This window comes from Bactrocera oleae, chromosome 4 (assembly GCF_042242935.1).
Source record: "Bactrocera oleae isolate idBacOlea1 chromosome 4, idBacOlea1, whole genome shotgun sequence".
Classification (NCBI taxonomy): Eukaryota; Metazoa; Arthropoda; class Insecta; order Diptera; family Tephritidae; genus Bactrocera; species Bactrocera oleae.
This window is the reverse complement of record NC_091538.1, coordinates 22,527,400-22,812,531: the sequence shown is the minus strand read 5'-3', so window position 1 is coordinate 22,812,531 and position 285,132 is coordinate 22,527,400. Positions and strand designations below refer to the sequence as shown.

The 285,132-nt window shown below is 35.1% G+C and overlaps 4 long non-coding RNA genes and 2 pseudogenes across 4 annotated transcripts; 4 read left to right on the top strand and 2 right to left on the bottom strand.

Moving 5' to 3' along the window:
- Nucleotides 1–19,658: 19,658 nt before the first annotated feature.
- On the top strand, nt 19,659–24,305 carry LOC138857230 (uncharacterized). Its single transcript, XR_011396295.1, has 2 exons — nt 19,659–19,911; nt 24,052–24,305. It is a non-coding gene; the product is annotated as an uncharacterized lncRNA (long non-coding RNA).
- Nucleotides 24,306–155,701: 131,396 nt separating this feature from the next.
- LOC118682130 (E3 SUMO-protein ligase ZBED1-like) lies at nt 155,702–278,739 on the top strand (annotated as a pseudogene).
- LOC138856923 (uncharacterized) lies at nt 161,695–171,133 on the bottom strand (annotated as a pseudogene).
- On the top strand, nt 182,340–183,649 carry LOC138857132 (uncharacterized). Its single transcript, XR_011396117.1, has 3 exons — nt 182,340–182,559; nt 182,651–182,909; nt 183,006–183,649. It is a non-coding gene; the product is annotated as an uncharacterized lncRNA (long non-coding RNA).
- LOC118682131 (uncharacterized) lies at nt 205,214–211,256 on the bottom strand. Its single transcript, XR_004977796.2, has 2 exons — nt 211,089–211,256; nt 205,214–205,523 (listed from the first exon to the last, which is right to left on the bottom strand). It is a non-coding gene; the product is annotated as an uncharacterized lncRNA (long non-coding RNA).
- LOC138857018 (uncharacterized) lies at nt 218,108–220,369 on the top strand. Its single transcript, XR_011396013.1, has 2 exons — nt 218,108–219,925; nt 219,970–220,369. It is a non-coding gene; the product is annotated as an uncharacterized lncRNA (long non-coding RNA).
- Nucleotides 278,740–285,132: the final 6,393 nt, after the last annotated feature.

Sequence of the window (285,132 nt, the reverse complement as noted above, 5' to 3'; positions counted from 1 at the left end):
AATTAGTTTAAGGTGATAAAAACAACCGTTAGGTGAACAAAACTATTGTATTATACTCTGTAGCAACAGTTACTAGAGTATAAAATTTGTAATAATTAACACCACCAACGTTTAGTCCTCTCTGCTAAGATAAAGATGTTGTGTTTCTTTTTTTGGTGAAATGATGCGAACGTAAGTTCCATCCATACAACCAACCACTCCTGGGAATCCACTCCTTGCGTGGAATGAAATCTTTGAACCGTCATTTAGAATTTATTCATAATATTTAGAATTTCTTAAACGACTACAGATATCGTAGGTTGCGATAGGCCAATTTTAAAATCATTTGCACTTTATTTTTGACAAGGACACGAAGAGTTGCGCAAAATTTCAGTATAGGAAGTATCTGCACTTTCTCGCACACGTTTGAGGAAGTGCTCATTCATCTCATTTAGAAGAAAACAAACTGCTTCCTGATTTAAACGAAATTACTTGTGAATCTGCAACAAACATTGTTTATATTATAAATAATGTTCCAATGGATTCCAGCGGCACATCAGTTTTGCCCCCCACATTTTCATCATCGTAATATAAATCAAAAGTAATGTCCATTCTAATAATTTTGCAGATTTTACAAACAAAACCTGAATTGAATTTTCTGATATTTCGTTTAAAAATTTTCAGCTGATTAATTATTTGTCAGATCTTCATTTTTGAGGTTGACAACACTTGTGAAATTCCGACTGAAAATACCTGAAGCTCATAATAACAAAAAATAATTGAGTTGATCTGAAGTTGAATTGCTTTAACTTCAATTCAACTGAGTGGGGTTGAAAACCGTAATAGGGGTATTACTCACTTGATTATTGAAGTTTAGGTGAATACAAAAAATATGCTACTACGTCCATGAATTGTTTTTTAGAGTAGTTACAAAATAAAATTATCAAATCGAAACATTTATAGTTGGTTAAATCTAATTACGTGATTAATTTAGTTCGCCAATTCGTTCTGTAAGAGGGCCAGTTAAGAATTAATGGTTAACGCTGTTCTTCATTTAGCCGATGTTGTATGTGAAAATATATATTCCTTTAAAGTACAATAGTACTTACCAGACAATAAAAGAACAACTTTCCATCGAAATATCAAAAACATTTATATATCAAGATCCGATATTTATGATTTAATTCGTGCTTTTGAATAAAGTGACGGATTCACAACCTCACACTTTCCACTTCTAACAGAATACAAACGCATTTTATTTGAAAGTAGTATGTTGAAAACAAACTACATTTCATTATATTCATATATAATATTATATTATATCTTTTTTGCAAATGCTATCACCGCTAACGCACAGAAAAGGAACTCGCGTTGAAAATATAAAGTTGACTGCTAATGATATGTATTGTATTGTATGTATGTATGTATCGCCTTGGATTGACCTGAAGTTTAGACTCCAACATTCGTTTCATATCCGCATATTACGACTTGTTTATTGTTTTCGGTTGTCCTATTTTCCATTACTTTCAGGCAGCTGCATGGTTTCGTTTCACGAATTTGTTTCTTAGCTTATAAATTAGTTTAACCCAAATCTGAACACATAAATATTTATATATGTATTAAATAATAATGTAAACGTGTATTTGTGTAGAACACAAAGTGAATTGCAAAACAGTAAGGATTCGTAAAATACAACGGGCTATTCCGTACCGTGTATGCACTCTTACAGAACTCGTGCACAACTGACCGCTGTGGGCCTGAATAAAAGCGTCACCCAATGCCGTATCCTCACTGAAAACACGACCCCCTCCCCCTTTTGGTTACGTCATTTAACCTCATCATTGTAACGAATATTATTTTTTGTTGTTGTTGTGGAAGTAGTACTCAGTGCAATTACATTGTTACTCAATGCTCTCTTGTTTTGCAAACATTTTGTCTTTTATGTTTCAAAGGAAAGTCTTGGAGCAGTCAGAACTGCTTAGCAAAGGGCTTAGCCAAGTACGCAGTGATGTGATACCAACCGACTCCCTACTGTTTTGCACGCTACACCCTTCCCTAAATGTAAAAAATCCCACAACAATATTTATAGGTGTGAGTTTCCGGCTTCATTAGCACGAATTTTACTTTGCTTTTCACTCGCACTAGGATCTAAACTTATTCAGCTTGCCATACACTCTCAAGGTACGTGTGTTACACACATACACATCCAGTACATAATATGAATATATTTAAGTTGTGATTCCCCAACCTTCCATAACTACCATATATTCATAAACCAGGGAAGATAGTTTTTGAAAGCAAAAAAAAAATCATAGGAGGATGCAACCTGCTGAACACGAAAGATAATATAACACAACATAAAGAAAAAATAAGGGGAAGGGCGTGGTTGAATTTTTAAAGGTTAAAAACGGTTTTTATCGATTTCTGTTAAAACTACGAGTCCTATAAAAAAATGGCATATATGTATGTAAGTTATGAAAAGATCAACACATGTTTCGCATATCCTCTTTCTTTATGTGAAGAAATTAAATATCCAAGTTTTGGTTTTGTTATTTTTCTGTTGTACGAAATTTTGTGTAAACTAACTTTCTTATGTCCCAAACCCACTGTATTTTTTTAAGTTTAAAATATTATATTAAGGAGAAAACCTTATTTCGATTAAAAATCGAAAAAAAACGCTAACTTTCAATCAAAAATTCTCACGTCAAAATATCTTAATACATTTTCCTTGTACCGTCGCCGAACTCCTCAATTATGAACATCATGAACATATTTATGAGTGAACAATTCTACCAGAATATTTAATTAAAATTATTTTGAAATTATCGTAAAGTTACAAAAAGAGATTTAATTCGGTTTGTGATCGTGGAGTAAAAAATATGAGAAGAAAATTTTATATACAAGGAGGCATCTTTATCATAAAACGTATTAATAATTGCTTGATGTCAAAAAGCAAAAATTACTAATTATGATAATTACACATACATAACTGACAATAAGTAAGAAGGAAAAACCGATTTCATTCATGTAAAGGACAAATTCTTTCGTGCAGCCTAGCAAGATTTAGAGAATCTCCATAATATAAAGTCAACAGGAAAGTTCTGAGTGCATTTAACTTTATAAATGTATAGTGTGTTTGATGGTGGTTAATAAAATTGTGTTCTATGGGAAAAAGGTGGGTTTTCACTTTCACCCATTCTCAAACCGATAAAGATATCAAGATAATATTAAACAACAAACTAGGATTATACTGGTTAAGTAATTTATGATACATAGAATTTCACCTAAAGGTAGGTGGTTCCACGCTAATTGTCCATTTTTTTAACCGATTCACTTGCACCCCTCCGTACCAAATTGTTTCAGGCATTTAATGCTTCTGACGAGTTCCTTTAGCGAGTTAAGTGCCAAGTGTTGTAGCTTAATTTGTGGCTTAGTTATGGCACTTTGCATTGTTCCGATTAATGTCATACCTGGAATAAGGAAAACGAAGAAGAAGCGTCCACTCAAAGTACGCAAGAAGAAGGGAGACTGTTTAAAAGAACGAAAGAGAATTGTAGCGTTTTGCCATGCTCTTGTTGACACTTTTGTTGAGTTATATCGCATGGGCATCTCAATAAATTAAGAGAGATTATTTCAATTACAATTGTGTCATTCCATAGTAAAAATTTCTGTTCCTTTCTGTTTCCTTCTCACAATACAAATATGATGAGTCCCTATACTCATTTGTGTCAGTGAGGTTGATTTACAAAATTCTGTCTTTGACATGAAGAAAAATGCATTAATGAAATTAGTCTATAATCTAAAGTATTATAGGATAATAAGATATCAAATATCGATATCTCAGATGCTTTTGAGTTTCCTTCTAAAATTGCCTTGCCTTTTGAAATGTAATCGCTCAGGTCGATGAGTTTATTTCTAAACCTTTTTTTCTCGAAATAACATTTTTCGAATTTGCTTGAGTGCTTACTCGGAGACAAATGATTTGATTACTATACATTTAAAATTAGGTTCCGTTTTTATGTAGTTCTTAATACAATGACCTACCTGATCAATATCGAAACAAAAATAGCTAAAATTTTAAGTAAAAACGCCACCATTATATCAATTCTTAATTTTTTTCGAATGTGAGTCATTGGCCGGTCAATATATTCTAGTTAGAACGTTTTTGAGGGTTTATCCACGGAGAAGGCCGAAATTACTGCAGCAGTTGTTTTTTAGCTCTTACAGGCGGATAAATATTAAATTTTTTTCAAAAAGTACATATAAATTAAAAACTTCAAAAAGTTAAATACGATGGAGTTATAACTTGCTTTGGGGTGTCGGAAGGGACCATGATGATAGGTAAAATGTGGATTTTTTCTTCAATACGAAGTCCCTCCACTAAGTTTCAACATAACTGATGTAAAATTAGTGAAAAATTGTTTAGTGTAAAGTGCAGTAAGAAGAAACAAGAACTCATATCAAATGTACAAAAGAACTTAAACAAGAATTGCAACAAAATGTACGAAATATACGTCGAAAAGAAACACACAACTTAAAGCAAACTATCATAAGTAACGCAAATAAGATTATTATAAAATCACAAAAAAAAAAAAAAAATAGAAAACAAAACAAAACAAGTACAGAAGTGCTAAGTGCGGATGTAAGCGAACATTTTATACTATCGCAAAGCAAATGGTATACTCGTTTGATATTTCTTTGTGGATTGACCGATATTTTCGGTAGAAGGTCAACTATAGGCACTGGGGTCCACATATTCAGTACTTAGGCGCTTGAACAGTTTTGGTTAGATTTAGACAATTTTTGGTCACTAGGTGGCATACTTTAAACGTATTATTCATGCAAAGTTTTACCGCGATATAATCATTGTTGCTTGATATGCATAGTGGAAAGTGAAAGAATCAGATGGAATTGAAAATGGTGTTATATGGGAAATAGGCGTGGTTGTAGTCCGATTTCTCCCATTTTCGCACTATAATGTAGAAATATGAAAATAACGTTATGTAACGAATTTTGTTGAAATCGGTTAAGCAGATCCCAAGATATGGGTTTTCACATAAAAGTGGGCGGTGCCACGCCCACTGACTTATTCTGAGCGCGGTTCCTATAAAGTCATCTCATACCATCCCAGAGATAAAATTTAATGTCTCTGGCGTGTTTAGTGCTTGGTTTATAGCGCTTTTAGTATTTTTTAACAGTACCGTTATATGGGGAGTGTCACCCGACTTCTCCCATTTTCACACCGTCAATAGAAGTGCTAAAAACATTTGCTTCCAGTGAATTTGGTTATTATAGCATTAGCGGTTTAGGATATATGCGCATTAAACTTATTAGAGGCGGGACCACGCCTACTTTTTAAAAAAAATTTTAACTGCAGATGCCTCTCCCTAATGTAATCCTGTGTACTAAATAACAGTCTTGTATCTTATTGCGGAGTTTAGTTATGGCAATTTATTTGTTTTTGATTAATGGCGTTTTGTGGGCGTGGCAGTGGTACCAAGAAACATGTCTACCAAGTTTCATTAAAAATTTTTCTCAATTTTTACTCAAGTTAGAGCTTGCACGGAGGGACGGACGGACAGACAGTCACCCGGATTTTAACTCGTCTCTTCATCCTGATCATTTATATATACATAATCCTGTATCTAACTCGATTAGTTTTAGGTGATACAAACAACCGTTAGGTGAACAAAACTATTATACTCTGTAGCAACAGGTTGCGAGAGTATAAAAACGTTAACTGCGGCTGCACCTAAACTCTAACACGATTCATAGGTGCATTTCTTATAGTATAAGAGGGAATAAAAACATTTTAATTTCTCTGATTATGCTTTCTCGCTTATCTTTCATATACAAATGTACATATGTATACATTTTACTTTATAGGGTCTTCGACGTTTAATTTCGGGTGTTGAAAACATCGTGCCAAACTTAATATACCCTGTTCAGTAACTACTATTTCCGTTATTTAGCTCAACAAATTTTCTCTACAACATTAAAAATGAGACGATCGACGATGAACAGTATTATTGCAAAAAGACTTAATGTTTTGTGGAATGAGCTCTACAACATTTATTTATCATGAGTGGAAACGAATTCCTAAAGACCAACTGTGCTGTACAAACGCTTATCACGGGCTCGCCGTGTCTTTGAAAATGCTTTCGGGATCACTACGGCATTTTAGAGAATTTTGTTGTCTCCGCTGCATATGCATCCAACATCAGCAGAGAAGTTTTACTGCATAATTTCGTTCAAACAAACGCATAATTTCACAACAAACTAAATATATCATCATCTATTTCCACAATTGCCATGGAAATTAATATAGGCTTTAAAATTACTTTGAGATCAACGTATATACCTCTAAGTCAAAGTTTTAACTCTAACGAAATTGTTGCAATATTAAGAAATATTTCCATTGATTTGAACTCATGGAGCCCTCTCTGGGTTCTACCACAGACAATCAAAGAGGAAATATAATAGAAGACGTGATCTTAACGTCAAATTTGGTAGTCCTCAATGATGGCTCACTTACCCATTTCTCAACTCACCAAAGTTTCACAAATGTGGACATTTTGTGTAACACAGACAAAGCGGATTGGCTTCAATTTCAAGCTAGCGCGATGTCATGTTTTCGCAAACCCCTACCTCTGAAAATATAAACAAAGAAGCAGCAAGTATAAAAAGAAAAAAAATCTTTCGTTTGGCATCTCATCTATACCCTAAGCAAAAAACTTTACCCGTAAACCAAATGTACCTTCGTGGAATAAGAACATTTTACTACTTAGGAGCAAGCAGCAGCAGGCTTGGGCGGGATTCATAAAACACCACACCGAAAGCAACTTGATGATTTACAAAAAAGCAATAGCTTTCTTTAGGTATCATTCCAAACAATATAAAAGAGAGTGTTTTAGGCAAATAACCAACGCCATTAACCCTTCCTCGTCTCCAAGGCAAATTTGGCATAACATAAGATTACTAACAGGAACAGCCAAGCAAAGTTACATTTTAGCTATGAATACTGATCGAGGCACCATATGAAATATCAAAGTATTTTTCCTCCACTTGGTCAGAATACTCAAAAGATTCTAATTTTGAATAGGCATTCATCTCTGAAAAGAACACAATGAACAGAAAAGTATATAGCCCATATTATATCTCATCTGCTTCATCAGCGATTAAAAAGCCTATCACCTCCATTGAGAAGCCTTGTATAGCTCAACAGGAAAAACTCCTGGTTTTGACAGAATTTCTTATCAAATTATAAAATATTGTTCACATGGCACTGCCAATAGATTACTAAACTTATATAATAATATTTTTGAGCAGGGAATATTTTCACAATTCTGGAAAAATGCTGACATCGTTCCAATTTTAAAGCCCGGTAAACTTCACGCCGATATTCAAGGGTATCGTCCTCAGCCACATCAACGCAGCCTATATACCATCTTGCCAAGCATGCAATTGTCCTCTGACAATCAACCTCATCCTTGATGAATGCGGAAAGTACTCAAAAGCGAGGAACAGCATATTCCAGTTCAAAACACCATCAGATCTGCTGACAGAATTTTCTTTAGATAATTTAAGAGATTTTCTTAAGTTTATATACCAAATTGGAGTACTATTTAAGTAAAATTTAGCGTACTGACAGACAACTTGTGACTCAAGGACTCCTTTTAGATTTTTATTCTTTTTTACCTAGTTAATTACTGTAATATAATTATTTATAATTATCTTTCCGTTAAATAAATAAATAAATATAACTCATACACTGATTGACGTATTCGGCATAAAGTTTATTAGATTAACGAAAATCATTGTATGTATTGTAGTATGAAATAATTGCACATATTTGCGGTTCGCACAACAGACACCGCTCTACACGAAGTGATAAATGTTATTGAAAAATCACTACATCACGAACAATACACAAATGCTGGCTTTCTTAAACAATAAAGAAATAAGCACGATTATTGATTCTCTGTCACATGGCAGCACAGATGACATGGTGTGCAGATGAAGACGAGCAATGCTTATGAACAGAATGATGTTTCCTCCCACAATCAGTGAGATTGCGGAAAGAGCCCTACGAAGGTTACACCCATGGGCCGCGAACAACGGACTAGGTGTTAACCCTAGTAAAACGGAAATGATGCTTTTCTAAAATAGAACCAAAATACCTCAATTTAATCTTCCTTCACTTGGTGGTACATCTATTTCTCTGTCCACAAACGGAATTGGAAAATTAACATTAAAAAATGCAAATAAAGCGAATACGGCCTACTACACCTGCGAAAGAACACTTAGCAGGTATTGGGGCCTTAAACCAAATATAGTTATGTGGATGTACTACAATACATAGGTATAGGTATATGGCCATCATCAAGCCAATTCTAACATACGGATCACTGGTTTGATGGCCAGCATTGAAGAAACACTATAATATCAAGAAACTTGCTAGAGTACAGAGATGATGCGCACAATATGCTGCATCAGCTACCTAAAGACATTGCAAGTTGTCAACCGTTTTTTGAGAATAAAAAATCAATTCGGGATGTGCGACTACTAATAACCACTAATTTCCTGTGCCCTTTATAATTTCAATTCTTCAATCTTTAATATTACAATTTTTGTTTGGTATTTTAATTAATTTATTGTAATAAGAAAGAAAAGAAAGAAAGTAGAAGAAAGCTCTGCTATAATAATACAGTAATTAGGAGGTTGGAAAAGGAAAGATAATGGACATTGAGCAATCATGAACCAACTAAACATTAGTAAATCAGACTATATCCTCGCAAGGTTAAATTTCAATAGCCATTTCCGGGTGAGGCTACCCTCGTGAAAGGAGAAGAGATTTTATAGGAGAGGATGATGCAGGACTGCGGTGTAGGGGTGGGTGTATACTCCGATGATCTCGAAATATCTCTCTACATCCGACTACCAAACTCAGCCAGCATCTTCCAAGCAGAAGTAATAGGTTTGGCGACGGCCTGTGCTATGGAATAACTACGGAAGGAGCCTCTTTAGGTGAATCCGAAGCGGAGTTAATGCCATGTCCGTTGGTAACGATCAGACGGAATCAATAGCCAACTGCAATATAACTAAGCAGATATGCCTAGGTATGATAAAACTAGAACCAATTTCTCTGTGAATGCCCAGCTCTAACAAAAACTAAATACAGAATACGTGAAACACATCAAGCACCAAATCTTGAATGGCAGCGCTCTTGTCTACCTATGCACCTATCTTTAGTGAAAATGTAACATACTTATAGTTTTGCTCATTTATATTTATTCTCCAGTTGGAAAGACATTCATCGACAGAAGCATATAAGGGCATTAGACCTAGCACACTGTCTTTAGGTACACCAGCTGTTATCGGTTCATCAGATGTGAAATTATTTACTTTAACAGTAAATTTACTATTTTTATACTCTTGCAACATGTTGCTACAGAATATAATAGTTTCGTTCACTTAAGGGTTGTTTGTATCACCTAAAACTAATCGATATAGATATGTCAGGATGTCAGATATATCAGGAAGACGAGATGAGTTGAAATCCGGGTGAGTAAAAACTGATATATCTTGATGAAACTTAGTACACATGTTCCTTTGTAACCAAGGAGGGTTGATATTGCAGATGGGTGTAGTCGGACCACTTCCACGCCTACAAAACGAAATTAATCGAAAATCTATAATATGCCATAACTAAGCCGCAAATTAAGATACAAAACTGTAGCAAGGCACAAAGAATCGTAATACCGAGGGGTACCTGTGGTTTGAAAATGTTTAAAAAGGGGACGTGGCTCCACCTTCTAATAGGTTTAATGTATATATCTCCCAAGCTATTCAATCTCTTTCCTCCACATTTGCACAGGACAAATTATTTCAAATTATTAATTCACTGGAAGCAAATGTTTTTAGCACTTCTATTGACGTTCTGAAAATAGTTGAAATCGGGTGGCAACTCCGCCCACTCCCCATATAACGGTACTGTTAAAAGCTACTAAAAGCGCGATAAATCAAGCACTAAACATGCCAGAGACATTAAATTTTATCTCTGGGATGGTATGAGATGACTTTATAGGAACCGGGTTCAAAATTAGACGGTGAGCGTGGCACAGCCCACTTTTAGGTGAAAACCCATATCTTGAGATCTGCTTAACCAATTTCAACAAAATTCGTTACATAACGTTATTTTCATATTTCTACATTATAGTGCGAAAATGGGCGAAATCGGACTATAACCACGCCTATTTCCCATATAACACCATTTTCAATTCCATCTGATTCTTTCACTTTCCACTATGCATATCAAGCAACAATGATTATATCGGGGTAAAACTTTGCGTGAATAATACGTTTAAAGTATGCCACCTTGTGACCGAAAATTGTCTAAATCGAACCAAAACTGTTCAAGCCCCTAAGTACTAAATATGTGGACCCCAGTGCCTATAGTTGACCTTCTACCGAAAATATCAGTCAATCCACAAAGAAATCTCAAACGAGTATACCATTTGACTTTGCGATACTATAAAATGTTCGGTTACATCCGAACTTAGCCCTTCCTTACTTGTTTAATATAAAGTTTTGCCAACATCTGAAGGTATTCCCCCGGCTTTGATCCTTGCAAGTTGCAAGATTATGAAATGTACGGCTACACCCAAACTTAGACCTTCCTTTCTTGTTTTAATCAAGCTTCAATGTTTTATAAAACTCGAAAAGTAATATTGTTTTAATTTCATATAAAAGGCTAGATATGAAGGCCTTATAAAATAGCTGAGGTACATTAAAGAAGATTGCTTAACAGTACAGAATGCTGGACTGATTTCGTTGGTAATTCTTTTTATTTGCTCCACAGTACCATGTTTTGTTCGAAATTGGTGGATTCGAGCCCAATTACCTTTTACTTCTCTTAAAAGCATGTTCGAATCTACTGATGGCTTTCTACTGTAGAGAGTTTCAGTGTGGTATTATCCACTTTTGCACTTTTCTTTAATGACGTACGGAAGACTTTAGTTGTAGCTGAGTGAAATATAAATTATAATTTTTTAATATTTACTCGTATGTCAAGTGATTGAAAGTGCATACGCAAAAGTTTAAATAAATTGTACGAGTAATAGCAATAATTTTGGCATCCTAACCACAAGTGGGAACACTAAACTGCTTAGAGGAACCTTTAATTATTTATAAATTAAATACAATCGCAAACATACAATATAATCACATTCCTGAAAAGAGAATAATAGTCTTGCGACTAAGATTCAATTTCTTCAATTATATAACTTTACTTCCTGATCACAACTGCTAAGGTGTAACATTCCCTAATGACGATGATATTTATGTTTAGCAAGCATTTCTGTACACCTACTAACATTTGATTGTACAATTGCTGTATACAGGTTGGTTGAAAAGTTTCTGCGCTCGAAGTGAAAAAACACTGTTTTTGGTACGAAATATAATTTTTTATTTAATATAATCTCACTTAACTTCAATACACTTATTCCAATGATCCTCCAATAATTTTATGCCATCCCTATATTGATTTACCGGCAGCTCTGCAAACTATCTGTCTACGGTTAAAATAGCTTCTTCAATCGACAAAAAACGCTTTCCACGAAGGAATTGTTTCAGGTTTTTGAAGAGGTAGCAAACGCTAGGAGCCAAATCTGTTGAATACGGTGGATGTTCAAGCAATTCGAACTTTAAATCGTTGAATTTTTTCATTGTTAAAATACCTTTGTGAGCAGGTGCATTGCCTTGATGAAAAAGTATTTTTTGTGCTGCAAACCAGGTCTTTTTTCATGAATTTTTCATCCAGGTGATCCAAAAAGCTGCAATAACATTCAGAGTTGATTGTTTTACCTTTCTACAGATAAACAAACAACAAATTTCCTTTTACATCCCAAAAAACGAATGCCATCACTTTATTTGCTGATCGTTGTGACTTCACCTGCTTTGGAACTGAACAACCAGCTACAGTCCACAAGAAATCGGTTTTATTCGGCTTAAAACACTCCAAATTATGCTGAGAATTTTGTTTTCGATCCAGTTTTTGTTGAATTGTTAACATGTGCGGCACTAACTTTCCATGTAAAATATGAAGTACTAATTCGTCTGAGATGCCTATGGTATTAGCAATTTCACGCTTAGTCAAACTTGGATCATTACTAATAATATTGTGAACTTGCTTAATGATTTCTGGTGTGGTAGCGGTTTTTGGCCGTCCTTCGCCTAGTACGATCACGTTAAAATTCACCAGCCCAAAATTCAACGGTGCGTTTTGAAGGTGGGGACTCCTTATACACTTCTACCAATTGTTCATACACGTCAACTTCAAATGACTTGTAAACATAGAATTAATTAACAGAATGACAGAATAACTTCGTATACAACGCATCTACTTTTGCGATTTGGAAATATCGATTTTTTTGCATATTTGTAATATAGCAATAATTGAAAACATACTCTATGAAGGATTTGATCGAAAGTGCTATGGGATATCGAGCCCCAAGCCCTAATTCATAAAATATATCGCTATGCTTAGACATGAGTTTTGTACTCCTGAAACATGTTGCTAGAGAGTATAATAGTTTTATTCACCTAACGGTTGTTTGTATCACCTAAAAATAATCGAGATAGATATAGGGGTTGCAATTGAGATATCCAAATGAAACTCGCTAAACGTGTTAATCGGCAAAAAAGTAAGTTCGAGGTGTAGATGGGCGTAATCGGACCACAGTCACACCCACAAAACGCCATTAATCGAAAACCTATAAAATGCCCTAACTAAGCACTTAATTAAGATGTAAATCTGTTATTTGGTACAGGAGATTATCGTAGCTAGGGGCACCTGTGAACTAAAAATTTTGAAAAAATAGGCGTGGTAGAGGGCGGGTGCACTAAGTTTAATGTACATATCTCCTAAGCCACTAAAGCTGTAATAACCAAATTCGCATAGAACAAGCCCTACGGATAGTACGAAAATGGATAAAATCGGATTATAACTCCACCCTCTCCCCATATAACGGTTTTGTTAAAACTATTTAAAACGCAATAAATAAATAACCACAGTCGCCAGAGACATTAAGTATTACATCCAAGGTGATACAAGAGTGCCAGGGTCAAAATTTGGCGATGAGCGAGACATCGCCCACATTTAGGTAAAATCCCATTCCACCGGACCTACTCGACCAATTGCAACCAAGTTCGGTATATAACATAATCCGGACGATCCTTTGTCAAAATTGGCGGAATTGGACTACAATCACGCCTAATTCCCATATAGCACAATTTTAAATTCCATATGATTCTATCACTTTTTAATTGTACACAAATCAAGCACCAAAGGATATATTTGGATAAAACTTTGCACAAATAGTGCCTTTGAGGTATCCAGAGTACGAAATGTTTGTTAACACCCGAACTTAGCCCTCACTTTCTTGTTTTTTTTTTGTTTTTTAAATTTTTATAGTTTTTGTTAATATTTACTCTCTTTTAAATCGCTTTAATTTTGTTAGTTTTTCAAATATTCAAAAAAGCTTATGTGTAGACGTATCTGAGGTTATTTTTTTACATCCAAGTTTCACCGTCCGATGGCGCCACTATCGCAAGACAAATTTTGACCGGCTGTGAATGTGGGCCTCTCTGCGGAGATAGCTGAGACAGCATGCATCTTAAAAGACTATATCTAACATGTATCCACTGGTTGTTAAATTATTCTACGAACTGCTGTTTTATTCACTGTGTGACTTCTTTTTGTTTCTGTACATGAATAAGTGACTCGACGGGACGAAATTTAAGTCGCATAAAGAGGTATCGCTGACACGGAGCCTTCTTCGTAGATCTCTCTAAAAAACATATTTTTCTAACGGGTTAAAGAAGTTAGAGTTTGGTTGGGTGGGATTAAATGTAATAGCAGATTATGCTGACAAATAAATCGCCTTGTTAATGTTTAAATATATACATACATAAGTATGCGTTTATAATGAAAGTTTTATTCAACAATTTCAGGTTTTTAAAAACCCTTATCAAAATTGGAACGCGGTATATAGTATACATAAATCTAGCAAATAATCCATTAAGTTGCTTTGGATTTACAATACACTATTTTTTATTACTGCATTATAGCTAGCTGGGAATTTTATTAGGATTTAATTTATAGCCACTAATCTCTCCACTACTATTCAACATTATTATCTTCACCCACACATTAGAGCTATAACGGAAAATTGTATGCTATTTAATATGCTTAAAGGGGCATCTCGACAGGCAATTCAAGATTTCAAAAAATCTAAATTGCTAGCAATATTGCCAATGGAGACTACACATTGCGAATGTTTAGCAATTGATGTCTAAATTTATTTCATGGCATACAATGCTAGCAATGATCTTTCATTGTGGTGGTTTGACAGAGATTTAAAGAGGTAACACGTACATGCATAGCTTTGGTCGCATGATGCCTTATATAATATTAAGTTTTCTCTTTTCATGCTATTTATTTATGTTAGTTATTATAGAGCTGCGAAACAATCGATGGTAATATCGATAGTTTTATTTTCGTCTCACTATCGATAGTTTATTTTGACTATCGATGGTTTATGCCTTAGCTAACTTACCAATAATTTTCATAAAATTTGAAAATTTCACTAATATATTTAACGACATAATGATATATTCTGGTAATACCAAAAGTGAGGTCTAATTTTAGACATGGTAGTTTTAAAACATCTTTTCATTCTTGGCTTGGTTGCTTGGACGGGTTTTAAATTAGGTGTTGGATGCTAGGGATGATAAGGAATATTACGAAATCATTTACAATTAGGAGAGAATTTCTATTGATCTGAAACTCCGGCTGCACATCACTTATTCACATGTACAGTATTGAAAAAAATAATAGGGACAAAGGGATATTTTAAGAATTTTCAATTATATGCTTTAATTAAACGATATACAATAAAATAACTCAAATATTATCGTTTTTTTAGATAATTAATTAAAAGTTGAGTAGCTATTTAAGGTTTATTTGATTTTACAAAGTGAAACTGGAAATAAAAACAGGGGCAAACATTAATTAATTTTTTTGTGTTATTTTATTTAACTATTAGGTTTCTTCTATTTAAATGTAATATTTTTTTTTGATGCTCCTTTCATTTTAATCACCTCCTACATCCTCGCGGCATGGAACTGACAAGGTTAGTGCAAGTCGTGGTCGGTATTGAATACCTTGCTTCTTGGAATTTTCTTTATAATTCGTGCTTATTTTTTCATTTCTGCATAAACTATAAATAACTAAATTTGTAACTACTTTTTTTTCCGGCTCATATGTAGCACGTACATTGAAATCATAATTTTTGGTCGCAATGCAAATACTATTACAATATAACGGGTGTTTAATTAAAGTACTGTTTCATAGCATTAGTTTAAAGTTAACTTCAATACTGTGGGACGAATATATGCAAATTTGTGCTATAAATCCCTATTATTTTTTCCAACACCGTATATGCAGCCACAATTCAGAATTTTTGACGCCACGGTTTTCCAGTATTTTAATAAGCATTAAGAAACGTGAAAAAAATGTAAGAAAACTCCATTTTTTAAGTACTTCCTGTTTTGAATATTAAAATTATGAAATTGAAATATCCTATGTGAAAATTCCGTTGTACCCGATTTTCACAATACATACAGTGCGCATACTCATACATACCTAGTGATGTTCTGATACCACTATGTACTCGATGCTAGTACTAATTTTAAAGTATGGGAGATAGTACTCGATGCTATGGAAAGTACTATAGGATGATAGAGAAAGTTATAATTTAATATACAATAAAAATTAATAATTATACATAATATTTTATTTTATGTAGGAGTGAGTTATATTATATTTATTTTTCACTGCCTCGTTCAGACTACTGTTGAATGGATTTTGTTTATGAAATAGCTAGTTAAAAAATCAGCTTCGGACATACCGTTTACAAAAAGAAGTTTTTTAATGTATTCAGGTGCAAGGCGATATCTTTTTTGAGAAATGTGTGGCAATCACAAATGCAACTCTGCAAGAGTTATTTATGTAGCAGATATCTGCTTCGTTCCAGAGAACATATATACGTAATATACGTTCTCTGTTCGTTCAACCTAGACTATCTGTCATCCTGACGTACCTCCATCTTACTTTTTCATCACGCATCGTCCAGCTGTAAGCACGTCATCACTACCTGATTATGTAATCACATTATATCATTTTATGGAAAGTAAATAAATCGAACATTACTTGTATTGTGGACATCCCACAAATGCTTTGGAAAATAGACGCTGACAAGGAACTGACGTTGTCATTAAGCAAAATGAATTTCGCGCTTCCTTATAAAGTGACGGATAGTAGACTTTTAAGTCTTCCCACTCTAAAATAGGGGTTTGCTTTTAAGAGTGGAAAGAGGAGTTGCTAAAAAAATTAGAAACTTTGTCTATATTTTCGCTTTGCTTCTTTTGTTCTAAAACAAGTTCGCGGTGGTGTTTCCAAAAATCATCAAATACCTCAGTATCTTCATCCGAACCACTACTACTTTTTGATTCCCTTTTTACAAGCTCCCTCAGGCTTTGAAAAATCTTAGCACATGCCAGTTGCATATGGATCAAGTATGGTAGCCATTGCAATACCACTAGGGTGCTCAACTTGACCAAAACGTTTTTGTATACCTGAAGTACGTGTTGCTATCATAGCTGAAATATTTAGTATTGAACTTTACCTTACCTTAATTTAGAATTTATACAATTAAGAGTTGGAATGATTTTTGACAACGTAACATACTTTCAATAGAAGTTTCCTGAGTTGCAAATTTGAAAGGAATAACTATTATTTGTTTAGTTACCTCAATCTCACCACCTAAAAGCATTTCGGGTCCATTCGAGGTATACAAAATCATCTGAGAGCTAATTGAGACTATTTCTAAAAATCTTTGTAACATATAGTAGGTACAGTTCCTCCGGGTTTTGATGTCCAGCTTAAGTTTTTTTGTTGCATCTGCAGCAACGCCTGCTTCGATCTGTGAACGTCGAAATCTATCCGAATTGTTGACACTATTTCTTATACATAAAACAATAGCCATTACTTTTGAAATTACATCTTTAACTAAATTTAATTTTAAACAATTTTCCACTATTAAGTTTAGAGTGTGAGAAAAACATGGTAATTGGCCAGATTTTCCAACCAAAGAAACTGCAGCATTTACAATGTTTTGCTAATGATCAGTCACATCACAGCGTGTTATGTTTTTTTTACATCCCAACTTACAAAAATCGAATTTAATACATCTACAATGTTGTCTGCGGTGTGCCACAATTTTAAAACCTTTATTTTAAAAAATGTAATGTTACACCTATGTAACTTCTCATAGTATCTATCATAAGTCTATAAAAACTTTCCCCTTCATAAAATAATAAGATATGCAAATAATTGTCAGATTTTGATAAGAATTTCAATTATTTTCAATGTTTATTTGATTTAATTAATTAATTTTTTTAAAATACTTTTAAAAGTCTTTCTTCTTTTGTTCTATGTACATATATAATGTGATAAGTTACACGTTCGCTCGAATCTGTTTTTATATGGAAGAAAATGACAAGGACCATCACCAAAAAAATTGTCCAATATCAACAGTAGCCATGTTTGGCTAAATTAGTTAGGCTTCCCGCCCCCGAAAAATACAACACACCACTCACAAGACAACACTGGCTCACACCCCACACCTGGAAACAGCAACACATACAAATGCATTACACTACTAGAAGCAGCCACATACACACACACAGTAGGATCTCTACACAACACACAGGACGAAACATCTGTCCTCGAAGCGGATAGCCTTTTCTCTCAGACTGTCGAGCAACAACCAACGTAGTTTCTTTTGGCGCGCGAGTCACCACATTTTTTTCATCGATCATTTTAACATACATTTTTATTACCTCTCCACTGGTATGCGACCAGGGAGAGAATGCGTTGAGATGATCTTTTTTATAAATTATTGAAAATCAAATAAATTGTGTGAACTTTTTGAAAAAAAAACAAAAACCATTTATTCCGGATACTAATTAAATCTCAGTGGTGAAAGTGTCAAGTAAGTGCTGGTGTTAACATTGGTCCTTCGAGTAATTCAGAATGGCACTATTGTGAAAAACAAAAAAAAATTATAATAAAAATAAAGGTGGAAAAAAAAACTTAAAAATGTTTTATGCAAAAAAAATCAAGTGGCAAACAAATACAAAAATATAAAAAGTGCTCAAAAGTGGTTTAATAGTGTATACAAACATATATGCATAGGTATATATAAACAAGTAAGGATGGGCTAAGTTCGGATGTAACCGAACATTTTATACTCTCGCAAAGTCAAATGGTATACTCGTTTGAGATTTCTTTGTGGATTGACTGATATTTTCGGTAGAAGGTCAACTATAGGCACCGGGGTCCACATATTCAGTACCTAGGGGCTTGAACAGTTTTGGTTCGATTTAGACATTTTTGGTCACAAGGTGGCATACTTTAAACGTATTATTCACGCAAAGTTTAACGCCGATATAATCATTGTTGCTTGATTTGCATAGTGGAAAGTGAAAGAATCAAGTGGTATTTAAAATGGTGTCATATGGAAAATAGGCGTGGTTGTAATCCGATTTCGCCCATTTTCGCACTATAACATAGAAAGATGAAAAGAACGTAACGCACCGAATTTGGTTGAAATCGGTTAAGCAGATCTCAAGATATGGGGTTTCACCTAAAAGTGGGCTGTGCCACGCCCACTGTCTAATTTTGAACGCGGTTCCTATAAAGTCATCTTATACCATCTCAAAGATAAAATTTAATGTCTCTGGCGTGTTTAGTGATTGATTTATCGCGCTTTTAGTAGTTTTTAACAGTACCGTTATATGGGGAGTGGACGGAGTTGCCACCCGATTTCAACTATTTTCACACCGTCAATAGAAGTGCTAAAAACATTTGCTTCTAGTGAATTTTGTTATTATAGCATTAGCGGTTTAAGAGATATGCACATTAAACCTATTAGAGGCGGGACCACGCCCACTTTTTAAAAAAAGTTTTAACTGCAGATGCCCCTCCCTAAAATCCTGTGTACCAAATAACAGTCTTGTATCTTATTGCGGAGCTTAGTTATGGCAAGTTATTTGTTTTTGATTACTGGCGTTTTGTGGGCGTGGCAGTGGTCCGATTACGCCCATCTGCAATACCAACCGTCTCACGGTACCAAGAAACATGTCTACCAAGTTTCATAAAGATATCTCAATTTTTACTCAAGTTAGAGCTTGCACGGACGGACGGACGGACGGACAGACAGTCACCCGGATTTCAACTCGTCTCTTCATCCTGATCATTTATATATGTATAACCCTGTATCTAACTCGATTAGTTTTAGGTGATACAAACAACCGTTAGGTGAACAAAACTATTATACTCTGTAGCAACAGGTTGCGAGAGTATAAAAACGGTAAATTGAAGAAATAAAAAACATAAAACCATACTTGTGTGCTGGCGAGAAACCCAAAGCCAACAAAGTGTACTGCAAAAAAAAGAAGCAGAAGACAAAAAGTGCAGTGACCATAACCAAAAAAAAAATTTTTATATATATATATAATATATATATGTACATTTGTTTTTGGTGCAGAATTAACAGTGCAGTGACTAAAAGAAGCAATATTTATACAAAAACAAAACGGGCGCGTAAAAAAAAAAAATACAATCTAATCAAAACGGGCGCGAATTAAAATCCATAGATATGTATATATACATTTTAACACATAAAACAGGCGCGAAATTAATACAACAAAAAACAACCAAAAACCCCTAGGAACATCCCAGGAAAGGATTTGGATGCATCTAGAGGAAGTCCACATATATACAAGCTATATATAGCGGATATTCAAGTGAGTTGTATCTATTCCGTTTTGTATTTCATTACTGCAGGGTATATGTATATTTATTACATTTTATATTTAATTTCAAGCCGGTTTGAATAACAAAAAAAAAAAAGCCAAACGGTTTAATTTTTTCGGTAAAAACCGAAATACCGCAAATACAACAGTTTGGCATAATACATATAATACGCATATATATACATATATATATTATATATATATATATCTAAATATATACATATTTTTATTGCCTATGAAAGCTTACCTTCGTGTACTTAAACACAAAATATTCCAAATACTAAAAACAAATATATGATACACATATATATAAAGTTCAAGTAATAAGCAGGATTGCCTAAAACAAGTAAGCAAAGGCAAAACAAAAAAACAAAACAAAAAAAACATATACATATACATATACCCATAGCAAAATATAACGAATAAAAGATAGAAAGGACAATATTCTCAAAAAAACGAAAAAATATAAAAGAACTTTTTACCTATATGCCAAATCTCTCATTATATACATATTTACATATTTTGCACATAACATATACCTAAATAGTTAGAAACTCATAATTTTGAGCGCATGCAAATATAATATATATTCTTAATATTCTTAACATATTTTACCGAGCGCTTATGCGCTGTTTCTTAACTGAGAAACAACGTCTGCTCGCTTACATACGTACTTATACAAGTACGGGACATATTATTATACCCTACTTGGGTACCACTAAAAGTTAAAGAATTTCTAAAAGCGCATTCGAAAAAGAAAAAAAAAAATTTTAAACGGTTCGGTAATAAAAAACAAAAAAAAAAAAACGAATTCTTAAAAAAAAAATGTATACTTATAAATAAATAAATAACAATAACAAAAAATTGTGAACAATATTAAATATATTGCTTTCTATACAATTTAATTTTATATATTCCAAAGTCCAAATTGGCACATATTCGGCAATACCCCCTGTTGTTTGGCAAACAAAAACAAGCAGGATTGCGTACAAAAATACAATTCTATAATATTATTTATATTCAAAGACCACATAGGCACAAATCCGGCAATACCCCTTGTTTCTTGGCAACCAAAAAGCAGTAGGTTTGCATACATATATATAAAGTGCGTTGAGCTCTTATACGAGCTCTCATTGACAGCGACTAATTCGCTTGTAGGTATACCCTATAACGCATACGAACTCAAAAAAGATTAAAAAATAAATATTGCAAATTTTTGAATAATTATTGAAATAAACAATACAATAGAGAAAAATAATAAATAAATACCGTAACGCTATCTTATTTAATCCGATTTAAAAAAAACTAAGGCGATTTACTAATTTTCTTATTTATATTAAAGAGATTACGCGTTACAATTACGAATTTCGCTTAAATTTAATCAGTTTACACTGAAAGAAATCATTTCATTAATTGAACTTGTTTAAATGAACGCAGCTTCTAAAGATTCTAAATCTACACAACTATTAAAAGTACCAAAAATTATTTCGGACGAAAAAAGTCCATGTACACCTGCAGAAGCTACACGCTCAAAGGAAGGTGCTACAAAACAAAAAAGGGGGAAAGACATTACATACAGTAAATTCATTGCTCAGAGTGACAGTTTAATAAGATACTGCATTCGATTTTCATCTTCTCCGATTCAAGACAATTCTGAATCGGCACTAAAAATCAAAATCTCAAATCTGTCAAAGCTTCATATGATAGCCATAGTAGAATCTGACGACTCAGATCTACCAGAAAATTTTAAGTCCTCGGCTTACGCCAAATATGAAAACTGCTTAGACCAGTTCGAAGAAACTAAAGCAATGATTTAAAGAATTGTAATCACCTCCGATACAAAACAAGAGGTCAAGCAGGCGTAATAGTCAAACAGTTCGCACTAAATGACGATAATTTCAATTTGGCTTGGAAAGCTTTTAAATTCAGATATGAAAACGAAAGAATAGTGGTCGATAAACAAGTAACGACACTAATTAACTTGCTTAAAATTCAAAAAGAAACTAGTGAAGAATTTATTACACTACAATCCACCGTTTCAATTGTTTGTCGGTTTTATCGACACATAAAATATTTCCACAGACAGCTGGGACCTTATACTGGTAAACATATGCACCGCCGCTTTACCAGAAAAATCGTTACTTTTGTGGGAGCAATCGCTCTTATCTCGAAAAAAATGCCCAACGTGGCAACAAATGAAAGATTTCTTAACTACCCAATACGAAATCGCAGAAAGAGTAGATAAAAAAAATGGTCAGAACGAAAACCGTTCAACACGACCTAAATAGAAGCTTCCACAGACCCCAAGCCAGTAGCAACAACAATTTAAATAGAAGCTTCTTCAGAAATCAAACGTTCACATCCGAACAGTACAAACAAACGTCATGCGAACTATGTACAGGGGGGCATAAGCTCAAATCTTGCGAGAGATTCAAAAAATTGAATATTATCGACCGAAACAATTTTGTAAAAACAAAAAGACTTTGTACAAACTGCTTGTCACACGCGCATACACTTAAAGAGTGCGAAAGCAAATTTAATTGCGTCACCTCCAAACATCGCAAATATGAAAAGAGTCACGGGTTTATTTGCAACAGCAAATCCCGAAAATTGCTATGGTGCTTTTTGGCTGCTCAAAGGTATTAAAAACTCAAACGCTACACAGCGAAAACCAAAGTAGGGTACTACTACCCACAGCAGTCGTCTCCATCGAACACTGAGGAGAACTGTTTAAACTTAGAGCCTTAATAGACCAAGGATCACAACGATCTTTCATAGCGTCTAGGGCACAAAATAGGTTACAACTGCCAACAAAACAAGCCAACTTTGAAATTACAGGAATGGGCGGAAGAGTAGTTCAAAACTCTAATAAAATCTTCCCCATTACCCTAATTTCCCCCCAAGCGGATAAGATAATTAAAGCAGAGCTATAGTCTTATCGCAACTTATTAACATGCTTCCAATAAACATGCTAAATAGCATATTTAGCAATAATAAATATACTATAATAAGATCTGGAAAAACTTCCATATTTTCGCTTGAGGTACTTATATTTAAATTGTTTAAGCCAATGTTATAGTGCTGCATACTTATGCAAGTTTGAGGTATTACCGTAAAACTTTATCACACATTTGCAATGAATCCACATGGCATCCTTTTTGTTCATGTTTTCGAAACGTTCCCAAATTTTTGATATGAGCACCATTGTCTCAAACATTTTCTGCACATTTTTCTAAAAATCACATTTTATTGCACTCTATCGAACGTTTCTTACAAAAACTACGAAATTGTGAAATACATATTTATACTTGTACAAGTATCAGATACGATAATGGCACTAAAGACTAAAAACGTCAAGAAATTATTAATTTTAAGAAATAAATAGTGGATTATTTAGGAGTAGATTTCAACGGAAAATGTATCAATATTATTTTTTAAACTATCGAAAGTATCGAGTGGTCCGACTATCGAATGTTTTTCAGCTCTAAGTTTAGAATTTTTATAACTTGAAGTACAAAATAGTAAGTAAATGTATTCTTTTGTCTGAATCGCATGATTAAAGAAAACTATTTCCAAATTTTCTCGAGATTAACGTTTGCTTTGTGTAATGTTAAACAATATGCTATTAATAATATATTACAATATTAATATACGAAAATAGAAATGTGTTTCAAGAACACGGACATATGTATCTTTAATCAGTATTAACTAAAAAAAACAGGCCCTAAAATTCTCAAAGTATAAGTTAATTGCCCGATATTAATACGAAAATATATACTTGTATTTCAAGGATACTCATAATTCCCCATATCTATAATCATCATTAACTAACAAGAGAAATAACAGACCCTACAATTTCCAAAGTAGTAGTTAATTGCCCGTTTATCAAAAACAAACGAAATTTCCACCGAAATACCCATGATTTGATGATACTTATCATACATACATATAAAAAATGAAAACAAAAAACATAATAAAAAATAAACATTTTATTTCGCAGTTCTATTTTATTTTCATCCAATGGAATGGAACATCTCCACCACTAATACAATATTTAGAAATATTATGCTTGATTTATACAAAATTTTAATTTTCTTCATAATATTCACGAAGTTTCTTCAAATTTTTCAGCGCTTCTATACTCGTACATGCTTGCTCGACATCATATTGCGAATGCACACACAAAAACATTGCCAACCTCAAAACAAATTTACCATATTTGGCAGAAGGTAAGCAATGTACTTTACCTGTGGAGATGCGGCGTTAGGATTAAGGGAACTATGTGTGTCTAAATTATTATTATTATTATTTATTTATTGAAAAGGATAATATAACATATTGTAATTACAACTTTGCAGTAATAAAATATCAGCTTCAGCGACTAAGGCCATTAGCTTCATAACTTAATAAGAAAATTACATACTAAAACTAATTTGTTTATATAATTACACTTTAAAATAGATGTTTAATTTACAGATAAATTTTATAAATTTGCTTACAATTCTCTTAAGTTAAAGTTGTTTAGTTCTAAGCGTACGTACTCCAATGTTGGACAGTCTTCGATTAGGTGTTGACTTGTTAGATTCGCCATGTTGCAATGTGGACAAACTGGCTGTTGGTTTTTTTCCAATATGAGTTTATGTGTTATTCTGGTGTGCCCAAGTCGAAAGCGTATATATATCATATCACTGTCTCCTGGTTATATTTGTAGGAAACATTGGAGGACATCGGTAGTAGTGCGAATATCTGGTCCAGCTTTCTTTTTCGGCTTTACCGTAACATTTTTTGGCTAGATTTTTGCTGTCATTTTTGTTAATCTTATTTATGAGTTTTAAGGGAGATGTAGTTGCTAGTTTGGCTTCGGAGTCGGCTAGAGTATTCCCTTGTATGCCGATATGGCTGGGTATCCATGACAGTTTTATTTTTCTTACATTGAAGTTGAGGATATCTCTGATTTGGCAAATCGTTTGGTCAGTAAAATTTATGTTTAAGATAGCTTTGAGCGGTGGTAAGGAGTCACTGAATATTATGTTTTTGTCTCTACCCTTTTTTGCTATTTGGCAAATTTTGCGTAAAGAATGGCTGTTTCTTCTGCCGTAAAAACTGAGGCGAATGATGGTAGAATTGCAGACATTATTGGTGCATTGTTACTAACCACGCTGAAGGCAAGAATGTTATTGTGGTTTGAGCCCTCAGTGTAGAGAGTTTTCCAATTCGTGTGTTTGGTTAATATTTCCAAAAAAAGTTGCAAGTAAACGTTTGGTGGTGTGTATTTGACCAAATCCAAAATAAAGCAAGATTTGTTATGAGTCTAGGAGGGGGCGAGAAGGCGAGGCATTGCAGGAATAGTAACAGGAACGTCCATTACCTTTGCGGCGTCGATTAGCATTTGTAAAGCTGACACTTTTTTTTGACTTACGCTTTCTGTTAAAAATATTTTTTATATCAGCTTTGATAGGTGAGCAGCTTTTCTAGGTAATTCTGCTTCAGCTAAAATGTTTGCTATTGGAGTAGTCCGAAAAGTACCAATGGCCAGTCGGGTCAGTTACGGTTTACAGACTTAATTTTTGCCAATTTCTTTTTGAAGTTTACTAAATATTGGGAATCGATAATAAATTTGGGACAAAATTGCTGATTTTACTATATAAATAAGTGAGTTAGTATTGCTTTCTAGCTTTATATTACTGTTACATGTAATAATATAATATTTAATCTACAAGTATTTTGAAGCGATAAACAAAGTTGTGAGAGATCCTTCCATGTATACTTATGATTAAAGATTAGGCCTAGTATTTTAAGATTATTTACATTTTTTATATTACTGCTATTGAGTCTTAATGGAATGCTATTACAATCACGTTTATTACATAAGTATGGGAAGATGTTTAGATGGAAGAAAGTGGCACCAGCTTAAAATAGAGTTTAGAAGTCTGTTAATTTGGTTAGCAAAATTATTTGGGTTTCTAACAGTACTGAAGATGTAAAGATCATCGGCTTACAATAAATGGTTAATGTATTTTTGTTCGTTTGTTAGGCGACTTAACCGATCAAATGGTATAAGGAAGAGTGTAACGGATAATGGAGATCCTTGCGGAATACCATTCTCTATTGAAAATGGTTCGCTTGTAATTCCATTAACTTTTACGCGAATTTTTCGATTAAGAAGATAATGTCGTATATAATTGATAATTTTTGGACCAAGTAACCATAAGGTTAGCTGTGTTATAATCGTATGTAGACCAACACGGTCGAAAGCTTTTTCCATGTCAATCGATAGAATGGAGAAGGGGTTTTTACAGGAAATGGAGTTTTAAATATACTCATCTAGGGTGAGCAGGGCGTCAATTGTACCAATATCAGGTTTAAATGCTGTTTGTTGGTTTGATAGTAAATTTTTGTTTAAGAGGTACCACATTAGTCTCCTGGCTACCATTTTTGCAATTACTTTTGAGAGACAAGAAGTTAGTGATATTGGGCGATAGCCTACGATAGTATTTTATTATTTTTAGGTTTACTGGGTTTTGGATGGGGATACTTTCCAATGTTGAGGAATTATGCTATTATTTAATATTATATAGTTGGCATAGTTTATTTTTACTAATGGGAGGAAGATTTTTTAAAAGTAATAAATTACCATAACTAAGCTCCGCAATAAGATATAAGACTGTTATTTAATACACAGGATCACATTTGGGAGGGGCATCTGCAGTTAAAATTTTTTTTTAAAAGTAGGCGTGGTCCCGCCTCTATTAGGTTTAATGTGCATATCTCCTAAACCGCTATTGTTATAATAACAAAATTCACTATAAGCAAATTTTTTTAGCACTTCTACTGACAGTGTGAAAATAGTTGAAATCAGGTGGCAACTCCGCCCACTCCCTATATAACGGTACTGTTAAAATCTACTAAAAGCGCGATAAATCAAGCACTAAACACGCCAGAGACATTAAATTTTATCTCTGGGGTGATATGAGATGACATTATAGGAACCGCGTTCAAAATTAGACAGTGGGCATGGCACAGCCCACTTTTAGGGGAAAACCCATATCTTGAGATCTGCTTAAGCGATCTCAACCAAATTCGGTACTTAACATTCTTCTCATATTTCTATGTTATAGTGCGAAAATGGGCGAAATCAGACTACAACCACGCCTACTTCCCATATAACACCATTTTAAATTCCATCTGATTCTTCCACTTTCCACTATGCATATCAAGCAACAATGATTATATCGGGGTAAAACTTTGAGTGAAAAATACGTTTAAAGTATGCCACCTTGTGACCAAAAATTGTCTAAATCGAACCAAAACTGTTCAAGATCCTAAGTACTAAATATGTGGACCCCAGTGCCTATAGTTGACCTTCTACCGAAAATATCAGCCAATCCACAAAGAAATCTCAAACGAGTATACCTTTTGACTTTGCGAGAGTATAAAATATTCGGTTACATCCGAACTTAGCCCTTCCTTACTTGTTGAAGTCTAAGTTCGTTGCACCAATAAGTAGAGCGTGTCCGGATATTGGGTTTGGTGAGCGGTATAGCCGAGTGTGCGGCTTGTTTTATTTTTTTAACATAATTGCTGCAGATTGGTTGCTATCATCAGGGTTAAGAGTTAAGGAGTTGATTTGCCTCTCTAATGATTTAAAGTAGGACGCCCAATCCGCTAGTTTTAGGTGATACCTACTTTGGCAGTTTGGATTCTGTCTCCAGTTGTGTCCAAATATCGATATGGAAATGAAGAGATGATCGATACCGTGTGGTTCATCGAATGTTTCCAATGTGGTTGCGATGTTAAGAGGTGGATTGCAAATGCTTAAATGTATGTGCGTTTGTGTAGAACGAGTTGAGAAATGTGTAGGGGATTTAACATTAAGTACAATTAGATTATTATTTTGTACACAATCGGTAAATTTTTCCCCTCTTATTAAAGTGTGGTGAGCCCCATAAAGGACTACATCCGTTAAAATCCCCAAGTAGTAGATTAGGATAAGTTGAATTATTAAAAAAAGTATTCGGAAGTAAGAGTTATTTATAATTCTACTAGCTTTTCCCGCTCCGCTCCATTGAATCCCTTAAATAATTATTAAGGATTATTAACAAAGAAAAAAACTAAACATTTAGTATGTACACGAATACCACACCGCGATTATCAACTTGGTGGTGGTGGTATTTCTGCATTTTTGTTTTCTTACATTTTAAAATTTTGCGATCATATCAGCCAAACTTATTTTTTTTCAAAATTCAAAATTTTAAACTTATTTCACAAACAGATATGATCCTCCAAAATAATTTTTTTAACAATCCGTAAAAAATTTATATATTTTTTAATAAAAAGTATCATATGTTCATTCTGACACCTCTAAGAGTATGTGTACCAAGTTTCATGATGATCGGTTAAGTAGTTTTTGCGTGAAAGCGTAACAAAAAACGGACTTTCGTTTTTATAATATTAGTAGGAGATGTCATGATGCATTTCTGAGCAAAGAGAGTCAGTTGGGAATGCGAGTAGTGCATTTTGTATTGCTGTGCTGTCATCAATGTTTTGTTGTACTGTTGGATTATTCAAGAGTTGGGTTAGAAGAGTGTGTTTATTGAGAAGTGAGGTTGGATATTGTTATTGTATGGTATTGAGTGATTAGAAGATGATGTCTTTTCTGTGTGCTTATTTGGTTCCGTATAAGATTAATTTGTTGTGAATTTTGTTTGTAAGGCTTATTGCTTGTAGTAGCCGTGGGAGAGACCATGGCATTGTTTGTGTTGATTTCTTTGAAAGAGGGATTCGCAGGTGGAAATTTGTTGTTGTTGAGGTTAGTGATGTTTTTTTGTTACCTGTACATTCTGTTTTCGGTTTTTTTTTTGTTTTTTGCTTCTTCAAGGTTTTCAGTTGGGGTTGGGTATTGTTTGTGTTTCTTTTTTATTTTTTCGGAAGCTTTCTTATAGCTACACTTGTTTATTGTTTTGTATGTAAGAATATATTTTCTTTTAAGTAGAGTTGGACATTGTTTGTGGTCTGACCTGTGATTTTGCCTGCAATTAATGCATTCCACTTTAATGCAGAGAGAGGGATCGTGGGTTGAAGAGGAACAAATATTGCACTTTGAGTCAGATTTACAATGTTTTGCACTTTTTACACTGCATTGGCGATGGGATGTGGGGCTCAACCTAGACTTTGAGCCATGCAATGTTAACTTCTTTAGGTAGTTCGTAGGCACTGAAGCAAATAATGTGAAGAAAAATAACACCTTTACCGATAATTATTTTATTAATTTTTTTGCATTCTGTTGCTCCCTGTTGACGTAGACCATCTACTATTTCACTTTCGGTTAGATTCGTGAGACAACTTGCATATATGACTATTTTGACAGTGTTTAGTGTTGGGTGTAAATTCACAGATATTTCATTAGGTTTGATAGTTTTGTTGCTTTTAGGAATTTGGTTGTTTGTTGGTTGATTTTTGTAAGAATGAGAAGGTCACCATTTCTGATAAACGAGTCAGAACTGGGTGGAAAAATATAATGTATGATTTTAATGGTGTTTGGGTGTCTTTATTTTTAATTATGAGAAATTTTGAAAAAAATTTAAAATTAATTTAGTCACTTGATTTATGTCTGCACACTCTTGACAAGATTTCAATCTTGACGGAAAGTCACTGTCTTTCGAAAATTATAACAACACAACAACAATACTGTGTGTCTAAATTGTGTTCACTTACAGTACTTACAAGAGTCCTAAATGGTGTTTTCTTTTTTCTCAATGACACTGGTTTGGTTGAAATGGACCCAATTCTTTTCGGTTTATAGAATACAAAGACTGTATGCATACATATGATTTAATTTGTGTAATTTTTAAGAAATTTTGTCTGTGATTGTGAAAATAAATTCTGAGTAACCAATTCAATTTATACGTTGAAATGTGACCAACTATTTACTTGAAGTATTTATAAAAATAGTTTCTTAGAAGTAAAATTTGTATACATAAGATAGAAACATTGATATCTAAGTATACTCGTATTATACATAAATTAAAACCAGAAAGTTTTCGAAAATTGTAAATAAAATATAAAATTTTTAATATTCATCAATATTTATTTTGTGGCCTACAAAATATGCTCCTTCTGAAGCGATACACATATGCCATCTCCCTCATCGAAACATACCTTGTTGGTCCGGGTCCGGGGTCGTCTTCAGTTACCTCTGCGAATTTTCTTTTACGGCCTCAATTGAGTCAAAACGGGTGAAACGGAGTAAAAACTTGAGATTTGGAAATCAAAATAAAAGTGGCATGGGGTCAAATCCAGCGAATACGGTGGTTGATCGGTATTGAACGAGTTTTTGGTCTTCAAATCGTTCATTATACTCTGTAGCAACATGTTGTACCATAAAACCAGAAAGTTTCCGGAAATTGTTATTTTTTTATTCGCTGTTTGGTTCATCATGAATTCGTTCCAACGGGACAGACGGATTCAACCGACTTGCCATAAAGTTCTTTTCTACAAATTAAAGCAGTGATACCTGTTCTGGCTAGTTCATCTGCTCTGCAGTTACCAGAGATATCACTATTTCCTGGAACCCATTGCAGGTTTATCGTGAAGTAGGATGTTAGATCCTCTAATAGATCAAGACATTCTTTCCCTATTGTTGATGGGACCATAGGAGACTTGAGTGATTTCAAGGCCGCTTGGCTATCCGTATATATTATATGTATATATACATACATATGCTCCTTGTTGTGAGCACACTTTTTGTCAATACCATAAAGCTTTCTTTGATTGGTGCGATCTTCGTCTGGAAAACACTGCAGTGGTCTGGTAAGATGAAGGCGATTTTGGTGTCTAAATTTGCAGAGTAGACACTACCTCCCACTCGATTATCTAGTTTGGATCCATCCATGTAGATGCTAATTCCCCCTCTGGATCGAATTTAGCTTCAATTCTATTGATATATATAATATAATAAACCGCTAAGATAAATATAGACGTTTTCACAAAACGGTATCAAGTTTAAAATATCATGTTTCATGTCTGAACAAGCATTAAGCATTGTCGAACGGATAGCGCTTTGCAAGTCTGTACACGAAATTGTACGTAATATCGAATATGCTAGTTTGGACAAGTAACAGTCGCTTGCCTTATTAAAATATTATCTGCTTAGTTAGGTACTTAAAACAATGTAGCCTTATAAAAACTATGCTTACATTTTTGCTCTTTACTATCAAAAGCAGATACATTTTCGAGGACCCCCATTAACATCTTATGGACCGCCATTTTTTGTTCACGCCTACGTACCACTGGGGGTCCACCTAGACTACTCTGGGAATCATTAACCTAAACCATATCCTAATATTTAACACTTCTATAGAAGAGCATGTAACAAGCATAAACAAAGTTTTCGAAAGGTTGAGAAAACATAATTTTATATTACGAATAGATAAAAATAACTTCGGGCCATTCAAAAACGCCAGTTACCAAAATCACAGAGGCAAATAAAATCGTTTTTGTTTCTTATCACGGGATATTTTAGGAAATTCGTGCTTGACTAGATATCTAAAGAAAGACATCAGAATAAATTTGAAAGATCTACAATTCGTTGACTGTTAAAACCTTCTAGTAAACCCACCAATATTAAAATACCTAGATTGCCATAAAAAGTTTAAAATTTCCACCGACGCAAGTAATCATGGTATCGGAGCTGTCTTACTCCAGGATAATCATCCAGTCAGTTTCGCTAGTAGAACACTGAATGAGCATGAAAAAAGATATGCCACCATAGAAAAAGAACTCCTAGCAATAGTTTGGGCAGTAAATAACTTTAAGCCTTTCGTTTATGGCAGAAAATTCGAATTAGAAACAGATCATCAGCCGATAGTTTGGCTTAAGTTCAAATACAATGCCAAAGACATGAATACGAGACTCCAGAGATGGCTTCTAAAATTGGGTGAGTATGACTTTAATATAAGTAATGTCTAAGGAAGACAAAATAAAGTAACACATTTTAAGAGTAGTATAGATGTAAATACTGGCGAAATCAGTGCAATATCTGATAACACAACTCATAACAATACCAATCCTGGTCCCTCAATAGAAGAAGACAACATCAGTACCAATGCTACTATACATTCGCAAGTCGAGGAACAAAACGACCATATGCCCATCCCAGACAATAATACTTACGCAACACAAAAGTCAGGAAATAACAAGTAAGGAAGGGCTAAGTTCGGATGTAACCGAAAATTTTATACTCTCGCAAAGTCAACTATAGGCACTGGGGTCCACATATTTAATACTTAGGGGCTTGAACAGTTTTGGTTCGATTAAGACATTTTTTGGTCACAAGGTGGAATACTTTAAACGTTTTATTCATGCAAAGTTTTACCCCGACATAATCATTGTTGCTTGATATGCATAGTGGAAAGTGAAAGAATCATATGGAATTGAAAATGGTGTTATATGGGAAGTAGGCGTGGTTGTAGTCCGATTTCGCCCATTTTCGCACTATAACATAGAAATATGAGAAGAATATTACGTACCGAATTTGGTTGAGATCGCTTAAGCAGATCTCAAGATATGGGTTTTCCCCTAAAAGTGGGCTGTGCCATGCCCACTGTCTAATTTTGAAAGCGGTTCCTATTAAGTCATCTCATACCATCCCAGAGATAGAATTTAATGTCTCTGGCGTGTTTAGTGCTTGATTTATCGCGCTTTTAGTAGTTTTTAACAGTACCGTTATATAGGGAGTGGGCGGAGTTGCCACCTGATTTCAACTATTTTCACACTGTGGGTATAGGTTCTAAAAAAATTTGCTTCGAGTGAATTTTGTTATTATAACATTAGCGGTTTAGGAGATATGCATATTAAACCTCTTAGAGGCGAGACCACGCCTACTTTTTAAAAAAAATTTAACTGCAGATGCCCCTCCCTAATGTGATCCTGTATACTAAATAACAGTCTTATATCTTATTGCGGAGCTTAGTTATGGTAATTTATTTGTTTTTGATTAATGACGTTTTGTGGGCGTGGCATTGGTCCGATTACGCCCATCTGCAATACCAACCGTCTCACGGTACCCAGAAATATGTCTACCATGTTTCATAAAGATATCTCAATTTTTACTCAAGTTACAGCTTGCACGGGTGGACAGACGGACAGACGGACGGACAGACAGTCACCCGGATTTCAACTCGTCTCTTCATCCTGATCATTTATATATACATAACCCTATATCTAACTCGATTAGTTTTAGGTGACACAAACAACCGTTAGGTGAACAAAACTATTATACTCTGTAGCAACAGGTTCCGAGAGTATAAAAATAAAAATCGTAAATTTAAATAGCAACATTTTCTTAACTCTAGAAGATATAGATGGAAATAATATAGCAGATATATTTAGTAGATTACTTAAAAATGGAAAATTAGGCATTTTTTTCAGAATTACCAGATAGCGACAACAACAAGATTCAGCAGAAATTACTAGAACTCTTTCCAGCAAGCATAAAATTTTACAATTGTTCGAACCGCGCTTTAGACTTAGAAACCGTGAAGGCTGAAGTGAACAAAATACTATAATGATCTGAAGAAACTGATTCAAAAATATATTAACAACTGTGATAAATGACAGAAAGCCGATTAAACCAAAATTTAAGTATACAGAGACTCCAAGTGAATGCAATCAGATAGTTCACGCAGAAATTTATATTAACAAAAAACACAGTTCCCTAACGTTCTTTGACAAATTTTCTAAACACGCTACTTGTATAATACACGAAATCATATCACCATAATAGAAAAACTACGGCTAAATTTTTCACTAAAGGAAAAGTCAAGAAAGTTTATAATGGACAACGAATTCAACTCAGTAAAAATTACACTAATGCTTTCCATACTAATGACATCAACACAGACAACGTAGTACGATTGTAGAAAAAATCGATCTTGCATTTGGAAAACATAAATTTAGTTTGTAATTACAACACAATATTACACATCTTAGACCTATTCGAAATAAAAAATATCATAAACACATTAGAATCAAATATTGAAATTTTAACACACAACGAAAACTACGACTATCTGGTTATATGGCACAATCGATGACCAGGATAGAATGGAGATAGAGGTACATCCTAAAATAATCTATATCAATATCATTTCTAACTTAAATAGAAATATAGAAATAAATAACTTTTTCAATAAAACATTTACAAACATTAAAAAGACAATAAAAGACGAGAGAAAAAAATTGAGGCTAGTATAAACGGACTAGGCACAGAAAATAGACACTTGGAGAAACAATTCATTTATTTCAATTTACTGTTAAAAGTAAAAAAGATAAAAAAAGATCTTAAAAGATAAAATTGATCAATTGCAAAATAATATTGCCGCTCTATTATATATAATATGAAAATATTCTAACAAAAGAAGAAATACTAAAAAAATACGATATAGACATGTTCAAATTACAAAATATAAAGTTATACACGCAGTATAAAAATAGTAAAATAATTTTTGTTATTCAAATAAAAATACTTAATGTTAAAAAATCAATGTTTACACCACTTCCTAATAATAATTCACAAGAGATAGTGTTCAGTACAGGAGAAGTTTTAAAAATAAATAATACATACTAACTCTCTTGCATTTCAAGAAAATATAAATGTAAAGAAACTAAAAGAAAAGAACTTATGTATGCTAAGGAACAATTGCGAAAGTATAAAAAATAATAAAACAGAGGTAATTACAATAAAAGACGGATTATTGTTATGAAAAAATGATGGAAAAATATTTATTAATAGTATATGTGACCAAAGAACTCTGCACATATCAGGCCACAATTGCAATGGAAAAATTAATGAAAATGTTTTTGAAAATTCGAGAATTCAATTGGAGGAACATTTTATAATATCTACTAATTTCAAAGTAAATAACGTAAAAACAAAACTGGCATTCGAAGAATTAATGGTGCAACAAATTGAAAATATATACAAAATAAAAGAATTGGAATATCACAGAAATACGCATAATTTACTTCTACATTTTTAACAATCGTAGAGTTTCAGACATTAATATACTTGTGGAAATTCAGGAGATTGCACCAATAATTTCGACTTGAATGACTACTAATGCATTTTTGGCAAAGTAAACACAAAGTGTCAGCGACCCGTATTTTCTAATGTCACTGACACAACCTCAATATATGTATTCTCAACTTTCAAATTCCTTTGCATTACCAATTCGCATATTTAGCTAAGTAATCATTATTGTTGAATATTAGCGAATAATTGTAATAACAAAATGGAAGAATGTAAAATATAGTATGACCATTAACAACAAACGAATAATTGCTTTTTTTTTTTTGTTGGTTCCCACCGGTACATCGACCTTATTCGAGCGGCTCATTTTAGAATTCTTGAGCCAAACGAACCTCACGTTAATGATAAGTGGCATGAAAAATACATACCAAAAAGAAAATAAAGATTCTAAAATAGACCTAATGTTTGCTAATGACGCACTGAATATACATATTAAGAAGGATGTTTCAGACATGTATAGAAATAATGGTCAACGGCTAAATTGTTCGCTACTGATGTTTGCACCAGGCACCAGTCGAAAACGCTATCTACTGGGTATCTGCAGAGCGGAAAGAACTGGGCGTAGCATGCGACACAACTATGCATAGGACAAAACTCCATAATAAACGAAGGCCAGTATATTGATGGAACGAGAAAATAGCCACGCTTAGAAAACTTTCTCACTGAGCTAGACGTCGCCTGCAGCCTTATCAGAGTAGCGCTAACCAAATTGGCCTTTTAATTGCAACGGTAATGAGATCAGTTATTTTATATGCTAGACCAATAAATGCAGTTTACGCAGGATTTCTGCAATTAGAGTAATAAGTGCTTGCCGAAAGATATCAAGTGATTCTGTTCGAGTTCGAGCGACTACGCCAGCTATCAGAGCCGTCTACAGAAGAAAAAAAAAGGCGAGAGTAGCAATAGCCTTATAATGTGGCAGCAACCTCATCTAAAGGATGGTGCACCCACAGATGCAAAGAACACAAAAAGAATTATCACAACAACTTGAAAACAATTATTGCAACAAAAAATGCAACCACAATAATTAATGTATCAACAACATCAAGGGACAGAGATTTACTAATTCAAAATGACACCAAAGATTATTACAGAGCAGTTAAGACGATTAAAGCCATTAGACGATCATCATAATAGTATATAAACATTATGTTTCAAAAAATCGATGCGCCTTTAAGAGTTTATATTAGGAAGTAGGAAAACTTATAGATCTTATGAAAATAATAGATTCTTACCAGATAGTAAACAGATACAGTCTTTTTATGCCGACAATCTGCCCTATGGACAACAAAATAGGAGCAATATACGTATTCAATAGTGGTTATGAGTACAAAAATTCAACAAGTAGAAACGTGCCAAATTCATCACGCCATACAAGAAGTTCACACATGAATGTATACATAAGCCATAACCAAAGTTTAGGCCACTTATGTAACAATTTAATTCTAATGGTTATAAAAATTAAGTAAATTTTTGAACACCTCCTCAATGCCTCAACTCCCAATAATCATATCTCACATATTGACCGGTATTTTCGGCAAAATGTCAACCATACGCATTGGGATCCACATATTCGGTTTTTGGAGGCTTGAATGGTCCGATTGACAATTTTGGTCATCGTGTGGCCTTTTTTTATTTAAGCGCACTATTCGGGCAAAGTTCTATGCCGATACATTAATTGGTGCTTGATTTGCATACTGGAAAGTGAAAGAATCAGATGGAATTTAAAATTGTGTTAGTGAGAAATAGACTTGGTTGTAGTCCGATCGCCCTTTTACGCACTCAAACAGAGGCATGTCAAGATAATATTACGAACCAGATTGGGTCGATATTGGTCAAGCAGGTCTCCAGATATGGGTTTTTACATAAATGTGAGCAGTACCACGCCCATCATCTTAGTTTGACCCCGGCCCCTGCAAAGCCGTCTCGTGCCATCTCGAGTGTAAAATTTAATGTACCTGGCGTAGTTATATATTGATTTATCGCGCTTTAAAACGTATTTAACAGAACCATTGGGGTGTATGCGGAGTTACCATCCCATTTTATCCATTTTTACAGTGTCAGTAGGGGAGATTAGGACATTTGCTATTATAGATTGAATGAAACATTTTATAGTTTTCGATTAACGGCAGTGGTCCGATTACGCCCATCTACGAACTCGTCAAGGAACACGAAATTAAATAGATAAAATAACAAGTAAAGAAGTTCTTAGTTCGGGCGTAACCGAATATTTTATATTCTCGCAACTTGCAAGGATCAAAGTCCGGGAAATTACTTCAGGTGTTGGCAAAATTTTATATTAAAGGAAGTATTGATCCGATCAAAATCAATACTGAATGATACAAAAACATACTGTTATCGAGAGTTTAATATATTTATTTCGTTATATGAATTTCACTTATATATCTTACACATTGACCGATATTTTTGGTAAAAAGTCAACTATAGGTAGTGGGGTCCACATATTCAGTACCTAGGGTCTTGAACAGTTTCAGATGGAATTTAAAATGATGTTATATGGGAAATAGACGTGGTTGTAATCCGTATCAGAAGAAGAATGTTATGTATCAAATTTGGTTGATATGAGTTTTTACCTAAAAGTGGCGGTGCTACGCCCACTGTCTAATTTTGAACGCGGTTCCTATAAAGTCATCTCATACCATCTCAGAGATACAATTTAATCTCTCTGGTGTGTTTAGTGCTTGATTTATCGCGCTTTAAGTAGGTTTTACCAGTACCGTTATATGGGGAGTGTGCCACCCGATTTCATACATTTTCATACCATGGATAGAGAACCTTAGCGATGGAGGAGATATGCACATTAAACCTATGAGGGCGCGGGACCACGCCCACTTTAAACAAAATTTAAACTGGCATTTTGTGGGTATGGCAGTAATCCGATTACGCCCATCTGTAATACCAACCGTCGTACGGTACCAAGAAACATGTGTAGCATGTTTCACAAAGATATATCAATTTTTACTCAAGTTACAGTTTGCACAGACGAACGGACGGACAGACAGTCATGGATTCCAAATCATCTCTTCATCCTGATAATTTATATATCATAACGCTATATCTAACTCGATTAGTTTAGGGTGACACAAGCAACCGTTAGGTGAACAAAACTATTATACTATGTAGCAACAGGTTGCGAGATTATAATAAATGATATTTATTTGTGGATGCATACGAACGCAGTGCGGGTCCTATCGATGATGCGGTAGCGCGAGGGAACTGTTATAATTGATAAAGTAAATCGAATATTATGATGTAGCGCTCAAGCCCATTGGCGAAAGGAATGTGTTTTTGCGAATGATGATCCAATTCCTTTTGTATAGTTGGTGAGGTCGGATGTCATCCACTTGGTGTTCTTAAATTTTGAGTGTGGCGGTGTCGTCGTTTGTGAGGAGATCCTGTGGGTGTTCTCAGGTTTGTTCCCAGGTGTTGTAAATGGTGGTTTATATTAGGCCGTGCTATTAGTTTCCCGGATGGAACGGTATATTTGGAGGAGGGAGTTCTATCTCAATTAAACAAAAACTATTATTCTCTGTAGCAACATGTTGCAAGAGTATAACTACTAAGGAGAGGCTAAGTTGGGGTGGAACTGAACGTTTTAGAGATTGCCATAACTAAGCTCCAAAATAAGATACAAGACTGTTATTTGGCATTTACAGTTTACATTTTTCACTGAGAACAAATGTTTCCAGCACTTCTATCGGCAGTGGGGTGGGTTGGGCTCGCGTTCAAAATTAGACAGTGGGCGTGGCACCGCCACTTTTAGGTAAAAACTCATATCAACCAAATTTTGATATTGACGAGTTCGTAGATGGGCGTAATCGGACCACTGCCGTTAATCGAAAACTATAAAATGTTTCATTCAATCTATAATAGCAAATGTCCTAATCTCCCCTACTGACACTGTAAAAATGGATAAAATGTGATGGTAACTCCGCCCACTCCCCATATAACGGTACTGTTAAAAACTACTAAAAGCGCGATAAATCAAGCACTAAACACGCCAGAGACATTAAATTTTATCTCTGGGATGGTATAAGATGACTTAATAGGAACCGCGTTCAAAATTAGACAGTGGGCGTGGCACAGCCCACTTTTAGGTGAAAACCCATATCTTGAGATATGCTTAAGCGATCTCAACCAAATTCGGTACGTAACATTCTTCTCATATTTCTATGTTATAGTGCGAAATCGGACTACAACCACGCCTACTTCCCATATAACACCATTTTAAATTCCATCTGATTCTTTCACTTTCCACTATGCATATCAAGCAACAATGATTATATCGGGGTAAAACTTTGCGTGAATAATACGTTTAAAGTATGCCACCTTGTGACTAAAAATGTCTAAATCGAACCAAAACTGTTCTAGCCCCAAAGTATTAAATATGTGGACCCTAGTGCCTATAGTTGACCTTCTACCGAAAATATCAGCCAATCCACAAAGAAATCTCAAACGAGTATACCATTTGACTTTGCGATAGTATAAAATGTTCGGTTACATCCGAACTTAGCCCTTCCTTACTTGTTATTTCCTGACTTTTGTGTTGCGTAAGTATTATTTGTTTGCGGAGACGGTTTACTACTGTGTCTGGGATGGGCATATGGTCGTTTTGTTCCTCGACTTGCGAATGTATAGTAGCATTGGTACTGATGTTGTCTTCTTCTATTGAGGGACCAGGATTGGTATTGTTATGAGTTGTGTTATCAGATATTGCACTGATTTCGCCAGTATTTACATCTATACTACTCTTAAAATGTGTTACTTTATTTTGTCTTCCTTAGACATTACTTATATTAAAGTCATACTCACCCAATTTTAGAAGCCATCTCTGGAGTCTCGTATTCATGTCTTTGGCATTGTATTTGAACTTAAGCCAAACTATCGGCTGATGATCTGTTTCTAATTCGAATTTTCTGCCATAAACGAAAGGCTTAAAGTTATTTACTGCCCAAACTATTGCTAGGAGTTCTTTTTCTATGGTGGCATATCTTTTTTCATGCTCATTCAGTGTTCTACTAGCAAAACTGACTGGATGATTATCCTGGAGTAAGACAGCTCCGATAGCATGATTACCTGCGTCGGTGGAAATTTTAAACTTTTTATGGAAATCTAGGTATTTTAATATTAGTGGGTTTACTAGAAGGGTTTTAACAGTCAACGAATTGTGGATCTTCCAAATTTATTCTGATGTCTTTCTTTAGATATCTAGTCAAGCACGAATTTCCTAAAATATCCCGTGATAAGAAACAGAAACGATTTTATTTGCCTCTGTGTTTTTGGTAACTGGCGTTTTTGAATGGCCCGTATTTTTGCTGTGCTTGATTTAACTCCCTCTGTAGTCAATACGTGCCCTAAATACTCTGTTGTTTTAGCGAGGAAGTTATTTTTATCTATTCGTAATATAAAATTATGTTTTCTCAACCTTTCGAAAGCTTTATTTATGCTTGTTACATGCTCTTCTATAGAAGTGTTAAATATTAGGATATGGTTTAGGTTAATGATTCCCAGAGTAGTCCAGGTGGACCCCCAGTGGTACGTAGGCGTGAACAAAAAATGGCGGTCCATAAGATGTTAATGGGGGTCCTCGAAAATGTATCTGCTTTTGATAGTAAAGAGCAAAAATGTAAGCATAGTTTTTATAAGGCTACCTTGTTTTAAGTACCTAACTAAGCAGATAATATTTTAATAAGGCAAGCGACTGTTACTTGTCCAAACTAGCGTATTCGATATTACGTACAATTTCGTGTACAGACTTGCAAAGCGCTATCCGTTCGACAATGCTTAATGCTTGTTCAGACATGAAACATGATATTTTAAACTTGATACCGTTTTGTGAAAACGTCTGTATTAATCTTAGCGGTTTATTATATATATAGCAAAGCGGCCTTAAAATCACTCAAGTCTCCTATGGTCCCATCAAAGATAGTGAAAGAATGTCTTGATCTATTAGAGGATCTAACATTCTACTTCAAGATAAACCTGCAATGGGTTCCAGGGCATAGTGATATCCCTGGTAACTGCGAAGCAGATGAACTAGCCAGAACAGGTATCACTGCTTTAATTTGTAGAAAACAACTTTGTGGCAAGGCGGTTGAATACTCAACACGCTCAAAAAATACTCTTTATTGACCGTCTGTCCCGTTGGAACGAATTCATGATGAACCAAACAGCGAATAAAAAAATAACAATTTCCGGAAACTTTCTGGTTTTATGGTACAACATGTTGCTACAGAGTATAATGAACGATTTGAAGACCAAAAACTCGTTCAATACCGATCAACCACCGTATTCGCCGGATTTGACCCCATGCCACTTTTATTTTGATTTCCAAATCTCAAGTTTTTACTCCGTTTCACCCGTTTTGACTCAATTGAGGCCGTAAAAGAAAATTCGCAGAGGGAACTGAAGACGATCCCGGACCCGGACCAACAAGGTATGTTTCGATGAGGGAGATGGCATATGTGTATCGCTTCAGAAGGAGCATATTTTGTAGGCCACAAAATAAATATTGATGAATATTAAAAATTTTATATATTATTTACAATTTTCGAAAACTTTCTCGTTTTAATTTATGTATATTACGAGTATACTTAGATATCAATGTTTCTATCTTATGTATACAAATTTTACTTCTAAGAAACTATTTTTATAAATACTTCAAGTAAATAGTCGGTCACATTTCAACGTATAAATTGAATTGGTTACTCAGAATTTATTTTCACAATCACAGACAAAATTTCTTAAAAATTACACAAATTAAATCATATGTATGCATATAGTCTTGGTATTCTATAAACCGAAAAGAATTGGGTCCATTTCAACCAAACCAGTGTCATTGAGAGAAAGTAAACACCATTTAGGACTCTTGTAAGTACTGTAAGTGAACACAATTTAGACACACAGTATTGTTGTTGTGTTGTTATAATTTTCGAAAGACAGTGACTTTCCGTCAAGAATTAAATCTTGTCAAGAGTGTGCAGACATAAATCAAGTAACTAAATTAATATTAATTTTTTTTCAAAATTTCTCATAATTAAAAATAAAGACACCCAAAAACCATTAAAATCATACATCATATTTTTCAACCCAGTTCTGACTCATTTATCAGAAATGGTGACCTTCTCATTCTTACAAAAATCAACCAACAAACAACCAAATTCCTAAAAGCAGCAATACTATCAAACCTAATGAAATATCTGTGAATTTACACCCAACACTAAACACTATCAAAATAGTCATATATGCAAGTTGTCTCACAAATCTAACCGAAAGTGAAATAGTAGATGGTCTACGTTAACAGGGAGCAACAGAGTGCAAAAAAATTAATAAAATAATTATCGGTAAAGGTGTTAACATTTTTCTTCCCATCATTTGCTTCAGTGCCTACGAACTACCTAAAGAAGTTAACATTGCATGCAAAGTCTAAGTTGAGCCCCACATCCCATCGCCAATGCAGTGTAAAAAGTACAAAACATTGTAAATCTGACTCAAAGTGCAATATTTGTTCCTCTTCAACCCACGATCCCTCTCTCTGCATTAAAGTGGAATGCATTAATTGCAGGCAAAATCACAGGTCAGACCACAAACAATGTCCAACTCTACTTAAAAGAAAATATATTCTTACATACAAAACAATAAACCAGTGTAGCTATAAGAAAGCTTCCGAAAAAATAAAAAAGAAACACAAACAATACCCAACCCCAACTGAAAACCTTGAAGAAGCAAAAAACAAAAAAAAAAAAACCGAAAACAGAATGAACAGGTAACAAAAAAACATCACTAACCTCAACAGCAACAAATTTCCACCTGCGAATCCCTTTCAAAGAAATCAACACAAACAATGCCATGGTCTCTCCCACGGCTACTACAAGCAATAAGCCTTACAAACAAAATTCACAACAAATTAATCTTATACGGAACCAAATAAGCACACAGAAAAGACATCATCTTCTAATCACTCAATAACATACAATAACAATATCCAACCTCTCTTCTCAATACACACACTCTTCTAACCCAACTCTTGAATAATCCAACAGTACAACAAAACATTGATGACAGCACAGCAATACAAAATGCACTACTCGCATTCCCAACTGACTCTCTTTGCTCAGAAATGCATCATGACATCCCCTACTAATATTATAAAAACGAAAGTCCGTTTTTTGTTACGCTTTCACGCAAAAACTACTTAACCGATCATCATGAAACTTGGTACACATACTCTTGGAGGTGTCAGAATGAACATATGATACTTTTTATTAAAAAATATATAAATTTTTTACGGATTGTTAAAAAAATTATTTTGGAGGATCATATCTGTTTGTGAAATAAGTTTAAAATTTTGAATTTTGAAAAAAATAAGTTTGGCAGATATGATCGCAAAATTTTAAAATGTAAGAAAACAAAAATGCAGAAATACCACCACCACCAAGTTGATAATCGCGGTGTGGTATTCGTGTACATACTAAATGTTTAGTTTTTTTCTTTGTTAATAATCCTTAATAATTATTTAAAGGATTCAATGGAGCGGAGCGGGAAAAGCTAGTAGAATTATAAATAACTCTTACTTCCGAATACTTTTTTTAATAATTCAACTTATCCTAATCTACTACTTGGGGATTTTAACGGATGTAGTCCTTTATGGGGCTCACCACACTTTAATAAGAGGGAAAAAATCTTTACCGATTGTGTACAAAATAACAATCTAATTGTACTTAATGTTAAATCCCCTACACATTTCTCAACTCGTTCTACACAAACGCACATACATTTAAGCATTTGCAATCCACCTCTTAACATCGCAACCACATTGGAAACATTCGATGAACCACACGGTAGCGATCATCTCTTCATTTCCATATCGATATTTGGACACAACTGGAGACAGAATCCAAACTGCCAAAGTAGGTATCACCTAAAACTAGCGGATTGGGCGTCCTACTTTAAATCATTAGAGAGGCAAATCAACTCCTTAACTCTTAACCCTGATGATAGCAACCAATCTGCAGCAATTATGTTAAAAAAATAAAACAAGCCGCACACTCGGCTATACCGCTCACCAAACCCAATATCCGGACACGCTCTACTTATTGGTGCAACGAACTTAGACTTCTAAAAGTTAATTTTTAGAAAATTGCCAAACGTTGCCCCACAAAAGAAAACATCTTGCAATACAAAAAAACCGATGCAATATTTAAAAGAGAGGTTAAGATTTCAAAACGCAACGCATTTATAGAATTTACCAAAGGCATCAACTATTAAACCACATCAGAAATTCTCCGGAGTAAAGTAAATAGGCATGGGCACTTCTCTATAAGAAATATACACGAAATCCAAAATTCCTATAATATCAACGTTTCCTCTCCTGCAGAAATTGGGAAAGTATTGGCCAAAATCTGGTCGGAATATTAAAAAAATAGTAATTTAAGCTCTGAATACGTAAACAACAAAAATCGGGACGTTAATCTAGTTTGTCGAAATTATAACATAAACCAAGAAGCAAAATCAATAGAACTACCAATCTCAAACTTCTTCAATTTTACTGAAGACATTCAAATTCAATTTCATTCATTTTTATTTTCGCAATTAGGAATTCTATATGAAAACCAAATGTGGTTTACCAGGCGCACGGAAAAAAGAGCGCGACGCAGAGTTATGAACGAACGCACTTTGCTTTGAAGCAGACGCACGTTCCTTATGAATGAATTTGTTGTCGTTGTAATATGAAATACTTAGAAAATAAGCCGCGAGTTCGCTTGAATATTATTGGCCGATGATGGAGTTAACGTTTTTTGTCACTTGCGCGAATGTTTGATTTTTTGCGAAAGACATATTAAGGGACATACATATGTACATATGTGTACATATATGCAAATATATTTGGACATGCGAATGAAGGAAGGCAATTTCAAGAATATTCACATATAGACATATGAACATTTAAAGCAATAAACAACAATAGTTGTTTGAGTTCACAAATTAGACAAAGTGGCTTAAATATTGTCTGTGGTGTTGCTTGTATAGCAGACTTGTTTATTTCAACGTGAAATATTTTGCCTAAGTTTAAATAATATCATATTTTTATATACTATTTTATTATTTTTATAACCCTTTTTTATCGAATGATATTTGAATTCTATTTTCATATTATTTCCCTCATTATTAATATTTTCCTGTTAGAAATCAGTTACTTTCGTTTTTATTATTTCAATTTTTGTTTATGCGCATATCAAAGAACATCTGTGCATATGTATGTGTATACATTTTGCTTATAGAGTGGTGTAGTTCGTTGCGTACCCTGAAAGGTGTGGTGACATTTTATTTTCGAACTTGCGCGTTTTCGATGTTCCGTCATCGTAATTAACATTTTAGTACAGCTAAAATTTGCTCCTTCTCTATTCATTGACGTTCTATGGTTTTATCTTTAAATTTTTTTAAGATATTGCTTGTTAATATAATTATTTTCATCAGTCGCAATATAATGAAATGTAAACCCAAAACTTAACGTAAAATTTAGTTTTTGAAACAAGGCGTGTTTTTTTATGTAGTGTTTGAATCCACGAAATGTATTATAGAAATAAATGTAGAAACGAAAATACTTTCTTTACTTCTAACACAATTCGTAGTTTCATTCCGTAAGTTAACGCCACCGCTCACACATAGCACTTAACTGTAAAGTAAACATAATAGTTTAATTGAAAAGTAACTCTAAGCAATAGCAAAATATCGCCAATCACTATTTGTAAACAGATTTCGGTATTAAATTCTCAATAATAACAAAATCGCAATCCAATAGACTCAAGGTTAAAGAATTTCATCAAATGATGAAATTCATATTAAATAAACAATAATGAATAGTATAAATAGGCTTAAGTGTAAAATAAGTCAGACTCTTTTCTGTAAGAAGGCGTTCTGGAAAGATGACAGAATAAAGTTGAAGCAACAGCTTAATTTGTTTTTTTAAAAACATTTCGCGGCTGGGCTAAAAAATAAGTGGCGATCCTGCCAGGAGATGTAAAAAAATCTCTTGAACTCAAATAAAAAATTGTTTGGCAACTAAAAAAGGAGACAAAAATCTCCAGTTGTCCAAAATAAAGAAACAAGTATCGTAATAAATACGAGAAAAGTAAAACAAAAACCGAAAAAACTGAGTAACAAATAAAGGAGACAAAAATCTCCAGTTGCTTAATTACAAGAAATAAGTATCGTGAATAAAATAATACGAGAAAAATATAAAAAAAAAAAATAAAAAAACTTTTGAAAGTGAAGGAGATATAACAAATAATTATTAACGGTGGTAGTGACCAGGCATCAACAAGGAGATATAACAAATAATTATTAACGGTGATAGTGACCAGGCATCAACAAGGAGATATAACAAATAATTATTAACGGTGGTAGTGACCAGGCAGCAACCAGGAATAAATATAGTTAAGTATAAGTTCATGTATTTAAAATACTAATGGGAAATAGTCCCTCTAAGTTAGGATACCAAACACTATATTGGTGTGATAAGTGTAGGGACACTCACAATCATTCCAAGTGCCCAAGGAAAAAATAATAATAAATAAATAAATAAAAAAATTTGTTTTTAAATAAAAAAAAAAATGCAAGAAGTAACAAAAAAGTTTTCCGTAATGGCCTTGGCAAATAACGGTAATAATTCGATGAATATGGATGTGGTGTCTAGGTTAATAGCAGCTAGTACTGCTTCATTGCGAACAGAATTGGAGCAAGTTAGGCTCCACCTTAGGAATTTAAGCTCTAATAACAATGTAACTGAATATTCGGTTGAGAGTATCGACTCGACCATTCATTGTGATGAAAGTTTAGATGTCATAAAATCTCTTCCCGAATTTAAGGGAAAAATAAATAATTACGTTAGCTGGCGTGAAGCCGCCAATAACTCTATGTCGCTTTATACCAGGGGGAGTAAAAAATACTTCGCAGCTTTAACAATACTGCGTAATAAATTAACGCAGAATGCCAATGACATCTTGACAAACCACGGCACTGTCCTTAACTTCGACGCTATTTTGAGTCGATTGGACTTCGCATATGCCGATAAGAGACCCTGTCATATAATAGAGCAGGGATGAGTATACTAAGACAAGCTTCTAGGACCTTAATAGAATTTTATAACGAGGTAAATAAAAAATTAACGTTATTAACTAACAAAACAATTATGACTCATGGCACGAATTCTGCCATAACAAGGAATTTAATATTAAAAATAGGGATACAGCCCTACGTACTTTTATAACGGGACTTAATCCCCCATTGGATCAAATTCTGTTTACGCTGGCACCAAAAGGTTTGCCAAACGCTCTTGCTAAGGCGCAAGAATTATATTCAAATCAAATGCGAGCACAATTTGCTTTGCATTTTTCAAGAAATAGTCACATGATAAATTCAAGGGGTCCTTCACAGGAAAATCAGAGGGCTCACAATTTTCAAAATAATTTAAGGTATCCAATAAGGACGCCACAGATAAATGAAGTTACACAAAATCGTCCGGAACCGATGGTGGATCAGTCTTTCCAAATATTAAATAGGCCTAGCCCAAGGCGAACAAACCAGTCGCAGGTAAGGGTAAATAGGGGTAATTATCAGACAAATTACCAACCAAATAACGTACCAAAAAGGGGAAATGATAGTGTTCAAATCAGCTCTCAACCTCAGCAGAAGGTACAAAGGATTAATAATTTAAACGAAAATCATTTTTTAGAGTAAATCTCGATTTGCCCTATATTATTAAATCGGATAAAAAAACGGGGCAAATATTTAGAATATTAATAGATACGGGGGCAACCAGTTCATATATACGGGCGGGAATATATACTAATAAAAATATTTTAGCAATTAAGAAGAGGGTAAGGACCATTAATGGTTCGACCATCATACAATATTACCACAACGTCAATCTGTTTGGGTTTCAGGAACGGTTTTATGAAATTGATAATTTAGAGAGTGATCTCTTAATTGGAATAAATTTCTTAAATAAAATCAGGGCCAAAATTGATATTCCAAATCGAGTATTGTTATATGGTGATCGCCAAATAGAAAAAATACATTTTCTGGATAATTTAAACAATTTAAACTCCTTGGGATTCGAAAATCCTAAGGCGCCTGCCGATGTAAAAACCGGCCACGGAAAAGAAAAATGTGAAAATAAAAGTAAAAGAAATAAAATTTTAAACCCCTTGGGATTCAAAAATCTTAAACAAAACGCTTACTAAAAGCTGATTTTGGGAAAAAAATAAACCAAAAAGAAATTGGGCATGTTTCCGAAAGCGGACATGTGTTACATAATTTATTGATTAACAACCCCGATCAAGTTTCAAAGATCGGAGGACCATCAGCATTGAATGATGAAAGAAAAATGATAAAAACATTGCAAAATTAAGCAATTGAGGAAATTTTGGAAATACATAGGAATGTAAACTTAGATCTGCCCTTTCGTACTGATGTAAAGGCGGAAATACGAATAACTGAGGATAGACCAATTTGGTCAAAGCAATATCCTTATCCAATGTCAGTGAATAGATTTGTTAATGAGGAAATTAAAAATTTGTTGCAAAAGGGAATAATCAGGGAAAGTAAAAGCCCATACAACTCTCCAGTATGGGTAGTTCCAAAGAAAGGAATGAATGACGACGGAAGTCCAAAATTGAGATTGGTGATCGATTTCAAAAAAATTAACGAAAAAACAATATCGGATAGGTACCCGTTGCCAAACCCTGAAGTAATACTGACAAATTTAGGAAAGTCAAAATACTTTTCCACAATTGATTTGGAGTCTGGATTTTACTAGATATTAATGAAAGAAAACGATATAGAAAAAACGGCATTCTCGGTTAATAATGGAAAATACGAGTTTTTACGAATGCCGTTCGGATTGAAGAATGCGCCGAGCATTTTTCAACGAGCTATGGATAATGTGTTGAGAGAATATATAGGGAAGTTCTGTCATGTGTATATTGATGACGTTATAATTTTTTCAAAAAGTTTAAAAGAACACAAAAAACATTTGAATTTGATAATTGAAATGTTAAGGGGGGCAAACATGAAAATATCGTCTGAAAAATCAAAGTTTTATCAAATGGAAGTTGAATTTTTGGGATATGTAGTAGCTAAGGATATTATTAAAACAGATCCAAAAAAATTGAAACTATTCAAAATTACCCAGTACCAAGAACATACGACAGTTGAGAGGATTTTTGGGATTAACGGTACTATAGGAAATTTATAGAAAATTATGCGGCAATATCGAAGCCATTAACTAAATATTTACAGGGAGAAAATGGAAAGATTTCTCAATACTTGTCAAAGAAGAAAAGTGTTGATCTTGATCAGAGTGGCATAACTGCTTGTGAAAGATTGAAAAATTTATTGTCTCAACAGGTGCAATTAACGCAACCTAATTATAATATGAAGTTCGTTCTAACTACTGATGCGTCGAATGTGGCTTTGGGAGCTGTGTTATCACAGGAGGGTAAGCCCATTATATTTATATCAAAAACATTAAATTCTACAGAAATGAATTATGCAACAAATGAAAAGGAATTATTTGCCATAGTGTGTTCACTAAAAACATTAAGAAATTATCTATACGGTGTTAGTGATTTGGAAATTCAACCTTTGTCATTTGCGGTTTCTGAAAGGAATCCAAATATTAAAATTAAAAGATGGAGATCGTTTATTGAAGAATTTTCACCAAAAATTATTTATAAGCCAGGGGCAACAAATGTCGTTGCTGATGCAAGTCAAGACAGATACTAAATAACATAACTAGCCCTGAGGAGTCAGATCGTTCAGGTGATTCAGTAACGAATACTCAACATTCAGCAGAAAGTAGTGATGAGTATCACATTCATGAAACAAAGAAACCATTAAATCATTTTAAAGAGCAAATATTGATTAATGATGGAGCAAGAATAACAGTCTTGGAGACGATTTCTTATTTTAATAATAAGCGATTTTTATTCGAGTACGACATACCACAAAATATAATTGGTGTTTTGAAAGAATATATAAATCCAAAAATAGTTACGGGAATACACTGCACATCTCAAGTGCTTTATGAAATAAAAAATCTGTTAAGGGAAGCATTTCCAGCGATAAAATTTTTTTATACAAAGTTATTCGCTATTGATGTGTCTAATAGAGAGGATCAGGGGGCAATTATTAAACAAACGCATAATAGAGCACATAGAAATGATAGAGAAAATATGGCTCAAATTAGGCAAGAATATTATTGGCCGTTAATGGTAAAACAATTGAAGCAATATGCGAAAAATTGTAATATATGTAATAGTAATAAGTATGAAAGGCATCCGAAATTAATTCCAATAGGTGAAGCACATGGAAATATGAGAGAAATATTAAAAAATGCTCAGGAAAAAATGTTGAAGTACCATAATAAAAAACGGATTCAAAAAAGTTATCATAGAGGGGAAGTTATATATGAAAAAATATATGGGGAAAGAAATAAATTAAAACCCAAATATAAAAAACAAATAGTAATAGAGGATTTAGGAAATAGGGTTAAAATACAAAGCAGAAACAGAATTATTCATAAGGATAATATTAAAGTGTAATTTTATAATTTTATAGAAACAATGGGAACACATAAACAAATTTTATTGTTGATGTTGTATGCTACAATTATCACATCAGATATAATTGATTATACAAGGGAACACTATATACTAATAGAGGAGGAAAATGCAGCAATTTTTGAAAATTATGGATCACTGTATCATTTGACTAATTTATCGCTATTTGCGAACATTATAAAAAACTATAGAATCGATGAGAAAATAGTATTATTTGAAGATTTGAATATGGATTTTGAAATACAAATGATAGAAACGTTATTAGAAAAATTAAAAATTGATAATAGATCAAAAAGAGGTATTAATGAGCTTGGGACAGTTTGGAAATGGATTACAGGTACACCTGACCATGATGAATTATGCAAATAACAAATAAAGTAAATGATTTAATAGAAAATAATAATAAAAAATTTACAACTAATTCACAGTTATTTAAGACCATTACGGAATTAACTCAAATATTAAAACAATTACAAGGTAGCTCTAATGAAAAAACTGTTTTAAGACAAAGGAATAAACTAATAATAAATGAACTTGAAAACACAGTAGAAACAATTGCATTGTCAAAAGTAGGCATATTAAATCCATTAATTTTAGATATGGCAGAAATAATAAACGAAGAAAAAGTTAATGTATCAATATCAGATCTTATGGATGTATCCGATTTCAAAATTGCACAAAAAAACAATTTAATAGTTATTTACATTAAATATCCAAAAGTAAAAAACATATGTAAATTATTTAAAGCAATAGCTGTCGCACAAAGCGATGGAAAATTATATATTGAAAATGAAATAATAAAATGTCCAGATAAATTTTATTCCGTAAAATTTTGTAAAAATGAATTGAATAATGCATTTTGTATGATAAAAGCAAATAATACATGTTTGTCTGATATGTTAAATAATAAGCATGCTAATTGTAGAAAAATTAATGAAAAAAATGAGTCTATAAAAATTATTAAAGATGGAGCGATAGTAGTATCTGGAAAACATAAAGTTAATAATCACATAATAAATGGAGTTTATTTGGTAACTTTTCAAGTTAATGTAACAATTGATAGTAAAATATATGAAAACCCAACAGGAAAAATCATTAATCATTTAAAAGAAGGAAAATTTAAAACATTTTTTATAAAAGAATATATTGAAACAAAAAATGTAGATTTGAGATTAAAAAACTTCAATATACTTACACCATTAAAACAGGAAATAAACAATAATCCCATTTGGTGGTCAATTACTATTATAGCGTTAATGACATTATTGGTTTATTTTGTTTATAAATTTTTTATATACATTACTTCTCAAATTCAATTAAAAAATTCTAAAGAAAAAGAAGAAAATTTATTGAGGTTGTCAAATCAAATCAACCACTTAACAGCATTATATTCGAAGACGGGACGCTTCGACTTAGAGGTGGGGGAGTTAACGCCACCGCTCACACATAGCACTTAACTGTAAAGTAAACATAATAGTTTAATTGAAAAGTATCTCTAAGCAATAGCAAAATATCGCCAATCACTATTTGTAAACAGATTTCGGTATTAAATTCTCAATAATAACAAAATCGCAATCCAATAGACTCAAGGTTAAAGAATTTCATCAAATGATGAAATTCATATTAAATAAACAATAATGAATAGTATAAATAGGCTTAAGTGTAAAATAAGTCAGACTCTTTTCTGTAAGAAGGCGTTCTGGAAAGATGACAGAATAAAGTTGAAGCAACAGCTTAATTTGTTTTTTTAAAAACATTTCGCGGCTGGGCTAAAAAATAAGTCGTATTAGTATTGTGTGTAGTACATATATATAAGTACATAAGTATATACCTACATCCCTACAAGAACAGTGACAGTCATCTGACTGGTTATAACACAGTCACTGCTGAAAAAATGTTATCAGCGCGCAGAACAAAATTTCTATCATTTTCTTAAGAGCCTTGTGCAAAAACTGATGAAAGCAAACGTATGTGTGTGAGTTTGCATCTCTCTTATACGCATGGGTATTCGGAATTCATTCACTTTATATCTATACTGCTCACTTTCATGTCTTTTTCTGAGTCATTGCTGACCATAAATCCATCATAGCTGAAAATTGTCAGTTATGACTGAAACGCGATCATAGCTGCAATTTGTCAGTTATGACTGTAAATCTATCACAATTGAAAAATTCTTTTGCGCAGTAGATAATAAAGCTTTTCTTTCTTTAATAAATTCAAAACTTTTAATTAAAATTGGTTATAATATAATATACATAATTGAAATATAAAAAAAGAGCGTAACAAAAATATAAATAAGTAATAAATTATAAAAAGAAATTTTCACTTGTTTCCATGCTTGCTTCTCTCAAAAGCTCTTTTTTACGTGTTTCTACAGTTCATGAATATTTCGAAATATTCAAAACTGCCTAAATAAAAGTGAAAATTAACTAAAAATATAATTTTACTTGAAACTTAATAATAACTTACGTATATTATATTTGAAAACTCTTTTATTTATTTATTTTTTTAACACAGAACCAGTTGTTGCACAGGAGCACGCAACACTTTTGAATTGTAGCACAGCTACAATACATAGGTATTTCATAACTTCTCGAAACTTCTATGGAAATGTATGCTGTATCTTTTCGACGTATACAGAATTTGATTTTGGAAAAATTGTAATCTTTGACAGTCATTTTACTGTTTGTATGACTGTCAGTACTGAAATAATGTACCTATGTGAGTGTAGGGATATGTACAAATCCTTGTTAGTCGACACATTTTAAAGTTCCATAAATAGCTCACTTGAGTGCCGCACTTGAAATACATAGGTATGTAGGACGATCCGTGCTTAGTACTTGTGCATTCAATTTCAATATCTTATTCTCGTTTTTGTGTACAAATCCTTCTATGAATAAGTGCCGGTTCACACACAGACTCTCTTGTCGCTTAAACCGGTTTTTTGTGTGCGAGGAGACGACGAGGAAAGACAAAGGGACGGTGCCACTCGTGTTCGGGTGATCGCTTTAAGCTCTTTTTCGCTCGGTTTCATATCAATATATAGGATATGTTCGGAAATTTCAAATTTATTATCTTTTTTTTGGTATGTAATATGGAAATATACATAGTATAATAGAAATATTTTGGAAAATGGTGAATAAGGATAAAACATAAGACGTCCAAAAATATGTAATTTTAAACTTAAATTACATTATTATAATAATAGTATTAATTGTAATAATATATATTTGTAAATGAATTTTAATAAAAATGGAGTTAGTACTTTTATATTTTATATTTACAGAAAAATATTAAGATGAGTTCATCCCAAAAACTGAGGGACTAGTACGTGTATATGCATACGGACAAATGGACATGGATAAATCGACTCAGCTCGTCATGCTGATCATTTACATACATATACATATATAGAATTTGAGAATGTGATATGAAAGAAAATATACCATATTACATATATACAAAATAAAATAAACAATTTTTATACTCTCGCAACCTGTTGCTACAGAGTATAATAGTTTTGTTCACCTAACGGTTGTTTGTATCACCTAAAACTAATCGAGTTAGATATAGGGTTATATATATATAAATGATCAGGATGAAGGAACGAGTTGAAATCCGGGTGACTGTCTGTCCGTCCGTCCGTCCGTCTGTCCATCCGTCCGTTCGTGCAAGCTCTAACTTGAGTAAAAATTGAGATATATTTATGAAACTTGGTAGACATGTTTCCTGGTACCGTGAGACGGTTGGTATTGCAGATGGGCGTAATCGGACCACTGCCACGCCCACAAAACGCCATTAATCAAAAACAAATAACTTGCCATAACTAAGCTCCGCAATAAGATACAAGACTGTTATTTGGTACACAGGATCACATTAGGGAGGGGCATCTGCAGTTAAAATTTTTTTTTTAAAGTAGGCGTGGTCCCGCCCCTAATAGGTTTAATGTGCATATCTCCTAAGCTGCTAATGCTATAATAACAAAATTCACTGGAAGAAAATGTTTTTAGAACCTCTACCTGTGTGTGAAAATGGGTGAAATCGGGTGGCAACTCCGCTCACTCCCCATATAAGGGTACTGTTAAAAACTACTAAAAGCGCGATAAATCAAACACTAAACACGCCAGAGACATTAAATTTTATCTCTAGGATGGTATGAGATGACTTTATAGGAACCGCGTCCAAAATTAGTCAGTGGGCGTGGCACAGCCCACTTTTAGGTGAAACCCATATCTTGAGATCTGCTTAACCGATTTCAACGATATTCGGTGCATAACGTTCTTTTCATATTTCTTTGTCATAGTGCGAAAATCGGCGAAATCGGACTACAACCACGCCTACTTCCCATATAACACCATTTTCAATTCCATCTGATTCTTTCACTTTCCACTATGCAAATCAGGCAACAATGACTGTATCGGGAAAAGTATGCCACCTTGTGGCCAAAAATTTTCTAAATCGAACCAAAACTGTTCAAGCCCCTAAGTACTAAATATGTGGACCCCAGTGCCTATAGTTGACTTTCTACCGAAAATATCAGTCAATCCACAAAGAAATCTCAAACGAGTATACCATTTGACTTTGCGAGAATATAAAATGTGCGGTTACATCCAAACTTAGCTCTTCTTTACTTGTTGAAATTATTTCTTATTTTATTTAAATAAAATAAAACAAATAAATAAAATGTGCAAAACCAATATGCTAAAATGCAGCCCTAAAATTATTGCGCCCTAGGCAATTGCCTAGCTTGCCTAAATGGACGGGCCGGCCCTACCTCACTACAGCGACTAATCAAACGGAAGTCTCCAATAAAAATCTCAAATGTTGTCGGAAAGTTATTTGTATAACACACCTTACAATTTAATTCCAGCTATTTATTTAGCTAAATTTCTCATAAAAAATTCAATTTGGTGAATATTGAGTTGCCCTTTTCCGAATTCATATTTTAATCTGTGGAGTTAAAATTGTAAAACATCATTAAGAAACATGCATTCTGATTTATGTAAAAGTTTGCAGTATCTAAGTTTACTGTCTTAATATATGTAAGTCTTTTACCATAATTAGTGTTACTTTGGATCGAAAGATCCAATATGGAAGAACGGTCCTACCTAAAAGTAAAAATACTTAAAACATGTAAAAAAGGGCTAAGTTAGGGTGTAACCGAACATTTCATACTCTTGCAACTTGCACAAAATTGAAGTAACAGCTTCAGGTTTTGGCAAAACTTTATATCAAACTTAGGAAAGTGTCGCCTTGATTTCATCCATTTAAGGAAAGAGTATCTCTGTTATTAGAAAAAGATTCTTTCTAAATTTCAGTAAGATTTCTTACATATTGACGATAGATATGGTAATGAACCGGTGGTTCGAAAATATTTATGTTAGGTATTTGCGGTCAAGAAAAGTGTTGACCTGCTTTAACCCATTGGTTCTAGTGTGATTTAGAAAATTTTTGGACGTAAGATGAAGTATCTTGAGGGCAGTATGTGTACAAGGTTTATTCTAATAAAGTTTATTGATGTTTGATTTGTATACAGTAAAGTGAAAGAATCATCGGAATTTAAATATTTGTTATATGGAAATTAGTAGTTTTCAGCATAAGCGTTATATGGGGAGAAGGCGCGGTTAATATTCGATTTTAGCTATTTTCATGGAATTTAAAGAGATGTAAAATTAATTCTTCTTAGCTAGCTTGACTAATATATCTTAAGCGATTTGGAAGATATGTACAATAGCCATTTAGGGGGCGGAGCCACGCCCACTATTAAAAAATGTTTAGTCCCCAGGTGGCCCCTGCTACTGCGATCTCCTGTACCTATTTACAGTTTTGTATCTTAATTTTCGGCTTAGTTATGGCACTTGATATATGTATATATAACCCTATATCTATCTTGATTAGTGCTAGGAGGATATACCATTAAAAATATATATTATATTTTTATACTCTTGCAACATGTTGCTACAGAGTATACTAATTTTGTTCACCTAACGGTTGTTTTGTATTACTTAAAACTAATCGAGATAGATATAGGTTATGTACGAGTATATATAAAAAATCACGATGAAGAGACAAGTTGAAGTCTAGATGTCTGTCTGTCTGTCCTTTTGTCCGTCCAAAGTAAGGACGAGTTCATACATGGTCGTAATCGGAAAACTGCCACGCCCACAAAACGCCATTAATCGAAAACGTTTAAAGTGCTATAACTAAGCCGTTTATTAAGATACAAAACTCAAGTTTGGCACAACGAATCGAATTCTGAAAAAGTAGGTGTGGCCCCGCCCCCTAATAAGTTTAATGTATATATCTATATCTATATATCACCCTAATTTGCACAAAACAAATATTTTCAACCCTTCTTACGATAGTGTAAAGGTGGCTAAATCGGTGTGGGAAAATAAATTAACTCGCTCACTCTCCAAATACGGGTTATGTTAAAAACTATCAAAATTGTGATAAATTAAAAACCAAATGCAGCAGAGACAATAAATTATAAACCCAGGATGGCACAAGAGGGCTTTATAGGAGGAGGTATTAAAATTAGATGATAGACGTAGCCCGCCCACGTTTAGGTGAAATCACATATCCCGGGACCTACTTGACCGATTTTAACCAAACTTATTACATAGCATTTCTACATTTATAGGTTACAGTGCCCCTACTTCTCACATAACACAATTTTAAATTCCATCTCTTTCTTTCACATTCCGGGATAAAACGCATAATCCCTCTAAAGTGTGCCACGTTATGACCAAAAAATGTCCAAATCGAATCAAAACTGATCAATCCTCTAGTACCGAATATGTGGATCCCGGTGCTAAAAGTTGACTTTTTACCGAAAATATCGGTCAATGCGTGAGATATATAATTGAAATCCAATATATGAGTTATCTCAATAAAAATGAGAGTGCTTATTTTCCTATGACAGTGTATCTATGTGCTAAAATAAGTAAAATCTGGTGAAAACTTGCTTTAACCCCCATACAACTAATCACAGAATTTTCAAACGTCCAGTCGATTTTACTCCACATATGTTGGGGATGGTATGTGAGGTACATTAATGAAACTCAGGGAGCATTTTATTCTGTGATTAGTATGTTGTATTGCCAAAAATAGATAAAATCGGGTCAATACTACCCCTATCTCTCATATACCTAACATAAGATTTTCAAACTTTCGGTTGGCATTATGCCATATACTTGTATATCAGTCAATATGTAAGCTATCTTAGCAAAAATAACTGATTAATATTGGATATACTATAGTTCAACGTATAATATTGGATATACTATAGTTTAAAGAAGGAAATATGTGAATTGAGTCTACGAATTACCCCAACTCCCAAATACTACATTTATTGATTTTCGTTATTTTATCAAACCTTATGATTAATATGCCATTCAATGTGTGAGTTATATATCTATAAATTTGCTTGAAAATATGATGTCAAATATACTTCAGCAATGTCAAAATTAACTCAATTATCCCACCCCTTGCTCTGTCCTACTAAAACCAAATGTAAATGTAAGTTTTCTTAAAAATTGTGTGAGCATTTGATTGAAATTGGCCTAGACATTGATCTAAACCTTATAATATTAAGGTAATGAGTTGCGGTCTTCTGGTTGACGTTTTCACATCAACTCATTATAGATATGATGATCAATACGAGTGATAAGATTAAAAAAAAAAAAAAATTAAAAAAAAACTTTAACTTCGGTGCCTTAGAAGAACTTGATTCCGATCATTCACCTTGTATGACAGCTATATGCTAAAGTGATTCGATCTGAACAATTTCTTCAGATATGCTTTTTTGGCCTTAGATAATGATTCGTTCCAAATTTCGTGAAGATATCTCGTTAAATTAAATAGTTTTCAATGCAAGCACTTGATTCCGATCGTTTGTATGGCAGCTATATACTATAGAGGTCCGATATCGGACATTCCGGCAAATGAGCAACTTCTTGGTTAGAAAAGGTTATGTGCTAAATTTAAGATCTATATTTCAAAAATTGAGAGACTAGTTCGCCTATATACAGACGGACGGACGGACAGACAAACGGACACGGCTAAATCAACTCAGCTCATCATGCTGATCATTGATGTATATATTTTTTAGGGTCTAAGACTTTTCTTCTGGGTGTTACAAATTTCGTGGCAACCTTAATAAACCCTGTTCAGGGTATAAAACACACTAATTGTTATGGAAATTAAAATTTTTTTATTTAGTGTGAAGTACATTCGATACATTTAAGTTCTAAATATAAAATTATTCAAATGACCTCCACGGCTTCTTTTGCAAGAACGAATTCGATGAACCCAATTTTTGAGTACTTTTCCCACTAAATCAAATCATATGTCATAAATAGCACGTTCAATATTGACTTCTAAAGCTTTAAGAGAGTCTGGTTTTTTGCTAAAGACCAATGACTTCAAATATCCAAACAAGAAGTAGTCTAATGGTCACAACTTCTTGGATGCCATTCAATGTCACAATCTTTTATAATTATCGGATTTCCAAACTTTTCTCGCAATAATTCGTGTATATATAAATTATGGTATATATGGGATCATAAAAAATTTATATTAGCTTTAAGGAGGTCTCGTGGGAAATATAGTACTCCTTTCATATTCCAGTAATAGAGAAGAAGAGATTCAGAACATGTACCCTCTGATCAAACTACAAGTATAACATCACCTGAGCAACCCAAAAAACGTAAGTCGTCTTCTGATTTACTAATAATGTTGAACCAGGATACTGTTGCCATGTGTGTTACAGGAAATCCAGAGTTCGAGGAACAGATAGCCACCTCCCGCCTTCCGGACTTTGATAACATTCCTATCCAAGACGCACTAAAATGCTTGGCTATTCAGATAGTAGGAATGAGAAAAGAGAACCAGAACCAGTTAAAAGGGTTGGACAACAAAGTCTCTGCATGGAAAAGACAGGGGAGAGACTTACATCACTCGAGAGCTCCGTGTTGACGATGGAGGGATGATTAAAAATACAGTACAACAGTCCAGTACAGAAACTCCAGGTAGCAACAAAAAGATAGAAGACAAATTAATTAAAATTACGGCGATGGGGGAAGCCCATAAGAGCCTAGTGAAGCAAAAAAATATAGTGATAAAAGAACCTAGTACCCGCAATGTAAGGGTGCACGAAGTGGTAAAATCTTTCCTAGAAGACACCTTAAAAATATCGGTACCTGTGTCACACGTCAGAACAACAGGAAAAGAAAAAAACATCTTCATAGTTGAGCTGGGTAACATGGAAACCAAAATGCAGATAATGAAGATAAAAAGAATAAGTTTAAAAGGTTCATCAGTATATATCGACAACGAATTAACTCCTTGGAACTTACAGAAAGTAAAAGAAATACCCATGGGTACCCAACACTCTATGGATTCTTCAAAAAGCTAAACAACGACAAGAACGATAATCTGAGGATCGTATTCTGGAACTGTCACGGTCACCAGAACAAACAGAAACTTGATATAAAAGAAGACATTATTTTCTTAGACATCAGCAAAACCTTGCTAGTTCAAAGTCTACAGCAGAATGCAGTATGGTCGTATGGGTATAACTGCACGTGGGCACCAGCACTCAAGAATATTAATGTAACTAAAGGAAGTGGAAGAATAGCGTGTTTAACAAAAAATAGTATAAAAACTGAGACAATCTCTATACACTCAAACTGGATAATCACTAAGATAAGCACAAAAGAGAACCAGTTGATAATCGTATCCCTTTATTTTAAGCCAGATCGTAATCTAAAAGAACTATTGGATGAGCTACAATTAGCATTAGAATAATTCATACAAATTCGAATGCCAATAATAATAGGCGGATACTTTAACTCCAGAATAGGCAGTGTGGATGATCGAGTCCAAAGCGATTACCTAAGTGGCACCAAGCTATACTTGCAAAGAAACTTGAAAGACAGAATAACAACAAAAAATGGGCAGCTTCTCGTACAGTTCATGCAAGAAAATGGGTTTATATTAGTGAACGAAAGATCTTCTGGCGATGCACAGGGAGATTACACTTTCTTCAACGCAAACGGTGCATGTACAGTGGATCTCATCTGGGTCAACTATCAGGTTGCTACCAAAGTTCAGTGCCTGGTTGTTGATGAAGAAACGTGTGATTCAGACCACTTCCCCTGTAATCTATGGGTAAAAAGTCGTACAGTAATTCCTAACATGACGAACGGTACTACAAAAAGAAAATGGTCATCAAGAAAAGCAGATTCATACATAGAAGAAATGAGATTCTCACCGAAAATAAGCTGCCAATTCCATAACCTAAACTCTGATCAATTATATGACAACTTCAAAGAAGCGATTTGGCTCACGGCGACTAAGACGAAGATGGTAACTAACACAAAAATGTCACACAAAAAACCATGTAGACCATGGGTTGACCAGGAACTAGCAGACCTAAAACGCACAGAGATACGAAACCCCAAAAACTGCAAGAAAAGCAGTTTTATGGAGCCTTATATGACTAAATACTTTGAAGCAAAAAGAAATTACAACAAACTGGAAAAAAAGAAAATAAAGTCGTATCAACTGAAAATAAGAGACAAGTTTGATAATCATAAAGATCCAAAGGAATTTTGGCAAGCGGTTAAAATATTTAGATCCCCATAGCTACAATAAAATAGCATTTTAATAGCCAACTGGGAATCGTTCTACAATAACATGTAGAAAGCAGGTAATTTCAAACACACTCAATATACCGATGCAAGACACCTAGACCGAGAAATATCACTGGCAGAAATCGAATCAGCCATGGAACAAGCAAAGCTGAATAAATCTCCGGGTCCAGATCAGATCAGCAACGATTTTATTAAAAATCTTTCATCGAATTGGGTTCTGTACTTGGCTGCACTCTTAATTTCTAATTTTTCTTCGGAGATTACATTGTTGCCTCAAATAATAATCTATGCCATCGTCAAATGAAAGAGTTTTCCAAACACTTGATTCCGATTGTTCACTTTGTATGGCAGCTATATGCTATAGTGGTCCGATATCAGCCGTTCCGACAATGAGCAGCTTATTTGTTAGAAAAGGACAGGTGCAAAATTTCAGATCGATATCTCAAAAACTGAGGGACTAGTTCGCGTATGTACAGACGGACAAACCGACGGACAGACAGACGGACATGGCTAAATCAACTCAGCTCGTCACGGTGATCATTTATATATATAATTTATATGGTCTCCGACGTTTCCTTCTGGATGTTACAAACTTCGTGGCAAAATTAATATACCCTGTTCAGGGTATAATAAAAGCAGGTGAGAAATTCACAAAAGAATTCAATGTCTCAGAAGGAGTGTTGCAGGGAGATAAGTTCAGTCCAGTAGCATTCATTGCATATATCCATGATATAATAACCTTGCTGAAAACTAGAGGTTTCTACGCCATTAGTATCAATGATAAGGACCTACTAGCATTACTCTTTGCTGATGATATTATCATATTTTTACGTACTTTAATAGAAACTCAACGGCTACTACTTTCACTGCAGGAATACTTTAAAAGTAACGGATTAAAGGTCAATGTGGAGAAATCAGCTATTCTGGTATGCACACCATCAGAAAGAATCAAGAACATTGAAAAAAAATGCCTTTATGATTGAGGTTAAGCCAATTAAAACGGTCAACCAAATTAAATATATGGGAACAATAATCAGGAACAACGCTTTGACAGACCTTGCCACAGCCAACGCAGTTAACAATGCCAGACAAGCTCTCGGTGCAACTAAATATGTGCTATACAAAGCGAAAGTAGACTCCTGGTTTGTTGTAGACAGGCTTTTTAACAGCTTGGTTGCCCCCACCCTGCTATACAGTGTTCAAACCTTGGGTCCTGGAAATTTCCAGGAAATTGATCAAGTACAAGCAGATTATTTTAAGCAAATCTTCAACCTGCCTAGGAATATGCCTGGATACATTATTAGACTGGAATTGGGACTAACAAGACTATCTACTCGTGAACTAAGCCTAATATGGACTTGGATAATTAAAGTGCTAAATATGAGAGAATCTTACTGGCCTAAAATATATATAAAGAAATTAATATCAATAACCCTGAACCAGGGAGATAAGAAATTGGATTGCTACACTTACCAAGATTTTTGCAGATCAAGGACTCGGGCACATGTTCAAGGACCCCAAATCTTGGGAGAAAAATAAAGACATATCCTTAGCCAACTATGAAAAACACTCTAAGAGAAGCTGATTACTTCCAATACCACAGATCGACCTCACTACAAGTCCAATCTAACAGATCTCTCAACTTATCTACTATCAAATATTTAAGATTGAGAGTTCCTCTGGAACTACCCAATTTAAAACTTAAACTGGCGAATAAATATTATTGCGTCATAACGTGCAATGGCATAAGCTATAAACTCAATACTAATAGTCCATGTGAAGCGTGTGGGCAACAAAGCACAGAAACAATACTACACTTATTAATTGAGTGCCAAAAATATGAGCAAACTAGAAAAAAGTACTTTCAGGACCTACTGGCAGAGTTCCACGGACCTACTCTTATCTTGGCGATGCTGAATATCCAAAATAAAGCTAATCTAATGAGAATCTACAACTACGTGAAGGATGCCCTCGCACTGAGAAATATGAATTAATACGGATTCGCTCACCAGACTAAAATTAAAAAATTATCTATCATTCTTGTCGTTAAGTTAATTATATTAAGTTAAATTATATGAAACTAAAGTTAAAACAAGTAAGGAAGGGCTAAGTTCGGATGTAACCGAACATTTTATACTCTCGCAAAGTCAAATGGTATACTCGTTTGAGATTTCTTTGTGGATTGACTGATATTTTCGGTAGAAGGTCAACTATAGGCACTGGGGTCCACATATTTAGTACTTAGGGGTTTGAACAGTTTTGGTTCGATTTAGACAATTTTTGGCCGCAAGGTGGCATACTTTAATTGCATTATTCACGCAAAGTTTTACCCCGATATAATCATTGTTACCGGATTTGCATAGTGGAAAGTGAAAGAATCAGATGGAATTGAAAATGGTGTTACATGGGAAGTAAGCGTGGTTGTAGTCCGATTTCGCCCATTTTCACACTATGAAATAGAAACATGAAAAGAACGTTATGCACCGAATTTGGTTGAAATCGGTTGAGCAGATCTCAAGATATGGGTTTTCACCTAAAAGTGGGCTGTGCCACGCCCACTGACTAATTTTGAACGCGGTTCCTATAGAGCCAATTTATACCATCTCAGAGATAAAATTTAATGTCTCTGGCGTGTTTAGTGCTTGATTTATCGCGCTTTTAGTAGTTTTTAACAGTACCGTTATATGGGGAGTGGGCGGAGTTGCCACCCGATTTCAACTATTTTCACACCGTCAATAGAAGTGCTAAAAACATTTGCTTCTAGTGAATCGTGTTATTATAGCATTAGCGGTTTAGGAGATATGCACATGAAACTTATTAGAGGCGGGACCACGCCCACTTTTTAAAAAAAAGTTTTAACTGCAGATGCCCCTCCCTAATGTGATCCTGTGTACCAAATAATGGTCTTGTATCTTATTGCGGAGCTTAGTTATGGCAAGTTATTTGTTTTTGATTAATGGCGTTTTGTGGGCGTGGCAGTGGTCCGATTACGCCCATCTGCAATACCAACCCTCTCACGGTACCAAGAAACATGTCTACCAAGTTTCATAAAGATATCTCAATTTTTACTCAAGTTAGAGCTTGCACGGACGGATGGACGGACGGACGGACAGACAGTCACCCGGATTTCAACTCGTCTCTTCATCCTGATCATTTATATATATATAACCCTATATCTAACTCGATTAGTTTTAGGTGATACAAACAACCGTTAGGTGAACAAAACTATTATACTCTGTAGCAACACGTTGCGAGAGTATAAAAATCAAAAAATAATAATAATAATTTTTGTGTATAACCTCTTGCTATGAGGAAGTAACGTACTCAATAAAATTTCAGTAATATTAGATATCTTTTGTGGCTAAAGTTGTTGTTGCATTTTTACCCTTACTGCGTGCAAATTCGCTGTGATTAAGGACGAGTTCATTGTTACTAATAACAGTGACGAAAATCTCTCTGATCTTTCATGCATCTTTCGTACATCAGTACGAATGCTAAGCTCTAGATGCTAGAAAGTGGCGATTAATATGTTATCCAAATAAATTTCTTCTTCAATGAGCATATGAAGTTATTAATCTCTTTTTTGTTAAAGAAAAAACATACTTGTATTTTAATTATTTATTAGCTCATTTATTATTATTTAGGTTTTTTCCGGGGAAGGATGAGAAAAATTCTTTCCGCATCATCATTGTGTCATCACAGCAATGGTATTTGCCACTTGTAGGTCACTGAAAAACCCTGGGAGCTTTCACACCGTAAAATGTTTTCTATGCAATTCTTCACGTTCTTCAGCGTGTGTTCAGCGTCGTCCTCGATTGCGTCGTTGTATATACCATACATAACGGCTCTCCCGCTTTTGCCATTTTATATACACTAGCCTTCATAAGTATACGCTTCTCTGCAATATAAATTTACTTTTTAAATTCTTGCAACATGCTGCTACAGAGCATAACAGTTTTGTTCACCTAACGGTTATTTGTATCACCTAAAACTAATCGAGATAGATATCGAGTTATATATGGTATACATATATAAATGACCAGGATGACGAAACGAATAGAATTCCAGTTGACTGTCTGTCTGCCCATATATCGATTTTGTTGAAAACTGCTTAAAGTGCGATAAATCAATAACTAGACGCGCCAGACACATTATAGTGCCGGAGTCAAAATTCGACGATGGGAGTGGCATCCCCCTGACTTAGTTGAAATCACATATCTCCGGATCTACGCAACCAATTTCAACCACATTAGGTACATAACAATAATCTGACGATGCTATGTTATGTTGTAAAAATGAGCACAATTACTCCTACTTTCCATATAGCATAGTTAAAAATTCCCTATGATTTATTGACTCTTCAGTACCATTTCCTCTTCAGTACCCATATACTTTATACCACTTACTCGTATATCAGCCAATGTGCGAGTTATTATGTAAAATTGAGAGAGTGTCTTTTTCTAATAACAGTGTATCTTTGCGCCTAAAATGGATAAAATCGGGCGAAAAATTGCAATCAGCCCTTTTATTTCTCTGCTCCCAATATACCCTATATAATAATCTCCGACTTTCCACCTGACTTTAAACTGTTTAAGTTGGTGAAAATTTGCGATATTTTATTAAAACTAAATAGACAGGTTTTTTAAAAGTTATAAAATTATATTAATGGTTTGGCGCTCAATACAAACGAAATTGGTTTTTTAATATTGCAATACCTGAAGTTGTTTCCCCGGCTTTGATCGTTGCAAGTTGCAGGAGTATCAAATGTTCGGTTACAACCGAACTTAGCTCTTCCTTACGTGTTTAATATAAGTTTTTCCAACACCTGAAGGTATTTTTCCGGATATGATTTTTGCTTGATCAGGTCGTACAATTATCTAAAGCTTTGCAAAAGGAATAATAATCACTTCAAAGAGTGGACGTCTTCCTAAGCTGACGTAAGGAGAATTGAGGAGTATTTATTCGATTCTAATTTAAAAGATAAATAATTTTTAGAGCTAATAAATGTATTTATAAAATCGCAATGCACTGAACGGGTAATTAAAATTTATTAAATAATAAAACACAAAAGTAAAATAATAAATAAAGTTTGTGTGTTTTATTCAGATGTTTAATCAAACTAGTGGTACAGTTATGCAATTTCAGCTGCTTTGCACACCGGCCATTAGATCCATTATTATACTCTCGCAACCTGTTGCTACAGAGTATAATAGTTTTGTTCACCTAACGGTTGTTTGTATCACCTAAAACTAATCGAGTTAGATATAGGGTTATATATATATAAATGATCAGGATGAAGAGACGAGTTGAAATCCGGGTGACTGTCTGTCCGTCCGTCTGTCCGTCCGTGCAAGCTCTAACTTGAGTAAAAATTGAGATATCTTTATGAAATTTGGTAGACATGTTTCTTGGTACGGTGAGACGGTTGGTATTGCGGATGGGCGTAATCGGACCACTGCCACGCCCACAAAACGCCATTAATCAAAAACAAATAAATTGACATAACTAAGCTCCGCAATAAGATACAAGACTATTATTTGGTACACGGGATCACATTAGGGAGGGGCATCTGCAGTTAAAACTTTTTTTAAAAAGTGGGCGTGGTCCCGCCTCTAATAGGTTTAATGTGCATATCTCTTAAACCGCTAATGCTATAATAACAAAATTCACTAGAAGCAAATGTTTTTAGCACTTCTATTGACGGTGTGAAAATAGTTGAAATCGGGTGGCAACTCCGCCCACTCCCCATGTAACGGTACTGTTAAAAACTACTAAAAGCGCGATAAATCAAGCACTAAACACGCCAGAGACATTAAATTTTATCTCTGAGATGTTATAAATTGGCTTTATAGGAACTGCGTTCAAAATTAGTCAGTGGGCGTGGCACAGCCCACTTTTAGGTGAAAACCCATATCTTGAGATCTGCTCAACCGATTTCAACCAAATTCGGTGCATAACGTTCTTTTTATATTTCTATGTCATAGTGCGAAAATGGACGAAATCGTACTACAACCACGCCTATTTCCCATTTAACACCATTTTAAATTCTATTTGATTCTTTCACTTTCCAGTATGCAAATCAAGCAACAATGATTGTATCGGGGTAAAACTTTGCGTGAATAATACGTTTAAAGTATGCCACCTTGTGACCAAAAATGTCTAAATCGAACCAAAACTGTTCAAACCCCTAAGTACTAAATATGTGAACCCCAGTGCCTATAGTTGACCTTCTACCGAAAATATCAATCAATCCACAAAGAAATCTCAAACGAGTATACCATTTGGCTTTGCGAGAGTATAAAATGTTCGGTTACATTCGAACTTAGCCCTTCCTTACTTGTTTACTTTTTTAAAATAAATCCATACGGCGCTACTCGCAATTTTAATAAATATGTATATTGAAAAAATAATAATACTTAGTTGTAAATATATACATAATAAGTACTGGAAATAAATAAATATAGGTATATTTGTATGACCTTCTACCACATGGTATTAGTATGTAGAATATGAAACTAGTCACCTAACCGTATGTTAAAAGGGAATATCCAGAATCGATTCTTGATCGATTTCGGAAGGAAAGGGCCGACTCCGAAAAATCGATTATTCTATGAGAAAAATCAATCCTCGAGTAGAATCGGAATCATGTTTCCATCTCAAGTGTACGATACAATAAATAAAACTGAAACGAGATGAGCGTACACTTTTGACGCATGTACAAAGTGTACGTGTGTGGCATCGCCTGTCTGCGTGGCCTAATTAGTAGCGTTAGCATCTTAGCTAGTAGAATAATAGTATACTTATATATATAACAAGTAAAGAAGGACTAAGTTCAGGTGTAAGTGAATATTTAATACTCTTGCAACGTCTAAGGATACCTCAAATGCACTATTTGTGCAAAGTTTTATCAAAATATGTTCATTGGTGCTTGATTTGTATACTTGAAAGTGAAAGAATCATATGGTACCTAAAATTGTGCTACATGGGAAGTAAGCGTGATTGTAGTCGGATTCTGCCGGATCGATTATGTTACATACCGAATTGGGTTAAAATTGGTGGAGTAAGTCCGGATACATGTGATGTCACCTGTAGTCCGATTTCGCACTATAACATAGAAATATGAAAAGAACGTTATGCACCGAATTTGGTTGAAATCGGTTAAGCAGATCCCAAGATATGGGGTGCCACGCCCACTGACTAATTTTGAATGCGGTTCTTATAAAGTCATCTCATACCATCCTAGAGATAAAATTTAATGTCTCTGCTTGTTTAGTGCTTGGTTTATCGCGCTTTTAGTATTTTTTAACAGTACCATTATATGGGGAGTGTGCGGCGTTGCCACCCGATTTTTAAACTATTTTCACACTGTAGGTAGAAGTTCTAAAAACATTTACTTCCAGTGAATTTGGTATTATAGCATTAGCGGTTTAGGAGATATACACATTTAACCTATTAGGGGCGCGACCACGCCCACTTAAAAAAAATTTTAACTGCAGATGCTCCTCCCTAATGTGATCGTATGTACCAAATCACAGTCTTGTATCTTATTGCGGAGCTTAGTTATGTCAATTTATTTGATTTCGATTAATGGCGTTTTGTGGGCGTTACATATTTATTATACTATCAGACAGATACTGTTTAAAATAATTTAAATTAGAAATGTCTTCTATAGTAAGATTTGAATTTAAAACCTTTTGAACTTTGGACAAGTTTTTCTGTTGTCTTTTTAAATTTTTGAATTGTTTCTACAGAAACTATCTTACAAGAGGTAACAGTATTTGCGTTGAATGCATTGGTGGATATGGTGTACCAAAACGACAAAACTGTTGTCCTCTTATTTCCCTAGTACAAGAACGACTGCGGTTATGTATTTGATAACTCAAATAATTTTATAAGTGGCTGACCGAAAGTGGCTGATAGAAATATAATTGTCAATAAAACTAATGACATAAGGGAATGTCTGAGGATCTTGAAGGTTGATACATGCGGGCAACCTTTCTGTTAAAACTCTACTCTCCAGTAGAAGTTTCTAACAAAATGATCCCCAAAAATGCCGACATTATCTGATGTGTCGTTTGTTATCTTCAATTATGTCTAATGGTCCTTGCCCATCACCTGGCGCTATAACTAAACGGTTATAGTTAAAGTTTTCTTCAGGAATATTGTCCAAAGGCGTTTATTGACCGCCTGGATTTAACTCTGAAGGTACAGGTGGTATAGGAATACGGTTGCTTGAAAGGTTAATGTTGGAAGTCTGTTCCGTATGAAAGAATTCTCTGGCAGGAAGAATCTGGCATCCTCGGCAGATGCAACAAAATAAACTTCTTCTTTGTTATTAAATTCTAAAATTCAGTTCTCATTAATATGTATTTTGCGTTCACTATATAGAGGGGTATTCACTAAAAGTTGCGAAGCTTCTATATCGCGTTACGTATGGTACCAGTCATATAATCATTAATGTATTTCAAACACCTTTTTAAGTGAATTTATATCACATGAGCTTAATCGAAGACCTCGGTAGAGATGTTACAATATTGTTAACCGGAATAGGTGTATTAACAATACCACCTTTAAGCAAACTCTGACCATGATAGCCCAAAGGACGGCTTTTCATAAAAGGCAATCTAGCCATTATAAGGCTTTCTTCAATTAGGGTTGAATCTTTTACATAAATTGGTATTTCAGGAAAATTAAGACCAGTTTTTAAGCATATCTTTTGAATGATTTTTTTGGCAATTGCAATTTTGCATGTGGAACAAAAAATTGTAGTTTCCATCTTCAGAAGGAAATTTTTGCATTATAAAGGGTGACTTTAAGCAACAGTTTCGAAATTCAACTTGGAGTGAAAACCATAATCCCCTCAGCAAATACATATTTCGGTCGGAGCCTTCTTTATATTTTGAAAATAAATTTTTGTGAAATCTGTTAAATTGTCAGCATAATCAGACTCTACAAAATTATTTTTTCTCCTTAATCTAATTCGTTGGGACTGTCTTTCGTTTTCAATTTGCTTATTGACTAAGTTATTTCTACAAAGTCGAATGTGACTTTGTCATTTAATAATTCTTCCCTGGCACCCCTCCTGATAAGTTGTCGACGTTGTATTTCTCTCTGACGTCCCTCTCTCCGTATTCCAGGATTTCTTCTCGCATGCTCTCTATGTACAATTTTTGATCACGCATGCGCTCTAAGTTCCTTTACTTAGGATTTTAGTTCTCTGCGTTCCCTAGTGTTCCTCCTTTCCTCTTCAAAAGGGTTTGATGATTTTTTCGCTTAGTTCTGTGTTGAACAGTATTTATATTTTGACCGTACGTCGATATTTTGACGCCTAGTGCTATGCTGAACAGTATTTTGACTCTGTTCAATAGACCCAACCTCGGGATTTTCGCGTTGAAAACTATGTGCTCAAGTATCCGTTCTTTGCTGTTCTGAGAGAATTTTTTGGATTTTGACGGCTAGTCCCATGCTGAATTAGTAATTATATCTAGTTCAGCAGACTGTACGTTGATATTTTACCGCCTAGCCCTATGATGAATAGTATTTAAACTGTGCTCAGAAGTGCACACTTCAAGATTTTGACGCCGACTTCTATGTTGAAGAGTATCGTTAGTATGATCGGACAGACGTATCTCGGCTTCTAATCTGCGATTTGCGCGATTTTTTGGCTTTGTGTTTGTTCATTATTTCTATAAATATTGCAAGTATTTGCATTCGTCTTCTACTTTCGAAAAGACTTAGTATAATCGAACTTTTATATCATCTACGCATATTTAATTAATACTGTTATAACATATGCATATAAGTTAACACATAATAAATTACCTATCATTTTGCCTTTGCTTTAAAATTACATACTTACATATTTTCGGCAATCGCCACAATAATTTGCTTACCTTTTGTTTCCGCTGAAATATAACAAATTACATATTTACATTCTTACTCCGCAATAAAAATTCCCACAGGTGAAATTTTAATTGCTGACTAATATTATTTCACATTTCCTGTTTTTCAATCGAAGTTGCACTAATTCAAAGAATTAGCGCAACAGCTAAATTATTGGTTACCAACCAACTGCACGCGCATCCGGTAGAATGCTAAGTGCTGATGTCAGCGTCTAGAACAATAGTAAGAGGCAAGTTGTTGTTGCCTTCTGCATCTAAATTCAAGTTATATTAATTTAATATTTCAATTAGAAAATTCAGTCTCATTTCTGCCGTGAAATCGGTTCGGTTGCGCGTAATTACAAAAATTACAAATTACGCTATTTGGCGCCCGATCAAAAAGAAATTACCTGTTTAATAAAATTTAAGTCTAAAAAAGTGCTACTACAAGAATAATAGTGCCACAAAGTTACTAAAATTTAAGTCTAAAAAAGTGGTACTACAAGAATAATAGTGCCACAAAATTAATAAAACTTAAGTCTAAAAAAGTGTCACTACAAAAATAATAGTGCCACAAAATTAATAAAACTTAAGTCTAAAAAAAGTGCCACTATAAATAATAGTGCTACAAATAATTAAAAATCAACTCTAAAAAGTGCCACTATATAAATAATAGTGCCACAAATAACTAAAAATCAACTCTAAAAAGTGCCACTATAAACAATAGTGCTACAAATAACTAAAAATCGACTCTAAAAAGTGCCACTATATAAATAATAAAAGTGCCACAAATAACTAAAAATCGACTCTAAAAAGTGCCACTATATAAATAAAAGTGCCACAAATAACTAAAAATCAACTCTAAAAAGTGCCACTATATAAATAATAAAAGTGCCACAAATAACTAAAAATCGACTCTAAAAAGTGCCACTATATAAATAATAGTGCTACAAATAACTAAAAATCAACTCTAAAAAGTGCCACTATATAAACAAAAGTGCCACAGAAAAATTCAACAATCAACTCCAAAAAATTCACCAACCGAGGAACGAAACATCCCAGGAAGAGGCCTAAGTAGCAGCGGCGAAAAGGAACTACACTCACAGGATAAAAGCAGGATGCAGACTCACATAGTAACGTAAGGCTAATTAGATTAATATAATAATAATAAAAATTAAAGGAAATAAAAATTTTAAACTAAAATTTTTTTTTTTTTTTGAAAAATTGTAATAGATTATAATTGTAAAAGAAAATAGAAGTTTCCTTTCTTTTAGACCTTCATAAAAAAAAAAATAAATAAAAAAAAAAATAAAAATAAAAATAAAAATATATATATAATTCAATATGGCGAACCCCAACAACCTCATAAGGCCATCTGTATTAGGGAATTCAGACCAAAACCCACAGCCAGGCGCAAGCCCTGCCCTACAACCCACACCCGAACTGCAGAATCTAGTAAAGAACCTAGTGACGCAGATACTTAATACCGACGGACGTACTATAATTCAAAATATAGTAGGGACAGATGCCAACTCAATACCAGTTACAGACCAAATAATAGACGAACGGCATAGGAACAATCTCACAGAAATTGACAAGATCCCTGACGTAGTTAGGTCACTGAGGAAATTCTCTGGGAAACCAGCCGAATTCAACTCTTGGAAGAAAAGCGTAGAAAGGATTCTCCACATTTACGAACACACAAGAGGAACACCAAGATACTTCGGAATATTAAACGTTATAAGAAATAAGATTGTAGGTAGCGCTGACATCGCGCTTGAATCATACAATACGCCACTAGATTGGAGGGCAATTTCAATGTGTCTCACAACACATTACGCGGACAAAAGAGACCTAGGTACATTAGAATACCAAATGACAGGTCTGATTCAGGGCAGAAACTCAGTTCAGGACTTTTACCAAAAAGTATATTCCCACCTTTCATTAATCTTAAACAAAATCGGATGCATGGAAGTGAGCCAGGAATCCATTAGACTCCTTACGGAAACGTACAGGATAAAAGCCCTAGACACATTTGTTCGAGGCCTTAACGGCGACCTACCACGTTTATTAGGAATGAGGGAACCCAAGGACCTTTCAGAGGCGCTTCATTTGTGCTTAAAATTGGAAAACCAAAAATTTAGGAGTGCTCACGCTAACCAACAGAACGGATTCAACAATTACAACTTTAGACCACCACTGCCACCTCGAAATTATCCGAAAGCACCACAGTTCTATCCGGAACTTGCACATTTACCACAACCTCAACAACGATTGATGTCTTACCAAGTAGCTCAAAGACCACAACTACACCCTCAAAGACCAAATATTTTCAACAGACCACAATACCAACATGGACCGAACCAACCAACAGGATTATACCAATACCCACAGGGATACCACAATTATAATCAGCAGCAGACACAGAGAAATCAATACTATAACCCACCTCCTAGGCCTATAGCCCAGAAGCCACAACAAAAACCGGAGCCGATGGACATTGACCCTAGCATTAGGACAAATGCCATCAACTATGCAAATAGACCCAACTTCAAATACGCTGGGAAAAGACAACCCGATTCAAACCTAACAAACCCGCCTATGAAAGCCCAAAGAAATTTCCATTTAAGCGCTAGTCCAGAAGAAGCCGAAACTTCGTTCGACAATAAAGATAATACTCCACCTATCACCTACGAACAATACGAAGTCGAAAATCCCAATTATTATCCCTATAACTACGAAAATGCAGATTTTACTGACATCCATTTTTTAGAATAAGAAACTCTTCGTTACCCTATTTTAACTGCAGGACGAAGAGTGGACAAATTTTAAAAATTTTGGTCGACACTGGGTCAAACAAAAACTACATACAGCCCCAACTAGCAAAGAAGAAAATTCAAAATAACAACATTTTTTTTGCAAATTCAGTAGGGGGAAAAATAGAAATTACCCACCATACGTATGTAAATCTTTTTAACTTGCCAAATATCAACGTAAAATTCTATCTTTTGCCATCCCTCGTCTCATTCCATGCAATACTAGGTAATGACAGTTTGAAGGAATTGTCTGCAGTGATTCACACGAAAGAAAATTTTATGACCATCAACGATTCATTTAAAATACGCCTTAGGCAACTATTTTCACAGGATGTCAGCCATGTGCCCATACGAAACGAACAATTAGGACGAACTCAAACGAACCAGTTTACACAAAATATTACCCTTATCCCATGTCCTTAAAAGGAGAAGTCGAAAAACAAATTCAGAAATTATTAGACGATGGCATAATAAGACCTTCACGGTCCCCGTATAACTCACCCATATGGATAGTCCCAAAAAAACAAGATGCTTCCCTCGAAAAAAAATACAGACTGGTAATAGATTACAGGAAACTTAACTCAACCACAATAGCCGACCGTTACCCAATCCCCGACATAAACGAAGTCCTATCCCAACTAGGTAAAAACAGCCTATTTTCAGTTATAGATCTGAAAAGCGGTTTCCATCAGATTCCGCTGAAAGAATCTGACATCGAGAAAACTGCTTTCTCAGTGAAAAATGGCAAATACGAATTTACACGTTTGCCTTTCGGTCTCAAAAACGCTCCCGCAATTTTTCAAAGAACTTTAGATGATATCCTAAGAAAACTTATAGGAAAGATCTGTTATGTTTATATAGACGATATAAACATATTCAGCAAGGATGAGGAAACACACGCCCAGAACATCCGTGAAGTTTTTGAAACCTTAAGGGAAGCTAACATGAAAGTACAAATAGACAAGTGCGAATTTTTCAAAAAAGAAATAGAATTTCTAGGATTCCTAGTTTCATTCGAAGGTATTACCACAAATCCCACAAAAGTTCAAGCAATAGTAGACTTTCCAAGCCCAAAAACACTAAAAGATTTGAGATCATTTCTTGGTCTCTCTGGTTATTACAGAATATTCATAAAAGATTATGCCAAAATAACCAAACCCCTCACTAATCTCCTGAGAGGAGAAGCAGGAAGAATTTCTAAAAACCAATCAAAAAATAGGCTCATCCAATTGAACAAGGAAGCCATCGAAGCTTTCAATCAAGTAAAAAATTCACTGATATCAAGAGAAGTGATATTAACTTACCCAAATTACCAAAAAGAATTTCATTTGACCACAGACGCTTCAAAACATGCTATCGGTGCAGTTTTGGAACAGGATGGTAAGCCAATCACTTTCATTTCAAGGACCCTAACAAAGACAGAAGAACATTACGCAAGGAACGAAAAAGAGATGCTCGCCATCTTCTGGGCATTAAAATCTCTAAGAAACTACTTATATGGGACTGCCAAAATAAAATTATTCACAGACCACCAGCCCTTGACCTACGCCCCCAGCAATAAAAACAACAACTCAAAACTGAAAAGATGGAAGGCAATTTTAGAAGAATATGACCACGAACTCAAATATAAGCCAGGTAGAACTAACGTTGTAGCCGACACTCTTTCCCGACCACCAGAACTCAATACAGTAACAATAGCGACTCATTCAGACGAAAGCTCAGGACACAACTTAATACCAACAACGGAAGCCCCGATCAACGTCTTCAAAAATCAAATTTGGATAATGGTTGGCCAAGAAAATTCAAAAGACTTCAAAATTCCCTTTCCAACATACCACAGACATACAATTACCAGACCACAGTACTCCATGGACGATCTACAAGACTTACTCAAACAGCATATAAATCCCTCTGTCATCAACGGCTTATTTACCTCTGAAAAAATAATGGGTCAAATCCAAGAACTATACCCTATTCACTTTAGCAATTTCAAAATTAGATTCACACAGTCACAAGTCAAGGACTTAAACACAATCGAACAACAGGAACATCAAATTTTAGTCGAACATAAAAGAGCACATAGGAACGCAATAGAGAACAAAAAACAAATTATTCAAAAATTTTATTTCCCACAAATGCAGTCAAAAATTAACAAAATCGTGAAACAGTGTAAAATTTGTGCAGAAAATAAATACGATAGGCACCCTAATAAACCAGAAATACGAAAAACACCTATTCCAGAGTACCCAGGACAAATCGTCCACATTGACATTTTCATAGCAGAAAAAAATCTAGTGCTAACAGCCATAGATAAATATTCAAAATACGCACAAGCGAGAGTTATTAAATCAAAATCAAGAGAAAACATTCGTGAACCACTAAGGCAAATTCTCTTTACATTTGGAATACCCCAAATGATTATAATTGACAACGAAAAATCCCTCAATTCGCACTCAATAGCTTTCTTGGTCGAGGACCAGTTAAGAATAAAAATTTACAAAACCCCACCACACACTCATACTGCAAATGGACAGGTTGAACGCTTCCATTCAACCCTTGCAGAAATTCTAAGATGTTTAAAAAACGAAAAAATAGACAGGACCTTTGAGGAATTGCTTGACAGAGCCGTTTATGAATACAACTTCTCAATCCACTCTACAACTGGACTGAAACCAATAGAGAACTTTTTTGGACGCAAAGTCTACATTAACCCCGAACAGTATAAAGCAGCTAGACAAAATAATATACAAAGACTAAAACTGAAGCAGGAAAAAGACTTAGAACACCATAACAAAAACAAGACAATGTGTAAGAACTACAAATCTGGACAGACCATCTACGTAAAAATTAACAAGAGATATGGAACAAAGCTTACACCTCGCTAAAAAGAAATAGTCAAAGAAAATAACTCATCAACAGTCCTAACAGAATCGGGTAAAGTGGTTCACAAAAGCCTAATAAAATAAAAAAATTAACAAAAGAAAAAAAAAAAAAGAAAAAAATAATAACAATAATTTTTGATTCCATTTTTTAAAACAATTCAACATTTTTTTTTTCCATTTTTCCTTTCGAAGCAAAAAAGGGGAAAAGAAATATTGAATAAGCATAACGTAGAAAGTAAGAAAAAAAAAGACATAAAATAAGAAAAAATGGTCAAAATAATGAATATTGCACATTATTGTATTATTTTTACTATGAAATTTTTAGATTGATTGCGATCATAACGATAACCTCAGCAAACGTACAACTTCTAGACTACTCATCATCCCAACTCGTGACAATTGATTCAGGACAAGCAAAACTACAAATAGGAAATTTTAAAATCATACATATAATAGAATTAGAAGACTATGATAATACTATCAGACGCTTAGAGACGACAATTAACGAACAGCTCCGAAATCATCCCTTAAAACCCATCCTTCTATCCCTCGTCAATCAATCAAAAAATTATCTACTTAGAGTTAGTGTAAACAAAGCACATAGCAAAAGATCATTAGATTTTATAGGATCCGCATGGAAATGGATCGCGGGAAATCCGGACCATAGCGACTTTAATATAATAGTCGAGAAAATAAATAACGTTTTAGAGAATAATAATAGGCAAGTAATAATAAATAAATTAACCAATGAAAAAATTAATGAGGTAATAGAGAATACTAATAAAATATCTAAACTAGTTCAAGAAAAGAAAGAAATTGATAATGAATTACTACTAGAAACAATAAAAGAAGAATTAATAAACATTGTTTATGCCATTCATTGGGCAAAATCAAACATAATAAATTCGTATATTCTATCTGATAAAGAAATGGAAATAACAAGGAAATTCTTAGAAGATGAAAATATTGCTTTTATAAATATTGACGAAGCACTAGAATTCGCCGATATAAAAATCGCCTCTAATAAAGAGAGCTTAATTTACATAATAAACTTACCCAAAAAAGAATAGAAGATTGCAAATCATTAGAAATTAGGCCAATAAAGAAAGGAAAATTCATAAATAAAATCGAATATGAATCTATACTAGTATGTAAGAACGAAGTATATGGAAAAACTAAAAATTGTAAATCATATAATAATTTATCAATATGTTCAAAAGATTCAGTAGAAAATATTACAAACGGCACATGCATAGCACATCTGCTTAAAAGTAAATTAGATAATTGTACAAAAATAAATAATCAGCATATAAAAACTATAGAAGAAATGTCAAATGATTTAATCTTTTTAAACCAATACCAAGGTTTTGTTAAATTCGAAAATGAAAGCATAGAAATTAATGGAACATACTTAATAAAACATGTTAATACAACTATAGAAGTAGGTAATAAGTTTTACTTTTCTAAAGACATAACAGGGAAAAAACCCTTGCCTGCTATTTTACAGCCTATGGCCGAACATAAGAAAATTGAAGAAATGTTATCATTAAAGTCAATTAAAGAGTTGCAAACAAATGAACTAAGAGAACTAGGAATATTAAAAAACCGTAATCAATTATATTTCGCTATTAATGTAATCTCCATAGGAATTATTATAGTAGTTATTATTAATTATTATTAGAAAATTCAGTCTCATTTCTGCCGTGAAATCGGTTCGGTTGCGCGTAATTACAAAAATTACAAATTACGCTATTTTATATAATACTAGTAATCTTACCAAAACAGTTAAAATAATTGCTTAAATGTCATGAATGGATAAATTTAATTAATGAAATCCTATCATCCCAGTATTTTCTGCACTCCTGTGATTCCCTGTTATTGTAACACTTTGAAATGAAAAAGTGTTTAACTTTTCACGAATACTATTTATGTACATATGTATGTATGTACACAAAATACGTACTCTTGTATATATTACGTAGATATATCTACAATAGCGTAAAAATATATAACATTTAAGACATCTATTATTTGAAAATATTAATTTGTTTAATTATCTTGAAAGTATTTTCAGAGAAAACCCTCCATGAATTGCTTTCCGAAACAAAACGTGTTTACCAACCTCAAAAGTTCCTTCATAAAGGCAAAAGCCGGTGCAAAATTGGTAGAAACACATAAAATATTTAGGTAGAAAATTTGCAGAAGGTAAACCCCGTAGGGTTTAAAAACCATGCAACAAAATCTGCGGAGCGGATGTAATAAAAAATTTGTATTAAATATACCTTATATTCAAGCTCTAGGCATTCTGGCTCGAGTATGAGCTACAATTTTGTTATATGTATGTATGTGGCACCCGTACTTTTATAAATAGTTATTCCCTCAACCGGAACAACTGGAAATTGATTTATTTCAATTGAAATTTGTTCATTTCTTTTATACTAAAAGATTTCAGAACTTTTTCAATTGGTGTCTAGGAACTTTCTAGAGGATGAGGTTTTTTTGATCGTGCTATCAAACCAACAGAAAGTTCGTAAAATTTAATCCACAGAGTTACCCCATTAACTAAGCCATCACACGTGTTATATTAACTTTAAAGATATATTTGGCGGTGGTTTTTAGTGTCAATTCATAGGGCAATCCCTGCGTTTCACAAGTTTTTAAAAGTTTAATTCTTCCAAAAATATTCTCATTTTCCCATACACCTATTCCCTTAACTGAGTCTTTAGCATTTGAAAGAATAGCCTCAGTTGGAATTCGACTAAGCTTAAATGCATTAAACTTATTCGTCTTTCCTAAATGTATTGCATGATCGGGAATTTCTTTGGATCTAACTACTCGAGTTTCAATTAGTGATACATGTATGTCATAATTTGGCATAGTATCATTATTTCTGATGATTCAAAGTATTTGAATAACTCCCACAAAGGTGAACCAACTAAAGTGCTATATGCATTATTAGGATATTTGGATATATAAACTTTGAACTATAGAAAATAATTCCTCAGCTGGAATTAAAGAGGGTAGCTTATTTAGTCTAATATTGCAGTCAGATTCAGTGCCATTTTTGTTGAATCTTCTCCACGCAAGTCCAACAAATTAATATTTGGGTTTATTTCCGTAAGTGTCAATACCCTGAACTCACACAATAGTCAGTTCATTTTGTGCACCTTCCTTTAGGACATCATAAAGACTTTCTAATACTGTTTCAAGTTCTCTTTGCACAAAAACATCATATTTTCTTTAGGTGTCCTCAATCAGAATATGATGTATTGTGCAAGTTCGCTCCTTATCATTTTCAATAACATCTTTTTGTTCATTCTGCCACGGATAGTAAAGCATTACCATTTCGACTTGACTCTAGCCACATCTGGGCTTAATCTTCTATACAGGATTATACTTAGTTTGGTACGTTTTTTTACGAAACCGCTACTATCTCTAAGGGACATAACAGCCCCTATTTTTGGTAAATTATCAGCTTCCCCGTTATCTTCCTCATGATCACTGTCTTGTGCTGTTCTAGTGGATTTAAAAAATGTGTACATTGATGCAAAATCAGTTAAGAAAAGAGTTTCTAACTGATTGGGTCGCTGCACATAACAGTCTAAAATACGAAAATATCTGTCGAACCTGAAGGAAGGTTCTGAAGTTCCGCTCTAGGTTTAACCATTCGAACACGTTCCTCAGGTCGGGAGGTATTTATAATTATTTCTACATTACTTGCTTCCGAAAAATGCAGCCCAATGTAGCAATATACTGCTTCTTGTGCAGATATTTCATTTACCTCTGATATAGCTTCGTTTAAAAACCTAGAAATGCCTCTGTTAAGTTTGTTAATATAAGTTATTATATATGAACAGCAAGCCATATTTGCTCTATAGAGTTCCAAAATCATTATATAGCATCATTATAAGTATTTATGAAACAATCCTCTTTTTCTTTTAAGAAAAATTTTGGGTTTGGATAAGCTTGACCTCAGAACTAACAAATAGTCATCAAATTCTACCATCAGACAAGAAATTTTAAAAATCATTTAAATTACAAATGTCTTTTGTAGTAAGAGTAGAATTTTAAACATTGTGATATTTAGAAAAGTTTTCCTTCTGACTTTCTAAGTTTTGAAGTGTTTCTTAAAGACTTACCAATATTTGTGTTAAAAGCATTGGTAGATATGGTATCCCAAAACGACAAAATAGTTGTCCTCTTATTTCCCTAGTACAATACCGACTATGGTCATGCGTTTGGTAACCTAAATATATTTCTAAGTGGCTGACCAAAGCACCTGTAGAAATATAATTGGCTATGAAATTAATGATATCAGGGAATGTCTTACGATCACGAAGGTTGATCCTGGGAGCACGCCATGTACGTGGGGAGAACCTCTCTGTTGAAACTCTCCAGTAATTTTTTTTAACAAAATTCTCTTGCTTTAACAAAAACCTTCTTGCGAGGTGCGCAAAAATTGTAATATTTTATCTTCAGATGGAAATGTTTGCATTAAAAAGTAGATGGATTTCTTCCCCTGCACCCCTCCTGCTTTACTGCCGACGTTGTGTTTCCCTATAACGTACTTCTCTCTTTACTTCGGGACTTCTTCTTGCATGCTCTCCTTGTATTTGATCACGTATGCGCTCTAAATTCCTATACTCAGGTTGTCTTACGCGAAGTTCTCTATGTTTCTTAGTGTTCCTATTTCATTCTTCACATTACGTCGATGTTATGATAATAGATCAAATCGAGTCTCCCTACTTTGATTTTCTGAGCGAATTTCTGGATTTTGACGTCTAGTCCTCAGTTAAACAGTATTTACACTGTGTTCAGCAGACCTACGTACTCACTACTTTGCTCTTCTGAACAAATTTCTGGATTTTGATGTCTGGTCTTATGTATACTTTGTTCAGCAAGGTGCACTTCAGGATTTTGACGTCTGTGACCTTCTGTATTTTGGATTTTATTCATTGTTTCTATAAGCATTGTTTACCCGAAACATTTGCATATGTTTTCTATTTTCTAGACGGCTAAGTGCAATTGATCTTTTACCTATACTTTTGGTGTACAGCTTCCTTCGACATGTGTGTATACTGGTGTATGTATGTTTGCGTGATGATATATACCACAATATAGTTGTACTTAACTTAAACTGAAAGTATAAACATTGTGTACTCATAATTATGGATACATTAGCATATAAAATATTATATTTCTTACAAATTAGTAATTTGTAAAGTAGTCTCAAACATATTCAGCATTAATGCCCCCTATTAGCTTTGGTTTAATACTTTCCTAAACTTATCTTTTTACTTACTGCAAATGACTGCTCATTACGGTTAAATTGGGTAGCAATTAGTTGGTGGAATACGACGTGTTCAAAGGAAAAAGTGAATTTTGATTTTTCTCGGGCTATGTACATTCGATTATAGATATTTTGTTTTTGTCATAATCGGACATATATGTTTATCATGTGCGTGCATTAGGAGCTAATTTCGATTAGTAGTTGGTTTTGACAACAAAAAAGCTTAGTCACGTTTTTCTGTGCTCTTCGATTTTTGACTTTGGAAAGAGATGGATCAAAGAATATGTATTAAATTTGCTCCAAGGCACTTGAAGTGTTTATTATGGCATTCAGTAAGTCCATTTTGTCTCAAAGAAGTGTTTCTAAGTGGTACAACCGCTTTACAGAAGGCCGAGAAGATGTTGATGACGATGAACACCGTGGAGGTGCGACCACGTCAACAAGCAAAGAAAACGTCGAAACAATGAAAACAATTGTTCTTGAAAATCGTCGAATCACTATTAGAGAAGATAGAGAGGATGTTGGCATATCAATCGGCTCATGTCATTCAATTTTCTCAATTGTTTTGGGCATGAAATGGTTTGTTCCGATATTGCTAAATTTTGAGTAAAAGCAATGTCGCATTAGTATCGCTCAGGAGGCCAAAAACAAAAACGTTATCATGCCTCAACCACCGTATTCACCAGATTTGGCTTCCTGCGACTTTTTCCTATTCCCAAAACTGAAGAAACCAAAGAGAGCGAAGAGAGAAAAAGCGTTGTGTCACAATTGATGAGATCAAGTCAGAATCGAAGAAAGAGCTCCGTGGAGGATTACTTTGAAGGGAGCAAAATAGATATTGATAAATAAATAAGTACTTTTCAAAAAAATTCAAAACTCAACTTTTCCTTTGAACACACCTTATATATGTTTATACATAGGTAGGAAATGTGGTATCAATGAGTTTGCGGTTACCTACTCCTCTTGTTTTAAAAAGCATTCGCCAAAATTTGTGAAGGGTTTTTTCCGGGTATATAATTTAATGACAATAAAAAAGAACCTACTTATAATACATATACATGGTTCATACTATATATGTATTTGGTTGTCATAACCATATTACCATGTTCTATCCAACTTGTATAGAAGTGATACAAAAATCTGTATTTATATTTATATCTGTTTACATGTACGTGATCATTACCTTCAGTTGAGATGGATATTTATTCTCCAGGTCATTGGCGGTTGTATTTTAAGCAGTTTCTTAAAATGTTGTCTATTTTTATACTCCTGCAACATGTTGCTACAGAGTATAATAGTTTTGTTCACCTAACGGTTGTTTGTATTACCTAAAAAAACTAATCGAGATAGATATGGAGTTACATACAAGTATATATAAATGATTAGATGAATGTCTGTCCTTTTGTCTGTCCGCGCAAGCAATAACTAGAGTAAAAATTGAGATACCTTGATGAAAGTTGGTACAGGTTGGTTGGGCGTGGTCTTGTCGTCTAAATGATGAAATATGAGTATCTTTTATCTTCCAAACCACTAAACTTGCTGGGAAGAAGAATGTTTAGCATTTCTTAATGCACTGTGAAAATGGGTAAAATCGGATAATAACCACACCTTTGTGTTGAAAATGGGTAATATCGGGTCAATGCATTCCTTAGTTCCCATATACATAATATACAGATTTTCGAACATCTGGTTGACTTTATACCTGCTCTATTGGTGATATGTAAGAAATCATAATAAAATTCAGAAAGAATCTCTTTCTAATAATGGTGTCTCTTGCTGCCTTTGATTGTAAACTATGGATGACATCCTTCTTCGTTTAATTAAAATATGTTTTATACGAAAATCCCGTATATCACCTAACCTTGCGAGAGTATAAAATGTTCGGTTACACCCGGACTAGGACCTTCCTTGCTTCTTTTGCAGATAACGGTATCAACTCTTATTGGCGAGATTTACGTAAGGAGACAATGTTTTTTCGAATCGGAACGTCGGTGAAGGTTCGTTGATGGTGTGGGGCGCTTTCAGTTCCAGTGGACCTTAGGACTCCACTTTTTACCAAATCGGGTGAACAGCCTGGATATCTGGTACTTTGCCGCCTTATCTTGTGGTTTAAGGACCACAATATGGAATTGCTTGACTGGTTAGCACGTTCTCCTGATCTAAATGTTATAGAACTAATGTGCACTGCTAGTACGCCAGGTGTTTGTCGAAAATAAACAGTATGATTAATTGAAGAACTAAAAGTGGCAATATGAAGCATTTGCTCTGACGTTCCGCAAAACCTTATGAATTCCATGTCCAACAGAGTTTATAAAAGAAATGAAAATAATGAAAATTGCATAAGAGTCATTTCATGTCAAATTGAATAGTAGGACGCGACCCCCACCGATTTGAATTAATTTCTGCCAAAGAAAAAAAATTTTAAAAAATATGAATTTTTCAGTTTTGGCTAAATAGTTGTTTTCTATTTTTTCAACTTGAAGCAAAAAAGAACACCCCTCTGAAATTTTCTAAATTTTTTTTTATACCTCTAAGTGTTTTCTGAAAACGAACCAGCGTTCTTTATTTAATATACAGTAGTTTCTGAAATACTAAATAAATAGCTTCATAAGAATGGAAAAATAGTGAAATTTTCAATTTTGTTTAGGAAACTTAGGAAACATTTTTTTAAATCTTTTCCTTTGGCATAACTTCGTTTTATGATTAGACAAAACTTTCCACAAAAATTCTTTCGATTCGGTGGGGGTCGCGTCCAACTATTTGTCGATTTGACATGGAATGACCCATAAATTAAAAATGTTACAATTTGAATCAAATGTTCGTTTCCAAAATTACTGACCTTATCATTTTGTCGAGTTAAAAAAGATTAAAATTTACAAGCGCTAGGAAAAAAACTATTACATCTTGTACGGTATATGGTATATGAGACAACTTCAACCCATTTTCATTCTATTATATTAATTTTACTTATCATATCACAGGTTACGGTAACATGTTCAGTTATGTTTAATAAGATATATATAAAGCTAATAAAAAACACGAAACCCATGCTACATTTATGTACTGTAAATTGTAAAAATCAGAAAGAATTTAAAACTGTGAAGTAAAAAATCTTTATATAAGATATATCGGTGCTAGGGAAAATATTGACCCGATTTCACATATTTTTCACACAAGGGCGTATTATTATAAGGAAATGATTGACCGATATATCGGTGAAAGGTCTGCCATAGCCACTGTGGTACACATATTGGTATCAGGGGCCTTAAAAAAGTTACGGTCCGATATCGACTACTTTTGGATGTGAAATAACATACCTTACCTATACTGTGTGCAAAGTTTTATTTCGATAACGCCATTGCCACTCGATTTATATGGTGTCAAGTGAGAGAATCATATGGAAACAATTTACAATCTTAAACATAAACTTTCATAGAGATTCTTGTATATATATCCAAATTATATTTCTTTCCTTTAATTAATTTAATAATTTATTAATTTATATCATATATTTATACAATAATGTCTTATATAATAACAAATTATACATATCATTTAAAATTCCTTAATTAGATTATTTACATATTTTTCTTAAAATTGCCTTAAAATCTACTGTCAAAATTCCTATACCATTCTAATTCGAAAAAACAAATTAAGAACTATTGCACTAAGTCTGAAAACTTTAGTTCAAAATAGAAACACAAATACAATCAAAAGTAATTGCATTAACATGGGAATGGAGTAAATTCTTGTATATCAAAACTTTTACAAGGATAACGCCAAGTTCTCCAAAATATAAAATATCTGAAGATAGCATCAAAAATATTATATAATTAATATGAGCGTGAAGACTCTGAACATTATGGAATAAAATTTGATGTCCTGATGTTCGGGAAATCATAAAATTGAAACTTGTTGCAAGAGTTTTATTTGTGTTCAATTCCCTCAATTCCATAATCCGATTCAGAAAACTTTTTAGGAGGAATAAAATTTCCTTTGATGAATAGACCTTCTGCAGAAGTAGGTCGACTACAAGCGACATATATTGAAGCTCTAGGTATACTGGGACGAATATGAACTACAACTTTATTATACTTGTATGTGGCGCCTTTTATGAATAGTTATTTCTTCAGCCGAAACAACTGAAAACTGATTTCTTTCAATTGAAAATTGTTCATTTCTTTTATATTGAAAAGAATTTAAAACTTTTTCAATAGGTGTCCAAAAATTTTCTAGAGGATGAGGCTTTTTTGATCGTGCTATCAAACCAACAGAGGGATCCCAAAATTTAATCCCAGAATGGTTGGAAAAGGACAATGGAAATCAATTTGTAAAAGTTGTCCAGGTGCCCCATTAACCAAGCCATCTCACGTGTTTATATTCACTGTAATCATATATATGGCGGAGGTTTTTAGTGTCAATTTATAAGGCAGTCCCTGCGTTACAAAAGTTTTGAAAAGTTTAACCCTTTCCAAAATATTTTCATTTTCACTTATACCAATTCCTTTAACTGAGTCTTTAGCAGTTGAAAGAATAGCTTCAATTGGGATACGACTGAGCTTAAGGGCGTTGAAATTATTTGTCTCTTCATTGGACCAAAATAAATGTATGGCATCATCGGGAACTTCCTCGAAATTAACTATTCGAGTTTAAATGAGTGATATGTCCTCATTTGTCATAGTACCAGATGCCATATGATTTAATGCAATTGCAGAGGCCTGCTCCTCCCGTTGTCTCATTATTTTTGTTAATTCAAAGTATTTAAATAACTCCCATAAAGGGGAACCAACTAAAGTGCTGTATGCATCATTGGGATAAGGAGAGAATATCCACCTATCTCCAACAGGGAGAGTTGCTTCAAATCACCAAACACTATGATACCACCGAAGGGGCTGTCTGCTTTGAAAATTTGTTTTAATCTCGCATCAACGCTAAACACCTACCATTGATATCTCATCAATTATGATTTATTTTAAATCGATAAGTCTGGAATACAATGAATTAACTGTGCCATTGGTAAGTGGCCTCAACTCTCTATTCAACTGATTAACAGGTAAAGAGAGTATTGAATGTAGGGTCATTCCCCCTATTCCGAATGCTGCTTTACCGTAGGTGTGCAAAGAAAAACTTTTAAGGGACTTGGATTGGATCCAGGTGTAAAACTGTAACAATGGTTAAGTTCTTGATACTTGTATATTGCAGATATCAAACGACTCTTTCCTACACCTGCACCGCCGCCAATGAACTCATAAAATGGGCGATTTGTTTTTAGCTGGTGCGTCAAATAGGTTCTTTGCTTAGTATTTAGACTTTTAACTAATGAAAATAATTCCTCAGCTGAAATTAAAGGGGGTAGTTTAATAAGTCTGATATTGCAATCAGATTCAGTGCCATTATCTGTTGAATCTTCACCATGCAAGTCCAGCAAATTTATATTTGGGTTTATTTCTGGAAGTTCCAACACGCTGAACTCGTTTTTCCCGATAGGTAATTGATTTTGAGCACCTTCCTCTAAGTCTATTTCATCATAAAGACTTTCTAGAACATTTTCAAGTTCTCTTTGCTCAAAAATATTGTTATGCAAGTCTGCTCATTATCGTTGAGTAAAAACACGTCAAGTTTTTTTGCGGATTTCGTTACTTTAATGTTTATTGTAAAATACTAAAAAAATTGTTTTTAATTTTTTGAGGGAGAAGTTTTTAAAATTTTCATTTCTTAACTTAAAAGTTAATTAACAATTTGAAAAAAAAAATTATTTAAATTCATACATATTTTCTCAAAGTACAATTTTTGAACTATAACTCCTGAAAATTTCATTAAAAAATAACTAATAGTTTTCTAGTTATTAATTTTTTAACTAAAAGTAGTAAAAATTTTCAATTAAAAAAAAATTGTTTTAAAATTAAAAAACTGAGCGGGGGATTACGTGCTCATGATGACTTCTTTACGAAAAAATACTCATATTCAAATTTGATGATCAAGTGGAAAATGGGGGGTCCACTTGACGTGTTTTTACTCTGTTTTCAATAAGATCTTGCTGTACATTCCGCCATGAATAGTATAACATTACTATTTCGCGGAAATACTCAACTCTGGTCAAATCTGGGTTAATCCTTCTATACCAAATTATACAAGGTTTAGTACGTCTTTTTTAATAAAACCGCTACCGTCTTTAAGAGGAATGCCACCCCCGATCTGGTAAATTATCGTCTGCCCTCTCTTCTTCTTTATGATCACTGATTTGTGCTCTTCTACTAGATTAAAAATAGTTATACCCAGATGCAAAATCAGCTAAACAAAGAGTTTCTAACTGATCAGATCTTTGAACATAACGGCCTAAAATTCCGGCTACGAATATTTCAGTCGAACCTGAAGGAAGGTTCTGAAGTTCCGCTCTAGGTTTAACCATTCGAACACGTTCCTCAGGTCGGGAGGTATTTATAATTATTTCTACATTACTTGCTTCCGAAAAATGCAGCCCAATGTAGCAATATACTGCTTCTTGTGCAGATATTTCTGTGCCTGACACAAATTTGTGACCTATATGTTTAAGTTTTTGCTTAACAGTATAATTTTCAGCATTTACCTCTGATATAGCTTCATTTAAGAGCCTAGAAACTCCCCTGTAAGACTCGTTAATATAACTAATTATATATGAATAGCAAGCATATGCTTCCAGTATATATTAGATATCCACATTTGCTCTATGGAGTTTCAAAGTCAGAGGATTATAAGCGTTTATAAAACGATCCTATAATTTTCTTTTAAGAAAAATTTGGGTTTTGTTAAACTTGATCTAAGGGCTAACAAATAGTCATCAAAAAACCGTATTTATTCTAATATCAGACAGGAAATGCTCAAAATCGTTTAAATAAGAAATGTCTTCTGTAGTCATATTTGTATTTAAAACGTTTTGAATTTTGAAAAAGTTTTCCGTGTGTCTTTCTGAATTTTGACTTGTTTCTGTAAGAGGTAACAGTATTTGCGTTGAAGGTATTGGTGGATATGGTATACTAAAACGACAAAACTGTTGTCCTCTTATTTCCTAGTACAAGAACTACTGTGATTATGCTTTTGATAACCCAAATAATTTTCTAAGTGGCTGACCGAACCATCTGTAGAAATATAATTATCAATAAAACTAATGACATCAGGTAATGTCTGAGGATCTTGAAGTCTGATCCTGGGAGCATTATTAAGCCAATAAATGCCATGTACATGCGAGGAACCTCTCTGTTGAAACTCCACTCTCCAGTAGAAATTTGTAACAAAATGCTCTCCAAAAATGCCGGCGTTATCTTTAAAAAGCTTAAGAATTTGTGGCGGTAGTCAAAATATCTAGCACAAGTAACCGCGTCTGACCGAATTAAGCGATACCTATCTTGGGTTGTTAAACTGTTGGCTTCCTCTTCCGAAATATCTTTAGAATCAACAGTTTTAGAGAGGACGACCAAAAGCTCAACCCACTGAGATTCTGCAGCCGATAAAGTGATAAAGAAGGTTAAAAGCCGAAATTGACGAATCATAGCGATTGCCTTTTTCTTCTCAGCTTCCCAGTGCGCAGGTGAGGATATAATGCCTTTCAAAACCTTGTAACTATCATCGTGTTGAATCAAATGTAGAACAAAGTTTTCGTTTAATAGATTTTGGGCCGTAACTCGGTTGCGACCTGAAAACTTTCTAAGGCAAATAATGTACTATTCTTAATTTGTAGCAGTTCTAATTTTTTGTAATCATAGAACAACTTTGGAATGGTACACGCTCTTCTGTCAAAACGGCGAATTTCAGAATGTATTATCTTGCTATATATTTCAGAGCATGTACGTTTCTGCCCAACGTATATTGTTCCAAATGACAACTCTTCTGAATTTGTTATCTTGAATTATGCCAATTGGTCTTTGGCCTTCACCTGGCACTATACCTAAACGGTTATAGTTCAAGTTTTCTGTAGGAATATTGTCCAAAAGAGTTTCTTGACCGCCTGGATTTAGCTCTGAAGGTAAAACCCCGTGGGAATATTATTAACTGAGGTTTCATGAGAAGTTTGTTCCGCGTGAAAAGATTGAACCAATCGGGAATCCTCTGCAGATGCCAACAGCGGAACTTCTTCTTGTTTATTAAATTCTGAAATCCAGTTCTCATTAATATGTATATTGTGCTCACGATACAGAGGGGTATTCACTAAGAATTGCAAAGCTCCCATAATCTCTGCGGGGCGCATGGTATCGATCATGTAATCATGATTGCATTCCAAACGCCTTCTGAAGTGAATTTGTATCACATGAGCTTCATCAAAGGACCTTGGTAGAGATGTCACAATATTGTTAACAGAAATTGGTATATTAACAACAGTACCTTTGAGCAAACTCTGACCTTGATATCCTAACGAACGGATTGTCATAAAAGGTAATCTAGGCATTATGAGACGTTCTTCAATTGGGGTTAAATCTTTCAAACAATCCGGTATTTCAGGAAAGTGTAGACCGTTAGCTTAACATATTTTTGGAACATTCTTTTTAACAATCGCATTTTTGCAAGTAGCACAAAAATTGTAATTTCCATCTTCTGAAGGAAATTTTTGCATTTAAAAGAAGGCGGATGCAGCATTCGGGTGACCTTGCGCAATAGTTTCGAAATTTAATTTGCGAACTTGGAGTGAAAATCAAAATCCACCGCAGCAAATACATATTTCAGTAGGGCCCTTATTTATATTTTGGAAATCTGTGTTTCTCTATCACGCTCCTCTCTCCTTATTTCAGGATTTCTTCTAGCATGTTCCCACTCAGGATTTCATGCGCGAAGTTCTCTATGATCCCTAGTGTTCCTACTTTGTTCATCATAACGTACCTCAGGATTTTCTCGACGAGATCTATGACCTCGAGTATTTCTTATTTGCTCTTCAGAGCGAATTTGTGGATCTTGCCGCCTTGTTCTATGTTGAACAGTATTTGCAATTCGCTCAACATATCGAACCTCGGGGTCTTCACGCCGAGATCTATGGTCTCGAGTATTTCTTATTTGCTTTTCAGAGCGAATTTGGGGATCTTGCCGCCTTGTTCTATGTTGAACAGTATTTGCAACTTGCTCAACAGATCGAACCTCGGGGTCTTCACGCCGAGACCTGTGACCTTGAGTATCTTTTATTTGCTCTTCAGAGCGAATTTGCGGATCTTGCCGACTTGTTCTATGTTGAACAGTATTTAAATTTTGTTCAAAAGACCGTATCTCGAGATTTTCCCGCCTGGTTCTATGTTGATTTGTATTGATAATTTGTTCGGACAGTCGTACATCGAAATCTAATCTACGATAAGCGTGACTTACAGTATTTTGTGACTGCTCACTATCTCCATATAAAGAGTTTGCACGAAGAACTCTCATACGTCTTCTATTCTGAAGACGACTTAGTAATATAGATTTTCTACTTAATCTAGGCGTAATTAATTAATAATAAATGGATTAATATATAAAATACTTATAGATAATACTTATATAATTCAGTCCGTCCGGGTGTTAAAAGTTAGATCCTAGGTGCTGCTCTCTTTCACTGTAATTCCTTGTAAGTCCTTGCTATGACTCCTTTCCGGTTCCGTGTATAGGTACTATGGTATACTGGTGCACAGATGTATATGTGTTTGCTCGCCACTGTATATAATACGGTTTTGCTCGTCACTGTATATAATAATACTTTAAACACTATATAACTAATACACTAAAATTAGTTGGAATAAAGCACTTTGCTGGTAAAGACATCTAGTGAAACTGAAACTACAAGCACAGTGTACCGATATTTATTATACCCTTTCAACATGTTGGTACAGCTTACGTGCTTTTGTATACCTATATATTACTTAGCTATTCACTAATATAATAATACATAATATTTAGTTATATTTATATTTTAGAAATTATTTTCAGTTTATTTCATTGTATTGAAATTAAGTTCGCGGAAAACCCCTCCGTAAATTACTTTTGTTAAACGCTTTCTAAAACAGGGGGATCTATGGTACCTATTTTGAAGGGTCTACCTAACTTACATATAAGAAGGTATATGTAGAACAGGTATGTAGATTTTCTTCTTTCTGTCTTAATATTTAAGCCTTTCATAAGCTGCCAATGGCGCTAGGTTCACCTCATGACCTTCATATTAAAATGTGTCGCAAACTGAAATAATAGACAGTAGCATGTAAACCGATGGGGTCGCAGTTTATCTATAACCACATAAAAAGGGTCTTTAGCCCTTTTGATACTACATTACTAATATTTATTTCATGCAATTTTTTCTAGAAAGATTTTTTTGCTCTATACAAAGTCCAGCACTCTAAGAAACTTTTTTAGCATTGTTGTCTGGTATATTTTATAATAAGTTCAACATGATGGCTGATAAAATATACCTAACCACTGATTATCACCAAATATTAGACGAAATATATGTATATAGAAATCTATATCTATCACTTTAGGTGATGCAAACAACTCTTTGGTGAACAAAACTATACTCTGTTGCAACATGTTGCGAAAGTATAAAAATGTTGCGAAAGAATTCAACATTCATTACTCGATTATTATTTGGTATCTTATTAACTTATGTTATTGATCAGAGATTTATTTTGTGTCAATACTATTTTTTTCTCCGGAATGTTAACTTTTATAAAAAGAAGCTATTTAACTCAAACATGGTATATGTGATATAAACTAAACCAAAGGGGTTAGATTAAATATGTTTAGTATATGAGGTTGCTGTTGTACCAGAGGAGCGGAAATCAGTATATTAGGGTTATAAGGTTTAAATAAAGTCTAAACCAATTTCATTCATATGCAGCGATATACATTATTTTTAAGAAAAACTGTCCATTTAATTTCATTAAATTATCAAATTGACGAAAATAATTATACCATAAGTAGTACATGTGAGCTGGGAACATTAAAGACCAGAAAATTCCTCCAAACCGTATATTAAAAAATGTTGAATTAAACATCCATTATTAAATGATATCGTGATTAAATTACAATCAAATTTGGTATCTTCTTGACTTATATTAAAGGCCATAAACTTAGTCTCAGTTTTATTGCTTGAAGTGAGATATACATAAGTATGAATGTGATATTAACTCCACCAAAGTGGCTAAATTTTATATTATAAGCTTAGGTGGTAAACGTCAACCAGAGAATCGGAATTCATTATATGAAGGTGTGAGGTTTAGACTTGGTATATACTAATTTCATTCTAATTCAGCGTCAAACCACATATTTTTAAGAAATCTTTTCCACTTAATTTCGTTAAAATATTACGTTGATCAACCGGAACGGTGTAAAGTCAGGTGGAAAGACGGAAATCAAATATATATTGGGAATAGAGAATAATATTACTTTTCACATTGCTCAGCTATACTCGAGAACATATTTTGAAGCAATTTTATATATAAAAAAAAATATTAACACTCACTGACCGACATATTCGGCATAAAACTGGTTAGAATAACGAAAATCATTATAAGTAGTATATGGAATTTGAGGGTAGTATTAACCCGATTTTATTAATTTTTTCCAATACCACATACTACTAACATGCCACTGACTAATAAAATGCTCTCACTGTTTCATTAAGGTACCTCACATACCATCATTAATCAAATGGAGTAAAGTCAGACGAATGTTCGAAAATCCTGATATTAGTTACATGGGGGCTAAGGAAAATTTTCACCCGATTTGATCTTGTTATGAGTAAAACACGCTCTCTCATTTTCATTGAGATAACTCACATATACGGTAAAGTCACGCGGAAGTTCAAAAATATTTATATTAGATATATGAGGGCTACAAGAACTATTGATCCGATTCAACCCATTTTTGAAACAAAGACATACTATTGTCGATAGTTTCATTTATTTATTCTATTATATGGATTTCAATTATATATCTTACACATTGACCGATACTTTTGGTAAAAATCAACTATAGGCACTGGGATCCACATGTCCAGTACATAGGGGCTTGTACAATTTTGGTTCGATTTACACTATATGTGTTCACAAGGTGGCAAACTTTAAACGCATTATTCACGCAAAGTTTAATTCCGATACAATGATTGTTGCTTGATTTGCATACTGGGAAGTAAAAAAATCAGATGGAATGATGTTATATGAGAAATAGGCGTGGTTGCAATCCGATTTCGCCCATTTTCATACCATAATATGGAAATATGAGAAGAATATTATGTACCGAATTTGGTTGAAATCGGTTAAGCACATCCTAAGATATGGGTTTTCTCCTAAAAGTGGGCGGTGTCTCTGGCTTGTTTAGTGCTTGATTTATCGCGCTTTTAGTAGTTTTTAACAGTGGACAGTTATATGGAAAGTGATCAGGGTTGTCACCCGATTTCACCCGTTTTCACACCGTCGATAGAGATGCTAAAAACATTTGTTCCCAGTGAATTTTGTTATTTTACCTTAAGTGGTATAAGATATATGCGCATTAAACTTATTAGGAAACGGGACCACGCCCACTTTGAAAAAAAAATTTTTAACTGCAGATGCCCCTTCCTAATGTGATACTGTATACCAAAGAAGACTCTTGTATCTTGTTGTGGAGCTTAGTTATGGCAATTTATTTGTTTTTGATTAATGGCGTTTTGTGGGCGTGGCAGTGGTCCGATTACGCCCATCAGCAATACCAACCGTCTCCCGATACCAAGAAACATGTCTACCAAGTTTCATAAAGCTATCTCAATTTTTACTCAAGTTAGAGCTTGCACGGACGGACGGACGGACAGACAGTCACCCGCATTTCAACTTGTCTCTTAATCCTGATCATTTATATATGTATAACCCTATATCTAACTCGATTAGTTTTAGGTTATACAAACAACCGTTAGGTGAACAAAACTATTATGCTCTGTAGCAACAAGTTGCGAGGGTATAAAAATCTTTGCATTTAAATTTTTGAGAATAAATTTGCTAATGAGCCATTCACAATGGTTTAACTGGTATGATGTAGGCGAAACAAAACTTGGTAGCTTTATAAAAAACGGGCAAACCACGTTAATGAGGTATTCGTACGAATTCAACTCGATACGTTTGTTGTTAATTTTACATGTAATATTTTTGATAAGAGACCAGCGGTCAAAGATGTCGGGGAGAGAAATGGCAGATCGAAGACTATTATTGCATTCATGTAAATCGTTGTTGTTGCTAACGGCACAAGATTTGCATTTAAATTAGGGAGTCAAAACACTCGCAATTTAATATACAAAGGACATGTACTACGCAGTCAGTAGAGAAGTGGACAGGTACTGACATTTGTGCGCTCATACACATATATGTAAACACCATACTATGTACATATGCATCTGCAAACAGACACACAAATGAATTTGGATACCAAGTCCTTACCTAGTACTATTTAGTCCTTGCCACTATATTTGCGCACTTTATAAACAGTTTGTGCGTTTAGTTGAATGTGTGTGTGTGTGCATTGTATAGAACGCGTACACGCGTAATGCAATTACGTGAATTTCAATTGATATTGACTCCGAAATTAAGCAGGAAAGGGAGGAGCTAGACGAAAAACAATAGCAGTATTACATAAAACCATCCAAAGTGAGAAAATAACTACTACAGTTTTCCCTTCTAACATATACATTAATACATGCACAATGCCAGACTTTTTGGCTTGGGGCACAAAGTTAAATCCTTATTAATAAAAATCTAGGACCAATCCAGAAGACGAAAGGTGTTAATTCGTGAATTACTAAGATGCGGGACAATCGAGAAGAGTTTATATACATCTGTGGATAACTGTTTCTTGCCCTAGCTATATTGAATATTTGTTTTTTTTATACTCTTGCAACATGTTGCTACAGACTATAATAGTTTTGTTCACCTAAAGATTGTTTATATCACCTAAAACTATTCGAGATAGATGTAGGGTTGTATGTATATACATATATAACTGATCCCGATAAAGAGACCAAATAAAATCCGTATGACTGTCTGTCCTTTTATACGTCTGTCTTCGCAAGCTATAACTTGAGTAAAAATTGAGATACCGTAATGAAATTTTGTACTCGGCAAAAAAGGGACGACAACTGCCATGCCCACAAACCCCATTAATCGAAAACCTATAAAGTGCCATAATTGGGCTAGAAATAAAGCTACAAGGCTGTAATTTGGTACGAGTGATTGCAGTAGCAAAGGGCACCTGTGGTTTAAAAAAATGTATAAAGTGGGCCTGGCTCCGCCCAGTAATAGGTTTAATATATATATCTCCATCCCCTACCGATAAACTGCTAAAAGTGCGATAAATCAATAAATAAATGCTAAATTTTCCACCCGAGATCATAGGAGAGGCTTTATAGGAATTGCTATCAAAAATGCACGATAGGCGTGGAAACATATTTAGGTGAAATCACATATCTCCGGACCTCCTTGACCAATTTCAACTAAATTCGTTACGTAATATTATCCTGAAGATTATATATCTCAATTTTTTCTCGTTTTTTTATACTCTCGCAACCTGTTGCTACAGAGTATAATAGTTTTGTTCACCTAACGGTTGTTTGTATCACCTAAAACTAATCGAGTTAGATATAGGGTTATACATATATAAATGATCAGGATGAAGAGACAAGTTGAAATGCGGGTGACTGTCTGTCCGTCCGTCCGTCCGTGCAAGCTCTAACTTGAGTAAAAATTTAGATATCTTTATGAAACTTGGTAGACATGTTTCTTGGTATCGGGAGACGGTTGGTATAGCAGATGGGCGTAATCGGACCACTGCCACGCCCACGAAACGCCATTAATCAAAAAAAAATAAATTGCCATAACTAAGCTCCGCAATAAGATACAAGACTGTTATTTGGTACACAGGATCACATTAGGGAGGGGCATCTGCAGTTAAATTTTTTTTTTAAGTGGGCGTGGTCCCGCCCCTAATAGGTTTAATGTGCATATCTCTTAAAACGCTAAAGTTATAATAACAAAATTCACTGGAAGCAAATGTTTTTAGAAAATCTACCTACTAAAATAGTTGAAATCAGGGAGCAACTCCGCCCACTCCCCATATAACGGTACTGTTATAAACTACTAAGAGAGCGATAAGTCAAGCACGAAACACCCCAGAGACATTAAATTTTATATCTAGGATGGTATGAGATGACTTTATAGGAACCGTGTTCAAAATTAGTCAGTGGGCGTGGCACCGCCCACTTTTAGGTGAAAACTCATATCTTGCAATGCGCTTAACCGATTTCAACCAAATTCGGTACATAACATTTTTTCATATTTCTATGTTATAGAGCGAAAATGGGCGAAATCGGACTACAACCACGCCTATTTCCCATATAACACCATTTTCAATTCCATCTGATTTTTTCACTTTCCACTATGCATATCAAGCAACAATGATTATATCGGGGTAAAACTTTGCGTGAATAATACGTTTAAAGTATGCCACCTTGTGACCAAAAATTGTCTAAATCGAACCAAAACTGTTCAAGCCCCTAAGTACTAAATATGTGGACTCCAGTGCCTATAGCTGACCTTCTACCAAAAATATCAGTCAATCCACAAAGAAATCTCAAACGAGTATACCATTTGACTTTGCGAGAGTATTAAATGTTCGGTTACATCCGAACTTAGCCCTTCCTTACTTGTTTTTGTTTGTATTTTCGTTGATAGGCATTGATGTTTGACGATGAAGATCTCGTAATTGCTTACCTTAAGAAAAAAATTATATAGCCCATTTTTGTGAAGAAAATTTCCTAAAAGTCTGAGCTGTGCAGTTTAAAATTATTTGCTTTCATTGAGTTACATATATAAATAGTCAAACTGCAACCGTTACTATCTTTTAAATGGTTAGATTTACGAAAAAACCGTAAGAGTTCTGCTCCGTTGGGCGGAGGAAATTCTTCTTACAATTAAGAGCTAATACTTGGATTTTTCAGAGTACAGAGCATAAAAAATATTGCTTTTTTGACCCACCCTAGAATTTATGTTTATATTACATTATTATAAGCTTTCTTGAAAATAAATTCTTAAGTATACCTGAAAAATGTCAAAAATGAATAATCAGCCGAGACCTTTGCTGCCCCAAATAAATAAATAAAAAATTTAAGTGAACAAGCTTTCTAAAAAATTATGTAATTATATAATGTATTATAATAAGATACAAATTTGATTATAACGCGGAAATATAGTAATACAACTGAGTCTAAGTTCATGGCCTTCAATATAAGTCAAAAAGATACCAAATTTGAGTGTAATTTATTCAAGATTTGATAGAATAATGTATGTTTAATTTTTTTACAACATTTTTTAATATAAAGTTTACCATCATATGGAGGAGTTTCCCGGACTTTGATTCGTGTCGCAAGAGTATAACATAGAACATAGCCCTTCCTTACTTGTTGTTAACAGATTTTCACTACTGAATTTGTTGGCTTTACAGTAAAAAGCCGTATCTAAATCTCTATGACGATATTGACGATGGAAGATGGCTTGAATCAAATTCTAATTGACTATTGATGAGTACTAATAAATAAATGAATTAATAAATGATGGAATTATAAAGTGATTGTGCAGATGGAATCTAAAAAGCCATATGTCCGACTTGATACATACATACACATGTAAAAGTTTATACATACAAATATAATATATTAACGAAGCTCTTTTCACAGAGAAAGTAAGCAATATACAGTCAGTTTTAAACCTCATGAATTGCACTAAAAATTAATTATTTCGTCTCGTGTACGCTTAATTGTCAATCAATACGAACTACAACGTACCATAAAATAGTATTCACAAGTCATTACAACAACAGGGGCAAATAGAACATGGGTATATAATTATCAGTATGCATTCCTGTCTGGATACATTTAGATATCCTCATAATCTTTTATCTATACTTACATAGGTATGTGCCTTATAAGATCTATAAACTAAAATAATAAACACTAAAAGTATATAATCAATGTAGAATAACTATATACATTCAGTGTTTATTAGTTTAGTTTCTTCTAGAGAATGACTATATATTAGCGTGTCCGTTATTTCCCAAATTGATTTTTGACTCTGCAGCGCCCCTAAAATTAAAATCCCTTAAAAAAAATAGTGAAACCCATTTGAGCTCTTAATATTGATAATAACCCGTGCCGCAAAGACGATTCATTTTCCATTTAAATAACATAGGGTTTTCGTACTTTTGCAATTAATTTTTTTCTATGCCAAGCAAGTTAATACATTGCTGCGGCATCTAATTATTTTTATAGGGAATTGAACGCTCTACAAAAATTTTTTGCCACATTTTTCGAAAACATCATTTGCGTCAAAGTTATTCAAGGCCTAAGTTGACCTAAAAAGTTTACTGTATTCATATGGTACATCATGTCGTATTAGTAACATAGAATTTATGAGGAACTTGCAGTATAACTTCAACTTAATATAACGAAAGATTTTATGAAAAAAAAAATTATAGAGCAATAAATTTGGTATTAAAATATCACTTTTTTAAAGCTGTAAATTAAATTTCTTAATGCAAAATATCAAGAAATCGCATGTTATATACATGAGAAAAAAATAATAATTTAGGCACCGTCTAAATTAAAAATAAAGAGCTTGTTTACGTTGCACCCATATTTTTAGGACTGAAACTATAACTTCAGGGGACGTTTGCAAAAAAACAATTAACTTGAGAAATAACGGACACCCTACTATATATATTCAGTGTTTATTAGGTTAGTTTCTTCTGTAGGAAATCAAATCGAGTAATCCTAATAACATAAAATTTTCTGACCTGATAAGTATTCTGATAAGAATTTTCTTTATTTTCAGCGACTAATGTAAGGATTTCTTCCTGCAACAACGGGATCGTCACGTAAGAAGAACATTAACTGTTTGTATGAGCATGAAAAACAGGAAAGCCATAAAGTTAGCTCCTTACGACATTATTATACATTTACGTTGTCCGCAGCTCAGCAGGCGCCACTTGTTGTTGCTTGATGAACTTAGTCGTCGAGTTGGAAATGCATGGATGAGCGGTTGCAGAAAATATTGGATGCTGTAAGGGTGGTTTTTCATTTGACACAGTCCCGTTATAGTGGCGCCGTAACAACTAGCTCTTTCTTTTTAATGCTCCAGTTTCTTTGCGATGACGTTAAGTAATTTACGTACAGTCACTTTACTGTAAGGAAAAGTGTCAGCGCGCTTGGTGGTCATTTCCGTCAACACCATCACCAATTTATTGATTTAATGAATATTTCCACTTAAGACTCGATTGCATGGTAGTTGGAGAGTAGCTACCGCAATGTATCAGTGGGTGTCCTTTCGAGTCACCAAGACAGATGGAAATCAAGAACAAAGAATAAACAGCGAGCTAATAGTATTAAGTTTAATATGCCACCTAACAGCTATTATTTAGTGAGTTCGCATTAACCCAAAGTTACCCGTGGATTCCTTATATTTTTGGAGCTTCAAAGTAAACACCAATTCTCTACTCAATGCCGAAATATATGAAATGCTATTGCTCTACACATGGTAGAGAATAAAAGTAGGGGGTGGGGAGTCCGAAGTATTGGTACACTACACATAATCGCCAGGCACATCTCAAAGCGAATTGCAAATCTACTGCAGATACGGGACACGGTGGTTTAGTTTAAAGAAAATGCGGTAAAGTATGCCTGTTCACAATGGACATTTATTAACATTATTTATCGATTCAATAATTAACAATATGAAAATACAAAGATTTAATATAGTGATAGCAGAAGCAAATATATTCACGAGAGCTAGTGATAAGTATGTACCATATATACATATGTATGTAGGTATAAGCATGTACAATATTAAACTCTTTCAACGACTTGAATTATGCTACAAAAACAAACCGTAATAACTACTTTTTTAATCAATGCATTACATTTATTGTTTTATTGTATAGCAAATTTTATTTTATTTTAAATAATTAAATATTTTTAAAAATTATGGACCGTAAATGACCTCTATGTTCATCCACGCATACTCGTATGCGACACCTAATTAGAAAATTATTCATTGTTGCCTGAAGGGATGAAATAGGGATTGCCTCAATTATCGATTTAATGGACTGCTTCAATTCAGTCAGATTTCTGGGTTTTGTTTTGTACACCTCTTGCTTGACATAACCCTATAGTCTGGTGCAGTCAGATCAGGAGATCTTGGGGGCCAGCGGAAAGTGCAGTTTCTTGGTATTAATTTGTTTTCATATCGTTGGAGCCCCGCAATAACCGGTATGGCTATGTGTGCAGTTGCTCCATCTTGTTGAAACCAAACGCTAATGTCTTTGTCTTCGGCACAGTTCTGGGTAAAAAAACTCATTCAACATCTTTAAATAACCGTGCCCATTGACAATTACTGTTACACCGTTCTCTTCAAAGAAGTATGGCCCGACAATACCTCTTGGTGAAACTGCGCATAACACAGTGACTCGTTCTGGGTGAAGTTCCGTTTTGTAGATTATATTTGTTTACATTTCCGTTCAGATCAAAATGGGCCTCATCAGACATAAACAGGCAATTTATCAAGTTATTGTCTTCTTCGGCCATTTCGGACAGGTTTAAGTCATCATGAATTATTCGTTGTAATGACCGTCTGCTAACTCCAAGTTGCGCCGATGAGTGCGAGTCGAAACTCTTAGATTTTCCTGAATTAACGATGCTAAAGCCGCGATTGTATCTTGAACATGAACATACGAATCTCTATGCTACGGTCTTCTTGCGATATCATAATGGTCCATCTACGGTGTAGTGCCGCCAAAATCCAGTCTGAATTCCCTTTGGACGGAATTACGGACTGCAAAGCATAGTACCGCTGCACTATCCAAACGCTCTCTTTGGTATCCGAAGCAGTCGTTTTTAAAAAACATAAATAATAACCTACCAAATAAAAAAAAAGACACTTGTAAGTCGATTACTTACACATAAAAAAGCTATTACGGTTTATTTTTGTAGCACGATTCGTGGGTCACCCCGTATAAGATCTCGCCAAAAATAAAATATTGTCTTTGGGTACTAACTTTAACTAAAATAATTTAATTTCAATAAATTTTTATAAACCTATATTGTTAAGAGTTATTTTATACATTATCAAGTGTTACTTCATTTCCCTACATTTTTCCCAAGTTTTCGGGTAGTGACCTATTCAATTGTAGAGCTTTATCAAGGATCTCTCGAATATTGCAATATTTGAAAAGTACTTCACTTGACTACGACAGCAGTATCGCTCATTGAACTGCAAATTAATAGATGGGACTAACGATAGTTTTTTAGTATTAAGTTTTCGTCTCACTAGCGTTAGTTGTTTATTTTGACTATCGATGGGTTATGCCTTAACTAAACTTACCAACAATTTTCATAAAATTAAAGAATTTTACTTAATAACGTTACATAATGATCTGGTAATACCATATGTGACGTCTAATTTTGTATAACATCCCAGCAAGTCACGACAACAAAAACTCCAATATATTGAAGGAATTAGCGGAAACTAACACATATACATTTTGCAACTCATAATCCCAATGCCAAAGAAAGAGATGAACGATCACACATACACAAGAGTTTCGGATAGAATTGTAAATTGAGATTTAAGAAACTTGAACAAAAATCACTGATAGCCCTGTTGTGTAATTTACCGCAGGATGGTAGCCTCAAAATAATTTTTTCATTCTCTTAAGTACAGTAAATTTTTAAAATAATGAAGCGGAAATATTTACAATTAGTTAAGAATTTATAATGTTCTGATATGCCGAGTGCACCTAACCCTAGTTATTCATACATGCAGCTGTACTTGTAACTCAAAATTTTTGACGCCACGGTTTTTCAGTAATAATAAAAACTGTTAAGAATCCTCCAAATTATTTATTACTGTACTAAAAGTGAAGAAGCAACTTGAGCGAAATCCACGACGAAGTGCCAATCAATTAGCTAAAGAATTGAAATATACAAGTTCCAAAAGGCTCATGATCTCATACCGAAGCAGCAACAAGTTAGACTAGAGAGAGCGAAGTAGTTACTTCGCTTGGCCGAAAGCGGTCAACTTCCGAACATCGTTCCGGCAATACCCGCCACAAGTAATGGTTTGGGCCGCTGTAACCGCAGATGGGGTTCTTTAATCGTTTTCATTGAGCCTGGTTTCAAAGTAAATGCGGCATATTACCGGGAAAGTATTGGAGGCTGCTTTGAATCCGTGGGCAGACAAGTAATTTCGGTCGCAGACCATGAACGTTCCAACAAGACTCGGCACCATGTCACAAAGCGCGAGTGAACCAATAATGGTTGAGAACCAACGTTCCGGATTTTATTTTCGACCACACAATGGCTCTCGAATTCACCAGAAGCGAATCCAATGGATTATTCTCTCTAGGCCATTTTTGAGAGCAAGGACCGAAGTAAAAAATACACCAGCCTCGAGACATTAAAAAAATCCATTGTCCTTGAGTGAGCCCAAATACTGGCAAGGGGTTTTTGATCGTCTCAAGACCATAGTAAATGTAAAAGATGTTTATATCGAATTAATGGCTTTTTTGATGTGTTACACTTCGAGTACCGGACCAGAAGCATTCGTCTGCCTACAGTGCATATAAATGAATATAACGTTAATTAATTTTGACAACAGAGTCGGAGAGAATGTTTCGTCAGGCTGGATTGCTAATATCAGATAGGAGAACAACACTAAAGGCTAAGAACATCAGCAAATGACTATTTTTAAACGAAAACAAGTAGATTATTGAGGAAAAAAGTACTCTACCGAAACGTATTTTAAGTATAAATTTCTTGATCTCATATTATGTTTCACTAGTAAATGTATAAAAAATTTATCTTTTTATAACTCGTCAGCTCTCAGGTACTCTATAAACTACTCTTCGTTTTATAGTTACATGAAAAATTTTGTATGTATCTTTATTAATTATTTTTGTGATTTCAGTTATTGTTCATGCTTTGTTTTATAAATAAATCCAAAAATCATCATAAAAATGAAGTATACAAAGCAGTGGTCTTTTAATTTGAACCAGCGAAAAGTAAGAAGATTTTAAGGGGAAAAACAGTTGATACTATCGATTCTATTTTTTTAAACTATCGAGTGGTAGGACAATCGCTAGTTTTGCAGTTCTAATCGATCATATGAGTGCATCCCTTCATTTAAAAATTACAGTGTGATAAATATTTCAAGTGGAGGAATGTATTAAAATTATAGTTTTCTTATTTTGGGTGGTTTTAGAACTTGCTTTGGCGTTTTAAAATATGCACACTTGACTTTAAATTAATAGTTTGGAATTGTAAGAAAATCTCTGTCTTATAAGAGCACATAGATTTATTACCATAGTACAGATATAATACACTGAGAGCAGTAAAATGAATGTTTCTCTTACGACTGCTAATTATTGTAGAAAATTGTATTTGGATTCTACCAATTACATACATCCCAGTAATCAAATCAATGTAGTTATGCGAATTTTAACTTAATCCCTTCTGCATTTAGTTTCCTATTCACAGCTATGCAGTCGTTGATTTTATAGTGATTTTCAGTCCATCTGCATGCATTTTTCGTTTTGATAGCCGCATTGATTGCTATTTTCCACGTTAACGCGTCTACGCTTTGTCATGTTCAAATCAACAATGTTAATATCGTAGCAACGGTAAAGAAAATTAAAGATTTGAAAAGTCCATGTAGTTATGGATGTATGAGTGAGCCCTGTTTTAAGTCTTTTCTACTTGAATTTAAACAGCTTCATTGTCCGAGGATAATCATTTTTCAGGCTAATTTTCTTTTAATTTTAGTTCTTCCTTGCCATTCAATTTGTGTTTTATATAAATACTTTATTAAATTTTTAATTCAAAATCCCACCGGGCGGATATTGCACTTTTGCAGGGATCAACGCCTCAGCTCATCAACGCGTACACTGGCGTGTACGTATGGCTTGAATAATTTACTCACTGCTCTGGATGCATAGTTGGGCGCCCACTGAGTGGTGTGGCGTTGTTTGCGCAAACAAGTGTAACTAACACAGCAAAGCTATTTCCGCTTCCTGCTGTGTATTGCCGACGAGCAAATGGCATGTAACCGTCTTTGCTTTGTGCAATTGCTTTCCGCACTCAACTTAGCATAAGCAAATGCTGCCCATAGTTAAATCTTTAATGTTCAATGCAAGTGGCTTGGGAAGTCATTATTTCACATGCAATGAGGACACAGTCAAAATTATTATGTAAAACTATCAAAAACAAAAAAGGAGTAATAGATGTGCAAAAGAGTTGTAACTCAAAATATGAGTACTAAAATTATTGAATTCAAATGATGAATAAAGTGAGAATTGAAGGTTAGAAATTATAGACAACTTTGATCCTAATTTAACACTTTCGTATATATTTACTGATATATGTATTTTGTAGATATATATGGCATTCATTATATTACCAAAAGATTAGATATAACAAAAAGAGTCGTGGAGGTAAATAAGTTTAATAATACTGAAAATATGACAAAATCTGAGAAACACAATCTAAAGTTGCATTCAAAGTTTGCTATTCGTACACATGTTCCATAATTTTAAGTAAAACTTTCTAAGACTATTCGAAGAAATTGACTGTACCTAAGCTTTTCGCAAAACTGTTCCTCACAATGTTATACAAGATTCGATTATTAAATTTTGCTTTGCTAAGAGTGGTTAAGAAGCCACCAAATTAAAGAGTATTACTTCCGATCTAGAAACCCAATCTCCAACCCAAGGGCCAAAGTTTTACCGCACTACACTTTAGTGTAGAGAGTATTGGGCTTTTTCGCCCGATGGATCGGGAAGTGCGCAATTGGGTGTGCCGAAAGTGGTGTTTTGCGAGAAATTTATTGAAATTGAATGACATTGCTTTGTTGCTAAGTTTTACTTGAATACTTGGTGTCAAGCGTGTGAGCCATCCAGCGGCTATCATTAAGTTTAATGCACTTCCTGGTGCTTTGCGCTTTAGCGCTGCCAAATGTTGGCAAAAAGCGAAAACACACATACAATAGGTGCAGGATTTTAAACAAACCGTGACGACAACTTAAATGTAGTACCTGTTCCGACCTCCATGGTGGCCACTTAGTTTCAGAACAGTGTCGAAACTGCATTTCGCCGATTGTAGGGCGTAACAACATTCATTATACGACAAAACCGTAAATTTATAAAAACCTCAACATTTCTTTCATAGTTTAGATATATAGATGATCCGAGTTTGAACTAAAAGCTAAGTGTTGATTGAGTTATGATTATATTGTTATACGTCGGGTATAGAAGTCTGCTGGAAACTTGAGCTTGTGTCTATATAATAGTTTTGACTTCTCTGAATTTGTATTTAGGTTCAATGAACATTATACCAAGTGCAACAAGTTGCGCTCACGTACTAAATACATTCTATGTTACTAATTTATTCACGTATTCACATTTCCTCATTGTTCGTCTTTCGAGATTTGACTCTGCTGGTGCGTGCTATTAATTAAAACTTTTTAACTCCAGTGTTTGAAAATTTTATCTGCGAAATTAAGTTTTATGCAAGAAAATATGAAAGAATATTAGCAACTAGCATTCTAGTTTTTATTTCTATGGTTGGTTTCTTTATATCTCGGTTTTAAGTATAACCATTCACAACAAAACCGAAAAATGTGATAAGTTCTCTCAGTAAAACAGGCAAAGTGTAAAAAACTTGGTATATTGTTCCAGAGTAGAGAAGAGTCTCCTCGGAAATCAAAAGACTTGCAATCTCATGTGCCAACAACTGACCCAAAGTTGTAACTACAAAATCAGCAATACTACGAAGAGTGGGAAACCACACCTGTAAATAAGATGGACAGCATTTACCACTAAATTCTAATTATTCCAAATCAGTTCAGTTTCAGTGGTGCCAGAGTCGACAGCAAAATCAAGACACTCACAATCTTGTCTCTTCTATTCATTTGGATTTGATCTCGCAGACACACAAACAACCATGTCATAACTTTTTCAGTAGTATCATTTTTGTGTTCACTGTTCATATATGGCTCGCCAGGCGAAAAATACTCTTCGTTTCGTTTTGATTGCTTATTTTTACATTCAACTGGCAAAAGATCAAATGTGGCGGTTTTGAAGCTTTATTGGGAAAAATTTTGTAATTATATAAAATGAATTGTTTTATTATAGCTAACATTTATTCAATACTTGCTTCAATCTCCCGCCTTGCCAGTTATAGTCTGACATTTTGATGACAATATGCAACTAAATTTTTCGCATATTCCACAGGAACATATCTACAGACATGTTGGAGTAGTTGAATGAAATTGTTTTTGACGTTAAAAGTTTTCTTGATATTTTGGCCTTCATTAAAGCTCTAACATTCTCTATTGGATTGGAGTCTGATGACAGTGATTGCCAATCTAAAGTAACAAGTTCTTATTTTCATTGAGTACAGAGTCGCTCTTATGTCTCGGATCATTGTCTGCTGGCAGTATCCAATAATGGTTATTTTTACCATAAAACATGTCAGCTGACCTCAGTAAACACTTTTTTTTTTACAATTTTATCACTTTGAAGTAGTTCAGGTTTTCAGTGAAGCACCCTAAAACCCAAACCCATGAGCAGAGAAGTAAATATTTATAAACGTGCACCTTTTGGAGGTGCCTAACACTCCTTTGAATAAATTTTTGTCATTTTCTTGATGCGTTTGATGCCAGGATGGGGTGTCAGGTGTTTGCATTATTTCCAAACTTTACTACTACTTTAAAAAGATTTCCGTCGATCTCTGGTTTTGCTCATTGTTAATAATATGATGACTTATGAAACATAATTATATAAATATAGGGGGGAGCATAAAAAGTTAATCATTAGTTACAGCGAAGTGCTACAAAAAATGGATCAAATGATGTCGTTCCACAGAGAACAAGATGCGTTATGTATATACAGTAAGCCTATAAAATGCTATAACTAAGCCGCAATTAAAGACACACAACTTTTATTAAGTAGAGAGCATAGAAGTAGGTACCCCATCCTCGGCTAAGATAGATTTTTTACAAGCCACTAAAGTTAAATTGACCAAACTTACTGAATACATTTCTTTTTTAAATCTCCTCATATTTTGTGAAATGGAGCAGAAGTGTTAAATTTCACACCCGAGATGGTACGAAAGGGGTGCTAGGACCCAGTGTACCAATTAGACAGTGACCGCAGTACCACCGACTTTTGGATGAAGTTTCATGTTCCGAGAATTATCTTCATAACCACGGAACCGCCGTTAAGCGTTACATCGTCAAGCTTAGCCATTCGGCTCATCAGTCACGCCTTTCTGCTCTACTCCTCTTTCTATTCTTCTCTGCTCTTGCAGAGCTATAGCACACCACGCATCATCATGTGTGATCTTAACTATATGTACATAGGTTTGATTTGCAATTTAGATAACTTTTAAGCCACCAGTGGGAACTCTTGGAACTTCGATATTAACATATGAAGATATGAAAATATATATTGTCTCTCGCTCTCATCTCAATTTCTAAAAAAGTTGTGTATTTACGGATCTCAATCCTCAAAATGTATTATAGAATGAAATGGATATAAGAAAAAAATTCTTTATTTTTCATTGACTTCGTAGTGCCATTGCATATTAGTATTATGTGTACATAACATAAGTCGGTATATATCCTCCTGCTATTCGGCACTTCTTAAAGTCACACAAAGCGTACCTTTAGAAGTGCTGAGAATTTGTGCATTTAAATGTCAATTGTTGTCCTCATAAAGTGGAGCTTTAAGATTCCGATAAAAAAAAAAAAAAAATTTGGAAAACGGTTGGCCTCAAGGGCCATCCCTGCAACTTCCCGCTAATTTCATACGCTAACGTTCAAATTTCGCTTTTTTCACTGCTTTTGAGCTCTTCGAAATTTTTCGTTTTCGATATCTCGCAAGTAAATCAACCGATTTTGACCCGGCAAACGATGTGTTTTTTCAAGGTTTAGAACTGATTAGTTTTTGGTGTCGATCGGTCAAGTCGTTTGGAAGAAATTCGAAAAAAACGATTTTTCAAAATTTTTATTTTTGAGATTTCTCAAAATCTACTGGTCCGATTGGGTCCAAACTCACACGAAATTCAAGTGCAATGAAACCCTTTGGAATGCCGTTTAGTTGAGCCGTTTAAAAGTTATAAGAGGGTCACATACATCCACACACACACACATACATCCACCCATACATACAGACATACGGACATCATCGTAGAAATGTTCGGGGAAGCTTCCTCGACCCTCAAAACGTCGAGATCTGTTGAGAACTCGATTTTTGCAAAATGGGGTGAAACCAATATCTTCCCGATTTTTAGAAAATTTTAAATTTTCTTAGCGGGAAGTTAAAAAAATTATAATGGTGAGGATGCCTGGAACAACAGTTGATTGACAGCTCCCTCAATCAACCTTCCGCGCAAGCTTTGACGCATCCGCAGAAAAGAAAACGATCCCTCTAATCCAATGACTGCTTCTCACCTATACCTCTATGAGAAATCTGAAATTATAATCTGTAATAAATGTCCAAAAGCTATTTGTGCAACAAACCTCGACCTATAATAGGTTAATTGTGATATCTCACAAACCACTAAAGCTATTTCAACCAAACTTGCTGAAAGGAAGTCCATCTAACACTTCTTTGTGGTATGTGCAAATAGATCAAGTTATACGATAACTCACTCTTCACATAACGCTTATGCTCAAAACTACTAAAAGGATGATAACTCAATAATTAAATGGCAATAGCTGATTTTCCGAAAATATCGGTCAAAAAAATCTGAGGTATGTATATCTATGAATTTAAGGTGCCCTTGAGTCAAAACAGGATGAAACGCATTATCTGCCACGTGCGTCCATCTCCATATTGCGTTATCTTATTGAAATTGAAAAAGCTTGTTTTTCAATAACAGTGTATCTTTGTGCTTAAAATAGATAAAATCGTACCGTACATATCTGTCAATTTGTAAGATATCGTATGAAAATGAAGTAACCAATAGCACTGGATATACTATAGCTTAAGGCTGAAAATGTGCGACAGCGGTCCACGAATTACCTCAGCTACCGTATACTAGATATAACGATTTTAATTTAGCAGACTTGCTATTTCGGTCTGGTCGGGATGGACTTTCAATAGCCCCAGCATACCCGATATATTGATTTTCGGCTTTCCAATTTCCTTGATTTTTGGCTTTCAACCGCCTATATTGGGCAAAATGTGTGATATTTTAGTGTACAAGCTTTCTTAAAAATTTTGTGGTTTAGCACTGAATTTGATAGAAAAGTAAATTGGTCTTGATCTTGGTTTAAACCTGACCTAATATAATTAATTCCGATCCTCTGGTCACTATTTCCCACAACGATCCAACATATTATATTAAATGTACATAACTCCAGTTCAGTTTAATCGTATACATACATATATCTCACTTGATTATTAACACGCTTTAATTAGCTTGACGTGTAAGTCTGTCTGTCAGTTTGGAACTCTCCTTTACAAATAAATTGCCAAAACTAAGCTCCGCAATAAGATACAACGGTTGAAATCGGGTAACAACCCCGCCCACTCCCCACATAAGGGTACTGTAAAAAATACTAAAAGCGCGATAAACCAAGCACTAAACAAGTCAGAAACATTAAATTTTATCTCTAGGATGGTATGTGATGACTTTATAAGAACCGCGTTCAAAATTAGTCAGTCCCCACTTTTAGGGGAAAACTCATATTTTGGGAACTGCTTAACCGATTTCAACCAAATTCATTACACTATCTGCATCAATATTACTTTTCACAAGTTTGCCCTAATTTTCGTATATCGGCCGACGCTTTTCCTCAATTATCTCGCAACCTGTTGCTACAGAGTATAAAAGTTTTGTTCACCTAACAGTTGCTTGTATCACCTAAAACTAATTGAGTTAGATATAGGGTTATATATATATAAAAATGATCAGGATGAAGAGACGAGTTGAAGTCCGGATGACTGTCTGTCCCTAAGCCCTAACTTGAGTAAAAATTGAGATATCTTTATGAAACTTGGTAGACATGTTTTTTTGGTACCGGGAAACGGTTGGTATAGCAGATGGGCGTAATCGAACCACTGCCACGCCCACAAAACGCCATTAATCAAAAACAAATAAATTGCCATAACTAAGCTCCGCAATAAGATACAAGACTGTTATTTGGTACACAGAATCACATTAGGGAGAGGCATCTGCAGTTAAAGTTTTTTTTAAAAGTGGGCGTGGTCCCGCCCCTAATAGGTTTAATGTGCATATCTCCTAAACCGCTAATGCTATAGTAACTAAATTCACTGAAAGCAAATGCTTTTAGAACTTCTAAATACAGTGTGAAAATAGTTAAAATCGGTTGGCAACTCCGCCCACTCCCCATATAACGGTACTGTTATATACTACTAAAAGCGCGCTAAATCAAGCTTTAAACACGCCAGAGACATTAAATTTTATATCTAGTATGGTATGAGATTACTTTAAAGGAACCGTGTTCAAAATTAGTCAGTGGGCGTGCCACCGCCCACTTTTAGGTGAAAACCCATATCTTGCAATGCGCTTAACCGATTTCAACCAAATTCGATACATAACATTTTTTTCATATTTCTGTTATAGAGCGAAAATGGGCGAAATCGGACTACAACCACGCCTATTTCCCATATAACACCATTTTCAATTCCATCTGATTCTTTCACTTTCCACTATGCATAACAAGCAACAATGAATATATCGGGGTAAAACTTTGTGTGAATAATACGTTTAAAGTATGCCACCTTGTGACCAACAATTGTCTAAATCGAACCAAAACTGCTTAAGCCCCTAAGTACTAAATATGTGGACTCCAGTGCCTATAGTTGACCTTCTACCGAAAATATCAGTCAATCCACAAAGAAATCTCAAACGAGTATACCATTTGACTTTGCGAGAGTATAAAATGTTCGGTTTTATCCGAACTTAGAACTTGTTTTTAAATTAATTTTTAAAATTATTTTCAACTTTTTAGTTCGATATTCTTTAAAAGCGTGTGTCTTTAGTTTGTTTTTAATTACATTTATTTAATATAAGTATTGCTGAAACGAAGTAATTAAAAAGAAGCATATGTAATGTATAATATAAGTAAATAAGATAAAGTTCACCTAACGGTAACGTATGGAATTATGTATAAATATACATAAGTATGTACATAAATGATCATGATGTGGGGGCGAGTTGAATTCTAAGTAACTGTCTGTATGTTCATCCGTCCGTGCAAGTGGTAACTTTAGTAAAAATTGAGTCCTTGGTACCTAAAAAGGGTTGGTATTGCGAAGGACGGAATGGGACGATTGCCACAGCCGCAAAACACCGTTTATCGAAAACCTATAAAGGGCCATAAGCAAGGTCCACAATAAGATATAAGGCTGTTTTGTTTGGGCGTGACCTCTCTGTCTAATAAATTTAATTAACATATCTCCTTCGACGTTTAAGCCATAATAACAAAATTCTCTGAAGGCAAATATTTTTGGCATTCTTACTCACCCTATAAAATGGGTGAATTCGGATGTATAACCCCGTCCACTCCTTATATAACAGTTTTGTTAAAAACTACTAAAAATGCGATAAATATATAAATAAACGTGTCCTAGAAATAAAATTTTACACCCGATATGGTACAAACACGCTTTATAGGAACTGGTGTCAAATTCGGACGATAGGCGTGGCACCGCACACATTTAGGTGAAACCCCTAAAACAGTGCGAAAATCAGACAAAACCACGACTACTTCCCATACAACCCAAATTTAATTTCCGTCCGGCTCTTTCATTTTCCAGTATACAAATTAATTACAACTCAATGTATCCAAATAAGTACTTGCACGAATAATGTCTTTGAAGAGTGCAACCTAATGACCAAACTATTCAAGCTCCCAGATATCCAATATGTAGACCCCAGTTCCTATTCCAAACTTTTTATCGAAAATATCAGTCAATCTGTAAGATATATTGTACAAATTCAGAGAGAATCCTAATAATATGGCTGTATGTAAAAAAAATTAGTCGGATTAATAATTCTCTTTGCCCCATATACCTAATAGAAAGATTTTCGGACATCCAGCTGACTTTATGCCGCATATATCAGCAAATATACTTGTAGGAGTTATCTTATAAAAATTGAGAGAGAATATCACGGTGTATCTTTGTGCCTAAAATGGATAAAATTGGATGAAAACTTGCCCTAGACCCAATATAATTAATATCATTTTTGTCAAACATCACTTCACTTTATTCCTTATACCATATATTGGTGTTGGTATGTGAGTTACCTTAATGGAACTCAGAAAGCATCTTCTTCTGTTAATAATATGTAGTAATGCCACAAAAAATAATACCATATACCTAATAAAAGATTTTCAAACTTTCGGTTGGCTTTATGCCGTACTTGTATATATTGGTCAACAAGTAAGACATCTTAGCAAAATGAACTAAACGTATAATGTTGGATATACTTTAGTTTAATGCCGAAAATATGTGAAATTATATTATACTACTTGTGCATATACATAATAATTTCCGCTATTCTAACAAACCTCATTAAATTAATGGTGTGGCAGACCATGAATGGAGTTGGTCTAGACCTTGGCCTTTTGGTTGACGTTTTGCACATAAAATTTTAAATGTAGCCTCTCCCGTTAAGTTTATCTTATTTGAAGATAATTTTAATATAATTTTCGATGGCCAGAAGTAAAATATAGTTTTCAAACTAATTGGAAATGTGGTTACTTAATTAAATTCTATCGCAATAATTTACTAATTTTTGAAAATTACTCGCCACAATTAAATGTACCGACTTTGACGGTAATGTTAATAATATCAGTGATGATATCATTTAATGTAAGTATTTAATAATAATAAAATATGTATACTATGAGTTAGATTTCAGAATAGAATATATTTCATATACTAACTGCAACCAAATACGAAATGCCCTAAACTTCTACCAATTTCAGCACTATTGTACACGGACAAAATTAATTAATTGCCCTATTTCCCCAGTCGCACAAAATAATTATTTAATTCATAACTGGCTCGGTAATCGAGCTATATAGACAGAAAAAATGCTGAAATTAGTTTTGATAAAAACATTTTACTAAATTAAACTGCTTACTCAATATAATTTAATTATACCTTAGCCACAGCAAGGCGTGACCGGGGTCTTCTCGTATAACTTAATAAAATAATAAATTTGATCGTAATTCATTCACGATTTCGTCGAATAATAAATGTTCAATTCTTTTGCAACATGTTTTATAATGAAGGTATTTCCCCTGCTTTGCTCATTATAAGTTGCAAGAGTATAAAATGTTCGGTTAGACCCGACCTTACCCCTTCCGTAATTGTTTAATATGAACATTGCCAACACCTGGAGGTATTTCCCCGGATTGGATCCTGGCAAGTGGCTAGAGTATGAAATGTTAACTATTCCTTACTTGTTTAGTTTCGGAACATCGTGGCTTAAGTACACACAAATTATTCACAGAATGCGCTTATCCGTTCGACTTTCCGTCAAATGTGTTTGGTATGCACTCTCAGATGGCGCATATTGCTTTAACCTACTTTGCCACATTCTTCGTTAGATTGTGGTTGGTCACTGCACTGTCAATGACATCATCAAGATTTAGACATTGCTAGATAGTGTAGCGAATGTTAACTGCTGACTGTGTTGTAGGGGCTTGTATGTCGAAGAGAAGGTACTCGTTAAATTTTGCGATAGCAATGGGGAAAACAACTTAATTGCAATGGCAAGAGTTGAGGGAGTGCCCTGGTAAAATGCAGCAAGTAGCTTCTGGCATTGACACACCATTATGATTTTGCTTACAAAAAGGATAATATCAGCGCCCTCATAAGCAAGGGGTTGATGTGTTGACTAACTAGATGTGCGCAATTCGGAATCAAAGTCGCCGTGTGGGTTGAAGAAGTAACTCGTTATTTGTTATTGTATATGGCCTTTACATTTTTTACATTACAATAATATCACTATATATTTCTTTGCTTTCACATAGTGGCATATCGCTTGTCAGCGGATGCCCGGTGACTCACACCGATGATAGAGCACTCACAAGCTACAACAGTACTATTTGCAAGCTCTAAACGATGACAGGTAAATACATACATGTGTATATATAACAATATAGCATTTAAATACATTATAATTGTGAGAGAAATCGCATTCTTTGTAAGCAGAAAAGTCAATTACCCGATTTGTATAAAAATATAGTACACGAAATAGGTATTTTTTCCCTTGCATATCGTGAAAATATTGTCCGATATGACGAAAAAAAATTCTGGTAAAGTTTGAGCTCTTAATATTAATATATGCATGATTTTCTATTTCCCATATAAATAACACAAGAATCATTTCCTTTTTTATTTGAATGTTTAATCAAATTGAACAATTTATTGTATAGCGAAATTTATATATGCATTCATTTATATCATAAGATAATAACTTCTCGCTCAGTAAACAAGGTTGCAGAAACTTGGTGTAACCTTAAGTTATATTTTCATATAAATAATATCGTAGTTGTGGCTCTAAAATTGAAAAGAGTAAGTGTAAGAGAAACAAGTTCTTCCTTAAGGGCTAGGTTCGGGTATAACTGAACATTTTTTACTCTTGTAATTTGCAAAGGTCAAAGGCGGGTAGTATTTTTAGGTATTGCAAAACCTAATATTAGGAAAACGTGTCTACTTCATTGTATCAAAATATCACACATTTTTACCAACCTAAACGGTTTAAAGTCAGTGGAAAGTGGAAAATCATTATATAGGATATGTTGGAGGCTAAGAAATGAAGAGGTTGATTGCATTATTTTTTGACATTGCTCACGTATACTTGAAAACTTATTTTCAAGCAATTTTATAAATATATAGATATAAAAATAAATCTGTATACATGGAGTAAAGTCAGCCAGACGTTTCAAAATCCTGAATATAAGTTATATGAAAGCTAAGGTAAGTTTTCGCCCGATTTTATCCTTTTTATTAAGAAAGACTCACTGTTATTACGAAAAAATGTACTCTGAATTTCAATAATATAACACCCACGTCGGCTAATATATGTGGAATAAAGTCAATTGGAAGTTCGAAAATCTTTATATTAGGTATTTGAGGGCTAAGGGAAGTATTGACCCGTTTCAAACTATTTTGGCACAAGGGTATATTACTATCAAAGAAACGTTTCCCCGAATTTCAATAACATATCTCACAGATTGACCGATATTTTCGGCAAAAAGTCAGCCATACGCTCTGGGGTCCACATATTCGGTATGTACAGGCTTGAACATTTATGGTCCGTAAGTTATATAACCAAAGTTTGGTAACCTTATAAAGACATCTTGAAACAATACAAAAAATCAATCAGAAAACCAAAAGCGGACTCATGGTAATCTTTCTGCACATCGATAGAAAGCTGCAAAGAATCCGCCAGACTAAATAAAATATTTTCTAAGGAATATTTCAATATATCTTACATAAAGACGAAGGACGGTGCGTGGACGTCCTTTTCTTCTTACCATTTTAAACGTCAGGCCAGGATTATTCCCATAATGATGTAGAAGCTAAAATAACCAATGGTTCTAAAACTAGAAAAGATATTAAAGGCCAGCATCCAAATGTCTTACATACCAAGAAGCTGGAAAAGAGTTAAAGAGTCCCTACCAAAACCGGGAAGAAGAACACATAATAACGCAAAAGAGTTTTGACCTATAAGTCTCACATCCTTCATGCGGAAAGTTCTAGAAAGGCTAATGGAAATACAACTAAGAGCAAGCCTGGGGGATACCTTATCGAATGCACAACATGTATACCCAAAGTGTCGATCAACCGAAACTTCACCACACGAAGTGATCAATGTAATCGATCACAAGGATTATACAATGGTGGTCTTTTTGACGTAGAAGAGGCCTTCAACAAATTAGAAATAAGCACGATTATTGATTCTCTGTCGCATGGCAGAATAGACGACATGGTTTAAAAGTAGTATATATTATAGCATCATACGGCTCAGCGATACGAACAAGCTACGTAAGCAGAGGCACCTCTCAAGGAGGTGTAATTTCCCCGTTTTAATAGTAGGTGGCTCTTAATGAAATACCCCTTCAACTTAATGGAGGAGGAGTGAAGGCAATAGCATTCGTAGGCAAAATAGTGTTGATGTCATCAGGGATGTTTCCTTCCACACTCAGTGAGATTATGGAAAGAGCCTTCCGAAGGCTGCACTTACAGGCCGCGAAAAACGGACTAGAGGTTAACCCTAGTAAAACGGAACTGATGCACTTCCCGAGTAAAACAAAAATACCACGATTCAATCTTCCAGCACTCAGTGGTACAACAATTCCTCTGTCCACGGCAAAATACCTGGGGGTGGTAATCGATACCAAACTGAATTGGAAGATTAACGTTGAAATACGAATAAAGCGTATGGATGATGGAGCCGGAAAGATACAGGACATAGCCCCATTCTAAACCAACTAAATATTATATAAGCAAATCAGAAAATCCTCCCAAGGCTAAATTTTATAGACACTTTCAGGTGAGGATTCCCTCTAGACGTGAATGGAGATGCGGTATAGTAAGGGAGGAGGATGCTACCTCAATCTATACCGACAGGTCCAAAATAGACTGCGGGTATACTCCAATGATCTCGACACCTCCATTACCAACCTCAGCCAGCATCTTCCAAGCAGAAGTACTTGGTATAGAGAAGGCTTGTGGAGTTCTATTGAATAACTACGGGAGGATACAGAAAGCAACCATATACACGGACAACGACTGCAGGAAGGCTTGACGCTCACTGGCAGGTCAACTCTACTTGTCAATAGTTTGGGTTCCCGGCACAACCGATAAGGCAGACGAGTTGGCACAGCTAGAAGCCTCTTTAGACGAATCCGAAGCGGAGTCAATACTATGTCCGCTGGGAATGATCAAAAGAGAGCTTAATATGTATTTTGACCAAATCGCGCCATACAGGAATACGACAACATGTTGCAGGATAACAAAGCAGACATGGCCCAACTGGACAGAAATAGAACAAGGCACCTACTTTCAAGGTCCAGAAAAAGCATATACAGACTTACAGCCACTATAACGGAGCACTGGCGTTTTGGGGAGCATGCGCTAAAAGTGGGCCTGTCTTATAACAATAGTCGCTGCAGCTGCAAGCAAGAAGGGATAACGGAAACAGTCTTTTCCTCTCTCTGCGAATTCCCAGCTCCATCACAAACCCGATATAAAATACTTGGAACCCATCAGATACCAAACCTTGAATGGTTCTCCACTAAAAGCATAACGGATATAAGTAGTTTCATTGAGAGAACCAATTGGTTTGAGCGGAACAATGAAACGGAATAGCAAGACTATAAGGTAATACGATAGTGCATAAAAATGTCACACCCAGCGATAATTGAGCCCATGGTGGCAACTCTCCTTTCCCATATTGCAGAACGGTAAATATTGAAAATATGAACACTTCTACCATTCTAGGTTAGATTTTTTAGCCATTATTTACATACAAGAGTAAATTTAATTTATTTGTGTGTGATGGAAGACATAAGCCAAACCAAGAACTTGATGCCAAAAATATAAGGAAAACAGGGACGTACGGTGGTGGCTCAGTGATGGTCTGGGAGTATTTGACAGCTTCAGGAGTAGGAAATTTACATTTTTTGAATGGCGTAATGAATAAAGCTATATATTTGTTAATTTTGACAAACAATTTGATAGAAAGCGTGATTCGGCGCTTGATGTAAGAAGTTGTTATTGTATAACTGCCCAAATATTATTAAAAATCTTCACAAAGTCCCGACTTTAATGTAATTAAACATTTGCGGGATGAATTAGAAGGCAGGATACAGAACAGGATGTGCACATCGAAGGACCAGTTGAAGAATGCATTATAAGAGGAGTGGAACAAAATAAGACCAAATGTATGCAAAACTCTGAATGAATCAATGCCGAAAAGACTGCAAGCAGTAGAAAATCAAAAGGGTGTTGTGACAAAATACTAAAAATTTTTTTTTTGTTTGTATACTTTTAAATACTTATATTTTTTACACCTTGCCCGACTTTCAATGAAAGGCGAAAAAGTAGTCTTAGCTCAGTTTTTGTTTCATGCGCTTAATTTTACGTTACTTTAAATATATAATATATTGTAACGGATTTCTCGATAAATCGTCTACCTTGTAACTCACTCTTGAGTTCGATCACTGGATTGTTAAATAAAAGTTCCAATTTAATGGCTATACACTTATCTTTATTTCTAATTCTAACAACTTAACACTTATAGCTCGTTATTCGAGCTTACAACTTCTTGCTCAATTGCTCTTAACACGACAACACTCTAACTAGAACTTATATACTTGTAGTAAATCTTTAACAAAAGTTCACATGCCGATGAAATTGAACAACAATCTCGCCCACTTCTCTTATAACACAAATTTTAATTCTAACTGATTCTTTCACCTTTTAGTACACAAATTAAGCAGTAATGAATATATTCGGATAAAACTATGCAAAAAAAGTGCCTTTGAGGTACGCCAATTCGAGCCAAAAATCGTCGAAATCGGACCGTAACTGTTCAAGCCTCTACATACCGAATATGTGGACCCCAGAGCTTATGGTTGAATTTTTACCGAAAATATCTGTCAACATGTGAGATGTATTATTGAAATTAGGAAAAAATGTTTCTTTGCTAGTAATATACCATGTCAAAAATGGGTTGAATGGGGTCAATACTTCTCTAAGCCCTCATATACCTAATCTAAAGATTTTCAAATTTCCAGTTGAATTGATACCACATATATCGGTCAATGTGGGTGTTATTTTAATGAAATTGAGAAAGCGTTTTTTTCTAATAACGTGTATCTTCGTGCCTAAAATGGGTAAAATTGGGCGAACACATGCTTTAGTCCCTATATAACCGATATTCAAGATTTTGAAACGTTCGGCTGATTTTAGTCGACATAAATGTTTATATGTATTTATGGTATTTATTTATAAAAACTTCAAAATAAGTCCCAAAGTATACCTGAGCAATGTCCAAAATTAATGCCATCATGCCTTCCATTTCTATGTCCCCAATGATTTTAGTATAATTTTCGCTCGTAATATAGTAATAAAACTAAGAGGGTCTATGACCTTCTAAATAAGTTTTTACAATACCAAATTCGATTGTAATCTGATTTTTAATTCTTTTGCAACATTTTTTAATATAAAGTTTTGCCAGCACTTAAAGGAATTTTTCGGGCTTTAATTCTTGCAAGAGTATAAAATGTTCGGCCACATTAGAACTTAGCCCTTCCTTACTTGTTAATCTTAGTGATTTCTTGTTTATACTTCCAAATCTGTCAAAATTTTATGGAATAATAGGATTAGACCTGCTTAATGAAGTAAGGACAACGTTGGATTTTAAAAATATAACATTACAAACTGCATCTGGTTGAAAAATAATTCAGTTTTTAAAATGTGCTGAAATCAATTTTACGGAGGTCGAAAGCTTAGAAATTCCCAAACAATTCCAGCAAAAATTAATTATAAAAAGAACAGGCGTAATTTCTGATCCTAATGAAACACTTCCTTATAATACTACAATAACATTGTGGCTACTATCCGAACAGAAGATGAAAAAGCGGTATACTCTAACATAGATTGTACCCTTACCCAATGGGAGTTTCTGACTTCGTAAATAACAAGTAAGTAAACAAGTAATAATGTAATTAGGTCATTTAGAGCATGCCCTCATTATAATTCAGTATGGGTGGTAGTTAAAAAACCAGTAGACGAACAAGGAAACAAGAAAAACCGAATAGTTATAAACTTTATGAAACTGAACTCCAAAACAGTCGATGATAAATATCATATTTCAAATATAGATGTAATTCTATCAAACCTCGGTAAAGCCAAGTACGCTAGATTTGAAATCTGGATTTCACTACTTTTTTTATAGCGAATGAGAAGTTTGAATTTTGCAGATTTCTTTTTAGTTTGAAAAATGCACCCAGTAATAGGTAGTATCTGAGATTCGTGGCCTCTTGAGGAGGCATTACAATAAACCTCAGGAAAAAAGAAGCCATTAGCAAATTTAAACAACACTGTTTCTAATTAGATAACTTTTGAGTATGGTAATTTACTATATGTGCTTTATCAAAGACTTTGCATCTATAGCCAAACCCCTAACGGAAATACTGAAGATTGGAAACGGTGAAGTGAGTGGCGGTCAATCAAAAAAGATACCAGTGAGCCTTAATGAAAAGCAGCGATTAACTTTCAAAAGATTAAAAAATATTCTAGTTTCGAATGACGTCATGTTACTCTACCCTGACTACCAAAAACCCTTTGACCTAAGGGCAGATGCCTCATCTTTTGCCTTAGGAGCAGTTCTCTCCCAATCTGGGAAATCAATCACTTTGATTTCTAGACCCTTAGAGATAACGAACAGAATTTCGCAAACGAACGTGAGCTACTTGCGATAGTGTGGGCATTAAAAAACTTAAGAAATTATCTGTACGGCGTAAAAATTGCCTCAAGACATTTAAAGGATTGACATATTTAAATAAGTCAAATCCGTTTTCGTGGCGCCCGCGCATTGTTAATAAAAAAGAAATATGAAAATGGATTTCTACACATTTTTTTTAAGATCAAGTGCTTTTCAAGGGCTCTTCAAGGGCTTTACATTTTGCAAAAATCGCTTTTAAAAATTGGAAACGAAGATGAAGTGTGGGTTGTTGTTAGCAAAGATATGGACTAATATCGTGTGAGTGTTATGAATGTTATGAAGAAATTTTAATATCAAAATTTCGCACAATTTTATCAAACTTAAGGCGAAGGAGATTAATATAATGTCAAATTTTGGATAATGAAACTATTTTTGTATCTAAAAAAAAAAACAGTAATATAACTAATGATTTTCTTTCAAATTCGTTCCACTGTAAGCATGACGATGTTGGTTTACGGTTGTATTCTATGATCGTTGAGGCTAGGCAACAAAGTTATGCCTGTGTAAGAAGAAGCTATAATAAAAGAATAGACTTGGGAACAGCGGTTCTAATAAAAGGGAGAGAGGTCCATAAGTACAATATAAAATATGTTTATTCACATTCGGTTCGGTGATGGAATTGCAATTATCTCGCATAACGTTAATTATCTCAGACACTCATCCAATTTAACCATGTATTCAGAAAAATCTAATGAACCAAGATTAGTTATGAACGACGTCCCCAGTCTCCAGCACATGCAAAAATTTTTAGGATCTGATATCCTATGGATCATATCGAAACACTATTAGAAACAGTTAACATTCGCCATAAACAAGAAAAGAATATTAATATTCTGGGACCGCTTTGAAAATAGTTGCTGGTACTCCCGATTTCAAAGATTTTGAAAAACTAAAGTTCAATCAACAAAGGCTAATTGAGTCAATATATAGACAAGCACACTTCGATGGCACGGCGCATTGCAGTACCCGCCGCAGCCACCTCACTAGTACGGCCACCTGTATCAAATCATAGTTTTATATCCTAATTTGGAGCTTAGTTAAAGCACTTTGTAGGTTTTCGTTTAAAGCCATTTTGTAGGCGCGGCAATAATCCGATTCCTGCCATATGCCCATTTTTATGTATGTATATAACACCATATCTATCTTACATAGTTTTGGTGATACAAACAACCGTTAGGATAAAAAACTATTATACTATATAGAAAATATCTGCATGTGATAAAGTATAAGTAATATCTGCATAGATGATAAGTAATGGATAATGTAGTAAGCCAAATACAAGAAAATTATTCCACAATTAAGATGTAGGAATAAAAGTTATATGTGTTTCAGAATTACTTCTTTAAGGGGCACACCTGGTGTGAAAGTAAAAACCTAAACTTTTGTTCCATATTTCGATAGTTTATACCTTTAAAAATAACATATTTAAATTTCAAATGATATCTGTTTTTTATTAACCACCATATAAAGGGGGGATTGATGTTCTCTCCGAGAAGGGACATTTTTCGAAGTGCTATGTATCGGATTTCAGTCATCAATGTTTCATTCTGCAATTACTTAGCTTCGTTTTGTTACTTGTGAGGGCACAGCTAATATTGAATCTGCAATTTCATTTATCATCATTTTATGTGTTCTAGAAACACTATTTTTTGGTGTAAAAATGCTACTAACACCAAAAACTTTATTGGTATATCCGCATTTTATTGGTATATTAGCAGTGTGTGGGGCTGTTCGATAGTGATAAACCTAGTCAGCTAGAAAAGGTATTGCATCCATATTTTGGGACTGGCTCCGAATAATTTTCATCGACAATTTGAAAATGGAAAAAACCATAAGATTTTATATTATGCTTTAGGAACAGTTCATGAAATAAATCGCGTACTAAGGCCGTCATTTCAGGAAAAAGAATGTAAAGTTTCATGGTGATATTGCATGATGTCTCAAATCATGAATAGAGAAAAGTGATTGCAGCAATAACATTTATCGAAAGTTAAATTCATATTTCAGTCATATACATAAATATAAACATACAAACTAATACTTGGTTAAAGAGATAAAATCCAAGCTAATTGAAGATGTTTGGTTTTTTACTTTACTTATATACATGTACAAGTATGTATGTATCTGCGCCCTACACATTAAATATTTATACGGACGTCTCGAAGCAGGACAGCAGTGGAGAATGTTGCCAGGAATAAAAGACTTTACTTCTACTGGGTGCCAAACCACAAAGCCATCGATGGCAATAAGACAGGGACGAGGTTGCCAAGGCTTTCATCTGAAAACTTGACCGAAATTGGTAAACCCATGGTAAGAAAGGTTAAAACGCGATCGCTTAGGACCAAACTGGTTTATGCATGGCTCATTAGCCAAACAGATTAACCTAACCTAAACTATTTCCCAACGATATAAAGAAATCACCGTTATATGAACAGCCATGGAAATGTACTGCCCTTAGTCAGCTCGGGAAAACATATATATTATCATGTATGTAGGGTGTGATCCAACACTTCAACATTCTTACCGTCTTTGCTAGCAACAACTCACCATTCAATCGGCTCGACCCACACGTTAGCGTGTTTTCGCAAAAGATATCGCTCATAAAAAACCTTTCTATTAGCACTTTTTGTGTACGCGTGCGTTGTAAAGTCATGTCAGTGAAATAAAAAAAAAGATGTTAACCGGATCTCTGCTGTAAACATCGTCCTCTCTTATTTTTTTGTAAGAAAGTACCACAATTTTTGCAATATGAGCATGTTTAAGTTGAAAAATGTTTTGCCTTCTTCTAACAAAAAAGTATGGACATACATATGTACCGTAATATTAGTGCACTTGTGTACCTTATTCATATGTATATTTTTGTTATACTTGTAGGTATTGCATTGTTTTACAATACTTTACCTATATCGTTGAATGTTGCTCTCATATTTTTCTTTCCTTCGTGTTACTGCGGCCACATATTTGAAATCCACGCACTTGAATCGATGAAGAAAAGGTATATAACGTATGGTATGTATTGTGTAGGATATTGTATGGTTCTTAATGTAATTAATATGTTCAGGAAGTGGTGAACACTAAGTGTCAAAGCAAAAAGGTATATTCTTTTAAAAATCGACAACATAAGAATGCATGCTTTTATGTGGTCTGGCATTTTTAGCGATCATCTTTTTGCTTCTTTTTAGTCAATCTACAGCGGCTGATTTAGCTCTGATTAATTCAAATTTAAACTTCTATCTTTGCGTCATTATTGTTTCGTAATCGATAATTAATATTCACCTTTTTGCTAAGGCCACAAAGAAGGTATGTAATTATTAACAAAATAAGTAGTTAGTGTAGTTTTGGACATCGTAAAAGAAATTCCATGCGATCCGTTGGTACCTGCAGCCAAAATCAGCAATTCAATGTATGCATCACCAAAAACGAACTAACGAACTTTAAGTTAATATACATATTTCATAAACACCTAATGTGAAGTCAAACAAAATTTGCTCAGAAAAAGTTTTTTCATTATCCCTTCGGACACTGTGAAAATTGGATTATTACCCCGCCCACTCCTCATATAACGGTTTTGTTAAAAAAAAATTAACTAAATGCGATAGAGACATCTACAGGCATGGTACAAGAGAACTTTCTAGGAGCTGCTGCCAAATTGGACGAGAGGCGGTACTAATCACCTTTAGCTTAAATCACATCTCTTCGGACTTACTAAACCAATTTCAACCAAATTTAGTAGTTAAATAGTTCTGACATGTTTATATCACAGTGTGAAAATGGGCGAAAGTGGACTACAACCGTATATAAGACAACTTTAAGTTTCCCTTTCTTATTTCTCTTTCCTCTATACAAATTAAGCACCAACGAACGTATCAAGTCTAAAATTGTTAAAACTGTACCATACATTTTAGAGCCCGCAGATATCCAAGATGTGGAGCCCCGTGCCTATGACTGGATTTTTAAGGAAAATATTATTCAAAGTGTGTGATACATAATTAGAACTCGGAGAGAATCTTTTTTGATAGTGGTTTTGGTGTATTTTAAAATACAATCGGGTCAATACTTCTTTTAGCCCCCATATACCTAATATAAAGATTTTCTAATTTTCGGCTGACTTTATACCACATATATCGGCAAATATGTGAATTATTTTAAATTGAATGAGCGTGTTTTCTAACAACGGTGCATCGTTGTGCCTAAAATGGATAAAATCGGGTGAAGACTTGCCCTAGCCCCATATAGCTAATAACAGGATTTTCAAACATCCGATTGACTTTACTCCTTATATATAGGTGATGGTATGTGAGGTACCTTAATGAAACTCAGAGGGCTTTTTTTTCTGTTCATAATATGTGGTAATGCCAAAAATAGATAAAAGCGGTTCAAGACTGCCTCTACCTCTCATATTAGTTTTCAAACTTCCGGTTGGATTTATACCGTATATATCGGTTGATATGTAAGATATCCTAATAAAATTATCTGAACATATAATATTGGATATATTATAGTTTAATGCCTAATGATTTTCGTTATTCTAAATCTTACGTTAGGAATAGTACAAGAGAACTTTATAAGAGTCTTTAGGTGAAATCACATATCTCCGGACTCGCTCCACCCTAGTAAACATATTACTCATTTCATATTCCACTAATATTAAATAATTTTTTATGATAAAGGTTGTTACGTTTTTTTCCCTTTACGACGTGCAAATTCGTTATGATCATGGACGAGTTCATTGTTAAAAATAAAAGTGATAATCAATCTCACTGACATGATTCTACATACACACATGAGAGTTTACAATTTGTCTATAAAATGAACCCAAATAAATTTGCTCAGCTAGAATTTTTCTCGTACTTATTTCTTATTTCAAGCATATTGTATATTGGTATATTTTTTATAGCTGCAAGCGGGCGGCACCCATACCCCGTCCCCTGTAGCTGCAGTATGCGATCAAACCCACAAACGCTGCAAAAAAATGCAGAAATTCCAATATTTTACTATCAAAAATGTTATTGCTGCTTCATAGAAAAGATTTTACTATTATATTATTATTATCTTGCACCTTTAGACACATATACACGCTTATATTCATGTATGTATATTTGCAAATGCTCAGTGAAAGTATCCATACAAGATCAGTGGCAATCATTCGACTCGGTCATTTAATAGTCATACACGTGTCAACATCTAGAACAAAGTTAATGTCATTGGCTTAAAAGCAGTGTGCCAAAACTGATACTGAACCAACGTTTACGTGTGAGTTTGCATCTTTCTCTCACTTCGTCACTTGGAATTGATTAACTATATATTGTACATATTGTTCAGATTTGTGAACAGTTGTAATTGTACATAAGATCTTTTTGTAAGCTATGCATAAAAATATATCATATTACAAATATTTATGTGTCTTATCGCCAACCAATGTATTTATTCTTAAGCTACATACCTATGCTCAATTACCCATTTCAATCAACACTTGAAATTATAACACAGTTCGGGTATTAATAGGTATTATGAAAATATCCAACCATTACAGTGGAGAAGAGGACGTATTTAAATCATAATTTTAAGTGAAAATGGCAAATGTAGAATGTTAGACGTAAGGTCCGTAATGTTTGTCCTTTTTCTACTGAAGAAAAAAAATGGTATTGAAGCAATAGAGAGAGGTGATAATACAATGTTGCGGTCGACTCGAATTAAAAACAAAAATCTTATGCTCTTATTATTAATTTTCATTACTTATATTTTTTGCAGACAGTGATCCTTTCGAATTTAGCCATACAGCCACCACACAGCCAAAGTTACTAAAGATTTTATATTGTTTTTACTCTTGCAGCATGTTGCCACAGAGTATAGTAGTTTTGTTCACCTAAATATAATTGAGTTAGATATAGAGTTATATATTTGTATATAAATGATCAGGATGACAAGACGCGTTTAAATCCGAGTGACTATCCGTGCAAGCCCAAATCACTTAAGCTTAACTTTAGCAATAACCAAATTCGTCCAGAATAAATCCTTGAAGCACCCCTACCTGTAATGTAAAAATGGATGAAATCGGATTATAACCGCGCCGTCTCCCCATATATCGGTTTTGTTAAAAACGACTTTAAGAGCCAAAGACATTCAATTTTACACTCAGGTCGAAACAAGAGAGATTTATAGGAGCCGCTTTCAAAACTAGACAAAATGCGTGCCGCCGCCCATATTTACGTGAAAACCCATATCTAGGCATCTGTTCGACCGATTTTAACTAAACTTGAATATTCGGTTAAATCTTTGCACAAATAGTGCCTTTGAAGTGTACCATCACGGGTGTAAAAATCGACAAAATCGAACCATAAGCCTTCACATAACGAATATGATAACCGCAGTGCGTACAACTGACTTTTTGTCGAAAATATCGGTCACACTTTGAGATATATTATTCAAGTTATGGGAAAACGTTTATTTTATAATAATACACTCTTTGGTCGAAAATGGGATGAATCGGGTCAATACTTTCCAGTTGACTTTATACCACATGTATCGGCCAATGTGGGAGTTATTTTAATAAAATTGAGGGAGCGTATTTTTTGCGAATGTAAAGCTCTGTATAGAAAAAGAATCGCAACCATCTGTCGATTGTCTCTTGACGATATTTCGGAGGTTAAGATAAAACTTTTTCTACCGATTACCTTTATCAGAAGCACGGGGTGGTTCGGAGCGAAGACAATAGACTAAGTAAATTTTAGTAACGGTACTTTCACAATGGGTCTACTAAAGGTCTAGGTGTCGAAATGATTTACCCTGTGCAAACTTGGGTGATAGATATTGAATGGTTTGGGAGATATATGCATTAAACCAATTATGGAGGGGGCCACGTCCACATTTTAAAAAATTTCACACAATAGGTGCACTCGTTATGGTGATTCGTTGTTTCTTAAATTGCGGCTTAGTTATGGCAGTTTATAAGTTTTCGATTAATGACGTTTTTTCGTCGTCCTTTCGTTTGGACCACGGAACACAACTTTCATCTATATATATCAATTTTTACACAAGTTACTTACTCAGCTTGCACGGACCAGCATGAGACCCAGCATTTATTATCGGATAATATTCGACCGAACAGACCACGTTTAGCACGCAGTGAAGAAAATATATCGGCCGTAGTTGAGAGTGTACACGAAGATCGTGGAGAGTCGATTCGGCGCCGTTCGAAGCAACTCGGACTGACGTATGAAACGACTTGGCGTATTTACGTCGAGGTATTAAAGTGCAAGTTTATATCGGATTCGCTCCTTAACATTAATTAAACTATCAATATCACAATACACACAAATAAAGCTATATTGTCGGTTTGTAATATTAAAATATTCGCTTTTTACTAAATGCATTTCGATGTAAGTATACACGGTACACATCTGTCTGATTGCACCGGCTAATCTCTGAAACAGCTGGATTGAAACAAGCCGATTTTTTTGAGATTTATACTACAAGTATATATTATATATTACTAGGCGCCCTCCGCTGTACTCCGGGACGCTCGCTTCGCTCGCTCGCCTACGTCCGCCCCCCGCCGAGCGCGAGCTAGCTCGCTTTTATGTTAGTTGATTCTCGACAGCAGCAGAAAACTTTTATATATAATAGAGAGATATAGCTGATGTAATGGGGAGTAATTTCGATTTCTTTGAATCTAGAAATTTTATTTATTTTTATTAATATAATCTGGACGAAGTCGCGGACACAAATATTTTAATAAATAATTGTTTTATGGTTAAGCTTTTGTCTAGATCAGTTTCAAAATCATCCCTGTGCAACTAATGTGGCAAGTTTATATCGGATTCGCTCCTTAACATTAATAAAACTATTATTCTTGAAAATAACGACTTATCTTAGTTTATACTGCATTACTTTCGGGCCCTTTCAAAATGAATAAAGTAAACACAACACTTTTTGTTGTTATCTCAATTATTGAATATTTGTAACTCTAAAATGTACTGGTGTTTAAGATGAAGGCGCGGTATTGTTGAATTTTACTCATTATAGCCAACTCCATTAATATATTGTCAATGAAAATTTAATATTATCGTAGATTATAGAGATATAAAAAATGAAATACAAGTATTTCGGAAGCTTACCCATTTCTAGAATAAAATATTTACATATAAAGCTTTTTTGAAGTGCTTTCTGAACCCCTCTATTTAATGCGCACTCACAACTTTTTTGAAATATAGTTAATTTGTGACGACTCGTTGCCAAAATCCCCCTACGCATAAAAAAAAGTAAGTTACTTTTATTAGCGTATCGTAGACATATTTTTGCAGAGAACGTATGATGCTTCATTGTACAGTTCTTCTTAATTTGCAATATTGCATTTGATGTATCTTTAAATAATGCATTTTGTACAAATAGCTCTGAGCTGAGCTGCAAAATAACAAAGCAGATTTGGCCTAAATATGACAGAAATAGAACAAAGGACCTACTATTCAGGTTCAGAAAAAGCATATACAGACTTACAGCCACTATAACGTGGTATAACAATATTTGCCGCAGCTGCAAGCTATAAGCGAATAGGTAACTTTCTCTGTGAATGCCCAGCTCTATCACAAACGCGACACAAAGCACTTGGAATCCATCAGGCACCAAGCCGTGAATGTTTGTCTATAAAAGGACAACGAACATAAGTAGTTTCATTGAGAGAACGAAATGGTTTATGCGCAACGATGGGACGGAATAGCAAGTATAAGATCTTACGATAGTGAATCAAAATGGCAATTTGTTTAGAAACACGAACATTGACTAAGAGCAAACACAAATAAAAATACTTTAAATTTCTTTAACGGTTGATTTCGGGTATAATATTGTGATATTCGGAATAAAAAAGTCTGCCGGCAAAATCATAACTTTGGCACATTCATGGAAGGTTCAAGAAAAAGGCCAATAAAAAGAGGCGATTCGGTTCGAAAATCGGTTGGGTTTAAAACCGGTTTGCAGGCCTGGATTTTATTATATGGAAATATTCAACATATACTCGTATGTGTGTTTTTAATGTTTTGGAGAGTAACGGTGAAAACGATATAACCCGTTGTCATCAGTGGATCGCTGGTGATAAAGTGGATAACCATTATTTGCACTAACTAGTTTGTGCTACCAATTGTCTAAGAAAGCGTTTTGTACATCCATTTAATCATTATCGGAAGTTTACGAATATATCTTATCCTCCATTTCACTCGATTTAATCCTGTCTACCGAACAAATGAGACTGAATAGATCCAACAGTGCATTTTACCAAATACACAATGCTTAAAATCAAATCCATGTGTGATGTTTACCTTCTCTTGAGCATCCTTGCGGTAATGTTGTAGCGATCAATGGATGGTCCAAAAGTAATTATTGTAAAATTTCTGTACACAATGACGTAACACAAGGGCTACAAATAACCGGGCCTCACACATGGATGGCGCTAGTTGGAGAAAAAATACCATTCAAGCGAAGCAATGAAAAGTGTGATGGCGATTCAGCACCATCAGAAACCACAATAAAAATCTGACTTCAAACATGGTCGTAGAGACACCAATGATGTAAAACACAGTGGGTGTCCAAATGAGGCTGTAACATCAGAAAACATCAAAAAACCACAAAATTGTTCTGAATGATCGGAAAGTGAAGTTGGGTGATATAGCTGACATCGCAAGGACTTCAAAAGAACGGGTTGACTTTATATTGCTGAGCATTTGTCTATGAGAAAGTTCTGTTCTAAGTGGGTGCTGCGTTTGCTGACTGTTGACCAAAAACAGCAACGTGTTGATGAGGCCATGTTCAAAAGTAACAAACCTTAATTTTTTTGTTTTGCTCCCAGCCAGTATTGCTCGTTCGCAGACTTCAAAAAAATGTCATTAACGAAACTGGAGGACTTTCCCCTAGACAACACGGCTTTAGACCCGGCAGGTCAACTTTAGGAGCTATCAGATGCGTCATTGAAAGTGTAGAAGCTGCACAGCGTAGATGCCATAAGTACAAAAGAGTAGTTTTGCTGGCGACTCTAGACGTCCGAAATGTCTTTAACAGCGTTAGATGGGAGGACATGATCGACGCTCTCGAAAAAAGCTTTAGAATCACCGACTACCTCAGAGCTGTGACATTGCAGCAGTAATTACTGTCCGAGATACAGAAGAAGTGCGAAGGAAAGTTAAACCAGGTCACGATATGGACGCAAGCATGGCTTGACTCATACTACCTCCAGCTTGCTACGGAAAAAAACAGATCTACTTCTGCTAATAAATAAGCACATACCTCGAGAAATACATAAGTATGCAAACGACTACGGCGACGTTTTCCTAGAGGGGGATTTTTAGTGACCTGCAAGTGGCACATACCGTTGCTGATAATGCGGAAGAAGAATACAAATAACAAAAAAATATCTGAACATGTATTTATGTATATCAGAGTTGCGAATTTTTTCATTCAAAAATTTTGCGAAAAAGTGTTAATTCTAAAACTTATTTTTGTTTTTTTAATTCTAAATTATTAGCTCTAGATTAAAAGTTTTCTTTTTTATTTGGGACTAAAAATGAAAAATATTTTTCTTTCCGGTATGTGGGATTAAGGTTTTTTTTGTTTTTTAACCTGGTATGCGGGATTAAATCATTTTTTTAAATCCCGTATTTGAGATTATATTTTAAAAAAATAATTCTAAATAAATTTTAATTTAATTGTTATTTTAAATCATTAATTGCAAACCTAATGTATACTTATGTATCACTGCATAACGCTTTAAGGTAGCATGTTCATGCACACTGACGTATTGTTTGTGCAGCTTGTCCTGCTAGCACCGATGATTTTATGTGGTATTGTGGCTGCGAGTTTGCATTTCAATCATTTTACAACCATTGTTATTGTCTACTTCATTGCACCGGAGTGCAGTTAATTTGTTGACCTTTTTGTTTTGTTTTCAATTGTATTGATATTATAATTATATATGAGCATTTAAGTAAAAAGTGATTCTACAAAATATAAAAACAACGTAAACGGAATTATAATAAAGTAAACAGTAATGTGTAACAAAGGTTTTTAATTCGATTTAGTTACGTGATTACTCTTGCAATATATTTTCACATCAATCTAAAAAGGGTATTATTTATTGAAAATATAAATAATATGAGTTTGGTAACTATATAATTGTACAAAGCTTTAACAATTAAACACAAAAAAATTTATAATAGCAAACCACATTTAGGAATCGCTTAAATTGTTGAATAGTAACATACTCCCGATTTCCGAACAGTTACTAGATGTAACATAATAACTAGACTTAAACCTGTAACTGTGCAATACATAGTTGCTTGATGTAGAACTGAAAAGGCAGAGCAGTTGGATTATATCGGATTGCGTTGTATCGGATCGTTCGTGGCCTTATTAATTTTGATCTAGGTATACAAATGAGCCATGAAAATGTGTGCTGTCATTTAATATCCGCAATTCAATCATAACTAAAATAAATTTTTACAGAGTAATATAGGCTAAAGCACAGAAATTTATAGATTATTGGTACATACAGCTGCGAGCAATGAAATAGTAGTGGGCATTCGTTAAATAAATTTTGAAATATATTTCGAACTACCTAAGATATTGATTGGTATGCTTTGGATGGTATACTTTTGAAATAATATTCTGTAATATGTAACGCAATTGTATGCAAATGTATAGCAATTAATTTGAAAATGTAAGGTGAATATTGTTATTCCGTAAAACAAATAGCGTTGGATTGTTTGTAATTGTCGGCGAGCAATAAAATAGTAGTGAGCAAAAATATTGGTAAAAAATTTGATTTCACGTTAAGGTAATAATTTTTTTAAACGGAGAATAAAACAATATTGCGTTTGTATACTGTAATGGGACGCACGAAACATTGCAGTTGGGAAAAGCGCAAATTGATTAGAAAACTTATACAGAGCGGCAAAACCTTAAAAAAAGTGGAAAAATTGGTCGGGTATTCGGTGCAATGATCCTCACTACAATAACATGGAGAATACATGGAGACAAGAATTTAATTAATAACATTAAACCTTGCGTAAAGATCTTAGCAAAAAAAGCTATAAACTATATTGAAGCAAATGACGAAGAGAAGGGTAAAATTAACAGTGCAATGATTGTAAAACCCTGATGAAAACAAGTCAATAAATAAGACTGAGAGCATAATTGATAGCACCAACTTATGCTCATGTATTAACATAACTAATATATTTGTAACTAGTTTGAAAAGTTTTACCTTTTATAACGCAGAAAGAGACAATTTTGGTAAGGTTTACACCCAATTTAGATTAAAAGTGATGGAATAATTTATGAGATATGAATTTGCATAATAAAGGATTAAAGCTTAGAGGAAGTTCGGAAGGGAATATATTAAATGGCACTCTCCAAAAACTTATGTTTAGATTTCCACTGAAGCATGCTTCAATTAATTTTGTCCGCCACTAAGATAGTAGTACATATAAAGCTCCAGGGTGCAGGCCAAAAGTTTTGAGTGAATTCACTAAAAATTCGTTCGAGATTAATTAAGGTGTGTTATCTTTATTATTAATTCCATCAAGCTACTTAAGTCGACAAGTTTGTAGGGGAAGGTATTTACTCAAAAACATTAGACTGCGAAGGAGTCGAAGTACCGTTATCTTCTTTTGATATACTGGGACTCAGGTGAACTTGCAGTGGTGAATCACTCACTATTGTCACTATTTCTGCTGTCACAAGATCTTTATACCACGAGGAAAATGGTAAGTGATATAATGTTCACCTTACTGTAAATAACGTTCGTTGTACGGTTCTTCGTTGTTTAATCAGGGTCTATACGGGAAAGGTAAAAATAATTTCCCATTCTAGTTTTCAAAGTTGTCTGCTGGACTTATCCCAACACAAAAGTAAAAAATCTAAAATGTAAATATACGTCTTCTATATCATAATGAAGTCGTCTTAGGGCACTCCTTCATACATATGTTGTATATGGTAACTAGAACTTTTTACGAAATATACATAATGTAACGGATTTCTCGATAAATCTTGTAACTCACTCTTGAGTTCGATCAATGGAATGTTAAATTAAAGTCCCAATATAATGCTATACACCTATCTTTATTTATGATTCCGACATTTTAACACTTATTCCTCGTTATTAAAGTTTACAACTTATTGCTTATAGTTTAATCGCTCTTAACACGACAGTACTCTAACTAGAACTGTCTTTGCTGCACAATCCGGCAGCCCTTATATAGTAAATCTTTAACAAAAGTTCGCTACTAGAACATTCTGGAGACAACAAATTAGCTGTCTAGTTGCTTCCGGCAGTTTATCGTCAATTCTGATTTGTTCTGGTATTCGTGTTCGCCACACTGCCCTCCACCTAAGTCTGATTTTACAGATCATGACATATTAGAAATGGCCGAAACGACACTTAAAAATCGCATTGGAAAACCCATTATATATATTATATAAATGATTAGCGTGACGGTTCGATTTAAGCATCCCCGTCTATCTGTCCATTTGTAAATACGCCAACTGGTCTCTCAGTTTTTAAGCTATCGGTCTGAAATTTTCCACCTGTCCTTTCCTCACTAAGAATCTGCTCATGTGTCTGAACGGCCGATATCGGACTACTATAGCATATAGCTGCTATACAAACTGAACGATCGGAATCAAGTCGTTAAGTATAGACTTGTATGGAAAAATGTTTCATTTGACGAGGCATCTTCAAGAAATTCAGCAGAGATTATTATCCAAGGCATTGCAATTTCCGAATAAATTATTCAGTTGAACTACTATAGCATAATGGTGCCATACAACCGACCGATGAAACTCAAGTATTTTGAACGAAAAATTCTTTTATTTGTCAAGGTAAATTTAAGAAATTTAGGGCAGATCAGATCGGAAAATATAGCATATTGCTGTCATACGAGCTGAGCGATCTGAATAAAGTGCTTGTATGGAAAACATTTTCATTTGACGATGTATCTTTAAGAAATTTGACAGAGATTATAATTTCAGACATCGCTACAACCTTTAAACATATTGTTCTGACCGGACCACTGCAGCTTATAGATGCCATACAAACTGACCGATCAAAATCAGAATAAAGATCTTTTTATACCTTCTTGTGTTATTAAAAATGCCCCTATGAAGAGTATACAATATACATACTTTCACACAACACAAGCTCTTTACATTTTATTCTACAAGTGACATTATCGGTAATGCTGGCCAATAATTTGGAGTCATCTGTGAGATAACGAATACATAGATAAAAGTGCGTAGAATAGACGATTTTGTAATTATCCCCATGATAGATCGAATACATACATACCTTACGTATTAAGGTAGTTCAGTAATTTACAAACTAGTACAGAAGAAGTAATGTTGAAGAAAAGAAGAGCATATAACAGATGCAATGTAGCGGAAAAATCATCTAGATCTAGTCCCATTAAGTTAAATTTAATTGCAAATAATATATACGTTTTTTTTGGTAAGAGCTTTTCGCTTTGAATACACTGCGTTTGTATGTACATATATGAAGATATTTGGGCAATTAACAAGCTTCGTCTTATGTCTTATGTCGTATTTCAGCTGGTTGTGAAAAATTAAGAATACACAAATGTCATAAGAAAGTGACAAAAATAAAATTAAAGCTTCTTTATGTTGAGCCGCCGGCATTTTGTTTTCCATTGCAACCACAATATTTCATATTTCTTCAACTTAATTTACCTAAATATCGTGGCTTCCTTCCATATTATTCAAGAAAGTGATGAAATTTATTTAATTTATCAATTTTAGACACCCAAACGTCAACAATAAAAAAAGTAAACAGATACGGCTGATGGAATAGAACACTCAAAAAACATAAGTCGCCGTGTTGTATTTGTCGTATTTTTATTTTGCATGGGAAACAACAACAGTGTTGATATGACGATATGACAGTCATAAAATAATAAGACAATATGAGGATATGACATATATATAAAATGATCTACTTTGACAGCAATATATGCATTTGCCATACTCCACCGATGGAATTTTTAATGTCCTTTGAGCCCACTGTCTTGGTTCCTTTAAACGTAAGCCGATAATCCAGCACCTGTTATTTAAGCTCGACTGATGAAGTTAAGCAAATGCGTGACATTGCGGTAGAATATTTAAATATTTTTTAATCAAAAATGTACTCTTAATGAAATTTTATTCCCACATCATAACATTACATATTTTGTGATTGACCCAGAATGCCGAGCGTCAAATATTATTCAAAGTATTCAGCTTCTCTTCACCAGTCCATGCCTATATAACAATAAATAGAAATGAACGCAATAACCATATCCTATGCAACGAATCTGAGGGAAGTATTATATATGGTTGCCGTATTTGAGCAGAGTAATATTTGCATGAAAAATCCTGATGATGTGCTGACAGATATCAAATTGCAAAGTCAAGGTGCATACGTACCAACCAACAATTTCTCGTCTGAAAACGTAGTGATCCAAAAGCGATAAAAGCACTCGCGTGGGTTCCTGAGGCAGCCTAAGGAAGAACATTTAGCGTTGTTGAGAACACTTAGCCAACAATGGAGCAGCAGCCAAGAGAGGCTGGTTTACCCGCAATAAATAGCAGTGGTAGTCAATGAATTTACCTGACAAGAAGGCAAGTTGGTTCGTTCATCGTCAGAATGTACCACACGCCACCAGCATGTACAGTACGTTTCGATGCGTAGAAATCGGTTCGGTCGACTTGCAACTTCGTAGCTTTATTCACTGTTTAGGTATTTTTCGGTGCGCTCCGAATAATTTACTTGTTGCGCCGCAATTGATAATTTGTTTTCGCCAACAGCCTGCAACGCGTCGTTTTTGTTATATAGAATACTCAACGCTTAGATTCAAAAGTTTCTAATTAAGCTTTGCATTGTAAAAGTTTTGTGAAATTAAATGTTAAATTAGATTTTCTTATCACGGGGTCACTAAACTCTCATTTTCCACGCATAACTTCAAATATAAACAAAATTCCACAAACAGATAATCTCTATCCATGCCTCAAAAGAACTCGCGTATGGCATTATTCACGATTTTTTACTAAAATATTTTTTTTAAATTCATTCCAGCTTGTTTTGCTAATTGTAGAATTAACATTATTAACTAATTCCACTGTGTTCGACAGATTTGGTCCGAAGCGACTATTTATTTCTTCCCACATTTAAAAACTGGATCACTGGAAAATTATTGTAATGAAATGAGAATGTGAAGATGGCAAAAACGCCCCGCAATCGAACCCTCATTTAAATTTTGAAGACCGGGATACAAAATCCAATACTCTAGATGCAGGTTATGTCGAGGAATACTATATATTATATTATATAATATATCGGGTGTATGTTTTCCCTAGCCTAAATATACCTTATGAAGTGCGGGTTGTTAACGGAAACAGTGAGTCTATGACCTTTAATAAACAGCGACAGCGAAAATAGGTAAAAGTATGATTACCAGGCCTATTGAAAAATCAATAACTAAATGCGTCAAACTCATAAAATTTTACATCCAGGATGATACAAGAGACTTTTATTACAGCCGATGTAAAAATTGGGTGATGGATGTGGCACCGCCCTCCTTTAGGTCCAATGTCAATCAAATTCGGTACATAACATTATTCTGACAGATTATCGGATTACCACCACGCCAACTCTTTATATAAACCAATTTTAAATTCCATCTGATTTTTTCACTTTTCGGTATGTAAATTACAGTTATAACAAGTAAGGAAGAGCTAAGTTCGGATGTAACCGAACATTTATACTCTCGCAAAGTCAAATGGTATACTCGTTTTAGATTTCTTTGTGGATCTTGCCGCCTTGTTCTATGTTGACCGATATTTTCGGTAAAAAGTCAACCATATGCACTGGGGTCCACATATTCAGTACCTAGGGGCTTGAACAGTTTTGGTTCAATTTACATAATTTTTGGTCACAAGATGGCATACTTTAATCGTATTATTCACACGAAGTTTTACGCCGATATAATCATTGTTGCTTGATTTGCATACTGGAAAGTGAAAATATCAGATGGAATTTAAAATGATGTTATATGGGAAATAGGCGTGGTTGTAACCTGATTTCTCCCGTTTTCATATTATAACATAGAAATATGAGTAGAATATTAAGTACCGAATTTGGTTGAAATCGGTTAAGCACATCGCAATTAATGGGTTTTCACCTAAAAGTGGACGGTGCCACGCCCACTATATAATTTTGAACGTGGTTCCTATAAAATCATCTTATACCATCCCAGAGATAAATTTAATGTCTCTGGCTTGTTTAGTGCTTTATTTATCGCGCTTTTAGTAGTTTTTAACAGTACCGTTATATGGGTAGTAGGCGGGGTTGTCACCCGATTTCACCCATTTTCACACCGTCCATAGAAATGCTAAAACCATTTGCTCCTAGTGAATTTTGTTATTATAGCTTCAGTGGTATAGGAGCTATGCACATTAAACTTATTAGGGGGCGGCACCACGCCCACTTAAAAAAAATTTAAACTGCAGATGTACCAAGTTTCATAAAGATATATCAATTTTTACGGAAGTGACAGGTTGCACAGGTGGACGGACAGACGGACGGACGAACGGACAGACAGTCACCCGGATTTCCACTCGTCTCTTATACATAACCCTATATCTAACTCGATTAGTTTTAGGTGATAACCGTTAGGTGAACAAAACTATAATACTCTGTAGCAACAAGTGGCGAGAGTATAAAAATATATCGGGATACAACTTTGTAGAAATTGTGCCTCTAAAATTGTCAAAATCGGACTGAATGGGGGGAGACGAATATGTGATGGGGTTCACTGCGTACTTTTGGTGAAAATATTGGTCGAATCGGCGAGAATGTTTCTTTGATAAAAATATACCCTTGTGTTAAAAATGTGTTGAATCGGGTAAATACAATATTTCTGTTAGCTCACATATAAATAATATAACGTTTTCGAACATTCAGTTGACTTTGTACCATACATTATATGTGAGTTATGAGTGCGTGTTTTGCTAATAACGGTAAATCTTTGTGCATAAAATTGATAAAATAAAATCGGGTGAAAACTTACTTCAGACCCCATATAACTAATATCAGGAGTTTCAAACATCTAGTTGACTTCACTCCTTATATATTGGTGATGGTATGTGAAATACCTTAATGAATCTTAGAAAACATCTTCTTTTGTTAGTAATACATGTACAGGTCTGCACCAGAAATGTTATCTGGATCTCTTTAACTGATTTATATGTGTACCTAAGCGCTCTAAAAACTAAAAAAAAAATAAAAAATTTCCAGGACGACAGTTATTTTGCAAGACGCAAAATTCTATTAACCAGTAAGTAAAGGCTAAGTTCGGGTGTAACTAAACATTTAATACTGTTGCAACTTACAAGGAACAAAGGTGGAGGAACACCTTCAGGTTTTGGCAAAACTTTATATCAAACTAATACTACTATTATATGATACTTTCCCCGTGATTTCACTCATTTAAGGAAAGAGAATGCACTGTTATTAGAAAGAGACTATTTCTGAATTTCATTAAGATTTCTTACATATTGACCGTAAGATGCGGTATAAAGTGAACCTGAGGTTCGAAAATAGTTACGTTAGGTAATTGGGGCCTAAGGGAAGTGTTGCCCTGTTTTTACCCATTTTTCACACAAGTAAAAGTGCGATTTCGACTATTTCTGGACGTAAGATTAAACTTTAAATACCACTATTTGTGAAAATTTTTATTCTGATAACTTTATTAATGTGTTATTTGTATACCATAAAGTGAAAGAATCAGGCGGAATTTAAAAGTTTGTTAAATGGGAAGTAGGCGTGGTTGTTATCCAATTTCGCAGTGTCTAAAGGAAATGTAAGGGTAATTTCACACACCAAACTTAGTTGAATTCGTTTGAGTAGTTTCTGAGGTATAGGATTTCACACCAGATCCTAAAACGCCCTTCTCTACCATCCTGGTAGTGAAGTTTAAAGCTTGTAGCTCATTTATTCAGTGAATTATAGTGCTTTTAGTGGTTTTCAACATAACCGTTCTAGGAGTGGGCGTGGATCTGATTTTACTAATTTTCGCAGAGTTTAAAGAGGTGATAAAATGACTATTTCTCAGCAAGTAAGGTTGATATATCTTAAGCGGTTTGGAAGATATGTACATTAAACCCTTTAGGCGGAACCACGCCTACTTTAAAATAATTTTTTGGCCCACAGGTGTTCCTGTACAAATTACAGTTCTGCATCTTAATTTGCGGTTTAGTTATGGCACTTCAAAAGTTTTCGTTTAATGGCGTTTTATGGGCGTGGCTAAGGTCCAATTTCCCCCATTTGCAATACCAACATCCCTTGGGTGCCAGGGAATATGTGTACAAAGCTTCATTAAGATATCTCAAACTTTATTCGAGTAATCGCTTTCACGGACAGACAGTCATCCGGATTTCAAGTCTATTCGTCATCCTGATCATTTATATACCATATAAATATTTTAGGTGAGGCAAAATACCGTTAGGTGAACAAAACTATTATACTCTGTTGCAACATATTGTATCAAAGCAAGGCGTTATTGGGCGAACTTGAAGGCATAAATAAATAGGTACATTTTTATTTTGTGGGTCCTTCCATGTCAAATCGACAAATAGTTGGACGCGACCCTCATTGATTCGAATGAATTTGGTGCAAAGTTTTGTCTTATCATAAAACGAAGTTCTGGCAATGAAAAAATTTTTGAAACATTTTTCAGTTCAGGTCCAATTATTTGTCGATTTGAAATTTATTTACACATGAATTAATTTTCTTAAATGTATAAAGTAATAATAGTTATGGCCCGCTATTATTACTTTCAAAATAAAGAAGTGAGCTAAATTAACCAACATAAACCTGAACGGGCGCGCTTCGATAATGTTGAAAGTAGCGCGGTATAACTACCTGTTAACTCGTCGTTTCTGCGGAAGTGTATCCAAAGGCAAACATGTTATTTGCTCGGATAGTAAATCGGCAGTAGAAACACTACAAAATATAAAAAAAAACCATTAACCTTTGATCCAAAGAATACGTGAGAAATTAATAGAACAAAGCTCCAAAATAAAAATAATGTGGACCCCTGGCCACTGTGGAATTTCTGGTAATGTATATGCTGATCTAGCAGGCAAACAAACTTGCCTTTCCCCAAGTGAAACTGTCGCCACCTATGTTAGATCAGGCATTTGAAAATCTGTCGAAAACTAGTCAACATATATGCACGCTTACACAGTGGCTAAATGACCACTCAATCCCCTCTCACCGTAAGACACTGTCACACTACACCAATTCACACCACACATTCCACACCTACTTACCATACATTCCACATCACTACACCATGCACCAACACGCACACAAATACAACTTAACACCGATCACACCACCATGAAGACATCAGCCGATATATAAGGGACTGACAGAAGGATCCCACCCGCTTTTTAGCATTTCGATTTCGCTAGCGAACCGAGCACCCGTATCAATCGACTCCCTTTTTTTTCTTCACTACTTGTGCCAACGCGATCAGTTCTCCGAGCACCCGTAGCAATCGACTCCGACTTTTTTTTCTTCAATAATTGTGACCAAGGTAAGATGGTAAAATTAACTTATTAATTCGTTTAAATATGGTCCTTCGAGCCCTAGTGGACGGCACTAGGGGAAATTAAACATAAAAAGAAACAAAAAAAAAAAAAAACAAACAGGTGCAGTGCCAAAAAGTGAACAAAAACGAAATAGGTGATGTGCCAAAAAGTGAACAAAAACGAAAAAAGTTAAGTGACAAAAAGTGAACAAAAACGAAAAAGATGATGTGACAGAAATTGAACAAAAAAAAAAAAAAGAAAAATATATGTATATATTTCAATAAAAACAACAAAAACCAAAAAGGTGCAGTGACAAAGGTGTGGTGCCAAGAAGTGAACAAAAAAAAAAAAAAAAAAATTTAAAAAAATTAAAAAAAAAATTTCAAATGTGAACATAAGCGAAGTGCAGTGTACCGTACAAAAAGAAATATTTGTACATATATACATACATACATACATATGTATAAATAGATTAGTGAAGTTGAGTGACCGAACATATGTTCGTACATACGTACATATACACATATGAAAAAAAAAAAAGTGGAAAAGAGGCTAAACATATTAACTGTGCTACAAAAACATAAAAGCAAAAATTACTTCAACACAAAAACAAACGGGCGCGAAACCAAAAAACAAAAAAACTAAACGCGGCGCGAAACCCGAAAATATACAACAAAAAAACAAAAAAATATTAATCTAAAACGGGCGCGATACTAAAACAAAATATATAGCAGCCAACAACAACAAAACACAGGAAGAGAGCTGCACAATAGGCATCAGGACAGCTGGAGTGAAGGAAGTTGGGAAATAAGGAACCCAAAAAACCCTCTAAATTAAACCGCTTACATTCTCCCCAAAACCCCCTTGAGGCGAGACAAAGTGAGTGTATCGTTTTCATTTTTCTTATTAATTATATATGTATGTTTGTATTTAAATCCTGTATACCCTTAAAACTAGGAAAATCCGTTGTAACAGTTTGAACCCACGGGAAACGTTAACGGAAAGTATATATAAAAAAAAAAAAAAACGGAACTAAAAATTTAAGTACTATATACTTATAAATTTTCCTAACGTTAACGGAAAATTTCAAAAAACCGATACATAAAAAACAAAAAATTGGGTTAATACACTGATATACATATATACTTATATTTACACATATATGTATATATGTATTATATTAACAAATTATTGATTGCCTAAACTTATGTGCTTACATTTGTATATATATATACACACAACAACCACAAAATAAAAAATAAAAATTCAAGTATTTACTTGCGAAGAATTCCGGCAGTACCCCTTAGGCTTAATAAAGCAATAAGCAGGACTGTGTAACGATAAGTAAGCTAAAGGCACAATAACAATTACAGCAAAGAGACAAACATACAAACATACATATATATACATTCAATCGGCAAACAATATGCAAATTGCATTTGCCGATAAATCTTATAACTAAACACTCACTTATATTTTTACATATATATTATATCAGAATAAAGTAACATAAGCGCAGTCGGCAAAATACCTGCGTATTAAAATTTTTACTTTTCTCCACATTCTTTTCTCACCGCGAGAAATATGACGCGTGCACAGTCGTACACATACGCACTTGTACATACGGCATCCGATCTGCCTATGCACATAACCCACATACAGTGGGTACAAATACATATTTTTAATTCATTTAATTATTTAAATATCGATTATTTTAAAACTGATTAAACAGCGCGGTTAAATAGCAACAAATAATTAATAATTAAAAAAAAAAAAAATCAAATAAAATTTTTTTTTTTTGGTAAAAGAAAGCTAAACACAATATACAAAATTCTCAACTAAAAATTGCTTCAAAGTCCATTTTGACAAATATCCCGCAATACTCCTTGTTCTTTGGCAAACAAACACAAGCAGGATTGCGCACAAACATTTCAGCACAATAATTCGTGTACAAAGTGCATTGATCTCTTCAACGAGCTCTCAATTGCTCAAGTACATAAATACATATCTACAAGTCCACGCATTAGGGTGTACCTACATACCCCTACATAAGGACATAAAAACATGAAATAAATATAAGTTCGATAATTAATAAAATAAAAACAAATACGACCAGTAATTATAAAAAAAATTCGCGTATTTAGGAAACTTTATTCGAATTAAACACTCTTATTAACTAAAAGAGTTTGCGGTTATACACATATACGAAAGCTAAAATTAATTTTGTAAAAAAAAAAAACAAAAAAAACTCTATTTACCTAAAAGAGTTTAGTTACATACAAGCATATAGCTTGAATTCCATCGGTAGACACTGAGGAATTTTAAATTTATTTCTTTATTTTCTAAATGAGTTCAGATTCAAAAGAATCCAAATCAACACAGTCGCTAAAAGTACCTAAAATGATTTCTGAAGAAAAGAGTCCATGTACACCTGCAGAAGCTACACGCTCAAAGCAAGGTGCTACAAAACAAAAACGGGTGAAAGATATTTCATACACCAAATTTATCTCTGAGAGTGACAGTCTAATACGATACTGCACTCGATTTTCATCTTCGCCGATTCAGGACAATTCTGAATCGGTATTAGAAATCAAAAAGGAAAATCTTGATAATTTCTGGACACGTCTCCAAGCTGCATATGACGCAATAGTAGAATCTGACGACTCAGATCTACCTGAAAATTTTAAATCCTCGGCTTACGCCAAGTACGAAAACTGCTTAGACCAGTTTGAAGAAACAAAAGCAATGATTTCGGATCAATTAAAATTAATTAAAGCCATAGCACCTGCTCCACATCCGAGAGTAGAGCTGCCACAAATTCAATGTCAAGAGTCAAATTCAGGCATCCATCTCAAGGTGCCCACATGTGATACCGAAATCTTTCATGGTGGTTATGAACAATGGCCGTCCTTCCGGGACATGTTTACAGCCGTTTACATAAACCACCCAAAATTAACAAATGCACAAAAATTGTATCACCTCCGATACAAAACAAAAGTCAAGCAGGCGTCATAGTCAAACAGTTCGCACTAAATGACGATAATTTCAATCTGGCTTGGGAAGCTCTAAAAGCGAGATACGAAAATGAAAGAATATTGGTCGATAAGCAAGTAACGATACTAATGAACTTGCCTAAAATTCAGAAAGAAACAAGTGAGGAATTTATTAGACTACAATCCACTGTTTCTAATTGTTTGTCGGTTTTATCGACACAAAATATTCCCACAGACAGCTGGGACCCTATTCTGGTAAATATATGCACCGCGGCATTACCAGAAAAATCGTTACTTTTGTGGGAGCAATCGCTCTCATCTCGGAAAAAATGCCCAACGTTGCAGCAAATGAAAGAATTTCTAACTACCCAATATAAAATAGCAGAAAGGGTAGACAAAAAACTAGTTAGAGCTAAAAACGTTCAAAACGACCTCAATAGAAGCTTTAATAGACCCCAAACCAGTAGCCATAACAATTTAAATAGAAGTTTTTTTAAAAATCAATCGTTCACATCCGAACAGTATAAACAAACGTCATGCGAAGTGTGTACAGGAGGGCATAAACTTAAATCTTGCGATAAATTCAAAAAATTAAATATTGTCGATAGGAACAATTTTGTGAGAACAAAAAGACTTTGTACAAATTGCCTATCACATGCACATACTCTTAAAGAGTGCGAAAGCAAATTTAATTGCGTTTATTGTCATAAACGACATCATTCAATGCTGCATTACAGCACATTTTCCAGCTCACACCCAAACAGCGCAAATATGAAAAGAGCCACCGGTTTAGTTGCAACAGCAAATCCCGAATTGCGAAATCCCGAAAATTGCCAAGAAGCACCATGCTGCTCAAAGGCATTAAAAACCCAAACGCTACACAGCGAAATTCAAAGTAGAGTACTACTACCCACAGCAGTCGTCTCCATCGAACACCGAGGAGAACTGTTTAAACTTAGAGCCTTAATAGACCAAGGATCACAACGATCTTTCATAGCGTCTAGGGCTCAAAATAGGCTACAACTGCCGACAAAACTAGCCAATTTTGAAATCACGGGAATGGGCGGAAGAGTAGTCCAAAACTCAAATAAAATCTGCCCCATTACCCTAATTTCCCCCCAAGCGGATAAACACATACAAGCAGAAGCTATAGTCTTACCGCAACTTACAAATATGCTTCCAAGCTATCACATAAATAGCAAGCATTGGCAAAAGGTTTCACACCTAAAGCTGGCAGATCCCAACTGCAACACTCCCGCTCAAATAGACCTTCTATTAGGCAGCCATCTCATACCACAGATAATACTCGAAGGTATTGAGAAAATTTCAAATACACTTCTGGCACAAAATACTATTTTCGGTTGGATCCTAAGTGGACTAGTTCCGGAACCAGTTACAACCATGACTACTCAGGTTGAGGAAATCTCAAACGAATACCTCAATTCACAATTAAAGAAATTTTGGGAGTTAGAAGAGCTCCCCCCTATATCAATTACAACCCCAGAAGATCAGTATTGTGAAGACTTTTACAAAGCCACAACTACTAGATCAGATAATGGTCGGTACGTCGTACGACTACCACTAAAACAACAATTTCCCAACACAATCGCCTTAGGTCACTCTCGCACCTCTGCAATACAGCAGTTTCAAAGTATGGAAAAAAACCTACTTAAAAAAGGCGAACTCAAACCAGTATATGATGGTGTGTTGGAAGAATATCTCCATTTAGACCACATGGAGGAAATAAGCCCATGCGAAAAAATCATCAACGGCAAATACTACTCATTTTATTTGCCGCACCATGCAGTAGTAAAGCCAGACAAAAAAACAACTAAAGTAAGAGTTGTCTTTAATGCATCAAGATCCACTAGCTCGGGGAATTCCCTAAATGATATTCTATTTACGGGACCCACGCTCCAACCAGATTTAATGCTCCTCATATTAAATTGGCGTATATTCAAATACGTATTTAACGGAGACGTCGAAAAAATGTATAGACAAATAGTCGTACATAAAGACGATCAAGATTTTCAGCGAATTATTTTCCGAAAATCTCCCAATAGTCCACTCCGCGACTATAAATTAAAAACAGTTACCTTTGGCGTCAACTGTGCTCCATATTTAGCCATTCGAACACTGCACGAATTGGCAGAAAGCACCAAGTCAGAATTTCCTCTGGCAACCCAGGTGTTAAAAACACAAACGTATGTAGACGATATCTTGTCTGGAAGTCACAGTCTTCCACAAGCATACGAGTCACTATCACAAGTGATACAAGCCCTCAAAACCGCAGGGTTTCCGTTGAAAAAGATAACGGCGAACCACCCTAATATTCTAAAAAATATACCACATGAAAATTTGTTAGATACTAATTTCCTTAAATTCGAAAAGGAAAGTACAACAAAAACTCTGGGGATCCAATGGAATGCGATATCTGACCAGTTTTCATACACTACAGAGTCAATATCTGCATTATCTGCCATAACAAAGCGGCAAATTCTATCCTCTGTGGCGAAACTTTTCGACCCCGCAGGATGGCTTTCGCCAGTTATGATACAAGCCGAAATTCTAATACAAGAATTATGGTTAGATGGTACCGACTGGGACGAACAAGTAAAACCACTGCGTTTAGAAAAGTGGTCCCAGTTTGGGAGCAATCTACATGATATCTCACAGATACAAATCCCACGATGGGTAAATTATGCCCCAGAGCACAAAGTCGAACTACACGGCTTCTGTGACGCTTCTGAAAAGGCATATTGCGCAACTATATATGTTCGCACACAAAGCGACATTGCGACCACAAGCCACTTACTAGTAGCAAAAGTAGCTCCGTTAAAAACAATAAGTCTGCCACGACTTGAACTGTGTGGAGCGCTACTACTAGCCAAACTAGTATCCATGGTGCGAATGCATTTAAACATGGCAAAATACAAACTATATCTGTGGTCCGATTCTGAAATCGTACTCGCCTGGTTAGAAAAACCACCACATGCATGGAAGACGTATATTTCCAATCGAACGTCTCAAATCCTTGACCTAGTAGGATCAGCCACGTGGCGACATGTAGCCAGTGCTGACAATCCGGCTGATCTAGGTACAAGAGGATGCAAACCCCTGCATCTTGCCACCCCCACCCTCTGGTGGAATGGCCCCCGTTGGTTAACAGAATCTCCCGATTCTTGGCCACAATCGCCCATGAGCAATATAATTGCCCCAGAAAGTCGAAAAATCGACTCTTTTCACACAACAGTGGATGATACTGACATTCTCGAACGATTTTCATCGTTCCCACGAGCCCTCAGAGTAATCGCTTATATGCTCAAGTTCGTAGAGCGACTCAAAATTAAACTTAAAGGAGTAACTTCAGTACACTCCCAATGCGATACAGTGACGCACCTAGACTTACAAAAAGCAAAGGTCGCTCTTATCGCATCTACGCAAGCGCGCTACTTCAGCCGCGATATATCACTTTTGAGAGAATCAAAACCTATTGACAAGAGAAGTCCCCTCTTCCTCCGGAACGCTGCAACTTTGCTCTCCCTTTCTCCACCGGTGTCGATTTTGCTGGGCCTTTTCAAATAAAGGCGTCCATGTTAAGGTCTCCCACTCTGATGAAAGGCTATGTGGCTGTTTTTGTCTGTTTTACGACAAAAGCAGTGCACCTTGAGCTTTGTACTAATCTGACGAAGGAGGCTTTCCTTGCGGCATTTGCACGCTTCGTCGGTCGACGCGGCTTTCCATCGAAGATCATGAGCGATAATGGTAAAACATTTATCGGTGCTCAAAGAGCCACCGAAAAACAATTTGTGGACTTTATCAAACAAGTCTCACCTGAGATTGTACAAAAGTACGCGCCCCAAGGCATTAATTGGCAATTCATCCCCCCAAGCGCTCCTCATATGGGTGGTTTATGGGAATCAGCTGTAAAAAGCTTCAAATCCCACTTCAAAAAAGTAGCTGGAAATTACAAATTCAATTACGAAGAATTCACGACATTATTAATTCGAATTGAAGCCGTTCTCAATTCGCGGCCTCTTACAATCCTTTCGCAAGATCCCTCCGATTTCACAGCCTTAACTCCAGGGCACTTTCTCAAAGGAACACCCATTCTGGCCATACCTGAGCCAGGCGTGGAGTCGCTATCCTTACTAAATCGCTGGGAAAGAATTAAAATTCTCCATCACGATTTCAGCCGTCGATGGAAAGAAGAATACATAAAGGATCTCCATAAACGATACCGTTGGAAGACTCCTGAACAAGCACCAAAGCTTGGAGATTGTGTCATTATCCATGATGATTGTCTACCTCCTACCGAATGGCGGCTTGGGCGCATAGAAAAGCTACATTACGGCTCCGACGGTCACATACGAGTGGTTGATCTTCGTACACAAAGCGGAATGCTAACCAGACCGCTCGTGAAGCTATGCTTTCTCCCAACCGCCGATAATAGTGACACAGCAAATCGCACACAATCAACCGATACTACCGCAATTCAATAAAATAACCAAATCAATAAGCAAAAAACTGAAAAACTCGTTAATAACCGTTTAAATAACAAATACCTAATAAAAAGATGGTCGATCAATACGATGACCCATTCATGCCACATAACGTGGCACGATCATCCATATCCTTTCTATGACAAGTCTGCATTATTAAACAACTTTTTCATACAGATTAACATGGATGTGGAAACGCCAACTACTCCCACGCCAACTGTGCGGTCGGCTACCAACGTGCCACGCACGGGGCCTACCCCAACGCCCCAATCTGCAGCTGCAACTGCCCCTGCAAGCGCACCTGCAACGACACCTAGGTCAGCACCAGTTCCTCGCGGTGGCACGCGACCTTCACCGACGCTATCATCGCCGCCTTCAGAGGCACATCGTATACGATGTCCCATTTGTCGGCGCCCACATCGTCTGCAACATTGTGGGATTTTCAGGAGTATGCGACCGTTGCAACGACAACAAGTTGCCCAGGCACATGGGCACTGTCTAAATTGCCTATCGCATACGCATGGGACTCAAGAGTGTGTGTCCACGGGTCTGTGCCAAATTTGCAGCAGACCACATCACACACTCCTTCATCGCACCTCGAGGCGCGACGTTGGTCGGCCACCTACTCTGCGAATCCGCGCAACAGGACCTCGACCCTCCACTCGTGCGGTACACCCGCGGAATGTAACCCCACGGCGTCGACAGCCTAGACCGCAACCACGTCGTTCCAATGGACTGAGCAGCGTTGTGGAAACGTTACAACAGCTGCAGCGACTACTAGGCTAATAATTTGCCTAGGGGGGCCGGGATGGCTAAATGACCACTCAATCCCCACTCACCGTAAGACACTGTCACACTAAACCAATTCACACCACACATTCCACAGCTACTTACCATACATTCCACATCACTACACCATGCACCAACACGCACACAAATACAACTTAACACCGATCACACCACCATGAAGACATCAGCCGATATATAAGGGACTGACAGAAGGATCCCACCCGTTTTTTAGCATTTCGATTTCGCTAGCGAACCGAGCACCCGTATCAATCGACTCCCTTTTTTTTCTTCACTACTTGTGCCAACGCGATCAGTTCTCCGAGCACCCGTAGCAATCGACTCCGACTTTTTTTTCTTCAATAATTGTGACCAAGGTAAGATGGTAAAATTAACTTATTAATTCGTTTAAATACACCGTTATTAACAAATACGGCATCGCACCCTCTATTCCTATTGGATCTTCTACAGAGCAAATAAAAATATTCACTAGGTTACGCCTATGAAACACAGCAATCACACATCAACATCTCCTAAGTGGCTCTGCTGCTCCATCTTGCCAAGTAATTGTCCTCTGACAATCAACCACATCCTTGATGAATCTAGAAAGTACTCAAACGCGAGGAACAGCATATTCCAGAACAAAACACCATGAAATCTGCTAACAGAATTTTCTTTAAATATTTTTAAAGATTTGCATAAGTTTATATAACAAACTGGATTACTCAATCATATTTAAGTTATATTTATCGTACTGACAGACAACTTGTAACTCAAGGACTTTCCTTTTAGATCTTTATCCTTTTTACCTACATAGTTTATCACCGAATATATATAATATTATCGTCAGGCCGATAGCCTTCGTTGCTTGTGCCTTTAAACTGTAATATAATTATTTATAATTATCTCTCTGTTAAATAAATATAAACACCACGGATGGCAATTGTGCGATAATTTCAAAATATTGGGCATGTTTTCCGAACAATAACGAAGGTTTATCAAATTCCTTTCTTTTTTGTGTCTATGGGATAGTACAGAGCGAACAAATCACTGGACCAAAAATTTTTGTCCTCCAACGTTAAGCCAGATATTCGACGGCTTATGGCTGACTCACAGTTCATCACAACCATGACGGTTCTTCAAAGAGAAGGGTACATTGCCTTTAAATAGGACATAGAGAAATATTTAGGTAATAAAAAATACCCTGACTACAAAAAAGTCGTCAAAGGAATGTTAAAAATATTTCAAACTTTAGGTTGACTAATGAGTCTAAAAGTACATTTTCTTTATTCTCAGCTCAACTACTATCCAGAAAATTAAGGAATATAAGTATAGAGCAATGTGAACGATTTCACCAAGAAATTAAGGAGATGGAAAAAAGAAAAAAGAAGATGGAGAGTCTCAATGATAGCAGAGTACTGTTGAACGCTTCAGAGAGACCTTCCAGATTCTTCGCATAAGCGAATATGTACAAAAACAGTCTCACTGTGGAAACTGAGGGTATATTATTGGATTGGATTTAAATCCCAAAAATATGTGAAATTGATCTACGAACTTCATCTTCTCCCATATACTAGTACATATAATTTACACATAATTTTCGATATTCTAACAAACCATAAGCCGAATAGTCGGTCAATGATTTCCCACTATTCGCCTGACTTTAAGCCGATTAGCGCTCTTAAAAATTATGTGGTTTAGCGCTTAATATGAATGGAATTGGGTTAGATCTTGGTCCAAAATGTATATCCGTAACTAGTTGAATTCCGATTCTCTACTCCATTCCACTTCCCAAATACCGGTTTTGTTAAAAACTACTGAAAGTGTGATAAATTAATGACTAAATGCGTCAGGGAAATTTAATTCTATCTTATTCCTTCACATTTCAGTTTCAACCTTATGACCAAAAATTGTCCAAATCGAACCAAAACTGTTCAAGCGAATACATGAACCCCAGTGCTTATAGTTGACTTTTTACCGAAAATATGAGTCAACCCGTGAGATATATAGATATAATTGAAATTCGGAGAGAATGCTTTCCTGATGATAGTATGTCTGAGTATCAAAAATAGGTTAAGTCGGGTCAATATTTCCCTTAGTCCGTAATATAAAGATTTTCCAACTTCTGGGTGACTTTGTACCGCATATACATATCAGGCAATATTTATCTCAATAAAAATTAAGGAGCGTATTTGTAAAAACAGTGTATCTTTGTGCCTAAAATAAATAAAATCGGGTGAAAACTTGCCCTAGCCCCCATATAACTAATCACAAAATTTTCAAACGACCGGTTGATTTTATTCCACATATGTTGGTAACGATATATGAGGTACTTTATTGAAGCCCAGGTAGCATTTTATTCTGTTAATAATATGATGTGTTGCCAAAAATAGATAAATCGGGTCAATACTACCCCTATCTCTCATTTACCTTACATAAAATTTTCTTCCGGTTGGCCTTAGGACATATATATCAGTCAATATGTAAGCTGCCTAAGAAAAATTAAATGATTAATATTCGATATACTATAGTTCAATATACTATAGTTCGTTATTTGATCAAACCTTCTGCCGACCATATCGTTCAATGTGTGAATTATACTATATTTATAAAATTGCATGAAAATACGATATATAAAATTGTTCAAAATTATCCGTCCCTTTCTCTGTCCCCAATATACGAGGTGTGTACAAAAACAGAGTGAATTTTGAATTTTTTTTACAGTATTTACTTATTTGTTTATCAATATCTATTTTGTATCTCTCGCAACTTGTTGCTACAGAGTATAATAGTTTTGTTCACCTAACGGTTGTTTGTATCACCTAAAAGTAATCAAGTTAGAGGGTTATATATATATATATATAAATGATCAAGATAAATAGACGAGTTGAAATCCGGGTAACTGTCTATCCGTCCGTCTGTGCAAGCTGAAACTTGGTACACATGTTTCTTGGTACCGTAAGACGGTTGGTATTGCAGATGGGCGTAATCGGACCACTGGCACGCCCACAAAACGCCATTAATCAAAAACAAATAAATTGCCATAACTAAGCTCCACAACAAGATACAAGACTGTTATTTGGTATACAGGATCACATTAGGAGGGGCATCTGCAGTTAAAATTTTGTTTCTAAAGTGAACGTGGTCCCGCCCCCTAATAAGCTTAATGTGCATATCTCCTATACCACTAAATCTATAATAACAAAATTCACTGGGAACAAATGGTTTTAGCAGCTCTATCGACGGTGTGAAAATGGGATCATTTTAAATTCCATCTGATATTTTCACTTTCCAGTATGCAAATCAAGCAACAATGATTATATCGGCGTAAAACTTTGCGTGAATAATACGTTTAAGGTATGCCATCTTGTAACCAAAAATTATCTAAATTGAACCAAAACTGTTCAAGCCTCTAGGTACTGAATATGTGGACCTCAGTGCCTATAGTTGACTTTTTACCGAAAATATCGGTCAACGTAGAACAAGGCGGCAAGATCCACAAAGAAATCTAAAACGAGTATTCCATTTGACTTTGCGAGAGCATAAAATGTTCGGTTACATCCGAACTTAGGCCTTCCTTACTTATTTTATTTAAAAACGTTATTTTCTTCCTACTGTAGTAGTTTGAGCATTGCGGTTTTAAAGAAAGCGTTTAACTTACTTAAATATATTAAATATTTTGGAAATAAAGGACCATTGTTGAGATTCGCCCCAATTTGTGTTCAGTGGAAGTTACAGTTACTTGTCTAATTGTATTTTTATATTTCTTATTTCAGTAATTGTACGCATTTACCAAAAAAGTCGTCAAAGGAATGTTAAAAACATTTCAAACTTTAGGTTGACTAATGAGTCTAAAAGTAAATCTTTTCAAAATTGAATATAAATAATAAAGAAATTAATAAAACGAATAAACTAATTTTTATTCAGGTTTTTTTTCATCTAAAACTTAAGTAAACGCTAACATTATTTTCCGTTTACTTTCGAAAACTATCACTCTCGCATAAATACACACTTATACATTTTGACTTCCGAGTTGTTGCACTACTTTCAATTAGTCGCTGCTAAGTTGTTGTTTTTGTTACCGCATAATAAGTGGAACGAGAAACGACTAAACGGAAGGATCACTGAAGAAAACAGGCTGCAGAAAAGAAAGGAATGAAATTTAAAGATTTCATTACAATATTCCGCTATGCTAGTTTGCCATTTTGTACGATTAGTGGAACTGCTCCTAAAAAACTTCGCAGTTTTAGTCTTTAATATTTGACGAAAGCTTATTGTATGAGAGCTTTCTAAGTGTATGTATTTATGACGCAAAGTTTTGGAATTTATTGAATACCATACCTACTGTCATTATAATCGGTGGGGAAAGAAAATTGAAATTAATCCATATTCCTCTGAAAAATATCGTAAAATTTATTTTATTTGTTTAAACTAAATGCACCCCAATCTTATAACTGTTACAACTGTAAAGAAATCATAGTAATTTTCCTCTTTTATTTAAAATGAGCGATTCACTGCTAAATCTGTAAGAGAACAAGTATAACAATCCCTGAGTAGGCTTGTAAAAAAACACAACTCCAAATAAGGTTTCCCCTAAAGCTTTCATGCCCTGACAACTGATTGGCATTTGCAATCCCGAAAATATTCAACAACAAAACGTCAGCAAGAATACAATAGCACTTGCCGAAAGAGAAATGAGCAAGGAGTAATATAGCTTAAGCGGAGCGTTTGCCATGAGCAGAACTTCTGTCGAACACTGCAATAAATTGTGTGCTCAACAATAACCATGCTCTCTTATACACCCACATTGGGCTTTCGCTCTCTTGTGTACATCTTCAGAGAAGCGTTTTCTCGCTTATGCACACTTTAGAGCTATGATTAGAAACTGAAATATACATAGCTATTCAATTTACAATAGAATATGACACTTTGCACAGTTCACTTTTCGTCGCTGAAAAGTTACCAAGGGATAGCATTCAGCACGAGAGTTCATCACCACTGCTCAAAGCTTAACCAGCGAGTGCAGCTATCGGCCCCAATGGCGCTTGAAGCTTTTGGACTTTAAGGCTGTAGAATGCATTATAAAATATTTTTGTGAGAGACATAAAAGTGCGGCCAACTCAAGCGGACCGAACGCTTACAAAGTAAAGCAAGCAATGCATTGTACCTATATAACAAAGTCTGACCCACAACGAAAAGAGCCTAACACATATTCCGAAACAAAGTTGAGTCAGCAGCACTCCATCCTATTAAAGTCAAATGCGACTACAAGCAGCTGCTGACGGTTGCTGGTATCCGAGCCAAATGAAGTAGAACTTCAAAGCAGTTCGTGGGCAGCGCTTGTGTCCTGCGGTCGTGGGGATCTGTGCTGGGTTAAAATTTGTAATTTTTACTATCTCTGTGTGCTGATGCTTAACGAAAATCCATTGTCTTCTCCATCATTGCTAACATCGTTGCCGTCGTTGACACCTATGCATTACACAGCTATATTGAACCTCAGTTGCTGACAGTTGATCGGTGTGAGTAGTAGCTTCTGGTGTACACATACATATAATACTTCATCTACAATGGTTAAGTGTGTTGGTTGCGTAAAACAATATGCCAGCGTAATAGTGATCTACATGACATTTAAAAATAGAATTTCGCAGCGAAAAATAAAAGCTAGAAAATAAAAAAACAATCGCTTCAGTACATAGCTCAATTACAAATCTATTATAAGAAAAGTAGTGACACATAACTCTATATTCAAGTTAATGTTAAGTGTGTTTTTCTAAACAACACCAAAAGTAATTACAATAATTAACTCAACATACATACATACATAACCAATTAATTCACACATTTGCTTACAACTTTATGATTCAAAATTGTAAGTAGCAAGTGGCACTAGGATAGTCAGTTCAATCTATGTACAAATCATGAAAAAACAGCGGTGTTCACTGCACCGAAGCTATAACGCTCTACAGGTACATTTTGTATATCATAAAGGATGCCTCCCCAAATAAAAAAGTTTTCTATTCAAGAACTTGATTCCGATAGTTCAGTTTATATGGCAACTATATGCTATAGTGGTGCCGATAAATGAGCAGCTTCTTTGTGAGAAAAGGACGTGTGTACAATTTCAGACCGATATCCCAAAAATTAGGATACTAGTTCGCATATATACAGACGGACGGACGGACAGGCACACGGACATTGCTAAATCGACGCGGCTCGTCACGCTGATCAATTACATATATATTTTGTTGGGTGTTACAAACTTCGTGGCAAACTTAATATACCCTGTTCAAAATATAAAAATATGTTCTTCAGTTATACCCGGCCATATGGAGGAGCTGCATTACCATTAACAACTTATTTACATTTCACATGTTTGTTATTTTGTTAAAGAACAAACAGCTACAAAAAATTCTACATTGGACGCTAGATATCAATTCCAAGATGCTGTCTGTCTTTGTCGTTTCCTCATATATAGTAGAATAGTAAATAAGGCATAATCACGGCGCAGTAAACAAGCGTCTGAAACAAAGTCAAGGTACAGGCAACATAACAATTATAAGAGAAATATGAGCGCCAAAGCCCAGCATACAATGCCAGCTGTCATTTTACAGGTTGCAGTATGAACCTTTGAGGAAAGAGAAAACTGTTTATATTCAGGAAGCTAAAACACAAAGGATGATAATGACGAAACTGATGATGACTTTTGTGCAATAAGTGGTAATGAGTCATTGAGTTCGGGGGCAGTTCATACAAAGCTCTTTGAAATATAACGAAAAAGTCATTAATCGTGGTTCTATAGCGTACCCTATTGACTGTAACATTATGGTCGGCTTCATTTTTGATAAAAAAAAATGAACCAATAATTTTCTCTGCTTATACAGAACACTAAACAGTGACTTTCTGAGGATGTATAGGTGCCTCCACAGTGATTTATGGATTATCATCACTTCAAATGCGATAATTTTGTTTACCATTCAACGAAAAGTGAACCATTCAGCGAACGTGCGACTCACTTGATGTTCGTTCGGATAATGTTCTTGGACGAGTTGGATTTTTTAAGCCCGCAAAACAAGGTTTCCTCTAAATCTTCTATGAAGTGGATGGACACAGTTCCAATTGTTGCGCACGATGGCGGATGGACTCATTCGAGTCTTCTTCGATACTCTGCTTCACTATAGCAATAGAGTCTTCGATGCACACTGTACAGCATCCCTGAAGATGCGCATTATCCACTAAAGCAAACGTAGCAGCGCGCGTTTCTGTTCATTATGAAATGGCTAACCAAACCGATTATAATTTAAGTAACAGCTGTCAAAAAGACCAACATCAAAAAAAAGTTAGCCGCATTGAAAACAAAACGTCTAAAAAAGTACCTGTTATTATTGGTTATAGACGCACCTGGAACTAATTAATTTATTATGACCTTCGTTTTCTACAGTAACATCTCTCATGACCCCAGACTCGTAACCGGAACCTGCATGTTTTCCTTCATCACCGTCAACGATGTACTTCTTCCGATCCCATCTCCAGCACCATAAACATTAACTACTCCGCTTCAACCACAACCTAATAGCCGTTGTAGAAAGAACGCTAAAGAACGATACTAAGAAAATAAAATTAAAATTAAGAAACAAAAGTTACAGGAGAAAAGACGCTTCAACGATTTCGTACTCCAGTCTACCATATACGGGAGATGGAATTGAAAAGATCACCATATAAGTGATCATGTGATTCGTTTTTATAATCAACTACGTTATTTGTCTTTATTTTTCAATTAATTATTTTTTTTGTAATTTAAGAAAATTATCTCTTGTCATATATAAGTTAAATTTTTAATTTTATTTAATTTAATTATAATTTATTTTTATTCACGTTAAATAAAATTATTATTGTCGTTTAAGAACATGTCTCTTGTCATATATTAGTTAAATTTATTATTTATTTTTATTCATATTAAATTTTGACACTGAAATAATTCATCCCTCCTCATGGGAATCTTCTTGTAAACTGTTTTTTAAATCTCCATCTTAGTCAATTTCAACTTTAAAATCATCAGGTGTAATACAATTTGCTATTTCATCACGTCACGTTTGACTTTGATACAACGCTTGGAATTTGTCCAAGATTATTACGCAAACTCACGTTCTCTAAAAATTAACAAATTCACGTTCATCACAAAATCATGTTGCCAGATGAGGCCCATTTCTGGCTTAATGGCTTCGTCAACAAACAAAATTGTCGCTATTGGGGTGAATCAAATCCTCATATGGTGCAGGAAACCCAATTGCACCCTCAAAAATTTACCATTTGGTGCGGTTTCACTTGGCATCATTAGGCCCTATATCTTTCGAAATGTGGCAGGAAATGCTGTTACCATTAATAGCGAGCGTTATAACCCGATGTTGACTGATTTTTTTTCGGAATTAAATTAAACCGACGCGGACGAACTCTTTTGAAGTGAAACTTCTTTGTGCTCGTTGGGTTGCAATTCCAGTATCGAATGAAACAAAAAAGCGACAGGAAATGTTAATGTTAATGCAGAGAATGTTAATAAACAGAGAAGGTGCAAATGTTAGATTAGGTTAGGTTAGAACTTAATAGCCACAATCCTATGGCTATTTGAGACATCTAAATAAAAAACTATATAAATTCTCCGTTAACTCGTAGACAAAAGAAAACTAAGAAGGTAAATGCTGAACCGGTTAACTTATTAAAAAAAATTGAAAGGTATTTTCTACTTAAATAGGAAACATTCTAGATAAGATTCTTGTATAAAATTGTGACAAATATCCCCACTTTATGGTTATTCAATCAAAAAATTTGAACAAAAAGAAAAAGATATTAAGAGTTTGATAATCGTAATTCGCCTGCATTTGTGATAATAATAAAGTGTCTGTATATAGAGTACCATGGTACCAAGTTCCATGGCTCGCAAAATCTGTGTCTATATATAATATAAAATATGCATGCTCATACATGAACATTTCGCATGAATCAATTGGTGTACATATTCACATACATATGTTGCATGTAGACAGATATACAAATATTACGCGTATTTATTTTGGCGTATATATTTCAATTTTACAATTTGTACCACTGAAAATATTCTTGTATGTTGCCCACAAGCTGCTTCCTCACGACGATGCTAAAAATCAGAAATTCAAGATATTGTCTGATGTTCTCTTCGGAAAAGAGAATTGGCAACATGGCCTATTAGCGATTTAAAAATTGTACTTGTATTAACATTTTATATTATGTAATGTACAATATATGACATTATATTATAAAATTGCCATACATATGAAATCTTTAATTACTTTTATATGTTCTAAGCAGAGAACTTAGAAGAACAAGAAGGTGCAAATTGATTTTTGTATGATGCTCGATTGGACGGCTAACAGAGCTGAAAAATTGAGATCAGGGAGTTCACCATTTCCTGTAGTATTTGCTGTTATTTAAAAGAAATTAGAATTTATAACAACGTTCTCTGGTAAATACGTATCTACCAACATAAAGAGAAAAATTAAATACTTTAAACAAAAAATACAAATGCCACTTCACATATGCGTGATTATTTTTTGTCATATAAACGAATTTTATGATGAAAAATGGATAAAATATGATTTGTTTGCAAAAGTGCAGTATGATGAAATGCGAAAGATTATGCAAAAAAAATATATTTTACTTTTTCTAATAATTTTCTAATTTCAATTGTTACAAAATTAAAAATTTTAAATTATATGCGTTTTAATTCTTCGTAAAAACCATATATTATAGCTGAGTTAAAAATAGCGCGTCATTCGATTTTTCTTCTCGCAGTTTGGCACCAGTTCGAAATACCAAGCGAAACTACACTTAATCTTTCCAATGGAGTGGAACGTTGTCTTTCTATTCACTGAACTACTTATTTCAATGTCGTCGTATAACTCGTCAGCTCATGGTTCTATCGTCTGCGATATTCACCATGACCTATGTTCAAAGAACCATAAATCGTCCGCAAAACGTTTTTCTCGAAAACTTCTAGTGCGGGGGCTTCATCGGATTTATAGATTTGAGTTTGGTTCGCTGAAAGAGGACTTTACTTTTCAATTGCCTACTCAGTCCAAAGTATCACCTGTTGGGAAGAGTATTGCTGGTTCAAGGATGGACGAAATTATCTCCAACTTCAAAAGTTATGATTGTCACCACGGATTTAGAAGCCAAGACGTTAATGTTCTGACTACTTATTTGCTGACAGGAGATATTTTTGGTCTTATCTTGAGGTAGCGAGACTCCAGACCGCTTCGCTTCTTTGTCTAGCTTTGAGAAAGTAGTTTTGCTTGTTAAATGCTGCAAATAATATCAATATCCCAGTAGCAGCAGTTATACATTTAAGTAAAATATTGTTCTTTGTTTATTTAACTCTACGGTACTTTTTTCCAGCGTTATGTTGAAGAAATCTTACGATAAGGAGACGGCCTGTGTGGGGCCTCGTTTGGTACCGAAAGACTCGGATAGGTCCTTCCCAATTGCGCTTCTGGTATTGTCCAGCGTCAGTTTCCATAGCCGGGATACCAAATTCAGACATAGAGGCAGCTCCTTTTTGTGCTGTCGATGGGAACTTTAAAATCGGTGAAATGGTGGTGCGTATCGATCTTTTTCTCTCTGGTTTTTTCTAAGACTTATCGCAATATTTGGTCCATTGTGGATTTACCAAGTCTAAAAGCCACACTGATATGATCCAATCAATTCGTTGACAGTGGGTAGAGCACATTTAGGTTCCAATCGTCGTGCATGCTTCCGTCCTACCATATTCTGCAAAGAATATGATGCATGCACCTTGTCAGTTCTTTGCCGCTGTATTTGAATATCTCCGGTAAGCCGCTTTGTTATTTTTCAAGCGGGTAATCGTTATCCGCACTTTGCCATAGTCGGGTATTGAAATATTTATACCCTCGTCATCAATTGGGATTTCGGATTCGCCATCTCCGGGTGTAGTATTTTCCCTGCCATTCAGCAACTTGGAGACTTTTTCCCTCCAAAACTCAGTATGGTTTGGGCATCGGTACCCAGATTACCCCCATGAGTATGTTCCGGTCTTGAAACTTTCTGAAAGACGCCTGATCTTTGAGCATTACTCACGTCAGCCAGCTTCTCAAGCTGTTCACACTCACGGATTTCTTCCACCCGGCATATGTTGTAGTTAATCATATCTTTCTGCACAAGAGGTGCATAGTGAGCTTGCGATGCCGTTCCAGAGTTCCCTTATACGGAGAAGCTGATGAGTGCTCTCAGACAGCAGGAATGCAAGTCTAATACAAAACTGCTCGGATGTCTGTTGTGATTGTAGCTCTTCGAAGTTGAACCTCCCATGTGTTATTTGATAGCCCTTCTTTGTTGAACAGAGGTGGATGCGTATCTTCGGGTTAACATGTGTCTAATATTAGAGACATGTTTTGCGTCTATCACAACATGATCGATTTTGTAACGCGATTTTCGGTCCGGAGGCAACCATGTAGCTTGATGGATTTTCTTGTGGCGAAATCTGGTACTACAGACAACCATATTTCGGGCCCAGGTGAAGTCAATCAGCCTCAGTTTAAAATTGTTGTGCCAAAAACACCTTCATTTCTCACTCTAGTATTGAAATCGACAAGCACGATTTTGACAACGTGGTGGGGGCAGCGCTCATAGGTGCGTTTTAGGCGGTAATAGAAAGCATCTTGGTCGCATCGTCCTTCTCTTCTGTTAGGGCGTGGGCGCAAATCAGCGATATTTTGAAGAACTTCGATTTGATGCGGATTGTGGCTAGACCTTCTTCGCTCGAAGGAATCTTGGCGATTTGCGCTTTTCCGTCTTTGTCCACTCTATCGCAATTCTTAGAAGGCGGTGATGTCAGCCTTTAGTCGTACAAGGACATCAACCAGCTGGACAGCAACACCTTTCCAGATAAGTGACCGGACATTCCCGATGCTTGCTCTTTAATCATTATTAATAAATTTTTGCACTGAGCCAGTCAGAGGGCAGTCTTTGTAGAGTAGTATTGACCGAAAGAAACTTGTATTATTGTGAGGAAAGCGTGCAATAATACTACTCTACGAAGACTGCCCTCTGACTGGCTTTTCCTCAGTTGATATTGAGATTTTTACGTTGTATCTCACCTTTGGCAGTCAGTGTGCTCTGTTTGGCACTCATGGCTGCCTTTTAAAAACCCAACGATTACCCTCCTCCCGCCCAACCGACGCGAGGGGCGCAATCCGCATACGTGCGGAATTAGCCGAGTCAGAAAAGGCAAGAGAGTTTTTTAAGTGTTGAGATCTAAAACTGCTCAGCTACAGAAACAAAAATTTCAACAGCTAAGATCTAAAGTTACAATATAATAAATTGTTACATTTTCATTTATTAAGAGAAAACAATAAAGTCTTTTTAATTTTGAAAAGTGAGTCAGATAAGTCAAATGTGCTGGAATGAGAATTAAAATCATGATATATACGGCGGAATGGCTCGTTTAGTTCAAAATTTGATCTACAGGATTTTAGCAGTAAAGGTCTAAACTGCCTCGAAAGGCGAACCGGGATATTAAATTTAATTTCAGACAGGAGAAAAGAACTGCAAACAGTTCCATTCAAAAGTTTCACTAAGAATGTTATGCCAAGCATTTCCCTACGACTAGAAAGTGTAGGTAGATTAATAAGTTTTAAACGACTATTGTATGGAAGTAGACTTACCCTAGCATCCCATCGGAAATGCGCTAAGGCGAAAAGTAAAAATTGTTTTTGAACCGACTCTAACTTGTCAGAAATATCACTCGTTGTGTTCTATTATAAAGATAGGAAGATACCCATTGAAGGAATCTTGGCTGAAAGCCCAGCAGATCAAGTTTATGTATGAGAATCGAGATATTTACTTTATCGAAAGCTTTGCTAAAGTCTGTGTATATAACATCCGTATGCTTATGTTCCCTAAAACCCAATGATACATGGTTTACAAATTCAAGTAAGTTTGTTATAGCCGAGTTCCCTTTACGAAATCCATGCTGAGATGAGGAAATTAACGGAGAAATCGAAAAGGTTATATGGTCAGTGATGATAGCTTCAAAAAGTTTAGGTATAACTGATAGTTTTGCGATACCTCTATAGTTTTCAATGTTGGATCTAAATCCACTTTTATGCAAAGGGATTATAAATGACTCCATATTGAAGGAAAAATACCGTGTTTAAGAGAGGAATTAAATATCCTTGTCAAAGGCAAGTAAATATATTTGGCACTATTTTTTAGGAAGCATGAGGGTATCATGTCTGGGCCATACCTAAAAGATGGTTTTAACTTATTTAAATTAAAAGGACGTCTTCTTCAGAAATAACTGGAGCGTTAATTAAAGTATTCGAACACAGCACTTGCTGATAAGAAAAAGTTTTGGAAGAATTATTACAGTAGTTTGACTTGAAAAATTCTGCAAACGTATTGGATAACTCTGCAAACAGAAAAAACAACGGCTTAGTGGGGTTTGTGGGCCGGTGGAATCATCAGTCCATATTTCCTCAAAAATGATGAGAACGATCGGTGACAACATAACCGTCGATGGCTTCCGTTATCTTTATGATAACAGACTCTTTGATACCTGAAATTGAAGCTTTTGATCTCGGCGCCACTTCTTACACATCGCATCAATCAACGAATTTATTGAGTTTCACGTTTTGGGCCGGTCGATTGGCCACCAAGTTCGTGTGATATCACACCGTTAGACTTTTTGCTGTGCGGATATGTAAAGTCCAAAGTCAGGCCCTAAAGCCAAACATCATGCGTGTCATTCGCTAGTTACCAGTTAAAATGCTCGAGCGCGTCATTGAAAATCGGACTCAACGGATGGACCGTCTGAGACGTAGCCGCGACCAACATTTGAAGAAAATAAACTTCAACAAGAAAGGGAGGGCTACGTTTGGATGTAACCGAACATTTTATACTCTCGCAAAGTCAAACGGTATACTCGTTTGAAATTTCTTTATATATTTTGCCTAATTTGCATAGTGAAAAGTGAAAGAATCAGATGGAATTTAAAATGGTGTTATATTGAAAATCAGCGTGGTTGTAATCCGATTTCGCACATTTTCACACTATAACATAGAAATATGAGAAGAATATTATGTACCGAATTTTCTTGAAATCGGTTAAGCAGATCCCAAAATATGGGTTTTCACCTAAAAGTAGGCGGGACCACGCCCACTTTAAAAAAAGTTTAAACTGTAGATGCCCCTCCCTATTGTGATCCTGTATACCAAATAACAGTCTTGTATCTTATTGTGGAACTTAGTTATGGCAATTTATTCGTTTTTGATTAATGGCGTTTTGTGGGCGTGGCAGTGGTCCGATTACGCCCATCTACAATACCAACCGTCTCACGATACCAAGAAACATGTCTACCAAGTTTCATAAAGATATCTCAATTTTTACTCAAGTTAGAGCTTGCACGGACGGACGGAGAGACAGTCACCCAGATTTCAACTTGTCTCTTCATCCTGATCATTTATATTATATATACATAACCCTATGTCTAACTCGATTAGTTTTGGATGATACAAACAACCGTTAAGTGAACAAAGCTATTATACTCTGTAGCAACAAGTTGCGAGTGTATAAAAAATAAATGCAAAATAATGCTCTTTCGAATGTGTTATCAAAGAATACTATGCGTTTTACCGGTCGGGTAAAACTTTGAAGGGGATGAAATTGATTTGGATGAATAAATAAAGAATTTTCTTTTTATAAAAAATTCACGTTACTTTTTGAAAAATCGAAATTCAAAATCCAAATACCATATGCAGATTACGAATTGAAATGTAAGGGTGCAGTTTATCAAACTGTCTGACCGTCAGAGAAGAATGATAGTGACTCATGAACAATTCTCAATTTCATTAATTATAATGAACAAGAAAGTCTGACTGTTTTGTCTACATGCTCAAGCAATTATTAAATATACATAAATATGTACATACACATACAGGTACAATATATAAATAGAAAAATTCAATAAGTTGGTAGCTGCAGGCCAGCAAGGCAGAACGACATTAAGTTTGCCACTAAAATACCAGAAAACGATGTTGTGCTCTTAATTATATGACAAACAATAATAAAACTATTGTACTAATTCGATTTTTCGATCTTAGTTTTAAAATATAATATGTAATATCAATACCAAACTAATTGGAGCATGCCAAAAATCGTGTTCTTACAGTGCCAGCAGTTAAATGTTTGACCAGAAATGCACTTGAGCTCTTGTAAAAATCCGTAACAAAATTATTTAAAAAGTGCATTAAATGATGGCCTAAAGGAGAACAACAATGTTACTTGCAAGAAACATTCTTATTTATATCATCTTGTTCAAGTACATACATGTGTATTCAAACATCTCTATGCTTTAGTAAGTGCTGCATGATACTAAAAAAATCGTTGCGCAGTAATTTTTAATTGAAGCAAATGATGAAAAGTGTGTTGAACATTAAAAAATGGTACTAAAATTTGGGGAACACTTATTTAAGGCCCTTTAAAACCTTTAAAACTTTTAGTAATATTGTTGTGGTGGCTGATTATTATACTATCGCAACATGTTGCTATAGAGTGTTATTGTTTGTACTCGTAACACGTAAAACTAATCGAGATAGATATGGTGTTATATATGCATGTATATATAAATGATCATGATAGTGAAATAAGAAAACTATGAAATTTGGAAAGTTTTTTTTTTTAGTAACAGTGTGTCCTTTTTCCTTAAATGAATGAAATCACGGCAGTACTTTCCTTAGTTTAATATAAAGCTTTGTCAAAAAATGCAGGTGTTCCAACGCCTTTGTTCCTTGAAAGTTGCAAAAGCCCTTAACCCTTCTCTGCTTGTTAAAATATCGTTCTGAAATTTTATATACGTCTTTTCCTTCCCAAGAAATTGCTCGTTTGTAGGAACTGATAAGGTATAGCTGCCATACAATAAAAAGAAAGTTCTTGTAAGGACAACTTTTTTTTGACAAAATATCATTACGAAATTTGGCATGGAATATTGTACAGGGCAAAACTACAATATTCGAAAATATTGTTCAGATCGGACTACCAAAGCCTATAGTTGCCATTCAAACTGCCCGATTAAAATCAACATAAAAATCTTTATAAGATATCCGTTTTTCCTTATTGAGTAAATTTAATTATACTTGAAGGTTATTTATATCAAACAATGTCACTGCAGTTAACGTTGTTTGTTGTTTTGAAATTATAAACATCTAATTTTGTAACCTGAGTACCGTTAGTAGTTTAATACATTAAACTCACATTACTATAAACAAATACTATAAATCATATATTGTTATCGAAAAGATTTGGCTCTCAACAATGGATTTTTCCCGTATAGTTAAAGTAAACTCAATTATTTCACAACATCTATAAAATTATTTATCTTTTGTTATTCTTTTACGAGGTATCTCGACAGACAACAGATATTGTCTAGAAATTCAATGTATTGCAAGCAATATTGTCAATGGAGACTGCTTATGTTTAGCAATACTTGTCAAAATAAGTATCCTCACAATATTGCTGGTAATGTGTATGTTAAGCCGTCATTTTGGTGGCAAAATTTTTACAATGCTTATTTCGGAGTTGGTCTTTTTGATAACTGTCACTTAATTTATATTACTTAGCTTGATTTGCCATTTCATAATGAAAATACTTACTGTTCTGCTGTCCAACACTCAGCAGGGTGCGTAAACCGAGCAACCATGGCGCAGAATATCGAAGAAGACCCGAATGAATGTGCCCATCCACTTTATGAAAAAGGATGTATCTTTGTTTTTCGGGCTCAAAGAATTAAACACGTTTCATAATTGAAGTCAACGGGTCGAAAACGAGATAGCCACTGGTTTTGATTTTCACAAGAAAATTTCAAGCTCACTTTTGTTTGAATGGGTACGTTAATAAACAAAACTACAGCATTTGGAGCGATATTAATCCACATGCTATTGTTGAGACACCGCTACTTCCTCAAAAAGTCACTGTTTGGTGTGCTCTATTGGTAAAGGAAATCACTGGTCCATATTTCTTCAAAAATGAAGACGGCCTTATTGTTACAGTGAATGGAGAACGCTATAGAGACGTGCCTGAATTGGAGGATGTTGACGTGGACCAAAGGTCGTCCAACAAGAAGACGCTTTATGCCATAAAGCCAATGAAACAATTAAGTTATTGAAGGAAACTTTTGTTGAGTGCATTATCTCGCGCCGTGGGGCTGTGGTCCAAAATTGTGCAACTAACACTGCTGGACAATTTTTTGTGTGGTTATGTGAAGTCGCTTGTCTAAGGAGATAAACTCGAGACGATTGACGTCTTAGAATAATTCGGCTCTTTATTGCTGACATACGGCCCCAATCGTGCAAAAATTGGTATAAAACTGGATCTCATCTGGAATTTATACGATCTTATCTTTATAATAAATCTAAATTTTCGGCCATAACATTATATTATATGCGTTTTAGTTCTTCTTGAAAACCATATGCCTAAAAACTACCCTGTTCATACATAGTTTCCGTCGCAAGGTCCCAGCAAAGACTAAATGCCAGTGTCCTATTTAAAAAAAATTAAAAGTACAAGTAGTTGTAATTAACTTATATATATATGGTTCACATATGTTGGTTAATATTCTAATGATAACCTTAGTTTACAGTAATTTTGCGACTGTAATGTTAGAGGTTGCTTCTTGCTAATTTGGGTTGCTAAAACCGAAATAAAATAAAAATTTCTTAACGCGTAGGATTTTTCCTATTGTTGTCAAGGGATGTAGGGGTCACACCACCCCCACAGACCTCTTAGCGTATCAGTTGATCATTGATAAATGAATATTCTCTAAAAATATTGAAAATTTTCACGTATTTTGTATACAATATACTATTTTTGACTGTTCAGGTGGTTCAAGTAAGCGGGAAAATCAATTAAATTATTAGTAGTTCTTAAATACATATTCAACACAACAATATGAATTATATTAAAAGGTTATCAGATAGCAATAGACAGATGAGTTGAAGCTAAGTTAAATGTCTCCAAGGTGTCACCTAAAGTATCGATAGCTACAAATGTAAAGAAACAACAAAATTATCCTTTGGAATTCAAAAAAATAGAGCAAATGTATGCATTATTAACGTGATATAAGGAAAATTATTTTTTTATTCGACTATGTTAGTCTATTTGGTGCGAAGGAATACCGGGGCTATAATAGCTGTCGAGAACTTGACGTTATAGTAACCGGTGTGCCAAATAAAAGATAATAGTTTTCTCGTTATAAAAATTAATTTTTTTAAGGGTGCAAGGGAATAAAGGTAGGGTCAGTTTTATAAAATGGTCTCAATTACAGCAGACGCAGAACCACATAATAGGCTACTTAGTAACCATTCTTAAAAGGGCGCTGCAATGAAACTATATTCTTTTGTTATAGAGGAAAGGCTAGGTAATACACATACCTAAGGCGGACAAAAGCTCACATGCAAGTCCAAAGGATTTTAGACCAATTAGTCTCTTCTCTTTGCTCTTAAAAACGTTGGAAAAACTAATACATATACACATTAGATTCTAACGGAAAATCTACAGAAACAGCAAGAGCACGCTTGAAGATTTTGACATCCGTGAACCTCTTAGAAAATTAGTTGGACAGATTCTCACGAGCTTCAACGATGTGCAGATCTGTCCAAAGAGGTACACCTCAATAAGGCGTGTTATTTTTACTAGATCTTAACAATGAATATTTAAATTGCTGGTGGATCTAGAAAAGAAGGGGGTACATGATGTGGCCTACGCTGGAGATGTGTCAGTTTCGGTTAGAGGTAAATTCCCGAATACTCTCGCAAACCTTGTGCGTACGATCTTGGACGATATAAATCGTTAGGCTGTATCATGCGGACTAAGCTCAAATGCTGGTACGACAGAGCTAGTATTGTTCAGCAGAAAACATAGTACTTCAGTAGTTACGGCGCCAGTATTCAATGGTAGCAAACTAACAATTGGAGATAAGGCAAGCTACTTAGGACTAACCTTAGACAGGAAGTAAAACTTGGATTCTATGGTGAAGAAAGCAGCCACAGCACTCTACACCTGTAAAAGGATTGTGGGCCTCAAATGGGCGCTAACGCCTCGGATAGCTTATTGGCTCTACACAGCAGTTGTCAGACAAATCATGACAGACGGTATATTGGTATGGTGGCCAATAATGAAAAAGAAATACGCGATAAGGCGTATGGAAAGTATACAAAGAGCAGCCAGTATATGCATTAGTGGAGCTCTCAGAATAACACCAAGCCAGTCACTAAACGTCATTCTATATTTATTGCCAACAGACCTATTCTGTAAGCAAGTGGCAGCAAAGTCAGCTCTCATTCTGTCCACAATATTGCCTTCCCCACCAGAGAGGAGTGGGCAAGGGACGGGGTGGACAATAATGCAAGAATTAGCATCTACACGGATAGATCCAAACTAGATAATCGACTGGGAAGTGGCGTCTTTTCCGAAACATTAGGCACCAAAATCGCCTTCCGTTTACATGACCATTGCAGTGTTTTCCAGGCGAAGATCGCAGCAATCAAAGAAAGCCTTCGGTATATAGACAAAAAGTGTGCTCACAACAAGGAGCATATATATACATATAATATATACGGATAGTCAAGCGGCCTTGAAATCACTCAAGTCTCCTATGGTCTCATCAAAGAGAGTGAAAGAATATCTTGATCTATTAGAGGATCTAACATCTTACTTCACGATAGATCTGCAATGGGTTCCAGGGCATATTGATGTCCCTGGTAACTGCGCAGTAGATGAACTAGCCAGAACAGGTACCAATTTACAATTAACTCCTGAAAAAGAGTGAATTTGTATGCCTCTGGCAACTCGCAAACACTTAATCAGCGAACATGCCATAAATCTAGCTGAGTCTCGGTGGAGACAATCAATAACTTGCTCAACTAGCAGACTAACGTGGCAGGAATGGAGCGTGAGTCACACAAAGCGACTATTAAAATTACTGGCGTACTCCCCTACACAACAGTTGCTTAATGTCTAGTAGGTAATTGAAGAAACACTCACCCCTGTCGTTGACATCTGTGCTGCCCCAGACTGTGTGATGCGCGCATGAGTCGCATCCAAGTAGATTCATGCACTTGGATGCCTCTCTATTCCGTACCACCTCTTTTACCATCAGAGGGGGCACCAGATCTTCCTCGTATGGCATATAGCACGACACCAGCCGGTAACTGCATGTGTCCGTTTCTCAGCTTACTGCTACTGTGTCATTGCTCTATACTTTCCACATCGCTCGAGGACTCCATAGGATCTTCGTCACCTTCCCATATCTCGCTCTCCGATGCTAGATGGTCTGCAGCATCGGCGTTTGACTTGTAGGGTGTTATCCTCACTTTCGTGAATACGTCATTTATCTCCCCGCCACTTTTCGCCAGCGGTTCGATGGATTCTTCTGTTAGTAACGGCAGAATCTGCATCGTGGACCTCTTGGTCTGGGGTTGCAGGCTCTTATGAGCTGCATAATCTGGTCCGGCTGTGTGTGTAGCTGGGATCCATACCCTTGCCATTGGTATCGTTGGTACGTCCTGTTTATCTACTGCTACCAGTTTTGCGTCGGAGTATACCTCCCCTACCTTGGCTATAGCAGCATTGTATAGTGCTACCGATCTCTCGTCGTCGCATGCAATCATTAGGCGACTAAAAGCCAAATGCACTATGACTGTTATTTTATTTTGCCGAGAAATATCAGCATAGTAAATGATGTCAGAAATAGTGTTAGAATACTCAGCTTGAACTGATATTATAGACTTTAAATGAGATTCCAAATAAAAAACATTTGAAGTTCAAGCGACAAATGTCACCAGTCATTGAGTAAGGCGGAGCTCAACTGGCAGTAGCTTCGGCTACACAGTCTTACCGGAGACTCAACTCTGGTACCACGGGGAGCAGAATGCCCTTGGACTTCGGTTCAATCTGCTCATTGGGTTCGGCCCTTTGGGGAGTATCGTGGTGGCTGTGGTTTAAACCTAAATGCTGGATGAACTGAATTTTCAGTTCGAAAAAAGAAGTTGCACAAGCAACTGGGTTCCGTACCCGAAAACGGAAGAGGTTTTAGGTAGGCCTTGAATCCTACCAAGATGCTCAGTGTGCCCCTACACACTGGCCACTGGTAAACAAATTAATACTTGTAAAAAGCTCGTATTATTTGGGGCGCTTATCAACGCATTGTTTTGATACGTTGTGCTTTAGAGCACCGTGAGGTAAGGCCGTCGACGGCAGGTACTCACGTTAAACACACCGGATGTTGTTACCAACTCGTCCCCGCTTACGTCGGGAAACTGTGGTATCTATTAGCAGTCGGCAACCTCGGGGAAGCAGATGAACTAGATAGAGCAAGCGCCATTCTACAATTAGACTCCGAAAAAGAGGGAACTCTGGCCACTTGTAAATATTTTATCCTCCACTTGCAAAACAAGCAGGCAAACGTGGCATGACATAAAAACTCTAATAGCGGTGCTAATACGTCACTGTCTAATTGGACGTGACAGTGGGCTAGGGGCACCATACAATGTCTAATGTAGAAGCTGTCAGGAGGTAGAAGAAGAGGAGACTTTAAAACATCTTCTATGCGAATACAAGGCTCTATACAGGAAAATAATCGCAACTATCGGCTGGGAGTTGGTGGACGACGTTTTAATTGTTTGTGAATATAATTGGGTGGGTAATCCCTAGATGGATTTGTAAATTTTGTTGTGGGTGTTGTTGTTGTTTTCCAAGTGTGCTCCTATGTTCACTTTTTCGGTGTTTCTTTTGTCCATCTGTAAGTTGTTTCTTCCACTTCTTCTTCGTATTACGTTTTATCAAAAATGTTCATCAGCCATGTTGGGCGCTGTTTATTATTTTGCATTGTCCTTTTATTCATGTCAAATGTCTAAAGTTGATGTCAGAAGTGGTCGTCCTCGAGTGGTTCGAACCAATTCAGTCACAAAAACTGCTCGCGAAATCACCTTTAGAAAACAAAAAATTAAGTCAAGGGAAAGGAATATATCAAAAAGATCATTGTCAACATTTATTCGAGATGAAATCCTACCGTCGGTCAATTGGTCATCTTCAGACAATGCGCTTGAAGCAAATTATTCTTAAGAGATGCAAACGGTTTCTTCAGTGGCAGGCGGTCATCGGTTGTGAAACTATCTTTTTTATATTTTGAAAAATTTTCACTCTTGAAAAAGTGTGCAAAACGCAAAAATTATTATTATTTTGGCTCAACGTAGTTACCAGCCAGCTGTTGTAATGGTTTGGTTGAGAATCTCCTGTAAAATCTTTACACATCTTTATTTTTGTCAAAAAGGGGATAAACTAGGCAAAAGTCAGCAGGATGTTTTAGAAAGCGTGGCAATATTCTCTTTCATGGAGAGTATTGGATTGCCAGCAAAATTCTGCGTAGGCATAATATCTTTTATTCGCATACTAAATAGGGTATATCAACATTGGTTTTAAGATTATCGTGGGCTTATATGACTTACACATTCTTTTCATCGCCGTCTTCTCATTGTACACACATTTTAGCCACCGGTATCTAAATATTTTTTTGATAGATAATAAAAATGTTGTTAATGATAAAAAAAAGAAAAAGTCTTAGGGTGCTACCAGATATTTAATGCGTATTAAAAAAGTGAAAAATTTACTTAATATTCGAGTTTTTTAACATTACATAAAGTGAAAAGCGTAAACTTTCAAAGGATTTAGTTCAAAAATTCAATACACAAATTTTATACACGAGTATTATTTATGAAATAGTGTACATTTTTTAAAGTACAGTATGTTAAAAGAAATAACACAAACCAGACGAGTATATAAAAAACTTAGGTGAAAATAATATATTTATTTAGAATTAAATTAAGGGTTTTTAATTTAAAAAAATTACAGTAATATGTTTCCATTTTTTGTAAAATATATATGCCAATATGAATTGAAGAAAAATTTAAAATTTTTGTAACTATTAACACTTTTTAAGACAAAAAAGGAGTATTACGCCCAACATTTCGTTAAGAGAGCCACCCTTACCTTTACTTATTAATATAAACGTGCATACCGTAAACATCGATATCGGTTACAAGTTATTAGTTATCACCTACCATGAGTGGAACGAAAGATACCCTCAAATATTGGCTTAACACTAGTAGTATCTCGTCATTTTTATTTGTCTGGCTTTTGCCTTATTTGTATAAGTTGTTGTTTCTAATGCTATAATATTTTTCTTGCTATTCTCTTATTTTCTATACAAATACTCGAATTTCTCCCATTACTGCTGCTCATATCACATGTTTGCCTTTGCTTTAACTGGCAAAGAAATGACGCAGTAGCATGAATGCTCCAACAATTTATGGTCAGCCATTTCTTTCGTTAATTAAAAATTAAAGAAACATTAATTGACCCCCACTGCTGACATGGCAATAGCGGGGTATCATTTTTCCCACCACATAGTAAGTAATCTACTGCTGCTCTCTGGCTATCATTTTTCTTTTTGATGAGTCCCGGGCTTTAATTTGTGTCAGCATAGGTGCATAGTCGCTTCAACCACTGATTTCTCTATTTTTAATTTAATTTAACTCCAGCACCCATATACTACATACCAAAACGATTTTCAGTAGTCTAGAATGAAATTAGGATGTCCTATCCTTGGTTGATATTTTCTTCTTATACATATTATATATCTGAGTTAAGTTATTTAGATTGATCTTAATATTAATATTTTGGACATGCAGAATGTAGTTTTTATACTCTTGCAACATGCAGCTACAGGAGTAATAGTTTTGTAATGTGGTACAACGAATCGCAATAATGAGGGGCACATATGATTTGAAAATTTATTAAAAAAGCCTGACCCCGCCCTCTTAAAGGTTTAATGTATACATCTCCCAAACTATTCAAGCTTTATCACCCAAATTTAAACAGGATACATCATTTCGACACCTCTTACAACAGCATGAAAATATGTGAAATCGGATGATAACCACGCCCACTCTACATGTAACCGTTTTGTTAAAAACTACTAAAACTGCGGTAAATCAATATACATACGACAGAGACATCAAATTTTATAGCTGAGATGACAGAAAAGGGCTTTATAGGAGCGAGTGTCAAAATTTAACAATGGGCGTGGCATCTCCCACATTTCGGTGATTTTATACCACATATACCGCCCAATGTGCCAATGTGCTTCTTATTTTAATGAAATTGCCCAAGCGTGCATCTTTCAGTGTATCTTTGTGCGAAAAATGATTCAAATCAGGCAAAAACTTTCTTAGCCCCCATATAACTGCTGCCAAATTGCTTGAAATAAGTTCTCAAGTATACCTGAGCAACGTCAAATATTAATGCAAACAGCGCTTCCATTTCAATGCTCCCAATGGTTTTAATATAATTTTCGCTGACGGGAAGTAAAATATAGTAAAAAACTAAGGGAGTCTATGACCCTCAAAATAAGTTAATAATTTGTTTGCAATCCATTCACCATTTCTTAAAATAAAGTTTTTCCAACACCTCAAGGTATTTCCCCGGCTTTGATTCGTGCAAGTTGCAATAGTATGAAATGTTCGGTTACACCCGAATTTAGCCCTTCCTTACATGTTTAATATAAAGTTTTGCCAACCCCTGAAGGAATTTCCCGGGCTTTGAGTTTTGCAAGTTGCAAGAGTATAAAATTTTCGGTTACACCCGAACTTAGCGCTTTCATACTTGTTTAATATAAAGTTTTGCCAACACCTGAAGGTATTTCCCCGGCTTTGATCCCTTTGGTTAGGGTTTTATCAGTCCATTCTTAACCGGTGCGCGAAATATTGACAAATATACATACTGTGGCCTTAGTGTAATGTGTGAAAATCAGGGACAATATTTGCATAGTGGTGGGTTATTTTGTCGGTTAAGAGATTACTAGCGTTCAGTTGAGGTACATTTGTTGAGGTATTGCTGACATCACGAAAATGTCATATTCCTACATTGAGGAATCGTTGAGATGGTGTAGGTTAGAACGCTATCTGGATTGTAGGCCGAATTACAGTTTTCATAACATGCATTAATTATGAAACGCCATTTCACTTTAAAACTATTGGAACTCGGATATGACATGTTTGGGTTTGACGGTTTTGAAGTAATTACATTCGCATGTACAGCCGACGAAACTAGGGTAGAGAGCAGAAACTATGAAGTAATGATATGTTTCGTTTTATTTATTATTATTTTATATTAATTATTATTCTAACGCTCTAACCTTGAAAATCCTCGTTTTCTTCCACCCCAAAGTTTTATGTGGCATTATAAGTTCATTTATTAAGTCTTTGCAATTTTCCGACTTAGGATTTCCAAAAAAATTTTAGACAACGTTCACAAAACAGACAACAGATAGTATGAGGACAGAAATGAATATGTAGCTGTCACAAAAAAACTAGACATGAGTGAAACAAAATTATTATATATTGTTAATGAGGGTACATTAACATAAACAAAAATTATCACAAAGTTCGTATGACAAAAACAGTTGCCCAGTTGAATTTAATACTTGTACATGAGATATGAAAGCCTTAAATAAGTGGTATAACGGATATAGCCCTTGACTTTATCCACTTATGTACATATACATATATACCTACATACAGGTTGGTTGAAAAGTTAGTTGTGCTCACCAAGAAATAGCACTACTAGCTCCAAATTTTTTTTTCTCAAGTTGGTTCATCTGTCGTAATAACACATGCAAAAATACAAGTCGTTCTGTCAGTTAATACTGTGTTTACAAGCTATTTAAAGTTGACGTATCAGAGTATATTTTTAATATGGAAAAAATTTATTATCGCACAGATTCTTTGTTTTGAAAGGTTCAAAAGCAAAGGAAATTTATGAACAATTGTAAGAAGTGTATAAGGAGTCCTCATCTTCAAAACGCACCGTGGAATTTTGGGTTGGTGAATTTAAACGTGATCATAACGCTTGAAAAAGATCCACGCGAAGAACGATTAAAAACCACAATCACACCAGAAATCATTGAGCAAGTTCATAATATTGTTAGTAAAGATCTAAGTTTGACTAAGCGTGAAATTGCTAATGCCATAGGCATCTCAGACGAACGAGTACTTCATATTTTACATGGAGAATTACATATGAAAAAGCTTTTTGGAAAGTTAGTGCCGCACACGTTAACAGTTCTACAAAAACTGGATCGAAAAAAAATTCTCAGCATGATGAAGAGCGTTCTAAGCATAAAAATGATACCGATTTCTTGTGTCATTTTATAACTTTGGATGAGACTTAGATCCATGATTCTAAATTGAAACAAGAACGTTTACGATGGACTGAAGCTCGTTGTTCAGATCCAAAGCAGTTGAAGTAACAACGATCAACAAAGAAGGTTAAGGCATCAGTTTTTTGGGAATTTTGTATATTTATTATCTGCAGAAAGGTAAAACAATCAACTCTGAATATTATGGCAGCCTTTTGGATCAGCTTGATGAAAGAATTCGTGAGAAAAAAAACTGGTTTGCAGCACGAAAAATCATTGTTCTTCAACACAACGTACCTGCTCAAATGCACTAATTTCAATTCAATATTAGACAACTAAAGATACATGTGCAGCAACGGGAAATTCCTCTGAATAGAAGGATCCAAAGCAGAAGAATGTGGCAGCTCCAGTTACTGTCTCGGTGTTGTTGTATATTCTTTTATTTTTCTAAGTCATCAGTGGCTTGAGCAGTAACTGTTGGAGACACCAAGACTCAAGATCCGGCTAATAAGAAAATATACAACATATTTGGCAGGCCCAAACACCTTCGCTCTTATTTGAGCTCTTGCGCAATTATTAAGACAACGTCGACTCGTCCCCTTTGAGACCACTTCTGTGCATCTTCACATCCATCTGCCTGCATTCAGATTGCCCAACCACGCAGCTCTTAGCATTTATGCGACATTTTGTTGTTCAAGTTAAACTTTTAGTTTAGCCAACGCTCCTTCAACATTGGCACTCCACGCTTTTCCTTTTAGAGTTTTGTGGCCTCTACTGACTTGGTTTTTTTTTCTGTTTAGTGAATTTTTCAATTGAACACGTTCGTGTCGCACACGATTCATACATACGATACGCGTTTGTAGTAATAAAGTTTACTGCAAACACTTGTTTAAGATCTCTCTATCACTGCGAACTCTTAAGTCGCGGCGTTGCTTTCTTGTTCTTTAAATTTAAGTACTCTTTGGTTATAACATATGTATGTTACAAATTAAATATATATTTTGTGTTTTGTCAGAAATGTTGAGACATTGTTGCTATGCGCTGCTATTTCACAACTACAGGACCGTTTCAACGTCATTTATATTATGGATGTTGCCGAGATTTTTAAGTGTCGTGTATCAAACCTTTTGTCTGAAAGACACCGATTAAATTAACCAATATAATTTTAGTAGTAGAAGTAGGCCTTGTCTGAAAGACAAACTAATCCAAAAAGAAAAAAGAAGCACACTAATTTTTAAGGAAATTCAAATTTTTTTTATTTAATGTGAAGTACAATCGATACAAATAAGTTCTGAATATAACATTATTCAAATGGCCTTCATGACTTCTTTTGCAGGAACGAATTCGATGAATCCAATTTTTGAGTACTTTTTCCGCTAAATGAAGTCGTTTAGTTCTATATTGACTTCTAAAGCTCGAAATGAGTCTGGCTTATTGCCAAAGACCAATGATCAAATCCTAACCCAACCAGAAGTAAACTAATGGTGTTAAATCAGAATTTCTTGAAGGCAAATCAATGTCACAATTTCTTGAAATTATCGAATCTCCAAACTTTTCTCACAATAATTCGGTTGTTACATGTGCTGTGTGGCACGTAGCCCCGTCTAGTTGAAACCAGATGTTGTCAAGATTAACTTCTTCCAATTGCGATCATTAAAAGTTAGTTATCATCGATCTATACCGCTCTTTATTGACAGTAACAGACACCAGACCAAAAACGACACCAACTGTCAATTTAGTTGAATGTAATGGTTGTTCATAAATAATTTGTGGATTTTCTTCGCACCAGAATCGACAGTTTTGTTTATCTACCCGACCACTCAGATGAAAGTGAGCCTGATGGAAAATCAGCAAATTCCCGAAGTATACGGTAGTCCAATGGCCTAAATTCTTGAGGGAGAAAAATTTATTGCGGATGCAAGCCCAAATCCTGTCTCAAAATCCGCCAGGTTTTGGTTTGAGACAGTCCAAATTCTTGAAAACGTCTGGGAATCGACAAATGGCGGTCTTCAGCAACATTTACCTAAACGGCAGCAATATTTTCATTACTTTGAGCGCATCTTTGTCTTATTGGTACTTGAACATTATGTAAAGAAAATGTACGCTCGAATTTTCACGTGGTGTGACAAACGCAAATTGCTCATACGTCAAGGTTATGGTATCATAAATAATTGTCAATACTCCATGGGCTGAAAAGACACGGCTTACAATTTGGACTCACCTTTACCTCAACGTCCGATTAACCCTACGGTGTTTGATCAGTACTACATTGTTCTTTGAAAGCACTTCAAAAAAGTAAATGGTAAAAACTTAATTTAATTTCTATATCAACTACACTGGATTTTTAAATACATTTACACTTAACTTGGACGCCAAATCAGAAAGTAGTTTGCAATTTAAGCTACGCATAAAGCTTTTTCACTACCTTTTACTATATTTTCATAACTTTTTACTATATTTTTATAACTCTCTTCTCATAAATAGTTGCAGATAGACTGATTGTCACACGCTTTTTACTCTGAATTTATTTATTGTCTTAATAACTTTAATTTTATTTTAAAGTACTTAATCATGATTGATTGTTTGATCTGCTACTAGTATAATATAAACTCTTTGTAATTAAAAATTATTTCCTACTTTTTAGTTCGATTAGCTATAAAAGCATGGTTTTTTAGTTTACGATTTATTAATTTATTATTATTATTAAGTATTTCGTAATCTAGTCTTTTTGTCTAAAGCTACACTGTTGCATGAGATTTTTCCTGTTAACTTAGAGCAATCAAGTTCTTCAATTCGAATACCGTCTAAAGTTCTTCCACAACTAAGTGCTCAATTCAGAAAAAAAATATAAATTAATTAATCGATTTTTTGAAAATTCTAACTGTATGTATTGGTATGGTTGAGTTGAGCTTTAGCGGTTTGGAAGATATATACATTCAACCAATTAGGGGGCGGGGTTACGCCTTCCTTTACAATAATGGGAAACTATTGCATTGTAATCGGTCCTTGACATGTGTGCAAAGTTTCAAGTTGATCAGACTTCTGAAAACCGGTGAAAATTGAGCTCTAAGATTCCATTACATACATACAACCTAAGCTAATAAAAGCGTATTAAAAACAACGTGTCCTATCTCTAAATAAATGCAATCGTTATTTTTGATTTCTTCTAAACAGCTTAGCTCATTATACAAAAGCTTAGGTCCCAATTATTCACCATACTGAAATTTAGGAAACAAACTTTTACATACATACATGTACATATGTTTATACTTATATAAAGTTAGCGCCGGCGCCGTTTTGTGATACTTGTAGATGTTGAAAACATGCAAGTATAAATGTTAAACGTGCAATATATTTGCTTAAGCGAGTAACAACCGATAAACCGCAATTGTGGATGTGCATTTGTGGATGTGCGACTAGTAACGGACGTGAATTACCTTTCTTCGAATTTTGTTGCGACTTGCTTTGTGGTAAATACTGCTTGGAAATATGTGGTAGAGTGGACAAGATAAAATTTTATTTTATTAAAAACATAATAAAAATACGTTTTTTTTACAGCGAACGAAACGTGCGTTTATTTTAAGTTTCATATTAGAACTAAATACAATACCATAATTTCATAAACCTAAAATTAAGCCAAAGTCATGTTGACGTTGCACTCGCAGTTGTTCAAAGGTATTGTCGACTCAGCAATTGCGCGGATGCACGTGTAGTGTCAATTGATCCCGGTGTATTTGTCGAATTGTCGATGGCTATCAAAATGGTATTTGAGACGACTGTTATTTTCACAATTTTATCCATAAAATTATATTCATATCAATATGATTGCATATAAACATATGTATAACATGTAAGTAAGGGCTAAGTTGGGGTGTAACCGAACATTTTATACTCGTGCAACTTGCAAGGATCAAAGCCGTTGTAATACCTAATTTTATATATTAAAAAAGTAAGAAACTGCAAAGTTTGGATGTAACAGAACATTTTGTACTCTAGCAATTTGAAAATATCAAAGACGGAGAGATACAAGTAGTTATATGTGGTATGTAGGAGTTGGGGTTCGTGGGTCGTACATTTTCAGCATTAAATTTAGTATATCTAACATTATGCCTTCACATAATTATATTAAGATATATACGGCATAAAGCCAACCGGAATTCTTATACAATTCTTATCAATTTTCTTATTTAAGGTATACATATAAGGGGTAGAGAATATTTTGACCTGACACGTCATTACCAGTAATATATAAGGTTGTCAAATATCCGCTTCCTGTCCATGGCGAATGCCCTTGGTGGTGTGAAGTTGAACTCAAAAGAGGCTTGTGAAAAGTGGCTGTCCGAATTCTTCGCAAATAAGGAGGGGGGCTTCTACGAGGAAGGTATTATGAAGTTGCCGTCTAGATGGAAACAGATCATCGAACAAAACGGCGCATATTTTAACTAAATCCGATCACTGTAACACTTTTTATAAAGCATTGAATGAAGAGCAAAAAAAGGAAGGGAGATATTTGACAACCTTATACGTTCTCTGAATTTCATTAAGAAACCTCACAGATTGGCCACTATATTATATAAGGTATATATATAAGTCAAGCGGATGTTTGGAAATCGGCATATTCAATATATGAAGACTACGGGAAGCATTGCCGTAATTTCATCAATTCAAAGCATAAAGATACATTATCCTTGGAAAGAGATTTTTCTGAATTTTATTAAAATTTCTTGCATATTGACCGATAGATGTGATAAAAAGTGAACCACCGAGCTAAGGGAAGTATTGACTCATTTTAACCTTTTTTTTCAGGGAAATTCCGTTATTCTAATAAATTCTAATAAATTAAATGTGTGTGTGTTCTTCCTTTATTTTGTACACCAAAATAGTTAGTATGCAATACTTTGGATTAAGTTAAGTTAATCCTGCTACATAATTTGTAGGTATCTCAAAACGTGTTATGTAAGCTACTCAAATTTATGCTTAGATTTTTACTTCATTTCCATTTCTATTTCGATATTTGTAAAATAATTCTTTCATTCGTATATTTAAATTTTAGCCTCAATGATATTCTTTTCACAATTGCGCAGTTTCCTATCCTGAGTTTTAACCAAAGATTTTGATAAAATACCCATAACGGAGGCTGCGCGTAGACGTCTGCTTGACAGGCACTGCTTGTAAGTACATATATAGGTATATGTATGATGTAGAGTACATATGACAAAGAGAAAAGCTAGTTGATCCTGTAAGTTGTAGGACAAAAACAGGACGTCTTACTAACTGATAAGTTATCGTGGAACGAAAAAAAGTTACACCATTTAGCCAATTAAGCAAATTATTCACCTCAACTGTTAAAGTTTTTAGCATTCTTCTTATTGAATTTATACTGATTCACCTAGGTTAACAAAACTTCACTTCTTTCTCGTTTTATTGCCTGATTGCAAACATTCGGAAGAATTACGACCACTAATAGATACAAAATGAGAATGTATTCGTTTCTTTGACCCATGGTCACTGCGAATACCCTTTCTCGATCTTTAAAAATTGTCTAGTTAGTTGGTGAATAAAAGTGTCACAATGTTTCGCACAGCAACCGAAACCACAATAAGCTCATGAAGTGTGGAGGTGTACTGGGTGAGTGTTCGATTATTAACCTTTAAAAACCTTAATTTTAGCACGCAGTTACAGCAAAAGTTTAATACCTCGTTCAATAACCTCACTATAGCCCGCTGTGGATAGCTGAACAGGAAAAACAATATAAAGCCGCGAAATAGCGCCAAATAGAACAATAAGGGGTAATAAAAGCATAACAAAGTGCAAGGAAAACTTAGATACAATAAGCACCACGGCAAGGTAGCACCACAGCAGATGAACATAGTCTCGAAAATTGGCATAAAAAGCAGTAGAATAATATGGGGAATAAGTTGAAATCAAAGTGGAAAATGACGTCAAATACACCAAAAACAAAAGAGACAACACTAAAGGTAAGCAATATTACAGCGAAGTCAAGCCAGATAATTTTTGTTACTGATTTTGGCGAGATGTGGCACCGTATCCTTTCTTTCTTGTCCATAAAATAGAAAAATTATGCTGAACAACAAGGCCATAATCACAACTATAATGCAGCCACCGCAGATAATAAAAGCATGACAGAACGAACATGACAATAGTTAAAATACAATAACAAGCTTAGAAAATATGCAGCGGTAAATTCATAAAGATGAAAAAATGTTGCAAGCAGCTCAATTAAAATTAACATCATTGACAACGCCGATTTGCGCGTTTTTGGCACCATGCAAGAAACTGTAAGAGCGAAGAGAAATGTGAAAAAGGGCGATGGAGAGCAGACCAGAACGATGTGTTTGTATCATGAGTCAAAAGTGCTGGTCCTGCAACGCATAAGCAACTAGAAACGAACAGGGATACTCTTGTGAGTGCACAGGTCTGGTCTACGCAAAAATATTCTTTCAAATATTTTCGAAATAATTACCAGAAGGCTAATCGGTCGATAAGAATTAACTAGATGTTCAGGTTTATTAAGCTTCGGAATCAAAATAATCTCAGCACATTTCCACTGATAAGGAAACTAGCAGAGTCCGCGCATACCATTAAAGAGGTTAACGATCATTTCCTGGAAGCGCTTTAAAGGCTAGTGCATTACTTTTGTCATAACCATTTTTGTTTGCATCTGGATATAGAACGTTGAATAATATTTATACTTCTATCATTGGCGCAATCTCAAAGTTGTGCACCATACGACCATGCCGGCTTGATAATTTGTTTTATAAAAGTAATTTGTTATGTATGGACAGGTTTGACCTTCGTCCTATTAGGAATTTAATTTTTGAGAATTTCAGGTTAAGTTCAACCCTTTTCAGTTTAATGTGCTCTATCCGGCGTAATTTAGCATCGATCGTAATGCCATGATATTTGGCTGTATTGGCCTATGGTATGCAGACATCAAACATACTTATAGGTTGATAAGTGAATATTTTGTTCGTGAAATTCAAATGAACCGACTTGCTACTGTTCAGTTTTATTCTTCATTTTTTAGTCCATTTAACTACGGAGTTGACTACATATTGCAGATGTAGCGCAGCTTGCTGTGTTTTCAACAGCAAAAGTGGCAGTCATACGAATATACAAAACTGGTTCTAAAATACTTCCTTGCTGTATACCTACTTCAATTTCTTTTAGTTTGGAGAATTTATTCCTCTTTTTACCCGGGAAAATCTCGAGGTGATATACGATTCCAGAACAGCATAATACTCAACCGAAAAAGAAATACCGCTGAGCACACTTTTCCCTCTTCCAGAGTTTTTTCGATTTTTAATGTTATTCTTTGAATTTGTTCTGTTGTTGAATGCTTGTTTCTGAAGACGCACTGTTGCGATGGGATTAACTGCGTTGATAGATTTAACCTTCGGATGATTAATTTTACAAATAGTTTTGAGATTTGTGGAAGTAGTCTATATGACGAAACTATGTGAGGGTCCTTTCTAAGTTTACGAACCATGACAACTTTAACCACTTTCCAGAGGCTGGGAAAATATGTTAGATGTTTGTTGCTGCTTAGGAAACATTTTTTTTTTCGGCCAACATGAACCTATAACTTTGCGCAGAGTATTATTCCAAGCAGGCTGTTGAATTTCTTTTGTAAACCTGTCAACTCTTGATTTGTGGACAGTTTACTTTAGTCTTAAATAATTCTTTGAAAGCCCAGTCCGTATTTTTTATACCCTGAACAGGGTATATTAAGTTTGCCACGAAGTTTGTAACACCAAGAAGGAAACGTCGGAGACCCTATAAAATATATACATAAATAAATAAATCGATCTGATCAGCGGAGCGGACCACTATAGCATATAGCTGCCATACAAACTGAACAATCGGAAGCAAGTCTTTTTATGTGAAACTTTTTAAATAATGTAATATCTTCACGAAATTTATAGATCGGATGACTATAACATATAGCTGCCATATTAACTGCACGATCGGAGTAAAGTGCCTGCATTGAAAACTTTTTTGATTGACGAGGCATTTTCATGAAATTAGAATCAAGTTATTGTAAGGAACCTTTGTATCTGTGAAGGGTATTATAGCTTCAGTGCAACCGAAGTTAACGTTTTTTTTTTGTTTTTTGTACAGCTTCAAATGTAGTTATTTTTTAATGACTGTTTCAATTAATGTTAAATATATTGGGGAGTTTTCAGAGATTAGATCGAGCTTAAATCTTCCATGAAATTTCGGGATACTTTCTTAGTAATAATTAATTCTATTACATCTGGTATTTTGTTGGTATCCGCTGGGCAGTAAGTTGGTGTTCCGGTCGACACAAACCACATCCGGCTTCCTGTGTTGCATGGAATAAACCTCATCCTTTTGATGTCTTTAGGCTTGATACCCAGTAGATATGCTTCGCATTAAAGTCAACAGCCATAGTAAATTTGTGGGTGTGCATGGTAAAATTTTCTTTATATACATCAACGAGAATTTTGTACCTTGGCGGGCAATATATATCGCAGTGATTGTTAGGGGCTAGTTCATTGTTTTTATTGTAATATTTGTGGCTTAAATATTGTGCGTACTAGTTTTTACATCCTCATAATTATTAATATTGTTTTAAACAATAGCATCAGTACCTCCCCTCGCACAATTTCTGGGGTGGATTGTGTGATAAACATCGTAGTCTCTGAAAGTAATGTGGCGGTGCCTCGTAAAATGAGTTTCAGAGAGCACTTTTTTTGTCTCACACTTTTGTTATTTTCAACTTATTCGCCAGTTGGCTAGCCATTCTTCGACTAAAGCTAAGTGCTCCTCTAGTACACTTGACGCTGTGCTATGACATTTATTACGACACACACAGCCCTAGTATGTGTCATCCTCAAAAGTGGTTGTCGATACATTATCTGTCTGTCTGTTGTATAGAAGATATGTTGTATTGTGTTGGGCCTAGTACATTGCTCTGAGATACACCTTTATAGTCGTTGATTAGCTACTTTAACAGTAAAATTATTATTTTTAAATAAGACTTCAATATTTTATGCAATTCAATAGGGAATATTGTTCCAATTTTTTATAAATAATATGATATGAATATATATAAATCGTTCTTGTACGGTTACACTTCATAAGCGATATGTTGGGAGCATGCTTTAACAAATGATAATATTAACTAGTAATAAATACAGAAAGTACTCGTGTATATTTTGCTAACTGTAATTGCGAGCTCTGTTTAAAAGGATTTGCTGGTTAACCTTCATACTTACCATGGTGAAATCATGCTATGCAAACTTTTCGCATTTAATAACTTCAATGCATCAGAAACAGCGTCATTGCCCCTTTTACAAATAAGAAATAACAACAACAACGGAACGGGAGATTTTTATTAAAATTAAAATACGTATAAGAGTATTTTTTTTTTGTCAGTCAAGATTAATTTTGATAAGATGGTATATGTACGAGTATGGTTTTAGATTATTGCTGATAAAGTTTCAAATTTGATGGAGCAATACACTTTAAAACATAAGCTTGCATAAGTTTCACAAGAACAATCTAAAGATTTGAGGTAACCATAAACAATTAACAAATCTAAGATAAATTATGACTACAAACCAGTGTATTTAGAGATTTATTTGCACTCAGTCCTGCGTAAATAATACTGGAAGACAGCTAATTCAACATCATTATTACTGTTATAATCCAATTTGTCGTGGAAATCTACTAAAGAGCTCCCTAAAGTTATTAAAAGACATTAATAGACGAATCAATGCAGTGCTCACCAAGAAATAACACTACTAGCTCCAAACTTTTCTTCTCAAGTTGATGCATCTGCCGTGAGATTTGAAATTTATGGCAAAATTGAATATCGCGCAGTGATTATATTCTTTGTTTTGAAAGGTTTAAAAGCAAAGGAAATTTATGAACAATTGTTAAAAGTGTATAAGGAGTCCTCACCTTGAAAACGAACCGTTGAGTTTTGGGTTGGTGAAAACGGGATCGTACTAGGCTTGAAGACGCTCCACGCGAAGGACGACCAAAAACTGCCGAAGGCCGCCAATGCAAATAGGAAATCTAACCAAAAAAAAAGTAATGTTAAAGATAGATAAAGGGTATATCACTCTCTTTAAACTTAATTTTCTATAACGGATTATAACGAATATTGTTACAATTAAACAAGGTACAGTTTCTTTTTTTGTTCGTTTTGTCGTTGAATTAGTAAATATTGTGCATATTTTATTTATTTTGATTGCTTTCATTCGTTTGGATATGGCAACACTTATTATCTGTTAACATGGAACCCATTTGTTATTGTGCATATAACGAATATTATGTAAAAATAAAATGCTTATTTAAAGCAAATATTAAAATAATTAATGTAAAATAAATATGTAGAAACATTGTAGTGAAGTGTAAGTATATAATAAGTGCATAATATAAAAGAAAAATTAACTATAAATCGAGAAATTGTAAGATAAAATTTGAGAAATTTTCAACTTAAAATGCAAATATCTCGAAAACTATAAGTTTCCGGCGGCTATATTCTTTATCTATATTCTTTCAATGGAGAATCTCCTCTATCTAATCATAACGCTCTTAACCCTGTGTCGTGGGATGGTATTCTAAAGTTTCCCCAATTTTTTTAATTCAAACAAAAGTTTTAATTCTTCTGCATATATTTCAAGCAACTAACTCTATTTGAACACCTTTGTCAACTTGCATTTTTACTATTTCAGTATCCTCGTCGTTGATCAATGATACCTGCATTCGAATAACATTTTTTTCAAGTCCCTTCCGCTTTCGATTTGGGTCCCCCTTCTCCTAATTAGTCATCATAAACTACAATTTTTGTTGTATCATGGTACCTTAGCAGGAGTAACACCCATAATTTGCGATAAATTACTTATGACAGTAATTATAGTAAAAAATAGAATACGTCAAAACTTGAAACAACATACATATTTATTTGTTAGGAAGGCATATACATACGTAGTCTATGAAAACTGAAGAGTAGTTGCAATAATCTTATGAGTAATGGTACACACCCAAAAGTTGTTTTCGCTAAGTAAATGTTTAAAATGCAATTTTAATATGAAAAAAGCATTGAGAGCACAATCTCCAATCAAATCCCTTCCCTACTAACATTTTCAATATGAATGTAAGCTTGTTTCTTACATTCTCACGCCGAAAACACAATAGAAATTTTTATTTTATTTTATATAACTACTTATTTTTAAAAATTATGGACCGTAAATGACCGCCATGCTCAGCCACACATATGCGACACGTAATTAGATGATTCATTGCGGCTGAAGGGTTTAGATCGGGATTGTCTCAATTATCAATTTAATGGGTTCCTTCAAATCAGTCAGATTTCTGAGTTTTGCTTTGTACACCTCTTGCTTGACATAACCGCATAAAAAAAGTCGGGTGCAGACAAGTCAGATGACCTTGGGAACCCGCGGAAGGTGGAGTTATTTGATATTAATTTTTTTCAAATTTTCCTTAAAGCTCCGCAATAACCGGTCTGGCTATGTGTGCCGTAGCTCCATCTTGCTGAAAACAAACGATATTGAAAGGAATATGTCTTTAGCGCAGTTCTGGGTAAAAATACTCGTTCAACGTCTTTAAATAACGATGCCCATTGACAGTTACTGTTACACCGTTTTCTTCAAAGAAGTATGGCCCGTATTGCCCATCACACTCACCGTGGGTAAAGTTCCGTCTCATGGATTATCTCTGGATTTGATACTCTCTATATACAGAAATTTTGCTTGTTTACATTTCCGTTTAGATCAAAATAGGCCTCAAAGCAGTCATGGGTTCTTCACAGTATAAAGTTTATCTTTTTGACACAAAGATTTATGCATATTACACCAATATGTTCATCATAGCTGGAAGTGTATCTGATTGGATTGGATTAGTTGAATTAAAAAAGTGTATTTCCTCAAAACTAAATATCTTATTATAATACAATAGGCAAAAAATCTGCTCTGTATTACTGCTAGACGACGTGTTGGCATGCTTCGAACCAAATTTTCTGATATAATATTTCCGATGAAATATTATCCCATTGACGATTCCTCTTCAGGAAGAATAACTGCAAGTTTTGCGGCTGCTCTTTGGTGTTTTGGTGTCCAAAATTGATCACAAATGTTTTCAAATGGATATAAATCCGACCAGTTTAGTTTTTCAATGATGCGAGTAGCCAGGTGAGATGTCTGTTTGGGGTCGTTAGCTTGTTACTTATTATCAAAATTTCGTTAAGAATGTTAAAATATGTAGCACCCGTCCTTTGCCCATCGACCAACACCGTATTTTGAAAAACAACACCAAACCATGAGAGAACCGCCTCCATGCTTCACTGTTGATTGTATGTACTCCGGTTTTAAGCGATCAGATGGTTTACACCACACTCGCTTTCGTTTTTTTTGAATACCTTTGCTCGAATTTGGACTCATCGGACCAAATTACTTTGTCCCAAATGCGGTTGGTATTATTTTTAGAATTCCAGTTTCTTGTTCCTATTTGCAACGGAAATTAGGGGTCGTTTTTTGTGACGTAGTTTTTCAAACCAAAAGTTCGCAATTTCCTTTGCAATTTGCTAATGGAAACATCCAAACCAAGACTTTCAATAAACTCCCTCGATGAAATTTCAGGGTTTTCGGCAACTTTTTTTCTTATGAGTAGCTCAGAGTGTATCGAAATTAGAGCTTTGGACCTCCACCATACTGAGTCTTGCTTGTTTTCCTTTTCTTGAAATTTTCAAAAATTGTTTTTGCTTTCCGATCGAAATGAAATATTTCTTAGATACAATTAAGTAATCCTAAATGCAAATTTATTCAGTTTTACCTTGAAAGAACTTAACAAAAATAGCAAAGTCTAACCACTCTCTATTGAGTTAATATTATTTGCGTATAAATAATAGCTGTAAATCTTAATCGAAATGTTTAAATTTACATAACGGTACATCTTCATGCTTTATAAATTTAACTATAAGCATAAATGTAGGAAGTAAATTAATGCTGTGAAGTTGCCAGTAAGTAATATATAATATTTATACTTTCAATTGATGCCTAGTATATGTATCATCCATATTTGACTTTTCCGTACATTGCTGCCTGATCGCTTTTTTGATACACCTCGTTAGCCCTAATACTTTGAAGCCTATCTCCCAGAGTAAAATGAAATGCTTTGCAGTTTCTTCAAATGATGTAAAACATACTCAGTGCGGTAGAAAAAACACAGGTAGCAGAAAAAGCACATTGATTCGAATACGGCGAAAAAGAATGAGAAGAACCCCAAAAAGAGCGTAAGAGATGAACTGTTGAACCAAATGGGAACGCACGTCAGTTACTCTGTGACAGTGACTGAATTAATTTGTTGCCATTTGCCGCACAACCACTTCAAGTTGCCCAAGTCGTAAAAAGTAACAAGTCGTTTTTCGGCAACAAGATGTAACAGACAATAACGATTGGGCAGCTCCGAAGTTGGCGAAGGGTGAAACGAACTAAAGTACCTTCAAAATTAAATCACTATTTACGTAAACATGCAACTTCAGTAGGGAATAGGGAACAAAAGCAGATAGTGACAGTATAAAAAGAGTCCATATCCAAACGAACGGCATATCTATTGGGTTTATAGCAGCAAATCAATGACAGCATGACAATGAAAGGTAGGATACTACAAGAACAACAATATGTTGCTACAGAGGTTTTTTGTATCACCTAAAATTCGAGTTAGATATAGGGTTATGTACAGTGTTCCACAAAGTCTTCGTACATCACTTAGTTCAAACTTTATTGATAAAAAACCAGCAACACTGTGCAAATTTTTTAATAAATATTTGTTTATGACACATTTTATTTTATATTAATTGAAAAATAAATATATTTCAGTAAATTGTTTAAGAACTGTACATAAAAATTGGAAGTATTTCGCTATTTCAACTCCAATAAAGTCTTCGTACATTTCGCTTTTGCTGGCAACTCCTTTTTCCAAATAATAATAATACCCTCCCTATAACGGTACTTTGCTAAAGTGAACAACGTATGTTTAGCGGTTTCAGTGGTTCATTACAGACTAAAAGTTGTGAATTTTGAAAGAATTTTCGTGGTTTCAAAAAAGTGTGCCTGGAAAATATTGTTAATTTGTCAGTTAAAGAACGTGAGCTTATCATTTGCATGGAAAGCAAAATAAATCGTACGTGGAATAATCAAGATAGTGTCCTGTAGTCGTTCTACAATACAATCGGTTATTAGCCGTTGTAAATATGAAGGCCGTAGAAAAAAAAGTAAATTTGGTTCTCGCGGATGGAGATAGGCTAAAAATCAAGCGAATGGTTACTGCGGGTCCATATCCTCAAAAAAGCACTACAGAGCTTCACCAATTTAGCTAAAAAAAAGTACATCACCTAGTTCAAATCCGTCGAAAACGTATTGCCTTTGCTGAGAAGTATAAAAGCGCATCTCCTGTGTTTTAGCGGAATATTATGTTCTCTGATGAATCGAAATACAAATTTTTGGATCTGACGGCAGAATTAAAGTATGGAAACCGGGATAAAATAGATAAACAGAGCATAAAACCCCAAAAATACTATTAAAACAGTAAAGCACGGAGGTGATGGTGTGATGGTATGGGGTTGTATGTCTGCTAGTGCCGTTGGCAACCTCGAAATAATAGAAGAAGCTATGGACTACCGTGCGTACATAGAAATTTTGAAACGAATTCTGAAGCCTGTTGTAGGAAAATTGGGTGTGTCTGAGGCTATTTAGTTCCAGCAAGACAACGACCCCAAACACATGGCTCATAATACAATACAAGGATGTACTTGGCGTACAATGTCGCGCATTTGCTGGAGACACCACCACAGAGTCCTGATCTTAACATAATTGAACATATTTGGAACTTGCTCGAAAAACGGATCAGGACTCATCATATAAGTTCACGAGAAGTGGATGAAAATTGTTGTAAAATATATCTCAATTTGTGGAATCGATGCATTAAAATCAAGGGCTACCCCACTAAATACTTAAATCCAACACAATTAGATCTATTTTTATACTCTCGCAACCTGTTGCTACAGAGTATAATAGTTTTGTTCACCGTTAGGGTTGTTTGTATCACCTAAAACTAATCGAGTTAGATATAATGTTATGTATATATAAATGATCAGGATGAAGAGACGAGTTGAAATCCGGGTGACTGTCTGTCCGTCCGTCCGTCTGTCCGTCCGTGCAAGCTGTAACTTGAGTAAAAATTGAGATATCTTTATGAAACTTGGTAGACATGTTTCTTGGTACCGTGAGACAGTTGGTATTGTAGATGGGCGTAATCGGACCACTGCCACGCCCACAAAACGCCATTAGTCAAAAACAAATAAATTGCCATAACTATGCTCCGCAATAAGATATAAGACTGCTATTTGGTACACAAGATCACATTAGGGAGGGGAATCTGCAGTTATAACTAAATTAATTTAATTATTAATTTTTTTAAAAGTGGGCGTGGTATCGCCTCTAATAGGTTTAATGTGCATATCTCCTAAACCGCTAATGCTATAATAACAAAATTCACTGGAAGCAAATTCTTTTAGAACCTCTACGAACAGTGTGAAAATAGTTGAAATCGGGCGGCAACTCCGCCCACTCCCCATATAACGGTACGGTTAAAAACTACTAAAAGCGCGATAAATCAAGCACTAAACACGCCAGAGACATTAAATTTTATCTCTGGAATGGTATGACTTATAGGAGCCGCGTTCAAAATTTGTCAGTGGGCGTGGCACCGCCCACTTTTAGGTGAAAACCCATATCTTGAGATCTGCTTCACCAATTTCAACAAAACTCGGTACATAACGTTATTTTCATATTTCTAAGTTTTAGTGCCAAAATGGGCGAAAGCGGACTACAACCACGCCTATTTCCCATATAACACAATTTTCAATTCCATCTGATTCTTTCACTTTCCACTATGCATATCAAGCAACAATGATTATATCAGGGTAAAACTTTGCGTGAATAATACGTTTAAAGTATGCCACCTTGTGACCAAAAATTGTCTAAATCGAACCAAAACTGTTCAAACCCCTAAGTACTAAATATGTGGACCCCAGTGCCTATAGTTGACCTTCTACCGAAAATATCAGCCATTTCACAAAGAAATCTCAAACGAGTATACCATTTGACTTTGCGAGAGTATAAAATGCTCGGTTACATCCGAACTTAGCCCTTCCTTACTTGTTTATAATTATTTTACTTGGAAAGAAATGTACAAAGGCTTTATTGGAGCCTAAGTAGCAAAATTCTTCCAATTTGTATTTACAGTTTTGAAACCATTTACTGAAATATATTTATTTTTCAATTAATATAAAATAAAATGTGTCATAAACAAATATTAAAATTTTTTTTTTTAATTTTACAAAGTGTTGCTGATTTTTATCAATAAACTTTTTATTAGGTGCTGTACGACGACTTTATTGGATCACTTCTATAATATATAAATGGTCAGGATGCCGAGATGCGTTGAATTGGTTTAATGTGCATATTTTCTAAGCCGCTAAAGCTATAATAACAAATTGAGAACTAATGTTTTTAGCACCTCTATCGATAGTGTAAAAATGGGCTAAATCAGGTGGAAACTCCGCCCACTCCTCATATCATGGTACTGCTAAAAACTACTTAAAGCGCAATAAATCAAGCACTAAATACGCCAGAGACATTAAATTTTAATTCAGGGATGGTATGAGATGACTTTATAGGAACCGCATTCAAAATTAGACAGCGGGTGTGACACCGCCCACTTAAAGATTTGGCAATGCTTGAAGGTAACTCCCCGTCTTTGATCCTTGTAACTTGCAAGAGTATAAAATGTTCGGTTAAACCTTAACTTAGCCCTTCCTTATTTGTTATGTTTAGAAATCAAATGAAGAAATGTGATGAAAATATATAAATGGATATGGAGTCTATACTTTTCTCAGGGTGAAGGGTGAACTCACTGATCTCTGTTATAAAAATATATATATGTATAAAGTAATATCATTCCTCTGTATGAAAATTATTTATTAAGTTTTCTTCTCTGAATATTTCGAAGTAATCAAAAATTAATCCTCACCCAAAATATATAGATTTAAATTACAATAAAATGTTTAACTTCTGCTAGAATATATATTATCAATATAATGAATTAACAATTTTATAAGATGAAATGTGTGATCACCCTGTACTATTTCTTGTACTACTACGCGATCTATTTCGTCAATTAATCAACTGATTTGACATAGGAAGAAATAATACTCGAAATATATCTTTTGTTATATATAATACTAGCTTTTCCCGAGACTTCGCTCGAATTTAATATCAAAGATTTTTAACAAACACAAATACTCGAAAATAATATACACGAATACTATGAGGGCACAATAGACCACGGGTCACGGTTCATTCCTAAACTTTCAATCTATCTATCACGAATACTATATCGCAATGTTCATCTTCTTCTTGGTGGTGGTAACCAGAAACCCATTTTGCCTGTTGATGCATACATTTTTAAATCTTTCGATTAACATCATATCAGGCAAAATAATTTTTTTCAATTTTAAAAGTTTCATGATAATCGATTACATGGTTTTGGCGTGAAAGGGTAACAAACATACTTACATTCACATTTATAATATTAGTATGGATATGGATAACTTACGTCAATTTTAATAAAAATCAGCTAATCAATTAGCAGCCATAACTAGACAACTACCCATATCTTTCAGAGTTGTATTTACATTTTACTTGCAAAACAATAACAAGAAGTTTACTACTGTTTTAATTGAATAGACAATAGTGAAAATATGACAAATAGCTCAACTTGTTAACTCCCTAAATATACTTAAACGTATATGAGTCTCCAGATCCTCTTTCCAACTAGTGGTCACTAAGCTTACATGCAATTACAAATATTTCACATGTTGCATTCTGCTGTGGCACGTGATTACTATGTCGACCACGTAATTCTTGTAACTCCATGCGGAAATTAAAATCACTTTATTCACTCGACTTCGTTGCATAAATTGAATTTCTGTGTCTATGGCTAAAGTATAGATTCCATACATTTCCATTTTTATATAAAATTGTTGACAGCATTACCCACTGCCGATAGGCGCCGTCTCTATGACAATAGATTTCACAACTTATGAGGAACGCTGCGTTCCGCACGTTACAGTCAAAACATTAATTGCTCATATAGATGTTAATGATATTAGGTCAAGTATTTGTCCATAGTACTAATGTTACGTGTCGCATCATGTCATACTACACGGCGTTGAAAACGTGTTTATTCGCGCTAAAAGTTTGTCAGTTTTTCGATTGATTTACTCAGTTCGTTATGAGCGCTCGTCAAAGATGGACACCAACAAAGAGAAAATTCGCTATATTTTACAATTTTTGTTCGATCAAAGCGAAAAAGCAGCCAAAGCGGCTGAAAACTTTAATTTAGTTTATGGGCCCGATACTGTAAACGAACGTGTAGCAAGAAAGTGATTTGCTAGGTTCCGTTCCGGTAATTTCGATGTCAAAAATGCACCACGCGTCGGGAGGCCTGTCGTCGAAAATTGCAATAAAATTATGGAAATAGTGGAAACAGACCGTCACGTGAATGAACTAAAGATAAGCCAGAAAACCGTTTGGAGCCATTTGCATAACCTTGGATTCAAAAAGGAGCTCGATGTTTGGGTGTCACACGAACTAACGCAAAAAACATGATGGACCGAATTTCCATCTGCAAATCGCAAAATCGACCCGTTTCTGAAGCGGATTGTGACTGGCGATGAAAAATGGGTCACTTTTGACAACATCAGGTGCAAACGGTCATGGTCAAAGCTCGGGGAAACGGCCCTGATGGTGGCCAAGACCGGATTGACGGCCAGGAAGGTTTTGCTGTGTGTTTGGTGGGATGGGCAAGGAATCATCTACTGCGAGCTGCTCCTCTATGGCCAAACGCTCAATTCGGCCCTCTACTGCCAACAACTGGACCGCTTGAAGCAGCACTCATCCAGAAGAGGCCATCTTTGATCAACAGAGGCCGAATTGTGTTCCATCAGGCCACACACGTCTTTGGTGACTCGCCAGAAGCTCCTGGAGCTCGGATGGGAGGTTCTAATGCACCCACCATATAGTCCGGACCTGGCACCAAGTGATGTGTACTTCCAAATTGCACATCAGCCTTAGTATCGATATAGAGTTTGTAAATAAAAAGCACTGGTAGGTTGCCGATTCATATCAATATTTCTACATATGCATCACAGAGCCATTCGTGTAACAAACAGCATTTCACACACCCACTTCTGTAAGCGTCGTTGGTTGCCTACACATTTCTTATACGAAAGCGTTGTTCAGATAGACAAGTGCCTAAATTGGCATACCGATGCTAAAAGATGGACTGACCGACCAAACAACCCATACAAACGCTTCAGGAAGCATATAAAAACGGACTAAATTTTATTTCTCTAATTTTTTTCCAGATCTTTTACTGGCCCCTTTTGCGGTCAAAGAGTGGGGGGAAGTCATTCAGGCAGTTAGCTAGACTGAGGCGCAAGAAAAATATGAAAAACGAAAAACACACGGATGCCGCTTAGTGTGCGAAGTACAAATACCTAGTATAGAGCATAGTACAGAGGAATCAGTATTTTTTAAAGTCAAAATCAAAAAGTGGCTTACAAAGTTTTGTTGTCGGAATAAGCGGCCAATTATGCACTTCCTTCGTTAGCTCGGTTGTTCAGGCAATCCATCGACGGTTGTGTTGAAAAATTGCTAGGCAAATGGACAGCTCAGCGTGTATGCAAATATCCGTGCGTGAGTTGGGAAGTGAAAGTTCAAATAACATTTTTATAATAAGTTTGGTTGAACTTTGGTTCTACATATAATACGCTTCACAAATACAAAAGTTTTCCTCACGAGGAAATGATTTTGGTCGTTCAGTAGTATGGCAGCTTTATGCTACAGTGGTCCGATATCGGCGGTTCTGACAAATGAGCAGCTCATTGGAGAGAAAAGGACAGAGAGGCGGATATGGAGTAACCACACTCTATTTAAAGAGTTATAAGAAACTAATCCGGATTTTTGATTTTTTTTTATCAGGTTTCTTATTTTAGCATGGATTTCTGTTATCAATTACATTTCTTAAGTTATGTACGGAGGAAATTATAAAATAGGGAAGAAAAGCATTATAAATTATTCGGAGATATCTAAGCATATATATATAAATTGAGATATCTTGATGAAACTTGGTACACATGTTTCTTGGCACTATAAGAAGGTTGGTATTGTAGATGGGCATAATCGGTGCATAACTAAGCTCCACAATTAGATACAAGACTTTTATTTGATAGAACGAATCGCATTAGGGAGGAACATCTGCAGTGGGACTGACCCCGACTGAAAAAGGTTTAATGTGAATTTTTCCCAAACCATTCAACCTAAAATAACCAAATTGGCTCATAACAAATATTTTTAGGGTGATAACCGCGCCTATTCTTCATATAACGGTTTTGATTAAAACTGCTTAAAATGCCATAACTCATTAAATAAACAAGTCAGAGATTTTGAATTTTACACATAGGTTGTACAAGTATTAAGCTTTATAGGGATCAATACAAAAATTCGAAGTGGGTCGTGCCCACGCACATATTTAGGGGAAAACCCATATCTCGGGACTTGCTATACCGATTTCAACCAAATTCGGTTGGTAACACTATTCTGATATTCCTATGTTACAGTGCATACATAGCACAATTTTAAATTAAATTTGATTTTCCAGTATACAAATCAAGTACCAATGAATATAACGAGATAAAACTTGGCCCGAATAGTGCCTTTGAAATGTTTCCCTTTTTGTCCAATAATTGCCCAAATCTAACTAAAACTACTTCAGCCCCTAGGTACCGAATTTGTGGGCCCCAGTTCCAATTGCAAACGTTTTATCGAAAATATCGGTCAATTTGTGAAATATAATTCAGAAATTCGGAAAGAATCCTTTTTTGATAATAGTATGCTTGTATGCCAAAAATGGGTTGAATCGGATTAATAATTCCTTTAGGCCTTATAAATCTAATATAAAAATTTTGGAACTTCCGGCTAACTTTATACGGCACGTATCGGTCAATATGTGAGTTAGATTGTGCCTAAAATGGATAACATCGGATAAGAACTTTCAATAGTCCCATATAACTACTATTAGGATATTCCAACATCTAGTTGACTTTACTCCTTATATACTGGTGATGGTTACTGAAACTCAGAGAGCATGTATTTCCGGTTATAATGTGAAGTACTGCCAAAACTAAATAAAATAATAATACTACTACTCTCTCCCATATACCTGGTATACCATTTTGATTTCGATTTTTTCGAGTATACCTGAGCAATGTAAAAGGTTAATGCAACAAACCCTCTCCTGTATAGGGATTTCCGCTATACAGCTGACTTTAAACCGTTTAAGACATAATGAATTACGATCCTCTGGTTGACTTTTTTCTCATCAACTCAAGATATTAAATTTAGCCTCTTCGGTTGTGCTTATGTCAGATAGATCTTATTTTAAGAAGATTTTAATATAATTTCGCTGACAAGTAGTAAAATATAGTTATAAAACTAATTGAGTTTATGACCTATAATATTAAGTAATAAGATGCAAGTTTGATTGTAAACCACTCCGTTTCGTCGAAGAATGAAGTCTTTCGCAACATTTCTTAATACAGTATATAGTTTTGCCGGTATTTCCCCGGCTTCAACCCATGCAAATTGCAAGAATATGAAACGTTCGGTTTCACTTGAACTTAGCTCTTCCTTACTTGTTTTAGGTTTATCCATTTTATCATTTTAAATTAAATGAAGTGATAAAACTTTTATATTTACTATAACTATCAGTGTGAGAAGAGGAAATAATTGAAATATTAGGGAACAAGTTTTGTTTGAGTTAAGATATTTAAACAATAGCCTTTCATACAAAACTGAGGGCCTCACCCATCGTCCAACTTTTAATGTTATCTATCTACAGAGTTAATTATATCGATTATTTTCGCCGATTTTAAAGGGCCTACGTTACATATGCATTCATTCTTATGTAGTAATCCTAATTGCACTCTCGAGGTGTTACTAATCTACATTTTTATACGAACAACCGAGCGTCTCAAATTCGCACCGTCTGCAGTACTATCATGAAATATTTACATTAATCCAAAGTTTTTTCAATTCTGTTTATTTATGTCGTTGGTGGTATATTTGTAACGGCTACTTTGACTTCACAGATTCTATCTTTATACTCTCGCAACATGTTGCTACAGAATGTTCACCTAACGGTTGTTTGTATCACCTAAACCGAATCGAGTTAGATAAAGGATTATCGATTATTTTCGCCGATTTTAAAGGGCCTACGTTACATATGCATTCATTTTTATGTAGTAATCCTAATTGCACTCTCGAGATGTTACTAATCTACATTTTTATACGAACAACCGAGCGTCTCAAATTCGCACCGTCTGCAGTACTATCATGAAATATTTACATTAATCCAAAGTTTTTTCAATTCTGCATATTTATGTCGTTGGTGGTATATTTGTAACGGCTACTTTGACTTCACAGATTCTATCTTTATACTCTCGCAACATGTTGCTACAGAATGTTCACCTAACGGTTGTTTGTATCACCTAAACCGAATCGAGTTGGAAGGTATCTCCCTTCCGCTTTTTTGCTCTTCATTCAATGCTTTATAAAAAGTGTTACAGTGATCGGATTTAGTTAAAATATGCGCCGTTTTGTTCGATGATCTGTTTCCATGTAGACGGCAACTTCATAATACCTTCCTCGTAGAAGCCCCTCTCCTTATTTGCGAAGAATTCGGACAGCCACTTTTCACAAGCCTCTTTTGAGTTCAACTTCACACCACCAAGGGCATTCGCCATGGACAGGAACAGGTGATAATCACTTGGCGCTACGTCCGGGCTATATGGTGGATGCGATAAAACCTCCCATCCGAGCTCCCGTAGCTTCTGACGAGTCATCAACGAAGTGTGTGGTCTGGCGTTGTCCTGGTGGAACACTACACCCTTCCTGTTGGCCAATTCTGGACGCTTCTGGTCGATCGCCTGCTTCAAGCGGTCCATTTGTTCGCAGTAGATGGTAGAATTAAGCGTCTGGCCATATGGGAGCAGCTCATAGTGGATGATTCCCTTCCAATCCCACCAAACACACAGCAAAACCTTCCTGGCCGTCAATCCCGGCTTGGCCACTGTTTGGGACGATTCACCGGCCTTCGACCACGACCGTTTTCGCTTGATATTGTCGTATGTTATCCATTTTTCGTCGCCAGTCACCATCCGCTTCAAGAATGGGACGAGTTCGTTCCGTTTCAGCAGCATATCGCAGGCGTTGATTCGGTCCAGAAGGTTTTTTTGCGTCAAATTATGCGGCACCCAAACATCAAACTTTTTTTTGTATCCAGCCTTCTGCAGATGGTTCAAAATGGGTTGGTGACTAACTCCCATCTCCTGGGCGATGTCACGAGATGCCATATGCCGGTCTAACTCGATGTATTCCATGATTTGATCGGTATTTGTCGTCACAGGTCTTCCGCCGGCTGGCTTATCCATGGTGTCGTTTTCACCGGCTCTGAATCGTCGAAACCATTCCTCCGCCGTTCGAAGTGATAGAGTACCATCCCCCAAAACACCATTAATCTCACGGAACGTTTCTCTAGCGGATTTGCCTTTAACGAAGGAAAACTTTAAAATAGCGCGAATTTCGGCGTTAGTGAGCTCCATGTTTACACGTCTATAACTGTTGAACGCAATATCTATAATAATCATGCATAGCGTTGTTTTGTAGGTTATGTCAAGACCTTTCAATTTATGTATAGTGTTGCCAGATACGAGCTCTGTAGCGCTTTGTACAGCGGAAGAGAGATACCTTCCAAACTTATATATACATAAATGATCAAGATGAATAGACGAGTTGAAGTCCGGGTGACTGTCTGTCCGCTCGTCCGTCTGTGTAAGCTACATATGACTTGAGTAAAAATTTAGATATCTTTATGAAACTTGGTACGTAATCGGACCACTGCCACGCCCACAAAACGTCATTAATTAAAAACAAATAAATTGCCATAACTAAGCTCCACAATAATGGTTTAATGTGCATATCTTCTAAACCACTAAAGCTATAATAACAAAATTTAGTGAGAACAAATCCCGCCCACTCCCCATATAACGGTACTGTTAAAAATTACTAGAAGCGCGATAAATCAATCCCTAAGATTAGGATTAAGATCAATTAAATTTTATCTCTGGGATGGTATGAGATGACATTATAGGAACCGCATTAAAAATTAGACATTGGGCGTAGTGCCGCCCACTTTTAGATAAAAACCCATATCTTGGGATCTGCTTAACCGATTGTAACCAAATTCGGTACATAACATTCTACGCGTATATCTATGTTATAGTGCGAAAATCACCAAGCCTACTACATAAATAACACCATTTTAAATTCCATCTGATTCTTTAACTTTCCACTATACAAATCAAACAAAATATTAGGTAAAGTAAAAAGTTCGTTCGGTTTTTTATTGATTTGTCAAAAGATGATAACTTTGTGCACATTTGTCCGATTTAAGTCAAATATACGCCGTTTCGTTGGTAAACTTGTTGCCAACGAGATGCCAACTTCATTATACCCTTCTCGTAGAAGACTGCGTCCCTATTGCCAGTCGGAGAGCCAATTTTCACAGGCCTCTCTTGAGGCCAACTTCTCACCATTAAGCGCGTTCGCCATGGACAGGAAAAGATGGTAATCACTTGGTGCCAGGTCCGGACTATAAGGTGGGTGCATTAGAACCTCCCATCCGAGCTCCAGGAGCTTCTGGCGAGTCACCAAAGACGTGTGTGGCCTGATGGAACACAATTCGGCCTCTGTTGATCAAAGATGGCCTCTTCTGGATGAGTGCTGCCTTCAAGCGGTCCAGTTGTTGGCAGTAGAGGGCCGAATTGAGCGTTTGGCCATAGGGGAGCAGCTCGCAGTAGATGATTCCTTGCCCATCCGGCCCGTTTCCCGTGAGGGCCGTGATGTTGTCAAAAGTGACCCATTTTTCATCGCCAGTCACAATCCGCTTCAGAAACGGGTCGATTTTGCGATTTGCAGATGGAAATTCGGTCCATCATGTTTTTTGCGTTAGTTCGTGTGACACCCAAACATCGAGCTCCTTTTTGAATCCAAGGTTATGCAAATGGTTCCAAACGGTTTTCTGGCTTATCTTTAGTTCATTCACGTGACGGTCTGTTTCCACTATTTCCATAATTTTATTGCAATTTTCGACGACAGGCCTCCCAACGCGTGGTGCATCTTTGACATCGAAATTACCGGAACGGAACCTAGCAAATCACTTTTGTGCTACACGTTCGTTTACAGTATCGGGCCCATAAACTAAAGTAAAGTTTTCAGCCGCTTTGGCTGCTTTTTCGCTTTGATCGAACAAAAATTGTAAAATATAGCGAATTTTCTCTTTGTTGGTGTCCATCTTTGACGAGCGCTCACAACGAACTGAGTAAATTAATCGAAAAACTGTCAAAGACAAACTTTTAGCGCGAATAAACACGTTTTCAGTGCCGTATAGTATGACATGATGCGACACGTAACACTAGTACTATGGACAATAACGCCATCTCTTAGATAAAAACCGAACGAACTTTTTACTTGACCTAATATATAAAGAAATCTCAAACGAGTATACCGTTTGACTTTGCGATAGTATAAAATGTTCGATTTCATATGAACTTAACTCTTCCTTACTTGTTCTTATTTAAGTTTATTCCATTTATTGGCAAAACTGGCTGCTTTCAAGACACCCATATATGTACGAGTAGACTTCAGTCTACTTCTTCAGTGCGTTTCTGTTGAATTTATTTCACTTCAAGTTGTGCAGTGGAGAATGGAAATAAGACGGGATAAGCAGCAGCTGATGAGTTTGTGGGCTTAGCTCTAACTTCAGGCCAGTCGTATACATGGACATTTTATTTCATATTTCCTTTATGCTCTATGTTATTTATGTAGGCACGTATATACATATATACGTATGTGTACTGTTTATATTTACCGTACACCTTTTAACTGTTTGGAAGTATTTTTCAACTTCGGATTTCAATATTTTCTTTCTTGTTAATATTGGGTAATAAGCGGTGGCACAAAAGTACTCTGATTCTGTTCATTTACGCATTAGAAGTTATCGTGATCCTGTTCCTTTGTGATAGGCACGCTAAGAAGCTTAAAAAGCAGACGAGCAGGAGCGCAAAGCTAGATAAAATTAGACAGATGAGCACGATTTATTTTTCGTGTGTTCGCATAATACTTGCACCTCATTGCACAGGAACGAAGAGGACTTACTCAACCGATGTGTATCTTGTCTGGTTTCTACCTATACGACACCACATCTGAATATGCAATTCTAAATATGCTCGCTGAAGGTGACACAATGACTAAAGTAAGTAAGACGAGTTATGCTAAGGAATGCCAGCTTCGACCTGCTTGCCCAAATCAATTACAGCTCGAAGTGTGAGCGTTTAGGGAGACAGTTAGAATGTACTTTGGGTATTTAGAACGTTTTGGGATTTCTCTAGCTCCCACATTTGACGCATGCATTCTTTCTACTTAAGGTAAAAGTAATGAAACACCTTTGATTTGCTCTGCTGCGTTAACAATTACAAAAAGTTGGACAATGGAGCAGAAAATAAGTAAAATGAGTGGAGCATTTATTACGTTATTATCTAATAGTTAGAGTTACAAGGGTTTGTATTTATCCTCCCTCTTTCCGAGCATGTTGGTAGACATGTGTGCGTGTGTTGAGTAAGTGCTTGGGAACATTATGTTTATTTTTACGAAGGCTTACTGTTGTTTATTGTTACTATCTAACACTGTTATTAGCATTATTAATTTTTTCCACACCCCACTGCGCTTGACAACTCACATCAGTTTTCTTTCGCCAATTTAAATATATGATAGAATTAAGAAGTTCATTGATGAAAGGAGATTTTATTAGCTGGGATTGAGGATAGCATCCCCCGAATTCGGGGTTAAAATGGTTAGGTACGGATAGAGGCAGTTCTTTAGATTAACAAAATATATACATTTATTGCCGCTGACTTATGATTTTTAAGCTATTTGCATTTAAACTTCAAAAATTTAACTATTTGAAGTGCGTGTTTCTTTGATTTATATATATCCACTAACACTTTGCTAATTCGTTTCTATACATTTGTTTTGTGTTAAATAAAGCAAAATTAACTTTAATTCAATATTTAACTTTGGTTAAAATCTATTTATTTATACAAAATCAAAATAGAGTTACTGTTTTTTGCAAACGATTAAAAATAAATAAAAAAGAAGAACGTCTATGCCGTCTATACAAAATTTATAACCGTGTGCTGAGTAACGCAAACTCTCACAGAATTTCCTTTTTGTTAGTTAATCCCGGCATTGGATCGACCATGGTTTTTTTTTGAACCGCGGCCAAAGACCGTCAACGCAATAAGGAGTTCTACGCAAAATAACTGAGGACACCCCTGTGTATGACTGACCAGGGCTATTTTTTTTAAAGCGCAGGCGAAGACCGCCAATGCTGAAAGGAATTCTACGCGGAAAACTAGTGACATGTTATTTATTTCCGGCCATTGGGATATTATACGTTTTCTTTATTCCTTTTGGTTTCTTTGTAAAATATGTAGATAAGGTAACACTGAGTATTTGTTAGAATGCAACCCTTTTGTTATTGTGTGAATAAAAAAAATGGAACACAAGTTAAATATTGAATTAAAGTTATTTTTGCACTACTTACTATAAAATAAATGTGTGCAAACGAATTAGTGAAGTGTTAATAATTGTAAAAGTTAAAAATATATGTATAAAATTAATATAAATTTTGCAACTTTAAATACAAATATCTCAAAAACCGTAATTCAACGGCAACTATAAACGAGTATATAAATTTTCTTAATCTGAAAAATCACTTCTATACAACCCCGAATTCGGCGGATGCTATTCTAAAATTTTGTAATTTTATTCAATAGTTTTTCGTTTACCCAAAAAATAGTGATAATATTAATATACCAGTAAAAAAAAAATTCGTAATAAATTTCACAACGAGTAAAATTATATAAATAACGAGCTTTATAAACAGGCTTTCCTTTTGCCTGGTGTTAATAATAAAACTTATTTCAGGTAAGAAACAAATACAGACTCAAAATATCTGCACAATATTTGGTTTTGAAATTGTTTATTTCTTGTAAGTTTAATTAAAATATACAGCCATGATTAGGTTAGACCAGAAGTTGGTTGCATTCTGTTGCTCATGTTGCCGCAATGTTAGAATGTTGTGCTTCGTTGAGTTTTGTAAATGACGCTAGTGTTAAACATGTACATATAATACTTCTGTTTCTTCTTGCTGCTGAAGTTATGACAAAAGTTTCTAGGTCGATTATTGTCCATTCCCTTTTATGCTATGAATGTGTAACAATTAAGTTTCCTCTTATCCACTCGTAAGTCATCCTTCCACTGCCCATTGTCTTCCTGAATAACGAAATAAATGAAATAAGGCGAAAACTTTCAAAATTATTTTAAAACTACAACAATTGGGCAAATACAATTTTAAAAGTAAAGCTAATTTAGTTATTTCTAAAAATGGATGATTTATTTGAAAATATATGGAAAGGAAGGAACAAAAACAAATCACAAACTGAATTGGCTTTATTTTATTTTAATTTTCGCAAAACCATATAATATTTTTAACCTTACAAACCATTAAACACACATAAATTAATCATATACATACATATTGTGCGTAACAAAATCGAATCGACGATAAATTGCCAGATTCAACTAATCAGCGAACTCGTAGTTACCAGAATGTTCTAGAGGCGAAGTTTTGTTAAAGATCTACTATAAAAGGGCTGCCAGATTGTGCAGCAGACACAGTTCTAGTCAGAGTGTTGCCGTGTAAAGCGAAATTGAGATATAAGTAAGAAGTTCGGATAAAGAGTAGTAAAGCGTTTATTTATCAGAATTAGAATCAGTATATTTGTGTACAAATGTTTTACGCCAATAATCAACACAACAGCTGAGTTTTACGTGCTTATACTATATACATACATACATACACAAACTGGTCCTAAAGGGCAATTTAAATTTTTTCAAACAAGAGTTGTCAATAATGGATCATGTATACAAACGCACATTGCCCACAACATGGAAAAAAACCCCATTCAACAAGGCGCTGAGCCTTTAAGTTTTGTTAACATGACAAAACTTTCTAATTATCATATTTTTATTTCCCGCTTTTTTAATGCTTTCTGAACTACAGCAACTGCAACTCGTCCTCAGCCAGCAACCTGGACTCGGTGCGAGACCAATGTTGGCCGAGCATTTGCATTTTTATACTCTCGCAACATGTTGCTACAGTTTTGTTCACCTAACGGTTATTTGTATCACCTAAAACTAATCGAGTTAGATATAGGGTTATATATTATATATATAAAAGATCAGGATGAAGAGTCGAGTTGAAGTCGGTGTGACTGTCTGTCCGTCCGTCTGTGTAAGCTGTAACTTGAGTGAAAATTGAGATATCTCCTAACGGTTGTTTGTATCACCTAAAACTAATCGAGTTAGATATGGGGTTATGTATATATAAATGATCAGGATGAAGAGACGAGTTGAAGTCGGTGTGACTGTCTGTCCGTCCGTCTGTGTACGCTTTAACTTGAGTGAAAATTGAGATATCTTTATGAAACTTGTTACACATGTTTCTTGGTACCGTAAGATGGTTTCCTGCTGCCACGCCCACAAAACGCCTATAATCAAAAACAAATAAATTGCCATAACTAAGCTCCACAATAAGATACAAGACTGTTATTTGGTACACAGGATCACATTAGAAAGGGGCATATGCAGTTTAAATTTTTTTTCAAGTGGGCGTTGTCCTGCTTCCTAAAAGGTTTAATGTGCGTATCTCCTAAACAGCTAAAGCTATAACACCAAAATTCGCTAAGAACAAATGTGTTTAGCACCTCTAACGACAGTGTGAAAATGGATCGGTTGATAACCCAGAGCACTCCCCATATAACGGTACTGTTAAAAACTACCAAAAGCACGAATAATCCAACAAATAGCACACCAGAGACCTTAAATTTTTCTCTGGTATGAGATGACTTTAAAGGAACCGCGTTCAAAATTAGACAGTGGGCGTGGCACCCCCACTTTAAGTGTAAACCCATATCTTGGGACCTGCTTTACCGATTTCAACCAAATTCGGTACAAAACATTCCTCTCATATTTCTATGTTATAGTGAGTTGAAATCACGCCTATTTCCCATATAACACCATTTTAAATTCCATCTGATTTTTTCACTTTCCACTATGCATAACAAGCAACAACTTTGCGTGAATAATGCGTTTAAAGTATACTACCATGTGACCAAAAATTTTCTAAATCGAATCAAAACTGTTCAAGCCCCTAGGTAGTGAATATGATGACCCTATTGCCTATAATTGACTTTTTACCGAAAATATCGGTCAATGTGTATGATATATAATAAAATAGTGTGATAATAGTGTGTTTTTGTGTCAAAAATGGGTTGAATCGGAACAATACTTCCTTTAATACAAAATTTTGCCAACACGAGAGTATAAAATGTTCGGTTATACCCGAACTTAAACTTTCTTCCTTTTTACTATTATAATGTTGTTCTCGTCAGTGTTGGTTTTGTGCTAGCACCGCCGCTGATGCTCATAACATTGCGGCTTAAACGTTGACAATTAACAAACTAAAGGTCATTTCATTATGGAACTTTTGTAATTAATATGGTGTAAAAAGTAAGATCGCCGCGACAGCCAATAGTGGAAGGCACGATAAGAATAAAATAAATGCAAACATATAAAAAAAGAGAGAAATTGACTAAGCAGGCAAAAAGCTGATGAGTTGATAAACAATGACAAGGGCAAAACTATAATGGCCATTAAATGCAAAAAGTGATGGCTTATAACATAATAGCAAATATTTAAATTGGATAATAATCTGGGGGAAAGAAATGGCTTAATTACAACAATCGACGTTTACAATTCAGATATATTATTAACGCTCATAGAAGTAGCAATAAAAAGTTGAATAACTCCCCATGTTAAATTGACTATAAATACTGATATTAAAATAAAGTATTTAAGACTTGTCTTGGTCTAAAGTTTACAGTGCAAGGCCCGTCGAATACCCTGCAGAAATTTGAGAGTCTTAAATAATCCTTTGTTAAAGCAGCGTCGCCAATACCAATAGAAAGTGTGCGTGCTGTAAAAGTAAAGTGTCGTGTAAAAGCAAAACGTGCTCATATAAAATAAACTTTTGTACATCGCTCACTTATAATATGCATTATTAAATAAAATTAATTTCATCACAAAATAAATTATAATTTAACTTTTATAAGGGCCTGAACTTGTAACAAAACTTATAACCGGTCTAAGTATACTTAACAAGCAACCACAATACTGATTGCTCTCGAAATATATAATAATATACTTACATAAAGATCAGGATGAAGAGGCGAGTTGAAATCCGAGTGTCTGTCTGTCCGTCCATATATCTATGCAAGCTATAATTTGAGTCAAAGGGTGAAGACAAGTTCGTAGATGAGCATAATCGGACTACTGCCACGCCCACAAAACGCCATAAAATGAAAACCTATAAAGTTCCATAACTCAACATTAGATTCATCATTAGCTATAAAACTTTAATTTGGCACAGGGGAGCACAGTAGCAAGGGGTACCTGTGGCCTAAGAATTTGGATAAATGGGCGTGGCCCCGCTTTCTAAGAAGTTTAATGTATACTATATCTCCTAAACCACTTCAGACACAGTAATTAAACTCGCACAGGATAAACCCATTCAGCACCCCTACCGACACTGTAAAATTTAATGAAATCAGATAATAACCCCGCACACTTCCCATATAACAGTTCTGTTAAAAACTGCCGCGATAAATCAATAAATGAATGCGTCAGAAACATAAAATTTTACATCCTAGATCATAGGAGAGGGCTTAACAGGAGCCGGATGTGGCACCGCCCACAGTTAGGAGAAAACTGATATCTCAAGATCTGATCGACCGATTTGCAATACGAAAATTGGCGAAATGGGACTACAACCACGCCTACTTCTCATATAACACAATTAGTTAAATTAAATTCCATCTGAATTTTCACTTTCCACTATACAAATTAAGCACCAATGAATGTATCAAGATACAACTTTACACGAATACTGCCTTAGAAGTGTGCAACTTACGACCAAAAATTATCCAAATCGAACCAAAACTGTTCAAGCCTCCGGGTACCGAATATGTGAACCATTGTTTCTATTGTGAACTTTTTATCGATCAATTTGTGAGATATATTATAAAAACTCATAGAAAATATTTTTCTGATATTAATATGCCCTTCAATAATTCCCTTAGCCCTCATATACCTAATAGAAAATTTTTTCGAACGACTGGCTGACTTTACAAATTTAAAGAGTGTGTTTTCCCAATATCAGGATTTTAAAACTAATATCAGGATTTTAAAACTTCCGGTTGACTTCATTCCGCATATACTTATTTTTGGTATGTGAGGTACCTTAATGAAAGTCAGAGCTCAGATTTTTCTGTTAATAATATTTGGCAATGCCGAAACTAGATAAAGTGGTTCAATACTACCTCTACCTCTCATATACCTAATATAAAATTCTCAAACTTCCGGTTGGCTTTATACCGTATAGACGGTCAATATGTAAGATATCTTAGCAAAATTAACTAAACGTGTTATATTAAATATGTTATACTATAGTTTAATGCCGAAAATATATGATATTGAGTATGAATTACCCAAATCCCCATATACTACATATAACGATTTTCGTTATTCTAACAAACCCTATACTGAATATGTCGGTCAGTGTTACATATTTATAAAATTGCTTCAAAATATGCTCCTGAATATACCTGAGTAATGTCAAAAGTTAGTGAAATCAGCGCAGATCTTTACTGCCACCAATATACACTATATAATGATTTCCGACTTCCCGTCTATCTTTAAACCGTTTAGGTTGGTCAAAATGTGTGATATTTTAATAAGTTTTTAGCGCTCTATATTTAGAGCTCTATTTAGTTTAGCGCTAAATACGTATGGAATTGGTTTAGACCTTGGTCTTAACCTCATATCCTTAATATAATCAATTCCGGTCCCCTTGTTGACATTTCATCACATCAACTCATTATATTAATTTTAGCCGTTTCGGTTTATGTCAGATATATCTTATATGAAGAAGATTTTATCTAATTTTTGCTGACGTGAAGGAAAATATATTTATAAAACTTTGTAAATCTATGATCAATAATATTAGTTCACAAAATACAAATTTGATTGGAATACATTCACGATTTCGTCGAACAATGAATCTTGAATTTTTTGCAATATTTTTTGAAAAAAAAAAAAATTTGCCGACACTTACTTCCCCGGTTTTGATCCTTGCTAGTATGAAATGTTCGGCTACACCCGAATTTAACCCATCCCTTGTTACATATATTTTAACTGCTTCATTCCAAAAAACGCTTGAGTTAATTACAATTTTTTAAATAAATTGTACTCAAATATTGTATTAAAAAAATTTTAAACCATATTGGCAGAAAAACGAATGCAACATAAAACCAAATATCTCACAAAATTACTTAAGAATATATAATTATATTTCCCCTAGACAGCTGTTTTGTCATTCTATTTAGAGTCTAACCAGATCCCTTACTCCATACATAATCTGAATAATCTTGACTATTGCTGTCACCAACCTCACCACTTATGTTATATGGCAGTAGGTATTTCTCTAAAACTTTTTCTTTTTTTATTACTGACGTAAATATGTATGTGGCACATAGCTTAAAATTATGTAATTTTTTAACTAAAATAAGCATCCAATGCATTGTATATATTTTTATAATTACTCCATTATTTAAGCGCTTTTCATATTTTGGGTGAGACTTCAAAATACGTGTTGTCGGTACTTTTTTAAACGAAATTTATACGGAAATGCGATCACTTCACGCAACGCGTTTACAATACCTTAATATTTGGTCACAAGCTTTTAAAATTTTTCAATTTAACGGTAAAATGCGAGGATTGATATTGGTGTCCACAATTTAGGTCAGTTTTTATAAAATTTTGTTTTAATTTACAATATTGAATTTGCTAGTAAATGTAGACTAAATAAAAAATTAGATGTAAAAAACAATTTCGTTAGTGACAATAAATGAAAAAAAAACATTTTTGTTCCTGCCACATTTTTAATTTATCATAGGTATATATTGTGATTATTGTATATAATTTTGCTTTTTGTAATCTTTGGACTTTCCATAAAAGACATTATTCTTAATAATCATAACCTGCTCATATTACATTTCATCTGAGTTTAAGTCATAAATTTCCAAAATGAAAGATATAAAGCGTATATTATAATAAATGGTAAACAATAAGAAAGTTCTCGCGGTATCTATAAGAATTTTGGGGTAAGTTCACCATCGTTGGGGTATCTTTCGAACCATCGCCTGTCTCTTACGATAGTTTTATTGAAATATACCTCAGCTCAAGTCCAGATTTAATACGTCTCACCTTCCCTTGTATAGCTACACAAATTTCAGTGATCCTGTTGTACATGACTCAAGCATTGTTAAGAATACCCTCTATGGTGAATATGAGGATTTCTGTTTCATATATCTTTTTTATGAAATTTAATGGGCGAGTTTTACTTGTACTAAAGGCACTGTAAATTAGTGCCTAATATATTTCAGAGCACAAATAAATGGCGCTGGATTCGTAAGCCTTTAAAATATTAGTAAGCCTATAAAAATGTTACAGGATGTAATCTCAAATGAATTATATTTGTAACACCAACCAAAATACATCCATATTAGCGTGGGTCAAAATAACGAATGCTTTTTTTCGCCTGGTACTCTGAAAATTTGGTTAATAAACACCTCTAAGGAAGGCTCTCCAAGTATGAGCTCTTAATTATAACGGGCAGGACCTCCGCCTAACTGTTTTCTATTTTTTACTTATTATCAGATAGAATAATTCATATCTCGCTTTCAACTACTTGAATTTTGTAACTCAACGAAAAATCATCATTGTAAATCGCAAAGCTCATATTCTTATAGGAAATTTTCTGCTCTACAAAAATGGTCTGCATAATTTTTCGATTAAGTTAAGCGTTTACGAGATTGCCAAACGTCAATGCATATTAAATAAAAACAAAAAAGATGGAAACAGAAACCAATTTTGTAGAGTTGTAAATTTCCTACAAAACCATGACCTTTGCGATTCAAAATAATGTTTCTTAATGGAGTTATAAAATTCAAAAGAACAAAACAAATTTGCTTTAAAATAGCCAAACTTTTACCGTTAATATATTTTAAACGGTTATGTTTACGAAAAACCCGTAAATACTATTTTTTAGAGCATTCAATTTGATACAAATTCTATGAAACGAGATATTTTTTCAAGTAGTTGGAAGCGATATATGAATTATTCTATCTGATAATAAGAAAAAAAATGAATTGATAGGTGAAGAACCTGCCCATTACAATAAGATCTCATATTTGGAGAGCCTTTCTGAGAGGTGTCTGTCAATCATTTTTTCGGAGCACGCAGCGAAAAAAGAAACATTTGTTTTTTACATATGCATTGCATTTAAATTGGAACAAATTTCAATTTCGTTAAGGTGTAATGCCTGTTAAGCGGATGCGAAGCTTAACAATTACAGTAGCACCCATGCAAACAAATATGAGTGATGACGATTAGCAGACTTAGTCAAGTCGAATATCTGAGTGAACTTTTGTCATGAAGAGTAGTGTTGGGCAAGATAAAATTTGTTAAACATCTACCAGTCATATGCATATATATAGAATAACATCAAAAAATATAAAAACTTTAAACAGCTTCTTAAATAAACTATAATTATTAGCAGTTAGTTTATAACATTCCAAAAACCTCCATTAAACGAAATATGACTTGCCAATTTCTATTACGACTTGTTTGCAACTTTATCTTTTATTTAAAACCTACCATGCTATTACTGCCGTTAACCAAACGTTGCTGAACATACGCCATATTGTCTTTATGGTTGCATTCAACTTAACTAAAATAAAAAAATTTGGAATTACAAAAGCAACAACAAAGCGCTTGCCAAGATGGCACTTAATAAAAACTTAAAATTCAAAATGTTTCCACTATCAAATTACATGATTTCTACAATGAGTACGTAAAATTTTGTGCTTTACTTGTAACTTGCTACACTTAGTGCAACTGCCGAAAGAAAGTTAAAACCGAGTTATTAAAAAAAAACTCTGACATAGAAGCAATGGAATTTTCTGTGCTAACACTCCTACATACACTTGTACATACGTACATACTAATAATGGAATGGAATGGAAAGCATGGTTGCCGCCAACATTTCGTTACACACAACAGCGCAAGTCACCAGAGGCGTCATGCATTCGACCAGAGAGGCACTCGCAACGGAACTCGCGTTCCAAGCGTCTCTGTTCAGCATGTACCCTCAGCTAAATCCAACTTATCTACACGATATACACCGCCAAACGTTTTTATATGGTAACATATATACTTGTATGTAAGTAAGTGGTTATCACCATACCGTTTACATCAAAAAGAACTATCTCAACCGAATGTACCGCAAAAAATGTGCACCTTCGCAGTCAAAAGAAGAACAGAATCATTAAATTTTCGTCGTTTACAACACTTTTACGAATGTAACGCAGCTGACAAGAACAAGTACAACTTTCGTTGAGTTTTCCGTGAGTACTTGCCGGTGACGGCCTAACCGCACGTTGCTCAAAAGCACAACGGATCAATACAATACGTCGATCAGCGCCCCAAATAACACATGAAATTAAAGCACTCCGAATCTCCTCAAAGGGCCAAAGCCAATGAGCAGATCGGACCGAAATCCAAGGACTTTCTGTACCTTGTAGCCGAAGCTACTGCCAGTTGAGTACCCCTCAAACTCAATGACTGATAACATTTGTTACTTCAACTTCTAATGTCTTAAGTTTAAGCTGAGTATTATAGCACTATTTCTGACATAAATATGTTGATATTTCTTGGCAAAGCTGAAAAACAGACACAGTGCATATGGATTTTAGTCGCTTCTCACGACAGGCATGACGTACCGCAGGCAAATTTTAACCCCTGCCCCCGGGGGGGGAAAAGTACGAGTACAGTACAAGGGCTTAAAAAAACGCTACAAATAATTCTTTGCATTTCTCTTTCTTGCTCGCACACAAATGGGCATAATTGCACCACTGCCACACCCACAAAACGTCATTAAACGAAAATCTCTAAAGTGCCATAACTAAGCACTTAATTAAGATAGAGAACTGTATTTTGGCACAGGAGATCGCAGTAGTAAGCAATTTGCTCAGGACATTAAATTTAACACTCGAGATCACACGAAAAGGCTCTATAGGAGTAGGTGTCAAAATAAGTCGATGGGTGTGGCACCGCCCACATTTAGGTGAAATCCCATATCTCAGGACCTGCTCGACCGATATCGACCAAATTTGGATGGTTTACTAATAACAATGTATGTTTGTGCCTTAACTGGATAAGTGCGGGGAAAACTTTCTATAGCCCCTATATAACTAATATCACGCTTTCCGAACATGCGGCTGACCTTACTCGATATACGTATGTATGTATATACTTTTACCTAATTAATGAAACTCAGGGAGCATATTATTAGTATGTGGCATTCAGCAAATAATGCTGACGGGAAACTAATCAGTAATTAAAAAAAAAACATAGTAAAATAATAATAAAATCAGTATTTCGTAAAACATATTTAGAAGCAGTACGATCAAGTGATCAACATATCTGAAACAAAGTAAAAAAAATATTATCAAATTTTTAAAGTAATTTGCAAAAAAAGAATCGTATGGGTTTATACTTGCTCAATATTTAGTTGGGTACCCATTTTGGGAAATTACAGCTGTACAGCTGGGCAGGCGAGTTCAGCAATAGAATTGCTTGGTCTTGTAAGTCTTTCAAAAACGGTACGAGATAATTTTCAACCAAGTTCTGGTATGACACAGAGTCTAGCTTGCCCGTTATCGGGTCCAATTCTTTATTTAGGGAGCGCCCCAAAAAAGTTCTCCCATCAGACCCGTGTAACTTGAATTTAGGGTCGTCGCTCCAAACTACAAAATTTCTGAGGGAACGAGGGGAATGGAATCTGACAAGTTCCAATCGTGCCTTTCGATTATTGTGTGAAACTTTTGGCATTTTTAAACTTTGGCATACGTGAAGGTTGTTTTCCAAAAACCGCTGTCTAACAGTCCTGCTGGCAATGTTTACGCCATATTCTTCTTGCATTGCAGCTCGTACTCGTGAGGAAGTTGCAAGCGGATCTTGAAGCACCTGGCGAACAATGAGGGCTTCTAGATCTATTTTTATTTGCAAATGTTTTATTCTCACGATAATATCTGAAAGCGTTTTGAATTTTTTTCCGAACATTTTTTTGCCGTCCTGGAACATGTTCCCTATTAGGCGCATTCCTTTTTACTAGAGCAACGTCCAATTTCAAATATTTCACACAAATGTATTTACTTACCGCTAATCTCGGAGAAAATCACAAACTTAAACGCAAACGAATTACGAGAACCTTATCAAGGTGTCAGGGTGTGCAAATTAAAATGCCAGTTTCAATTAAAAGTCTTCATGAGATAAAGGCTTACTTCTTTAAAACCAACCGCAATATATTAAATTTAGCCTTTTTAGTTGAGTTTATATCACATATTTGTCATTTAAAGATGATTTTAATATAATTTTCGTTGAAGCGATTAAAATATATTAACAAAACTAAGTGAATACATGGCCTTCAATATACAAGTATGTTAATAAGATACCAAATTTGATTGTTCTCCATTCACTATTTCGTCGAATAATGAATGTTGAATTCTTTCGGAACATTTTTATACCCTTGCAACATTTTGCTACAGAGTGTAATAGTTTTGTTCACCTAACGATTGCACGTATCACCTAAAACTAGGGTTATGTCTATATAAATGATCAGGATGACGAGACGAGTTCCAATCCGAATGTCTGTCTGTCCCTGCAAGCTGTAACTTCAGTAAATATTGTGATATCGTAATGAAACTTTGTACACGTGTTCCTTTGGAACCATAAGAAGTTTAGTGTTGCAGATAGGCGTAATCGAACCACTGCCACACCCACAAAGCGCATTAGTCAAAAACCTATAACTAAGCCGAAAATAAAGATATCAAAACTGTAATTTGGTACAAGGACTGTGGTTTGAAAATCTGGCGTGGCCCCTAATAAAATTAATGTATATATCTCCCAAACTACTCCAGCTATAGCACCTAAATTTCCGCAGGAGAAATACTTTTAAGCCCTCTTACGATCACGTGAAAATAGGTGAAGGCGGATAATAACCGCGTCCACTTCCCATATAACGATATTACCTATATTGGAATATGGCTCTGTTGTATGGAACCCTAACTACCAAATCCATTCTGACAAGTTAGAGTCTGTTCAAAAATAATTTTTACTTTTCGCCTTAGCGCATTTCCGATGGGATTCTAGGGTAAGTCTACCTCCATACACTAGTCGTTTAAAACTTATTAATCTACCTACACTTTCTAGACGTAGGGAAATGCTTGGCATAATATTCTTAGTGAAAATCTTGAATGGAACAGTTTGCTGTTCTTTTCTCCTGTCTGAATTTAAATTTAATATACCGATTCGCTTTTCGAGGCAGTTTATACCTTTACTGTTAGTTTTCCTGTATATCAAATTTTGAACTAAACGAGCCATTCCGCCGTATATGTCATGATTTTAATTCTCATTCCAGCACATTTGATTTATCTAACTCACTTTTCAAAATTAAAAAGACTTTATTGTTTTCTCTTAATGAATGAAAATGTAACAATTTATTATATTGTAGCTATAAATCTTAGATGTTGAAATTTTTGTTTCTGTAACTGAGCAGTTTTAGATCTCAACACTTAAAAAACTCTCTTGCCTTTTCTGACTCGGCTAATTCCGCACGTATGCGGATTGCGCCCTCGCGTCGTTTAGGCGAGAGGAGAGTAATCGTCGGGTTATTATTATTATTGGTGCGAAAAGGACGAACAAAAGCTAAGGGACTAGTTCGCATATGTATGTATATACAGACAGATAGACATGGCTAAATCGACTTAGCTAATCATGCTGATCATTTAGTATATTAGAGTATAAAAATTGCAACAAATTTGTAAAACATAAAATGCTAAGATATACAAAACTCAAAACTGTATTTCTACTGAGCGTAAAACAAAGCAATGTTTGCTATAAATAAGTAAGTGAATCCGAGCCAGCAGTAAATGAATGGTGATTATCCTTATTACGATTAAAAATTATTATAGGTGGTTATATGGAGAAACTATTTAAATATTTTTTGTGATTTTATAGTATATTAAATCAACTGATTTTTGATCTTTCAATACCTAATAATGTGATTTAAACATGTTTGCCATCAATTAATAAATGGGCTTAGTCATTTTCTATTGACAGTTAATAATATGATGCATCACAAACGACAATCACAATTTTATAAAATATATTAAAATTTCGCGTTTTCTTTAATTTTCATTGTTTTACATTTTCTATTGGTGATCCTAAATGGCGGCAAAAAATTTCTCTGTTCACATATATTTTTGATAGAATTTCAATCTAGCCGTTCCAATTGTTCCAATTGCAAAACGTTAAAACCTCCTCAATCCAGTCAACTGCCAAAGTTGAGAAGGTGATTTATAGCCACTTCAAATTTTGCTTCGCTTTACATCAGACATTTGTTTTGACAGAAACGTTCGATGTACGCTTTTGTTTGAGTACGTTTACATAAAAAATTTTCGACAGGAAGCCAAACACAATGTTGGGCAACTCTCATCTTTTCACGCTTTGTAAGCAATCGTTACGCTTTTCTTTTTTTGACATTTTCGACAAACTAACATGTCTGACGAAATAATTTTTTTTTAATTCTCAAATTCAATTTACAAACATACGATCTGCTAAAATATTTTTTTTTCACAAAATAATCATTCATTCACACCTTCGCCAAGACATAAAGTGTTTGTGCCTTAACCCACAAATGAGTACAGCGTTTTACCAGCCAACAGCTCAAAACTACATATAGTACATAACATGTATCAAAGCATCGAAAGCCGAAGTGCGGAACTGTAATCCGCTAAACCTGACCTACTCCCATCTCAATTCTCTCCCACGGAACCACTGGAATAAATACTTCATAGGAGGAAAGAAGACAAATAAGTCTCCTCTATAGTACGGACCGATTGATGCTTAATTTGTTGTAAGTATCTCAATTTTGTAATAATCAGAGCTGACGCTTCACTGAAAGCTTTCCATTTAAAAGAGGACTCACACATAAGTATAAGTGATCTCATTGCCTTAGTTATTAAAAATGGTCGGCCAGAACGCATTCAGCCTCTATTTGCCATCATTCTAGATAAAGAATTATAGATTACTTGTATATTTGCTTTACCCGTCATGTTTTCCAAGTGCTCTTTAAATTGTAGCCTTGAGTCCAATATTACACCAAGATACTTCAGCTGTGGCTGTGAAGTTATCTGACATTCTCCTATGGTGAGCTTTATTTTTTCTTCAATTTTCCTAGACCTAATGAGCAACACTTTTGCTTTCTACTCAGCCAAGTCTAGACTCATGGTAGCAATCATTGCATTTCACCCGGAGGTCATCTAGATGTTTTGCTACTGCTACCACTATGATTTTTGTTGATGTATTCTTAGTACCCCGTCGTACATCAGGTTCCAAAGAAGGGGACGTAAAACCGAACCTTGCGGTACTCCACTCGAAATAGAATATAGCAGCCTTATATTCTCAAAATAACTCATAATAATATTTATGAGGTATTGGGGAGTGCGTATTTCGTACAGAGCCTTGATGATATTTGCCCATTTCGCAGAATTGAATGCATTCCTCACATCCCGGGTAATTAGCGCACAATATTTTTTTGTGCCACGTTTCCATCTTTTGCCACTTATTGCACATTTAGCAACATCAACGACTTCACTTAATGCGTCAATAGTGGACCTTTTTTTATACCTTTTACATTATGAAAAATTATAACTGAAAAACTAAATGTGTGATAAATCATGTATACAAATAGAACAATGGCAACATTGGTGAAATGAAAACAAAAGAGAACAACTGATTTCAGCGTTACAACTACGGGATCAACTTTTGACAAATTTGGTTTGATACTGGCGGTAAGTACGGAAGGGAGGAATGTCGGTGACTGTTTGAGCTATAATAGTTTAAAAAAACTAAAGACACACATTTCTAAAGCACTTTAAACTAAAAAGTGTAGAATAATTCTTAATATAAACGGCATTAAAATTTACCGAAAATTACTTCTATTATTGAGAGAAAAATGTGTTATGCTCGATATACGAAAAATATGGTACAAAGCACCCCATGCATATATGTACATATGTATGTATCTCATAGACACTATATAATAAATTATTTCGGCAGCAAAAAAAATGATAAAACACGTGCATATGTACATATGTACGTTCGAGCCAACTTCTTTACGCGACACTTAAGTAGCAGCCACGCCAACTAATCTAAGAATAACATCATCAGCGTGCTACCTCCAAACATACACCATAAAAAGGTGACAAAAAAGTGGTGACAAAAAAGTGTTTTTGCGCCGAAAATGAAAATTGAGAAATTAAAACAAACTTAATAATTTTTTAAAAGCAACAAAATCAAAGAAATCATTTCAGCTTCTCTGCCAGCGTTGTTGGAAGACGAAACTTACATTAAGCAGGGTTCGTTGTTTCAAGGTGCTGATGCAATACAAATTTAACATGATTTGATTTTATGGTAGACTCACTCTTCGCTTGTCAACAGTTACGCGGTGCTACGCGCTTGGAAAATGCAAAACAATAACTGCAGATAAGTGTTGAATTTGAATTTATTACTTAAGTTTTTCTTTTTTTTAGCTTTAGCCACGGTTCATGGTAGAACATACAAGAAAAATATTTAGCTAAAAGCATGAGCATGGTCTTAACTTCAATTTATAAAATGATGAGATGAACATGCACCACAATCAAAGCTTAATTGCAGAATCTTTTTCCTTAACGGTGAGACGCAGAAACAAAAATAATAAAGATGTGTTTCTTCAGTCCTTACGAGGAATACATACATATACATATACTTCTAAAAGTACTAATTCATAAATAATTATAAGCAGTTTAAAAATAAATATATTGCCTTTATTAAAATGAGGTAAGGTGTCTGACAGTTTAAATGGTGATGGACCAGGAATGTTGTTATACAAGCATTGTAAGAGCCCCGATGGCTTTGTAAATATTTTCCTTTATAAATTGTTATCAGTCACTTAAATATGTAGATAAATTTCACACGCAAATAGAATCAATCCTTAATGTATTTTTTTGTAGATTATATAAGAGTAAACAACTATTTAGTATTTCAAAAGCTAGCTTATTTTCATCAATGCGAATTCCAGTTAAATACCGAAACCTATCACTCTCACGTAACTTATGAGTCAAACGTTTTTAATATTACCATAATCGCAGCACAGTAAAAATAAGCGAAAATTAACATAATCAAAGAATATACCATATAAAACAAGTAGGGAAGGACTAAGTTCGGAATATTTCATACTATTGCAACTTGCAAGGAACAAAAGCGGAGAAACACCTTCAGGTTTTGGCAAAGCTTTATATCAAACTAAGGAAAGTATCGCCGTGATTTCAGTCATTTAAGGAAAGATGGTACACTGTTATTAGAAAAAGATTATTTCTGAATTTCATTAAGATTTCTTACCAGATCTTCACAAATAGTTATGTTAGGTAATTGGGGGATGAGGGAAGTGGTGACCTGCTTTTAACAATTTTTACACAAGTTATAATGCGATTTCGACAATTTTAGGTAACCTCACATACCAAATTTGGGTCAAATTGATCAGTAGTTCCTGAGATATAGGAATTTACTTAAAGGTAAAAAGTCGTTCTCTACCATCCTGTTTTTGAAATTTAGTGCTTGTAGCTCATTTATTCAGTGAGTTATAGTATTTTTAGTAGTTTTCAACATAACCGTTATATGGGAAATGGGTGTGGTTATTATCTGATTTGACCTATTTTGACAGTGTTTGAAGAGGTGACAAAATCGCTTCACCTCAGTAAGTTAGGTTGATATATCTTACGCGGTTGGATTTTAAACCTTTTTAGCCCACAGGTGTCCCTGGCTAAGAGAAATTATCGCTGGCACGGACAGACGGACGGATGGATACACAGTCACCCGGATTTCAACTCGTCTCGTCATCCGGATCATTTTTATATACATAACCCTATATCTAACTCGATTAGTTGTAGGTGATACAAAAAACTATTATGCTCTGTAGCAACATGAGTATAATGACGAAATAAACGTGGTGAAGCCATTTGCTCAACTTATATTTAATGACCGTATCAGGTTTTGTTTGCAGAAGGAAAACAAAATGGACAGCAAAAACGAAAACGTTGCTGCTGAAGGATTTCACTAAAATGCTGACTTTTACGTTCACTTTACAATGCAGCAAGAACAGTACCTATACCAATATGCCAGTGTATCCCCGAGTAATTTCATTTAATTTGCGTACTACGAAATCAGCATTTTACTAGAATGTGGTCCGAAGAGGACTTGGAGGCGTTCAATAGCAAATAAAGGTAAATAAAGTAAATAAAACATGTACCTCAGTAATGGACCACTGCCACGCGCACAAAATGGCGCTAATTGAAAAGTTATAAAGTGCTATAACTACCCCGCAAATAAATATACAAATCTTTAATGATAGTGTGAAAATGGGTGTGATCGAATGATAATCTTGTTCACTCCACATATAACGGTTATGTTGAAAACTTCTAAACGTGCGATAATTTACTAAATAAATACCTACGCATTAAATTGGACAATGGTCATGGCACCGTCCGCCTTTAGGCAAAATGCTATATCTTCCGAACCAGTGAATCAATTTCGACCAAAATTGGTGTATTATTACTTAGACGTTCTTATGCTACGGTGTTAATATCAGACTACAACCGCGCTTTCCTCCCATGTATAACAATTTAAATTCCATGTGATTCTTACATTTTACAGAAATGGGTTGTCAATGGCATTATCGACAAAAAAATTTGCTATACCTATAATTGTTTTATGATATTCCATCTCACTTGAATACAAACATACATACTCGTATATCTCATTTGAGTTATCATTTCGCACCCTATATTTCACATCATTGCTACACGTACAAAATGCCATTAATCAAAAACTTTAGGCTATAAAGCTCCAAAGAAGCACTTCTTCATTTACTGGGAAAATGTGTTAAATCAGATGGCAATCATGCCTAAATCGATCTACAACCACGCCTACTTCCCATGTATACAAATTTTAAATTCTTGAAGAATCTTTCAATTTACAGAACTTAAATTAAGCACCAATAAAGTAAATAAAGGAATAAAACCTTCAGGATCATCTTATGTTACGTCAAAAAAAAGTCAAAATCGAAATACAGCTTTTAAAGTCCCTAGATAACGATCATGTGGACCTCAGCGCCTAGCGCCGAGCAAGCATGCCAGTTTATATTAAGAATTCCTTTTTACTTTATAGTTTTATCTGCTTTAGAAGCGTGTTTTTTTTAACTATATTGATTTATTAGCATCGTCTCTTCGATAATCACTTAAATTTTCTCGCATTCTCAAATTGCTGTTCAGGCGGAAGCGAGGCAGCGTTTTTCTCGTTAGCCTGTCAGAAAATGCATATAATGAAGCCACGTAAGTAAATCCGATCTATCAATTAAAACGATCATATTATACCTCCTGTTGAAACAGAATGACGACTGCGGTAATAAAAGCCAACAACTCACACATATTCACACTAGCATACTTGAACACATGGATGTAGAGCAGGTTCGCTTCCACGCGGTGCATCCTGGGTAACGCTAAATGACCTGTGGTCTTTTCTAGAACTCGTACGGATTTGACCTTTGCTCGACACGGACATAGCTTGGACTCTTAGATGAATCGGTTTGAACCCTGGGCTGGTGGTCGTGGTATTCTGTCACCTGAGTATGCAGGGGTGACACCCTGCAGAAATGGCTGATGGGCTAATGCCAAGGCCACCTCCGTCCCGTTAAAACCATGGCAGGCCTCAGAGTACGTTCCCCTCCTGTCATTATTAAGTTGGTGTGGTAGGTGTTTGTTGAGATGACCCCTTCTTTGCGCTGGTCGGCTCTGAACGCACTGCCTCATAAGGGCGTGCGTCAACCCTCGCGTTGGCCTTGTAACTGAGACAACCTTGGGACCATTTATAGGCGACTACCTTTTCAGGAGACGGATAGCGGCTCTGAGTGGGGACCCAATCAAACTGAATACTGACAATGCTAACTACACAACCAAGGACGAGGGAGGAAGCAGGTCGAAGCCGACCTTTTCAAAAGTGGACAGTTCCCTGGGGGGGACATCCTCACCTATGGGGACGAAACCGTCCCCGCTAAAGGGTGAGGAGAAAAATTCCGGGGGTGTCTGGCTTACCGTCACTAGGGGCGGTAAGGCGGGGGGAGTGGGCAGGAATCTGCCGACTAACACCTTAGGCAGGACGGAAGTGCGCGCGAACCGTGCAATCAAAGCTAGTCAAAGAGTGTCTGTCCTCACTAGAGACAGCATCTTGCTATTTCAACATCAGGCTCGCTTGGGTGCCTGGTCACAGCGGAATCGCTGGAAACTGCAAAGCCGATGAGCTAACCAGGGGGGGCACCCTTGCCCCGCTCACATCGGAATGGGATCGAGTTGGACCTCCGTTAACGTCTTGCGTTCTAGCTTTGGTTAAATGGACCTCGCGTGCACTCAGCAGGCGCTGGTCGACGACCAAGTCCTGTGCGACCGCGAGATCCTTCTGGCCAAGAGTGGAGCGCAGGAGGTCGGGGGAACTTCTCGCCCTGAGCAAAGTGCATCTCGCCGCTATGGTAGGAGTTCTCACATAGCACAATGCGTTTCGTCGACTTGTAAGGGTCTTTTGATTCAGATCTGATACAAATTGATTGATATTTTTGGTTTGAGGGGGAAATAACAACCCTACAAGAACAGTGACAGTCATATGACAGTCACAGCTGAAAAAATTTTGTCAGCGCGCAGAACAAAGTTTCTATCATTTTCTCAAAGGCCTTGTGCAAAAACTGATGTAAACAAACGTATGTGTGTGAGTTTACATCTCTCTTTTACGCATGGATATTCGGAATTCATTCACTATATATCTATACTGCTCACTCTCATGTCTTTTTCTGAGAAATTGCTGACCATAAGTCCATCATAGCTGAAAATTGTCAGTTATGACTGAAACGTTATCATAGCTGCAATTTGTCAGTCATGACTGTAAGTCTACAAGTATTACAAGTGAAAAATTCTTTTGCGCAGTAGATAATAAATATAATTTTTTTTCTTCATTAAATTTTAAACTTTTCATCAAAATTATTTATAATAATATACGTAAATATAAAAAGAATTGCAAAAAAAAAAAAAAATTAAATAGTAAAAATGAAAAAAGATTTCACTTGATGCCATCTCCTCCTTTTAATAGCTCTGCGTACGTCTTTCCTAAATCAGTGGATGTTACTGAGGGTCAGTTGACAAGTAAACTGTCAGTCAGTACTGACATAATAAATGTGAGTGTATTGGTGAACCCATCAGCAGTTTCTTGTCGGGAATAATACTTCGAAAAATTTGCAATGTTAAAATTATATACTCGTACATGCGTGTGAGCACTACATACACAACATGTCCAAACGAAATGCGTTCATCGTCCCATGAACTCACTCTGCCCAAGAAGCTTATCAATCTTTATTGCTCTCCAAAGAAGGAAATTTAATACTACGATTGACCGATGACTGGCTGTTCTCCCATATAAAGCACACAGTTGTTCCAACGAGGGCTCTCCGTGGGGTATATGAAATCGTAGTACTCACATGACACCCACGTAGTACCGCTATAGTCGAATTTGATGATTAGTAACAATTGAAAATAAGTTTATTGGATAAAATTATCAAATCATAAAGAAAGTTCTACTTTGAATGCTAAGCGATGAATTTTCAATATCACAACTTAAAGAAAAGTCTTAATGTGCCTATTCCAAGACGATCCGACGTTTTCCAGCCAAATTAGCCCATTTCTGGCTCAATAGGTACGTAAACAAGCAAAACTGCCGCATTTGGGACGAAGAGCAACCTGAAGAGATTCAACAGTTGCCATTTCATCAGAAAAAACAACGGTTTAGTGTGGTTTGGGGGCCGGTGGAATCATCGGTCCATATTTCTTTAAAAATGATGGCGGTGAGAACATAAGCGTCAATGGCGACCGTTATCGCGTCATGATAACCGATTATATGATGTCTGAAATTGAATCTCGTGATCTTGGCGACATATGGTTTCAACTAGACGGCGCCACTTCCCACACATCGTATCAATCAATGAATTTGTTAAGAGAACACTTCGGTAACCAGATAATTTCACGTTTTTGGCCGGTCGATTGGCCACCAAGATCGTGTGATATCACACCGTTAGACTTTTTGCTGTGTAAAGTCTAAAGTCTATGCGGTCAATCCTGCTTCGATTCAGGCCTTGGATCAGAACATCACGCGTATCATTCGCCAGTTACCAGTCGAAATGCTCGAACGAGTCATCCAAAATTAAATTCAACGGATAAGCCATCTAGACGTAGCCGCGGGCAAATTTGAAAGAGACAATATTCAAAAAATAAATGCCATAGAATGTTCTTTCGAATGATACTACACATTCCCCCTTAAATTTGAGTTTTCTGTGGATTAAGTTCGGGTGCTACCGAACATTTCATACTCTTGCAACTTGCAAGGATCTAAGCCGGCTAAATACCTTTAGGTTTAGGCAATATTAAGAAATGTAGGGTTCAACTTCATTGTTTGACGAAATCGTGAATTACAATCAAATTTGATCTCATATTAACTTAATTTGAAGGTCATAGGCTCACTTAGTTGTATTACTATTGTATATTTTACTTCCCGTTCAGCAAAAATTATACTTAAGTCATCGTCAAATGAGATATATCAGATATAAACCTAACCGAAGTGGCTAAATTTAATATATTAAGTTGATGTGAAAAACGTTTACCAAAAGATCGAAACTCATTATATTAGGGATATGAGATTTAGACCAAGAACAATTTCATTTATACTGAGCATCACGCGAGCATCAAAACGTGTCCACTTAATTTCAATAAAATATCACACATTTTGACCAACATAAACGGTTAAAAGTCAGGTAGAAAGTCGGAAATCATTATATAGGATCTATTGGGGCCAGAAAAATGGAATGACTGATTGCAGCCATGTAAACTTATATATAATATATATATGGAGTAAAGTTCGCCGGATGTTTCAAAATCATGAATATCAGTTTTATGGGGGCAATTATTTGTCCGAATTTATGCATTTTCGACACAAAGATACACTAGAAAAATACGTTCTTTCAATTTCACTAAAATAACTCACATATTGGCCGATATATGTGGTAGAAAGTCAACTAGAAATTCGAAAATATTTATATAAGATATATGGGGCTAAGGGAAGTATTGACCCGATTCAATCCATTTTTGCCACAAGGGTATAATATTATCAAGGAAACATTTTCCTCGAATCAATAACATATCTCTCAGATTGATCGATATTTTCGGCACCCATATGGTTTGTGGGGGCTTGAATAATTATAGTCCGATTTTGACAATTTGTAGACTCATCTGAATATATTCATTCGTGCTTAATTTGTGAACATATGGAATTTAAAACTATGCTATAATAGAAGTAGGTGTGGTTGCATTTACCGAATTTGGTTAAAATTAGTCGAGTAAGTCTGGAGATATGTGATTTCACCTAAATGTGGGCAGTACCACTCCCATCGTTCAATTTTGACCCCGGGTCTTATAAAGCCCTAATATGTCATCCTGGGTGTAAAATTTAATGTCCCTGGCGCATTTAGGTTTTGCTTTATCGCGGTTTTAGTAGTTTTTAATAAAACCGTTAGATGGGGGAGAGCGCGGTATAATCCGATTTCATCCATTTTTACACCGACGGTAGGCGTTCTTATAAGAGATGTCTTACGCGAATTTTGTTATTGTAGCTTTAATGGTTTAGGAGATATGTACATTAAACCTATTAGAGCGCGATCCCCAGTACCAAATTACAGTGTTATATCATACTTTAATGCTTAGTTATGGCATTTTATGGGTTCTTGATTAATGGCGTTTTGTGGGCGTTTCAGTGGTCTGATTACGCCCATCTACAAACTCGTCCTCACGGACTCGCCAACACGGACGGACAGACAGACAGACTGTCACTCGGATCATTTATATATACAACTAGTAGCTGACCCGGCGAACTTTGTTCCGCCTGAATAATGGAAATAAATAAGCAGTTTTTTTTTAATTGAAAAATATACAAATAAATTAAATACCTACATTAATCATTGATAATTATTTCTGTATTTTAGTACATAGGTTGCTCTTCATTTAAGTACCTTGTGATATACGACATTTTTTGATTTATTATCAGGCGCAAAAACAAACAACGCAGATGGTCTTCCGACCCGTGAACATGCCACGTATAATTGACCATGGGAAAACATGAATGTTCTAGATTTAAACCACAAACTTTTAAGGATTGGCCTTGTGATTTGTTGATGGTCATGGCAAATGCAAGACGTACTACGGAGCCAACCTTTAGGCGTAAATTGTGCGGTGGTAAGCCAGGCACGTCCAAAGAGTTTAAAAATTCAATTGGATAGTTGGTGGCTTCATCTTCATTTGTGACGCAGTCAATAGATTTAAATGTATGCATTGTTCCAATGATCTTATTTTGAATTATGTAGTTTAGGTCATCTACATCCTTATTCTTAGCTACTAAAATTGCTCGCTCACTCAACCATTCATTATTTTTGTAGTTAGAAATAATTTCTGGAAATACATTGTTGATAAGTTCATCTTTTGATGAGACAAAATTACAAAAATTATTTGGAAATGATATTAATCCCCTCGATTCATTATTAATTAAACTTCACTTCAATATTAATATTATTATTATTTTTTCTTTTTTGAAGTAATAAAATATTCAAATGATTCTAATATGAATTTTGAACACATGATTATGATTTGAAATATAATTTTTTTATTTATGAATTGTATTGACTTTTAAAGCTCTAAACTACCTCCCTGCCAATTTTCAGCTAAATCGGTTCAGCCGTTCTTGAGTTATAAGTGGAGTAACTAACACGACTTTCTTTTATATATATAGATATATCTAACTCGCGTATTTTTAGGTGATACAAACATCCGTTAGGTGAACAAAACTATTATACTCTGTAGAAACATCTCCAAATTAATATTAAAATTTAAAAGTTAATTGTAGCAAAGAATGGAAATTCACGAATAGTTAGTAATGCCCTTAAAAACAAAGGACGACATTTGTTAAATCTACTGATGATACCATACGACTTGAGCATAGATCACAGTTAACGGACTTAGACAATATACTAGACATACTCCGATGCCTCCGGTAATTTAACGGTAGCAAAAAAGAATGTGATGACATAATAAAGTTCGGTGAAGTTAAAGAAATAAAAAACAAACAAAAACTTTCCCCTACAGTAAATAATATTGATGTGTGTAGAACATATGACACCCTCTTGAAGTTTCACATTCTTTAAGTTGTAAACCAATACGTTCATTTAATTTTTGATCCAAACGAAAATTTAACTTATACTACTACCGTAATAGTTGAAATCAGGACGGTACACTCATTTACAATAGAAATTATCCATATTGGAGTCAGAGAATTAGTCACCTATGAAATCAAATCCTTACTCAAAGGAGCTCGGAGCACACTGAGCTAGCCACACAGGCCACAAAAATTAGACGCCTCCGGAGAAAAGGAATTCAGATTTCTTATAGATTACAGAAAATTATATAATTTCACCATTTCGGCGAATACCCCATAAACGAAAAATATTTGCGCAATAATTAATACTTTTCCGCATTAAATTTAAAAAGCGTTGGGTGATACTCTCATCCTTGAGCGAATTTCATCGTTTCCTCCGAACCTTCAGAGTAGTTGTCTACATTCTCAAATTTAAAGAACAACTGAAAAATAGGGCCAATAAATCACCATACGATACAGTGACGCAGCTAGACTTAAATAAAGTAAAGATCGCTCTTATCGCGTTTTCACAAGACCCTAATTTGCAATTTAGCCTCCTCAAGCGTTCCTCATATGGGGAACCAGCTTTAAAAAGTTTCAAATCCCGCATCAAAAAAGTATCTGCCTCAATTGTTCTCAGTCTACGTCTACTCATAATACTGTCGCAAGATTCCTCAGATTTCACAGCCTTAACTCCATGGCATGTTCTCAAAGCAGCACTTATTCTGGCAATACCTGAGCCAGACATGAAGTAGGTATCCTTAATAAGCCGATATTAAGGAAATTGTAAATAACCGCCGATAATATAGAATTGGAAAGTAATAAACAAATTGTAAATAATAAGCAATTCAAACCGACAAAAGAAAAAAACGCAAATATAATAAGTAATAAACCAACTACACACGTTAAATAAAGTTGATTACCTCAATAACTACAATACATTAAAATACACTTACGGCTAATATGCCGCGCCCTGGGCTCCTTCTCTCCAATTATAGCATCTACTAGGCTAAATATTCGCCTAGGAAGACGGAAATGGTGAAATGAACCTAAGCCTCCCCCTCATAACCCCCAGTACATTATATTAGCATATATATCCACCATTCTAACCGTTAATATACGTGCATAACCTAACAGAATACACCACACAAGAGCACATCACCACACGATGACACACCACATATCCAACCAACAAAAAGGCTTGGAGCTTTACCCATACTCAGCGATCCCACAACAGCCGGTTCTACGTTACCGGAATTGACCCGGATTTTATCCGGCCAAGGGCTGTTATTTCGGCGATCTAACCCTGTTTAGGTCTGTAAATTCTAGTTTAAGTTTGTCGTCATTGGAGCAACGCCTAGTAGCAGGGTTGCTCCGTATCCTCCTGACCCGTGCTGGCATCGATTTCACCCCGGGCCCCGAGGAATTTTTCTGCTGCGTTTGCGCTAGAAGGCTTCCTCCAAACTCCACCTCGGTTAGGTGCAATACATATAATGGATGGAGCCATCTTAAGACCTGCTCAGGCCCATAGGGAGCGGACCACGAGTTACGTAGCCACATGCTGCCAACGCAATACCGCGACACCTGCCTCAACCGCTGTGCAACCTGCACCATGTTCGCGGGCTGCGCCGACGCTCCAGTAGAGTGGCCAAGATAAGACCGAGAGCACCTTCAACACACTACCCATTCCTACGGACGTCATCGTTGGCGAGAGTTAAAAGCGATCGGGTTGAAATTCTCTCCTCGGACCCGAAAAATTGCGCGTGCTATTTTAGCTGGGACTTTACACTGCACCCTTCGACCGACAAGGCCAAACGATGTGTTACCCGTCTCCTTTCCCCAGTAGTGAAGACACTTGAGCCTTGCTACTCCCAACATTCACTCATCAACTGAGTCTAGCAGAACATCCGCATGGCTTCCGAAAAGTGCACAGCACCACAACAACTCTTAGCGTCATAAACGCCCGGATTGTTCATGGCCTAAACCAGAAGCCACCCTGGGAAAGGACGATCCTCGTAGTGTTGGACTTGTCGAAAGCCTTTGACACAGTCAACCACACAACGCTACTTGAGGACATCGAACAATCTACGCTCCCTCCAGAGCTGCCTACCTGAGCGGTCGGCATTCGTACTGTTTCGAAGCTAAAACTTCAACCTTAGAAGAATTAAACAGGGGGTTCCGCAGGGTAGTGCCCCCTCTCCACTACTGTTTAACTTCTACATCTCGAAACTCCCCCAACCACCAGAGGGAATTTCCGTGACCTCGTACGCTGATGACTGCACGATACTGGCGTCGGGCAATGGAATCGATAGCATGTGCTCAAAAGTCAAAGCCTATCTCTCCGATCTTTCTCGCCTCTTCTCTGCCAGGAGTTTGACACTCTCCCCCACTAAGTCCACAGCGCCCATTTTTACGAACTGGACGAAGAAATACAGACTGGATCTTGACATTTCCGTCGATGGCACCAAAATTCCGACAGTAAACAACCCTAAAATTTTAGGCGTTACGCTAGACAGTTTTTGCTCTTTCACTCCACACACGACCACGATAACAGCTAAAGTACAGAGCCGAAAAAAAATCCTCAAATCGCTTGCCGGCAGCTCTTGGGGAAAAAACAAAGAAACGTTGTTGGCAACATACAAGTCAATCGGCCGGCCAGTCCTAAACTATGGAGATGCCTCTTGATGTCCCCAATAGAACACCTAAAGAGTGAGGCCCGTATGCTTCCGGTTAAGGAACATAACGAGCTCCTCTCCAAGCAGTTTCCGCTGGGCTGTTTTCGTAGAAACCACCCCTGCAGTCGTATGCTTGGAGCGGAACCGCCTCCTAGGAACATCAAGAGGTCTTTCCTTGATTACGTCAACGACATTAGACAGTACGCCGACCGGACTTCGGACGCAACGAACTTCAGACAGGCACTGACCGCCATTCACAGTGGAGCCATCAACACCTTCACCGACTCTCTCTCAGTGAATGGCGTACTACAAGTCAAACCACCACCAGACGCAGACGTAGGGCTCGAGTTGCCCCGCGAGACCAGAGTAATACTAGCGCAACTTCGTTCTGAATATTGTAGCAGGTTAAACTCCTACTTATCCAGAATAGACGCCGACATTCCAAATCATGTCCTACGTGCAATGAGTCTCCGCATGACACGAACCACCACTTTGCATGTCCCACTCATCTAACATCCTTTCCCTATGGTCCGACCCCGTCGAAACAGCTCGTTTCCTGGGCCCTTCCGTTAGATGACCTCGACGACAACCAAACTGGAACTTTTCACACAAATGGGGACTAGGTAACCGTTACAACCACAACAAACGACAGCGATCCTGCGCGGCAAGTAAACGTCATAGACTCACTTAGTTTTATTACTATATTTTAATAGTACTGATATGAAACATCAACCAAAGGACCGGAATTTATTATATTATATGAGGTTTAGATCAAGACCAATTTCAAATATTAATAATGTACTCATGCCAGCGTTTTTTCCAATCTTCAAAGCATTTAAAAAGTACTTTTTTTGTGATCATGTTCAGCTACTCCCTCGATGCAGTTTTTATCTCCTCAATCGTAGCGTAGCGTCGTCCTTTCATGGGCTTCTAGCTTGCCTCGCACAAATTGTGCATAACTTGCAGATAAAATTCTTTATGGACCGTACGACCCTTTGGCAGAACTCATGATGCACGATGTTCTTACAATCGAAGAAAACTGTAAGCAAAACCTTGACATTAGACGAACTTGGCGCGCTTTTTTCAGTCTTTCCTCATGCGGCAACTTCCATTAGGATGATTGAGCATTGGTTTCCACGTCATAACCATAAACCTATTGTTCGTCACCAGTTATGACCCTCTGGAGCAGATCTGGGTTGTCGCGAACTGAGTCCAACATCTCCTAAACAATGTTAACCCGACGCTGTTTTCGTCGAAGTTTGGAGTTGTTCTCCATTAGGAGAACAAAACTATTATACTCTGTATCAAGATGTTGCAAAATTATTAAAATAGTAACATGACACAGCTCTACAAAAGCAAAAAGAAAATGTCTTAGCAAATTTTGATGCTTTAAGGTGCCAGATTGCTACGTTATTCATAAAGATATTGAATGTGCTCTTGATTTTAATATAATTTATCTAATATTTTGATAATTATCGGCTTGTTAGTAATAAACATTTTCATGATTAGGGATCTGCCCACCGTGTTCGCGCATACAAACGTCAATTGATGTCGACTCTCAGGCTCCTTACCGAAAATATGCGAAAAATTATGATTAAAGTTTTAAGATTTTACTAAAAATCAAACGTTGAGATATCTTATAAATGCCCTGTTTTACTCAATTAAAATCCCGCTTTCCTTTCAAAAATAATTCGAATTTCAAAACTGACATAAAAAATATAAACGTTATTTGGTTTCGTGGTTTCTGAATTTAGAGAAGTAGTGTAAAATGGAAATAAATATTTAAAAATAAACAAGAGAAAATCTTACAAAACCATTGAAAGTTTCATGAACTGTTGACACAAATATGTCCAAAGTAGAGTAGAAGTGATAGTAGATCGAAGTCATAATATGTTATACTAACAAAATAGATTAATCAAAGATGAGTTAATAAAAACCATGCCAATAAGCAAAAAAAATTATCCTCGATACGGTAATACTAAATAAAAAACTAAAATCTGCTTTAAATAAATTAAAAGAAGAAGAAATACTGTTTAAGGGCACACCTAATGTGAAATTTAAAAAAAAATTTATTTTTATATTTCGATAGTTTATATTTATTGTTATTGTATTAAATTAAAAATTACATACTAAAACTTCAAATAGATATTTCAGTTACGTTACAGCCATTTAAAGAGTAGCCGCCCAGTTCGGCCAGCTCCATCAGTTTATCTTTAAACGCGTTTTTCTCGAAACAGCATTTTTCGAATTTGTTTTAGTGATCACTCGAAGACGAATGATCCGATCATCATAACATTTTTTTTCTGCTTGAACTGTATATAATTCTACATACCAAAAACGACCAAATTTTGTGGAAAAATTCAAATTTTTTTTTTAAAACGCCGCCGTTTTGCCAATTTTTAATTCAAACGGAATGATATAAGAACTTTAATAGGAGCTAGAACAGGCCACTGTCGGCTAGGCAGACATGCAAGTGGACTTGAAACACCACTATTGCAGAAGCTGTCAGGAGGTAGAAGAGGAGGAGATCATTAAACATCTTCTATGCGATAGCACGGCTCTATATAAGAAAATAATCGCAGCCATCGGTCGAGGGTTTCATGACGACGTCTCGGAGGTTGCACAGATAAAACTGGTATTACTGATGAAGTTCATCAGTGAGGGACCTTAGTCCCAGTGGTATCACAATGGGCCTCCTAAAGGACTAGGTGTGTCGAAAGACAGCCACTCTACCTAGATATTATGAACTAGCTATATGATTTCTAATGTGGTTGCGGTTTTTGGTCGTCCTTCGCGTGGATCGTCTTCAAGCCTAGTTCAAATTCGCCAACAAAAATTCAACGGTGCGTTTTGAAGGGGAGGACTCCTTATACACTTATAACAATTGTTCATAAATTTCTTTTGCTTTAAACCTTTCAAAACAAAGAATCTAATAACTGCGCGATATTTAATATTTTCCAATTTAAAACAAGTATGAAAGAGCTAAGTTCGGATGTAACCGAACATTTTATACTCTCGTAAAGTTAAATGGTATATTCGTTTGAGACTTCTTTATATATTTTAATAATTAGAAGTAGGAACTGTTGCCTTAGTTATTTACTTTTCACTCACAGTGAAAATAATTGGAGCAATTTGTAAGCTAACTTTACTCAAATTATGAGAAATCGTTCTTGTGCTTTTTGTATACGCTTATAATTGATTTTATATAGAATGCATTACAACTGTATTGAGAAGTATGAAAAGATATCGTTTTTGGACAATGAATAACATTTATTTATTATATCGATATTATACATGTTTAGCTTAAAAATAATAAATATTAACAACTTTAAAAATGATATAATATTATTATATTAATTTGTATACAATATTTACAATATTAAACATAAATTTTTGTAGAGATTCTTATACATATATCCAAATTATATTTATTTTTTCCTTATACTATTTAATTTCTTTCATATATTTATACAATAATGTCATATATTATATAATAACAAATTATATGTATAATTTAAATTTTTTTAATTAGATTATTTACTTTCTTAACATTGTCTTAAAAACTACTGCCAAAATTCCTATACCATTCCAATTCGATTATATTTGGAAAAAAAAATGAAGAACTATTGCACTAAGTCTGAAAACTTTAGTTCGAAATGGAGACACAAATACTGTCATGATAGCTGTGTACTGTCTCAAAAGTAATTGCACTTACACGGGAAGGATCCATGTTTGAAAATGCCCAATCAATTTGTGTACCGGCAGGTGTAGTTGAATATTCTGCACCAAGCAGGGAACTAAAGTTTTTTTCTTGGAGCAGATTTCTTATTGCAGTCCCTGTAGACATTAAACAAATGTTAAAATCTCCAACAATTAGCACATTTTGATTGCCTAACTCAGAAGTAAGGACTTCCTGAAGTTCTACAATTAATTGTCTGACAGAGAAAGCTGAATTTCTATACAGAACCAGAATATTAATATTGAAACATTTAAACAAAACCGCTTCTAAAACTTTGCGGCCTGAATAAATTTTCTTTACAGCCTTTGATTCTATAGAGCAAGCAATACTATGCTTTGCATATATTATAATGCCCCGTTTATTTCTGTTGGTTGTTTCCGTGCTATCTATCCTCAGCTCGTTAATTGGAGTAAATCCTGGTATATCAAAACTTTCGCAAGGATAACTCCAAGTTTCTACAAAACATAAAATATCTGAAGATAGCATCAAATAGTCGCTTTTTATATCATTAATGTAAGCGTGAAACTCTGAACATTATGGAATAAAATTTGATGTCCTGATGTTCGGGAAATCATAAAATTGAAACTTGTTGTCAAAGCTTTATTTGTGTTCAATTCCCTCAGTTCCCTAAATACGGGATCCGATTCAGAAAATTTGTTAGGAGGAATAAAATTTCCTATGATAAATAGACCTTCTACAGAAGTAGCTCGACTACAAGCGACTATATTGAAGCTCTAGGCATTCTGGGTCGAGTATGAACTACAACTTTATTATATGCACCCTGACTTTTATGAATAGTTATTCCCCCAGCCGGAACAACTGGAAACTGATTTCTTTCAATTGAAATTTGTTCATTTCTTTTATATTGAAAAGATTTTAGAACTGTATCAATTGGTGTCCAAGAACTTCCTAGAGGATGAGGCTTTTTTGATCGTGCTATCAAACCAACAGTAGGTTCCAAAAATTTAATCCACAGAATTGTTGGAAAAGAACAATGGAAATCAATTTGCATAAGTTGTCCAGCTGCCCCATTAACCAAGCCATCACCCGGGTTTATGTTCACTGTAATCATATATTTGGTGGAGGTTTTTAGTGTCATTTCATAGGGCAGTCCCTGCGTTTCAGAAGTTTTGAAAAGTTTAACTCATTCCATAATATTATAATTTTCATTTATACCAATTCCTTTAACTGAGTCTTTTGCAGTTGAAAGGAAAGCTTCTGTTGGGATTCGACTGAGCTTAAGGGCATTGAAATTATTTGTCTCTTCATTGGACCAAAATAAATGTATGGCATCATCGGGAACTTCTTCGAAATTAACTACTCGAGTTTCAATGAGTGATATGTCCTCATTTGTCATAGTACCAGATGCCATGTGATTTAATGCAATTGCAAATGCCTGATCCTCCCGTTGTCTCATTATCTCTGTTAATTCAAAGTATTTAAATAACTCCCACAAAGGGGAACCAACTAAAGTGCTGTATGCATCATTGGGATAAGGAGAGAATATCCACCTATCTCCAACAGGGAGAGTTGCTTCAAATTACCAAACACTATGATCGGTATACCACCGAAGGGGCTGTCTGTTTTGAAAATTTGTTTTAATCTCGCATCAACAGCGCTAAACATACGAGCACCTACCATCGATATTTCATCAATTATGATTAATTTTAAATCGATAAGTCTGAAATACAATGAATTCATTGTGTCATTTCTAAGTGGCCTCAACTCTCTATTCAACTGATTAACAGGTAAAGAGAATATTGAATGAAGGGTCATTCCACCTATTCCGAATGCTGCTTTACCTGTAGGTGCGCAAAGAAGAACTTTTAAGGAACTTGGATTGGATCCAGGTGTATAATTGTAACGATAGTTAAGAGCTTGATATATTGCAGATATCAAACGACTCTTTCCTACACCTGCACCGCCGCCAATGAACTCATAAAATGGGAGATTTGTTTTTAGGTGGTGCATCAAATGTGTCAAATAGGTTCTTTGCTTAGTATTTAGACTTTGAACTAAAGAAAATAATTCCTCAACTGGAATTAAAAGGAGTAGTTTAATAAGTCTAATATTGCAATCAGATTCAGTGCCATTATCTGTTGAATCTTCGCCATGCAAGTCCAGCAAATTTATATTTGGGTTTATTTCTGGAAGTGCCAACACTCTGAACTCATTTTCCACGATAGGTAGTTCATTTTAAGCACCTTTGTCCAAGTCTATTTCATTATAAAGACTTTCTAGAACATTTTCAAGTTCTCTTTGCTCAAAAACATCATATTTTCCTCAATTATAATACGATGTGTTATGCAAGTCTGCTCATTATCGTTTTCAATGAGATCTTGCTGTTCATTCCGCCAATAATAGTAAAGCATTAATATTTCGCGGAAATACTCAACTCTGGTCAAATCTGGGTTAAACTTTCTATACCGAATAATACAAGGTTTGGTACGTTTTTTCACAAAACCGCTACCGTCTTTAAGAGGCATGACAACCCCGCTTTCTGGTAAATTATCGTCTTCCCTCTCTTCTTCTTCATGATCACTATCTTAAAACGTTTTGAATTTGACTTGTTTCTGTAAGAGGTAACAGTATTTGCGTTGAAGGCATTGGCGGATATAGTATACCAAAACGACAAAACTGTTGTCCTCTTATTTCCCTAGTACAAGACCGACTGTGGTTATGCTTTTGATAACCCAAATAATTTTCTAAGTGGCTGCTCGAACCATCGGTAGAAATATAATTGTCAATAAAACTAATGACATCAGGGAATGTCTGAGGATCTTGAAGGTTGATCCTGGGAGCATTATTAAGCCAATACATGCCATGTACATGCGGGGAACCTCTCTGTTGAAACTCCACTCTCCAGTAGAAATTTGTAACAAAATGCTCTCCAAAAATGCCGGCGTTATCTTTAAAAAGCTTAAGAATTTGTGGCGGTAGTCAAAATATCTAGCACAAGTAACCGCGTCTGACCGAATTAAGCGATATCTATCTTGGGTTGTTAAACTGTTGGCTTCCTCTTCCGAAATATCTTTAGAATCAACAGTTTTAGAGAGGATGACCAAAAGCTCAACCCACTGAGATTCTGCAGCCGATAAAGTGATAAAGAAGGTTAAAAGCCCAAATTGACGAATCATAGCGATTGCCTTTTCCTTCTCAGCTTCCCAGTGCGCAGATGAGGATCTAACGCCTTTAAAATCTTGTAACCATCATCGTGTAAGTAATTAAGTTTTGAACAAAGTTTTCGTTTAATAGATTTTGGGCCGTAACTCTGTTGCGACCTGAAAACTTTCTAAGGCAAATAATGTACTATTCTTAATTTGTAGCAGTTCTAATTTTTTGTAATCATAGAACAACTTTGGAATGGTACACGCTCTTCTGTCAAAACGGCGAATTTCAGAACGTATTATCTTGCTATACGTTTCAGAGCATGTACGCTTCTGCCCAACGTATATTGTTCCAAATGAACTTGACCTTGTCTAAGACGTCTCTGATTCAAAATTTCTTCCCTCATACCCCTCCTACTAAGCTGTCGATATTATGTTTCTCTATCACGCTCCTTTCTCCTTATTTCAGGATTTCTTCTTGCATGTTCCCTTTGCATTTGATTACGAATGCGCTCTAAATTCCTTTACTCAGGATTTCTTGCGCGAAGTTCTCTATGATCCCTAGTGTTCCTACTTTGTTTATCATAACGTACCTCAGGATTGTCTCGACGAGATCTATGACCTCGAGTATTTCTTATTTGCTCTTCAGAGCGAATTTGTGGATCTTTCCGCCTTGTTCTATGTTGAACAGTATTTGCAACTTTCTCAACAGATCGAACCTCGGGGTCTTCACGCCGAGACCTATGACCTCGAGTATCTCTTATTTGCTCTTCAGAGCGAATTTGGGGATCTTGCCGCCTTGTTCTATGTCGAACAGTATTTGCAACTTGCTCAACAGATCCAACCTCGGGGTCTTCACGCCGAGACCTATGACCTCGAGTATCTCTTATTTGCTCTTCAGAGCGAATTTGGGGATCTTGCCGCCTTGTTCTATGTTGAACAGTATTTGCAACTTGCTCAACAGATCCAACCTCGGGGTCTTCACGCCGAGACCTATGACCTCGAGTATCTTTTATTTGCTCTTCAGAGTTAATTTGTGGATCTTGCCGCCTTGTTCTATGTTGAACAGTATTTGCAACTTGCTCAACAGATCGAACCTCGGGGTCTTCATGCCGAGACCTATGACCTCGAGTATCTCCTATTTGCTCTTCAGAGCGAATTTGCGGATCTCGCCGCCTTGTTCTATGTTGAACAGTATTTAAATATTGTTCAAAAGACCGTACCTCGAGATTTTCCCGCCAGGTTCTATGTTGATTTGTATTGACAATTTGTTCGGACGGACGTACATCGGAATCTAATCTACGATAAGCGTGACTTACAGTATTTTGTGACTGCTCACTATCTCCATATAAAGCGTTTGCACGAAGAACTCTCATACGTCTTCCATTCTGAAGACGACTTAGTAATATAGATTTTCTACTTAATCTAGGCATAATTAATTAATAATAAATGGATTAATATATAAAATACTTATAGATAATACTTATATAATTCAGTCCGTCCGGGTGTTAAAAGTTGGATCCTAGGTTCTGCTCTCTTTCACTGTAATTCCTTGTAAGTCCTTGCTATGACTCCTTTCCTGTTCCTTGTATAGGTACTATGGTATACTGGTGCACATATGTATATGCGTTTGCTCGCCACGGTATATAATACGGTTTTGCTCGTCACTGTATATAATAATACTATAAACACTATATAACTAATACATTAAAATTAGTTTGAATAAAGCACTTTGCTGGTAAAGACATCTAGTGAAACTGAAACTACAAACACAGTGTACTGATATTTATTATACTCTTGCAACATGTTGGTACAGCTTACGTACTTTTGTATACCTACATATATATTACTTAGCTATTCACTAACATAATAATACATAATATTTAGTTATATTTATATTTTAGAAATTATTTTCAGTTTATTTCATTGTATTGAAATTAAGTTCTCGGAAAACTCCTCCGTAAATTACTTTTGTTAAACGCTTTCTAAAACAGGGTAGATCCCCCTATTTTTAAGGGTCTACCCATGAAGGCTAAATTAACAATAACTTACATATAATTGAGTATGGTATACACATATGTAGAGCAGGTATGTAGATTTTCTTCTATCTGTCTTAATATCTAAACCTTTCATAAGCTGCCAACGGCGCTAGGTAAAAATGTAATTTTCTTGAGTTTACAGTTCACCTCATGACCTTCATATTAAAATGTGTCGCAAACTGAAATAATAGACAGTAGCATGTAAACCTACCCCTGTGGGCAGGGGATAGAATATGCCCGCGGCAAGGCATACCTGTCGTAAAAGGCGACTAAAAGCCAATATGCACTATGACTGTTGTTATATTCTTTGCCCAGTAATATCAGCATAGTATATGGAGTGATAGTGCTATAATACTCAGCTTGAACTGATATTAGAAACACTTTAAATGAAAAAAGCTAATAAAAAGACATTTGAAGTTCAAGCGACAAATGTCACCAGTCATTTGAGTAATGGGAGCTCAACTGGCAGTAGTTTAGGCTACGCAGTCTGACCGGAGATTTTCCGGTACCACGGGGAGCAGAAAGCCCTTGGACTTCTGTTCAATCTGCTCATTGGGTTCGGCCCTTTGGGGAGTATCGTGGTGGCTGTGGTTTAAACCTAAATACTGGAAGAACTGAATTTTCAGTTCGAAAAAAAGAAGTTACACAAGTAACTGGGTGCCGTACCCGAAAGCGGAAGAGGTTTTAGGTCGGCCTCGAATCACACCAAGATGGTAGTGTGGACCCAGACACACTGCCACTGGTATCCAAATAAATACTTGCAAAAAGCTCGTATTGTTTGGGGCGCTGATCAACGCATTGTATTGATACGTTGTGTTTTTGAACACCGTGAGGTAAGGCCGTCGCCGGCAGGTACTCACGTAAATCTACAACGAAAGTAGCATGTAAACCGATGGGGTCGCAGTTTATCTATAACCACATAAAAAGGGTCTTTAGCCCTTTTGATACTACATTACTAATATTTATTTCATGCAATTTTTTCTAGAAAGATTTTTTTGCTCTATACAAAGTCCAACACTCTAAGAAACTTTTTTAGCATTGTTGACTGGTATATTTTATAATGAGTTCAACATGATGGCTGAGAAAATATACTTACAATTGATTATCACCAAATATTATAAGAAATATATGTGTATAGAAATCTATATCTATCACTTTAGGTGATGCAAACAACTCTTTGGTGAACAAAACTATACTCTGTTGCAACATGTTGCGAAAGTATAAAAATGTTGCGAAAGAATTCAACATTCATTACTCGATTATTATTTGGTATCTTATTAACTTATGTTATTGATCATAGATTTATTTTGTGTCAATACTATTTTTTTCTCCGAAATGTTAACTTTTATAAAAAGAAGCTATTTAACTCAAACATGGTATATGTGATATAAACTGAACCAAAGGGGTTAGATTTGATATGTGGGGTATATGAGGTTGCTGTTGTACCAGAGGAGCGGAAATCAGTATATTAGGGTTATAAGGTTTAACCAAAGTCTAGACCAATTTCATTCATATGCAGCGATATACATTATTTTTAAGAAAAACTGTCCATTTAATTTCATTAAATTATCAAATTGACGAAAATAATTATACCATAAGTAGTACATGTGAGCTGGGAACATCAAAGACCAGAAAATTCCTCCAAACCGTATATTAAAAAATGTTGAATTAAACATCTATTATTAAATGATATCGTGATTAAATTACAATCAAATTTTGTATCTTCTTGACTTATATTAAAGGCCATAAACTTAGTCTCAGTTTTATTGCTTGAAGTGAGATATACATAAGTATGAATGTGATATTAACTCCACCAAAGTGGCTAAATTTTATATTATAAGCTTAGGTGTCAAACGTCAACCAGAGAATCGGAATTCATTATATGAAGGTGTGAGGTTTAGACTTAGTATATACTAATTTCATTCTAATTCAGCGTCAAACCACATAATTTTTAAGAAATCTTTTCCACTTAATTTCGTTAAAATATTACGTTAATCAACCGGAACGGTGTAAAGTCAGGTGGAAAGACGGAAATCAAATATATATTGAGAATAGAGAATAATATTACTTTTGACATTTCTCAGCTATACTCGAGAACATATTTTGAAGCAATTTTATATATAAAAAAAAATATTAATATTCACTGACCGGAATATTCGGCATAAAACTGGTTAGAATAACGAAAAGCATTATAAGTAGTATGTGGAATTTGAGGGTAGTATTAACCCGATTTTATTAATTTTTTCCAATACCACATACTACTAACATGCCACAGACTAATAAAATGTTCCCACTGTTTCATTAAGGTACCTCACATGCCATCACCAATCAAATGGAGTAGAGTCAGACGAATGTTCGAAAATCCTGATATTAGTTACATGGGGGCTAAGGAAAATTTTCACCCGATTTGATCTTGTTATGAGTAACACACGCTCTCTCATTTTCATTGAGATAACTCACATATGCGGTATAAAGTCACGCGGAAGTTCAAAAATATTTATATTAGATATATGAGGGCTACAAGAACTATTGATCCGATTCAACCTATTTTTGAAACAAAGACATACTATTATCGATAGTTGCATTTATTTATTCTATTATATGAATTTCAATTATATATCTTACACAATGGCCGATATTTACGGTAAAAAGTGGGGTCCACATATTCAGTACCTAGGGGCTTGAACAGTTTTGGTTCGATTTAGAGAAATTTTGGTCACAAGGTGGCATACTTTAAACGTATTATTCACGCAAAGTTTTACCCCGATACAATCATTGTTGCTTGATTTGCATAGTGGAAAGTGAAAGAATCAAGTGGAATTTAAAATAGTGTCATATGGAAAATAGGCGTGGTTGTAATCCGATTTTGCCCATTTTCGCACCATAACATAGAAATATAAAAAGAATGCTATGTACCAAATTTCGGTTAAAAAGATCCCAAGATATGGGTTTTCACCTAAAAGTGGGCGCTTTTAGTAGTTTTTAACAGTACCGTTACATGGGGAATGGGCGGGATTGTCACCCGATTTCATCCATTCTCACACCATAGGTAGAGGTGCAGCAGAGGTAAAATATTTGCTTTCAGTGAATTTTGTTATTATAGCTTTAGTAATTTAGGAGATATGCACATTAAACCTATTAGGGGCGGGACCACGCCCACTTTAAAAAAAATTTAACTGCAGATGCCCCTCCCTAATATGATCTCGTGTACCAAATAAGAGTCTTGTATCTTATTGCGGAGCTTAGTTATGACAATTTATTTGTTTTTGATTAATGGCGTTTTGTGGGCGTGGCAGTAGTCCGATTTCGCCCATTATCGCACTATGACATAGAAATATGAAAAGAACGTTATGCACCGAATTTAGTTGAAATCGGTTAAGCAGATCTCAATATATGGGTTTTCACCTAAAAGTGGGTGGTGCCACGCCATTTTGAACGCGGTTCCTATAAAGTTATCTCATACCATCCCAAAGATAAAATTTAGTTGCCACCCGATTACAACTATTTTCACATTGTAGGTAGAAATTCTAAAAACATTTGCTTCCAGTGAATTTTGTTATTATAGCATTAGTGGTATAGGAGATATGTTCATTAAACTTATAAGGGGCGGGACCACGCCTACTTAAAAAAAAAATTATAACTGCCGATGCCCCACCCTAATGTGATCTCGTGTACCAAATAACAGTCTTGTAGCTTATTTCCCAGCTTAGTTATGACAATTTATTTGTTTTTGATTAATGACGTTTTGTGGGCGTGACAGTGGTCCGATTACGCCCATCTGCAATACCACCCATCTCACGGTACCAAGAAACATGTCTACCAAGTTTCATAAAGATATCTCAATTTTTACTCAAGTTACAGTTTGCACGGACGGACGGACAGACAGTCACCCGGATTTCAACTCGTCTCTTCATCCTGATCATTTATATATACATAACCCTATATCTAACTCGATTAGTTTTAGCTGATACAAACAACCGTTAGGTGAACAAAACTATTATACTCTGTAGCAACATGTTGCGAGACTATAAAAATGGAATAAAATGTTGACAGTAGCAAACGGTGGGTCTGCTTTGTGTGTTCAATTGGTACAAGCGTTTTACAGAAGGCCTTGAAGATGTTGATGACGATGAGCATCCTGGAGGTGCGACCACGTTAACAAGCAAAGGAAACATCGAAACAGTGAAAGAAATTGTACTTGAAAGTCGTCGAATCACTATTAGGGAAGTTGAAGAGGATGTTGGCATATCAATCGGTTCATGCCATTCAATTTTCTCGAAATTGCTAAATTTTGAGCAAAAGCATTGTCGCATTAGTATTCCTTTTTTTTTTGGCCAAAAACAAAATGGTAATCATGCTTTAACCACCGTATTCACTAGATTTGGATACCTGTGACTTTTTCGTTTTTCCTATCCCCACAATTGATGAAATCAAGTCTGAATCGAAGAAAGAGCTGATGGCCATACCAAAAAGCACATTTCAGAAGTGCTTCGAGGATTGGAAAAACGTTGGCACAAGTATATTATATCCGAGGGGGATTACTTTGAAGGGAACTAAATAGATATTGATGATTAAGTAAGTACTTTTTGAAGAAAACTCAAAATTCACCTTTTCCTTTAAACACATCTCGTAATATATATGTATATAAATGATCACGATGACGAGACGGGCTGAAGTCTTAGTGACAGTCTGCCGTTCGTCAGTCCGTGCAAGCGATAACTTGAGTCAAAATTGAGATATCTTAAAGAAACTTGTTACACATGTTCCTTGGCAAGTGAGTGGCAGTGAGGACGACTTCATAGATGGGCGTAATCGGACTACTGCCCCGATCACAAAATGCATTAATCGAATACCAATAATTTTCCATAACTAAAATAGAATAAATTTTGCACATGACATATAATTTCGGCAGCTCTTGCGACAGTTTGAAAAAAGGTGAAATCGAATGACAACCACGCCCACTCCTCACATAATGGTTTTGGTAAAATCTACTAAAACTGCGATAAATAAATAACGATATGCGTCAGAGACATTAAATTTTATATCCGAGATGACACAAAAAGACTTTATAGGAGCGAGTGTCAAAATTGGACAATGGGCGTCGCACCGCCCACATTTAGGTGAAATCACATATCTCCGAACCTACTCCACCAATTTCAAATTGGTACATACGATAACTTCGACGCTCCCTTGTAACAGTGGGAAAATGGGCGAAATCAAACTACCTACTTCCCATATATTACAATTTTAAATTCCATCTCATTTTTTCACTTTACACAATTTAAGTGCCAATGAATATACATATAACTTTACATGAATAGTGTCTTGAGGTATGCCATCTTGAGTCTAAAAATTTTCAAAATCGGACCATAACGGTTCAAGCTCCATCATACAGAATATGTGGACCTAAATGCGTATGGCTGAATTTTTGCCGAAAATATCGGTTAATCTGCGAGATATATAGTTGGGAAAATATTTTTTTGATGATAATATAACCTTGTATTAAAAATGGGTTTGAATCGGATCAATTAGCCCCCATATACCTAATATAAAGATTTTCAAACTTTCAGTTGACTTTATACCACATATGTATATCGGCCAATGAGGGAGTTATTTTAATGAAATTGAGAAAGGGTATTTTTCTATTAACAGTGTATCTTGGTACTTAAAATATATACATATGTATGTTTATATTTATTAATGGTAAGGTGCCATAACAAAGCACTCAATTAAGATATCAAATTGTAATTGCGTAAAAGAAATCACAATAGCAGTAAGACAGCTGTGAGCTATAAAATTTTTAAAAGTGGTACTACTTGACCGACTTCAACTAAATTTGGTGCGTTAAGTTACCCAAATATTCCTATTATACACTGTAAAAGTGCGAAATCTGATGACAATTTTTAAACTGCATCTAATTTTTTTACTTAACAAACATCAAAGATCATTTAATTTATCAGAATACAAATTTATCCAAATAGTGCCCTCAAAGTATTTAGGCTAAGATCCAAACATTTACGAAATCGGACTACAATTTTTCAAGGACCCACACACCAAAAACATATGTGGACACCAGTGCCTACGGCTGATTTCTTACGGAGCACATCGCTCAATCTGTGAAATCTAGTTTTGAAAATTTTGGGAGAATATTTTTGTTATAACAGCCTGTCCTTGTGCGCAAAATAGGTAAAATCTGGTAAATCCTTCCCTTAGTCCCCATATATCGGGTATAACTATTTTCGAAATTCCGGCTGACTTTATACCGCATCTCTTGGCCGAAATGTAAGAAATCTTAATGAAATTTAAAAAAAAATCTCTCTTTAATAACAGTGTAGTACCCTCTTGCCTAAAGTGGATGAAATCAGGGCAATATGTCCCCTAGCCCCATGTACCTAATATTCGAGTTTTCAAACATCCGCTTGACGTTATACCTTATACATATATTGGTCATACTGTCAGGTGTCTTAATTTGCAAATTTCGAGAGTATACAATGTTCGGTTACACCCTAACTTAGCCCTTCCTTACTTTTTTTGTTTAATTTAGTACTCAACATAAAATACAAAAAGCTTCCATTTGATTCATTGTAATACGAAACAAATAATAACACACGAAATATCGAACGCCACAGCTTAAATGATGCCGTTAAGAGAAGCGCTATTTTTCATCGCGAGTTGCAACAAACGGAATTGTATTATTAGTCTGCAAATAATTGCCCCAAATAAAGTTGTAAGTGGTTAGTGCGTCAAATGAAGAAAAGTCCAGCAACAAGCACTCTACAGTTGATAGAAATGGCCAAAAAATATTTAGGCAAGACTTGCGATCCCGAAACTGTTCGAAAAGTACTTACGGAAAGAAGCAAAATTAAATGGCAGAATAGCCATAGTGCAAAAAATAGAAGTAAAATTCTGCTGTTTGCGCGAAGCCGTCTAAATAAGGCACCACCAATTTGGAGACTGTACTTTTTGCAGATGAGGTCAAAATTAACTTAATTTGACCAGATGGCTGACCATTTATATTCCGAGAAACTAACACGGAGCTCATACCTCATAATTTGCGTGCTACTATAAAACACGGTAGCGGTATTATTATGGTGTGGGCATGTATGCCATCACATGGAGCCGGAAATGAACTTTTATACTTGTAGAAGAAACAGTGAACAAAAATGTGTATTTAATAGTTCTGCAAGAATATTTGGTTCAAATCGCTAGAAAATTGCAAATTTAATTTAACTTTCACTTTTACGAATTTGAAGCTCATCGAAAATTTTGGTCGATTTGAAGAGAAATAGAAAAAACTTGACATCCAGAACATATCCGATCTTAAAAAAGCTATACTGGAGGAGTGGAACCAAATAAAACCGGAATACACCAAACAATCGACAGACTCCTTGCCAAATAGACTTCAAGCAATGGGCAACGCGAGTATATTTTTCAGTTTTTTGCAAATTAAGATATTTTAAGTCTTCTCTTATTTTTTGATTGGAAGTTAATAATTTAATATATTTTATGTTTTTGTCGTCCATTTCTTTGCCAGGTATTCTCCATATGAAACTCTTGCGATCGAAATATGTTAATTTTGGTTTCGTCAATGAAAAGAACCTAAAAAATAATTAAAATTCACATCAAGTTTCATGATTCAAGCTTAGAAACAATTTATCGTACGCTAAAAAGAAAAGACCTTCTCTTGATATTCCAGAGTAATTTCCATTCCTTCCTTTAGGTTTTTTTGTGATATCACTAGTATTCGACGAGGTATTCTAGCGTTAAGTTTATTTTAACTAAGCAATCTACGAACTGTTTCTCCACTTACTTCAACTTTTTTTTTTAGATATGGGTTATTTTTGATTATTCCCAACTAAAACCGCGCACTTTGGGTGTCAATTTTTGTTTTGTACTTCTGTCAAGTATTCTATTACATAAAGCAAGAGTTATTTTAAATCACTGTTACAGTAGATTTTTTTTCCAACAATTTCGCTTATTTTCCCATAGATTTATTATTTTTATAATTATTAATAATAATTTTCCCTTCTTCAATTGTAAAGCGAGGCATTTTTCAAACTTCAGTCGCTGATAATCTTATTCTATTGCCTGTTAATAAACTACTAAAAGCATTTTCAATTTGAGTTTAGTTTTCCGACAAAATAGCAGTCCTATGGCGCGCCGCGAACTGTGTTCATTTTGTTGTTGTTATAACATACACATTGGTTGTTTTTCTTCATGTTGTTTTTTTTTAATTTTTTAATTACAGAGCATAATAATTTTGTTCACCTAACGGTTGTTTGTATCATCAAAATATAATCGAGTTAGACTTGAGCGAAAATTAATTTGAGTAAAAATTTAAATATCTTTATGAAACTTTGTACAGCTGTTCCTTTGCCAAAAAGTGAGGGCGAGTTCCTAGATGGACGCCCACAAAACACCATTAATCGAAATCCTATAAATTGCCATAACTAAGCACTGAATTAATATACAGAACTGTAATTTGGCACGAAGATCGCAGTAGCAAAGTGGGCTAAAATTTTGAAAAAATAAAAAACGTTAATTTCGGTTGCACCGAAGCTATAATACCGTTCACAAATACAAAGGCTAATTAAAAGAACTTGATTCCGGTTGTTCAATTTGTATGGCAGATATATGCTATAGTGATCTGATCTATACAATTTCTGCGGAGAATACATCGTTGCCTTAGAAGATAACTCATGCGTGAATTTCGTGAAGATACCTCGTCAAATAAACAAGTTTTCCATGTAAGCACTTTTCTCCGATCCTTCAGTTTATATGGCAGCAATATGCTATAGCCATTCGATCTTTACAATTTCTTCAGAGATTACATTGGCGTGGCCCCGTCCTCTAAAAGGTTTCATGTACAAATCTTCCAAGCCATTCAAGCTGAAATAACTAAATTCGCTCAAGACAAAACCCTTAATCACTTCTACCAACACTGCAAAAATGGATGATTGTCCACTCGACATATAACGGTACTGTTAAAAACTACTTAAAGCGCGATAAATCAATAACAAAATACGTCAAAAACATTAAATTTTACTCTCGAGATGGAATGAGAGGATCTTATAAGAGCCGCGGTCAAAATTGGATAATGGGTGTGGCACCGCCCATTTTCAGGTGAAATCACATATGTATCTCAGGACCTGCTCGACCGATTTCAACTTAATTCAGTATATAAAATTCTTTTAACGTTCCTATATTACGGTGCGAAATCTAGTGAAATCGAACTACAACGACGCCTACTTCCCATATAACTCAATTTTAAATTTCAAATCAAGCCCTAATGAATGTATCGGCATATAACACATGCCTTTAATACCACCTTATGAACAAAACTGTTCAAATAGTCGGTCGAAAATATCGGTCAATATGTGAATAATAGGACTGTTTTCGAACTTCTGGCTGACTTTATACCCTATATATTGGCCAATATGTGAGTTATCTTAATAACATTGAGCGGGCGTGTTTTTTTAATAACGGTACATCTGTGTTCCTGTGAAAACTTTCCCTAGCCCCCCTGTAACTAATATCAGGATTTTCAAACAAATGGATATAATTTGTCGCTTTGTTATGGCAGATAATGCAGATATTGACTCTGTAGTGTATGAAAACTGGTCAGATATTGCATTCCATTGGATCCCCAGTGTTTTTGTTGTACTTTCCTTTTCAAATTTTAGGAAATTAGTATCTAACAAATTTTCATTTGGTATATTTTTTAGAATCTTAGGGTGGTTCGCCGTTATCTTTTTCAACGGAAACCCTGTGGTATAGAGGGCTTGTACCACTTGTGATTACTACTTGTGTTTACTACTGCGTGATGAGGCAAGTAGAATGAGTAATATTTGCCGTTGATGATTTTTTCGCATGGGCTTACTCCCTCCATGTGGTCTAAATGGAGGTATTCTTCCAACACACTATCATATACTGGTTTGAGTTCGCCTTTTTTAAGCAGGTTTTTTTCCATACTTTGAAACTGCTGTATTGCAAAGGTGCGAGAGTGACCTAAGGCTATTGTGTTGGGAAATTGTTGTTTTAGTGGTAGTCGTACGACATACCGACTATTATCTGATCTAGTAGTTGTGGCTTTGTAAAAGTCTTCACAATACTGATCTTCTCTGATAACTGGTTCCGAAACTAGTCCACTTAGCATCCAACCTAAAATAGTATTTTGTGCCAATAGGGTATTTGAAATTTTCTCAATACCTGCGAGTATTATCTGTGGTATGAGATCGCTGCCTAATAGAAGGTCTATTTGAGCGGGAGTATTGCAGTTGGGATCTGCTAGCTTTAGGTGTGAAACCTTTTTCCAATGCTTGCTATTTATGTGATAGCTTGGAAGCATATTTGTAAGTTGGGGTAAGACTATAGCTTCTGCTTGTATGTGCTTATCCGCATGGGGGGAAATTAGGGTAATGGGGAAGATTTTATTTGAGTTTTGGATTACTCTTCCGCCCATTCCTGTGATTTCAAAATTGGCTAGTTTGTTGGCAGTTGTGGCCTATTTTCAGCCCTAGACGCCATGAAAGATCGTTGTGATCCTTGGTCTATTAAGACCCTAAGTTTAAACAGTTCTCCTCGGTGTTCGATGGAGATGACTGCTGTGGGTAGTAGTACTCTACTTTGATTTTCGCTGTGTAACGTTTGGGTTTTTATTGCCTTTGAGCAGCATGGTGCTTCTTGGGAATTTTCGGGATTTCGTGCCCGTGGCTCTTTTCATATTTGCGCTGTTTGGGGGTGATCTGGAAAAATTGTTATAATGAAGCATAGAATGATGTCGTTTATGACAATAAACGCAATTAAATTTTCTTTCGCACTCTTTAAGTGTATGCGCGTGTGACAAGCAGTTTGTACAAAGTCTTTTGGTTTTTACAAAAGTGTTTCGGTCGATAATATTAAATTTTTTCCAATATTCTCTCATTTTCATATCTAGATTTAAGAGCTTCCCAAGCCAAATTGAAATTAGCGTCATTTAGTGCGAACTGTTTTACTATTACTCCTGCTTGACCTTTTGTTGTGTATCGGAGGTGATACAATTTTTGAGCATTTGATAATTTTGGGTGGTTCATGTAAACGGCTGTAAACATGTCCCGGAAGGACGGCCATTGTTCATAACTACCATGAAATATTTCTGTATCACATGCAGGCACCTTGAGATGGATGCCTGAACTTGCCTCTTGACTTTGTACTTGTGGCAGCTCTACTCGCTGATGTGGAGTAGGTGCAATTGCTTTTATTAGCTTCAACTGATCGGAAATCATTGCTTTAGTTTCTTCGAACTGCTCTAAGCAGTTTTCATATTTGGCGTAAGCCGAGGACTTAAAATTTTCTGGTAGATCTGATTCGTCAGATTCTGCGTGCATTTAAAAAAATATTCAATTAATGAAATGATTTCTCTAAGTGTAAAGTGATTAAATTTAAGCGAAATTCGTAATTGTAACGCGTAATCAATTTTATATAAATAAGAGAATTAGGAAATTGGTTTATTTAATTTTTTTTTTCAATCGGAATGAATAAGCTAGCATGTTTCGTTGTTACGGTGTTTACTTATTATTTTTCTCGATTGTATTGTTTATTTTAATAATTATTTAAAAATTGCAATATCTATTTTTTTATATCCTTTTTGTGTTCGTATGCGAATTAGTATGTGTCATGTGAGCTCGTATAAGAGATCAATGTACTTTATACACATGTATGCAATCCTACTTGTTTTTTGTTTGCCAAACAACAAGGGGTATTGCCGAGTATGTGCCAAATTGGACTTTAGAATATATTAAATTAAATTGTATAGAAGCAATGTATATAATATTGTTCACAATTTTTTATTATTGTTATTTATTTATTTATAACTATTTTTTTTTTTTTTTTTTTGTTAAGAATTCGTTTTTTCTTTACTGAACCGTTTAAAATGTTTTTTTTCCGAATGCGCTTTTTGAAGTTCTTTAACTTTTAGTGGTAGTAGGGTATAATAATATGTCCGGTACTTGTATAAGTACGTATGTAAACGAGCGGACGTTGTTTCTTAGTTAAGAAAGAGCGCATAAACGTAATAAATCAAAGTAATCGTATGTGCACTACGATTCGTAAATGTGCACTCTCGGTATATGAATGTAAATATGTACGTATGTATGAGATTAAGATAATGTACGTATATTGTATATGTTTAAAATTTTCAACTTTCTTTACCTTTCTCTCTCTCTTCTCTTTTTTTTTTTGTAGGTAAAATATGTTAAGAATATTAAGAATATAAATTTGCATGCGCTCAGAATTATGAGTTGCTAAATATTTTGGTATATGTTATGTGCAATATATGTAAATATGTATGTAATGAGAGATTTGGCATATATGTAGGTAAGAAATTCTTAAATTTTTTTTGGTTTTTTGAGAATATTGTCCTTTCTATCTCTTTTTATTCGTTATATCTTGATATGTGTTTTTTTTTTGTTTTTGTTTTTATTTGCCTTTGCTTACTTGTTTTAGGCAATCCTGCTTATTACTTGATCAAGCATAAGGGGTATTGCCGGATATTTTGGCAAGTAGAGTACTTGAATTTGATATATATGTATATATCATATATTTGTGTTTAAGAATTGGAGTACTTGTATTTTGTGTTAAATACACGAAGGTATGCTTTCCTAGGCAATAAAATATGTATATATTTAGATATATATAATATTATATATTATATATAAATTATATAAATTATATATATAAATATAATATATATATATACTTGTATGTATATTATATGTATTAATTTTTTCGGTAAAACCCGAAATATCGCAAATACAACAGTTTGGCAACCGTTTTTGAAAACCGTAATAAATATATATATACCCTGCAGTAATGAGGGACAAAAACGGAATCGATACAACTCACTTGAATATCCGTCAAAGGATTTTGGGGACTATAGCCTGTATTTCGTATGTGGATGCCTGCAGGTGTATCCAATCCTTTCCTGGGATGTTCCTTGAGGTTTTTGATTGTTTTTTGTTGTATTACTTTCGCGCCCGTTTTATATGTTAATATGTATATGGGTTTTAATTCGCGCCCGTTTTCAATTGATTGTGTTTTGTTTTTCCGCGCCCGTTTTTTTTGTTTTTGATCACTGCATTAATTATGCCCAAAAGCATATGTATATATATTTTTTTTTTGTTGTTGTGGTCACTGCACCAAAATCATATGTATATATATATATTTTTTTCTTTTTTCAATAAATGCACCGGTTCTTGTTTTTTTTTTCACGTTATTTTAAAATTTTTAATGCTTCTTTTAATTTAATTTAAATATGCTTCTTTGTTAGTAGTACCAGCTCGGTTTTTTCAGTGGAAAGTTTGAGACCTCTCGCATTAAGCCACATTTGTGCTCTGTTCATCACCTGATTAAACCTCCTGCGCGATGTCGTCTGCGTAGCCAACTAATTAAGTATCGTCGGGCATGTCGAGGCTTTATATGCCATCGTAACCGACGTTCCAGAGGTCTGGGCCGAAGATTGATCCAGTGTTGATTTACTGGGTTTGAAACTATATTGTTTGGGTGATAAACCGCCTGCCGTCGTGATTGCTTCTTCTATCCTTGGTTTCAGCACTCTCCCGAGAAGCTTACCAGTCAAGCATGCAAAGAGGCCGGTATGCTGATGAGCTGTCTGGATCGCCTTTTCCTTTACTAAATAACACGAGATGTTTTTTTTTCAAATTTTTGGGAATACGCCGGCTTTGAGACAGGTATTAAACATTCCGAGTAGCACGTTTGGGCGGCTTTCGGCGACTATCTTTAGTGCCTCTGCTTGTATACCGTCTGGTCCGAGTGCTTTGTTTGGTTTAAGCTTCTTTGCCACCGTTTGCAGCTCATCGGTAGTAAAGGGGGGTGCGTCTTTGGATGGTTTCCTCGGCTCTTATTTCATGTGTAGGAAATAAGGCAGTAACGATTTTATCCATTTCATACGCGTTCAGTTGGACGGATGGGGTCCGACCACTTAGTTTTTTCTTAACGACTTTGTATCTACATTTCTGTGGTTGCGTTTCTTCTGCGTATGTTTCTTGTATAGATCCGTCTTAAGTAAACGCACGTTCTTCTTAGGTAGGTAGGGTGGCTGTCTTACGAGACAGCTAGGCCTTTAGGAGGGCCTCTATTGGCTCCTTTGTGAGCCACCCCGTACTTCTGATGAACTTCATCAGTGAGACAAGTTTTATCCGTGCAACCTCCGAGACGTCGTCAAGAAACTCACGACCGATGGCTGTGATTCTTTTCCTATATAGTGCCGCGCAATGGCATAGAAGTTGTTTAATGGTCCCCTCCTCTTCTACTTCCTGACAGCTTCTACAATAGTCGTTATATAGCGTACCAAGTCTACTTGCATGTCTGCATTTTAGAAGGTGGCCTGTTAGTACTCCTACTAAAGTTCTTATATCATTCCGTTTGAATTTTAACAGTCGGCATGTGCGGCTCATATTCCATTCATGCCACATTTACCTGCTAGTTGAGCAAGTCAGGGACTGATTCCACTGACACTCGGCTATGTTAATGACATGTTTGTCGATTAAGTATCTATAAGATCATGGCATTCTTTCACTGTCTTCGATGAAATCCTATGAGACATCAGAGATTTCAAAGCCGCCTGGCTGTCTGTATATATAAATATATTTCTTGTTGTGAGCACACATCTTGTCAGTAAGAATTCCTTTGTTAGAAGCAACAGAATCTGCATTGTGACTTGTTTCGTCTCCACATCAAACTCCGCTGCAGGGTCATCGAAGGCCCTGACGAATCTCCATCCCCCAGTTGGCAAATTCGGGTTACAGGCTCTTATGAGGTGCATTATCTGATCCGGCTGCGATGGTGTAGCCGGGATCCATACCCTTGCCCTCGGTCGGGATGGAATATCTTTTTTGTCTACCGCTACTAGCTTGGCTCCGGGGTAGACCTCCCCCACCTTAGCTATTGCGGCCTTACATAGCGGGACCGATCTCTCGTCGTCACACGCTATCATCTTTATCTGATCCTGATACCACCCGTACATGATAGGGGTGAACCTAGATAACTTAGTAGCACTTCCAACGCCACATTAGAAGTGTTCGTCCGTTCGTCTGTCCGCAAAAGCTATAGTATAACTTGAGTAAAAAGGGAGTTATCCTAATAAAACTTCGTACGTCTTGTCACCCAAGGTTAGTAATTACAGATGGACGGAAGCGGACCACTGCCACGCCCACAAAATGTCGTTAATCGAAAACCTATAAAGGCAAAACTAAGCTCCAAATTAGGTTTCAAAACTTTAGTTTGGTACCGACAATTGCAGTAGTTGGGAGCATATGTGGTTAAACTGTTAAATGTGGGCGTGGCTACGCCCTCTAATAGGTTGAATGTACATATCTCACAATCTATTTCAATCATTCATTGAATCGCAACCCTGCCTACTTTTCATATAAAACAATTTTGAATTCCATATGCTCCTTTCACTTTACAATATACGAATCAAACACAAATCAAGATATCGAGATAAGCCTTCAAAACATTGTCAAAATCGAACTTTAACGCTTCAAGCCCCGAATATGGGGGCCATAGTGCTTACCACTGAGTTTTTACCGAAAATATCTGTCCATCTGTGAGATCTAGTACTGAAATTCGAAGAGAATACTTAGATGATAACATTATGCCCTTCTTTCAAAAATGGGTAAAATCAGGATAATACTTTCCATAGCCCCCATATACCTAATTTAAAGATTTTCGAACTACTGGTTGACTTCATAAGTTATCTTAATGGAATTTTGAGATAAAATCTTTCTAGTAACAGTGTATCCTTATGCCTAAAACGGATAAAATTAGGTCAATTCTAACCGTAGCGCCCATATATCTAATAAAAGAATTTCAGTGAGTGATTTATCGTCATGAAATTGAGTAAAAACATCTTCTCGAGTATTCTTGCGCAATGCCAAAGGTTAATGCAATCAGTCAAGGATTTCCCCTAGACCCAATCAAACTTTAAACTCTTTTATTAGTCAAAATGTGTCACATTTTAATGAAGGGAAGTGCACACATTTTCCTAAATATAGTGTTCAATAGTTTATTGAATGATCTCCAATCTCGTTTAAAAGAGTAAATAATTGTTAATGTTTCCATTATTTAAAATTAATTTAGATTAGATATCGTTTTTTCTCTAAGAAACTGCTCATTTTAGTAGGTAGTATAGCTACTGCTTGAACGAGGGAATTTATGAAAACTTGAAAATATACTTTTTTTCTGTTTTTCGCAAATCATATGTACTCTTGCCCTTAATTTGGCCTCGTATTATCCTCTCAATTGAATTGTAAATGATGAAAAAAAATCCTTCAAGTCCATCGGCTCATAAGTTATCGAGAAATTTTGACTATCGACTTCAAAAAAGCAGTTTTGAGAAAACGCGTTTAAAGTTTCTGATAGTTGAGTCAAGTCGAACGTAACTACGAGCTATAAACGCCGATATATCTAGAAATCGGATCGGATCGGTTTGAAATGTTTAGACAATATTCCCAATAAGATTTACAATTGAATAAAAAAATAATAATTTTTTTAAGTTACAAGACCCACTTTTAATAATATATCGCACTTTCATACTATATACTTTCTCCAATTATAATATTTCTGTATAGGTATATGTAACTATACCTATATTATTCTAATATTAGTATCATTTCAAAATCGAAGGTTCTTCCGTTGCTAGGCAAGCTGAAATTTCGTTCGTTTGTATGACTGCACTAAAATTGAATTCTTCTATTTTTATACTCTCGCAACCTGTTACTACAGAGTATAATAGTTTTGTTCACCTAACGGTTGTTTGTATCACCTAAAACTAATCGAGCTAGATATAGGGTTATGTATATATAAATGATCAGGATGCAGAGACGAGTTGAAATCCGGGTGACTGTCTGTCCGTCCGTCTCTCCGTCCGTCCGTGCAAGCTCTAACTTGAGTAAAAATTGAGATATCTTTATGAAACTTGGTAGACATGTTTCTTGGTACCTTGAGACGGTTGGTATTGCAGATGGGCGTAATAGGACCACTGCCACGCCCACAAACGTCATTATTCAAAAACAAATAAATTGCCATAACTAAGCTACACAATAAGATACAAGACTCGTATTTGGTATACAGGATCACAATAGGGAGGGGCATCTGCAGTTAAATTTTTTTTTTTAAAGTGGGCGTCGTCCCGCCCCTAATAAGTTTAATGTGCATTACTCCTAAACCGCTAATGCAATAATAACAAAATTTACTGGAAGCAAATGTTTTTAGAACCTCTACCCACAGTGTAAAATCGGGTGGCAACTCCGCCCACAGTACTGTTAAAAACTACTAAAAGCGCGATAAATCAAGCACTAAACACGCCAGATACATTAAATTTTATCTCTGGGATGGTATGAGATGACTTTATAGGAACCGCGTTCAAAATTAGACAGTGGGCGTGGCAAAGCCCACTTTTAGGTGAAAAGCCATATCTTGAGATCTGCTTAACCGATTTCAACCAAATTCGGTGCATAACGTTCTTTTCTAATTTCTATGTCATAGTGCGAAAATGGGCGAAATCGGACTACAACCACGCCTACTTCCCATATAACACCATTTTAAATTCCATCTGATTCATTCACTTTCCACTATGCAAATCAGGCAACAATGACTGTATGGGGGTAAAACTTTGCGTGAATAATGCGATTAAAGCATGCCCCCTTGTGGCCAAAAATTGTCTAAATCGAACCAAAACTGTTCAAGCCCCTAAGTACTAAATATGTGGACCCCAGTGCCTATAGTTGACCGTCTACCAAAAATATCGGTCAATCCACAAAGAAATCTCAAACGAGTATACTATTTGACTTTGCGAGAGTATAAAATGTTCGGTTACATCCGAACTTAGCCCTTCCTTGCTTGTTGTATTTATTATTATTCTTTAGTAACTGGCTTTTGGACCCACCAGTGTAGAGGAAAGTATGTCCGCTTGCGGATAGCCCCCGTTACGCAAGTAAGGCTATCTTATTACGGAGGACGCCAGGTATCGGTAAGCTCCATGCGAGAAAGAGCTATTTAAGAGCCCCCAGCCAGGTTGATCTTCGGCCATAGTAAAACCTCCTATCTGGATGCTGTACTATTGAAGAGTAACGAACACCCAGAGAGGAAGCCTGACCTTAGCCAGATACCTCACTACTACAACAGGGACGAACTGCTGCCATCTCGTCCTTTGTTACGTCGTGAAACTGTGTCGGCACCCTCTTGGGGGGTTCAGCGAAGGATTTTTGCCAACCCCCGCTCTTCTTAACTGAGCAGTGTTCTCTGTCCACCAGTATGCAGCGCGTTTTTGTCTCCTCATGCTAGGGTGATTAGCCTCATTGTCTTATTTTCGTTTTCTCTTAAGTCGTTTTTTGGGAGGTCATGCTTATCAATTTCTGAGATTAGTGCCTCGCTATTAAGTTTAGATACGTTTCAGTTTTTGATAGTACCGTGGGATCTGTTTTGTGTGACTGGGTTTTGGGGGTCTATTTCGAAGGTATAATCCTCCATAACCTCCCAGTGCTTTACTATACTTGCTATGCGCTCTGATGCTAGTATGCTATCTGGTGTAGTTTCTTTGCAGCCTGGTTTCCTAAATGTCGTTTCTGCGACCGTGTTGTGGGGACTATTTTGCTAATGGGGGGAAGCCAGGTCGCTGCATTGCCACTGCATTCTATCCATATTCCACTCTGTTTCCTTTTGTACTCCTCGCTTATAATAACAACGTCGTAATGGCGCTCCGTTGTCATTTGAGTCAGGAGTGCGTCCTCACTTTCACTTGGAGAACTTTCATTTGTTTACGTAGTCTTTAAATACCGTGCATTTGCTTGAGCCCCGTAGGTGATCCGTACGGCTAAGTATGGCCCCTGTGCATATGCAACAGGTTGGAATACAGCAGGTGCCCTGGTCCGTCTGTCTGTCGTATTTCAAAGTATTGCATGTATCGCAATTGTTGATAGTACGAATTATTTGGTTTCTCATGATTGGAAAATATAATTTGCGTTTGAGTGTAGATGCGTTTCATCAAATTTCTGTTCATCATGTTAGTTACATCTTGAATGAAGTTTGTACATCTTAATAACTTATAATAATTGTCCTATCGAAGTAACTCGAATATTATTTTTTAATTCATTGAAATGTTTGATCGGTTGTGAAAATTGTGGTTTTTTTGTTTGGTTTTAAATACTTTTGTAGAATTTCGAAAAGTGGGTGATATCGAAAATCATTGAAATATTAAATTCATTTAGTGGTTTTTCAGATATTGAGAGGTTCTCATTTGCAGAATGTATTGTAGTTCCATATGTTCCTTGTATTGAAGATATATCATTTATGTTTGCATCAATATATTATGTAAAGAATTTTCAACTGATACATGCTGTAATAGGTTTTCCTCGTTTCGCAAAGTTTTTAATGAATTTTCTGTAATAACTCGTCAGTCCAATGAAAGATTTTATTTGCGTTTTTGCTCTTGGCATTCGATAGCTTTTTATCTCATCGATTTTCTTAGGGTTTGGTTTTATACCTTCTCTGGTAATAACAACTCTGTTAACACCACCACTTACGTGTCACTTTAACTCCGCGTATATGTTAATCAAATGAGAATCGTATGGTTTTTAGTTTCAAAAATATTCACAAACTTTATTTATTTTTTAATAATTACAAAAGATTAGCTCAACGCACTCCCTGGTCGCATACCAGTGGAGAGGTAGAAAAAATGTTGTGCAATAACAAATTGCGAGAATATAAAAAATGGTTGATAGACGGAATGAATTGACACGCGCGCCAAAGAAATTGTGTTTTTTACTCGACCGTCGCTGAGAGAAGAGTCTGTCCGCTTCGAGGACAGATATTTTTGTACTGTGTGTTGTGTAGAGATCCTAGTCGGTGTGTGTATGTGTGCGGCTGTATGATGAGTTGTGTGTGGTGTGTGGGTGTTCTGCGGTTTCCAGGCGTGGTGTATGGGTGTTCTGCGGTTTCCAGGTGTGGTGTGTGTGTCAGTGTTGTCTTGATCTTAACTCATTGGGCCAAAGTCTATTCTGTTTATAAAAAATCCGACTTTTCCAATTGTATTTTTAAGTTTGCTAGTTTTAATTTTTCAAATACTTGTGAAAGGTTTAAAATATGTTCTGCTAGAGATGAAAAAAATACGATGCTTGTTAATTTATACTAAACAATATTTTCCAATAAGTTTCTTAAGAACATTATCCATTACGAAAGTCATTCTTAGATATTCATAATGTCCTCTCTTCACTGTAAATACTGTTTTCTTAATATCATTCGGATGCATCTCAATTTGATGAAATCTGCTGGCAAGATCAAGTGTTGAAATAGTTTGTATAAGATTTCGTTTATATTTGGTAAAGGATACCTATCTGGAATTCTTTTTTTTTCATTTAATTTTCGATAATCAACGACAGGACGCCATTTTTGTTTGCCACTAGCATTTAATTTCTTTGGAACAATCCTTATTGGAAAGCGCCAGTGAGAGAAATTTGGCCTCCTTGTTCAACATGTCGTTGATTTTTTTTCCTTTTTCTTTGTGAACGCATGGGTATCGTATGATTTGGTACATACAGGCACATCATTTGTAAATCTGAATGAGTTTGAAAATATCTCGTTTTTCTTCCTGGTATAAATGTTCTGTTCTTAGCAAATGAGTAAATTTTGCGTAGTCGGACTTTTATGTGTCATCGATTGTATGTAAATGTACTTCAATGAATTCCAATTCATCAAAATATTGTACATGAAGAGTTTTGTTATCATATACTACAAGCACCTTGTATATATCCTCTGTTGAAATATTGAAACGCTTTTTATTTTTGTTACTTAGTTACAAGAAACACTTAAAACATTGAAACCAAAGTTTAAATTTTGACTTTAAATGAGAAAACTTTTTGTTTAATTTAAAGAAATATTTAATGAAAAATAAATAAACAATATATACTGAGTTAATATCAAGAAAAAAAATTAATTAATATGAAAAAGAGAACAAAAACTTAGTTTGCACATTTTTGACACTGTCAAGAAACTCTTAATACATTCCGTTTGACGATTGGGGTTTACCTCTCATTTTAAGCAAAATCGTCAGTAAACAGTTATCTATGCTGTTTTCCTTGTGAGTTACAGCTTTTTTTGCATTTCATTTAATTTGGTTGTGACATTTTGCTGCGAGCGTAAAATGTGAAAAATTGCTGTTTCAAAATGTCCGGTAAAAGATTAACATTTGATTCAATCACAAGTTAGGTAAATTTGTTGCGGAGTTAGTTGATATGTTTTCTATATCACGAAAAACTGTTTACAACGACGTAAGTCGCGCGGAAAACGAGGGTAGCCTCGAAGCAAAGGGTGGAAGTGGTCGTAAAAGAAAAATTGGCAAACGAGCCGGCTGCCTAATCTTGCGGAAAGTGGTCCAAAACCCTCAAATATCGAAGAGAACTATTGCACAGGATCTTAAGCAAGAATGTGACTTGATTGTGTCACACGAGACTGTACGCCAAGCCATTCTGAGACATAGGGCGTTTTTGGTAATACAAACTGCGCAGTAATGCAACCAGTTCGAAGAAGCAAACCTGGCATCTTTGACAAAATTGAAAGTTCGAAATAGCATCACTGTCGTCGCTGTTGCGCAAACCTTGCAAAATTTGAAAATTAGTTGCACAAAAAATTAAAAAATGTCAAGTTAAGTTATTTATGTTAAATGTAATTTTAATATTATTGTTTTATTATATTTGTGGATCTTTTAAGATTTTATAGGATATACTATAAGGTGCGTTCCAAAGTTAACAGTAAAAAAGTAACAAAGTAAACTCTAGTGACGCCATCTATATGTCGACTAGTGCGTTAGAATCTGCTATCCTTTCTCGACTTCCAGTAAAAATTTCATGACATTTCATTAATTGGAAGTGAAGTTATTGCGTTTTAAGTGTCAGTATGTTTTGTCATCGGTGCAAAAATGAGCTTCGAACAAAAAGCCAACATTAAATTTTGTTTTAAAATTGGTTAAACTTTTACCGAAACGTTTCAATTGATGAAACAAGTTTATGGCGATGATTGCCTATCACGTAGCTGAGTGCACGAGTGGTTTCAACGTTTTCAAAGTGGTCGTGAGGACATAAATACGAAATGAGCCGAAACCCAAAAAATCGCCCCTGGAGAAGTCAAAAGTGAAGATAACGCTGATTTGTTTTTATGGTTCCAAGGGTATTGTCCACAAAGAATTTGTTCCACCCGGCCAAAACGTTAATGCGGTATTCTACCTTGGACTTTTGAAGCGTTTGGTGGTTGATGGAAGCTGGCGTTTGTTGCACGATAATGCGCCGTCTCATCGATCGACGCTTGTTGCCGATTATTTGACCAAAAATCACATTTTAACAATCAACCACTCCCCGTATTCACCTGATATGGCACCGCGCGACTTCTACCTTTTCGGAAAAATGCATTTGACGCTGGAAGGAAAGCGGTATGAATTAATTTTGCCGATAAAACCATTTGTTCTTTCTTTTTTTTTAAAAGTCCTATTTACTTTGGAACGCACCTTGTATGTAGACTCTCAAAACCTGTTTTGAATGCACACACATATGCGCATATTACATTATATATTTAGTTATAGATTTAGTAATACACTACCTATCCAAAGTTAGAAGGTAGGGCGCAGTCAAAACGAGCAAACACGACTAAATGAAAAGTGTAGTTTATTCGCGAAAATACTAAAACATTAAGTATTATATCACAACAAACTTATACAATTTTTTTTTTAAGCAATTATATTAAAAACAAGTAAGGAAGGGCTAAGTTCGAATGTAACCGAACATTTTATACTCTCGCAAAGTCAAATGGTATACTCGTTTTAGATTTCTTTGTGGATCTTACCGTCTTGTTCTATGTTGACCGATATTTTCGGTAAAAAGCCAGCTATAGGCACTGGGGTCCACATATTCACACACTGAGGCCACATTGAGGCTGATTTGCAATATTTTTTCTCCATATATATTCATAAATGGAATTGGAAAAGTCTTCACGATTATTATAATCGTCTTTACTTAAAAAACGTTTAAAAACAGGCCACTGGGACTCTACATGTTGCGTATAGGTTCTGTCCTCTGCAACAAACGGATTATCTGGGTCGCTATGATTTACGCGTCGGGGCTCATACCCGTGACTGGACCGGCACTATAAACTAGAAAAAGATAAAATAATTACATATGAAAAATAAACAATAATGTATTTATTATTACCTTTGTTGTATTTTCGTTTCCTGAATTTACTTTCGTCTGTTTGAATAATTTTACCAGGGCCGCCAATTTTACCTACCGCTATCGGTTGATCAACCTGGTATATTATTATCGCTTCGTGGCAATAATTATATCAGTCACATATGCTAGCGTTGGATAAAATTTGCTCCCTGCTAAAACTGTTCCTTTGGAGCTCCGCATGCGATCAATATGATTCATACGCATACATTAGATATTATATAATACTTGAGGCAGTGGTATTTTAATGTTCTCAAACCAAGTAGCGTTCGACCTCAACACCGCAGTTCGTGTAAGGCACGCACCTTTCCGGCATCGGAAAATGCCAACCAAACTACAATATTATCGCATATCGACAGCGTCATAGGTATCCTATGGTTACGGCATAATTTTCGTTTGATAATTAAGCTTTCCTCTTCTACAAATGAAATGCATTTTTCACGAGTGTGGAAACTTTTGTAATGTTTTACCAATATTCGACATTTCTTATATAATATTTTCGACACTCTAAAAACTTTCGTTCTTCTCACCACACCACGGCTGGTTGACGGTTCGTTAAAAATTTAAAAGTCTTAAGTAATATTTTTAACAATTTTAATTTATAATAACATACCTGATGAACTTGCACACATAGTTTTTTTTTCAAAGAAAAACAGAATTTAAATAATCACAGAAAAATATGAAAAATTGCGGAATCACTTGTGTGCGCAATATTAAACAATTCAATTTGAATTGGCAAATATGAATTTTCATATGAAAAAAAGAACTGGTTGTAACAATATCCGATATAGGTAGATAATGAAGTGTAAACAGAGTAATATACCCTCTTTAATTTTCTTTTTTTTTGGTTAGACATGAAAACAATAAACTGAGAAATTGGTGATCAAATAACTTATAATGTATAAAAATAGTTACAAAAGTTTAATTTATTATTTTTAACAAAAAAAAAGTAATTTAAATTCAATAGAAAAAGAATCCGTACATATCAAAACAGAATATTTCCCTTGTAACATGGTGACAAATATATTCACTTAAGCACTTATATTGTAGTGTATAATTGATCTCGATTTGGATAGTTTACTTTAAAGTTATTATAACTTTTTCAGTGTGCAAAAATTCGCGATAACTCCTAGGTAGGTAGGTAAAAGTGGCTGTCTAGCAACGCACCTAGGCCTATCAGAGGCCCATTGTGATACCACCTGGACTAATGTCTCACCCTCACTCTATCGTCTCCCCTCTAAACCAACCGGTGCTTCTGATGAAGCTCATCAATACAAATAGTTTTATATTACCAACTTCCGATACGTTGTCAAGGAACCCTCGACCGATAGTTACGATTCTTTATAAAGATAGAGCTTGACATTCGTATAAAAGATATTATACAGTCTTCTCTTCTTCTACTTCCTGTCAGCTTCTACAATAGTCGTTGTAAGGTACACCTGGCCTGCTGGCATGTCTACTAATCAGACAATGACCTGTTAGTGCTCCTATCAGACTTCTTATGTCATTCCTTTTGAATTTTAATAGTCGGTTTATGCGACTCACGCTCCATTCCTGCCGCGTTAGTCTGATAGTTGAGCAAGTTATTGATTGTCTCCACCGAGACTCAGCTAGATTTATAGCATGTTCGCTGATTAAGCGATTGCAAGTTGCCAGAGGCATAAAAATTCCCTCTTTTTCTGGGGTTAATTGTAAAGTGGTACCTGTTCTGGCTAGTTCATCTGCTTCGCAGTTACCAAAGATATCACTATGCCCTGGAACGCGTTGCAGGTTTATCGTGAAGTAGGTGTTAGATCCTCTAAGAGATCAAGACATTATTTCACTATCTTTGATGAGACCATAGGAGACTTGAGTGATTTCAAGGCTGCTTGGCTATCCGTATATATTATATGTATATGTATGCTCCTTTTTGTGAGCACACTTTTTGTCAATCTTCGTTTGGAAAACACTGTAGTGGTCTGTTAAGCGGAAGGCGATTTTGGTGACTAAAGTTGCAGAGAAGACACCACCTCTCACTCGATTATATAGCTGGCATCTAGATTGGATCCATCCGTGTAGATGCTAATTCCTGTCTACCCCGTCCCTTTCCTCTCTGGTAAAGAAAGCAATATTGTGGACCGAATTTATCCCCATTTCTATTCAATTGCGGAAATCCGTGGTTTCGGGTAGAAACGGGAATAAACTAAGTATCCTAGAATACCCCTTGTTGCAGGCGACTAATTGGGAGGATTTCTCAGTCTGAGAGCTGACTGTGCTGCCAGACACAGAACAGGTCTGTTGGCAATAAATAGTTTGACTCGCCTTGGGATTGCTTAACTAAATTGAACTGCTTTCTGCATTATTTCTGTAACTTTTAAAGTTCGGGAGACCACCAGGGGCGCCTTATCCTACGCTTACTTCGTGTTATTGGCCACCTCTAATATTTGCCGGCAAGATTCAGTGAATCGATTAACGAGGATGTCGAGATCCTTCTTACTATTGGGCTGAAACGGCGGAATCATAGGAATACGTTTTTCCAGCTATTGCATATGCACCTGCCTGTTTTCATATGGTAGCCTCTATCGGCCCTTTCCTCTATTATACATTCAATATATCGGTGATCCGAAAAAGAATGTTCTTCGAGGACTCACCATTGGTTACCCTGTCCAATAGTACATTCGACACAAGTATGATATTCAGTACTTCTTGTCGGTTTCTTGTAATAAACATTGGCGTACTTCCCTTATTACACAACAGTAGCTTAGTGCCTAGTAGATAATTGAAGAGACACTCACCTCTGTCGTTGACATCTGTGCTGCCCCTGACTGTGTGATGCGCGTTTGAGTCGCATCCAAGTATAGTCATGCACTTGGATGCCTCGCTATCCTGTACCACCTTTTTTACCATCAGAGGTGGCACCAGCTCTTCCTCGTATGGCATATAGCACGACACCAGCCGGTAACTGCTTGTGCCCGTTTCCCAGCTTACTGCTGCTGTGTCGTTGTTGTTGTAATGATGTAATATAAGGTTTTTCTTTGCCATTATACAGGCTCTGATTTTACCTTCACAAATAGCCATAAATAACTTATAGATTGATGTCCTTAGTCCGCAAATACGCTCTATATTAACCCATGGCTCCTGAATGATGACAAACTCAGGCTGTTCCATTGCCACGCGGTTAATTAGGGCTGCTGAAGCTAGTTTGCGGTGATGAAGATTAATTTGTAGAAGAAGCATTAACTATTGTTGTATCTGCGTCTTCCTGAGAGTCATTAAAAGTTATTATTATCATTATTCAAATTTGAAGGTCTGGCAGCAAGCTCAGACCCGGAAGAGTACTCACCTTGCTCTATACTTTCCACATCGCTAGAGGACTACATAGGATCTTCCTCCACTTCGCATATCTCGCTCTCCGATGCCAGATGATCTCCAGCATCGGCGTCCAATTTTTAGGGTGTTACCCTCACTTTCGTGAATCCGTAATTTATATCCCCGCCAATTTCGCCAGCGGTTCGATGGATTCTTTTGTTAGTAACAGCAGAATCTGCATCATCAAATCATGACACATCTAAACAAGTTCATTCAATGTCGCACCGACTTGCCGAGGTCTTAAATCGTGACGGCTACCCCACCAGTTACTAGGTTATTGAATTTTCCCAAAATAATTTTGTTATATTTGATTAATTTCAAAATACTTTTATATAATTTCAAAATAATTTTTCAGTTTCATTATGTCAGCTTTTTTTTTTTTTGTTCTGGGAAATTTGTTTTTAAAGTGTATGTCTAAAACATGGAAAGTTTAGTAAGCTACTAAATAAAACTTTTATATACTATTACTATATATAATTAGGGTATGCACAAGGTGTCATATTGGGTCATTTCATCATATTGTCTTAGTTTTTTTATGTCAACACTGTTGTTGTTTCCCATGCAAAATTGAAATACGAAAAATACTATCGCGTGGTATGTTTTTTGAGTGTGCTATTCTATCAGCTGTATATGTTTACTTTTTTTATTGTTGACGTTTAAGTGTCTAAAATTTATAAATCAAAAACGATATTCAGGTAAATTAAATTGAAGAAAATAAATGTACAAAAATACTTTCTGTGGTTGGAAATGATTTTATTGCAGTATAAACCGAAACGCCGCCGTTTTAACATAAGGAAAGTTTTAACAGAAAGAAGCTTTAATTTTATTTTTCCCACTCTCTCGTCGCATTTTTGTAGTCTTCAGTTTTCACTACCAGCTGGTGAAGTATAGAAATATTACACAATATGACATACAACGATTAGGGATGCTCACAAGCGTCGTATTTTTTTAAGACTATTGAAATACGTCATAACACATAAGACAAAGCTTGTGAATTGTCTAAATAAATTATTTGATCACAAATTTCTCAGTTTTTTGTTTTCATGTTGAGGTGTACGGATAATTTTCTGGCGAGTGTATCTCAGATATTGACCGATATATTCGGTAAAAAGTTTGCAATAGGTACCGATATGTGTACCGGTATCTAGCGACGTGAAAAGTTTTGGTACGATTTGGACAAGTGTTAGTCAAAATATTTCAGTATAATGTTACGAAGTATTTGAAAGCGGTCTTGAGATCTTGAGTAGGTCTTGCGATTCGGGTTTTCATCTGAATGTGGGCGGTGCCACGCCCATCATCGAATTTTAATAGCGGCGCCTATAAAGCCTTCGCTATCATCTGGGGTGTAAAATTTTATGCCTCTGACGCATTTACTCATAGATTTATCGCTCTTTTAGTATTTTTGGAGTGGGTGAGGTTGTCATCCGATTTCACCCACTGTCAGAGGGTGCTAAACAGATTTGTAGTGAGTGAATTTGGTTGATATTGCTTTAGCGGTTTAGGAGCTATGTCATTAAACCTATTATAGGGCAGGGCCACACCCACTTTTTCAAGATTTTTTAAACTGCTGATGAGCCACTGGGATGTTATCTTATTGTGGAGCTTAGCTATGGAAGTTATTTGGTTTTCGATTAATGACGTTTTGTGGGCGTGTTTCATCAAGATATCGACGAGACGGGTTGAATTTCGAGTGACTGTCTGTTCGCGCTTTGAACTTGGTGAAGATATGAGTATGCTATGTTAGTTTGCTATCAAGATGCATTGCTAGATGTTTTGTCTCAACTGATTGAGGTATGTCTAGCCCATTTAGTTTCAAATGTAGGCATTTGTTACGTTTTATTGAAAACGTAGCTTGGATAGACTTGGTTTCAATTTCTTTTATGCATCAATATTTTAGCCATCGTGTAATTTTGTCTAGCCCCTTTTGGAGTTTACGCGAAGCTTTGCGAGAAGAGCAGTGTCATATGCGAACGTACCAATGATGACTTTAGAGGTTGGTAGATCGTAAGTGTAGAGCAGGTATAGGATGGGGTCCATTCCACTACTCTGAGGACCCCAGCAGTACTTTCACAGAGTTCGGTTTGTTCGTTTCCTTGCCTGACAAAAAAGTGTGGATTTTTGAGATACGACTTGATAAATATGTAATAACTAATTGGCAAGTTTTTTTTTTATTTTATATAGCAATCCGTCAAGCCATACACGGTCGAATGCATAAGATATATCGAGAAAAGCCGTAGTGGAATTTTTTTCCCTCGAACGCATTATATATTCAATTAAAATGTCTCTGTACTTCTACAATTGTGCCATGTTTTTCCCGAAAACAGAACTGGTGGTTGGGGCCTTTTGAGGAAAAGAGTTCCCATAATTTTGGAAACAACGGACAATAAACTTATGGGGCGGTTTGATTCTACGTTGCCTCAGGACTTTTGTGATAGCGCTGTAGTTGACAATTTCGTTCTTTTTGGAGTAAGTCTTTAAGTTATTTTTTAAGAGCGTTTAAGGCCATTTTGTCGGCTGGGTGTCGAATTTGTTGCCATTTTCTTCGCACAGCGTTTTTCTTTTAGCCTCTCTTTAACTGGCGGTGAGATATGAACTTGCCGTCTCACGTTCGCAACCGGTGTCGAGTTCCATGCAGTTTGTAGGACACAGAAGTTGAACTCTTCGGCAGCTACAATAATGTCTTCGCTTGTTTTCAGAGGTAGCTATCAGTTAATTGTTGTTGACACTGAATTTCGGAAGTTTTCTGGTTGTATAAACGGCATTGCGAGGGTGAGTCAGCTATGTGTTTATCTATCGTGATTAAAACGGAGGAGTGATCAGATGAGAAATAATAGCATGTACAAAAAGGTGGCAACACTTCAAGCTCTTAAGCTGTAATTTTTTAGCTGTGTACATTTGTGTTTTTATTTTAAAAAATTCTTGAAGTTTAACTGATTTTTATTACCGTGTTAATACAAATTTTTAGTGATTAAACTCTCAGTTTCATGATAAGTATTAAATGTTCTGTTTTTGCGGTATTAAAAAGTATTAAAAAGTTTAAACTTTCCAATTTTTGGTGCCGAGTCAGCCTTTCTTTCATTTTGTTTTATTTTATTCTATTTTCTCACTTTGTTTATCTTATTTACTTCTTTATTCACAGCTGTGTTGCGTTTAGCTTTTTATTTGTTACAGTGCTTCTAAAACTGCTCGCTATATTGCTTCTTCAAATTGTCTTGGTTTTAAACTTTGATAAAAAAAATTGTTCTTAATTGAATTTATTATTATTAATATTTTATTAACACACTAATTTATTATTTATCTATTAAATTTTGTTCTACTTACTCTTTTATTTGATATTCATTCTTGTGGTTTATTATGTCTTGTAACTTCCCCAATTGTAACATTAAAGGCGAGTCAGATCGCTACGTTTCATGCTGGCTTTGTGCTGGGCTTGCCCATATTAAATGTGCTGGACTAACTGGTAGAATCTTAGATTCTATTCTCGACTGTAAGGGATTGCGTTGGTCCTGTTTAAATTGTAGATCTATTGAAATCGATCTATTTAAAGTTTATAGAGAGACACGCAATGGCTTTAACGAAATCGGTCGTGATCTTGTAACTCTCACTGAAAATTTTAGGCACTATGAAAAATTGTTCAAATCTTTTAAGTGCCTGCATGATTCTCACGAATCCTCTAAACCTGCTCCTAAGCGTAAACGTCCTTCCGATGAAGTAACACTTAGTTCTTATGTTCAGAAAAGAACGTCTCCTCCCAATGACCTAATAAATCTCTCTTCTCCTTTCCCTCAAGGTGATAAGCCGTCAACTTCCAAAGAGCTCAATTCCCCAAAAGCTCTATCTAATAGTAATAAGTGTCTCACAATTCCAGAGGCTCCCCCTATTAACTTAGTAGCATCAGTTAATAATTTGATAGTTATTCCACCTAAAAAGTCTATATATATTTCGAGACTTGCCAAAGATACCTTGGTGGAGGACATTAAATCTTACATTCCGTCACGTTTAAAAATCGATGATATCAATATATGTAAATTTAACTTCAATTATGATAGAAGTATATCATCGTTTAAAATAGACGTATCTCTTGAAACATTCAAAAAGATCTTAGATAGTTCATTCTGGCCACCTGGGGCTTTTGTACGCGAATTTAAACCTAAACTTAGAAGTCAAACTGAGGAAAACATTGGTAAATTACCAAAAGCAACCACCGATATAAAAAACTGATTGGTAGAATTCGCTAAGCATTTATTATCAAAATGTTAGAGGTCTTAAAACAAAATTAACTGACTTGTATTTCAACAGTTCCAATTTTAATTTCCATATAATTGGATTTACAGAAACTTGGTCAAAACCTCACATTTTTGATTTTGAGCGAATTTCAAATTTTTAGATGTGATCGACTGAACAGAATCGATGGAGGTGTTCTATTTGCCGTGCATTCCTCTATCCCATCTGAAAATATTCTTGTTCCAGGGACCGACTCATTTGAATTTAAATGTATTAGAGTATACGTTAATAGTTGCTTTATTTATTTAACCTTATTTTATATACCACCCCATTCGGACTTATCTGCTACCTCGATGGCAAATAATGCAGATTCAATAATTGTATTAGGTGATGTCAATTTACCGTGTGCTTCGTGGAAACCTTTCGATGACTATATCGTGCCGATTTGCAGTCGGTCATGTTTTAATGAGTTTTTCGAAAAAATGTCCGAGTTGGGTCTGAACCAAATTAATTTGATTCCGAATAAATTTGGTAAATGCTTAGATTTAGTATACGTTGATACCTCTGCAAAGTGTTCCGTTATTCAGAGGAATCCTCTTGTTCTACCAGAGGACTCATATCATCCTGCTTTGGAAATATCTGTCGAAATCTCAGGCATTGTACGGGATAATAATCATCAAACTTCGTGCTTCTGTACTCGGTTTAACTTTGCAAAAGCTAATTTTAAAAAGTTAAATACAGAACTTTCTACAATAACATGGCCTAATTATAATGGTGACATTGAATTGAGTGTCTCTCATTTTAATAACATTATTATGAAATTATTTGAAAAGTATGTTCCAATAGTAATTGTTAATAAAAGCAAAAGTATAAGTATGTGGTTTTCGAAAGAGTTATATAAATTGAAAAACAGAAAAACTCGAGCCTTTAAACATTTAAAAAAAACCGGTTCACTTGTCGACTATTCTAAATATTCTCTATTGCGTCGACAATATTTTGACCTAAACAAAAAATGTTATAATAATTACTTAAATAAAGTAAACAAAAATATTGTAAGTAATCCAAAATCGTTTTATGATTTCGTCAACTCCAAACGCGGGATTTCCAAATTTCCGTCCGCAATGAAATACAAATCTCTCATTCAAGTGACAATGATATTACATCCAATATGTTTGCAGAATTTTTCAAGTCAAACTACTGTAATAATTCTTCCAAAACTTTTTCTTATCAGCAAGTGCTGTGTTCGAATACTTTAATTAACGCTCCAATTATTTCTGAAGAAGACGTCCTATTTAATTTAAATAAGTTAAAACCATCTTTTATTTATGGCCCAGACATGATACCCTCATGCTTCCTAAAAAATAGTGCCAAATATATTTACTTGCCTTTGACAAGGATATTTAATTCCTCTCTTAAACATGGTATATTTCCTTCAATATGGAAACAGTCATTTATAATCTCTTTGCATAAAAGTGGATTTAGATCCAACATTGAAAACTATAGAGGTATCGCAAAACTATCAGTTATACCTAAACTTTTTGAAGCTATCATCACTGACCATATAACCTTTTTGATTTCTCCGTTAATTTCCTCATCTCAGCATGGATTTCGTAAAGGGAACTCGACTATATCAAACTTACTTGAATTTGTAAACCATGTATCATTGGGTTTTAGGGAACATAAGCATACGGATGTTATAAACACGGACTTTAGCAAAGCTTTCGATAAAGTAAATATCTCGATTCTCATACATAAACTTGATCTGCTGGGCTTTCAGCCAAGATTCCTTCAATGGGTATCTTCCTATCTTTATAATAGAACACAACGAGTGATATTTGAGGATACACCTTCAGATACAATTAATGTTTCTTCTGGTGTTCCGCAAGGTAGTCATCTTGGCCCGATTCTGTTCTTGTTGTTTATTAACGATATCTCTTCAGTAATAGAATTCTCAAAAATTTTATTATCCGCTGACGATGTAAAGCTTTTTAAATCATACACTTCAACTGAGGAAAGGTGTCTGTTGCAAACAGACTTAAACAATTTGGTTGCATGGTGTGATAGAAATGATTTGCCATTGAATCTCAATAAATGTAAGACGATGTGCTTTTCCCGTAGATCTGTGCACTTCTCTTCTTATGTAATAAAACACCATATTCTAGAGCAAGTTTTAAACTATGTTGATTTGGGAGTTAATATGGACCCTAAGCTTAATTTCAGTCTTCATATTGATATCATGGTCTTGAAAGCAAAAGCTGTCCTCAGTTTTGTTAAACGTTGGTCTAAAGAATTTAGAGATCCGTATATTACTTAAACACTTTATACAACTTTGGTTAGACCTATATTGGAATATGGCTCTCTGGTATGGAACCCTAGCTACCAAATCCATTCTGACAAGTTAGAGTCGGTTCAAAAACAATTTTTACTTTTGGCCTTAGCGCATTTCCGATGGGACGCTAGGGTAAGTCTACCTCCATACGCTAGTCGTTTAAAACTTATTAATCTACCTACACTTTCTAGTCGTAGGGAAATGCTTGACATAATATTCTTAGTGAAACTTTTGAATGGAACTGTTTGCAGTTCTTTTCTCCTGTCTGAAATTAAATTTAATATCCCGGTTCGCCTTTCGAGGCAGTTTAGACCTTTACTGCTAAAATCCTGTAGATCAAATTTTGAACTAAACGAGCCATTCCGCCGTATATGTCATGATTTTAAATTTCATTCCAGCACATTTGACTTATCTGACTCACTTTTCAAAATTAAAAAGACTTTATTGTTTTCTCTTAATAAATGAAAATGTAACAATTTATTATATTGTAACTTTAGATCTTAGCTGTTGAAATGTTTGTTTCTGTAGCTGAGCAGTTTTAGATCTCAACACTTAAAAAACTCTCTTGCCTTTTCTGACTCGGCTAATTCCGCACGTATGCGGATTGCGCCCCTCGCATCGGTTGGGCGGGAGGAGGGTAATCGTTGGGTTTATTACTACAATTAATATCATTTATATTGATGCTTTTTACACAAAAGTCTATAAGGTCAGTTTTTTTCTCATCAGTGAGTGAATCCATTGGAGAGCCTGAAGAGGCTGTCAGGAGATTTAACTTTGCTATTTTTTGTCAGGATGCATCATGTAATAGAGCTTATAGTTCGGATATGAAAATAGCTCTTTTCCGTAAATTGAGTTTCACATATTAAAAGAACATCTATGTTATGAGTTTTCAGTAGGGGTTTAATTTCCAATGTGTTTTGAATGCCCGTTTGCGTTTCATAAGATCATTTTCATGGAATTAAAGAGCTTACATTTGTAGACGTGAGAGGGAAGAGTAAATTTAGTACTGATGAGATACATTGCATAACTTGTTTAAGTAGTGTGGTCATCTCACGCATCTCACTTGAGGGTTCAGAGGCACTACCATTTGCAGGAAGAATAGGTGCATTTCCACTTGGGGTATGTGTGACGTTTATATACCATATAGCCTTTATAGTTTGCAAGATGATTTCCATCACACAGCGCATATTATATATTTGTGAATGGTAACTGTGAATCTTCAGGAACAAACACTGAACTCAACAACTGGTTTCTTCTCCTTCGCAAATAAGACTGCCTCTCACATCAGATCGACAATTCGAGCTTGCTGCTATGTCCGGCTGTACCGCACATTCAAAAAAGCCCAAAATATGCTGAGTCTGCTGTTTGGGTCACGTATTGACGGATCATGCGATGTGGTGCAGTCATGCCGGAGTTATACATAACTCCCCCAGACCCACTCTCAAGTCTCCTGTCTTCTTTTTCTTAAGATGATAATAACAATTGTTATACTTATTAATGTATTTATAATTACGGTGGCGCTAATGCCATAAGTTATTTTCTTATGATATTTTAACTCTTCTATTTCTTTGATGTTTTTAAAATTATTCAATACAATATTATCAAAGCTTATTTTTGTTTCATAAGTTTGGCTTAACATCCTTACAGGATGCAAAAGTTTCTCAATAAATTGGGTTTTGTTGTTACTTAAACTTTCTTGATTAATCTTTATTTTACAATTTGCGAAATTTATTATATAATTATTTTCAATATGAATTCCTTTCATCACAAGTCTGAATGAGACTTTCATTATGTGCATTCTTTATTATTAAGGTGTCATCACTTAATAACTAATGTTCTTTTATTATAAAATACATAAAATCATAATCCTCAGAAAAGATACGATACTTGCTCAGCTTCAATTTTTTAAATACAGTTCTTTCCTTATACACATAGTGGTCTTTATTTATTATTGCAATTAAGTCATCTTCTTGATTTATTTGCAAGTTTTGTTTATTTGGTAATGGCGTGATTAATTTTACATTTTCTTTAAATACATTGGCCCGTTTAATTTTATGTTTCACCATTATGTACTATTATGCTCAACTAGGGATGGAAAAGTCGACTCTGACTTGAGTCAAAAATCGATCTTTTAATGAAAATAATGGACTTTTTAGAGTCGACTTAAACATGTCTCGAAACGATTAAAATCGATTCTCACTCGATGACTTCGACTTTTTTTAAAGAGTTGTTATGGTATAGTAAAAGTTGTTGAAAGTTACTCAAGTTGTCTTTCTTGCACTTATTTGCGTTGTATGAGAAACTGAGAAACAGGTAGCTGATTGGATCATAAAATATCATCCCTGGGATCCTTGGTAACCATTTTAAATACTGTGACGAACACGGATGATAGAACAAAATCGAATCAACGATAAACTGCCAGAAGCAACTAGTTAGCGAATTCGTAGTTGCCAGAATGTTCTAGAAGCAATGTTTTGCTACAGATTTACTATATCAGGGCTGCCGGATTGTGCAGCAAACACAGTTCTAATTAGAGTGTTGCCGTATAAAGAGCAATTAAGCTATAAGCAATAAGTTGTAAGTTCAAATAGCGAGCAATAAGTGTTAAGTTGTTGGACTTGAAAATAAAGATAAGTGTATAGCATTAAATTGGGACTTTAATTTAACAATCCAGTGATCGAGCTCCAGAGTGAGTTATAGTTAGACGATTTATCGAGAAATCCGTTACAATACGTATAACCGACGTAAATATCATTTCCATATAATTTTAATCTGTGTGGACCCTTAGTGACCAGAAATCAAATTTTAATTATAATTGTATTGTATTGTTACGGCTCCTGGTGTTATCTGGAATTATTGTTCCACAACCGACAATGACAATAAAGTAAAGTGTAATATTTGTAAAAAAAAAAAATTTTATTTAATAAGAGCACATCAACTATAAGCAATTGCGATCATCTCATAAAATTCATGCGCCTTCAAACAAAGATACTCCGTCACGGAAAAGAGCAAACGGTGGAGAAAATGATTTAGTGATTCAACCTAAAAAGGTAATTAGTTATAAACTTATCAAAAGGTTCTTAGATTATTTATATCTGCTACTTGTTTATTCTTGTGAAAAATTAGAGTTTATTTTCTTTCTAGGCTTTGATGGCTATTGAATCATCTGCTTCTCATGCATCAGTTTCTATAGAAAATAAAAGCACTATTTCTTTACAGTCAACTTCTTCACTCAAACTTCAATCAGGGGCTCCTTGATCGCTGTATAAATAATGCTACTCCTTTTGCCGGTATTTATTAGTTTAATTTTTCGACAAAAATACCAGGACTTATGTAATAAAGTCAAGATCGAGCTTCAACCAGCTAAGTATGTTTGCTTAACGATAGATATTTGGACACACCATCATACGATGAAGAGTTATCTCGGTTTGACAGTTCACTACTTGAAAGGTTAGTCAAATATCATCATAACAGACGATTCTGTATAATTTTAATTCAAAAATTTCATATCATTCATTCCTCTGTTATTTTTATTAGGAGTTGAAATGAAAACCGTTGGCTAGGAGCTTATCATATGGAAGAGCGTAAAACGATTGAAATTTTGAGGTCGAAATTAAGAAAAATATGTTATGGCTGGAGTCTAAGTGATGAAAAAATTGCTGCATTTGTTTCTGACGGAGGATCGAATATTAAGGGTAATTAAAAGTGAATTCGTCAGTGAAAAACACATTTTGTGTAATGGACATGGCATCAACAATATTGGGCAAAGAGTGATCGATATAAATGTAACCCCACCAGCATCTGAATCTGTAGATCAAATAGTCGAACTTCCTTTATATGAGATGATATTATCGATGATTCAGTAATTTTAGAGCCTGACAAAACTACTGATCAAAAAATATTACGTGATCTGTTGACAAAAGTTTAAAAAATCTTAACATTTTTTAGACTCAGTGAAAGAGCTACAAATGAGTTGTTGACCTTACAAAACAAGTTACCAGAAGTAAAGCATCTTAAACTAATACAGGAAGTAAAAATAAGATGGAAATCGTGTTATGAAATGGTTAATCGATTTATTGTACTTGCCGACTATGTTGGAAATGTCCTTCTTCAGATTAAATTGGACAAATCGTCAAAAGGTAAACCTCCTAATATGATAGATGATGAGCTTGAATCTTTAATTGAAATTCCCGCTGTCTTAAATCCTCTTTGGAGAGTTACGCAAAAAGTTTGCTCCGAAAAAATGTTCCATTAAGTAAATTTATCCCTTTGATTGCTTGTCTTAAAAAAGTAAGTTAGATTCAAATTATTTTTATTGTTGCACGTTACATTTACTTTGGTTCCTTTTTAATGACAATAAAATTTATATTTACAGAAAACTGAAGATTTTAAACCAGATACTGCGATAGGGTGACAATTACAAAAAAAACTCACTCAAGAAATTGAAAATATATATGGAAACATTGAATCGGTGAAATTGTATGCTTGCGCAACTTTTCTTGATCCTCGGTATAAGAGGTGCGCCTGTTATAGTATTCGAGAATCTGCTCGTGCAGTCACCAACGTTGGTGAGTTTATTAACTAATTACAAATAAAAGTTAACTATATCCATAATTTAATTTCCTTTTTCATTTTATTTTTTTTTATTAGGCGATCTGGTTAGGATTGAGAGAAAGTTAGCCTTACAAGCAACGGATTCTTCTGTAATACCTTTCGATAAAGAAGTTACTCCAGTTATTGAAGCCCAAGAATCTCAGAAAGACAAAAAGGAGATGATATTTGGTCATATCTCGATGAAGCTATCAACTGCGCAAAGCGGGAGGATTGCCGGTACCGTTGCGTCAGTATTTAAATCGTCCAGTTGTGGCACGACAACAATGCCCTAATCCACTTGTTTTTTGGGAATCAATTAAACATGAATATCCTCACTTATGGAGTGTATCGAGGAAATTTCTATCGATTGTAGCAACTTCTGTACCCTGTGAAAATTGTTTTCCCATGCTGGACTCATTGCTAATCAATTGAGGAGTCGTTTATCACCTCAGCATTTTGATGAACTAGTGTTTCTGAGATCAATTAGCGAAGACATGTGGGAATCTTAAATTATCTTTTTAAATTTCTATGTCATATGGATACCTTATTAAACTCTAAACTAATATTTTAATGTTATATTATTAATTAATAATAAATATATATATTTAATTGTTACTTTAATACTTAACTTGAATATTAAAAATTAATTTTCGGTGCCATACTCAGCGCAATTTTAACAAAGAATAAATATTTAAAAAAGTATTAAATACTTATGTGTGTATTCTTCAAATATAATTTGTCAACGATGAATAAATGAATATCACTTTTAATAACAATAAAGAAATACATCAACATAGTTAGTGTATTTTTAAAAAGTCGACTTGAGAATCGACTTTTAGCAATGATTAATTAACATTGAATTAAATCTAAAAATCCAAAAATTCAAGTCAATTGTATAGTCAAAAGTCAACGTTTTTCGCGCCGTTTCCATCCCTATGCTCAACCTCTCATCCTCCTCTTCGGTGCGTAACTTCTCTGCTTTAGCTAATTTAAGTGGCCTCTTTATGTTTGCTACATGAATGTTTTGCAAAGGGTTAATTTGAAATACCGGTTCGTCTTTGTGTCGTACTCGTTTGTAGTTTTTTATTGGCCCTGACGATCTCAGTTCTTCGTAGTCCTGTACCTATTTCTTTCTTGTATTATTGTTGTTTCACCTATTGTTTTTTTTAAAATGGTTGGATCGATACAATTTTTTGCGTTATTGGGTTTCCTCTTCTGCATTTAAAACCTGTATCAACATTTCGGCCCTGAATTTATTATCCATTATGATTTGTTTCGGTTTTCCAAATTTCGCAAAATGTTCAATTATAATAGCCTTTTTTGTCCTCAATGTCTATCTGTTATGCTGTATGCTGCCGCGAATTTTGTCAGTTTGTCAATAGCTGTAAAAAAAGACTGATGTTTGAAATGAAATATGTCTACATGTATTATTTCGTCTTTATCTGTTGGTGTTTCTGTTAGATTAAAATGTGGTCTTATCGGTTTCCTATCATACTTAACTATTTAGCACTTTAACTGTATGTGCTTTTTGAATTTGGGATAGTATATTCTGTCCTTGTGTATTGTAAGTTTCGTTTATTCCAATATGCATTGACTTATATTACTATGGTAAAGTGAGATTTGCTTATGTAAATCTCCTTCTTTTTCTATTTCTGAGAGATTTGCTTATGTAAGTTTTCTTCATTTCTATTTCTGTTTATCTTCTTGTACATTTGACAAATTTAAAATTATTATCATGTGAAATCATTAATATCTGAACTTTATAATAATCAGATTCAGTGTCTCTGCATTTCAAATTTTTGGCTATACTTTAATATGATTTGAATTTTATGTTTATTCACTATTTCTTCCTTGATTACAAGAACACTTTGTAGCAGTTCTTCTTCAGAATGTTATGTATCCGACATTTCTAAATTGGATTCATCGTCGTTCCCTTCTGTTATTTTAGACGAATTTTCAATTCGACTTACGAAGTCCGCTACTACGTTATCTTTATCAGGCAGTGATCAGTTACTATCTTAAATTTTTCTCCTTATATGTATGGTCTAAAATAAGTCACTGCATACATGTTTGCAAGGAATTCCTTGTCTGTCGTCGCATATATCTGCTCATGATTATTTAATGTTCTTGAAATAAAGTATATTGGTTGGCCTAGCTGTGAAAGAACAGCTACAATAGCGTAATTGCTTGCATCCGTAGTAATTGTAAATTTCTTGTCACATTCAGAAAATTTTAAAATTGGATGTGATGAGATGGGGGCTTAAATTTTTAAAACTGGCTATATATTGAGGATCTATCGAATTTATTTTGTTATCTTCCTTTAAATATTTTATCATTGGGTAAGCAATTCTAGGGTAATCTTTAATAAACTTTATATAATAGCCTGTGGTCTAAATACCCTTTTAATTGCCTTTCTGTTTTTGGAATTGGTAATTTTAGTATGGCTAAAATTTTTTCCGGAAAATTAAACTTATTTGCCTGGATTTTTGGGTTATTTTCCTGAAGCTTTTAAAAAATGTTTCCTGGTAAATGTATGTGTTCTTCTGGTGACCTAGAAAATATTAATATGTCATCTAGTTAGACTTCACATATTTTATTAATATGTTCCCTTAGGATGTCGTTCATGAATCTCTGAATGGTGCCGTTTTAAGCCCAAAAGGCATCCTGACAGATGCCTACAGGCCTGCTGGACTCACAAAAGCTGTTTTCTCTATATCCTTTTCTGCCATTAGGATCTGATGGTAACCTTTAGCTACATCTATGTTGCTAAAGTACTGTTCTTTGCCCAATTTATCTAAAATCCAATCAATATTTGGCAGGGGATATTTATCGACAACAGTAATTTGCCTCTTTCGCATGTTTGGGGGGCAATCTGTAAATTCGGAAATTAATTTGCTGATCCGTTGTTGTTCTAATTTCATGAACAACGGTATTCGTGTTTATCAGATTATCTCCTTCTTTATAAATTAGCTATTCATATTTTTTAATAGTATACATATTATTGTCCATTCTTCTCGCTTTAAATGGTGGAGTTGAATGTTACTAAGTTCACTTTTTTCCAACGAAAAAACTTGCTCGATCATAATTTTCGTATGGAATGGAAGCTTGACACAATTTTTAATGCCATTTCTTGGTTTTAAATGTTTATCTTTTTTATATTTTTAAATATAAAGTCATTATTTTTTTATTTTTTTCTAAAACTGGTAAATTATACTTTTCGAAACTGGCTCTTTTCATTATGCTTATGGAAGAGCCTTGGTCTACTAATGCACACTATTTCTTATTACATTTCTTATTAAATAGAGTAAGTGAAATTAAAATTTTATTTTAATTTTCCGAGGCTAATTGGCAAAAAATTCGTCGTTGTTATTTGTTTCCTCTGTTCTGCCCATAGCGTCAACCTCCATGGGTGTTGGGCTGTTTGAGCGTCTTGATTGCTGAGTGCCATTCTTTACAAGTTGCCTTGCAGAATTACCGTAACGTACTTTGACCTGAATTTCTTGAATTAGTTTGTTTGTGGGATTTTTTGGGTGATAATTATTTTGTTCTGAAAAGTTTGTATTTCTTTGGGAGTACCGTCCCGAACTATTTTGTGAATAATAATTATTATTATTACGGGGATGTTGTTCTGTATTACTTTCGAAACGATCAATATTTTGCTTGCTACCATTTTCTCTCCTATAGTTGTTTGTTCTTTGATTATACTGGTTTCTGTTACTATTAAAATTTCTAGTACTTTGAGAAAATGAGTCCGAATTTCTGTTTTTTGTGAAAAACATAGGGTTTAAATATATGTTATTGTTGGGCGTTTTGCTGCATCAATTGGGTAATGGCGACGAAACAATCTTGCATATTTTTAGCCCTCTTCACAAATGTTTATTTATAAATAAGTAGAATATAATTCAATTAATAAAAGAATATTGTATACTTAACAATTCGTATTTTAAACCTCTCGTAAAAGTATGCCTCAAATTATTTTAATAATATAATATAAATTAATATAATCTAAGAAAAGTATGTTTCGAATCAATAACATTCAATTGCCGCTTTTACTATTGTCAATGCTCTCCACGTACAACTACTGCTGTTTTTTTTTTGTTATTGCCCTTACTGCTACTGTTGCTTGCTGCTGCTGTTGTTGTTACTGTTGTTGTAGGTTTATTATACAACTCTTCTCTTGCAGTTATTTCGACCGGCGTACGGTTTTCAGCAGGAAAATCTCAGGAATCGTACTGGTGTTTCTTTTGCTTAATATAATATATTCTTGTATATATCACTTTTTAAACGATTGTGTTCAGTTCTTTGACTTTTCCAAAAAAAATTTACTTTTTGAAAAAGTTCTATCAAGCTCCAATTGAATTGCTTGCTGCTGCATTGAAGAATTTTTGTTTAGCTTCCAATGCCGATATTTAAAAGAATTATTAAATTAAATTTTTTTATAGTTTGAAATCACAGCATGATTCTGATTTTACTTTAACTGTTTTGTATGTGAACTGGAACGAAGAACTTCGACTGCGCCAATTATATAATATATTTGTGAATGGTAATTGTGGATCTTCAGGAACAAAGACTGAACTAAAAACACAACTGGTTTCTTCTCTTTCGCAAATAAGACTGTCTCTCATATCAGATCGACAACTCGAGCTTGCTGTTATACCGCACATTCCAGCAAGCTCCAAATATGCTGAGTTTGTTGTTTGGGTCACGTATTGGCGGAACATGCGATGTGGTGCAGTAAATGCCGTTGTTATACACTCACTCGCGCACTTAACGTCATCTGTCTTGGTTTTGCGCGAACAGTGGATTCCGTACATTTTATGCGCACAGGTCTTCTGTGGCAATAGGCTTTTGTATGCCCATATTGCTGGCAATTTGCGCATTGCCGGGTTTCGCGCTTTGGGCTAAGGGCTAAACCTTTTTTGGTTTAAAGAGATATTTCTCTTCGTAAATATCTTTGTTGTTTGAGCCTTCCTTCGTTTCCACTATGAACATTAGTAATAGCTTTTTCGTATTTCTGTGTTTCATGTTCTAAATATTTATTGCGGCATGGCCTAGACTCTTTATTTCATCCGAAATTTCTTCAGGGTTCATTGATGGGTGCATATTCTTTAGTATTACCTTGAAGCTTCTCTCTTAGCTTGTATGTATAGAATTCAGTGTTATTTTATTCGATGACGCATTTTAACTTGCTCATTACTTAAAAGTTTCAAGTTATACGAACTTAAGGCAGTTTTATTTAGGATCTTCATTAGCATTGATATTGCTCCCTTTGTCAACATATATTGGTGTTGTTTGGGGGTTTTTTCTTAGGATGCTACTCCTTTCTGATATTCTCTGAAGGTTGTGAAATAATTGCCAATACCGGTCCAGCTTAACTTGGTTTTGAGAAGGTGTGGGATTATTTGGGCTATTGCGGGGGCGTTTGCTTGGCTCGGCTGTATTCCATCCATCACCTAAGAAGGACTTACTAGAGGTTTGAGAATTGGATGCTTCTTGCTGTTTTTGTAGAAGCTGTAGTTGATGTTGAAGCTGGTTTATTCGTTCTTGTTGGCTGAGATTCATATTGCCATCTAGTTTTTATTGTTGGGCAAGCAACGGAGTTTGTTACCGCTGGGGTGTTTGCTGACCATGTTGTTGCTCCTTTACTTGTATTTGTTGTTTTTTTTTTGGTGGGGAGTGGTCTACAGTCATTTTTGGTCTACAGGCATTTTTGGAACTGAGGTATTTTCAGTTCATTTTTATTATTAATATTTGATTTGGCAGCTCTATTCTTCCCCAGCAATTGCAGCAAGAGAAAATTGCTGCATACTTTTGGGCTGACATATTTTTGGTGTAATCAGTTGTTTTTTTTTTGCTTCTCGCGCCAAAAGTAAAAATTATGGGGTTTTTGCTGCTCTATGCAAGATAAGTTAAGGATTGTTTTTGATTTTGAATATTAAAACTGTACTTCGGCTGATTCGAAGGGTAAATCCTTTCTAGAGTCTCTATTTCTTCAGCCTTATTTCTAGTATGTACATACTTTTCTGACAACTGGAGTCGACCAGAAATACGCAGAAAATTACAGAGCAAATTTATACATGACCGCACTCAGTAATAGCTAGTTTTTATATTTTATTATAAGGAGTGTTCGAAAACCTTGATCTTAGTTATATGGGGGCATTGCAAGCTTTGAATCGATTTTATTCACTTTAGGCACCGTTATTTGAAAAACACGCTCACTTGGGGGTAACTCCATTCAATCCATTTTGGACATGCAGGAATACTATTATTTGAAAGAGACTTTCTCCGAATTGCACTAATCTATATATGTATGAGAAGTAATCGTGGTTGTAATTCGATTTCGGCCATTTTCACACTGTAACATAGGAATATCAGAGTAATGTAACCTACCGAACTTGGTGAAATGCTCAGTAGCAACATGTTGTACACACATTGTTTTTTTTCGATATTCGCGATTTGGTTCATCATGAATACGTTCCAACGGGACAGACGGTCAATAAAGAGTATTGTTTGAGTGTTATACAATATTATTGATTATCGGAAATTAGTGAACCGTACATTACTCGTGCTGTTATCAATTGGAGAAAGATATTGTTGCAAATTATTTTAAATAAATCTGATGCATTCATATAAAGTAATAATTTGTAGGATTTTGGGAAGGAGTAAACTTTTTTTATTTTATTATTATTATTAACAGATACTGAATAAATACGGAAAAGATATCCGGACATGGGGTTAGTGTAGAGGTTCAAAAGGCATAAATTAGCTTCTATGAAGTACAAGTTATTATATTTTATTTTTACAATGTCACATATTTTAATGAAATTAAATGTTTTCTTAATTACCATTGGTGACTGCTTAACCACTAGCTGAATATAAACGTAATTCGTCTAAGACCAAACCTCTAATAAGGTATGTTTGTTCAGACGTGCGGATTTTAATGTGGAAATTTTT